The following is a 273,821-nucleotide window of genomic DNA, read 5'->3' on the forward strand; positions in this document are numbered from 1 at the left end:
GAGCTGTGTAGGGTGGTGCAGTCGTGTGTCAGGAGGGTGAACAACAGTGGGCTGAGAACACGGCCCTGAGGAGCTCCTGTGCTCAGCCTGATGGTGCTGGAGATGTTGTCGCCGATTTGGATGGACTGAGGCCTCTCTGACAGGAAATCTAGTATCCAGTTGCAGAGAGAGGTGCTCAGTCCCAACTTGCTGAGTTTGTCAAACAGTTTTTGGGGGATAATGGTTTTGAATGCTGAGCTAAAGTCTATGAACAGCATTCTGACATAGGTGTCTTTCTTGTCTAGGTGGGAGAGGGAGAGGTGAAGTGCAGTGGAAATAGCATCTTCAGTCGACCTGTTCAGCTGGTATGCAAACTGCACTGGATCCAGAGCAGGGGAGGTTGCTTTTCAAATGTGACATGACAAGTCTCTCGAAGAACTTCATGATGATGGGGGTCAGGGCGACGGGACGGTAGACATTCAGGCAGGATACTGAGGATTTCTTTGGCACCGGGATGATGGTGGTGGACTTGAAGCACACTGGGACGATCATCTTTCTCAGCGATGAGTTGAAAATGTCTGTGAAGACATCGGCCAGCTCAGCCTTTTGTTTCCACTGAGAGCTCAGGCAAACTCAGCCAGCCTGCAAAGGACTGTTTTTTTTATCTGCCCACTCAGAGCAGAGCATTAATCTCACAAAGACTGTTTTCTCTGAGCCTGCCATTCTGACTCCTTGTGCTCCTGTTCTCAGGACAGCTGCGGCCCAGCATTTCACTGCATCTGTCTCTATTTCCAAGGAGAGGGGGGCTGGGGCCCAGTTGATCCCTGCTCCAGTTTCCAGGTCAGCTGAGGCCCTGCTGGTCCCTGCACCCATATCAGCTCCTCGGGTGGGGGCAGCAGCTGCCCAGTCTCTACCGAGACCTGTGCCAACTCTTGAGGTGAGGCCCGCCTGGATGCAGCAGACCTCCGCGCCCGTACCTACTCCTTGGGTGGGAGTGGCAGGGGTCCAGAAGGTATCTGCACCCGTGTCTGTCTTTGATGATGGCTCAAGTGAGCCCGTCCGGAGGCTCAGGAGAACCAACACCTACTCTACGTCCACTACAACCTTCAGCTGTCAGCTCTGCCCGCAGCTCAGTTATCTGTTCAGCCAGGGGCCTCTGTACCTGCTGAACCTGTAGCTGCTTCTGTTGGAGGGTCCGAGGAGCCCGTCCAGCCGTCTTCTGTTCCTGCTGGGGGTTCTGGAGAACCGTGCCAGCCATCTTCTGCTCCCACTGGAGGGTCTTGAGTTTTTCTTTACCCTGGTCTCGTCATGTTGATTGCTCTGTGCTCCCCTCATGTGTCTCATCTCCTCGTTTCCCTCAGTGTATTTTAGCCCTGTGTTTGTCTCTGTCAGTGTCGTGTCGTCCCCTCATGCTGTGTGTGTGTTTCTCCTTCCGTGCTCCCTGAGATCTCCGTCCCTAGTTTCCTGGTTTCGCAGTGTTTTGTTTTCAGTTCCCAGATTTTCGTTTTTGGTTTGATTTTGCAAGTATTTTTTTTGTTTAAGTTTTGTCACTGCAATAAAGCAGCCTCCTCTGAGTGTTCTGTGTTTTGGGTCCTACATCCTGCCTGCCACAGCCATTTCATGACATGTATAATCTCTTCAGTGGGTTCTCATAACCAGATGCCCAAAGCACTTCAACTGGCTCCTTTGGGCATAAAGGATTAGTGGCTCTGAGCACCTACGAAGGAAACTAATTTCTGTATTTGCAACTTCAGTCTTTTCTTCATTACCCACATGTCATTAGAATGTAGGTAAACTGGCAAATGAAAAACCTTCAAGCTAAACTCTCTCTTTAGCACCATAGACCGGTATGATGGTCACATTACTGCCATCATACCGGTCATACCTCAAACTTGGAGGTGTGGACTATCATCCTGGACAATTTCAGGCTGCAAATTGCTTCAGTGTTTACTGAAGGTCAATGAAGAGCCCAAGTCAGTTTTGATAAGATCTCCAACACCAACTGAAATGCAGCCCCAAACCATGACAGAGCCTCCAGTGTGTTTCACAGATGGCTGTACCTGTGTTCTGACCTCCATTGTACCGTCAGAAAGCCTGCAGAACTATTGCTCCAGACTTATTTAAAAATTAGCATAAAGTCTGGCTCTTAGGAAAAAAATATAAAGAAATGAGAAGTAGCCAAAGCTAAGAACCTCTTTACAAATAAAGCCCCAGATATGGGTTACACTGATGATAGGTGGTCTCCTCCCTAAAAGCCTCTCTGACGGTGAACACTGGCCATTAGCCCTTTGTTTGAAGCTTCATGACAGCTCACGCTTCGCTTTGCTTGGCTGTCCAGACATGTATGTGTCACTCAGGGACGCTCGGATACGGTGTCGTTAAATTATCAGGAATCAGACGGCTATTTTAGTCGAGCTACAGCTTGACTAAAATAGCTGTAAAGATTTTAGTGGATTATTATGTCTAGAACATCTTCATTTTGTGATTGTACCCCATAAAGTTGCTCCTGATTAGCCATCATTCTCTCACAGGCATTTTTATTTTAACTCAATGCAGGAGTGTGTGTGTGTGTGTTGGGGTAGAGCTAATACACTCTGACAGCCCAACGGGTGGAGACAGGGCATGCAGAGAGAGAGAGATCAGTGTTTCCTGCTGCAGCTCTGAATATGGACAGCAGCAGGACCAATAATAGCAGGAGGACAAAAATCAATCTGCCAGCGATCAATCGCAGCATCAGGGAAAACATCGATAGAAACACTTCTATAATTGAAAAGTTCTGGGGGGGGGGTTTTCGTTGTTTGTTTTGTAGATTTTTCACTTAAATGTACACCTGCCTGTTTTGTGAGCAAATGCACAATACAAAGCAGTTTGATGTAAAGTTTTTGAGCGTGGTTTGAAAGCAGGTCAACGGCTCTGCAGACAGGAACAGCACGGTGTCCTCTGAGCAGGCCTGAGTGGTTATAGACGCTCCTTAAATATTTCATCTGTCTTCTGTGCAGCAGGAACAACTCACAGACCGGAGAGGATAAAATACTGGACACGTCAGTATGAACACAGCCTTCATCGTTACCTTAAGCAACCTTTGGCTACCCAAGTCTGTTGCATAAGACAGTTAAGGGTGTTTTTTCCTTTGAACTCCAGAGAGGTTTAACCCTTGATTTTGCACAGGCTTTTTTCCTGAATTACATTATAATGCCAAAAGTACTTACTCATCTGCCTTCAAACACACCATAAACTCGAGTGAAATACCATTCTTAATCCACAGTTTAATATGTTGTCAACTGACCCTTTGCAACCATAACAGCTTCAATTCCTCCTAGAAGGTTTTCCACAAGGTTTAGGAGTGTTTCTGGGAATTTTTGACCATTCATTCAGAATCACATTTGTGAGGTAAGGCACTGATGTTGGAGGAGAAATCCTGGCTTGCAGTCTCTAATTCATCCCAAAAGTGCTCTGTTGGGCTGACGTTAGGACTCTGTGCAGGCCAGTCAAGTTCTTCCACAGCAAACTCACTGAACTATAGACCTTGCTTTATGAGCATGAGTTTTTCCAAAATATCTATATATCTTATGTCTATATATCAAACTATCACCCTCCACCAAAATTTACACTTGGCACAACGCAGTCAGACAGGTACCGTTCTCATGGCAACCGCCAAACACAGACTCATCCATCGGATTGCGATGGACTTATTGCACAGACAAGTGGCATCCTATCAAGGCTCCACAATGAAATGTATTGAGTAGCAACTTTAGGTGTGCTAAAGCAGTGTAATAGGATGCCCTGTACAAGATTTGAAACATGGCGTGAGGAAAGGCTGATGTGGGCTGGCACAGAGATTTGCAGAACTGCCATGACTAATGGTATGTTTCAGTTTTTTTACCCATCACACCAAAACACCATCATCAACGATGCCCTTATACATTGTATATAAAAGATAGCAACTTATTTCTGTACTTATTGCTAAGTGTTGATATTCATGTGTTTTAAAATATAGTGCGTACAAAATATTTTTACATAAACAGTAGTAGACTAAATGCAGTCTACAATCTGTGGTGACAATTTTGCACACTGTAACTTTGAGAATTTACATAAAGTGTAACAAAAAAAATGAATACAGTTGTGTTGAAATTAATCCAGTCATTATCACCTGTAATAATAAAAAAACATTCAGTTTTGGTGTGAAATCAAAGCCTCAGCAGCAGGCATCATTGTTGGAGACGCTTTTATCATTTTCTTTTGGTTGGATGTTTTTCATGTGGTTTCTAGTGTTTGCACTGTGGTGAATTATCTCAGTGGGAAAAGAACAAAAACAGCACCAGTAGCATATTTGCTCTGGGCGGCTGTTCTGTAATATTTGAGCTCTCCCCGCTGCCTCGCTGGGTGGCCTGTGGCAACGGGCTGCGCGAGGCATCGGTCTGAGGAGGTTGAAGTGGGACACAAAACATCTTGCTTGGATGATTGATCACGTCACAAGCAGGCAAAGTTAACTGTCAGCAGGCTGCAGGAGAAGGAAAACTCTCATGAATTAAAGATGTAAAGTCAGCAGCAGACAGCGTTCTGCACTTGGAGAGGAAGCCTCCTTTTAGCTACCTTCTTTTAGTCATGTCTTTATTTTTCAGTTAGTTAGTTTGTTTTAACTTCACAGTCAGGCTTCTGTTTGCATTTTTTTGAATGAAGTAATCTTAATGATGAAAAAGAGCTCAAAGCATGAGTAAAACAAACATAAAGTTGTCAGACCTCTTTTTGCTCCCAGTCCACAATACTAACTAAGGCAGGCTTGATTCATAACATGGTACATCCCAGAGTTTCTGGTTGCACTGTGAATTATCCAATGTGGTGATTGAGATGTGGGTGCAGAGCTAAGACAAATAGCTCAAATAAGCTAAGACAAATATTCAGTATTTTAGTCTGTAAGCAGGGCTGGACTGGGACAAAAAAATCAGCCCGGGCATTTTGACTAGAGACTGGCCCACCAGGTATTATAGGAAAAGCCATAAAGGCTTTGAATGAGAACAGATGCTGTTGTGACTAGAAATGGACCGATCCGATATTACGCATCGGTATCGGTCCGATACTGGCGAAAATTACTGGATCGGATATCGGAGAGAAATAAAAAATGTAATCCGATCCATTAAATATCAAAAAAGCACCTCATAAAACTTGCGACACGGCGTAACTCTCCTCATAACCGTAGCACGTCGGAGCAGTGTGCTCACGTGATAGAGCGGCTGCGTGTATTTGTAGCCTCGCTACCAAACCAGCATTTCATCTCCGAGGAAGTTATCCCATAGAGAAGTAAAGCAAGTGTGTAAGTTTATCTCTGAATGTTTGTAAAGCATTCCCGCGTTAAGCTTAACAACCGATATATGGAGCGGATGCCTCTTCTCTCTCCCTCCCTCTCCGGCTGCTACTTCAATCATGAAACTGATCAGTGATCAGCTGATCGGCTTTTCTGTCGCGAGTCCGTCTCTCTTGTTTGTTTTTGGCCCACTTTGCACCAGAAAGAGGAAACCAGCGGCTGAACAACAGCAGCACGTTTAAGCTTGATAATCTGTTGTTAGAATGTATTTAATATTACTTTCTACACCAGGATCTTTTTCTACGTAGCTGACGGCTGGTAACTGTGCAGGGGCGGATCTAGCAAAGTTTAGCCAGGGGGGCCGATAGGGCATTAACGGGGAAAAGGGGGCACAAAGACATACTTTTCTTTCTTATTCTCATTTAAAATGTCTAGCTTTTAATAAATAATTATCTGAATCTTACACCCAAAGTTTTAATCTGATGTAAAATGTATAGAAGTCCATTACTGTATATAGTAACTATTAAGTCTAATATATCCTAGTAAGCTATAGTACTTTTTCCTTTGGGAAGGTACAATCTGTGCAGTCGGCAGTTCTGTTGAAGAAAGATGTTGAATCTATTTAATTATTCTTGAAAAATAATTTATTTCTGGGCATTTTTTTTCACACTGCATCAAATTAAAGTTGATTACGTCGATTAAGCATCACGAGGTGGAGGGTGGTTCCCTATTTTTTTTTTTTTTTTGCTGGGAGTTTTAGAGCCCTATTAGTTAGGTTGCTTACTCTTTAAAATACCAGAATAGGGAGGATGGAGTAGGTTTAAGTTTATTAGATTGATGGGTTTTGCTGAACTATGAAATATTTTGGGTCCAGTGCATTTTTTGCATACAGGTATAACAGAATAGCTTTAGTGTTTTGTTTTGTTTTTTGTTTTTTTTAACTTGAGTATGAACTTATACAAAAAGCAGCAAGATATTAAAAAAAAGTTTTATTGATTAAAAAACACATTGTATTGGATTCATATCGGTATCGGCCGATATCCAAATTTATGATATCGGTATCGGACATAAAAAAGTGGTATCGTGCCATCTCTAGTTGTGACAGTGATGTACACTGTCTTGTTGGTATATGTATGATTTCTATACATTTTACGTCAGATAAAAACTTTGGTTGTAAGATCCACATAATTATTTAATAAAAGCCAGATATTTTTAAAAGAGAATAAGAAAAAAAAAGTATTTCTTTGTGCCCCCCCTCTCCCTGTTAATGCCCTACCTGCCCCCCTGGCAAAACTTTGAGCTACTTAGAAAAGGATCCTGGTGTTATTTGCCTCTCAGAAACAGTTCATAACTTCCCTTCAACTAATTCATGTCACCTAAAAGGTAAACCTGTTCAGCTATGAAGATTCGGTAAGGAGATCTCCTGGTTTCATCTTCATGTTTCCCTCTCACCACATATCCAAACTAGGGATGCACCGATACCGATACCGGTATCGGCCTCGATACCACATTTTCTAAAGTACTCGTACTCGTTAAAAGTCCCCCGATATCGAGGACCGATACCACGGTCTGAGCCCTGTCTATGTTTGAGCGGCATGTAAGGGGTTAACCACAAGCGCCGAGTGCCCGCCCCCAGGCCCCGAGTGCCCGCCCCCAGGCCCCGGCTGCAGCTCAGAGCGGGGAGAAAGCAAGGCGAGACATATCAGCTGTGTGGAACTATTTCAAAGTGAACGAAGACGCGAAAACAAAGGCGGACTACAAATTATGCTCAGCGAAATTGTCCAGAGGAGGCTCTAAAGGTAGTGCATTTAACACAAGCAATTTAATCAAGCACCTAAAATCCCAACACAACAACGAGTACAAAGAGTTTACCCACGCTTATTTACCCACGCTTATTAGCACAGAGGAGCATAGCTGATGCTATAGCAGTGGGACGGAAAATAGTTGGGCATTTTAAACATTCCGCCTTAGCCTACTCCCGCCTCGAGGACATTCAGGGACAGCTCAACCAGCCAATAAAGAGACTGCAGCAGGACGTACAGACGCGCTGGAACAGCACGTATTACATGGTCCAGTCCCTCATTGAGCAAAAGCGAGTGCACGAACTCCCTGACTATCTCACCGCTCACCAATGGGCTCTTATGGAGACAACTGTTGCCATCCTCGCCCCCTTTGAGGAACTAAAAAAGTGAGCAGCTACGACGCACTAGCCTCTGATGTCATCCCAGCTGTGACTGTGCTAGTGAGACTTCTAAACAGGGAAACAGACGAACAAATTTAAAATAAAATTTTTTTTTTATAATTATTTATTCTGTAATATGTTGCATACAACATGCTTTTCATTTTAAATAAATGTTCTTAATTCCAAACTATACCCTTGTTTGTTTATTTTTTGTTAAATTATAGGACTAAAGCTGTTACCTGCAAATTTAAATCATGTTTTTATTAAGTACTCGGTATCGGCGAGTACTGAAATGCAAGTACTCGTACTCGTTTCCAAAAAAGTGGTATTGGTGCATCCCTAATCCAAACTGATATCATGACCAGCAGCTTTTACAGCTGTGGCTCCAGCAAACATCAGCTGATACTAGAAATTAATATTAAATAAATTCTAACAACAGCTGATCAAGCTTAAACGTGCTGCTGTTGTTTAGCGCGACATCCGCTGGTTTCCTCTTTCTGGCGCAAAGTGGGCGATAAACAAGCAAGAGAGCCGATCAGCTGATCATTGATCAGTTTCATGATTGAAGTAGCAACAGGAGAGGGAGGGGAGAGAATGAGAGAAGAAGAGGCAGCTGACAGCGTAAAGACACAGAATAACTCCAGCTTTGTGTCTTTTTTTCATTGTAGCTGAAGTCCGGGACAAACTGTGTTCCTTTTCACCTCAATACGAAACGCGAAATATTTTCTCTGAATACAGACGATTCCGTTTTTTACGGGACGATTGGCAACTCTACTAACTAACCTTATGAATAAAATAAAGTTCACTATCAATAACATCAAAGCACCCACCCAGCTGTATAGAAACTCCGTCATGCTAACTACTACCCAGTACGAAAAAGTGAGCACAACGAAAATAAACTCCACCTAAACTTGGTTTATATCTGACCCAGATAGACTGCAGGTCTTCTTACCTGAAGTTCAGTTCACCTGACACTCGGACCTGCGGCCGCCTCAGGTCTCTCCTCCTCCTGCCTCTCTTTCCCTCATCCACCTGCTGGCCTCTGTGGAAGCTCCGCCACAGCCACCACCAAACAACTGAGTTATTTTTACACATCGACTAGCATCTGGCCAATCCACCACCTTTCATTGTTTATACCGTTACAAAAAAAAAAAAAATCATCGGCCCACAAAAACAAAAAATCACCATCGGGCCCACCAGGCATATGCCCGGTAGGCCCGATGGCCAGTCCAGCTATATCTGTAAGTCTTTGCTGTTGGTCACTTTACACTCCCTGGTATCATTGTGTGTTTGTTTGCTTTCTTTTGGGCAGGAGTTCACACGTCTGTTGGTGTAAAAAGCGCGAGTAAGGACATGTGCAGCTAAAAGCCTCCTCAACCTCTTGTTGGTGCCGTGTTTCACTTCAGCATTTAAACTCTGAGAGGTTTCTAATGCAACTGTAAGGAGTGTGTCTAAGTTTCACACATGCCACTTTCTGCCCTTCTGGTGCTTTCTGTTGCCACTGGTTTAGGTATTCCTGGAGAAATAAATATAGTTATGTTGATCAAGAATTAACAGCAAAATCAACAAGGCCAATATAAACTCATAGTATCAGCATGTGTAACATTATGTAACAAAATGTTATACCACCATCAATTAACATTGAGGCTACAATACAAAGTTGGCAGAAGTTGCACCTGGTGTGGTCTTCTGCTGCTGCCGAGGTGCTCTTCGGTAGATTGGCAGCTTGTGAAAATTCACATCAGCCAGTCTGGCATCAAAAACCATGCTGCGTTCAAAGTCACTTCAAATATTCCATAGATAATTTTGACTATCTTGGATGTTTTGAGTCCTGACACATGGTGGCAGTGCTGCGCTGGGATATGTCGGCAGCTGATTATTAATTCTGATATAACATGGACTCTTAGTGGGCGTTATGGTGCTTTTTAAATCCTTAACTCTTCTTTACTTCTTACCCGACTTTCCTTTAATGATGTCATGCATCTGGAGTGGCTATTTGTACACTGTCTTGTAAAAATCTGAGGACATCAGAATTGGGGACTACACTGACACCCGGTGGGCAAAAGACAGCAGTTAGCACAACCAATCAAATAGCATAAACAACACGACAAAGGAGGCCCCGCTACAGTGTGATTACACAAAATCCTTTATTTCAAGGATCCAAGAGCACATTTCAACACATGGCAGACTGCATTTTTTTGTTTTTTAAACACATGTTAGCGCACAACTACAACTTCCAGTGATTTAAAAAAAAACAAACAAACAACAAAATAAAGTCTGCGTGCATTAAAAAACAGCACAGGGAGAGTTTGGTTTAATTTAAACTCAGATTTTTAAAAAAGAAAGATTAAATCTGTGGACAAAGTGGGTTTTAGCAAGTGAAACGAGTGATTTTAAAGTCTCCAAATGCTGAGAGCAGAGCAGGTCTTTGCTCATCGTTATGGCACCATACTGCTTTGAGCTAACGTGTCTTCAAACATGACATATAGATAAAACACACTGAGACTCTTAGGGACAATATTCATATGACAAGGAATCATAAAATGCTTTTCTTAAAAACTACTTTCAGTGCAAGAGCTTGTCAGAGCTGTGATTACAAAGCAGTGATTGAACAACACCATTATAAACACATCTTATACACACACACAATTAGTTTTTCAGGTTGTAAATAGCCTTGAGATCTCAAAGTTTTTTTTTCTTCCATACAGCGTGTCAGTGTGCGATCTGACTACTGATTTTAAATGATCTGCTTTAAGAAAAATCTGATCGTAAGAAAAAGTCAGTAAGAAAAGGAAAAAAACAAAAACAAAGAGGAAAATCTATAAATGCGTTTCGATTGTCGTCGGCTGACGTGAGCAAAAAAATCGCTTCTAAGCAACTTTCTGTGGCGAGTTCAAAGCTTCGTGATTCACACGAGACATTCAGCAACAGAGCGCCTCTTTTGGTTTCTGAGTCAGTGCTAAATGCTAAATGCTGTCCCGTCTGCCCTCCAGCTGCTCTTAATATCTCCGTTCATGTCATGTCACCGCTGAGCTAATATATGTCAAAACACAAAGCTAAAATAATGATGTTGTGCCCTGCCACATTATACGCACCGAGACAAAACCTGTCAGTGTGTCTTGAAACGGCTCTCTTAAGGTGCAACAATGCCTTTCAGCTAGTTAGTGAGCAGCCAAAGGAAGTCCACAGCCTCAAGTGAAGCCAAAACCAGTTCAACTGATGTCTAAAGGTTTTATAATTATACATAATTAAATATGTAGACTGATCTTGATTTAAAAAGCTGCACAAAGAATGCTAAAACTGCATGGAGAAAACAAACAGCAAAATGCTGACTTTAAGTAAAGGTTCTGTAATTTTGTTAAATAATACGACGTAAAATGTTCAATTCAATGGAATCTACTCAAAAGAAATTTATGTGATTAGTATACATTCAGTTTATACCAAGCACACTCCTCAATGAAGCAAATAAACCTTTTATTTTATATATTTCAGTTGCATTCGTACGTTGTGTTTATGAGGTCAAAGATTCATTTTTTCCACAACTTTTCCACATTTTTATTTCATGACAAACTTTCGTCGACGTGAGTCAACACGACAGGAAAGCTTTCCTTGTTGCCTCCTCCACTTTATGCTTGATTTAACATTTCTGGGGAAGCTTTTATTACACTTACAGTAACATAACGTGTTAACGTTGTACTCCACTGCGTGGGTGAGGAGGTTCACTCACAGTGAGTGAGTGAAGAAAGGAGAAACTATAGAGGTGCTGATTAACAGCGGCAAAGACTCTCACACTGAGCTGAAAGGAAACTAGGGCAGCTGAAACAGGTGAGTGACTCCAGGACAATTTTTTTATTGATTGTATTTATCTTGTTGTTTTTAACATTTCACCGATTCAGTACATTTATATTTTAATTTTACAAATCTGGGAAAGCAATGTTTAAGTCAGGCGCTACACTTTACGTGCTCGTGATTCCTGTAGAGTCCACTTGGGTTAATTTCATCATCAAATAGTGAGTGTTAGGCTCTACCCAAGAGTTTTTTGTGACTTCTTTACATTATAATACAACAGCTACTCACATGCAGAGTACTAAAACATAATCATAGCTTGTATTAATTGTGTATTAACTCATTCACTGCCAGCCATTGGCAGTGAATGAGTTAAACCCATTGACTCATTCACTGCCATTGACGGCTATAGACGTCAATGGCAGTGAATGAGTTAATTTTACCCTCGTATCAGAAGCATGAAATTGGCATGTCACAATTACATTTCTTACAACTGAATTGAGGTTTTTATTCTTACACTGTTACAGATAAAAATAAGTTTTTAGCTATGCTGCAATATTTGTATTGTGCATTGTCCATATTGAGTGCCCACCAAGGGTGTTTTGTCCTACCACCACACAAAAATCTTTTTTTAAAGTATGTTTTAATTGGCCTAAACTTAAAATCGACTTATTTTAAGTTCAGGCCATTTTTCAAACAGCCAAAATCAGTTTTGTAGATGTAAAAATTCAGTTTTAGGGTCTTCCGAACTTGAATTACAAACAAGAATGTTGCAGAGTGCCCTCTAGTGGACAAACTGTGCAAGCTTAACACTCATAGCATGGTTGAAGGGTGTTTCTTATTTAATTTTCATTTACAGGTTGTCTTAAATACTGATACCAGCTAATATCAGCCCTGTGATAAAACGCTGAGGCACCAACCAAAAATCCTGATGGTTTCACAGACACTTTATATCGTGTGAGACAAAAACTTTGGCTTTAGTTTTCATTTTCCTTTTGCTTCATGATTTGAAATCACACTTCAAAATTCATGCTTTGCAAATTTTGCAAACAGGGATGAGAGGAACGGTAAAAAAAAAAATGCTACTGTCTGTGAAGTTTCTGGATTTAAACTAGGGCTGTCACAATTTCCAATAACAATATTTTTGTGATGCAAGAACATTTTGTTTTTTTATTACTGTGTGTTGTTTAACATAAAACACATACAGCCCCAGTTTAACCCTCTGATCATGCAGACATATTGATTACTATCACTTTAATAACTTCTTCAGTTCCAGTTAATCTGACATGACATGAACGCAGTGGGCTGTAAGCTTTGACGTAAACTGCCTTCAGAACAGCTGGATCGCAGTCTCAGTGAGCGAGACATTTTCAAACATTACACAACCAGCAGGGTCAACAGGGGCTTCACGTGAAGAAAGCCCAGCCAGGTGAGCTCTAGTACTGCTAATTAATGTGCACCAGGGTTTAAAGTGTGGAAGTCAGTCAGTGCTAAACCAGCTACAAGTTCTCACTTTAGATATGAGAATAAAATATTTTTTTTAGTTATTCACACTTTGAAGGAATAAACGGTCGGGAGTCTGACAGGCTGAAAGGCATTAACGGGAGATTTTCACACTCTCCGGTCAGGAAACAAACCAAAAGGGAGCATGAGGGTGGGAATGGATGTTTGTGTCTGTGTGTGCCTGTATGTCTGTGTCTATATGTCAGGTTGGGTATCAGACGCCACCTCTCTGGGGACACCTCAGGCCCTCCAAGGTTTGGAGGCCTATCTCCACCCACCACCACTTCCCCTGCCGGTGGCGGACTCCCTCAGGTGTCGGTGTGTTGGTGGTTCTTTGTGTCTGGGGGTGGGCGTCCGGGTACACACCGGCTCACTCCTTGGCGGCCGCTTGTCGGGGCCTGGGACCTGGGGCTCGCTCGGGCCCCTTTGGAGGTGGGGTGCCCCCGGCCTCTCGGCCTGGGGCTCGGTCACTCAGGCACAGCTGGGGGCCGGCGGAGCTCACGGGCGCGTCACTGCAACTCCCCCTGACTTCTGCTCCGCGGCTGCTGGGCGAGCCCTCATCTGGGACTCTCCTCAGCTCTTACTGGAACAGTGGCGCGGCTGCCCCTCTGTTGGTCTTCCATGGTCTCTTGTGTTCTGGGGGCCTCTGGATGTCTGGAGTTTTGATCTCCTCCATACCCGCTTCACACCCTGGAGGACGGGGCTGTGGCCCCCCCACACTCCCTAGCAGATCATTACATGGAGAAACCTTTGGAATGCAAGCATGCTGATCCACACAGGTATGCACACATGGGTATTCACAGACGCGGACTAAAGCTTTCTTGGCTGCTGCCTCAAAGCACACTGTGCGCTGTCTATCTTGCGTGCTGCACAATATCGTTTATTATTTAGTAAATATTGATATCTATGACTAGCTAGTTTATTGTGATGGTGCTTTGTTTTCTCTATTATTATGTTGCTCTTTGTTGTTTGCTGTCTCCTCTGTTTGTTTTTTTTGTTTGTTTTTTTTTTTTTCTCCATACAGGTGACCCAGGAGTTCTTTTTTTTTTTCTCTCTCTTCCCCCCCCTTCTCACCGTCTCTTCTCCCCTTTGGTTTTCTTTCTTTCTCTCCCCCTCTTTCTCTCATTCATTCCCCCTGTCCTATTTATTAAAAAAAAAAAAAAAAAAAAAAAAAAAAAAAAGGATGAACTGAAGCTCTGCCATCACGTAATGTCGCATACTGCTGTTTCTGATGTCATTTAGAAAAAAAAAAGAAAAAAAAAAGGAAACAAACCAAAAAACGCTCTTTGATCAAAGCCCTCCTCAACAACAAGAAGAGGGCTTTCAGAGGGGGCAACAAAGAGGAGGTGAGGAAGATCCAGGTGTTACTAAAGGACAAGATCAGAGAGGCTAAGGACAATTACAGGAGGAAGCTGGAGTGGAAACTCCAGCAGAACAGCATGAGAGAGGTGTGGAGGGGCATGAAGACCATCACTGGATTCAGGCCAACCAACAGCAGGGGAACTGAGGGAGGTGAGAATAGAGCCGACGAGTTGAATCTGTTTTTCAATAGATTCGACACCACAGTGTCTGCTCCCACCCCCACAACCTCACCTGTAGTCAGCCTGGAATCCAGAGCCACACCACTGTGCCAGCCTCTCTCTTCACATGGCGCTGTTGCCTCCTGTGAGATTTCTGACACCCCTCCCCCACCCATCACCTTCACTCAATACCAGGTTGAGATGCAAATGAGGAGACTTCACTCAGGCAAGTCTGCTGGACCAGACGGAGTGAGTCCCCTTGTCCTCAAGACCTGTGCCCCCCAGCTGTGTGGAGTCTTTCATAAACTGTTTATGCTGAGTCTGAGTCTGCAGAGGGTCCCGGTGATGTGGAAGACATCATGCCTCGTCCCTGTACCAAAGACGCCACGTCCCAGTGGCCCCCAGGATTACAGGCCCGTGGCATTGACCTCCCACATCATGAAGACCCTGGAAAGGCTCATCCTGGACCAGCTGTGACCCATAGTAAGACCACACCTGGATCCCCTTCAGTTCGCTTATCAGCCTCGTCTCGGAACTGAGGACGCCATCATCTACCTGCTCAATCGTGTCTACACCCATCTGGACCAGCCGGCGAGCACTGTGAGGGTCATGTTTTTTGACTTTTCCAGTGCTTTCAACACCATCAGGCCGACCCTCCTGGGTGATAAGTTAGCAGCGATGCAGGTGGATGCTTCTCTGGTGTCCTGGATTGTTGATTACCTGACAGGAAGACCACAATATGTACGTCTCCCACAGTGTGTGTCTGACAAGGTGATCAGCAACACAGGGGCACCACAGGGGACTGTCCTCTCCCCCTTCCTCTTCACCCTCTACACCACAGACTTCAGCCACTGCACAGAGACCTGCCATCTTCAGAAGTTTTCTGATGACTCTGCGGTGGTTGGATGCATCAGCAGGGATGATGAGACAGAGTACCGGGCTGTGGTCGACTCCTTTGTCACGTGGTGTGAGCAGAATCATCTGCAGCTCAACGTGGCAAAGACCAAGGAACTGATCGTGGACTTCAGGAAGACCAGGAAACACTTGACCCCTGTTTCAATCCAGGGGGTCAGTGTTGACATTGTGGAGGACTATAAATACCTTGGAGTACACATTGACAATAAACTGGACTGGGCTAAAAACACCACAGCACTTTACAGGAAGGGCCAGAGTCGTCTCTATTTTTTGAGGCGACTGAGGTCCTTCAACATCTGCCAGAAAATGCTGAGGATTTTCTATGAGTCTGTTGTGGCCAGTGCGATCCTCTATGCTGTTGCATGCTGGGGGAGCAGGCTGAGGGTCGCAGATGCCAACAGACTTAATAAACTAATCCGTAAGGCCAGCAATGTTGTGGGGATGGAGCTGGACTCCCTCAAGGTGGTGTCGGAGAGGCGGATGCTGTCCAAGATAAAGACAATGTTGGATAACACCTCCCACCCACTCCATGACATGCTGGTCAGTCACAGGAGCTCGTTCAGTGAGAGACTGAGATTACCGAAAAGCACCACTGAACGACACAGGAAATCATTCCTGCCTGTGGCCATCTCCCTGTACAACGCATCCACTTAACACACTGTTTGCTGCTACAACTACACATGTTTCTTTTCCAACTATTTATTTATGAGTGACTTATGTATGTATGTATGTATATATATGTATATATTGTACTATTCTTAGTTAGTGTATTGTCTGTCTTGTCTTAATGTTGGTTTAAAATGGAGCACTGTAACAAAAAATAATTTCCCCCAGGGATCAATAAAGTATTCTGATTCTGATTCTGATTGATGTTTGATTTCAGCACCGCTGATCGACAAATCAGACCGCCCAAGCCGGTGCACGACATTGGTGTAAACTTCAAAAAGGCGAAAATGCAGCATTAGGGTGAACCGATAAAAACCGTCTGCTAGTCCTCTCTAATCTTAAAAGGAACCCAGATTATGAAATCGTGTAGAGCTTGTGATGTCATCTTGTGCCTTCATTTTATGAAAAATGGAAAAGTCCTTTCACTAATAGGCTGCCATGTTGTTTAAAGTTGCAGTGCACTCTGGGTAGAGACATCTAATGGTCCCTACAGCAAGACAGACACTTTTTCTGGTCGGCTGTACTCGAGCTGTACAACATGAAGATGACCACTGTAATAATCCTCTACGTTTCTTATATCACGTCCATGTGTCTAAACCCCTCTCCCCTTACTGATCATGGCTGAGCCCGACTCTGCTGGACATTTCTTCCTGCTAAAAGGGAGTTTTTCCTTCCCACTGTCATCAAGTGCTTGCTCATAGAGGCTCATCTGACTGTTGAGTTTTCTGTGTATTATTGTAGGGTCTCTACCTTACAATATAAAGCACCTTGAGGCAACTGCTGTTGAGATTTGGTGCCATTAAATTGAATCAACTTTATTTGGACCAAAGCACCGTAAATGATATCACAGTAGTTCATCCTTTGTGTAATTTTGAGCTGAATGCATTGCACATGTAAACTAATGGCAGCTTTCGTGGGTCAAAATATACCTGAAACATTTAGGATTTGCTTGATCAGCAGAGGACATTAAGGCCAATAAGCTGAAATAGTCGGGGTTCCTCTTAACCTTTCTCAACATATTTTAAAACACAAAAAAAATCTAATTTAAAACAACATCAATAGGAAAGAAATGCTTATTTTCCCAATATGTAGCACCAGGGAAAAAAAAACTACTAACCCCACAGTTGATCTACATCTAGGTGACAAAACGAACACTGATGTTTAAATAATCTGTTTGTTTCTCTGATCTGACGTCACAGCGTTTTCCATAAATGAATGGCTCAAAATGTTTGCATTAAAATATACTGCAGATTGTATATGATTAAAGTCTTCACCAGTGGTTTTAAATGTTTCAGATGACTTCTGGTGACCAATTTTCTAAGCACACCACACCATGAGCTTTAAGCTAAAATGTTTCCTACTTTAAAGGCAGCTGTTGGTTTGAGTTTGCTGAGAAAATGCAGTTTAAGTCGAGCTGCAGACTCAAGGCTTTACAGGAGATTTGTTTTTTGGGTTTTTTTTGGTCAACACATCATCATCAGTTGTGGTGAATTAGCTCTCAGAGGATTTAAAGACTTTAACCTTCACGTTACCCAACACCACAAAAATGTTTCCTGGATTCATCAGCCTATTTTCCTACAAAGTTTCATAGTTTTGACAGGAATTATTCACTAGTGTGGCAAAGATAATGGAAAGCATGATTTGTTCTATGTTCGAATTTGATGCTCTGATTTGATCTGATCTTCTCTGTTTTGAAAACCATTATTCAGTCATGAGAGTGTCTCTCCACAAAATACACTGACTTAAAAGCAACTTTGTTGCAATAAGACAGTCTGCAATCAGTCTGCAACTGAATGGGGTTAAGTTGTCAATTACATGCAATCTGCAAATCATTGATAAAAAGTTCTTCAGGATTGTTACTGAATTAAATTATTTTAATTTTACTTACTCCTTAGACCTTTTTCATTAATAAACATTTTATTCTATTTATTTTTTGCTTTTTATTGTATTTTATCTGACCTTATTTTATATATCTTTATTTATTATTTCATCTGTTTTACTTTCATCATGTCCAAAGACCATTTAAAATTTCTGTTTTACTTCATCTGCTGCCTTTTTATTTTATTTTAAAATTGGCTAACATTGCAAGCTAATTTCTTATTACCATCTCGTCATTCATCAATCAAGTACATTAAACTGCACTGAGCTGCATGAAAGATGCTATACAAATAAAGATTCGCTGACTGATTGCTGTTGCTTGATGCAGCATATGTGATATTTTATTTTTATTAATGCTCAGCGTGTAAGTTTTGGTCCTTCTCAACTACCATAGCGATCACTTCTCAAAGCTCATGCTCAAAGTGTTTGCCTGTATTTATTTTATTACTTGAATATTTGTATTAATTTCTATATTTTTCAAGATATTTGCATGAATATAAAGTGGTGATCAAAAAGGTTTTCATAGGAACAAGCAGGATAGATTCTATCACACTCAAGTTAATGGAAGTTAGGTTAATGGGTACAGTAAATTATTACAACTATAAACGTGTGTGTATAATTAGCTGTTATGCTTCTAAAGCATCTCTAATTAGTGTAACTGAAGCTCCGACATATTATAACAGAGTTCTTAACATAAAAAAATGAACTGAAATGAGTGTAATTAATAAACCCCCCAAGTCATTTTAATCAGGAAAAACAGCTCAGGGGTTTGAGAGTTAAAGTCTTTTAAACTTGAAGATCATTTCAGGCTGAACCTAAACCAACAGCTGGGTGTGCATACAGTTAAAAAAAATAGCCGGCAGTACTTGAATAGTTCAGTTTTCACATTATGTGCCACTAAAACCGGCCTTTTTGTTTCTTATTTTGAGCACCAAAGAGAGATAATAAAGATAAAAAAAGTGCAGTAATTGAGTGTAATTGCGTCTTCCACTTATTTTCTGTTCGATTAACTGTTTACACACCGGCCACAAAGTGATGAGTTTTGGCTTGACAGCAAAAACCCAGTTGCGGTCAGATCGTCAGGACCACATGTTTGAACCAGATGTGGACACTTTCAGAGAGAGCTCGTCCTCTTCCTCTACCAGAGGAGATCTGAGGTTTTCTGAGCAGCACAGGTGAGATGAAACAAATGCTATTAAAGAGAAGCTGATCTGAAGTCTTTTTAGTTTGCATCCTTATAAAATCATGATTGTCAAATGCAGACACAGTCCGTTTTTCCTCTTCTCTTTTCTGTTCTACCTTCTCAGAGGAAAAATCCAGATTTCTGGGAGTCCTGAAGGGCAGGAAGTTCATCTGGGCATGGGACTGGGATGTCGCCTGTGGCCACTGCGTTCCCATTGGACATCAGACACGTCCTGACGTACGCCGTGCTTGCGGCTCCAAGGAGGCAGCCATTCTCCAGCTGAGAAACAACACAACAGGGTCACACTGTAAGAAAAACACACTAATTTCTGAGAAAAAGGGCACAGTTTTAGAAAAAATGTATCTCTCCCCAAACAACCAATAACAAAACTAGAAAAACTGTCAAATGTCCAAAAAAATGAAGTAATTTCTAGAACTGGCAGGTGTCCAAGAAAAAACTGTCTCCAAGAAAAGAACTCCATAACGGAAAGATATCGATTCACTTTTCAAGGTTAAGTTGAAAAGAAATGTAAGTAAAAATGGACAATAGCAGATGTCTGTGTGAAAGTGCTGCAGTTTAGTGAATTACACAGCTAGCTACATATAGAAACCCGTGCTGGAAGGATGAGTCGTTCTGATGAAAACAAATTTGTTGTCTGCTTTACTCACATGAATGAAAAGAAGTGTTGGTGGTGTTCTACTCACTTTTCTTATGAGTTGTAGAAGGCTTTAACCTCATTCATTATTGTTCATGTTAATTATTTCTTTTCTTCAGTGGTCCAAACGTGCTGTAAAACCGTGTAATCTGTTCACAGCAGAGCTGTGCCTCTCTCTGGCTGCCTCGCCCTCCCTCCCCCCTCCTCACTGCATTCGCAGCATTAGGTAATGATGACAGTCAAATTGTAGGTCAGTGCCGCTCATGCTTGACTGGTCAGCCTGCCAGTATTTTTCTTTCAGCGACAGCCACTGACCCTGAAGAATAACAGCAGAGGCTGAATGGGGAGGGGATGAATGGATGCCTGCTGGGGTCGTCCATCTCTGGGGCATCCCGACCTTATTCTATTCATTATTGTACTCCTTCTCACTGCCGTCGCTTTGCTGCTCTGTGCTCCTGTTTCATCACATCTCTTTTGTCATGTCTCAGTTTGTTTTTTGGCTCCAAACACCAGCAAAAAGCTACTATGACAACTACTGAGCAAATTTCAACAATGCAGTATGTCACAAAATCATTAGCACTGGAGCAACATGCTACGTGAGCCCTTTTTCTGTCACACAAGCTTCACGTTGGGCTTTTATTGCCAAGTTAACAATGCAGACTTGTTATAAACCTTCAAGCCTAAATCTGGCAGCGCCAACTGGCGAGGTCTCATTCCCTCATTATGTTTTACAATGGGAATTTCTCTAGACCTCCAACTTGTACTCCAATAGATCAGTGTTTTTAGGACCTTTCTCTGCTCTGCTTAGTTATTACTGGAAAAGGGTTTGGTTGGACTTTAAAGACAAGTTCTCGTTTCTCCTGAACATTTTTGGGTCTCATTAGGCAATTTAAATGATGTTATGGGGAGTTGAGTTTAGAATTGGCTGTTGTGAGTCTAACAGGATCCAAACATCAGAATGCCTGCACTGTTTTAAATACCAACGTCTCAAATAAAACACCTCAAAATAATGGATTTTATTCAGGCTTTTATAACTACTAGCTGGGTATCTAACTCGTGAACAGTAAAAACAGTCTTGAAACTCAGTTTAAGGCTTTTCTCTGCAACACGTGACAGTAAAGTGTCATGTTCCTACCTTCATTCGTGGAGTAGCATTCATTATTTAACACCATAGGTGAAAGTGGTGAACTCTTACTAAGCTCTTAACAACACACTTACATTTCAAGATTTAACTATGGAAAGATGTAAGACTCAAACTTTCATTAACCCTAACTCTCATGTAGCATCAGCTAAAATACCTGAGAGACCAGCGTGGCCACTCTGAGTGAATCTGGTGACAGCCAGTTCATATCATTAGTTGATAAAGTAGTTTAAAAATGGCCAGTTGCTCAGGCCTCAGACACACAGGCCTTGAGGCACGTTGGCAACCATCTGGCAACCACCAGTTGCACTGGAAAAATATATATCCCTCAACTTGTTGCGCGTGGTTGCTGGCAGTCCCTGTGAAATTGATTGCTAAAGCCCCGTTCACACAGGCCTAAAGACTGCTTGGTAACCACCTTTCGCTAGTGGTTTCTAACAGTCACTAGCAAGAAAGAGGTCAATTGTGATTACTTTGGTTGCTAACAGGTTACCAAACTTTGACTGCAACCCTTCAGTAAAAGTTGTGTCTTACCATCTTAATTGTGCCTTAAGCAACACAATTAGAGCAACACAACTTTACTTTGATGGCAAATGTGCTCATGTTTTCAGACAAGACTGTCTTCAGAGTCAGTGTTGGTTAACTAGTGACCGAACTCCTTGTGGAAAACAAAGAGTCTAAAATTAAGTCTTGGCAGACACACTTTTGTACTTCCTCTGGCTGCAACAATGAGTTTTACGTTAAAAACCAAAGACTTTCGGGAAAGATCTTTCACTCTCTGTGTCTTAAGCAGTAAGCGGTTTGCTTGGCTAGTTGCACTAAAACAGGAAAATCCACATGTTACCCGTAATGTTAGAGTTTGTAAGGTACTTTATAAATGGGGACTGTGTGAAGGAAACAGAACCAGAAACCAGGACCAGAAACTGGTTCTGAAAATAAATTTACGTTTGATCTGGAACAACTAGCTGGCTAACCTTAGCTAGCTTTGTTTCCTGTTTGTGTTGGAATCATCAAAATCCCACCAACAAATTAAGATCTGTACAAAGTCAGACAGACAAAGGGTTTATCCTTCAGGTCTCAATAGTGCCTGCAGTAAAAGCACACACTGTAATCCAGCGTTAACACCAAGCCCTTCAAACACATTCATCACAAATAAAAATAACCTTCCTAGTAAACTAGCCCTGACTCTAACCTTTCACTTATCCCAACTCCCATTGACTGTTTTCTTAGGCAGTGCTGCTCTGACCCATCTATCCCTTGTCTTATTTACATGGGATGTCTGATCACATCATCACAGTGTACTCTGAGCTCCATGCCAGCCCGCAGCCTTTGTGCGTTGGCTTGGAAAAAAAAATCCATGGTCATGACAGTGAAAGAGAGCAGCACAAGGCTAAAGGGTTGGAGTTTCTAGATTCTGCGGCCCTGGATTTGTTGATGGTCAATGATATTTGAGGGCATCTTCAGGCCTTGTGAGCTGGCTGTAGTCACAAACCTAACTCCCACAGCAAACAGGTCTGAGGAGAAGTAGCCACTATGGACATCTGAGGTTAACTAATGAAAGGTACCTACTAGCTATCTTTCACAGTATTTTCATTATCTGACAAATATGGCTTAATTGTACTAACAGACCATCCAAGATGTCGATGCTCCAGTTAGGCTGAGTGTAAGCCTTGTAGTTTATTAGTCTGTTACTTGGCATTAACTAGCAGATATCCGTTTTTATCCCGTCTGTTTTTTTTCTAATTTTGGATGCTAACCAAGCTAGCTAGCGTTAGCTGATAACTCAGTACATAGTTGTCTCGTCCACTACGGCCACTTCTGGCTCAGAGAGCCATGCAAATCTCTCTCTCTCAAATATATATATGTATATATATATATATATATATATATATATATATATATATATATATATATATATTTATTTATTTATTTATTAGGGGTGCAACGATACACAAAATTCACGGTTCGGTTCGGTTCGATACTTTGGTGTCACGGTTCGATATTTTTTCGATACAAAAAAAATGTTCATGCCTTTTTAATTTGTCATTTATTAAAATTATAAATATATATTTTAACTCAAAAGTACAGTTTTTAAATTTAACCCTAACCATTGTGCGTCTTTTTTATTTTGACAGCGAATGCGCACCTGCGGACCACTTATGTGCAGCCCTGGTTTTTTAGCTCGTCATATTGCAGCCACAGAAATTATTTTGTCCATGAAACCATAAAGCTGCACTTTCTTTTTGCCTTATAGTCTGATTTGTCATAACTTTTCCGTTTTGTGGTAAGCTTTTCTTTGGCTGTAACTTCTTCACCCTGACCTGTCTTATTTGGCTCAGCAGAACTAAAATATATATCCTGCTGCTTTTACACACGGACTCACATAAGCTCAGCGATTCTCTGCGCGATCAACCTCTCACATGTTTAAGCTTGCTGCGGGAGATTTCACTTGTCATGTTTGCATAGTAAGCTAGCGATTGATAAGACGATGTCAGAGGAATTGGTGCACAAATTATCATCACTCACAGATCAGTGCTGTCGCTCTCTATACACAGTTCGCGCGATTGCAAAGTGAAAGCAAAAAACAAGCGCAAATTCAAACGCGACTTCAATATGTCACATATTGACAGTGGCTCACCGATGCCAATGACATAATTACCCAGCTACATTTCTGAAAGAATGCAAAAGCATTGACATATATTTTTCCTTCCTACAATAGCCCGACAGGCAGGGCAGAGATAGATTTTGGTAGCCCGACTGGAAAAATCGCTAGCCCCGGGACGTTGGGCTAGCGATTTTGTGAGCCCTGTATCTGATTGAGGAATCACTCATCTTTGGAAAAGAGAGTTTATTACAGAGAAATGGCTCTTTCCAAAATAAAACGTTAACGAGCTAACTGCGCTAACACACTAGTTCCCACCCATGTAATTGAGCATTGCGTGGCACATCCAACATACTGTTTTACTTTAGTCCATGACTCGCTTACCTTCAGGGTCATACGTCACATGAAAACCAAAATAATTCCAAACGCCAGATCTGAATGAGGGTGGGGGAGGTTCAATTTGCCATGTTGCAAGGAGAGCTTAACTTCTGTCTCGCTAGCTTGCCCTGCGCTCTTCCTTCTGACTATGCTGTCTGTGTTGAGCGCTCAGTGAATCTGCGTTCGACAGTGCAGCCTAGGCGGAGTAGTCGAACACAGATTCACTGAGCGCTCAACACAGACAGCATCGTCAGAAGGAAAGTTGATAAAATAAATTACAAATTTTGTATTGTTCGATACATATGCGTACCGAACGGTTCGATATCGATACGAATATCGTTGCACCCCTAAAATATATATATATATATACACATATACTACACACTACGTATACTACACACACATCTATGATTATGACCTATTTGGGTCATGCGATTAACCTTCTGGCTAATTCAGTTTCAGGTTGAACCTATATTTCCACAGTCTCTCACCTTGCTGTGAGTGGAGTCTTGGGTGGCAGCAAACACACCGTAGGTCTCTAAGGATGGTACACTGTGCGGTGGCTGTGTCAGGACCAGTAACTGCTCCAGCTCCTCAGTCTGTTCATGCTTATGGTGTCCCAGCAGCTGGTAGGGCTGCACAGTGCTCACCAAACTTTGACAGACCTCCTGTAACGTAGAGTCATTTAACACTGCGCCGTCTGTGCCACTGACGCTGTAATGTTGGTGTCCAGCAACCACGCTTGGGGGAAAAGCTGAGAGTCCATTTGGGATGCAGGACCCGTTTAAAGTCGGTCCGAGCAGATTATTCTGGAAGCCAGACAACAGAGTGCTCTCACTGCTTACCTGCAGGTACTGGAGGGGGGCAGAGAGCTGTTCCTGTTGCAGCTGCCACTGTGGAGTGTTCGCATGTTTGCTGTCCAGCTCCGTGGCTTTGTTATGGTTGGTGTGATGACGGTTGTGGTGATTCCCCGTCCGTACCACCCAGTGACTGTCAGGTCCCCCCGTCACTGGTCCAACAGTCAAGCACACCTGCTGGGAGACACTTTGGGCAGAATCTGAGTTTGACTGGTGGTTTGAGGACCCAAATCTGCCTGTGTTCACCTGTTCCTGCCTCTCGTTCGCACCCTCCAGAGAGTCGTGAATGTAGGAGAGGATTTCGTTGTTGGTGAGAAGGTCACTGAGAGTTGGGATGTGATCTGGGTCCAGTTCCACATGCATCATCCTCTCGTCCAGCAGCAGCCGCTCCAGGTCCTCGGCATTTAGGCCCAGATTCTCTAGGGCGCTGAACAGTTCGCTGTTGGAGCATGTTTCCTCTCCATCGAGAGACAGAGAGTCCAATGTGGTCAGAAGGGGGTCAAAACTGGAGGTTTTGCCGTTGCGTTCCCCTGGCGACTCCTCACTGAACAAAGCACCCAGACCATCAGCCCTGCTCTGCTGCTCACTGAAAAGAGTGCTGTGGTAGGACACTTTAGGCTCCGTATCTGGCTGGCATACGTATACGGACTCATCCTGACTCATCAGCGCCCCCAGTAGGGACTTTGGGTCCAGCTCATCTGAAGAGCCCTTCTCTCCTTTGCTTTTCTTGGACTTGCTGCCTCTGGCTTTGCCCTGGAGCGGGTCGGAGAAGCCGTGCAGCGGATACCCAGTTTGGTAGAGCAAAGCCTCACCGGTGGCAAAGGTGAAGGGGAGATGCATAGATCTCTTCCTCAGGTGTTCCCCTCCTTCTTCGTCCCTGTGAATGAATCCATTAGAGAGGAGAAATAAAATAAAGAAGAAGAAGAAAAAAAAAATCACACTGGAATCAAGAAACACTCACGCCAAAGGCCTCTGAGTGGCGATGATGTAGTCTGGCTTGCCGTTCTTGTAAATGAGCCGGGCGTTGGCCTGGACCCACTTCCACCTGTTGTCCTTGGTGAGCAGCCTAAAGACGGTGAGGCCGCTCTCACCCGTCTTTATCACTGGAAAGACAGAGGACACGTTAGAGCCTCTGCTGTCTGCACACACTCACTCACTAATGCTCCCTTAGCTTAGCAGGACATGCTGCCGATGCTGGCTTTGGCTACATGTACATGTTACACGTGCTGTTTGCACACAGCGATGCGACGCCAAAGCTTCATTTTCATGAGTTCCTCATCTTCCACGGCCTGTGCTCGTGTAATCGAGGTGCAGCTCGTGTTTCTGAGCTTTCTAATGTCAAAAACAAGGGCGAGACTACAAAACCAGCACAAGAGTTTTTTTAAATTATTTTTTTAAAAACTTGCTCTGAAACAATTGCTGTTTCTGAAAAATATTTTTAAGCTTGAACCCACACAGAGAAGCTTCAGAAAGTCAAACAGAAGAGAGAGATGGATAATTTATTTTAATTAAATAACAAAGGGATGGATCTGTAAAGTAACATTTAAGATTGAACTGTAAATTTTCTTCAAAGCAGACTTGCTGCACAAATACCAACATGGATATATGTGATGTAAACACTGGCATTTTCCCGAGGGTACAGAGAAAAGGATCACCACTCAAACATACACTGTGGAAAAGAAAGAAAAATAAAAAAAATATTACTTGGGGAAAAAAGAAATTATTATCCCCTGTATTGCTCACACAGTGCTGGTTGGATAAATTCAAGGGTGATATCTATGAAACTTCAACTAAAGTAATACATGCCCCTCTTTGTCCCTTTGTTGTCCTCAAATACTTACAGGTAAAATGTGACAATAGGAAAGAGATACAGCTGTTAGGTTTATAGATCCCTGAACATCTGATTGCTCTGGTTTTTTAAAAAAAGTATCAGGGGGAGTGGACAAGCTGGATTATGAGACACAGGTGAAGCTAATGAAAGACAATGTGTCTGGGGAGGAAGTAAAATTAAACACTAGATGCTAGAGATGAGAAGCTATCAAAATAAAACAGGAAGTCAGAGCTATAACTGATTAGGGAACTGCACACAAAAGATGACAAGACAGGAAACAGAGGGAACACTCAAAAATTAACATTCACACTCGAAAATTACAAGTAAATTATAATAGAAACCAAAAAACCCCCAAACACTCCAGAAAACATAAAAATGAATAAACAAAACTAAAACACCAAACAAAGAATTCATCAGTGCTCAAATGTTCAAAAACCCACAATCAGACCTAGGATGATTACAATCTGCCCCGCCGATATATCGATATAAGACACTGGCTGATATATTGGTATTGACATTTTGAAGGTGTGATAAACAAAAAAGTAAAGAAGAGACAGGAGAAACAGCCTTTAAGTATATTATGAGTGTCAGCGTTCCAACTGGAACGCTGCAAGCAACCATCTGATCTGAGCAGAGTCGGGCAGAGTGTAAACAAGCAAATAAAAAAACTGCACATAAAAAAGTTGGGGAAATCTATGTTTTGTGCATCTGAAAGAAAAATATCAACTCATATATCATAGTTTTAAATCACCAAATATCGGTGATGGTATCTGTACTGGTTTTGGTCTTAAAACCACTGTATCGGTCAGGCATCAGCTCTTGTTTTTTACTCCTCAGAGAAACGTCAGTTTTTGTGTCACATGAAAGGAGACACAGACAGAATACATGATACTATTTCTACTTTGTGATATCAAATAACAGAGCCAACATCATCTGTCTTCACTTAGGGCTAATAAGATACATAAGCTAATGTAACGTCATTTTTTGTTCATGGTAAATAAAAAAACGCACAGATTTAGTGGAGATCAGTTTGTACTATACCAACAGAAACCCTGAACTTCGCAGATCTACAGATGTTTTAAGAAATCCAGAACCGAATTAGCAGTCTTGGTTTAAAACACGTTTGTGTTTAAAAAAAAAAAGTAAACAAAATGAATCATCTGCTTTCTTCCTCCAAATCACCAAAAACGTGAAATCATCCTACACAGTTTATCTGCTCTTATTGTCATTATGAGGGAATTTTTGTGTTCTGGTTTTATTACACAGGGTCTATGATATAGAAGTGATTTACCTCGCCTCCCATCTGTGTTCATCCGAGCATGCTGAATGTGCATCTCTGCGTTTCTATGCATACATCTTCCATTCTGTATGCATGAGTAAATGCACACAGCATGTATGTGTATGTACGTGTGTGAGATGTGCCTGGTGGTGGTGGTGCGGGCGTTGCTCGGCGCCATGGTTACACATAACCGGGTCATTCGGTACACGAGGTAAGTAGGACACTTGACTCTGGCTCCTCATCCATGAGCGCCTGTTTGTGAGCTACATGTGTTTGACATGTAATGATGAGCCACACGTGAGGTCAGTAAACTCTGACTCAGATTACAGATTATAGATCATAGAGGAGATTATGCACTGACTCTAATGGGACATTTTCTGTCCTATATGTTTCCTGTGTGCCTACAACGGATTCCTCAGAAATGGCCAGATGTGATGTGCATCAAACTTGACCTGCAGCAATTTAAAAGGTTATTTATAGGTTGGAAAATAATCACAAGAATACTCTCATCCTCTGAGTCACATATGGGCAACTATTTCACCATAGGACAAATCTCAACCCGACCTACAACATCTGTAAAAACAAAAACAAAACTAGGGATTTTCCTGCATACAAAAGACCTGAGTGCCCACAAAAGAAGTTCTGACCTTCCTTTAGTGGAAGGTCAGAACTTCTTAATCTTAAAATTAATCTTGAAATGAACTCAGTCCTCCTCCAAAGACCCAGTTTGTACCAGAAAGAAACTCTCTAATCTGTCACGTTCTTGTATACATTCATTAAACATTATATATATATCTTCTGTGTGATAACACATAACAGATCAAAGATCAGCTGCCTCCTCACTAAGTGCACCCTTAGTCCCTCCATAACAATTAAGTGCTAGCCAGGTACTGCTAATCAAATCTTCACATATGTGCACCTCTATAGAAGAAGTTGGGGATGTGTGCTGGTCTGGAGCATTCAGGTGTGTTAACATAGTGAGTGACAATTCTCTGAGCAGTGGATGTACCAGTAAATTCACTCCACAGTCAGACCGTGCAATGTTTCAAAAAACCCAAGAGCTACATCTCAGACTCCACAGGCCTCAGTTAGCATGTTAAATGTTGAAGTTCATGATGGTTCCATTATTACCCAGGAGAGCCTCTTCTTTCTAAAAAGAACACGGCAGCACGGCTTAAGTCTGCAAAGCTGCATCTGAACAAACCACAAGACTTCTGGAACAATCTCCTTTGGACAGATTATACCAGCCCAGTGAAGATGTTTGAGCATAACAGACAAAACCAAACTCAGCTTATCAGTACAAACACCTCATACCATCTGTCAGAGCAGTGGGGTGTTGATTCGGGCTTGCCTTGCAGCCACAGGACCTGGACAGCTTGCAGTCACTGAGTCGAGCATGAACTTCTCTGTGTAGCAAAGTATTCTAGAGTCTAAGTCTGAGGACATCTGTCTGACAGCTAAAGCTTGGACCAAAGCTTGGACCAAACTGGGTCATGCAAGCACAGCAGCAAATCTACAACAGAAGGACCGAAAAAGAAAAGAATGAAGGTGATGAAATGGTCCAAACCTCAACCTAACTGAAATGCTGTGGTGGGACCTTAAAAGAGCTGTACATGAACCTCAATGAACTGAAGTAACACTGTAAAGAAGAGTGGGCTAATATTCCTCCACATAATTGTGAGAAACTAATAAAGTCATACAGAAACAATTACTTCAACTTATTGCTGCTAAAGGTGGTTCTACAAGCTGCTGAACCATGGGGTGTACTCAGCTTTTCACATAGTTTCTGCATTTTGGTTTAGTTTTTGTACTTTCTTGTTGCCATGAAGGCTGGTGTTATGTTCCCGGGGTTTTTGTGCTGAGTTGAGTTTTGGATTCTTGTGTTTTTACTGAGTTTTTGTTCAAGTTTTTGCCTCCTTCTATCTCTTTGCTGTAATGTCTTTGTTTTCTTTCCATGTTTCACCGATACTCTTCTTTTAATTATTTCCTGTTTTGCATTTATTTTGGTTTTACTTCCTGATCTTTTCCCTCCTTTCAGATCGTCAGCCCCGTCCTCACTGCTGCAGAGCTCTGCTCTCCCCTGTGTATCATTGTTCAGTCAGACATGTGTATTTTTACAGTCTTGACCTACACCTTCCAATGTAGTTGTGGTTTTTTGCTTACTTTAAGTATTTAATTCCAGTACTTCCAGTCATTTGCACCAGTAACCTTTCAGGCTGAATGCTGCAGAGAAGCGTACAGAATGTAGAACAGTTGTGACTTACTACGGACGTGATTTTCGGCGCAGTACAGCATGTCAGCAGCGTGGATGAACTGGTATCCTGAACCTCGCACTCTCAGCTCCGCCTCGGTGTATCCCAGAACTATCTTACCCCTAAAAAAAACCCAAAACAAGTGTAAACAAAATTATTAAATAATCAGAATAAATAATCATGTTTGCCAGTGCTATGATATACTTTGCATCGCACGCCATGGGCGTGAAGTCCAGCTTGTGTTTGGTCCTGAAGATCATGTTCCGCGTCCTGATTTCCAGGATGGCTGGAGGCTGGAGGGGCGTGGCGATGGCAAAGAGCGCCAGCTGGGGCGGCGTGGTTCGGTCGCTATTGCACTGCTGCCGGCTCTGGCCGTGAAGGAACTTCAGCCGACCCTGGATGTTGAGCGCCTGAGAAGGTTTGACAGCGTTAAAATCGCGGTGTTAAGTCATTAAATCCGAGGCATTAACTTCATCTCCGTGAAGACAGTGAGACAAATGAGAGAGCCCAGAGTGGTTCCTGCTCAGATCGAGCTTCTCAGCAGACACATAAGTGCTGCTTCCTCTCTCCCTGTCAAGCAACATCAGTCTTATTTACACTGCTGGGTGATATAGAGAGTAGAAACCACTTCAGGATACACTGTAAACACAGTAACATGATTCTGAGCAGTATTGAAGTGAATGTTACAGTTTTTAGAGGTCTTGTTGAGAAAATAAGACTCCTTATTGTCATTCTTTCAGCAGAACAGCCGGACTCTTAAACTAACCAGTAGAAAACAGAAGTGACATGTTCTGTAATATTAAACTTCAGCCAGGACTTTTGATCTGAAGTTATTTAAAGGCCCATCCATGTGTAACGGGGGTTATTGCAGAGGTAGACCACAAAATAATCCTTTATTGGCTGGTTAAAAAGGCACTGAAACACAATGTCAGAAAGGTAAACAAACTAGGAACATGAGGAACAACATAGGGTAAGAGACAAAGGAAAAGGAAAGACAGGCGTGTATCCACAAACAGGGGTGTCAGGTGATTAGAGAGCTCTGTGAGCTGGGGAGGAAACACGGGAAGCAATCAAACCCAGGAGCAATGAATGTTCCCAAAATTAGTTCCCACGCAAAATTATGGTTGAATTCATGAAATGTACGTGCTGACTTTCTTCTCAAAAACATGAGGAACCATTGGCCTTATGCAATCTCCACACTATCCGTATACTGCCCTGCCCCCATTTCTCAGTTAGCCATCGGGACAAATATCTGTCAGTTCACAATGCAACTGTAAACTGTCTCAACTTTGCAATTGAGAAATGGAAAGAGCAGCAGAAAGACTCCCTAACTTAAAAGAATAACAGATACGATAAAAACAACATAAAGGGGTGGAGCTGGAGTGAAAAAGGGTTGCAAAGCAGCTTGCAGAGATAACAACAGCAACTGTGGTCAGTGTCAAATGTGTTGGTGAGATATGGAGAGGATTTAGCTCTTTAGTGTCTTCTCATTGGTTATGCCTAGCAAACAGAAGGTTTGAACAGCAGGTGGGTGGGGGCACCTTAGAGCTAATCCCTAATATCAAAATATTAGGAACAAGCCCTAAAGGATGATGTTTTTAAAGCAACACCCAGCAATAAGTTGATGAAGTAAACTTTAACGTGTTGTTAACATGTTTTGTTGTCACCTGAATCCACCTCCATCCTTCATAGCTAAAGGTTTCTGATAATGGAAGTTCAGTAAATATCACAGAAGCCTCAGGGAGGCTTAACAGAGCAGAATGGTTGGATCAGCAGCCCGCAGGGAGGTTTTTACAGCCTCACAAAAACCTAAAAACACTTTCTCCTGTCTGCTGTCCTTTTCTCACCCTGCTGCATCTCATGTGAAGACCCCTCCTCCCTGTCCTCCTCCTCCTCCTCTGTTAGCTCTGGTTAATTGACCTTGGTGGGTTTCAGAGCCTGCGGCCGTGATGTCAGGAATCTAGCCCCGAATAGCAGGAGGGATTACAGAAAACAAAGCCATAGCAACCGGTAAACCGCGGCAGAAACCTGGCTTACTGCTCACGCAAATGCACGTGTGAAAGGGAAGACGAAGCTGGTTCAAAACCCACCACAAGTCCTGCTGAAGTACCTTGGAGCAAGACAACCAACACCTTTAACTCTCTCCTGCATGTGCAAGCCTTCAGGTGTTTCATAGAACAATAATACATTTTTAATCAAATAGAAGAAGCTGCCCTCACCTCCGCTCCAATCTATATTTTTTATTTATTTATTAAAATATTATTTTTGTAACTTTTAACTTAAAAGCCCTAAAGATCTCCACCACTCAACCACATTATGCTTTTCTTGGTGGGAGCGGCAGTGGCCTGTCTGAAGCGTCCATTCTGACTGGGCAAGTTTTCCCCCAGAGCTGCTCTCACCTGCTGTGGGTGGTGGCGAGGATTAAGGGCAATTTTTTTCCCCACGACCCCGAGGTTCTCCTAAGGAGGATTATGGGAGTAAATGGTAGCTTCTGATCGCCGATGGTGATCGCCGAGGTGGCACGCCATACCGCCGGCAGTACAGTAGGGTGTAGCGGTGTGCAAAAGTCACAGCTCGGTGTAAACCTCACAGCTTGTTTTTAAGAACCAGCAGAAAAAAACCCAAAACTGTCCATAATTATTTCTGTGAAGATGCAGAATACTGCATAATAAGACTCTGTGGGCTGTCTGCTTGCAGTTATAGAAAAAATAAAAGGAAAACTCTGCAAAGACAAATCTGCATCATTCGCATGACGAAATTAACAATTAAAGCACAAAAACTGTTTTTATGTACACCCTTAAGTAACAGGCCTCAAAACACATTTTTAACATATTTATTTAAAAATCCTTTCTGCAGCAGGAGGGTGGAGCACTCTATGAGGTCACACTTATCCATGAATAGAAAAAAATGCCTGAAAGTGAGTGTTTTCCAGTTATCTGAAACAGACTTTTGTTCACATTGAATATAAACATCTAACACTGGAATGAGGGAATATAAAATCGAAGATGTTAACTTTTATCTGTTTCCTTGTTAAATTGTTAAAATCTAAAGAATAACGCAAAAAGCGTCTCACCAGGAAGCCGAAGGAATTGTCCAACAAACAGCGGAAGCGGCAGACGAAACTTCGCTCCAGGAAGGATGAGTTTTCAGGGGGCAGCTGTTCGGGATTGTAGCTCACCAGGCAGGAAGAGGTCGACACCGATTTCCCATCTGAGAACGATATTTTTAAATGATATTTTTACCGTGTGGGTGTATATATATATATATATATATATATATATATATATATATATACAGTCACTGTAACAAGAACGTACACCCTCTGTCTGTTCTAAGGTTTTTATCAGGACATAATCAAATAATCTTTTCCGTATGACTTTATCAGTCTCTCAGTGGATCCATTATGGCCCAGTCTCCATTCAGCACTTGAGTTCATTGAGTTTTGCAGGCTTTTGTTTATGCACAGCTCTTAACTGTGCAGCAAGCCCAAATCATCACCCCACCACCACTGTGTACTGTCGTTTCCAAGCGATTTCAAGTCCATCACTCTACACTGAGTGACTGTTCAACTAAGACTGATGTACCTCCATGGATGTGTGCTGTGAAATCAACTGTGAGTTGTGGTTTAGTGGCTGATGTGCAGTCTCCTGTGTGTTTTCTTTTGTGTGCATGCACTATAACATTTAGACCAACTCTCGAGAGGGTTTAGTCAAAGGTCACCTCTTCTGGCCTCTCCGTGACCTTGGTTCAGCAGAAACCAGCACATCTCCTCTCTCTCTCGACTGGATTTGATCTTTCAGCTCTACAGTTTTTACAGAAATAAACCATCTTCGGCCTTTCAGTGCTTCATAACAACACCATACTTAGCCAGTACATCCACAGCTGTAATAACATTTACACGAAAGTCTTTCTATATATATGTTATTTATGCTTGCCGGGAGATTTGTAATTCTAATTGGACCACAATTACCAAATGTAATTGGAGCCATTTGTAATCCAGTGTTAAGCCAATAGATATATAACTGAAGAAGCCGCATTTGGAGTGTGTTATGCGTTTCTGTTGCCACTAACTTGGCCTGATTATGAGCTATGATCTATGCTCAATGCCAAGCTTTTGTCATACTTTAATTAACGAAACTAAGAAAAAGGGACTATGTTGTAAGTTGTTTTATGAGTCTTTAATTTGAAATATCCCAATCAGAAATCCCTCATTTGATCTGACTTAATGTTAAGTGAGAGTCCTGATATTATGAGCCATATATAGTAAACTGAGAAAAATATCGTGTGAGCACAATACTCAAATAATGCTGATAGGTGTGGTTAGTTTTATGGGTGATTAACAAAAGTTACGCTGTTTTCTAAACACAGGCGCAGTCAGTTAATTTCATTAGCAAGTGCAAAAAATAAAACAATTAGTAAACTGTGTGTCATAAACATCAGTAAATCGGTCTGCATGTCTGATTTAAATATTCTCCTCCCTACAAATGCATTCAACAGGGTCAGTCGATGAAATTTCTAAGTTCCCACCTCTTGCATTCAATCTCATCACTGTGCATTCTTTCTAAATACACAAAGAACCCTGGTTGGGTTGGCACAACTTGTTTGGAAATTTGTTAGGCTAATGTTGGTTTCTGTTAGACAGAGGGAAAAAAAGAAAGATGTGTACATTACAGCCCAACTTATACATCGGACGATATTAGCTATTTGCTGATATGTCAGCTGATATGTCAGATAGTATCAGCATTTACAACGGCTGATAAATAAAAATTTAAAAAATTTAAACGCGATGGGTAAAAACCCTGTAACTATCTTATGCATCATATATAGTCGTATTATCTTAGTAAATAATAAACAAAATAATTAAAAAACTTACATGTGACAAATATTAGGGAAAAGAATATTGGCCTATATTTTAAAATCACCAAATATCAGTATTGGTGTTAAAAATCCTATGCTGGCTCTAGTAAAGGATACATTTGTTGATGTTTGGGCTTTCACTTTACCTTTCCTTTTTTTTCATATTGTGTTTTATGTGTTGAGCTATTCTGCTTTATTTCAATCAATCCTAAAACTGTGGCAAATTTTTCTGTGGCCTTCTTTAATTCTGCACCCTCTGTTACTGACTGTTCCATACCTCCTATGGCTGATGTCTTTGCAAATTCTTTGTTATCCACATGCTCCTCTATCCTTGACGTTGTGGCACCTCAACTTTGGTTAAACGACTTTACACGTGCCCTACGACGTGCGTGTTGCCGAGCTGAGAGGAGGTGGAAAAAAGATAAGCTCCAGGTATCTTTTGACATTCTACGTATGAGCCGTCTGAAATTTCAATACGCTGCTAAAATGGCTAAAGCAGCTTTCTTGTCAGACATTATTGTGACTAATGGACATAACCCTTGAACGCTATTTAAAATCTTTAACTCAGTGGTCAGTCCCTGTCCTGAAATACCGAGGGTGTCCTCCCCGGCTCTCTGCACACAATTCTTAAATTATTTCACAGATAAAATTTCATCTCTTAAGTCTCCACACTCTTCAGTGGTGAGCCCTGTTTCCATCTCAGGATGTTTATCAACTTTTAATCAGTTTGAGCCATCACTCCCTACCCTTAAGCAAATAGACTCTGTGCACCTTAGCATATGCTACTTCCGGTGGGGAAACTCCTGTAGGGCGCTTCGTTTCCAGTGTGATACTCGCTCCTTGTTTACGGCCGTTTTTTCCAAAACAAGTCAACCAAATAGATGAATCAAGCTGCGATTTACATTTCTCGAGATGTCTTGGGCATTTACGGAATATATCTGTAGATGATTTTTATCCACCTGTCGATATTGTTCCCCCATGCCTCAGAGCAACAGAGAGAAAGGATTCAAGTTCTATATTTCTCAGTATTTGTAAACAGCGGTCCCTCGTTTATCGCGGGTATTATGTTCTAAAAATAACCCGCGATAGATGAAATCCGCGAAGTAGCCAGCTTTATTTTTTACAATTATTATAGATATTTTAAAGCTGTAAAACCCCTCACTACACACTTTATACACTTTTCTCATACAGGCATGAACAGTTTCACACTTTTCTTTCTTGTTTAAACACTCTCAAAGTTCAAACCTTTGTAGAAAAATAAGTCCAGTATTATAGAATGAAACCAAAGGTCAAACCCTGTTTTCAGGTCCAGAGCATGGGAATAGAGCAGCTGTGAGAGACTTCAACATTAATGAATCATTAATGAATCAGTGAATCAGAAGTCCAATTTTTTTGTGCGATGGTTAGCTTCCTCTGCCTTTTGGGTGCTACCGCAGGTGCCTTTGACGGTGTAAGACGTTTCGTCGACATTGTTGTTTGTTGGGGAAAAAACATACAGTACAGCACTTTAGAGTCACACTGCTAGCGATAGATGCAGCGATTCTGTACTGTACAGGAGAGACGGCACGGAGGAGATCGACAATGGTCTGCAGCCGATCAGGACGCAGAACAGAATGCGATGTGTAGAAAAAAAACCCCCCAAAAAACAAAGCATGAAAACTTGCTCAAAAAAAACTGTAAAAAAGCGAGGCCGCGAAAGTGAACCTGCGAGGGACCACTGTAATTTTGAAGGTAAGTGACAACATAACCTTCGTAAATACTAACGTATAGAAACCCTTACCAGCAATCTCGATTCATACTTATGTGCGATCTCATTTCCAAATTACAATGATTTAAAAAAAAAAAAAAAAGACGACGACGATTGTACCGCATTTTGATCCGGGACGTACTCTGCATGAAAACAAGCGCTCACTCTTCCTGCTCAACAAATGACAAGGGCGGAGCCTTATACCACGTGATACAGAAGCTGTGCCGTGTGATGCTAAAATTAGCAGGGAAAAAACAACGGAGAGCACGTCAGGGATGACGAGAAAGTGACAGGAGAAAATCCGTCCCGGTCAACCACCCAAACATCAATAACGGGAACCTTATACAGCGCTTCCCTATACACGTCGAACTCCCGCAGGCACAAAGAAATTACGGAGGCTATTACTTATCAACTGACCAAAGATATGGCTCCCATCAACACTGAGCAAAACGAGGGATTTAGGAAAATGATCAACACCCTAGACAAACGCTACACAGTGCCGTCCCGCAACTCTTTTTCTATTGTTGCACTACCTGCTCTATACACGCAGTGTCGAGCAACGGTGGAGACGGAATTTCAAGCAGTACAACATTTTGCGGCAACGGCAAAACGTGAGACATTTATTGTTTTTATGTTTATTTATTGTTTTCATGTTCAGTCTCAACTGTTACGAAGTTGATGTGCAGTTAATAAGCGCAATAAATATTTATACTGGAAAAGAGAATCGTGAGAGAATCGTGATCTCAATTCTAAGCCAAAAAATCGTGATTCTCATTTTATGCAAAATCGTGCAGCCCTACCAGCAATCATTCATTTATTTTTTTTGTGGCTTTTTTTCACGGTTTGTTGACATGCTGTGTAGGTGTGTACTTGACTAGCTGATATCGACATAACAGGGGAAACATCTGGCTTTGACTATTGTTCACCTGTAGTTTGAATGCTGAACATTTGCCTTTTTAAATCATAAGAACTGTCACTTTAGAGAGATGTGCTTCTTAATGCGAACGATGTGTCTTCTTTTGCAGTTTGTAATGCAGTTCTGCTTGTGTTGAGTGATGTAAACAACCGATCGATCTAAACTCTTTAAGCATCAAAATTGATCATTTGATTTTTTTTATGACACAGTAATGGTGAGCGTTCCCACCTTCTTATCTTTGTAACTTAACGCGATCTTTCTGTTTTCGTGTTTTGGACATTATTTTGGAGTACATCTTCGCAGTAGCGATTGACCGCAAAGTAAAGCTACCGGAAATATACAACCCTAAATCCGGAAGTTAGAGTTTTTCTCGTGCACAGGGTCTATAGTTGAACAACTGAAAAATACCAATTCTCTACACGATATCCTCCCATCTCACATTAGCAAGGATGGTTTTAATGCAATTGGGCCTAGTATTCTATCTTTAATGAATTCATCATTGTTTTCGGGCTGTGTCCCATCAGCCTTTAAACATGCCTGTCCTCAAAAAAAAGGAGTCTTGATCATAATGACCCTGCGAATTATAGGCCAATTTCCAAACTCTGTTTGTCTTTCAACCACGTCATAGCACTGAAACAGCTCTGCTGAGAGTCCTTAATGATCTTCTCCCTAATTGCCGGCTCAGGACGCTCCGCGGTCTTAGTTTTATTGGACTTGTCCTCAGCCTTTGACATGGTGGACCATAATATTCTACCAACGAAGCTAGAACATACAGTGGGCATTAGAGGTAACGCCCTTAACTGGTTTAAATCGTACCTTTCAAACAGGTCCTTCTCTGTGACTCTGGGTACCTGTTCTTCTTCTGTTGCATCTTCCTGCTGTGGTGTGCTCAAGGCTCTGTGTTGGGCCCCATATTGTTCTCACTGTATATACTACCTCTAGGCTCTATCTTTGAAAAATACAACATCTCATTTCATTGTTATGCTGATGATATACAAATTTACTTCCGGCTAACTGATGATGTCGCACTGTCACTGCACTGCTTCCTAGAGTGCATGAGAGAAGTCAAAGAATGGCTTTTGGGCAACTCCCTTATCCTAAACGAAAAGAAAACGGAGATTGTGGTGTTTGACAGTCATATCCCCCCGGGGCCAACTAGCTGGATCCCTTGCCACTTTCTTCTCTGACACTGTTAGCAATCTAGGTGTTCTGATGGATAGCTCTTTCAAATTCAATAAACAACTGTCCTCTGTAGTCAAATCTAGCTTTTACCAACTGTGTCTTATTTCTAAGGCTAAGCATTATATACCGCACAAGGATCTTAAAAGATTATTCATGCCTTTGTGACCTCTAGATTGGACTACTGTAATTCCCTCTGCTTCGGTCTCCAATCTGCCCTTCTCCATAGATTGCAGCTTGTCTAAAATGCTGCGGCACGCCTTTTGACTGGAACCAGAAGGTTTGCCTCTATCACCCCTGTCATTGCTGATTTGCACTGGCCCCCTATCAAATACCGTATTGAATTTAAAATATTGCTACTTACCTTTAAAATCCTAAACAATACTGCGCCTAGCTATCTGGTTGAACTCCTTAGACCATACACATCTGGGAGAGCCCTCAGATCATCAGCCCAATTACTCTTCGTACAGCCTAAATCTCGCCGTAAGACCATAGGTGACCATGCATTTTCCTTGGTTGCATCGAATTTGTGGAACAACCTTCCCATTGCTATTTGCACATCCGACTTCATCCAAACATTTAAATCACGACTAAAAACTCACTCATTTAACCTTGCTTTTCCGGTTAGTTAATGCATGTATCCTATACCTCACTCCAATACTATCTTCATTTTACTTAGTTACCATTGTATTTATCCCTTCACTTAATATCCATGTGTTTCTATTGGTTATGATTTGATATTTATACCTTATTTAACTTTTATTCTTGCGTAATTAATGCTATTGACCTGCTAGCATATTCGGGACATTGTTAATGGTCTTTTATTATTGATGTTTTAATCTGCTGTACTATTGTGAAGCACTTTGGTGTACCCATGGTCTTTAAGTGTGCTATATAAATAAAAGTTGTTGTTTATTTAATCCCTGCTGTTATAATTTGGGTCACACAAGAATTTCAAAACTTAATAAATAAAGTTTCTCTTATCTCTTATCTTGTGACGGCTGCTCAGAGAAGTCCTTCCGGATCAGGTTTACTGCCTTGCTAACAAGAACACTCATTACTCTGGCCTAGACTTCGGTTTTATTTTACCCTCTCTACTCTAGTTTAGTGAACCAGACTGTCTCCGTGAAGCAGACCTGGAGGATCTGTTGGGGGTTCGAGGCTCACAGGGGGGTTGAGGGCCCAGTGCAGGTTCCTCTTGAATTCCTGCTGGTCATCAGTGTGGATCAGCTCAAACACACTCTGGTGCATCACATCAGTCTAAAAGGACAGAGAAGAAGAATTTAAAGGTCAGTCAAGGTGGAACACAAGTCAAATTTTAAGCCTAATTAACTTTTTTATTTTATATAGTAATGCAGACCAAAGACCCCATGAGTAAAGGTGGATGTTTTGGTGGAGCAGGCACTATCAGGAGGTACCCTGAGGTGCGCTTGATTCCGTTTGCCTTGAAGTGGAGCCAAGAGAAATCAAGTGTCACTGCGACTTTGCTTCAAAGAGCTGAATCTGAGCCAGAGACCTGCTGCGACTCCCATATCTGCTGTCCAGACCTGCCACGACCTGGCTTTGGACCCCAGTGAAACAACACTCCACCCTCCTCCCACTGTGGGAGGGGTCAGCGCGGGGTCACAGAGAGGAATGTTGACAGGTTGAAGTGTGACATGAAATGCGTTTCAAACATCAAACCAAGAGAAGGAGTTCATATCATACAGCCAATACTGCAGCTGATGAATGGATGTTACCTTCACTCTTATTATTTATCCTGTATACAAATATGTGAGAAAGCGGCTAAAAGAAATAATAAAACCAGAGAAAAACCAACGTTGTTTCTCTAGTTTATAGCAATGAACTACATTCACATTCAAAATATAATTACTTTGACCCAAAGATTTCCCAGCTAGAGTGTAATTATGACACTTCCCATGATAGTTAGCTACAGAAACTAAATTTTGTCTTTGGAAGTCACGAGGAATAACATGCCTGCGTGCAAAAATATTTAGAGTATGAGGATAAAATTCTGCATAGCATCATTAAAAATGAGTGAAGTTATAAAAAACAAAGCAAGTGATAATTCAGAAGGAGTCAGGTGGGAGGAACTGATCTTTCTGGAATAACCTGAGAGGATATGAAGATGACTGTTATTGTATTTCTTTGCGTTAGCCTGTCAGTTGGAGATAACGGGTATCATGGTGGTGTTTATCGACTTTCTCTGATAAGCCAGACTTTCTGCTTCCGGCCTTTCACGCATCATGTGTCAGGGTATGGCTGCATGGGAGGTAAGAGATTGGCTCAGCAGACAAAAACTCAAAATCCAGCTTTAATGCTGATTGTTCACAGGAACAACAAAAAAAGACCAAAACCTCTGCAGGGCTGAAACCAGGAAGAACAAGAACAAAGGTCAAGTGGAGACTCGGACAATAAACACACAGGGGAACGAAGCCTGGGGAAAACCGGTCGGGAATGAAACAAAGGAAGTTAAACTCAATACAGGGCACATGAGTCGAGAGACTACCAAAATAAAATAGCAAATAACTATACATCCAGATAAGATCGGATATACAATTTGACACAACTAAACAAGAGCTAATCAACCTAAAGTGATTTAAACTAGAGACAAAATAGGGAACCAGTACCAGGGATTAAACTGATAAAAAGAAAGTAGAAACAAACAGTGAGGAGATCAGGCACAAGAATATTAACAGCACCAGAACAAAATTAGAAACCAAAATTTAAAAAACAAAAAAACAAAACAAAACTTCACAAACACATGATAAAAACCCCAGGACTGATTCTATCTGATAAGTCAGAGGATCCTCTTTTTATTTTGCTTTTATTTTATAAGAGCAGAAACTTGTCTAACACCCTCTGTGAAGTGAGCTTCGATTTCTTCCTTCAGGACGTGGGAGTACAGTCCTGTAGCTTTGTGGTTTTATATCTCACAGGATGGGGTATGGATTTACTTCTCTATTATGTTGTATCATGCTTATCTGTTGATGACTCACCGTCTGTGAACCAAATCTACTTATAAGTACAAATAAAGTAACCTGAACCTAAGACTGCTCCTGAGCACATGGGGGTTAACTTTGGCAGGCCCTGGAGCGAGATATTTCATTCTCTCTGCTAATTAAACCTCAATTGTCTGCACTCCTTCATAACTTGTGTCGCTGGTTTTATTAAGCCCAATGGTTGTCCTGTCACATTGTGTTGTGCATGTTATGTAGGAAAACAAATCCTCCTCGTGTCTCTCAGCTGTGTTGCTTAATCGTGCGATTGGGGTCTCCTGGGTGTCACCCTACGTTGGCTTGTTTCCAAACACTGCACGTGAGCAGGAACGGCAGCTTCACCCCGGATTTGAGCTTGTTTGGTAAACGCAAAGTGACGGGCCTCAGGTGGATGGGGAAGTGAGGGGTGAAAGGTCACGTTCACACCCCGATCCGTGTGTGTTTGTTTACAGTATGCTCACATACACTGTGTGAATATCTAAACCTGCAGGCCAGATTTAGACGCAGATAGAAAGACTTTGGGTAATTTGATAATCGCGTTGTCCAGAATGAGATTAGACTGGACGCAGTGTCGCCTCGTCGTGAAGCCAATTGGATTAAACCTCCCGTTCCATATGTGCGCTTCCTTCAATCCTCTTGCTGCTCTCGCAATCTACTTCATCTCAAGAAAATAACCAAAGGCAAAAAGAGCAGGAATGACCAAACGAGTGGACAACAAGGGTCACTCAGATCCTCATCCAAATTTCCACCAAACTCCAGCATCTTCACTCCAGGGCCTGTCCTACTTCTTGCAGGGATTCTGCTTTGCTGTGTACCTTTATCTGAGTCGAAGCTCCAAATGGTTCATTCTTCAAATCTGTGCTTTGATAAATAAAATTCAGTTTTTTGAATTTGAGGATGTGTTTTATAAGGTTCTGTAGTATCTTTGTATACAATGCTGATAAACCCAGCGTCCACATAAAAAGCAAAATAAAGACATAGAAACCTCTTGAGGTATACTTTTTTTTACTTTGCCATCACATTCTTAAGAGTTAACAGATTTGTTGACTGATACCATTAGCTAGAAACAAGAAGACACAACACTCTGTCTTCTTGCTGTAACCATAACAACATCATGTAATCCAAAGTCTGACCTCGGTTTAATCATCAGTTGTAGGAATTCGTTACCTGATGGAAGCCGAGGTAATCCTGGATGGTGTGAGAGCAGAAGAAGATGATCCCCTCAGCCGTGACCACCAGAACGAAGCCGTTAAGGGCCTGTGGAGAGAAAACCTGACGATTGTATCATCTCACTGATGGTGATCACGTTTGTGATGTGACCTGATAAAACAGGAATGGGTCAGCGAGGTAAGTTTTGGATAAGTTTAACATACTCAAGATGCTGACATTCTTATGAAGCCACCGAAAAATATTGTAAAAAACAACTTTCATCCAGCATCTGATATTCCAACATGATCTCAGCCAACAGTGTTCAACAGTATAACTAAATATATGAATGAGTTACAAACAACAACCCCACCACCCCGACTCCATACAGCTACCATGTAGTGCAGTCTATCTACAGAGTTCAAAGTTGGACATTTTAAATGCGACAGAGTCACTTTTGTAGGCAGCCTCTAGTGGCCACTAGAAGAAAGGCAGTTTTAGGTACAGACACTGCAGCTTATTTAAATCTTTCGCCTTCACATGTGCTACCCTTAGTGTAAAAAAGATTACCTGAGAGTCCCACACTCGTCTCGCTCATGGCCTAACCCACCATCGCCCAAGGACACCGTGTGTGGAACTGAGACACTCCAATAGCTTTTACAAAACTGCTTCATTTTGCACTCTGAGACTAAGAACGACCTCCCTTTTGTTCTGTAATTATATGGAATAATCTCAGCAGAAAAGCTGCTTTCTAGAAATTTCATAAATTACATTTACAATGTCATTTAGCTGGAGGTAAAAGACAGAGCAAATTAAGACTTCTGAATCTCAAACTCCAGCTCTGATTAGTTCATAGAGGACCAAGAAGAGTAAAGGCTGCAAAACAAGAGCGAGCAGAGAGGAAACAAGCAGGGATGAGACTTCTCCCCGGGGCCTAGAGAGAGGCTGGAGAGGAGAGGATGTCAGTTCAAAGAGAAGTCATGTGGCGGAGGAGGAGGTTGGAGGAGAAGGAGGTCACTACTGAATGACTAACACCTCCATCATTGCTCCTCCTCTCCCTCCTCAGAGCCCCAGGGCACCGTGAGGAGGTGATGACACGGTGTCCCGACGCTGCCGAGAGTCACAGCGGCATGCTGCCAGCATCCGCCCGCACCTCTCCGATGAGGACCAAGATGCTTGCGACCTCCGTAGACGCAAAGTCTTTATATGAACGGACACGCATGCAGCAGACGTCCCCGGGTTTCTAAGACTCGGATCACTGCTGCTGGGCCAAAACTCAATGTTTGCTTTTGAAACCTCTTTGAAAATCCATTGCAAGATGTCAAAAATGCATTAGCATCAGGCCCGGAACGAGACAGGGTCTCTCAGCTGCTGAATAATTCACACTGTGGAGGCAAGTGGGAAGTGGGGGGTCTCACTTGAGGAGGGGGCTGCCAGCAACCCAAACTCTGATTTCTTCTAATAAAACCTTCATCCACCCAACTGTCAGTTCTGCTTCCCTGTAATCAGCTCACAGTTGATCATTATTTTTGCTTTAAAGACTGTCCTTTTAATTATAGTGCCCCCTTGTCATTTTTACAACTACCGAGTGCCCTAATCCTTTTAAAAAAATGTATTCTACATTTGTAGAATACATTACATTGTATTATACAAACTGTGAATGTATTGCTAACTACAGGTTTAAAATAAATGCACTGGTCTACAGTTTAGACTCACAACGATCAGCTGCAGGTATATTAGCGACAGATAAAGAGGGACGGCTGCAATTTTTACCAGGAATGTGTAAAAATTCCCCTTTCAAACTAAGAGCAAAGATATTTCCCACGAGTAATAAATAATAATAATAATAATAATAATAATAATAATAGTACAGCAGCTGCCAAACATAATTGGATTACAAACTTGAGTCCAGCTTAAGTGTGGGAAACCAGTAAGTGTAGTTTTAACTATTCACTTTTGTCATATGGATGTACAGTTTTTACTTATTTTCTGTCATGTATCACATGTTCCAGAGCTGCTCAGAATTCAAATGATGAGGTCAGTATATGCACAAATAATCCCCCTAAGACAAAAACTCGGGATTCAGAATGCTCTAAACCCTCAGTCTCCCCTAGGGCTGCTCGATTATGGCAAAAATGATAATCACGATTATTTTCACTGAAATTGAGATCTCGATTATTTGACGATATTTATTTAACCCTTTAAAGCCAGAGCTTATATTATATTTTTACATGCTGTAGTGCCATTTGTGGGAGCATTTCAAGTTGCTATATAACTGTTATAGCCCATATTTTAATAATATGTATGCATTAAGGCCATAGTAACTACATTAATTGCAAAAAAGTGCAATAAACTACAAGAAAATTGAAAATCGTTTTTGTTTTTTTACATATATTTCTACTTGGAGAAATTTAAGAGGTTTATCCCTCAAAACTTTAAATACAAAAAAAGTTGCAAAAAATAGTTTACAATAACAGGAAACTTATTTTGAGTGTCTTCATAGTTTTATTTTGGAGATACACCAATTTTTATATACACTGCAGGAAAAACAAAAAACAATCCTATGATGCAAATTTGCAAAGAAAACAGCAGGTGCATCAAAATAAACTATTTCCAGCAGTGCAATTCGAGTTCTAAGCATCCCAGAAACTATTCAGAAAAGTCAAACATGACCAGTATAGGTTTTTAAGGCCTACAAGTAGAAAACTACATTTCCGCAAAAATGACATCACTTCCGGTTTCGGCCAGGAAATGGCGGACATGTGATAGTTCGGGCTGACGACTTTTTCAATGTGGGAAGTGTTACGAACAGCTGATCGGATCGGCAAAGCGTGTTTCTGGAATATTATGTTTTTGTTCCTGCAAGCGCTTTTTATGCAATTTTTGCAAAGCTTTATGTGGAACGAAACCGTGACCGAGGACAAGCTGATGGCATCAGATGTAAGTACAACTCCTCCGGTTTCATATGCAAACAAATTATTGCGCTAGCTTACGCGGTTCAGGTTCTACAGGGATTTAAAAATAGTTACGCAAAACGGAGCGTGCTGCTCTGACCGGCTTTAAAGGGTTAACAATGACTTTAAAAAATAATATAAAATAGTGTGCAACACCACTGAAGTTTTTTTTTTTTTTTACCTCTCTTTTCAACCAACAGCAGTCACTCTCCTCTCCAAATAACTTCTGCTTAGCTTTCCGAGCTTCCCTTGGGTCCTCTTAATCAGCGGTCTCCAACCTTTTTTGCGCCACGGACCGGTTTATGCCCGACAATATTTTCACGGACCGGCCTTTAATGTGTCGCGGATAAATGAAGGAGGGGCTAATAATCGGCTCAGTCATTTTTAATGATCGTTGAAAGCCCAGATCGTAATCGTGATTAAAATTCGATTAATTGAGCAGCCGTAGTCTCCCCTAGTTTTTCTAATCTTGGTTCTTTATGATGTCATAGGGAGCAGATTTCCTTACTGGCTGTGGAGGTTCTCAGTCATCCAGGTCATGGTGATCTAAGGAGCTTGGAAAGAAAAGTGACTGGACTTCTTTAATCAGGTATCTGAGGCCTGGTGGGAGTCAAGAAGGTCGTTGACCCACTTTTGATCATGTCCCTAATATGATATCCCTAATATCGTCATCTCAGGTACAGAAGTCCCATGCACCTGCTGTTCAAATGGGCCTGTTTGTGAGGGACAGCCAATCAGAAGAAAACTTGCTTAAAGGGGAGGAGCTAAAAAAGCTCGCTTCAGAAGAGGAACTGAAAGGCTCCGAATAATAAGGATCATTTTGAGCTGTGAATGAGGAGAAATGAGGAGAATACACCTGTTAAAAAAACAGATGTTAAAATATTAAACAGAATAAAATCTGTATCTGTGCAAAATGTGCAAACACACACACACGCACAGTACACAGTGGAGTGGCACACATGTTCTGTGTATAAATATTTACAGTAGCTTCTTCTGTCTGCAGGTCGGGCTCTGTCTCCAGAGACTGAGACCGAGTGTGTTTGCATGTGTGTTCGTGTTATAAATGTTTGTGCGTTCCCTGAAAGACGACAACCCAGTGGCAGCAAGCAGTGCCAACAAAACACAGGAGAACTGTGTGTGTGTGTGTGTGTGTGTGTCTACTCCAGCCTCAAAGACGAATTTAAAGCTTCGCCTTGTCTAATCCGACCCTCTCCTCTTCCTGTTCTGTGCAGAGTGCTCTGAGTCGGCTGTCAGTCCTCTTTATCTCTGCTCCCGCACACACAATCAGCACTGGGCTGTGTGTGTGTTAGATTCAGGGCTATACTGTGAAACATCCAAGAATACTTTAAATGCTTTTAGTTTATTTCCACCAACACACTTTGTTCGTCTTCACTTCAATAATAGATGCCCTCACCGGATCTGTATAATTCATGGACTGCTGTCTGTAAAAGAGAGCAGTTGAAGGCAGGAGGGTTCAGCCTTCCTCTTCATTCCTGCTGCTCACCGAGCCCTTGGGATCAATGCATTTATCAATAAACAGATTGAGGTCGGTGAACTCTGTGTTAAAGTCTGTCTCTAAAATTATCTGCATTTTATAACTGGTCAATTCAGACTTTTATTCTGAGCGCCCTCTATGGGCTATATACCAGTACCAAAGACACTGAATAAAAATGTCAGCCATCTACCAGAATGACCTCCAAACATTGTCTTTTCTTGAGGTCTAGTTTCGGCTGTTTTGCTGAATCAAAAGTTTTGCTGACACTGAAGAGGTACATTTCAGGTATGTCCTGTTATATAATGTGTGGACTACATTGCCGAACTTGCTAGCAGAAGAAGGTTTATGTTTCACATCATCCTTTAATCGACTGGAAAATGAAACAAACAAAATGGAAAGAAGAGCCATGATGCCACCTACCAAGGGCTGGCCGATATGGCCTAAATTCCATATCGCGGTTAAATTTGAAGCATGTGCGGTAACAGGGCTCTAGAGTGCGACCAATTTGGTCGCAAATGCGACCACATTTTTCAGTGGTGCGACTAAAAAAAAAAATTTGGTTGCACCTGTGCGACCAAATGTTCGGGTAGCAAAAAAAAAAAAAAAAAAAAAATCTGCAACCTTCTCTGTGGTCAACAACAGACACACATTATGCCCCTGTCGTGGACTAAACCAATCAGAGATAGTCAGGGGCGGGACCTCTCTGATTGGCCGTGGTCCAGTTGAAAGTGCAGGTGGAAGTGGGAGGTGAGTAGCTTGAATAAAGCGATATCAATTAATTAAATCCTGAATCGACTTTTAAATATAACTGTGTTTTGCCAGAAACGCCAGATTCTCAGATTAAAGCTCACAAAACCATTTCAACAACAACCAAACAGCAAATGAGAGCAGGTACACGGATTCCACACAAAGACGTAAACACAGAACGGACCGACGCATCAGAATCAACTTTGTCTTTCTCGGCTTTCTCACCCGACGGCCCGTAGACGGACACACTGTCGGAGCTTAGCGGTTCTGATGCGTCCGGTCCGCGCTGTGATTACGTCTTTTTGCGCTGATTCTGAGCTGCAGGTTTTGTCTCTCTCCAACCAAAATTCACCGAGCCAGCAGCAAAAGAAGCAGCAAACTGCGCTTCACATTTGATCAATGTCGTCATGAATTTTGCTGTTTTGCTTCCATGACTATTAAAATCACACTCCATGCACAGCTAGCTCTCTCTCTATCTCTGTACTTCAAGAACAGTTTCCCGTCTCCAATCTCTGTTTTCTGTATTATTCATTCGCTTATTACCCACCAGTCTACCGTTGTTTACAGCGCTGTCGGCTGCTGTCTTTTTCTTTTTTTCACTTAAATGACCTCGGACAAGAAAGCCTATTTTTTCTGTTGTTCAATACTGAAGAAATTTAAACTTTATATGCAGAACATTGTAGAATATTTTTAAGGTTATCTGCTATAAAAAGCCAGACCAGGAAAATCTCCTTCATGTTTTTCTGTTTTATTCTCAGTTACTTTCACTCAAAGGCATCTGCTGTGATGTTCACAATTCTGATGAAGTCAGTATTGATAAATGATCAGAATTATAATATTTCTGACTGTCTGAGGCTAAGTTGAATTGAATCGGGACTTTGAAAACCGGAATCGAATGGATTATAGAAATCAGTGATGATACCCAGCCCTAGTGAGCAGCCTAGGCACGACAGAAGTGGATGTAGCTGTAATAGGAAAAGAACTATTGCTAACTTTTCTGTTAAGTTAAGGCCTGATCCTTCTGAAATTCATAGCCAGTGCTCTGACACGGTGTCATCAATCTTTGAATGCTGAAAAAGCACAGTGTATCCAGAAAAACACATTATATTATATAAATTATTATAAAATTTGTGTGCACCTAACCTTTGTGCCGGTACGCCTAACTTTTTAAAGTTAGACGTACCGGTACGCCCATGGCAAAAAGTTAGTCTAGAGCCCTGGGTAACGATATATATCGCGATATATTCTTTTCTTCTGTATACCGTATCTTCTGCACTATAAGGCGCACTTCAAATCCTATAATCTGGTGCGCCTTATGTATGAATTCTGGTTGTGCTTACTGACCTCGAACTGATTTTATGTGGTACACAGTGCTCAAAAATCTGTCAAAAAATGTTTAAGTACGACTTTCGTAAGCTACGAAGCCACACCGCTTGATAGATTGTCGGAGCATTATGGCTACTGTAGTCAGGAGCCTCGCAGAGTAATCTGGGTCCAAAACTCTGTCCACAACACTCCCAAAGTCAAACGAACACTGCGCCATCACTGAGAGTTAAAAACTGTCTAAATACTTTCATCTTTAATAAAATGATCAGCGTCCTGCTTTATCAGGTGTAACAATCAAGTTTAACATCAGGCTTCCGTGAAAACAGAATTTAGAAGCTAGCAGGAAGTTAGCTTGCTAGTTTCCACCCAAACATCATAAAGCATGTTCTGACTGAGAGATTTCTGAAAAATTTAAACGTACAGCTCTGCCATCGCTTCCAACATAAATGAAGACAGAAAACTACACAGCAGTGACTTTTATAGAGTTGCTGAAGTTGGACTAGCTGGTATATAATGATGTGCTATGTGATCGCTAGCGACACAGCTATGTTAGCATAACATTAACGCAGTGAAGCTGGAGGATGAATGCCAAACTTTTTTCCACTCGATAAAAGTTAACGCAAGGGTTCCTGATGGTTAGGGACAAATCGCATGGCAGGATGCTGTAAATGGATCAAACTTCAGTCAGGAGAACAACTGAGATAATCCATCCACAATATGAGGTTAGTCATTAATAACTGCAACAACAAGGGAATAGAGCAGCTGCGAGAGTATTTGACATTAATGAATCAATGGTATGGAAGTGGAAGAAGCTCAGTTTTTGGCTTTCCTCATATTTCAAAACGTACTTCATCTCTTTGCTATTACTGTTGCCCGGCATAATTTCCAGATGATATTGCTTGCAGCCGCTGCAATGCTTTAGACCAAAACAGGCACAGCTTGATGACATCATCAACATGCGGTATAGTCAAAATCTCTACCGTTGGCCAAATTCATATCGTTTCTACCGTATACCATTTATACCGCCCACCCCTACACCTACTACTACTGTATTTACCATTAAACACCTTTCAGTTGCTTATTTGCAAAGAATCGCCACAACAGATGGAATTACACAGCTTTCACAGTAATTTGTGTCTCCTCCTGCTCTAAAACTGATTATATTTTTAGGTGAATATGTTAACCACAACTCTATGGAGCCACATAAAGGTACTGTAATACAGTTCATAGGTTTATAAGGCGACACCGTCCCGGATGGTCAAGATTGGCATGCAATAAATGAGAAGTCAATCAAATGTCTTTGGATTAGGAAAAACAGCTAAATGTGCATTTAATCTCTTCTCTGCAATAATCTTATCAATTGTTTTTGCATTCAAAAAGACAGGCATGATGGACTAACAAGTGTCTAACAACAGTTTAGTCTTTGTGATCATAAAGCAGGATTGTCACTATGACAAACACTCGGAATAACGCTTTTTGGAACAAGAAAGTGGATGGTTTGAGGAAAGAGTACAGGAAGTCATCTGGAATGACCACAGGTTATAGTCCACAACTATCAGCCAGCTATCAGCCACCTGTAACACAGTCCTGAGAGTCCAAAAAAGACCATTTAACTAACATTCACACCTCAATCTCAGTAACCTTAATGATTCATGGGATTACAGGGTGGGGCAACAACTCACAAACATCCCCTGACATGTCCTAGAGTGTCTGGGCCCCCGTCAAGGCGACAGTCCTTGGGATAGGGAATTGAGTTTGAAAATGTGACCTTATTTCCGGGATACAACCACAAAGGATTGTAGGTAAAAGAGGCTAGCGTGCACGGGCTATTACAAGACAACAGTCACACAGAGATAAACAGACACAAAGAATGGCAAGAAGCTGTTGTATTATTAACTGCCATAGCCGGCTGCATGATAGCCATGGGAAGCCGACGGGTAAAGAGATCGTTTTTTGTCGGATTCCTTCGTGGAAGAAATATGTTCAAGTCATGTTTCTGAAGTCCCGAAGAGGCGATGGATGGCCTGGATTGCGGGGTAAGTCCCGAGCCACACCGTGCTACAACAAATCTCTTTCACTGGAAAGAACAATGACTGTTACTGCCCCCTCTCTCTTCCAGTACTCCGGAGCGAAGAGACAGACAGGACGTCCGGGGACGCCGCCGGGTTTTCTTTGCTCCGCTCCGATTTTAGTGGATTTTAATGTGTGGCTGACGCCACTGCTCGTATGGGTCTAACCTTTTCACTCCTTTGATTTTTTTCCTCGTACCTTTTTTTTTTGCCTTTCGTCAAGTCTGTCTTTGTACAGACCTGCCGTGTTCTCCTTAGTTTTGTACATAACTGTTTTGGTAAATGGTAAATGGCCTGTATTTATATAGCGCTTTACTAGTCCCTAAGGACCCCAAAGCGCTTTACATATCCAGTCATCCACCCATTCACACACACATTCACACACTGGTGATGGCAAGCTACATTGTAGCCACAGCCACCCTGGGGCGCACTGACAGAGGCAAGGCTGCCGGACACTGGTGCCACCGGGCCCTCTGACCACCACCAGTAGGCAACGGGTGAAGTGTCTTGCCCAAGGACACAACGACCGAGCAACCGGCAACCTTCCGATTACAAGGCGAACTTCCAACTCTTGAGCCACGATCGCCCCACGATTGTTTTGGGGGCAAATAAAATGCAAGTAGGGATTAAAACAGCACAATGAATGGTTACCGGTGCTGGAAATGCTAGCGCTTGATGCAGTGTTTTGATTTTGCTGCCGCTCGTAACTACAATGCAAGGCGCACATGTCACGTGAACTAAAAAGAAACATCTTTAAAACTTAACGAAGTCCAGGTGCCTTCGACTCCAGCACTTTAGACCACCAGGATCTGGATGACTGAAAGCATCCAGACATGTTTTCCTGTATTTTAATTTTATCATTAATTATTTAAAATAGTGTAAAACTTCCCAAAATGAACTAAATCTATAAAGAGATTGTAAAGAAACAACTTCTATGACTTTATATCCTTTGTTGTGTTTACAAGATATCCTGTTCAAGTCACACTAGGCCTGGACTGTGCTGTCATGCAATACCAAATTTGACCAGAAGACAGTGCAGTGAGTCAGTGTTTATTTAACCGGGTCGGTTTGTTTTCGGCATCTTCTTCCCGCCCAATAGTGGCAATGGGCATTTGTCTCTGCCCATTCTGCCATTCAACAAAAGCCTTTATTGAGAATAATTTAACCCTCATCCTCCATCTTTCCTGTGGTAATGTGCTTGTGTTAGCCTAACCATAGCACTGTAGCTAGCCACTAGCTAGCACACTACTATATATAAACTAGCCCAACTTCACTAACTTTCCAAAAGTCGCTGTTATTTAGTTTTCTGTCTTTGTTTACACCCAACATTATAGAAATGCTGTGTTTTGTTTTAGTGCTAAGTTCTATCTCGTACGTCTTCTCTTTCATTGATGTCTGGATGTTAATCTTCTGGTCAAACTTTAACACTGACCATTTTATTGGAGGTAAAAATACCTGGACCATTTTTAGCTATTAGTGGTGTCTGAGTGTTTGTTTACTTTTGGGAAGTGAAGGAACCTTTGGACCTGGAAATATTTACGAATTTTCCCGAAACACTGAGGTAAGTTGATGTTATGGAGCAGTATTATTAATTTTCAGTGTCTGTGTTCACCTTAAGTATCCTGAGCCCCCTATTTTTTATATACATATATTTTTTTAAATAACTTTACCAAGTGTAGGGAGTAATAACAGCAAAAGTGTGAGATGGAAGTCATGTTCGGTTAAACAACAGCTCACTGTGGCAAAGTGAAACTCTCGAGTGCACATTCAAAGGGGAGATGTCACCGCTGTAAGTCAAGGAAAACAAGCCATTTGTCTCCGCGTCCTGCTGTGCAGAGCAGCCTCTCCTCCATCACAAGGTTTCCACTGACCTTATAAACCACTAAGTGTGGACACTCTCTGCATGATGCAGCGAAAAAAGCCACAAACTGAGAGCCTCAGAGGCACACAGTTAGCAGTGACACCGGTGAAAAAGACTAGTCGAGCTTTAAAAACCATGTTGAGAAACACATCTGTTTCTTCTACAGTTATTAGATGGTTTTAGAGGTTGGCCGGATTGATCCAAATATCAATACCAACGATGGTATTGGTACTGAATCGATAAGGTTATGAATAAATTTAGGTGTAAATTTTACCACAAGAGGGTTTGGCTCAACTTAAAAGTGACCCTTAAAAGTTCCCTTATCATCAATCATGCTTTTCTTTCTTCCTTTTATTTGATTCCACTGAAATTTTGAATTCATTGTGAACTCTGCATGGCTCCTGCTTAAGTAGCTGCTTAAGTAGCTGATTTGCTGAGAACTTACTCCATGTGACTGGGGCTATTTAGCTGTTCTACACCTTTAAATTTCATATCCACAGACCAACTTTTAGGCAGTAGCTCCTAAAGTTTGGAACAGCTGTTTTCCATCTGATAGGTTGGCCATAACACTGGTTTTGCTTTTAATTGCGCGATGAAGGAGAATCTATGTTGTAAAGACATAAACTTCACATGATCTCTAAAAACTTCAGGCCATCTGAGCACCCAAGTCTGAGGCGTTTTCCGGGAATGGTGACGCTATTTTGTCTATTTTGATATCTTATCTTTAAAATAATCTTCTCTAGAGCAGGTTAGGTCTGCAGCTTCAGAAGTGTGCCTGAGAACGCAGGCTTAAACCTGAAGTCTGAGTGCAGGTTTCAATTCAATTCAATTCAATTTTATTTATATAGCGCCAAATCACAACAACAGTCGCCTCAAGGCACTTTATATTGTAGACCCTACAATAATACATACAGAGAAAAACCCAACAATCCAGGCTTCTGGATTTTTTTTTGGAAGAATTCTATAACATTACAAGACTGGTAAAATTGGGAGTTATTGTCTTCACGTTCTCAAGAAAATACCACAACCTGAACTGGGCTTTATTGGAGCAAAGTGCAATAAAATAGATGGATGTCAGCAGGTAAAACATGTCTGGCTCTCACCCACCTGAAGAAGCAGCTCCCCCTCGGGTATCTGGATCTCTGTAGCTCCCGTCGTCTTGCTGGCATTGTTGTGATCACTGCTCCTGTTCGTGCCACTGGATAGCCGGTTCTTCAATGCCACTGCAGAACCAAAGGGGACAAGTTAGTGATGACCAGCAAAGGTCCGGGTAAACCAGCTCCGAGTAATTCAGGAACAAAAATGGAAAAAAATGTTTTGCGTTTGAATTTATCCTTTGCAGCTGCATCCCGTAGTGAAGAAGCCGGAGGGTTTTCAGAAGCTTTGTTTTAAGATATTTTGACAGGAAGGCCAGTGGGAATAACAGCTTTACAGAAAGAGACAGAGAGTGACAGAGGGGGATTTCAGGACACAGCATAGAGGGAGTAACACCTTAAATGAAGGTGTGAAGAGGGAGAGAGCAACACTGTTTTTACACATGAACTTTGGATCATTTTGGGAGAATCAGGCTGGGATAGTGCTTAGTGTGTCATAACACAGTTGTAGTTCCTCAGATGCAGCACAGAGCAGGAAAATGTCTGCTTCAAAGACATTCTCAAAACTGCAAATAGTGTGTGAACTTTACATGAAGGAACTGCCATTATAGAGGGTGGAGGAGGCAGGACTGCTGTTGTGAAAAACACATATGAGGTATGTGAATGTTGCCTAATTTTAGCTAGAGAATAAACCAAAGCAATGATGGCTGATTTCTTAGTTTTTGCAACAAATTTTTAATATTAGACAAAAAATAACCTGACTGAATACAAATGCAATTTTTAAATGATGATTTCATTTATTCGGGGAAAGGATATCCTAATTTACCTGGTCCTGGGTGAAAAACCTAATAACTGGTTGTGGCACCCTTGGTAGTAACACCCCGCCCCGCGGGATTTAATAACGCTCCATCGTACCTCTTTAATATCACGAATGGAGTGGCTATGTTGACCAGCCCTCGGTGGTAACGCACAGCATGATGACCAAACACAAACCTCGGCATAGAGCCATTAGAAAGTTATGATTTTGGATGGAAACAACAGCAGTCTCTGCTGAATGAGGTCCTCCTGGTTATTATCTGAGTTATATTTCCAGAATCACTTCACAGGGATAGGAGCCACTTTAAACCTTTAACATACTTCTAGTATTGTCAGCAAAGAGTTGCTTAGATTAAATTAGCATGACAACATTGTGCTTTGGGCCTTTAATTCAAACAGTGACTCCTTAGTGAGCTGCAGCCAAACCTTTGTCTGCTGATGACTCAGACACAAAATAAAGCCTGTCAACTAGAGCTGGGCGATATGAGATTTTTTCATATCACGATATGTTTTTTTCATTTCAGGCGATAACGATATCTATCACGATATAAGCCAAATAACTATATTTGTAAGATTTAAATGTGCCGTTGCTCACAAGTAAAATGTGAAATAATCAGCAGCTTGTTTTGATTTAAATATTTATTTCTCATAATAAGTTCAACAGGGTAGATGTACTTAAGGAACATGAGACTTTTTCAGATAAATAAAGGCAAATATTGCAAACTACACAAAAGGCAGCCGCTAAAGCGTTTAAGTTTCAAAATAGAACAAATGAAACAGACTAAATTGTCAATTCCACTTAGAAACAAAGTATTAATTCTAAAAATAAATCTTAGTTTGTTTTACAGAAGAACAGACAAAACTGACTAACTTTTGTCAATATCAAATAAACTGAGAACTAAAAGGAAATTCTCAATCTCTCCTTGTTGTATAGCTTATCTTTTCAAACAGTTTTAACAGTTACTTTAGTCTGACAAAAGCCGAATGACGAATTAGCGCTTCCAGTCAGAGACTGAGGCTACGTCCACACGTACACGGGTATTTTTGAAAACTGAGATTTTCCGTTTTCGTTTTAAAAAATAATCCCGTCCACACATAAAGGCAGAAATGAAGGAAAACGCTGCTATGAACATGCCAAAGCAGCAGGTGGCGCTAGATTCCTAACCGTGCAGAAATGTTGGCCAATCAGAAGTCTAGAAGCCTCGGTGGGAAAAAGTAAACAAAGCTGGGGCATAGAAGCAGAACCGAGTCGTATGTGTGGACGGACAGTAACTGTGTGTATATGTAAGCATTTAAACACTGCAGAGAGTAGAATTAACAGTAACAGTATTGTAGAAATTCATTTCACCGAAACAATAACGTGGCGCAGTGTGACGTCAAAAAATGCGCACACCTTTGACGCTGCGTTTTCTCTGTTTTTCTAGTCCACACGTAAATGCAAAAACTGAGTTTTCAAAAATCTTCGTTTTCAGTGACCAAAAACGCCGTTTACGTGTGGACGAAAGGTGCAAACGCATAGAAAAATCTGAGTTTTCAAAAATACCCGGGTACGTGTGGACGTAGCGCATGCACCAGTTTATTGTATTTCCAGACTTGCTTTCGGCACAATTTACAGTGCACGCTACTCTGTTTTTTGTCAGACTTGAAATAGCCGAAATACCTTCACACTACGGAACTTCTATGGCTCTTCCGTTCGACAATCTCTCCGGCATTGGAACCATCATCTGTTTTCTCTTCGGTAACCTTCGGTCACGCTCGGTTGATTTTTCTAGTCGGCACACTCATTTCCTCCATTACGCGCTGGCTCCATTACCCGCTGGCTGCTTCCCAAACAAACACACGTGCGGCTTGGCACTTGTGCTGTACGTAACAAGTCACGCGACGTGACGCTGCGGCTGTGATTGGTTCGGCTCTGCGCTACTTAATTTGGATTGGCTGACCTTTTTTTTTTTTTAAGAGGACAAGAGCGGCGAGGTCTATCGCGATAGCTTAATTTCTCTATCGAGTAAAATTTATATCGCGATACATATCGTTATCGTTCTATCGCCCAGCTCTACTGTCGACCATCAATTATTAAGAGCGAGACAGGGTGGAAGGGGGTTTTTGGACCCTGACGTCATGACTTGGAGCCATTGGACAAAAAACACCCCGAGGCAACCATGAGGAAGAGGAGAGGTGACGTGTTTGCAAACAGAGGTTGATGAAAATTCACAGAGGTTTCCTCAAGAGGTCCTCACTCGAATAGACACTGCAGTATGTGCACAGAAACGTTACAGTAAACAGGAATGCGATATTATCATAGTAACACATCAGTAACTGAGGGAGTTCATGAAGAGGCCCTTGGATGTCTTATTTTGTCGAAAACCCAAAATATATTCAGTTTCCAGCAAGGTCTAGCAACCTCCCAGGGTGCAGTTCCTCCAATGTCCACTTGGCTCTACCTGCACCTCAGTTTCCAAACAAGACTACAAAAGACAAGGGTCATAAGTGAGTAAATGCTTGTTTCTGCTGTTTATACAGTAGCATCTACACTCACTTTACTGCTCCAATGCCTTTCAGTCAGTTAGCAAGTTAGTTCAACTTGTGCTGCTAAATATTGGCTCTAAAACATTTTGTAGCCGCTTTACCCCACTCTTCTCATTGTATTAGAGTGTTTCATACTACCAGGCATGTCAAGAGTATATCCCTTTAGTGCTTAGTGTGTCATAACTGATACATACAGATTTTAAGATTTCTTTATAGTCAGTGTGATGCCCCCCCAAAACCTAAATAAATTGCACAATACATTGTTAAACAATAAATACTCCCCCAAAATTGTAGAGATAAGTTATGTAGCAAATATGATGAAAGCTAAGATTTAATGTTTTTTGTTTAACTCGTCAGAAGGTTCAATAAACGCTCGAATCATTGACTCATCTGATGAATAATTTGGCTTGCTGTGGCAAAATGTTTATTAAACTAGAAAAACACCCAAGAATGTTGCATTTTACTGTGTGAAATTGTAGTATTTTATTATAATAATATCAGGTATCGGTAGGGTTGAAAGCAGTACTCTGTACCTTTTACGGTACCAACTAAAATACTGAGTACCGATTTGCACTAAATTCAATTTTGGCACCCAAGCACATCTGGGTTAGAAGAAGAAAAAGTGAGACCATGTGATGACTCAAACCTGAACAAAAACTCGATGCAGGCAACACTAGGCCCTTCAAAGAATGTCTGTGTGAATGAGTCTTGTACGAACAAATCTCAAAATAAAGTAGAAAATCACTTATAGGTACTAGTAAGGTAGCTGGATAAGCAGTTCTATAAGTTTTATGATGGTTACGCTGACATTTCTTATCAGCATGCTATTTATGTTAAACAAACATGTTATGTCGGACAATATGTCTGAAATGTTAGCAGGTAAATGGTAAATGGACTAGTTCTTATAACTTTTACTATTTAATATTTTAGTACACAAACACCAGGAGACTGATGCTTACATCATTTACATCGTCTGACAGCAAAACGTTGTAAATAAATAATAAAACACAGAGAAGTATGGACTTATTTTGTTTGAGAAAACTTTGAATTTACTATTTCAAATGAAGCAAAGCACCGGAAACAGTACCAAATTCCACACACTGGTACTGGTTTTGGTTTAGCTGCTTACCAAGCTAATTACTTTTTATTTGTATTTAGTTTTAATCTTTTATTTTCATCTTTAAAAGTACCGAAAGTACAACAAGTACTGTTTGAAAATGAAGGATTTTTCCACATTATGTTTTATGGATGTTTTTCCATGTGTTTTAATTTCTATGGATATTTACAAAATATCGATAAAGTTCAGTAAAAAACCCTGATATTTTTATAGGCAGAAAATAACCAGGACATAAAATGGTAACACTGAAACTTAAAAATTCAAGAATCCCATGGGTGACATCACAGTGGCCATGTCCATCTTTTACATACAGCCTATAGTTTTCAGTTGTAAAGACCTGTCACGTTAAAGTGTATTGATAAATGACTAAATTTATTTCTACCATTTATGATGACTTAACAGCTGGTTTTTGGACATACAACCATCTTCTTGGACGCTTATTCAATGATAGCAATCATGTGCTTGGAGGTCTAAGCTCTGACAGACAAATACACAGTACTTTTAAAGCTTTCTGTCAAAGTAAGCTATAAACCAGTCTACTATTGACATCAGAACATCAGCTCCTTCACCTGATCCAGAAAAACTTTGTTAGAAGACTTGCACAGAGCTTCGGCATCAGTTCACAAAGCTGTATGTGAGCCTGAATATCTGAGAGTCAGTGGATTTGTTTCTGACTTTAATCCAGGCAAAGTTGCAATCATGCTTCCAGGTCCAGCACTCAACAACAAGCAAACACAACAACTGTGAGGTCGACCTGCAGCTAAGACGACCAGCTGACAACAGAGGGATGACGACGCAAATGGTGACCCCATCTAATCTCATCCTCCTGCAGGCCCACGTTCACAGAGCGAGCGATGGAAATGAATTTTTCAAAGGTTCAGACGAGTGCAGAGGAGAGCACCTCCCTGGGGACAACAGAAGCAAAACAGAGAGCACTGTCTGCAAACTACAATGTGTTTGTGGGTGTGGGTGTTAAATTTTTATGAAGGACCTCTGCCTTCTCTAAAAACTGCAACCAAATCAATTTTACACTCGTCCCAAATGTCGCAATCTAAAGACCAGATCTTGTTCCATACATTCAGAAGCACCAGTTTTATAAATTTTATAAACAAGTTTTTTTATTTTATTATAAAGTTTAAATTATTAAAATGTTACTCAGCATTGGTGTTAAGCCACTTAACAGTGACCATGACCTATCGGCAACAGATAAACAGTATGTGAAAGTCATGTACTAAAGAAACAGCAACAAATCCATTAAAGACCTGACACAGGACCTAAGAGATCCATCTGGACCTTCAGCTGATCATCTACTGTTCACTGAAGCCTCATCAGAAATTGTCTCAGTGGAAGGCTGGCTGTCAAGAGGCCATTCATAAGGAAGGGAAACAGAGAGAAAAAGCTGAGGTATAAAAATTACAGAAGAACTGGACTGAAAATCAGTGGAAACAGGTCTGATGGAGTGATGGATCTGGTCTTAGTATTCTCATCAGTATGTACAGAGAAGTTCAGGAGAGAGGTACAACAGTGAGCGCCTACAGCCATCTGTAAAACATGGTGGAGGCTCTGTCATGGTTTAAGCTGGATTTCAGTCACTGTTGCTGGAGATCTCAGAAAAGTACTGTTAGATTTTGATCGAACATGCAATACCATCTGGAAAACAGTCTAAATTCTTTTTTTTATCTTTAATAAAATCCAGGCTTCCATGAAAACAGAATTTATTAAATTTAACAGAGTTAGAAGCTAGCAGAAAGTTAGCTAGCTAGTTTCCACCTAAACATGATAAAGCATGTTCTGAGAGATTTCTGAAAAATTAAAACGTACAGCTCTGCCATCGTTTCCAACATAAATGAAGACAGAAAACTACACAGCAGTGACTTTTTTAGGGTTACTGAAGTTGGACTAGCTGGTATATGATGATGTGCTACGTGATCGATAGCGACACAGCTATGCTAGCATAACATAAACACAGTGAAGCTGGAGGATGAATGCCAAACTTTTTCCACTCGATAAAAGTTAACGCAAGGGTTTCTGGTGGTCAGGGACAAATGCAATTGCATGGCAGGATGTTGTAAACGGATCAAACTTCAGTCAGGAGAAGAACTGAGGTAATCCATCCACAATACGAGGTTAGTTATTGCCTTTTCTCATATTCCAAAACGTGCTTCGTCTCTTCGCTATTACTGTCGCCCGGCATAATTTGCAGAGGATATTGCTTGCAGCCGCTGCGATACTTTCGACCAAAACAGGTGCAGCTTGATGACATCATCAAAATGCGCTATCGCGGTAGAGCGGTATAGTCAAAATCTCTACCGTTGGCCAAATTCATATCATTTTTACTATACAACGTTTATACCGCCCACCCCTAAGTGGGACCCTATCAGTCATGGATTGGCAGAGAAAAGAAGAAAAGGCATAAAAATCCAAAGAAGAGCTTTGAATGTCCTTCAAGAAGCCTGGAGAACTATTCCTGAAGACTACTTAAAGACAGACTTAAAGGCCCGCGGGCCACATCTGTCCCGCGAGATCATTTTATATAGATTTATTATTATTGTTATGCATGGCCCGGCGATATGAGGCGCTAATAACACACAAACAACAGATCCCATAACGCAGCGCTGCAGCTTCCTTGCCAAACGCTAGGCTACTTGGGAACATTCCCGCGTTAATCAAGTCAAACTTCTGTTATTGCGAAGCTAGCCCCTCACAATGGCGAAGAGAAAAGTTGATTCTGTAAACAGAGCCTTTCAGCACAGGTGGGTGACTGAATATATGTTTACAGATATTGCTGGTAAATCCGTGTGTCTTATTTATGGAGCTAATGTTGCTGTAATTAAGGAATTTAATTTAAGACAACACTACGAGACAAAACATCAGGATAAGCTGAAAAACCTAAATGCAGAGCAGAAACTACAGAAGGTAGAAGAGCTAAAGAAGAATCTAACATTTCAGCAGACTTTTTTTCACCAGAGCAAAATCACAAAGTGAAGCTGTTGTGAAAGCAAGTTTTATTGTAGCAGAGGAGACAGCCAAATCAGCCCGGTACCACTATGAAGAGCTGCATGATGAAGGTGTGCGACGTCTTGTGTCCAGACAAAACGCACTTCATTCGTGGAGTGGAAATATTGGACATCAAATCGATGCACGGGACAACGACAGGAAAAGATATTTTTTAAAACGTATGTCAAAGTATAACCAACGTGAAATTGCCCTGGGACAAACTTGTTGGACTGACAACAGATGGAGCACCGGTGTTGTGCAGTGAAAAAAGCGGACTAGTCAGCAGGATGCGAGTAAAGATGCAGGAGGAGAACTGAACCGGTGAGTTAACAGCATATCACTGCATCACGCACCAGGAAAGGCTGTGTGGTAAAATCCTAAAAATGGAGCATGTAATGATCACCGTAACGCAAACCGTACATTTTATCTGAGCTAAAAGTTTAAATCACCGTCAATTTCAGTCTTTTATGTGGGAAATAGATTCAGAGTTTGCCGACATTCCTCATCATACAGAGGTCCATTAGCTGAGTTGGGATAAAAATTCTCAATAGAGTTTTTGAGCTCAGCAAGGAAACCTGTCAGTTCATAGACATGGCATGTATGATGCGGTGAAGGCATTTCAAGTGAAGCTGTCACAAATGCACCAGTCCAACTTGCCTCACTTTCCCTGTTGCCAAGTAATGTTGAACCAAGTCGGCGCACTTTGCTGAACTGCACCTGTGCATATTCAGATGGAGCTGCAGTGTAATGATACACTCGAGGAAAAGTACGACACTAAATGGCCCGCACAGTTTATTAGTTCCATTCCTGAAGCAATGCCCCAGCTCCGTCTACATGCGGCTCCAACCTTGTGTATGCTTTCATTTATTTTTTCTGGGGTTTTTGGCAGCATGTTCATATTTCTAACTTGCATAATTTTGACAGGATATATTTTTATGAAGAGCAAAATATTACTAAAGTTAATTTTTTTAAGTTTATTTAATCTGGACTAATATTCCTGTCTGTTTTTAATTCATATTTATGTTTAAAAAACATTGTTTTAGTTTGTTCAATAAATGTTTATCTTGTTTGGCCCGCGAACTAAAGTGTGCCTTGAGTTTTGGCCCCCTGTGCAATTGAGTTTGACACCCCTGGTGTGAAGCTTGCACAATTGGGGTGTGAATCTGTTCACACATGTGATGGCCAAACCCGTGGCCACACTCTAAAGTCGGTAACTTTTGTATTTTCATTCTTCATTTGAACATAGTAATACATTTTAGTTGCCAATAACTTCATTGATTGGTTTGGATACATTTGTTCTATTTGTAAGCGCGCACATTTATTTTACTTATGTATTCATACTACTTCATTTCTTTGCTTTCTGACTAACCTTTGTCTTTTTATTTCTTACCTGCCATCATCCCTGGGAGTTGCTGGACAAAAGATGGTAGCCAGGGTTTGAAACCATTAAATACAAAGGAAGATAATTGGACCACACCACCACTTCCCGCTGAAGGGGGAATGTGTGTTTTCTTTACTTTAAAAACAAAGTATTTGTATTTAATTAAATATTTGAGTTTAGGGTTTAATGGGGTTTTTTGATTTTCTTCTTTAGTGGTTAGTTTATTAACAAACCAGATTGTACTGCATCGTTTGTGATTTATGATTGTGTTTGTTTGTTACCCCTCATGTGTCACAATGGTCTGATCAGCCATTATATATACCCTTGTATGTCATTTCATGTTTTAGGTCAATTAAGTATGTTTGGGCAGTCATTTGGTTTGTTAAGGTTGCAGTCTGTGCCTGAGTTCAGTTCAGTTTTGTTTCTTTGACCTCTTTTATGAGCTCAACATTTATTAGTCTTGTAAATATAATTTTTGGGGGTTAAATAAATGGAAACTATATTTTTCTAATAATTCCTGGGCTCCTCCTGTTTTTCAACTCGGTCCATCACATGTGGTGTCAGAAGTGGGATCCTTCAGTTGAGGAGACAGGATTTTTTTTTTTTTGCATTTTTCTGCCCTTTTTCCTCCCCTGACAAACTTTTGAGCCATGCAGAATGCTGTGCGCCCAAAGAGAGGAAATAAAATGGAGGCCAAAGAGGCCTTGCAGCAGCCAGAGAGGGAGAAGGAGATGGAAGAAGGAATTTCAGTTGTGGCTGGAGACACTGAAGGAGAGGATACCAGGGAGCCAACTCTGCTTGATATTGCTGGGATTCTTCAGGCTTTCATGGGACAACAGGAAGTTCGAGATAAAAAGCAGAGAGAGGATGCTATACTGCAAGAACAGCGTTTTAAAAGTTTGCAACACCAGTTTCGGCTTTTGCAAATGGAAGTGCAGGCCAGAACCACCCCACTTCCAGAGCCCACATCAACTGATCCAGAGTCTGTTGAAGCTCCAGCTGATTATCAGACACAAGCAACATCTCAGCATGAGGGTTCTGGCTCAGCCTCCATATTAACAGGTCAGTCTGTGCATATTCATCATCCTAAACTGGAGAAACTAGCTGTTGAAGATGATGTTGAACATTTTCTGACCACTTTTGAGAGAATTGCAGCTGCTTGTCGTTGGCCAGAGTCGGACTGGATTTTTCACCTCATTCCTCTTCTTACTGGTAAGGCTCGAAGTGCCTATGTTAATATGGATGTGGACGATTCACTGCAATATGAGAAGGTAAAAGCTGCCATTTTGCAAAAATATGATATAAACCCAGAAACATATAGGCAAAGATTTCGCTGTCTTGAAGTTTTTGATGAGAGTCCCAAGGAACTGTATGCGAGACTGAAAGAACTTTATGAAAAATGGATTCAGCCGAAAAACAGAACTGTAAAAGAAGTTGGTGAAATTATTATCTTGGAGCAGTTTTTAAGAATGCTGTGTCCTGAGCTTCAGGTCTGGATTAAGGAGCATAATCCAAAGTCTGCTGCAGAGGCCGCCACTCTGGCTGATGTGTTTGTAGCTGCCCGAAGTAAGAGTCAGCCATGGAGCAACAGTGCATGGAAGGCTGCCAGAGATTCACGTCGGTCGCAACCCCCTCAGCATCCTCAGAGGTCAGCGACGGGTGTGGGTAAGCCCTTTACAAGGGAAACGCAGCCTCTGAATACCTCGAAGCCAGGTAAAAGGCCACCAGTGTGCTACCTTTGTGTACAGGAAGGTCACACTAAGCCCATGTGTCCTAATAATCAAAGCAAATTATCTCAGATGTGTTTTGTGCCTCACCAGAATGTGGATATTAAATCTGAGAGAAAGCAGTCAAATAAAATCACCACAGTTAAGATTAATGGACAAGAAATTAATGCTTTAATAGACACTGGCAGCACACAGACTCTGGTACACAGGAAATATGTGTCAAAAGACTACACATGCCCCTCTGAAACCTTATCAGTTTGCTGTATACATGGTGATGAAAGACCATACCCTACTGCTGATCTGTTTATTGAAGTGCAGGGGACACCCTATCTGTTAAAGGTTGGTGTAGCTGATAATCTGCCCTATCCTGTAGTTCTTGGGGAGTATCTGCCAGTCATCTATGATTTGTTGAGAGAAGTGCAAGAGTGCAATGTTGCTATAACAAGGGCTCAAACTAAAAATCAGGATGAGCATTATGCAACCCTCAGTGCTTTACCCTTCTTTGAGGCTGAACTAGAGACAGATCCCGGGAAGTCTCGGAAGCCACGCAGTCAAAGAAGACGTGAAAAATTTCAACACACTGTTGGAAAGACATCAGTTCAGGCTGCTCCAGATATGCCTTTAGGTTTTTCAGTACCTACGAACATCAGACAAATGCAGCAGGCTGATCCAACTTTGTCTGCCATGTTGCTGAGGGCTAAGGAAGAGGACTCTATTGAATCTGACACAAATAAAGAGCTGTACATTCTGCAAGATGGCATTTTATACCACCAGCACGGCCAGGTTAAACAGTTAGTGGTCCCTAAAGTAGCCTGTGAAACAGTGCTTACTTTGGGGCACTCCATTCCCTGGGCTGGCCACCTAGGGAAGCATAAGACCACCGCTCGCATCAAGCGATACTTTTTCTGGCCTGGTTTACGCTCAGATGTTGCTATGTTTTGCAGGAGTTGTCCTCAATGTCAGAAGACTTCAATTAGAGTCCCCACCAAAGCACCACTCCAACCTCTCCCAATCATTGGTATACCATTTCAGCGTCTTGGCATGGACGTAGTTGGTCCTGTAGAAAAAAGCAAATCTGGAAATCGCTTTATGCTAGTCATTACAGACTATGCTACGAGGTATCCTGAAGTCTTTCCATTAAAAACTGTTAAAGCAAAAACTGTAGCTTCCTCATTGATTCAACTGTTCTCAAGGGTTGGATTCCCACAGGAGATTTTAACTGACCAGGGCACTAATTTTATGTCCACACTGTTGAAAGAGGTCTATAAGCTGTTAGGCATCAGGAGTGTGCGGACAACCCCTTATCACCCACAGACAGATGGACTGACGGAGCGCTTCAACCAAACTCTCAAACAAATGCTCCGAAAGTTTGTCAATGATACAGGGTCTGATTGGGACCAGTGGCTGCCATACCTCCTTTTTGCCTACAGGGAAGTTCCTCAAGCCTCCACTGGCTTCTCCCCGTTTGAGCTTCTTTATGGCCATGAGGTGAGAGGCCCATTGACCCTGCTAAAGGACTCATGGGAGGGAGAGCAAGGTAAAGAGGAATCGGTCAATGTTATTTCATATGTCATTCATATGAGAGAAAAGCTTCAGCAGATGAGTGAACTGGCTCAGAGTCATATGGCAGCTGCTCAGAGGCAACAAAAGACTTTGTTTGATAAAAAAGCTCGCCACAGGAGTTTTGTCCCTGGCCAGAAGGTTTTGGTAATGTTGCCAACTTCTGACAGCAAGTTGCTGGCAAAGTGGCAGGGACCCTTTGAAGTACAGAAGAAACTTGGACCTACTACCTATAAAGTTTCTACACCAGGTCTCCAGCGAGGGAGTAGAGTGCTCCATGTTAACCTTCTTAAGGAATGGATTCCACGCACTGAGAATAAAACAGAGGGTTTGCTTATTCACAGCGTGGATGAGGAGGAAGAAGTTAATGACTACTTGCCTTCAGTAACAGTCTCTGTCCTGGACCTGAGCCATCTCACCAGTGAGCAACAGTCTCAGGTAACGCCTCTGATTAATTCAGACATATTTCAAAAGTACCCAGGTCGCACGAGTCTGGTGGAGCATGACATTGTTTTAAAACCTGATGCAGCTGTGAAGCGTATGAGTTACAGGATACCGGAACGCTTCCTGGTGGAGTTAAAGGAGGAGGTGGACCTCATGCTGTCTCTTGGAATCATCCAACCTTCAACAAGTGAGTGGTGCAACCCTGTTGTGTTGGCTCCGAAAAAGGATAGCACGATACGTTTTTGCATCGACTTCAGGTACCTCAATTCCATATCAAAATTTGACTCTTACCCGATGCCACGCATTGACGATCTCATTGAGCGTTTGGGGAAGGCAAAATATCTAACGGCCATTGATCTCTCCAAGGGATACTGGCAAGTACCTCTCACTAAGCAGTCTCAAGAGTTGACAGCATTCCGTACTCCGTGGGGATTGTTCGAGTTCAGTCTTACCATTTGGTCTGCATGGGGCCCCAGCAACATTTCAAAGGCTAATGGATAAGGTACTCTGTGGGCTCTCAGCATTCACCTGTGCGTACCTTGATGATGTTGTTGTTTTCAGTGGAACTTGGGAAGAGCATGTGGATCACCTAAGGATCGTGCTGGATCGGCTGTGTTCCGCAGGCCTTACCATCAATCCAGCAAAGTGTGCTCTTGCTAGGACTGAAGTCCAGTACCTCGGGTTTACTGTTGGAGGTGGGACAATTAAACCACAGGTTGACAAAATTAATGCAATTGCATCATGTCCTCTTCCACAAACCAGGAAACAGCTGCGATCCTTCCTCGGCATGGCTGCGTTCTACAACAGATTCAGTCCCAACTTCTCAGCTAGAGCAGCCCCACTGACGGACAGGATTGGCTCAAGATGTCCCAATAAGATTCGGTGGACAGCTGAAGCTGTTGCAGCTTTCAAAGACCTTTGCCAGTCCCTGAGTAAGGACCCCGTTCTGCACTCATCAGATTTCACAAAAGACTTTACATTGCAGACTGATGCTTCTGAAAAGGGTTTGGGAGCAGTGCTTCTGCAGGGACCATTAGAGGATCGACATCCTGTCGCCTACATCAGCCGTAAGCTGCTACCAAGGGAGAGCCGCTACGCAACGGTTGAGAAGGAAGCCTTGGCCATTAAATGGGCACTTGACTCTTTCAAGTATTATTTGCTGGGAAGAGAATTCATCCTTCAAACTGACCACAAAGCCCTGCAGTGGCTGGAGAGAATGAAAGACACTAATGGGAGAATCACTAGGTGGTATCTGGCTATGCAGCCATACCGGTTTAAGGTTCACTATATCCCTGGTAAAGACAACACCATTGCTGATTACCTCTCTCGCTGCCTGATGGGAGATCCAGAAGTGGGGAGGTGTGTGATGGCCAAACCCGTGGCCACACTCTAAAGTCGGTAACGTTTGTATTTTCATTCTTCATTTGAACATAGTAATACATTTTAGTTGCCAATAACTTCATTGATTGGTTTGGATACATTTGTTCTATTTGTAAGCGCGCACATTTAGTTTACTTATGTATTCATACTACTTCATTTCTTTGCTTTCTGACTAACTTTTGTCTTTTTATTTCTTACCTGCCATCATCCCTGGGAGTTGCTGGACAAAAGATGGTAGCCAGGGTTTGAAACCATTAAATACAAAGGAAGATAATTGGACCACACCACCACTTCCTGCTGAAGGGGGGAATGTGTGTTTTCTTTACTTTAAAAACAAAGTATTTGTATTTAATTAAATATTTGAGTTTAGGGTTTAATGGGGTTTTTGATTTTCTTCTTTAGTGGTTAGTTTATTAACAAACCAGATTGTACTGCATCGTTTGTGATTTATGATTGTGTTTGTTTGTTACCCCTCATGTGTCACAATGGTCTGATCAGCCATTATATATACCCTTGTATGTCATTTCATGTTTTAGGTCAATTAAGTATGTTTGGGCAGTCATTTGGTTTGTTAAGGTTGCAGTCTGTGCCTGAGTTCAGTTTTGTTTCTTTGACCTCTTTTATGAGCTCAACATTTATTAGTCTTGTAAATATAATTTTTGGGGGTTAAATAAATGGAAACTATATTTTTCTAATAACTCCTGGGCTCCTCCTGTTTTTCAACTCGGTCCATCACATGTGGTATAAATAAACAACCTGAAAAGGTTGCTTGAAGTCCTTGATTTCAATTTCACCTGTTTTAATGACCTGCAGGACCCCTGCATCAGTTTCGTGTCCTAAGAAAATGCAGGTAAAAATCAAAGGAAATACTCCTACTTTAAGGACAGCTCTGCATGGATGTGAATGTGGAACAATTTGATGAGAATAAATATGAATAAAATCATATCAACATGAAACAGCTGTGTAGTGCAGCAGCTGTATTTTCTTCTTTGATAGTAAATTTGCTGACAAGCGTCTTTAAAGTTCACGAGTTTTGCCAGATGTCATGAACGCAGCATCGAAGTCTGATGTGACATTTTCTTCTCCTTCATTTGCTGCTTCATGAGGCGGAATGAAATCTGATGCACAAAGACATAATCACAGAGGTTGAAGGGAGAGTTGAAAGTTCACTTGAAATGTTCTCAGTGTTTGTGATGGGCTTACAGATTTTTGGTTGGTATCGGTGTAATGGAGACTTCACAATAAGCTGCGCACAAAGTAGGTTGTAAAATCCACTGATGAAAAGTTAAAGTGATGGCACTGTTTTCTTTTATGTATATTCAGTGAATGTATATATATGTTTTTAAGTCTGGATCTAACTGAACCCAAAGGGGAAAAGCTTCACACAACAGCTTTCCCCCTTTGGTGTAAAACTATTAAGAATTATCTTCATACTTTATAACCCTCAAATAGGGCTGTGCGATATGACCAAAATCTCATATCCCGATATAAGACATCTATCGTCCGATAACGATATAAATCACAAAAATGTAACATTTTCTGTAAATTCTGTGAATCTCGGGCAGCTCGACTTACGTGGAGTGTTTCCAGCTGGGCGTCGTGTACCTGGAGTCGAGTGTTTTAACTGATGCATGAAACTATACATTTTTAGACATAAGTTGTAACGGCCGCCGTTTTCTTTGTGAGTATTTATTACACGGCGTGCTGCGGGGAAAAGCCTGTTCTAACGTTTGAGTCTACGGTTTATTTTTTAGCACCTGACGGCTCTTTTTGCTTCTCATCCGTAAATACTCTGCATACTCTTTCACGTGATTCAGTTTATTTTGAAAAGTCTCAGCAGGATCTTAAGCTTTATTGGTGGAAAGGTGGAAAATAAACAAGCGGACACGCGATGGTTTTACCGTCGTTGTTGCTAACGACAACGCATAAAAACAGGCGCTTGTCCGTCTGTAGTGTGGTTATATAAAATATAAGAGAAAGAGAGAACTTTAAGACATTAATATAGCAACAACAGTGACCGTCAAAATGATGAAAAAATATTGCCGTAAACAGTTTATTTTGCGACACCACGAAACAAACGATAGCGTAAAATGAAACGATAGACGTTTTTATATTGTGTTACGTTCCCCTGGGGGGGGGTCTAGGCGGTGAGGGGGAAGTAACAAAAGTGACCGGGTCAGAAAAAGGAGTCAAGGAGGCGAAACAGTTAAATAAAACAGTTTTATTGAAGTAATTCAACTAAAAGAGACGGACAAGCCGTTATCACCATAAAACACCAACAAAACACAAACAAAGCTCAGGCGTTGGTCAAATAAAGTCAAAAGGAAAGCGCAGCTCACTAGCTGGAAACACCACAAGACACTCAGCTCACTAGCTGGAAACCACTCTACTGGCACTCTGGCCCAGAGCTCACCCTGCTCTGGGCTTAAATACCCTTAATTGCTGATGGGAGTCAGCTGTACAGGAGGGAAAGGTGGCATCTCAGGCAGGGGAGGTAGTGGGACACGCCCACACAGGCACCCTCAGGAGAGAGAGAGAGGCTAGGGCCGTAACAATTCTCATCCGATATATATCGTTATATCGAACAGCCCTACCCTCAAATGTAACAAATCTAATGGTTAAACCTCCAAAAATGGACTATTCTAAGAATGATGTTGGCCCTTTTTTAATTCTGTAGTAGCAATACATCTCAAAGAAGTTGGAACATGGGCAACAAAGGACGGGCAAAGAAAGCGGCATAAAAAGAAACAGCTGGAGGCACATTTTGGAACTAATTAAGCTAACTATCAACAGGGCAGTAACGTGACTGGGTATAAAAGAAACATCTTACAGAGGCAGGGTTTCTCAGAGGTTGAGCAGGGTTCACCAATCTGCAAAAATTTGCAGGATCTCCTGTTGTGAACTGGTGTTATATGAATGAAACCTAAGGTAACTGGAAAAATGTCAGGAACATTGACTGTGACCCAAACTGTTTATGTCACATATCGGAATCAGTTGATAATTTCTTGATGCATCCCTAGGAGTGAATTTGTGACATCACAGCACTGCAGATTCTGCTTTGTTCAATCAGCTGCCCCCTTTCCTCTTCAAAGGCTCTGTAAAGCATCCATGAGTGGATTATCCCGCTGTGTTTTCATTCTCTGGGGCTTTCATCTCATCTCTGTTAACTGTAGTGCTCAGTTTGCTTAGACGTACATTATTGTGTGGCTGAAACCCAGGTGTTAGGGTCATCTCATGACCACAGGCACGGGGAGCTGACCTACAATACGTTTGTGCTGTGCTACAGCATGAGGATAGGGGGGTCACTCAGGGTTCACGCACTTGTATGGAGATGCTTCTGCAGGCTGTTTTTGAAGCTTCTGTTGTGCATTTTTAGCTCTACAGAGGATTTGAGTGGAAGAGTTAATAACTCAGTAAGTTCCCCAGGAGACAGTGGCATAGCAATACACTGTGTAGAGTGGATCAGGTGAGCTAAATCATCCAAACTCATACTTATCTGATAACTAGCTAACACTACAAACCAATGTTTTGATGCATACTCAATGATCCAGGTAAGTAAATCCCAAAAGGTTGATTCTGTTCATCTGGACATAACGTTTTCAGTGGGAGAAACGTTTCGTCACTCATCCACCAAGTGACTTCTTCAGTCTCAGCCGACTGCAGGATTCCCCAACCTTATAAACAGTACATTTGCACAGAAACTGAAACCAGCCCGCTGAATGAACAATGGGCTGTGAGGTCAGGGTTGGGGGCCATAAGCTTTGTCCCAGAACACGGAGCAAAAGAAACGAAGAGAGAAGGAAGTAAGTAACCCAGACAGATCCAGAACTCCAGCACAGAGGTCAGAGGTCACAGACAGAGTCCTTTTCAGGTTACCAAAGTAAATCCAGGTAACTCATCTAATGGTGAAAGTAATGTTTCAGTCAGGGCTGGGGGGGGGGGGGTTCTCATCTGTGAATAAAAATGCATTTTACTTGAAACAAGAAAAGAAAATTTTATTATTATTTTATATTCAGAATATCCCCCAGATCACTGTGAAAGTTAGTAATAAACAAAAATGGCTGAAATACTGTTGAATTGTATCTGTATTTGTTATATTTACAACTTACAACTGCTACTTCAAAATATATATATGCACTGAATCATAATGCAGGTAAAATTTACGTCATTCTGGAGCTTTGTTTGAGGAAATGTTCTCTTACTAGACCTCCCTAAATTTTAATTGAATACTCCTGCTGTGAACAGTGTGTTTTGCAAGACCACGATGAAATGTGTGAATGTATGAAACGCTGAAACAGCACTTTTGTGTCTTTTTTGTCATAATGCACGTCCCTAATAACTACACACACACACACACACAACTCACAAACTACAACATATCATCAAACTATTGTTATGCAACACTGTGATAATGAAAAAGGATGAAATTAAAGAAGGCTGCAAGTCATTCCCTGTGTTATCTGAGATTTGCAGCGCAGTTTGGGACGAGTGGTTCCTTCACAGTTAAAAGTAATTATGAACACAGACTCCTTGTTTTACAGTCAGTCGCTCTATTTTGGGTCATGCTCTAAAAAACTCAAAGATTATTTTGTAAATTTGGCTCATTCTAAGTGTGAGAAAAGAGAATTATCCAGGATATCCAAGCACTTTGTGGCTTTATATTTATCATTTGTGGCCGTTACTCTTTTAAAATGTTGCTCTAAATATCTCTAAAATGGACAAAAATGCAGGTTTTAAAAACCAAAATAAGTCTACAACACACAGATTTGTGAGAAAACAAAAAGCCACTATTAATGGTTCAACACACGATTTAATGCATCCTCAATATGTTGAATGAATAATGAAATTAAATCAGAAAATAAAGCATAAAGCAATAAAGGTTATTATTTTTAGGAGCTACGTCTGTGTACTCTGATGGCCATATGTAAATCCTTTTTGGTTAGTCTCATTACTTAGATTAAGTTTATATCAGTTTATATGAACACACAAAATAATCTTGCATAAACTGGCAAAGTCGCGTTCTCCCTCACACTGACTGACGCTGGAGGATTTTTCAGGCTGAGCAGATTTCTGAGGGCTGTTTGTTGTTTTTGGACAGATGTACAATCTGCTTTTAATGGATAATCTGTGAAAACATTCAGCGCTGCCTCACACACACACACCCACGCGCGCACGCACACACACACAGAGTAAAATCCATCTGCTATGCCTGTAAGCCCGCTAACTCCTCGACAAAGCTGATCCTTCTGCACTTTTGCACTTCTTAAACAGAGTCTGAATCACAGACGCAAGGGTCACCACCAATGTTCCCTCTAAGTTTTCATGTGTCTGAGCAAACACACAAACTCCCTGAGCGGTCCTTTAGACGTGTGAGGACACGCCAGCATCGAATCCATCCAAGTTACATGGTTTATTAAAATAATCAAATTACAGCATTTACATTTATGTTAGACTACTTTTAATTAAGTGCTTTAGCCCACTTACAATTAAAATTTTAAAAAATCTTGTTCATGACTTGTGTAGTATGTTAACACTATTGGAAGTAAAAATAACATGAACTCCAATTTTTAAAACGCAACTTTCTTTTTAAAAAAAAATAAAGCTCTGACTTGTATTATGAGTATGAGTCTGTGGTCTGGGAGAGAGTCTGTAGCTCTCTGTCTGCAAAATACAGTATATAATGACCAATGTTGGGCAATTAATTATATAGTTACTTCTAGAGCAGAGCGATATGGCCAAAAATATTTATCACGATATATATTTGAAAATTTGCGATAACGATATAAGTGACGATATAATTGATGCGAGACAAAATACAACTCCACAACATTACTAGCGCAAAAAAAACCCATCCATTTATTTTCACTTAAACAAGCAGCTGGTTTTTTTATGTGCATTACAGTGATATAAAAATGTAACAGTGCAAATGCAAATTCCTTGCTGAAGGTTTAACCAAAAGGCATTTCCAGCAGAAATGGGCTGACATATCCTGAGCATAACCATGTATAATATCCACTGAAGTTAAAAAGAGCACCACCAACCACGATCACTGACACCCTTACAAACACCATTGCCTTCATAATCAAGCATTGAGCCTCGCTCTGTTGTATAAACTCTTCAGGCTCAACGTGGTTGAATTATTAACTGCAGGCAGCTCCTAAGTTACTCTCTGTGAGGACCCAAATATAAACTCCTTAAACAAGAACAGGATATGTTTCTGTGTCCTTGCTACAGAGTTCCTGCACAGCTTTAACCTCCTAAGACCTGAACTCTTCCATGGCATGCATTTTAAATTTCTCTTTGATATTTGGGCATATTGGGACCCGATGAATGTAAAAACAAGGAATCACCAGATTTTTTTTAACCCGATTTGTACATTTGTTTTAAATTTTGATAAAACAGAGGCTGTATAATGTCCTCGTAAATGGATATCAGACCCTTGTGGAGCAAAATTTAGTATTTTGATCTAGTCAATCCAAAATGTGATGGCCACATATGTGGATGCCAGGTCCTGGGAGGTTAAAACGGCAAAAGTGATGCTTTTAAGTCACAATTTTAAAGGTAATAGCTAAAAGTTAGAACTTAGCTGTATTGTTTTAAGCTGCCAGAGAAGCCAAATTACATTTTTGAAAATCACTTCAACAAGGTGCTGGAAACATTCCTCAGTCTGGTCTATATAGACATGATAGCATCACACAGTTGTTGCAGATTTGTTGGCTTCACATCACAAAGGTGCTATCTGGACTCAGATCTGGTGACTGTGGAGCCCATTTGAGTACAGTGAACTCATTGTCATGTTAAAGAAACCAGTTTGAGATGATCTGAGCTTTGTGACATGGTGTGTTATCTTGCTGGAAGCAGCCATCAGAAGATGGTACACTGTGGTACAATACTCAGGTAGGCTGTGGTGTTTAAATGACGTCAGTTAGTACTAAGGGACCCAACGTGTGTTTTGTTCAGTTTTGGTGAACCTGTGTGAACTGTAGCCTCAGTTTCCTGTTCTTAGCTGACACGAGTGGCAACCGATGCGGTCTTCTGCTACTGTTGAGATGCTCTTCTGTATACCTTGGTTTTGACAAGTGTTGATTAAGTTTCCTTCCTATCAGCTCACAGCAGTCTGACCATTCTCCTTTGACCTCTGACATCACCGAGGCATTTTCAACCAGAGAACTGTGGCTCTTTTTCACACCATTCGCTGTACACTCTAGAGATGGTTGTGTGGGAAAATTCCACTACATCAGCAGTTTGTGAAATACTCAGACCAACAACAACAACAGCATGTTAAAATTTGCTTAAATCACCTTTCTTTATTATTCTGATATTCGGTTTGAACTTCAGCAGGTGGTCTTGATCACGTTGCTAAATCCACTAAGTTGCTGCCATGTGATTGGCTGATTAACGAGTAGCTGAACAGGTGGACTGAAAAAAGTGTCTGGTGAGTGTATATATTGCATCTGGTCAGATCTAGTCTGCACTGTTTAGCAAGGTGTGGGTTGTAATGGAGGAAGCAGGATTTTATTTAACCAATGACAGAGTCCCAAAGAGGACAGAAAGGCAAGCAGCAAAGTCTGCACTCAAAACATGGAAACTACATGGGAACCCCCCCCCCCCCCAAAAAAAACCCTCGTCTCCTCTGTCCTCCTACCTGTGACCTAGACATTAGTCTTACTACAACACACTGAAGGTTTCAATTCCTAAAATGCAACTGAAGGACAAAGGAGAGAGGAGGCCACAAGAGGAACTGTAATCACCCAACTTAGTCCCAGCTACCTTGCATCAGAGCCTCACTTATATAAAATCTGGTTCAGCTCCATCACAAACAGCTGTGTTAAAGTGACTGATCTCCCATCTGATGAATCATTTCTTTGCCTTACAACAGTAAAAACCTTCCTGACTCTCCCATCTGCTGGCCCGCAGACCGCCTCTCTGACCTCCTTTCTGTGTACTTAAAACCCTCTCGGCTCCATCTCTGTCTGCATGCTTTCTGCCTCAGTGTCTGCAGGTTCTTTGTGAGGTGTGAAAAGCTACTTCAGGAGGCGAGGAAGGAAAAGGGCAAAGCTGACACTTGCCACCTTCTCTTTCTTTCTGCATCTATCTCAAGTTCAAGATGCATCTTTTGTACTTTTTTAAGTCGAGATCACTTCACCCTGCAAAGATGCAGTCAACTTCCTGTGAGGAGCTACTGGCAGCTACAGCAGAGATGCTCTTTTATGGCAAAAACCATAATAAGTGTAAGCACATGTATTCAACATGATTATTCAATAACCTGACAAACACCACACAGTGATTGAATTCTTTAAAAAGTATGGTTTTGGACTTCCTTGAACTTAAAATATAATAGAAACGATAAATAAATGAACAAATAAAATTGGAAAAAGAGGTGGTTGTGAAGGAAACAGGACTTAGGCCTAAACTAGATGATGTCTTGGACCACAAAGAAATCCCACAGCTGACTTTCTGGACTTATAAATCATGCACACCCCTTGCTTTTACAGTGTTCATGTTCCGCCGTTTAGTCCACCTTGAGCAAAGGTAACTTAAAGACAGCCCTTGGTCAACGGGTAAAAGTAAAGCTCAGTGTTCCTAAAGGTGTGCAGTGTTTCCTACCTGAGAAGAAGCTCTTGGTGCGCAGGTAGCTGACGCTGAGCCTCAGGATGGACAGCTTGTCCAGGCTCGATATAACATCTTCGGGGAAGGGCAAGAGGCTGGCGAGCTGGTCCAACTCCGAGTTCAGGCGGTCACGGTGGCGTTTGGATGGGTTGGATTTGGCGCCTTCGATGGGGGGCGGTTTGACTCTGGAAATCAAGACATTTTTACAGTTTTCCTGGATCCATCTCTGTCTCTCTCTGGCTTATGGGAGCATTATTGAGGCTTCCCACGCTCTTTTTCATTTTACATTTCGTAACATAGACACACACACACACACACTCTACACTCTCTCTCTTTCGCTCTCACACACACAGACACACATCCCACAAGAAGATTGCTGATTTATATACCTGTGCATTTTCAAATGTTTGAGTTACAGGTGTTGTATGTTTGTTTTTCTTACAGGTGCGGCAGTTGGTGACACATTACACATTTCTATTTTGTTCTGTCCTTTTATTACATCTTACCCTAGTCCCTGTATACCACATATAATGTAACAACTTTAAATAACATGAAGAGAAATGAAGCAATGAACCGACAAACCCTGAACAAGATAAATTATAGAGCTGACGTTGGAAAAGCAAAATGTGTTTGGCACAACAATGCATTCAGATCATAATTCTGATTGCCAATATATAAATAAAATCATATATATATTAGTTGTTTGCCACTATATTGGTATCAACATTTATAACGGCTGATAACTGAAAAGTAAAAAAGCGAAGAAGAGATTCGAGAATTTCGTTGCATAGTTTGTCCACCGGGGGGTGCTCTGCAACTTCCCTGTTTGCAACAACTAACATCTAACATTATCATAGTAAGGAGTCATAAATTCCTACATGTAGCAAATACTAAGAGAAATCTATTTGTGTTTTGATTTTGAAAGACAAAAAAATATCAACTTTCATATCAGAATTTTAAACGGCCAAATATCGGTATTGGTATCAGTCTTAAAAATCCAAAATCCTATATAGTTGTGCACTTAAGGACATCTGTGAATTCTACAGATGGCACTCACTGCATTTTTCACTGATTTTGTTTTGGTGTGGGGCTCAAAGCCACATGTGAAATACAATACATCTGTCCAGATGAGAGGCATATGTCAGATATTATTTTCTTTTGCTTCTGTAATTCAGGGTCGAGGGAGCCGGGCACTGGTGTCCTATGAGAGTCTGTCCCAGCTATCTTAGGGCAAGACACGGGGGTATTACCACACCTCTATTTGGGCATCCATCCATTATAATTGTTATTTAATAATAATAAAAATAATAACATTATTATTATTATTATTATTATTATCCATCCCCTGTTAGCAATAATATTAATATAGTAACTGCTGTAGCAAAAAAGAGTTTCCCAAATACAGGAAAAAGGGAAGTCTTTCCGGTCATCTCATAATCTAAGAAATACATTTTTTATTACAGCAATTAACAGACCACCACTAGTAAAAGTGCACTTTTACTACTACTACTACAAATAATAACAATAATAATAATAATAATAATAATAATAATAATAATAATAATAATGATAACAAAAATAACATGGAACATTGCTGTCAGTATCAAAAGCTAATATTGGTTACTACTAAACAATTGTTGCCTTTTTATTTGTATCCATCGATCTGTAACATGCCAGTGACACTATAAATTTGTAGTGTTTTAAATAAACATTTAAAAAAGATTTTTTTTGTGCCTGTCTTCATAACATTACAATAAATACGACCAATATAATATATATTTCATATTTAAATAATGATATAATATTTGTGTATAAAAATAAAGCTTACAACAGACCCATTTCATTACTACTTACATGGCGTTCACGATAACAAATTTAACGTACCCTTTCTGGGCCGGTTTTCTTCTTTTCCGCGCGGCATACATCTCGCTGATTTATTCACAGTGAAGCTGGAGGAAATCCATCAAACTGGTCCAGAAACCGCGGATCACCAACACCTGTTCTCACCGACTAATGTGCAACATCCCGGGCCGTCACCGTTAGCCAGAGCCGTGATAACGACAACTACAGCGCTAATTCAAAGGGCTGAAACAGACGCCATAGATAAACTCACAGTGAAGCTGAGGCACCGAGGCTCCCGGTGAGGAATGTCAAAGTAGTAACGGTACCGTCACCGGTTTATCCCGTCCATGGCGCCCCGCCGGCGGCTCAAATCCAGCATTAAAAACAAACAGTTTGAGCTTCACATCCTGACACATCAAAAAACTGTAAGAATCGTCGATAAATTTCAGTTGTCGTACTCAAAGCGCTCCTCCCTGTTTGCTGTCTCTCTCTACTCTGCTCTCTGACCGGCGCGCGCTTCCCGGGCACCTTTCTGGGCACTGATTTGAAGCCGAGAGCGCGCTTCGGGTCAGAGGTGACGTAAGAGAAGAAAAAAAAAAACGTCGCCGAGTTTTCATTTAAAATGTAAAAAACAACGTTTTTCAACATCATAAATGTACATGTTGTTGTTTTCTGATGTTAAAATTCATTTCCTTGTTTATGTTTTTTTGTTTTACAAAATATAACAAAGTATGAACCACAAAGTTTTTCTGGATTATTATTATTATTATTATTATTATTATTATTATTATTATTATTATACATTGTTTAAATACATTTTTATACATTTTTTGTATGTTTAAAAATTGCAGTAAAGGTTTTGTTTGTTTGTAAGAAAAACAATAACGATCAGTTGAATTTAAAATAGCAGTGTTTTAATCGGAATTCCAACCAGCACTTTTTTAAAGCTTGCAAGCTGCAATTTATTTTGCTTAAGGATTTGTACAGAGAACTCTATATGAGTTCTTTAATTGTGTTTCAAGGGCAATCTTAAATGTTTCAAAATCAGAAAAATGTCTTCAATTTTAGAAGGATTCACTCTTAAATTAGGCTTCTAAGATGTCAAGTTTAAAAAAAATGTATTTACCAGCAACTTATTTTGTGCTATTGCTACATTAAAGGTCGATTGCCTCATGTTAGCATATATACTGGAAAAGCTTTAGCTTTTTGAGCAATTTTAAATACATTTGTTGTCACAATTTTAATTTTATATCACAGTCAAAACATCTATCTGTCCATGAAGCATACAACTACGTATGTATTTATTTTTTTTATAAATATATTTTCTAGCCCTATTTGCAGAAATCATCAACTTAAAGTTTAACTTCAAGGAAAAAGTCAAACTTACCAAAATAGTTACACTGTCATCTAGTGGCCACTGTGGAAACCATCACAACAATCCAAACCAGTAATATTATATTATATTATATTATTAATCACTTTATTCGTTATTAATTATTAGTTAATATGTATTTATGAATTTCAATCCACTGTTTTATTTTTAATCCCAAATTTTCCTAAAGGAGGTTTAGAAAAACTTTGTTTTCACAAAAAAATAAAATAAAATATAGCAATTGTGTGATCAGATCACATTTAATTTATATGGTGAGCATGTAAAGAGTCAAACACTCATACACAATTAAAGCCAAATATTGACGGCAAAGCCACAAGATATAATAAAAAAACATCATAACAGGAGGTTACATACATATGCAATGTGCAGAAAATGTACAAAAAAATGATAAGTGTGGGTCATGTTAAGGCAATACAATATTAAAATACACAATATATGACAATACATACTTTGGAGAAAAAAAAGCATAAAAGGACAAATATATATATTTATATACAGTTACACAAAGATACTGCATTTGGAGTCTTGGCCTCCGACGGATTGAAAATGAAAGTAGAGTAAAAGTACAAAGTCAGTATAATGTAGATAAAGCAACAGGAGATATTTATATTTCCACTTAGAGAATACTTTATGAAGAAAAGCTCTGATTAAAAGAAGAGGAGGAGAAGCAGAAGTGCTGTGAAGAACTATTTCTGTACTGAATCTCCATCTCCACCCGTGAGTGCTGATATTTAGTTTTGCTTTCATGGCTTTTGGTGAAACTGCTGCAAAAGTTCACAACGACGTTTACACAGGCATAAACTTGGAGCTGCATGAGGTCAAATTCTGGTGCTTTAGAGCAAGCTGTAAAAAACTAAAAAACACTTTCAGATAACTAGCGCCTGAGCGATATAGGGTTTTGAAGAACGATACCAATACCGATATTGGTAATCTAAAAATCCAATATTGTGATATACTGGCAGATTTTTTTCTTTCAGACACATGAAACGTCAAGAGATTTTCCTAACATTATTATGTGTAGTTATTCACTTATTCTCTGACCAACTGTTGTTTTGTGGGGTTCCACACATGTATTGTAGTGCGTGGGGCTGGACGGCGCTAATGTGTTAACGCTCTAATGCGGGGCGATCCGCGTTAACTCGCTAACGGAGATTTGCCGCGATAATGCGGTTATGGTGTTAACGCCATTTTAATGAGATTAACCCTGACAGCACTAGTTTCTAACCTTGATGCCACTGATTTAGTCATGTGAACAAAAATTCACAGCTTAGAACAGGTTGCTTTGTTTCCTAAACTGTTTTAAACAGACAGTCAAAAAGAGGTCAATTTAAAAGACACTATAAAGTGTGAATTCTTTTTTTTTTTTCCATTTTTCTCTCATTTAAAATATACAATAGCTGCCTCTGAGTGTTTTACTTCTGTGTTTCAATGTTACTCCGATAGCAAGAAATGAGTAAAAGAAGAAGAAAAGACACAAAGGATGGAGGTTTGTTGTGGGTAACAAGAAATCTGGTTTTGTAAAAAATCCTCAGCTTCAGTTTTTTTTTTAAGATTTAGTTGTTTGGATTTACAAAAAGATAACAATAAAAGTTTTTTAAAAAATCTGAACTTTGACTCAGTTTAAGTTTTATTTTAATTTGTTTGATTTTATCATTAAAACATTTCGATATAACCTTTAAATGACATAATTAAAAAACAACAACTAAGTACTAAAGTTGTCTAAATTGTTCTCAGTTTTTTGTCTAGCAATAGTAAGTCTCGGACTTCTCACTGTGCTTTGGCAAGTCAAACAATTTAAAGGAGTAGTGCAAAAAAAAAATCTCAAATAATGGCTAAAGCTTCAGTCACACAGGCAAACAATGGTTGCTTGCAGTTGCTGGGTGAATCATTTGTGCCGAAAATCTCCTTGCAAGTGCGTTGGTTGCTAGCAGATTGAAGCATTTGATGCTCACTTGTCTGCAAAGTATTTTAGTGGTAGTGAAACTGTAAAAAAAAGTTGTCATTCATGGAAACAATAGGTGACTGCAGCAATCTGGTAACGATCTAAACAACCACAAAGAAGTTTTTTGTGATTGATTGCAACCTCGAGCACCGCTTGTTTGGAGAATGCATGCTTCTCCCTAGTGGCTGGAGGTTATTTGGGCCTGCGTGACTTAGTTAAGGCAAGGGCAACTTTGGTCTTCTAATTAATCTCTACTGACTGTCCCTTTAAAGTTCCTGTCAGTTTAAGGCACGATCTGCAATTTTTTTCCTGGTACAATAAAAATAAAGCAACAACACAAAAGGAAAAGGAAGGAAAGAAAACTGGCTCAGTGACAAAGCTCTTAAAATATATCAACAAGCAGCTGTTTTCACTGAATTAAATCTTACGTATGGTCTGTTAGTAGGATGATGCCGATGTCTGGTTGTGCATTTCTTTTCGTTTTAAACTATAATAATTTTCTACCCTGTCTGCAAAGCAAATCTCCCTCACTGGGACAGTAAAGACTTGAAATGAACTGAATCAGGATGCCTGTTCAAAGGGACATAAAACAGCAATGTTTAAAAAAAAAGTTGGTATATGCTATCCTTCTGAGCGTTCAAATTAGCAAAGGTGTTGAAATTGTGTACATTGCAGACGGCAGAGGATTGACAGGCAGTTGCCTCAGTGATGTTTCCTTTAACTTCCAGGTCCATCTGTCCCACCCAGAAACGTCCCATCCACACAGTAAGGGGATTTTTAAAAAGAATAAAAAATAAAGGAGAAGGGAAATCATCTGCTTTTTATTACAACAGGGGGAAGCTAACCCAACCAGCCAGTCCTCATCTGTGGCGGAATATATACATGACCTTACTAATATAGTGATCTTCCTCTTAATTAATTGGTTTTTAAGGTGCAATTGCTGGATAGCACCACCAGGTGGAGCCTTCTTCCTTTTTTTGCTAAGTTTCTGCCAGCTGTTGGAAAACCTGTTTTCAAAATTTGGGGCATTTTTTTGGTTTAAAAACTCATTTCAAATATATTAAAACAATTTGAGTTGGTTAACTGGGTTTTGGTGGCTGAGGTTTGATTGGTTGGTCATGTCAGCTTCACCTACCTCTGATAAAAAGCAGCGCCCTTTAACTTGTTTCCATCAGAGGGATCAACTCAGTCAGACTGGACTCATTTTGGTTCCCATACATCCAAATATTCTCGCCAAGCAGTCGTTTTGCATTGGTACAATCCAACCACATCCGAAAGAGGAATCCAAGCTTTTATCCTGATTTTTCGTCCTGTTGAGCCACCCTGAACCAAACATGAACTCTAACAGCTTTCATCACTGTTTCGTCATAAGAGAAAGAAAAGAAAACAAATAAAAAGAGGGAGGGAGGGAGGGAGGGGTGTCTTTGATTGTCTTCTCGTCCATTTTCTGGCACTTTCTTATTCTTCAGTCTTTTCCTTTCAGTTCAAGTTGAGATCCTCTGCCGTCCAGAAGTCACAGCGACTGATTCCTATTTATTCTCTGAGTAGCACATGTTCCCATTGGGCAGGGAAGGGAAGGGGAAAACTCCGTTCCCGACAACTGGACGGTTGTTCATCTGTGTGACGACAAACGACAAGTTAGAAGGACTAATTTCTTCAGACACCACAGAAAGGATGCAAATACAACCTACCAACACTAACTGATCCGACAGTTCGACTAATAGTGGACTTTCATGTTTAAAATTCAGCTGAATTTAGTTTTTTAAACATAAAAAAACAACTGTTTCTAGACCAAAATCACCCAGACATGAAAGGACTTGGAGTGCCACTGTATGCGGATGAAAAACACTGACATTAAATTTCTAGCTGTGTCAAGAACACATCTGATCGACCCCTCTGTGAGCAATTATAAGCTATAGCAGATACACCAAAGTCATGTGTATAAAAATACATCACATAAGACAACAGTTATAGATTCTAAAGGAGAAAAGTATATAGGACATTGTAATTAGAGGCTGCAAAGCTTTCCCCACGAGGGGGCAGTGTTTTACCAGAAAGTGTTACTGTAGTTACCCCTGTGTTGAGAAACACACCACAAAGACGTGCTTGCTGAGTTAAGTGATGACTTTAAATTGGTCGTAAGTGTGAACATGAGTGTGAACAGCTGTGTGTGTCTTTCTGAGCTGGTGCCCCTCACCTCCCGCCCTGTGACAGCTGGGACTGGCTAAGTTGTTAAAAAACAGTTTGAAAGGTCATCTCGTGCTGCAATTACATACAATGAGTTTGTGATAAAGACAAACTGACACAAACTAACACCAGGTGATGTGAACAGCGGCGAAACCACATTCACGTGAGTTAAAATAATTCAACTTCTGACTCACAAAAATCCATCAGCTGACATTCACCCGAGACCACCGGCAATCAGACCTGAAGCCTAAGCTCACTGACACTGTGTGAGGGCTCCTGGAGCTAAATGCTTCAAGTTTTATTTGGAGCAAAGTGAGCTGACTGATATGACTTCACGGTAAACTGCAAAAATACGATCTATAATGTCCTTATCAGTCGGTTGCCAGGGGTGAATATTTACAGGTCTTCATGTACACGAGTATCATGAGGTAGAACTTGGTGTGGACGCGCCATGAGATCCACCAGTAAACAACTATGAACTGCACATCTGTTGACTGATTAGTAGGTGGCACATGTTAACTGGAACTCAACCCCCTTCATAACCCTGAAAACGCAGAGATAAACCAAAAACTAGCTGTCAAAGTTCCAAAGAAGAGACTAAAGAAGAGACGGGAGAAACACCCTTCAACTGAGTGATGATGTTGATGTGATTTGGTGCTATATAAATAAAATTGAATTAAATTGGATTTAAACTGAATTATTATCTTAGTATGGACTCAGAAATAATGCCCCACAACAAATGTTAGGGAAGTCTGTTTGTGTTTCGTGTGTCTAAAAGACAAAAAAGATACTGCCAGATTAATAACCAAATATCGGCATCAGTGTCTGTATTAAAACCTCAAACCATTCAACTTCACATCTCTACAAAGATTAATGTTGCTGAACTGGCTCTTTACCTGCGTCTGCTCACTGAAGTTCAGATATTGCTTCTGCTGCCCCAGCAGGCCGTTCGGTTTCAGACCAGTGGGCATCTGGCAGGACAGTGAGGCCTCATCCAAATTTGGGATCGAAGCCATTCCTGATATGGCTCTTCCTCCAACCTGGTAAAAGCAGGAGGGATTGGAGGGAATCTGACTGGGGGCCGGGTTCAACCTCGGCTGACTGTGGTGCACGCCGTTCACAGGCAGTCCTGGGGCGGCATTTCTGTACATACAGCTTGTAGAAGCCGGCGACCGCTCCAAGAGCTGCTGAACAGGAAGTGGATTAGAAGTCTCTGGAGTCATGAACTTGTTGAGAGAGCCGATGTCTGTGGGGTTCCTCTGGAAAGAGCCCATCTGCTGACCCGTGATCAGCTGCTGCTGCTGAGGCCACGCCTGCCTCTGACTGTTGCCGTTTGGGGTCTGTACAGGAAAGTGGCTCTGCATGCAGCTGAGTGATGAAGAGAAAACAGCCTTGTTTGAAATATTGGAGGCAAATGTTTCTCCACAGCTGTCTGCTTGGTGTGTCACTGATTTGCTGCACTTGGTGCCCTGGAAGGTAAAGACATTATTTAACTGTCCTTCCTTGTTTTGGTCCTGGAGGCCAAATGTTTGGTTGGCTGGGATCATTTGAAGAAGCACTGGGTTGGTTGAAGGCTGCCTGAGCGGGAAGGCTCCGAGGTTGTTGTCCATGCTGCTGGCCTTTAGCTGACTTTGCGTTTGAGGAAAGCTGTTTGGCAGGACGTTGTTAAAGGTCAGTCCATTGGGACCAGAAGAATTAGGCTGAGGAAAGTCCATGTGGCTCAGTTTCATCGTCTCCTGGGCCGCTGTCATCTGCACTCCGTTGGGTATCAGCTGGGTCTGTGTCTCGAGAGCCCAGTCAAAGTCCAGCTCCCCGCCTTGATCTGGATCCTGGTTTTGAAGTGGGTCCAAACCAGAGAGGCAGGCTGGGATGCCGTCAATCTGTTGCGGCAGGTTGAGTCCGACATCCTTCTGCAGCTGCTCCTCCACGTAAGACAGGATGTCATTGTTGAGAATGTCGCTGAGGTCGTCGCCGAACCCACCGTGGCAGCTCATCTGCAACAGCGTGCTCTCCCAGCTCTTGAGCTCATCAGGCTCAACGTGCAGGCTTTCGATGAGCTCACCGTCCCCAAAGATCTGCTGCAGGGACTCCATGATTTCCTGAACCGTGGTTTCTGCTTTCACTACGTTTCCCACTGCTGGGCTGGGCTCCGTGTCTCCGGGAACGTTGAGTGTGGCGTTGGTATCCTTGAAGACCATGTCGTTGAGGTTGCTGAGGGTGTTGGCGCTGTTCTGATCGCAATAGAGCGTATGGTCCTGATTCAGCATGCAGCCCAGCAAGGACTCGCGACTGATGGCGTCACTGTCAAACTTCCCCTGCTTGGGGGCGGAGCACGGGTCACGGGGCTCAATGTTGGGGGTGACATCATACAGCAGCGCCTCTCCGGTGGCATAGTTAAATGGCACCTGCAGACGTCTGAGGTGAAGCTGCTCTTCTCCTTCTTCATTTCTGCAGGTGAACACATGAGTGAGTTTTCCACTGGGTCCAAAACAAGCTTTCCATTTACTGAGCCAAACACCTCTGTCTTTATGAGAGTGAGGAAACAGCACAGGAAATAAGGAGAGGAAACATGAAGGACTCAGGGAAGAAGAGAAACTGAGGAGAGGAGAGGAAAATTTAAGGAAAGGAGGAGAGATAACAAAGGGAATACATAGAGAGGAAATAAGAGAAGAAATGACATACCAAGGACACAGGGAAATGAGATCAGATGAGAGGGGAGGAAACAAAGGAGAGGAAATAATGAAAGTAACAAGTACAGGAAAATAAATAAAAAAGGAAACAAAAAGAGCAAAGGAAATAATGAAAGAAACCACAAGATGAAACAAGAGAAAAAAAAACAGTTGAGACCAGAGAGGAGTAGGGGTAGCAAGGAAAGAAGGACAGGAAATATTGAGAGGAAACAAACAATGTAAACAAAGATGAGAAACAAGGAAATGTGAGGAAAAAAAGCAAAGAAAGGGAATGAAGAGAGGAGTGGAAGCAGTGAAGGAAATAGGAAGAGGAAAAGAAACAAAACAGGAAGCAGGAGTCAAAAAGACATAATGACAGGAAATAAGAGGAAAAACCAAGAGAGGGAAGGAAACAATGAAAGAAACCCCAAGATGAAACAAGAAAAAAAACAAACAGTAGATACAAGAATGGAGAAGAGAAAACAAAGTAAACAAGGAGAGGAAAAAATATGTAAACAAAGATAAGTAACAAGCAAATGGGAGAAAAAACAAAGGAAATGAGGAAAGGAGTGGAAACAGTTTAAGAGTTAAGAAGAGGAGAGAAAATGAAGTACGCAACAAGGAGATGAAACAAGAGAAAATCAAACACTAGAAAAAAGATTAAATGACAGGAAGCAAGGGAAGCAAAGACAGTAAACAAGGAGAACAAACAAGAAAATATAGGAAAAAACAAAGGAAACGAGGAGAGGAGTGGGAGAAATTAGGAAAGTAACAAGAGGAGAGGAAACAAAGTTGGAAACGAGGACAAGAGAGCAAATAACTAAGGGAACAAGAAGAGGAGAAGAAATGATGAAGAAAACAAGGGGAGGAAAGATTAAGGACACAAGAAAAAGGGAAGAAATAAAGAGAAAAGGTCAGAAACAGAGGAAAGGGAGGAAACAATAAAGGAACCAAGTAGCGAAAGCATAAAGTATACGATGAGGGGATGAAACGAGAAGTGAAAAAACGCAGAGAGGAAAGGAAACAAGGAACAAGGGAAAGGAACCAACAGGAAGAGTTGAACCAAAAAATAAAAGTGAACTAAAAGAAAAGAAAGAAAGCAAAGCAAACTGATTGAGCAGCAGCAGATAAACATCTGACTGCGGCTTTTCTTCGTCATGTTCCTGCTGGAGGAAACAAGTCTGCAGACTTACGTCAAAGCTCTCTGCTGGGCCACGATGAACTCGGGTTTCCCGTTTTTTATGATGAGCCGGGCGTTAGCCTGGACCCAGACCCACCGGCCGGCCTTGGTCAGCAGCCTGAAGATGGTTATGCCACTCTCTCCGGTTTTCATCACTGCAAGAAGACGTGTCATTTTTAGATTTTGCTGCACAGCAGCTGGCAGATAGCAACAGATTTCTTGAGTTATGGAACCCAAGTGATGCACACAGAATTTAAAACCGGCCGTGCCTATTTTGGCATTTTTCGCCTTTTGTAAACCGAGCAGAGCTTCCGACTTACTTCTGACATGGTTTTCTGCGCAGTACAACATGTCGGCAGCATGGATAAAGTTGTAGCCCGAGCCTTTCCTACTGATCTCTATCTCGGAGTAGCCCAGAACCAGCTTCGCTCTGTGGACGAAACACACGCCAGACTTCACTTGAGCGCCACAGCTTCATTCAGACGTTCAGTGAGAGATTCAAACAGCTCTCTGTGCCTTACCTTGCGTCGACGCCTATGGGTGTGAAGTCCATCTTGTGTTTGGTCTGGAACATGAGAGTCTTGGTGCGGATCTCCAGGATGGACGGCTGCTGCATCGGCGTTGCGATGGCAAACAGAGCAAGCTGCGGAGGAACCAGTGACCCATCCTCCGACACGTGGTTCTGATTGTGGAGAAACTTGAGGCGGCCGTGGAAGTTCAAAGCCTAAAGACAAGCACACAGTTTTAAGAATAAAGACCTCCCTTTAGGCCAGGAACATCTTGTGGATCCCGGTGCAGTGAGGCGTGTTGGTGTGTGTGTTTACCAGGAAGCCAGACGAGTTGTCGAGTAGGCAGCGCAGGCGGCAGCAGAAGTTCCTCTCCAGGAAGGACGAGTTCTCTGGAGGGACGGCATGCGGGTCGTAGCTCACTATGTTTCTGCTGATCTCAGGGTTGCTCTGGTCACCTGGAGCGATGAGGAAACATTCATCTTTAGATTATTACATGAAGCAATACGATGCAAAAGAATTAAAACGAGCACCGCAGATACACAAAATCACACTGGAAAATGTAGACTGCAGCAGCAAAGAGACGTGACCATGTTTCTGGCTCCTCCTCTGCAGGTCACCTGGACAGGTGTGATCACTGTGCAGTGTGGGCAGACTTACTGGGGCCGTCGGCGCCCTCTGTGTTTGGGTTGAAAGAGAAGTGGAGCTGCTGTCTGAAGAAAGCTCGGTCGTCTGTGTGGATCAGCTCAAACACGCTCTGATGGACGACGTCCGACTGGAAGCAGGAAGCAGAAACATATTTTTAACGACACGAATCAACCTCAAAACTTTCCTCTGACACAAGCGGTTGCTCTTCACGTCTAGTGCTTTGTCTTTTTTAACCTTTTAAAATATTTTCAGTTAAGCTTATTTCTTCATTTTATCAATTGCACTTACAACCCATCATCTTTCTTCTTGGTTCAATGTCCTATTTCTCCTTTGCTTGTTCCATCTAGTTTTCCTACAGTGCTTTTATGTCTTTGATTTTTTCACTTTGTTTTGTTTATTTTTTCCACTCACTTTACATCGCTTCATGATATTTTTGTAGTTGCTTTGTGTCTTCTTTACTAGTTTCACCCATTTCCTTTATGATTTCACATCACTGTGAGAACAGTTTTACTACTTTTTTATCTCTTTGCAGTCTCTTTTCTTCTTCTTTGGTTGGTTTTGTAGTTGGTTTGTGTCTTTTAACTGTTTATCTCTTTTGCATGAATTTATGTTCATTTTTATGTTTTTCTGTTCTCTCATTAAACAACAAACAAAAAATTGTAAAAACAAAAACCCAAAAACTATAATATTATGATATGTTAAATTGCAAATGCAACGCAGGGAAAATCACCATGGAAAAAAACACCAGAAAGGTAATCAAAAACTCTTAATTTCTTTAAGTCTTCAGGAATAGTTCTCCAGGCTTCTTGATGGAATTTCATTTGGATGTTTTTTGCCTTTTGTTCTGACTTCTGCTTTCAGGAAGTCTGAATAAACTATTGCTCAAGGCCACCTTAAAAAACAGTCTGGCTCCTTGGAAGCAAAACAGAAAGAAACGAAGGGTGGTGCAATATTTTTGCACAGTACATATTTACATTTGACTGAAAATATTTCTCCCATAGAATGAAGTTATCATAAGTTAAAGTTACCTAAAAAAAAAAAAGTCCCCAACCCCGTTTTGTTAATACAACACAGGAAAATGACCCTCACATGTCTTAAATAAAGGTGTGAAATAACAAGCGATGCAAAACCACAATAACATTAAAATTAACTTATGAAAAGATCGTAAAAGTACCTCCAGTAGTGTGGAGGAAATTTAGACCCTTCTTCTGTGTAAATGTGTTTGCATGTTTATCTGACTAAATACACCCAAAGCTAGTTTGAAACTTGTTAAAACCTTTTTAAATTAAATGCATACACCTAATTTGAATTTATATATAGTGATATTGACATTTTATTCCCATAACTAAACAAATGCTGTACTTTTTGTACAGTGTGACTTATTACATTACCATTGTGGCTACTGTGAGACAGAAAGCAGAGGTGGGCTTGCCTTTATTTTAAAGCTTTTTGAGTAAACGTAAACAATGTTGACCTCCATCCTGGTTTTCGTGAGCATCAGGCTCACAAACTGCACTAACAAAAGGTGTAAAGGACGTCACTTTCTTTCTGAGAATGACAAATATTAAATAATGGTTCCACAGACTCGGTCCTACGCCTTCCCACCTTTCCAGTGTTTGTCCTGCCGAGGTGCGTTCAAGAGCGATGATGCAGGTGTAAACACACATGGAGCGAATAATGCTCCCAGCAGTCAGAGCTGATGGACGGGGCTGGAAACAGAGGCGCTGTTGTTGTTGCTAAAGGAGCAAGGTGCTGAGAGAGCCACACCTCAGCAAACAAAGCTCAACACAAAACCCTCCTTTGTGAGCGACGCTGAAAAATGGCCTCGAACTTCTCATGAGGATTCGCTGCACACAAAGCAGTCCTAAAGTGAGGATTTGTGGCTTTTTCTAGAGAAATACTCAGGCCCTTGATTTTTACAGTAATCTCCACGTTTTCTTCACGTCTGTTTCCTCTTTTGTCTCCTCCATGACTGTGCTCAGAGCTGCTCTATAAATACACTTTATAAAGTCATAAACAGTTGAAGCAGCTGGTGAGTTGGGGCTTTAAAAGTCACTGCAGCCTCCAAAACAAAACGTTTCCTGCCCTGATCTGCAGCCCCACTTCAGACCATGTTATGCATGTGAACGAGTGTTCAAATGTGTGTGTGTGTGTGAGGGCTGTTTACCACGTGCACTCTCTCCGGGCAACATTTTTTTAGGGTTTTTTTTTCTTTTGCTTGTGCTTTTTCTTCCCAGACTACAGACTACATCTTTAACCCCGGTTCAAACGGATTTGTTTATAAGTCAAGAGTTCACCGCTCACAAAGCATTTGTCATGCACGCACACATACTCACAGAAACAAACGCAGACACATGAGTCCCACACAACTCCACTACTTAGTCATTCGAAATACCGAAACTTTAAAAAATAAATCTTTCTTATGAAGTGATGAAGCAGCTTTTTTATTTTTCAAAAGTCACATTTTAAATGTTAATGCTTCTGATGTAACTTTTAGGATGTACTGTAACAAGTCGGGTAAAAACCTGTAGTGCTGTTTGTCTAACTACAACAATGTCATGTCCCTACTGCTGAGTCGTGGCTTGTTTCTAAGGCTTGGTAACCATAGGGCCAGTTTACACACATTAACTAACTATACCCTGCCTGACCGTCCTGAGCCGTTCTAAATCTGAGAGCTTAGGTGGAGTACAGGGTTTAGTCAGACAAAAGCTGCTTCATTACAAAAAAAGTCCACTTTAGACTCATGAAATCCATATATATCAGCTGACCTGTAGGGTGTGCAGAAAAGGAGCACAAAACATTACAACCTGGAGACCTTGATTGAGCTGCAGGTATTTATTAAAGTCAAAGGAAAGAATCTGAATCACAACCAGCTGTGGGTTTCTCCAAAATCCCAATTTAGATTAAGCGTTTGTGTGATTGAAACGCACTATCTATATGAGCAAAGACAAAAAACGTATAATGGTAAATGTTTTTATTTAATCGGAACCTATAGCTGAGAAAAAGACTCACTGAAGCCTTGTCACTGGATTTTATGGCCAAATCTTAGGTGGAGTGCATGATTTCTCCTGCTTTATTTAAAGAAGTGTGGTGTACCCACCAGTAATATGTCTTTACTGGCTGCTGCTGATGTTAACGCAACTGAATTTCACTCGCTGAACAAGCAAAGTACAAAAACAACCTAAATGTCAAAATGAGAAAAAGACTGACTTGAGACCGACTTATGAAGGTGGAGTCATCTATTATAAACTGGTCAAGGCTGTGTGGGATCATGGAGGTTGAAGTAGCTGTAATCTTTGAATGGATTCAAAAGGATTTAACCGAGTCCAACGTATACGCTACGCCTAAGATCTGTGTCAACGACTGAACTGCAGGACGTGTAGAAGAACAGCAGAAAACATGATTCACAGCCAGACTCTGGCTGGTCCTGATACTGAATTGGACCAATCCATGCATGCCATGTGGGGCTGCAGGTATTTATTCAAGTCAAAGCATCACAAGTGACTGTGAACAAAATGCAAAATTGTTTGATTTACTTTGAAAATTGGAAAAATACTATTTTTGATCCTGTTACATCAATTGGTCATGTAGAAGTGAAACATTTCAACATCTCTAAATGTGAGTCCCTGATTGATTTTGAATTCTAAGTCAAATACTCCTTGTTAGATTTTTTTGTGTTTTTGATCAGCTATTAAAAGTCAAAAGATTTACAAGCAGTCCGTGTTTGTGAGGAAAAAAAGAAGGCAATAGATTGAAATCTGTGTGACCTGACTTTCATGGACAACAAATGTGAACTGAAACCCACTGCTTGTTAGATGAAAGGCTGAAAAAATGCGGCGGTGTACTGTTAAAGGAGGTTTTTAAGAGGAACATCAGAGTTCAGGAGGTCACTGAAGTGGAAACAGGTTCTTGTGCAGTAAAAACTTATTTCTGCATGCAGGCTTCTCTTTTTACCAGCTGATTTGATAATTTCTGGAAACTGACCATTGTTGCTCCATAAAAGGAAAAACACGGCCCGCCTTCGGATTTAGTACATCCTTACTCTAAAATACAAAGACAAGTTATGTGCAAAGGCATAGCCTCACTGTCAGGCCTTTAGGTCGTTTAAAAAAACCTTCAATTTCAGAATCAGAATCAGTCGCAGTTCACAGGTTACTGGTTGGCTATATCCTCCTGAGCCCCAGCCCATTGAAAGATACTGTTTTTCCTTGGGTCTCGGGTGGACCAGTTTAAGTACAATGAGAATCCCAAGGAGACTTGCAAACTGTCATATTAAGGATGATTTGATCTCATTTCACTGAAATACTTTGGAAGGAACGGTAATTCTTGTGAAAAGGGAAATGTGCCTGTAAAATGACAAATAGGTCCTTGATCTTGAGCACTGTATAGGTAACGACCCATTAAGTAATCACTAAACTAACTGTTGCTGGACGAGCAAACAACACATAGGTGGCAACGTTTAAAGTTACACTTTCAACAGAGACGACTAGAACAACTGGACAATCCTGAGCATCTCGATATTACTTGTTATTTAATTCAAATATCCCTTTCTGGGATTTCATTACCTCGATGAGAATCAATTCATCAAGACATTAATACAAATGTATTTGTTCTTCTTGCTAGAATAAGATTTAATTTAAAAATAAACTCAAAATAAAGTCTCTTTAAAGTTTTAAAAGTGCAGCTTTTTATTCTAAAGCTTGATTTTTTTTCCATGTTTGTCTTGTAAAAATAAATCAAACCTGCACAGTGAAGGGTTACACAGGTTGAGGCCAGCTGAGACCAAATTGGAGCGTATGTGCCCCAGGCTGCTAAAATGAGCGAGACACCCCTGGGCTATGGTTTGATTTTAGCTTGGCACATCAGCGTTATACTCTTGGCAATCATTACTGGCTTTGTGGTATTGATTTAAGAATCTTTGGGCTGTGCATGCTAACTGCCTACACCTCAAGTGTGCACAGAGGCATGCCTAGGGTTGGCATAGGAGAGACTACCACTTCCTGTTAGCTCCTTTCTTACTCTCCTGGTTGAAGTTACACACATTTTAGCTTCGATTCTTTGAATAAACAAAGCCCGTGTTTATTTCTTGGTTTGTCATACAACAGTACCTATGATCTCCCCTTTATCAGCCACCAGCCTCAAGCAAGCAAGACTACACAGCTTCTCCAGCTGCAACTTGGTTGTTGTTGATGGTTTCTTCGCTGGGGATTAATTATTAAACATATTTGATTTTTCCTTTGTTCTGTGATTTTGAGTGTTGCCTGACGAGATGATCAGAAACTGGACCATAAATGACAAAAAGGTTTGCTATGATTTCTATTCTTGACTTCCTGATGAGGAGCTCTGTGTATAAACAGTTTTATGTTACTAAACTGTTACTGACCATCTGTTCATCATGTGTTTTTTCCACCTGAATTCTTGGATGATGGGTCATGGAAGGTAAAATTTCAAGCTAGATTAGTCCAAACGGTCGTTTTGTTGGTTTGCTGCCACTTTTCAGACTGTTTCAAAGCTTTTTTCTTCCAATGCTGCTAGGTGGAAATAATTTAATTCTTCATGATAGATCCTACCACTTTTCACATGCAAAAAAAAAAAAAAAATTTACTATAACAATGAACATTTTTGACATTTTTATCCCACTTTTTACGTGGTGCAAGGATCTGAAGTACTGGTCATAATGTTTCTCTTATACCTGATGGAAGCCGAGGAAGTCCTGAATGGTGGGGGACGTGTAGAAGACGTAGCCTTCAGCTGTCACCACCAACACGAAGCCGCTCAACGCCTGGAGATCGAAAACAAGCTTTGCCATCTTCGTTCTATCAGAATGTCTGAAATAAGCCACAAGCATGTGAAAGGCGTTACCTGAAGCAGCAGGTCTCCCTCAGAGAAGTTCACCCCATCGATGGAGGTCACTGTGGAAGTCGTGAAGGAGGAGGGGGCAGTGGAGGTTGCGGAGGATGGCTGCAGCGCCGAGCTCGCGCTGTTTCCTCCAAACATGATGCTCCGCTCGCTGGAGTAGCTGGAGTTGTTGTTCTGGCCCATCTTCATGGTGGCTGCAGGTGATGAAGATGAACAGTTAATTTGCTGAAGCTTTAAAACGTGTATGACATTTAAAACACCAACGAGGATTGCTTGGGGGGGGGGTAAAAAAAAAAGACTATTTTTCTTTGTTGTTGGATTTATTTTCCACTTTTGATTTTGTTTTAACACAGAAGACCCCACAGGGCCAAACCGAATGCAGTTTGAGACGTGCTAAACAAATAAAAAGTGATGCAAACATGACTCTGACCTCATCTTGAAACAGCTGGCTGTCTTATTACAAAACTGTCAAATTTCTCAAGAATCTCTGATGAAATATGAAGTGAGAAAAACACCAAAAGCGGAACATCACTGTCTCTTTCCATCAGGGTGGAGCTGCCTCCTGCTTCCTGTCATCTTACAACACCGTAACTCTGCTCTCCCTTCTCTTCCTCTTCCCTTTCTGGCACTTATCGATCAGCTATTATCCAAAAGAAAAACAAGAGAAAAAAATAACTGCCCCAAAGCAGCTTAGCACAGCACAGAGGAAGCAGGTGGTTTTCGAAGATGGAAGCCGGTCTTAAAGGGCGAAAGAAGGACTGAAGGAGTCTGGAGTGTTTTTACTACACTCGGTTGGTTTGTTGGTTTTTACTGTTTGTCTCGCACTGATATTGAGAGATGCATTTTACACTTCTGGATATTTTTTCTTTTCTTCGGCCTTGGTCTTTTACCGTCACAGTATTTTGCTTTTCCTTGTCTTGTAGAGCTCGTTGTAAAGTTTTTTTAGGATGCTCTTGTGTTTTTTTTTTCTCACAGGGCATAAAAGGTCTGTGCAAATTTGCTTTTATATAGAGCAACACTAAAAAAGCACAGTGATTTGACAGAATCAAGCATTGGAACGCCTTTAAAACTCCAAAATACTAAATCTTGAAACTATAAAAACATCCTTAGCTCCAACATGTCTACTCTAAACATCAAAAATTACTAATATCTCACAGGTTCAGCTTCTTGATTTGTTGTTATTCTTCAAGTTTTATATAGCAAATTGAAATTGTTTTGGTTTTAGGGGGAGGGGAAACAGATTTAAAGATGAAAAATGAGTCGATTAATCCAGAAAATAATAGTGGCGGCCTTCACTCTGTGCAGACTGCTGGTTTAGAGTACTGGCAATGCTTCTGTCCCAGCCCAAGCGCTGGGTTTTGAAATTCAATTCCTGGAGGCTTGCTCAGCCCCCGTCCTTGTTAAAAGTCCAGGCTGAATGAGGATAACAGACGGAGCCACAAAATTACCCGTTGGCCTCGGCGTTTCCCCCCATGGACCAAACGCAGCGGGGAGGCAGCCATTTTGGACGACAGAGCTCATGTGAAGTGGTTGACGGAGGCCCTGGGAGCTGCCGGAGAGGCTTGGATCGATCTGGTTTTCTAAGAGCACAAGAGGAGTTGCGTTGCAGCCTCTTCTCCAACAAAACAATCATAAAGGCATTTCGTGTATAATTTAGAGATACTGGATAAAAACCCTCGGATTATAACTGCCTGAAAACAAAAATCACACAGAGCTTTTTTAGGAAAGAAACTCTTCCCTGCAATGATTATGTTTGACAAGCTCAAACTTTGCTCTGAAATGGGGCCTTCAGCAAAGTCTTCTAAATGATTAAAGGCACAAAACTAGAGGCTGTGGAAAAAATGCAACTCCAATGTGGATTAAACATGGGAAAAGTTTTGAATAATAAAGTCAGTTTAAGTACAAGAAGTCCTTAAGAGGTGGGTTTTTTCTACTCTTGGATCTTAATGATGTCATAGAGAGTGAATATCTCTGATTATAGTCATTGGAGACACACAGCTCCCTAATTTATCAACTCACTGTAACACGTACAGGTATATTAGTGATGCTCTATGGCCAGAAAAAGCAACAAAAGTACCAGATTTGAGCACTCAAGCCAGAATTCGAACGACTCGATGATCTTTTATTGAATTTTTGACACAAAGTTAAATAATTCAGTTTTGATATGCTCTGTTTGGTTTAAGTTGCTTTAAAGTCAAATATGTGGTTAAATAAAACAAGCACGGAGAATATCAGGAACATTTTCCCAACTACTGGGATCTTCCAAGGGAAAGACTTCAGTTTGCTTGGAGCCATAAAAATACCACCAGAGCCAGATAATCTGATATTTGCCTGGTACAAAGACAGGAACATGCCGGAGGAAAAGCAAACCAGATGGGTTGGTTAAACACACTGAAGCACACGGAAAGGAAATGTACCAGTGTGGGCTAAACTGGGCACATCAGCGTCAGTGCGTGAGTTTCCTGAGAGAGAGAGGCAGCATTACATTTCAGAGTTTATATCAAAAGACACATTCTTGACCACACAAACGATCTGGTACACATAATAATCTGAGGTATGGAACGCTTGGTACAAATATTAAAATACACCAAAAAGCCGAAGAAACATACCCTGCAGAGACGGCTACATCTTTAGCTTGGTAAAAGATAGAAATCAGTTTCTTCTTTAAATGTTATAATTAATGGTACTGCATGGACTTAACACTGGAATGTACAAAATGCTGGGGTGCTTCCAAGCTCTGATATGGTATTATTTAATTGGGACAAAAGTAATTAATTAAAAAAAACTATAAAAATGACATCAAAAAGAGTTTATATGTGAAAGTCACTACAAGTGGATAACGCATATGTCAAGCTACGTCATGATACATTATGACAGAATATTGTACGATATGTGAGATATGATATCGTAAAATACGATAAGCTATAAAAGGGTAAGTCATCTTGACACGGTAAGAGAAAACAGGATAATGACACAATACTGGATGATACAGTGATATCATACGATATTTTACAATACAATAAGTTAAGATACGATACAGCATGACATTGATTTTAATTTAAATACCACCTTTGGTGAAGAAGCAAACATTAACAGCAAAATTCACGCCCAAACCTGCTCATACATAGCACAAGATTATATAAGCAACTGTACTAACAAATGCACAAACAACAATAAGATAATGGCTGGACTCTAAATAACAACAAAAGGATCTCTAAGTTAACAGTCTGGAGACTGTTCATGGAAAATTTACAGTGACCATTTGATTCTGTGTGATTTTCACCATACAAAGCTTCATTGTATAAATCCACAGAGCACAAATAACAACATGCTAAACCACATTACGAAAAGTTGCATTACAATGCTCCGTTTTTGTTTTTTTTATATGATAGCATGATGAAATGCAGGATGAAGCTTAAAGCTCAGCTCAAAGATGATTACTGTTTACCTGTGGGTAGCATATTGGCTTCTTTTAGTAAGTTCCCATCGAGCACTGTGGGTGTGTCAACATGCATACTTCAATAACAGACTCATTTTTAATCCCATGCTTCTTTGCTTTCTCCCCCATCTCAGGAAGTTTTCCCCCCGGTACCATGCCAAATGTTTTACTGCTCCCACAGCACGCTTTGCACAGCATTTAACATGATTTATGGGAAAACATAACAGCACCAATCGATTTCACGCCTTCTCGCAAGTCATGAATTTGAATACTGAATCCTTTTTTCTCGCAGGCCTACAGCAGCATTTACAGGATCAGTCTGAGGAGTTATGTACAGACATGATTTTATTTTGACTGTGTTTATCGAGCTAGGAAATATTTACCTGCTTAATGGGTTTAGATTCCCACAGGGAAGCGTCCCGGCACAACCATAGGCATTTAGGTTGGGGTATTTAGCAACTCTATGAGGGCAGTTGTTGACAGCTATAGGTAATGCTAATAAAAACTGTACAAGAACTTCTGACATGGCTGATTTCAGTCATTCAGCAGTGAAAAAATGCTGATTAGCCACATTCCCAGGAGTCCAATTTGACGTTGTCTGCTATATCTCATCATCAGTTCCCATCACCAAAGATATTTCACCAGTATTTTATTTTAAAGAAGAAGAGAAAATAAGTTCTTCCATTTGTTTTTGATATTTTGGTTACATAGGCTTAATAGAGAATAGATTATTTTTCCTTCATTTTTAATGCCACATTTCATGTACCCATTTGATGTTTAACATGGAATTCTTTTAAATAACTGCATTGTACGCTTGCATAACATCACTACACTGATAGGAGATTTAAAAACGTAAGATCTCTCCAAAAAGTGTTTGCCACACAATCGCAGAAGCTAAAGTCAACAACAAAAAGATTCAAATCAGGAATCAAAATGTGTTGGGAAGTATGGGGAGTGCTTGGTGACAAACAGGGATTATAAAAATGCATAGAGCTTCTAAGGAGGGGGAAAAGACAAAGACAGGAAGTAATACAACAAAAGGTGCCACAGAAAGCCAACTACCAAAACAAGACAAGAAGTAAAAACAGAGACAAAAAGAGACACTGGAAAAATGCAAAGAAACCACAGCTCTGTAAAATGACTGTGAAGTCATTTGTCTCAGGGAATCAACTGAAATGAGCAAAACCCAGTCGATCACCAGACACCACACAAGCCTCATCTACAGTCTGTGGCTACAGGATTATTGTAGCCAAAGTAGCTTATTTGTCAGCAGGGAGCAGGGAATATATATCAATGCGTCAACGCGTTAACAAGCTAACCGCACTAACGAGCTAAGTGCACTAACGTGCTAACCGCTCTAACTCGTTGACAGAGATTTGCCGTGTTATGGCGTTAATCTCATTAAAATGAGATTAACGCCATAACAGTGCTGACAGCACTAATATATATATATATATATGTATATGTATATATGCAGGGGTGCACATAAGTGGTCTGCAGGTGCGCATTTGCTGTCAAAATAAAAGACGTGCACCAGATAAGAAGATGCAAACGTGCGTTTGCGTACATAAAATTTTCTGGAGGAGGACAGACATTTGTTTAGAACTCTTAAAGATGTCGAAGAAGCAAGCTCCTTTAAGCAATTACTTTGGTGTTCCTCCACCTCCAAAGAAATGTCAGAAGGAGTCCGAACCACAAAAGAAGCACATATTCTCGGAAAAGTGGTTGCAGAACGTGAGCTGGCTTCAAACAAATGATGAACGCACAGAGATGTGGTGCAGAATATGCCGTGAAAATCCCACTCTAGCAGACAAAACCAGTGTCTTTTATATGTATGCAAACGCGCGTTGCAACTTCTTATCTGTTGCGGGTCTTTTATTTTGACAGACAGACAGACTATCTATCTATCTATCTATCTATCTATCTATCTATCTATATATACATATATACACATACATATATATATACGTATACGTATATATATATATACGTATACGTATATATATATATATATATATATATATATATATATATACATACACACACACACACATATACGTATATATATATATATACATACACACACACACACATATACGTATATATATATATATATATATATATATATATATATATATATATATATATATATATATATATATATATATATATATATATATGGTTATGGTGTTCCATGTATGCCTTGCCTGCTAGCATCTTGCACCCTGCTGTTATGTGCTGGATTGTCTCTGGGGCATCTTTACACAGCCTGCACCTGGGGTCTTGCCTGGTGTGATAGACCCCAGCCTCTATAGATCTTGTACTCAGAGCTTGTTCTTGTGCTGCCATGATTAGTGCCTCTGTGCTGTCTTTCAGTCCAGCTTTGTCCAGCCACTGGTAGGATTTCTGGATATCAGCCACCTCCTCTATCTGCCGGTGGTACATACCGTGCAGGGGCCTGTCTTTCCATGATGGTTCCTCGTCTCCCTCCTCTTTCTTGGGTTTCTGCTGCCTGAGGTATTCACTGAGCACTCGATCAGTTGGGGCCATCTTCCCAATGTATTCTTGGATGTTCGTTGTCTCATCCTGGACTGTGGTGCTGACACTCACCAGTCCCCGGCCCCCTTCCTTCCGCTTAGCGTACAGCCTCAGGGTGCTGGACTTGGGGTGAAACCCTCCATGCATGGTAAGGAGCTTTCTTGTCTTTATGTCAGTGGCTTCTATCTCCTCCTTTGGCCAGCCTATTACCCCAGCAGGGTACCTGATCACGGGTAGGTGTTGATGGCCCGGATCTTGTTCTTACCATTCAGCTGACTCCTCAGGACTTGCCTGACCCTCTGCAGGTACTTGGTGGTTGCAGCTTTTCTAGCGGCCTCTTCATGGTTCCCATTCACCTGCGGGATCCCCAAGTACTTGTAACTGTTCTCTATGTCTGCAATGTTGCCTTCTGGTAGTTCAATCCCCTCAGTTCTGACTACCTTCCCTCTCTTTGTTATCATCCGACTACACTTCTGCAGTCCGAATGACATTCCAATGTCATTGCTGTATAGCCTGGTAGTGTGGATCAGTGAATCGATGTCTCGTTCACTCTTGGCATACAGCTTGATGTCATCCATGTACAGGAGGTGGCTGACAACTGCTCCGTTCCGTAGTCGGTATCCGTAGCCAGTCTTGTTAATGATCTCACTGAGGGGGTTCAGGCCTATGCAGAACAGCAGTGGGGACAGAGCATCTCCTTGGTAGATCCCGCACTTGATGGTGACTTGTGCTATGGGCTTGGAGTTGGCCTCTAGTGTTGTACGCCACATCCCCGTTAAGTTCACGATGAAGGCTCTTAGGGTCCCATTGATCTTGTACAATTCTAGGAATTCCAGTATCCAGCTGTGTGGCATTGAGTCATAGGCCTTCTTCTAATCAATCCAGGCAGTGCACAGTAGCTGGTGTTTTGCGCCTCTGGTATTCTTGCCAATTCCTTTCTGTGTCCTGCTCATGTATTGACCCATGTGCCTGTTCATCTTAGCGGATATGATGCCTGACAGGAGCTTCCATGTAGTACTGAGGCAGGTTATTGGTCGGTAGTTGGAGGGGACTGGTCCCTTCTTGGGGTCCTTGGGGATCAGGACCGTCTGACCTTCGGTTAGCCATTCCGGGTGTCTCTCGTTAACTAGCAGCTGGTTCATTTGTGCTGCCAGACGCTCGTGGAGTGCAGTCAGCTTCTTTAGCCAGTAGGCGTGAACCATGTCGGGCCCTGGTGCTGTCCAACTCTTCATACTGGAGACCCTTTCTTGGATATCTGCCACTGTGATGGTTACTGGACCCTGTTCAGGGAGGTCGCTGTGGTCTGCCCTCAGATCCACTAGCCACTGAGCATTGCCGTTATGGGTTGCGTCCTTCTCCCATATGCTCTTCTAGTATTGCTCCGTCTCCAGCCTTGGTGGTGCTGTTCTCTTATTATTATTGTTCCCTTGCCACTGAGAGTACACCTTTGCTGGTTCTGTGGAGAACAGCTGGTTTATTCTCCTGCCTTCTATCTCTCTGGTGTACCTCCTCAAGCGGCTGGCCAAGGCTGTGAGTCTTTTCTTGGCAGTTTCCAAGGCCTCAGGTATGGACAGCTTGCTGTATTTCTTATGCACCTGCTTTGTCGCACCTTTCTGCAACTCCGATAGTTGGCTAACCTTCCTCCGTGCTACTTTGATCTTGCCCTCTAGCCTCCTTCTCCATGGAGGGTACTGCCCCTTGTGGCTGTTCAACTTGTAGCCAAGCATCTCACTGATCACTGCTGCCGTATTGTAGATCAGCTTGTTGGTGTCGGTAATCGTGGTTGTAGTTATTGTCCGTAGTGCTGCATTAACATCATCTAGCAGACCTTCTGAGGGTACTTCACGTAATCTTGGTAACCGGCTACGGTGGATCCAGGTTTCAAGCTTGGCCATGATCCTATTTTTCAGGTCAGTTCCTCTTGCACTCAACGATCCTTCTCCTATTGCACTTGGGGCTATGTGCCCAATCTCGGGTGGGGGTGATGATATCTCCCCCCTGACCTGGCGTCCTGACTCCTCCTTGCCGTAGCATTTGTGTTGTACCTCGTCAATCTCTAGCTGTGAGAGCAGTCCCTTCTTTCGAATGTTGGAACATTGAGCTACTAGTTGTTTCGCCGTCATTGTGGATGTTGTGGATGTTACTTGCGTAGTAGCATTCCAACAAAGCCCTGTTTTCGTCTCTTGCCCACCGATGCCTTCTTGTTCCAGTAGCCCACTTTTCGTCAGGGTGCCCTGGTTCCTCAGCACCTGACGCGGACCTTGTTGATCCGGCTGAGCGCTCAACACAGACAGCGCTATCGTCAGAAGGAAGAGCGCAGGGCAAGCTAGCGAGACAGAAGTTAAGCTCTCCTTGCAACATGGCAAATTGAACCTCCCCCACCCTCATTCAGATCTGGCGTTTGGAATTATTTTGGTTTTCATGTGACGTATGACCCTGAAGGTAAGCGCGTCAGGGACTAAAGTAAAACAGTATGTTGGATGTGCCACGCAATGCTCAATTACAATAATTAAAGCAGTCTTATATATATATATATATATATATATATATATATATATATATATATATATATATATATATATATATATATATATATATATATATATATATAGTTTTAGGTAAGACTACTTTTCATGCTCTGTAACATACCGTTTATCTAAGTGCACATTAGCCTGTTATCAACTGTTAGGTAAAGATTGGGTGGCTTTACTTTGCCTGTGAATACAACAATGGTCATCAAGATGGTTTGTAAAACTGGCTTTCAAAACAGCCAGCGCATAGCTGCTGTATGTTTATGCACTTGCTTGTTATCAGATCACTGTTGGCAGCGTAGGTGTGCACAGCACTAAAAAGTGAGTCCCTGCATGTGTGGTATAGTGTCAGCACAGTTTCATTACCACAATTTATAAGCTCTGTACCCATGTGTATGTATACAGTATATTCTTCCTGTAACAAATGTTTATCTTATTTGCGATTGTCACAATCATATAAAGAAATTTAAATAATCAATGCATATTTTACACCAAAAATAATTTATATAGTTCCTCCTGAGTGTGCTACTCAAACCATATTCCCCAAGCACCCATGATGTGAAAGATGGGTGGCCACACACTTTATGAGCTGGGACTTATAGTTTATATATAGTTATATAGTATAGTTTCACACTTTTGGCTATATTAAAGATACAATGGACAGTAGAGAAAGCAACAGCATTAATGCTGCTATGCTCGTCAGGCTTTTCAGCACATGTTAAAAGTATCCAGCTTGCTGAACTTGATAAATTAAACACAGTTTCTTTGCATTAGACCTGTGATGGAGTGACAACCTGTCCAGGGTGTAGCATGCCTCTTTCCCAGTGACAGTTGGGATAAGGTCCAGCCCAACCACAACCTTGATCTGCATAAGCGGAAGAAGATAAGTGGCTGGAATTGAAGACGCAGGAAACAAAACAACTGCAACAAAACAGTCGATAACATCCAAAAAGTACAGCCCCTGCAGCTCATGCTGAGCTCAGAAAAAGACTGTTAGTAAATAATCCTCATGCTTCAAGAGCTTTACAGAGGAGTCTGTGGCTGAAGCACGTGATCCACACATGTGGGATTTATGCCATTCTTTAATTTCTTTCATTCGTTACTAAAGAAGAAGAGAAGAAACTTCAATCAATCTTAGAATCATAATCATCTTATATACAGTAAATATAAGAAATAACCTTTGTTATGAAATAACCTGGCATCCTGGTGCACCTACTCACTCTCATAACACCTATTTTGACTTCCTTTCTGTAATACAAACATTGCTTCATGATGTAGGAATGCCAGATATTAATTTCTCAACAGATGACTCTAAATTTAGTCATCCACCATGTGAATAAAAGTGACACTTACGGTAACAAAATGTACTGCAATTTAAACAGAAACTGGACAGGATGGGACTTGTTGTCTTAGTGAGACACACTTTATTGAACTGATTGATGATTAGAGGTGTAAATGCCAAGCAGCTGTCAATAACACACACAATATGCGCTGTATGTGTGAACAAATATCGAGTTAAGCTGTATACCAGCCAAAACTAATCACAAGAATTCTTGAAGTGTGCGTCCTTGTCTTCGGTTTCACCGTTGGCTCAGTGTGGTTTGAGTGCGTGTGTGGGGCGTGGGGGTGGGGTGGGGGGGTTGAGCTGTTTGTCTGGGCATGCCCAGAGAGTGCCTGTAACACAGTCATAGCTAGAGGCATCTGGTTTAGTGGTTCAGCATCTAAGTACGGCAACAATGAGCTATTTTAGTCACAAAAAGAAGAAGACAGACGTGTGATTAACATGAGGAAGAAGAAAACATAAAAGAAGGTTGTGAGGTATAAATAGAGAAAGTGCCAAAGTGATAATTGACAAAAATCAAAGAATAAAAAACAAAATAAGCCACACAAAGAATTGGAAAATTCTTGCTGCAAAAACAAGTGTTACAATACGATAAGGACTAGATTAAATTTAAAAAAAGAAAAGAAAAGAAAAAAAAAAGAGAGGACCGACACAGGTGCCCTGGGGAACTCCCCACTCTGGTAAAACTACTTCTTTCATCCCGCTACCCATATACTAATATTTAAAGTTAACCCATTCTGCTTTTCATTATTTTCTGTCATATACATACATCCTGTTCAAATAATGAGTATCAGTGTATGCAGATTTTTTCACTCTAGCAGAGAAATGAGAATCAAGTTATGGAGCTGAAAAGCAGTAAAATAGCTCCCTTTAAAAATGTGAGATAAAAATAAGTTGATTTAAAACAAAAAGAAAACAGAAACAAAAATAAACTCTAGACCAGCGGTCCCCAACCCCCAGGCCTCGGACCGGTACCGGTCCGTGAGTCGTTTGGTACCAGGCCACGAGAGTTGAGGCTCAGGTGTGAAATGTATGGTTTTCAGGGTTTTTGTCGGTTTTCAGCATTATTTTGTTATCGTTTTTATCGTTAACTCAGTTTTCCTGGGTCTTTTCACGTGTGTTATGAATAAATTCTCTTTTTTTTCGGTACCGGTACTAGTTTTATTTTGTTGTATTTATCCGCAACACCTTAAAGGCCGGTCCATGAAAATATTGTCGGGCATAAACTAGTCCGTGGCGCAAAAAAGGTTGGAGACTGCTGCTCTAGACGACCTATGCAGGTGCCCTGAGGAACTCTCAGCTCTGTTTGTGATGTGGTAAAAACCTCACTTCATTCACCCCTCTCCCTCAAAAAGGGTTACATTTAACAACGAGCAGCTGACTCCTACCAACTTCCACAGCCCTAGTAAAACAGGACAAGCCCCTCAATAGCACCCTCACCCCTCCACTTCTTCTTCTATGGCTTTTTTTAATGGCAACAAGACCCCGCTACAGTTTTAGTGTAAACTTTTCAAAAAGAGCTCTGGTGCTCCTACTATGCCGTTCCCATGCTCATATTTTTCAGTAAGTACAATTTCAACAGTAAAACTGTGGCAGAAGTATAAACTGAAGGGGGAAAAAGCTAAACTAAACTAAAAAAGTTGGTTAATATGATTTTATTAGATGTCAAATGAAGGTTAGTATGAGCACAAAACCCATTTCTCTCCCCATTACTTATTTGAAGTAGCAACTTCAAATGCTATTTACAGAAGGATGGGTTGAAACACTGGCATGAAAATGTTTTAAGGATTAAAAATTAATTAAGAGTTAAATAATGTGCAGACCCTTTTCCCTTAAATATAGTTCATATCTAAAGAATTTTATCTGAAAGTGAGCACACATTTTTTTTAATCTTCAGTCCAAATTGAAAGATATTCCATTTGTTATTATAAATAACTTTAAAAAACAAAAATGGGTCTGTTGCGCTTTTGATAAACTTTGCAAATTACTGTTGGTTCTAATATAACTTATTCAAATTTTGATATTATGTAATCTAAGAGGAAACTGCGCTTAGTAAATGCATACTAAGAAAATTTGCGGCTGAGAATAATGCATTTAAAACATCCACATATAAGGTAGAGAAGTATTAAAACAATTCTTATGAGTTTTCACATCTGTCACTGTAATTTAAGAGATCATTCTCACTTCGAGACACTCCATCTGTGGATCCTTTAAAACCATCTTTCGTATGAGTTCAAGCTTTCAGCGCTGAACCTCTCTGCACTTGTTGACCTCCTAATCAAACCCACAGTACATGAAATAATTTTAGGCTGGCACAAATCTTGAAACTCCCCCCTAACCTCCTCATCTCTCTTTTCTCTACATCTCCACCACCCCACCCCCTCCATTCTCCAATCTCGCAACACCCGCTCTCAAGCACTTTGTGGTTTTTTCGCTCGACTTTGAAACCCAAGAACTAAATGGAGTCATTGTTCTCCATCTCTTTAGACTGCAGAATGGAGCGGGTGTGTGTGTGTGTGTGTGTGTGTGTGTGTGTGTGTGTGTGTGTGTGTGTGTGTGTGTGTGTGTGTGTGTGACAGGGTATCGGGATCTCCAACACTCATGCTCTATCTCTCTCTCCCTCTCTCACTTTCTGATCCTCTCTGTGCAGGTTTGGGCATGAATGTCGAGAACTTTGCAAAAGTAGGGCTTGTCTGGTTAGGAAATCGAGAAGGGGTTTAGATTCAAAGCTCCACTGTGAGTGCTTTTGCATTTGGCGTTTGGCTTTAAATCAACACTTTGTGTTTTTAAAATGAGTCACTATCTGATTAATCAGTGACATTTGCTTAAATTTGGCACAAACTGTCATTGTTTGGGGGCTAATTTCATGCAGACTTGTGGAGCCTAAAATATACATTCATGTTTTTCAACAGATTGTCTGTACTTCCCCCCAAAAAGGTTGCGATTAGCTTGAAAAAGCAGCCTGAAACAGAAGCCAGAAGAAGAACAAACTTTTAACCAGCTTTTTTATCTTGAATGCTGTTTTCTGGAAACGACCAAAGATGTGATTGAAACTATGGAAAGCAGAAGAAATGTACAGACTCTTTTGAGAAATTCCCAATGATGGAATTGTTTTCCTTAAGCTTTTTTTTTACTTTTGGGTTCATTGCATTAAAATAAACGTGTTTAATTTGTTAAGTATCCATATTCACAGTATGAAATGCATCAATGAAAACCATCTTGAACAATAAGGCCTACTGACCATATGCAAGAATTTCACTGAGAGTTATATAATACATGTATAAAAATTTGAGTTAAAGATCTTATTTAATCTACTAGCTAATATACAAATATTTTATTATTTTTAAGTAATTTACTCATTACTCAGTTTGAAGAAAAATGTCAGTATCTGATTGTTCCACCTTCTTAAATACAAGAATATGTTGCTTTTTGCTTCTTGCATGACAATAATTTAAATATTTTGTAAGTTTTGGACTCTCAGTTGGACAAAATAAGGCATTTAATCACTTTTGATGGATTTGTAATGTCATGAAATAACTTGGATTTGGACAAGGAACTGGAGAGCAGCTGGACAGATGAATAAGACACTTAAATCCTCTAGACCCTAAACTGATTACTAGAGTTCTGAGGACTTTCCAGAGGAATCTGTTTTGTGTGTGTGTGTGTGTGTGTGTGTGTGTGTGTGTGTGTGTGTGTGTGTGTGTGTGTGTGTGTGTGTGTGTTTTATAAGTTTTAGATAGTCAGTGCTTTTGGAACTATGGATTCCCCTATCAAATGTACATTTGCAAATGGTAAATACTGGAGGTTCTAATAATCTGAAAGGTCCTTTATAAACCAAATATAAATATTAACTTCAAAGTCCGAGCCAAGAAAAGAGATTGTGCTCCTGTGCTCATTTACAGTTTTCATTACTCTTGGACTCCACTAGAAAAGCTTTGCATGATTAACCTAACGAAAAACATCACTGATTCCATTTAAAGATCAACCAATTCAGGGTCTGCAGTCCAAGCTTGCTTCAGTCTTCATGCTATTAATTACATTTTCTTTTTTTTAAATCGTAAATTAATTTCACAAAACCCTTTTTGTTCTTTCTTGTTTATTCTCAGACAGTAAAAGTTACCCTTATAGTAACTTTATAGTTAAAAAAAAGCTCACCTGGATAACCTTCTGCGCTTCCTTTTGGCAAATATCATGAAGGCCATGCAACTTAATATGCTACAGCCTGCCCAGAGCTTTTGCTGCATCTGCAAGCAGCTTTGCAACCCACTTTCACCGGCTCTGCTGGTTGATTGATGCCTGCTCTATTCTGTCTTACTGCTGTAAATATAAATCACCACAAATGGAAATGCTATTTTCTTTTCACTGAAGTTTTACCTTCCTTTCCACCTCTAGAACTGATTGTGTCAACCTGCCAATCATTTTGATTAACAGCTGTTTACCACTGAGGCGCCCTCAACGCTTTGATAGCCGATTTTGACACTAATGTTCATATTGTTTTCTAACTGCTTCTCTTCCTGCCCCCTCCTCCATTGTCGTTATGGTGACTTCCTGCTTTGTGGTTTAAAGTTTCAGCATGATAACCACAGCTATTTCACTGATGGCCGCACCCACAGAAAAATGGCAAACAAGCCGACGTCGCAACCATGAAAGAAAATAAAAGCCCAATTACATGCAAACCGGACTGAAACAGGCGCTGTTTACTCATCGTTACTTTAATGGTTTATACACAGAGTAGAATCTTTTTTCCAATATGTCTCATCAAATCAAAATCTTTAAGGACACCTGCATACCTGCATGCTTCTACTGAAGCAGTAGCTTTATTGGCCAGTTTTTACTCGAGTCCTGAATTTCAAATATTTAAATCAAACTTTAAATCAACCAAATCTGACTCTAACATAGAAGATGAGCCTCGTCTCAATGCCTCGTACAACGATATGACCCTTGAAAGTTTACCCCAGATGCACTTGGTGAAGTTTTCTCCAATGAATCATCTGAAAATAGATCAAACACCTGCAGTACCAACAGTTGTTTCTGCTACTATACGTTACAGACATTTAATTGGTGCAGTTTTGTTATTGAAACTATACAGTCATAGTGGTCTCTTTTAGTTCTAAGGTTTTACATATCAGGACAAAAAGTAATCTCAACCTCCACATGTCTTAAAATTAGGCAAATACAACCGTTCAGTTCAGGAGCAAACCTCGATGAACTCTTCTTGTAAAGAAGAGTGGGCCAAAAAATCCTACACAGTGATCTGAGAGACCGATAAAGTCAAACAGAAAACAATTACTCTGTGGTTCTACAAGCTACCGAGTCATAGTTTGCGCTTAGTTTTTCTGCATTTCTGGCGTAGCTTTAATTAAATAAATAATGACACAGTGTAATCTGTCATGTGTTGTTCATCTGAGTGTGCTCAGGACCAGATTATTTTCATTATGTCCTTATACATGAAAAGTCAGAAGTGAAAAAGCATCTACTTTCTTTTTCTTGCATGACTATGTGCAGTGGAAAAGGTAAACAGTGCATGAGAAACAGAGCAGGCATCTTTGGTAACGCATGTTAGAGGTTTCTGAAAGCTGTGTTTTATAATATCTTCCAGCGAGCTGCAGGAATGACACTGACAAATGATTCCCGCCGTTTGGTCGCGTTCTGGATCAGTGCTGCAAAGTGTGGCGCTACATCACGCATGCATACGAGCAGGCAGACGTGATGGATTCAGAAACCACACACAGACACACACACACACTCCTCTAGCCCTGAACCTGCTCTTCCTACAACCCCTGACCTCGTTCACGCTATGATAAGGCTGCTTCTGGAGAAGAAATCTCAACGTTTACATTCCTGTGTCTGAACAGAGGGTCAACCCCGGGTGCCTCCGCTGATACTGCACACCACACCCTCTCACGCACACATACAGGGATCATACCAATCACTCATTAAAGTTGGGGCAGCAGGAGTTCTGGAGTTCATCTCCCAAGCAGCACATATTTATTCAGTGGAGACAAGTTCATCACTCAGCGGCTCTGAAACGAGGCTCAGTCAGTCAGATTAGGGCTTGAATTCCTCACTTGAGCCTACGAAGAGCTTCGCACCGCAGGTACGTGGCGCTCCCCGAGGTTAGGGTCGGGTTCAGGTTAAGCTTTATCTCGAAGAGAAGCGGGTCAAGGTTTACAGGGTGAAGAAACAACAAGACAGAAAGGCAAATAAGGACAGATAAGCAGAATGATGACTGGACTAAACGGTCTTTCACTGAGGCTGTGTGTAACTTTAACCCTTAAAAGTCTCATCTTGCTATTTCTTGATGCTTCTATTAATACTTTTAACTCCTCCAATGTTTCCGTTATCCAGGAAAGACATCTAAAATCATCTGATGTCAGTAATGCAAAAAAAGTTTAAAAATACAACACAAACTACACAAACAGAGTTCCATTTATTCAGACTCCTTACAAAACAAATTTACTCTGTTTTTATAAAGCTAGATGAAAATAATTCATAAAACAATCCATGTTTGAGTGAACTCCTTGTTTCCCACTGCCTTCTGACAGGGGTTTATAGCCATGGCTGTCTAAGTTGACTGTCTACGTTTTCCCAGCTTGCACATGCAAAATTGCACAATCACTGCTCTGTAATGCACATACAGCTGATGTAGCATTCTGTATAAGTTATCATTTATTTTATTTATCTATTTAATATGTGGATTTTTGTCTATTTGGCGTCTGATCTGGACAGTAAAGGAAGAATTTCATGTTTCTTTACCGTACGTGTGACAAAAAAACTTGAAACTGGATTATTCTAGTGGAAAAGAAAGTAATACTTTGATGGACTTGTAATCTGGCATACCGGGTATTTTCCTGGTATGCCAGCGTTCATTACTGACACTGGATTGTCCAATCAAGTCTCTTAATACCTTCACTGTTCCCTTCTCACCAGCTGCGGAGAAGTGAGGAAGAGACGGAGGAAGGTGATTAACGTGTATTAACATGGTAAGTAAATAGATGAAGGGACTAGAACAGGGTGATATGACCAAAAATATTTATCACGATATACATTTGAAAATTTGCGATAACGATATAACTGACGATATAATTGACACTAGACAAAATACTTTAGCAAAGTCGTACTAAAACATTGACAGATTTTCGAGTGCCGTGTACCACATAAAGTCGTTTCGAGGTCAGTAAACACCACCAGAATTCATACATAAGGCGCACGGGATTATAAGGGGCAGTGTCGATTTTCCGAAAATGAATTTTAAGTGTGCCGTATTTTCCAAAAAACACGGTAATAACGACGGCCGCTAGCATGCTCTACCAAAAATAGTGCTTTGTTGTGTGTCTGACGGACCAAAGCTAAACCAGTTCCACACCACTGAAGTCGCAGCATTTTCACAAACCAATTCTGGTTCATCCGTTTCATTCAACGATCCGCTTTCACCCTTGTCATTCTCCGTCGCCGCCATGTGCGTATGAAAACAAAGGCACTGCGCATGCGCCTTTTACCCATATTCTATTGCAATATTTCATTTTCTTATCGTTGCCCAACATTATACCGGTATTACCGTGAACGGTATGATATGGCCCAGCCCTAGCTGGGACATAATTAGGAAGGGAGAGATTCAAAGATTCAGGTAAAACAAATGGTTATTTTGACCATGAGCCACTGCTAATAGCTGAAGTGTAGCTTTAGATTATCACATGCTGCAGTGTAACTAAGAAATACTCCAACAACAACAACTATACCAACTTCATTAAAACCTGCTTAATTTCACACAGGGTCCACTATTTTAAGCTACTTTCGTTTCTGCAAGCCACTTTGCAACCCCCCCCCCTACCCTCCACTTCCTCCTTTTCATCCTGTTTCTGGCTTAATGAATGTCACATCTGCTGCCACTGACACCTCTGCTCTCTGCTGATCGTCTCCAAGAACAAAGCAAAATATTAACTGGTACAGATAGAATTTAATAATCTTCTTTGGACTACAGAGCTCCTGACGGGACTGATTTTCTTCATGTTCAAGACTGTAAGCCAGTTGAAGAACTCTTTTCCACTGTTGTGTGTTGGTTCTTGTGCCTACACTATATGGATTAAAGCAGCGGTCCCCAACCCCCGGGCCTAGTACCGGTACCGGTCCATGAGTCGTTTGGTACCGGGCCGCGAGAGTTGAGGCTCAGGTGTGAAATGTATGGTTTTCAGGGTTTTTATCGGTTTTCAGCGTTATTTATTTAACATTTTTATCGTTAACTCTGTTTTCCTGGGTCTTTTCACGTGTGTTATGAATAAATCTTCTTTTTTTCGGTACCGGTACTAGTTTTATTTTGTTGTATTTATCCGCGACACCTTAAAGGCCGGTCCGTGAAAATATTATCGGGCATAAACAGGTCCGTGGCGCAAAAAAGGTTGGAGACCGCTGGACTAAAGTACCAGGCTAGTTAAATTACAGCTACAGCAGCTGCTCATCCATAGAAACCCACGTCATGAAGCTCCTGGCCTACCTCGGCATTCTGTATCTGTAACACTTCCACTTTGAAATAATACTGCTTGCAGTTGATGGTGTAACATTGAGGAGGGAAGAAATTTCATGAGCCGACTTGCAGCACTGGCATCCTGTTACAGCTCCACGTTTAGCTTCAGTGAGCTGTTCAGAGCGAGCCCTTCCTTCAAAAATGTTTGTAAAGGCAGACTGCACGACTAAGTGCTTGATTCAAAGACTAAGAGACTCTGTGGCCCAATACCTTTGTCCATATAGTGCGTTTCAACACATTTACACCAAAGAAAGTCTGACGGTGGTGCCAAAGAGCTGTCACAAAATTAACAGATGATTCTTTCTGCCATGCATTTTAACATTTGATCCTTTGAAAGTGTTTAAATAAATGTACGTTGGATTATTCCTGGCACTGGTATCAGTTGGAACCAGGTAACTTAAACTTGCAGGTTTCCCACATCTGAAGGCCAAAATATTCACTCATAACTCCTCATTTACTGCAGCTCAACATGACTGCACAGAAAAAAAACACCCAAGTCAAAATATGAGGTCTTAATGGCCTCCAGGCAGGTTTATATATCAGAGCAGAACGCAGGAGCTCAACAGCAGAGAACGCGACGAGAATAACTGACCTCACTGTCGCATCGGTCACTTTGTTCTGAGTAACAATGAATGTTTCGAGGTACGGGGTTTTAGCCACAATTAAAATAAATCTATGCAAGCTTATCAAGCGAAAGAGACAGAACCGCTTCTTATTCTTACAAAGTGAAAGCTGACATTAAAATAAAAGACACTGATGAAACTTTGAGATTACAGAGAATGTAGAGTCATGAAAGAAAGAAAAAGAGAAAACTCACTTCAGCACAGCTCATGGAAATACGGCTACTTTGCCATACTTGCTGCTTATTTTCAAACCACACACACACACACACACACACACACACACACACACACACACACACACACACACACACACACACACACTCAGCCTCGCGTGCGAACTTTCAACCTCCAGCATCCTGAGCCGAGAAAGGAAAGGAAGGAGGCTGGTGGAGGAAAAGATTGGGGGGGGGCATTTAGCATGATTATTGTGTGAGTGCACCCACACACACACACACACACGCACACACACACACAATAGAAACAGCTGCCAAAGAGTCTGATATGCCTCCACTGTGTTTTGAATGGTTTGCATGATTGCATGTTGTCCAAGTGGGAGCTGCTAAATGCTATTATACAGAAGACTCTAATGAGGAGGTGAGGAAGAGGAGGTGAGGAATGGGTGGAGGAGGAGAACAACGTAAGAAAATGTAAAGGGGGGGGGGGGGGGGACTGAGAAGTAGGAAGGACGAGAAAGAGGGAGATATGGGGTGTAAGAAGGAAGAAGAAGGTTTGGGGTTGGGGTGGATGGAAGTGGAAGGGGCACCAACATAGTAGGAGTAAGGAGTATGGTGAAGGACAAGTGGAGGTAGCAGGAGGCAGGTCAAAGGTATAGGCCTTGGGAATCAGGAGGAAGAGGAGGAAAGAGAAGATAGAGGACAGCGCAGTAAGGGGATGGTGGAAGAACTGCAGGTGAACCAAGCAGGAGGACATGTAAGAAAACAGGAGGTACAAAGAGAGGAGGAGGGGGTCCAAAGGTGGTCAGTAAATAGGAGTAACAATGTAAAGGTGTGCAGGAATGAAGGAGGCGAGCTGGATGAAGAAAGATGAGGAGGAGGGTGGGGATAGAGGTAGGCTGAAACAGCACCTAGGCTAAAGGTACAAGTTTTGTAAAAGGGAGGAGAAGAGGAGGAGGAGACACTGTGAGAATAAAGGAGAAACTATAAGGTAGGAAATAAGGGGTGAGGAAGAGGATAGAGATGTAAAAAGAGGTGTAAGAGGAGGAGAAGGAGGACGGAGTGAAAAGAGTGAAAAGTGAGAAGCAGAGGCGGAGGAAGAAGATGGTAAAGGGAGGTGAAAGATGGAGATCGAGAGTTGCAAAATAGTGGAGGAATGAATTTGGGGATTGAGGAGGAGGTGCTGCTGGGAAAAGTAGGGGGGGGGGGGTGTAAAGAAAGGTAGGAAGTGAGACAGAGAGAACAAGGAGTTAAAAGGGAGGTGAAAGAGGGAGGTCTAAGACGAAGGAAAAGCTAGATGGGAAAAAGAAGAGGGCAGGAAGTGGATACAAGAGGGAGGCTAAAGGTACAGATTTTGGAGAGGAAGGAGATGGGAGGTGGAGGGTGAGGTGAGAGGAAGAGGGGGAGAATGAGGAGCAGCGAGGGGGGGGGGCAACACACTGTAATCTGTAATGGAGTTTGAAGCATAATGTAGCTCCGGTGCTCTTATCGCTGTCGTGCCATGGACTCATTGAGGACAGGAAACCCCCCCCCCCCCTCTTCCCCCACCTCTCCCTCTGACACACACATACACACACACGCACACATACACACACACGCACACACACGTACACACATCTTACTCCTCCACCGCTGAGTAATCGAGCTGGAAGTTGGGGTAAAGCTTCTCTGTCTGCACCAAACCTAGTTCAAAAATGGTCAAATTTAAGAGAACACTCACTATCAGGGTTAATTTGCTTCTCTATGTTTTCCACTCTCCTCCATGCACCAGACCAAACTGTACACCACAGCTCGGAGGGGGGAAAAAAAAACACCTAAATGACTTCTAGCCGGGTCTCAAAGGAGGATCAAACCCCAGAAAAAGAGTGTCAGGAATTTGGCAGAAATAATGAGCTTACACAGGGCACATTTCAGATCTCACTTTATTCGCCCCCTTCTCACTGCAGAAATTTGTCTTGATGCAGAAACATGGTGACAACCACAAGTGTTAGCGGCGGAGACTGTGTAATTGTTATTATTGCCAGTGGCAGCTATAATTTTAATCCGGTAAAGCCTCGTTAGAGTGACCCGTTCAACCGGCGAGCTGAAAACTCCAGCTCGGACTCTGATCCCGTCTGACTTGGGTGCCTTTCCAGGCTGAAGCGGATCAAAATGGATGCTTTTGTGTCAACCAGTCGCTAAACAGGCGAGCCTGTTAGGCAGTAAACCTGTTACTCAGTCAGCAATCGAGTCAGTAAACATGTCACAGAGTATCTGCGCCTGGAGTCTGGCTTCAACCCCGAGTGATGACTGACAGGCGGGCTCGGCAGGCAGCCAGTAGAGTTGCGTGTAAAGAGTTTATTTAGACAAGAGAGCGAGAGGGAAAGAGGAGCAGGGGAGAGGGGGAGGAGGAGGAGGAGTGGGGATTTTCTCCGCCGTTTTGTCCTGGACTGAACAGAAGGAGGTCTCACTCCTGACAAGAACCCGACCAACAGGTTAGAACCGAACCGAGCACAGGAGGTGTGGGCTGCTGGGCTTGTGCGTGCATGCGTACAGAGATGCAATGCAACATGTGAGAAAAACTAAGAACACACAGAAAAGTGAAAAGTTTGCAAGTACACACACCCAGAAACACGACTGCTGCTGGCAGTGTGTGTGTGTTCTTTACATGGAAACTCTATCAGTTGGATCAGAGGACGGCTGGATTTAATCTGCTCTCTGCAGTGTGTGTGTCTGATCATGTCGGAGTGATACGTTTCCTCTGCCAGATATTCTCTCTTTCACCCATTTTATCTCGTTCTCGACATCATCCTCATTTTTTTGTGTTCTCAGACAGTTTCTTTGATCAGTTTCACAGCAACACAGAGACGCGAGGAAACTGCTCTTGACTGGATGACCAATAATAATAATAGTAATAATAATAATGATGCATGTTGCATGCATGATGCATGTAATAAAAATATCAAACAAAAATAATTTAAAAATTAAATGTTAAAAACCCCAAAACTAAACATGTAAAAACCAAAAAATTAAACTGTAAAACAACTTTTTGAAAATTAAAAAAATATATTTTACAAACATGTAAAAAATTAGCAATAAAAATATTACAATACACGAAATACTAAATGTTAAAAACTAACATAAAAATACTGTAGAAATGCAAAATGAATCCGAAAATAAAAGAAAAAAATTAAATGTCTGCAATTACAAAACAAAAATATATACAATAAAATAGCGCATATTAAAAAAATATCAAATACATACACACAAATAATACCATGTGAAAATAAAAAAATTATTACTCATAGCTACGTTCAGCTGCTCCCTTGCCACTAGAGGTCGCTACAGTGGGTAGCTTCATACCGTAACACCAACGGGATTTGTATAGCCGGCATTAATTAAACCAGCAACCTTTCACTTAAAAAGCAAATATAATAAGAAAAATAAATATTCCAAAAAAAACATTTTTTAAAAAGTAAATAAAAAATAAATAAATGCAATTACAAAAAATACTATCCCAAAAAAATACAAAAAAAAGTGTAAAAGGAAATGTTTTAATTAACTTGAAAAATGCTTCTATAAATAAAATATACTGTAATAACAGAATAGCATTTGTGGTCAATTTTGACATTATATTTATTTAATTTACTCCAGGATTATCAGCCTGGGTTTCCACTCTTCACACTGCCACAAATAAACACTTCCCCCGTAATTTCCACATTAAAAGCATTGCCCACCTTCAGATTTATGTTTTCACTGTGAGTGCAGTGAAAGCATAGCATGGTGCAGCCAGGAAATGCTGGAAAGTAGCTAGGATCATCACGTTAGGCTACAACAAACTGTGGACCGTTTGCGCTACTTTTTGTGTAAAAACACGGATTATTTGATGGTCTGTCTTTGATGCGCGTGCTTCTTTTATCAGAGTTATTGAAGACTAAATTAAATACACACATGCCACAGTCCGCCCACTCAACTGCACTCCTCATCAGCCTTTCCCCACAGAGATAAAACCCGACAAAGGGTTTTATCTCAAAACAGGCTCGAGTGGCCCGACAAAGGCCACTCGAGCCTGACCGTCCGTTCACCGACTGTCTGCCGCATTTGCAAGCCAAATGAGGTGAAGATCGCTTTCCCGGTACTGCCAGGCCTTCTCTGAGCTGCTGCCGCGTCATTTTAAAGACGCGTGAATCAGAGGAAAACCCAGCAGACCTCAGCAGCTTCCTGTCTCAGCCCGGCGGTGGGCGGTGAAACCCCGAGGAGCTTCCGCAAAGTGACATCATTAACGCCCTCTTCCCCGCAGCGTTTACCTGTGAGTGTCAGTCAGAAATCTTTAAGGTGGACTGAAGAGTTCAGGCTCTCCTTACAGCAGTGGAAAGGTTTTTCATTTGACCTTCTGATGACATTTTAGCTTAAGGAAGAGGTTAACTGTTATGTTATTTTTCTCTCTTGATGGTTATGTTGCCCTTTTGCTCTCTACACTGGAAAATGTCTCTTTTCAGCTGCTTCCTTATTCATACAGAGTCCCCAAAGCAGATAAGTCCACCATTTGGCAGCATTTTACGCCAGGTGCCCTTCCTGAAGTAAACCTCTCATGGACTCCTGTTTCTGTCTTGAACCAGGGATCCTTAACACGTTAGACGAGCTGTTGAGCCCTATAACAATTAAAAATATACCTATTATATTCTAATATCCTTTTTTTTTTTAAAGTAAGAAAAAATGAATTAAAAAATAGAAAAAAATTACAAAAATAAAATAATACATAAAAAATACAAAAAAGAAATGAAATTAAAAAAGAAAATTAAAAGAAAAAAATAAAAACTCATAGAAAACATGGAAAAATAACCACATTTAAAATGTTAAAAAGAAAACTAAATACTCCAAACATAATATTTTTAAATTTAACACTGCGTCTTTAAATCCCTCAAACGAGCTGCGTTTCTTCTTCTTCTTTTTTCTTTTTCGGGTGATGCCACTGGCTGCGGGCGCCACGAGGCGGAAGTGGTGGCTCTGAGCTGCCACTGTGGTGAAACACTCTCTCTAACGTAAGTGCCAGCACTGGTTCATTATTTCCATCGAAGCTGGGCGGCTTTTGGGCAGACGTGGGTTACAGATGCACTGCGGCACTGCTGCAGATGTGCACGAGCAGTTTTCACCTTTGACAGAAGTGAAGCGCTCTGAGCAGGAAAAAGTGAGTGAGTATTTCTCACTAAATTACTGAAATGACTCAGGTTGAGCTCCTTAGAAAAGCACACATGAATCAGAATTATATCATCGTGAATCAGATCAGAAACTTTGTGGGGGTTGAGGGGGTTTAAGATCTGATAGAACTTCCTTATTCTCTATTTTAAGCTCGCTCAGAGCAGGAACCCGCTCTGAAGTTTGAATCTTTTCCATAATATATTCACAATAACTGACTATTTCAGAACTAAATGAACAGCTTGGATGTAAAAACCGAGTTAGGCAGGAATACTTCAACCACCAGGCAGCAGAGTGCTCTAACATCAGTGTTTTGGTTCTGCTCTTCAGGCAGAATCAAATCCAGACTGCACATCTGCACAGCTGTGAATAACATGGAAATCTAATACACAGAGCCAATATTTATTAAATATTACATATTGTCCACCTCTGATCACAGCTGCAGACAAAGCGTCTGGAGCCGAGACACCTGATCTTCTTAAGAGGCTATTTTATAATCATTCTCTTTGGATTAAGCATTGGGTTTGGTTTGAATTTCTGCGAGGAAATAGTGATCGAAGGTGTCAGTGAAGCCTGCTGGAGTTGTTTCTCTCCATTAATTCTTGCATTTTGACTCTATATGTTTGTGGGCGGAGAGGAACTGGTGGCAGAAGGTGAACCAAGAGGAAAAACCCAAAGTGTATACATAAGAAAAACACTACAGAGACATTACCAAACCCTTGATGCATGCAAATATGCATTTCAGTCATGTTTTCTAGGAAGATTTGCTGACTTTTTTCTGAGTAACGGGCCAACAGGTTGAGGCGAGGACATTAAACTCAGCAGTAGAAGGGATGGGCTCTGATAAACAAGGATAATGAGGAAATAAGTGAACAATGAACAGAGTGTGGACTCCTCTTTAAGACAGCCTCTATTACAGAAGTGTCAAACATAAGGAGGGCATCAGTTTTAGACTTTAATTGTGTCTTTATAAGTTTTAAAGCTTTTTATTATCTTGAAAAAAAGATCCACACTCAAAAAAAACCATGACATTTTGTCTGCTTTATAATTACAGGAAAGTCTGGCCTGTGAGGTACCAGAACCTTTTCTGTAATTTTACACATTTATTTGTTACATTTTCTATGCAAAGAGTGAGTGATGACAGACGCAGAAAATCTTTATGTAGAAAATGTTAGGATTAGAGATCTGAATGTGTAACTTAACTTCTTTACCACGTCAGAAAAGTGAGTTTCACAGGTCAGCCGTATGTGGCGCACCTTGTAAAGTGTTGCTCTATCGTCTTATTGTCACAACTTTCAAAGGCTCATAAGGCAGCTCAATAATAGCAGATATTGCAATCGTTATTATTCTGGTCAGCAATTCGTTAACTTAAAAATCAGCTATTGAACGTAACAGGCCCTGACTCAACAGTATTTCTGATTGTAAAGCCTGGCTCACTATGGTGTCCCGCCAGCCTGTCTCCACCACAGGATGTCTGCAGGTGTGGACGGGGCAAAGACAGGAGCAGGCGGCAGGACGTTCCCATGCCTCTGCAAACCTGCACAGCCCTGCACAGGAAGTGTGAGAGTGAACTGAAGCTAACCAGGTAAGAGGCTGTGAGCGATCTCGAGACAAAGGCGACTTTATAATCCTTTTACAGGTTCACCCACAGAAACCTTGAAAGTTTTACTTCCTCTACATACTGTAGATCCTGTTGATTCTCGCTATCAGTTAGCTTGGCTCAAGTTGCTCTAAACTCTGACTAAGTTTTGGCTTTTGTGTAAGGTGCAAAAATGCTCCGCTGGCAAGGCAAAGGCAAAGGGGAAGTAGACGTGGGAATTGATAAGAATTTAGCGATTCTGATTCCTTATTGATTCTCATTGGGTTCTCATTGGTTCTCCTATAAGTCACTATGATCTCTAAGCAGGATATCAAAGACATCGCATTCATTTAAATTAATTGCATGCTGTTCGGTCAAATGTTTGTGCATGTTGGGGGTATTTCTGCTCTTTGTTGTGATCACTGTGGGGGGTGGTACTCAAAAAAAGTAATTATTTTATTACACATATGACACATATTGCTTTACTTAATTACTCCCAGGTTAAAGTAAATGATTACACTATTCACTGAAATACACTGTCACATAAATACTAGTTAACAATATAAACCTACAGGCTACAGCCCCACATACAAATGGAAATCCCTATCCTAATAGGGACACACATATGACCTTTCTCTTAGTATTTAGATATGAATACAAAGCCGAAAGCACAAAGCAAAGATGAAACTAGCTCAACGAGACTTCAAAGCGATCGCCATGGTGATTCTCCTTTAGAAACATGAGCAGGTAGAAACAGAGGATGCAGTCTGACTGCTCATCAGTTTGTTACCTGTTGAAGTTCGGGGTCTGGCTGCTTGGCTGGGGTCGGCATTCACTAAAGTCACTCTGGGTTCTTGGCTAGGCTAGTGTTAGCATGCTGTCTGTGCAAGTGTTCAAAAAGAGCCAAAGTTGTGCTTTTTTGTCCTGGATGCAGTTTGCACAAGTAACGTAATGTGACACTATTTTCCTCGTCCAGGACACGCACTGAAATCAGCGGAATATAGCACAAGTGCAAGTGAAACTGATAAACAGTATCGATAGACAACCAGGCTAACAACCCCAAAGAATTAGACTACCACTACTTCTAAAGAATCAGCTCTCGAAAAATCTGTCTGCCTAGTAACTGCACTGGTGATTGTCGAGTTTTCCTGAAAGGAGGCATCCTGCCTCCAAAGAATTACTGTCTGACACTCTCAGACAGAGTGATGAAGGTTTGCAAAGAACTAAATAAATGCAGACAGCTCGTCGGGTTGCCAGCTCGTGTACTCTGCTTATATTTCTGTTTAAAAGAAAGGTTGACAAACGCCCATGTCATTTAACAGTGAAATCACAGTCCTCCAGCAACTACGTCACTATTTGTGGAGGAATTTTTCAGTTTCAAATCTATGAGGCTTTGGCTGGACTGTGAAAGGAAGCAGTTCATATGAATTTATGTCCATCTAGATGGGAAAAGACTTGCAATTTTTGATGATTTATCACATTTAATCCCCACAAATCACAAACAGATTACAACTTGACCCTATTCATGACTGGGTCTGTCTTATTGCACTTTTATTACTCTCTTCATGAAATAAAGTCGTTCTGACGATGGAAAATGACTAGACGCCGCCGTCTTCGAAGTGACTGTCTCAAAAGCAGCGTAATCGCAGGTTCATTCTAAACTATCAGAACAATTTTGGTCATGCCGCGGTCTCCAGCCACTGTTTTCCTAAACTGTAAATGCAACTGTAGCATTAAACCCAGATTACACTCCAGCTGCAGACAAGGACAGCTAGTCATTCCAATCATTAAAAAAGCAGTAAACGCAGCATCCGATCATGTAATTATGAGAAGGTTCCAAAGTGAGCAGAGGGTTTTTTGTCAGTTTTTCTACAAAAAGGACTGCGGAGGTTTCAGGCACAGAGAAAATAAGGAGAAGAAGAAGAAGTAATCCTTTCAATGTGTAGAACCTTAGGTATATCACACACGCTTTAAAAAGCTAGAACATGTGAGGACGCTCACACAGTGTCTCTGTGTCAGGGGTGAATGCAGTCAAACCGGCCGGTCGGGTTTGTTTATGCACGGCTGCACGACTGCAGCCAAACTCTAGTACTACAAGTACTCCTACTACCACAACTACTGATAATGCTGAGCTACACAATGAACACAATGAAATGTAGGGCTGCAGCTTCTCAGCTAAACAGGTCAACGACTACTGGAGCTAAACACACTCATGAGGGTCTTACCTGTACCAGGGGAGGGCGGCCGAGGGACATGAAAGAGAAAGCAAAAGAAAAATACGCATCATTAGTGACACACGAAGCTCACATTTCACAACACATGCACAGATCAGGTTATGCAGGTAGTCAGATGGCACGTCTCCGTGCACGGCTGTAACCGGCTTACTTCAGCGTGTTTACAGTAAGTGCAGCAGGTCAGAAATCATTATTTATTCTTCTTTCTTTGTTTTATCAAACTCATACAACAGGTTACTTCCTGAGCAGCCTCCTCTGCTGACATGATGCACTTCCTGTACTCAGAAACCTATTCTGACCTTGACTTGAGAGAAAGAGTTTTCACCGTTTGGTAGTAACTTTAATGTTCTTTAAAGGTCTATATTCTTGCTCCTGGGTGGCCGAGTGGCCCAACTCCAGTCATTTCCAGCTCCAGATTTTTAATTTTGGACAGTAGCTTGGCCGCAGCCCAAAGGGGAGAGAATCTGGCCTTTTAGGGAAAGTAATGGGGCGACCGTGGCTCAGGGAATTGGGAAGCTCATCTGTAACCGGAAGGTTGCCGGTTCGATCCCCCTGCTCTCTCTGTCCTGGTCGTTGTGTCCTTGGGCAAGACACTTTACCCTTCCGCCTACTGGTGTTGGCCAGAGGGGGCTGTAACTGTAGCTGCCTCCACCAGTGTGTGAATGTGAGAATGAATAGTGGAATTGTAAAGCACTATATAAATGCAATCCATTATTGTTATTATTAATGGAAAGTTGATGGTGCTGAAAGAAAATTCATTTTTACTTTGATTATCTTGGGTTAATACGTGTCAGAAGTCAAGATTGGAATCAAAAGTTCATCTTCTGTCAAAAAGAAGCCATCATTAGTTCCTCGACCTTCTCGTAATTGGCAGAAGGTTTTAACAGCAGGTGGGCGGGGCTTCTATACTTCTCTGTGACATCAAACAGAGCTGAGAGCAGAAACAAACCTGTGAAACTCAGCGTTCAGAGCAGTGTGAAGTCTGAGGCATTACTCGTACATCACTGGAACAGTCTTTATGACAGAGAATAAAGAAAAAGACCAACAGCTCCAATTTAAACCCAATACTCTCTGCATTTTATCCCAATAAATACTGGAAATATTCTGGACCTGTTCACACTTTTACCCAAAACCCAACTGTCCTTTAGAAACTTTACTATCTCAACAAGAAATGAAAACATGTTTGCCGGCTTTGGCTGACATTTCATACAAAAAAAATTGAATGTCTGCCTGAGGCAAACTCACCACCCAGGTGTTTTCCATCTCTTCGTGAAACCAAGCAGGACCTCCACATCAGGTCACTAAACAAATCTCAGATCAATGCGAACTCTCTGAACCGAGACTGGAATCCTTACCAAACTTCTGAAAGAGCAAAGACACCTTTTCTGCCAAACTGACATCAAAATCAGATGTTAATACCCTGCAGCTCCGACCGGCAACGCTCAGACGACAAAACAAGATGTTTTTCTTAATTAACGCTGAGCAGCAGACATGAGGCATCCATTTTCTTTCCTAAATAGATTTATAGTGTTTTGGAATGAAACCGTCCAATGTAAACTCTGGCTCGGCCTCAACAAAGAGACTTTGGACTAAACGGTCCAAAATGGGACCAGAGGGGAGCTGCTTGTCCCCAGACAGAGTGACAGAGCCTCTGGATGGCATCGTCACAGAATCGGGATTAGGAAATCATCAACCGAGCGTGACTTTGTGTCAGTAAACACTGCTGGTTAGGAAGAAAAGAGTTCTGGGAATGCTGCAGGAAAGCTTGTTTTCCGTCAGTCGTCGAAGCTTGACAGGGCATAACCCATAAGTACAAACGCTCGTCCAAACCAGCATCCCCTCTTTACGTCACGCCGACCGCAATGGAAACTAGTCCGTGGGATCTCGCTGTGGCGTCCTGTGGGGCTTCATTTGCACTGGTGCTTTATTAAAGCTGTCATTTCGATATATCAACAGAAAACTGGACAGATGCCAGCGTGTGGCCTTCCAAGACGCAGCGATTTGTAAAGTAAACTCCTTCATAATCATTACAAGAGCTACAGCTAACAAATATTTTTTTCCTCTTTGAAATGTCAGAAAAATATTCAAATTGTATGGTGCGACTTCCCAGAGCCTCAAAATCAGCATCTTTAATGTATCAGAGAGTTCAAAACCCAAACACCCTCCATCTGAGATTAAACAGAGAAAAGCACTAAATCCTGTAGAATTCAAACTATTAATTATAAGCTGTTCTTGTTATTTACTTTCTGGAAAGCAATAGGCTGAATCTTCAGATACGAGGCACTACAATCTGTACCTCCAGTTTTACATTTAACATACACTATATTGGATTTACTTCTTGTACTCTGAGTTACAAATGAAACAGAGGGAAGCAGATAGACCTGCATCCTTTTCCTGTTAGCGTTACCAAAAGTAAATATATAGCTCTGGAGTTTCATTTCTGGCTGTTATCTCTGGGCAAATGTGCCAAAAACCAAACACGAGCGCTATAGATCTGTCCGTCTGAGACCAGGAATCTCTCGCCTTCCCTTCCTTTCGTCGCGCAGGGGGACGGGCGGGCGACAGGTTTTATTTGCCAAATCCAAAGCGGCTCCTAAAAATAAACAGCACACGTCTAAAAATATTTCACTGGAGAACTGCTGCACACATGGATCGCTTCAAGACCTCCGTCAGCTGCTGCAGCTCAATGGGAAGCACATGATGTGCTACCTTCAAACAGCTGGAGGGGGTGGCGGGGGGGGGGTTTGTGTCACTTTGCTTGAATTTGTTAATCACTCCAAGGTTTTAAGCATCTAAACCAGTTCTTATTTAATACATAATGAAGCATTTAGAAACAATTCAGCTTCACCATTATTATTATTGCCTGTTTATGCCCTGTCCTTATCTTCAACGTCGTGCTGCTCTGTTGTATCTTAATTGCCCCTTGGGGATAAATAAAGTCTTTCTGATTCTGATTCTTATTTCAACTTGTAGGCCTCTTAACATCCACCAGCTCACCACCAGCATGTCTAGGGTAAAGATTAGAGTTTTGTTTCACTACCTTTACCTTTCAAATTAAGTTTTAGCAGTACCATTTCAAAGAAGCTTTCTTTAAAAAGAGGTGGGTATTAACTTAACCCCAGACCTACTTTCATTGTATAGGACGTATTATGACAAGATCGAAGACACAAGCTCACAATCCTAAAAAGTCAACAGTATGTTACTTTTGGTTTTAATTTCCACTCAGAAAGAAAAAAGTCAAGTGATATTGACAGCTTAGAGGGCTCAGTGCTCGCGGTCTCAGATGGGAAAAAATGGGTGTATTCCCCAACCGTTTGGCGAGCGGCTGTTGGAAGTTGCTGGTTGTGACACAAGAGCAAACAGTAAACATTCACCTGCAACCGCTGCAGCCAGCATATTTCAAGAAGCTTAAGTGTCTCCATCTCCACAGTTTCATTCCCGCCTGGTGAGTAGTTTGCAGAGGCTTGCAGTCTTCCGTGCAAACTACAGGTCACCGCGCAATCTGCTAGCGATTAAAGCACCTGCAGAAAGGTTTTCAGCATAGCAACGTATACTTCTTCATGACCATTTTCATGCTAGCGACTGCCAGCAACCTGCTACAACCACTTGCCAAATACACTTTTTTTCCAGCAACAGGAGCTTGCCAGGGGATTGCCAGCTGGCCTCTAGGTCTCTTTGACTGAGGCTTAAGATAAGAAGATGAGAAAGATGGGAAAATGCAAAGACCTAAATACTTGTGTGCTATTTGCATTTCTGTCCTGAGCTTAAACGACCTGGGGTAGCAAGTTAAGATGGGAAATATGACATGTTCTCCTGCTGGGTACAAACCAAAGCCTTGATCACGACAGGCTGTGAAAATCTGCCCCTCCAGTCATCCAGCTGTGCAGTCAGTGGTTCCTCCTCAGACCAACGCAGCTACTCAGAGGGCAGATGCTCTTGAGCCGCTAACTACAGACCAAGTTGACACATGAAAAACAAAAGGACATGATAAAAAAGTAAAGGAGGGCCGTATGATGGAGGCAGATACCAATCGAGAAACTCGCCAAGCGGCCTCTGTGATTGTCTTCATGTTGATGTGCAGCTTGAGTAATGTCCACTATGTTTTCTTCTTCGGTTATGTTTCACTCGGGTTCGACTAGCACAGGATGAAGAAAACATGGAATGATGTTTATCCTGCTGTAGGGTCCATTTGACATCGCTACCCAGACTGCCCAGCGATGTAAACAACAACGGCAGCTCAAAGATTGAAGGTTTTGTTTTCCCCCCTGTAAGTTTCTACACACTAAGAAATCTACAGTTGGTTTTAAATATTTGATTTAAACTGATTTAAGCTGTATGTGACTTCATCTTCAGAAATATTTACAAGAGAATGATTGAAAACCTGAGGTTCAGTCTTACACTCATTTTAACTCAAATAAGACAATAAATCAAGATCTTTGGCCTCCATGTGAAACAGGCGATGAGGAGGTCTTTTTTTCGCAAAAAATATCCAATTCTGTCTTGAAATAACAGGAAAACTCTGCTAAATATCCAAAATGAGGGTAAAGGGATTTCGCCTCCGGTACAAGACACGGTGAAGTAAATAAAACCAAGAGAGAGCATCAGAAAGTCCAAACATTTTCTCCCAGTTGTTCCTAATAAAGCAACATTTGAGTCACATGCAGGTAGATGTGGACAAAATGCTGTTATTTTTCTCAAAATGTGGAAATCTGTTTTGACATCAGCAATTTTTTTTTTAAAAAAAAAAAAAAAGGAAAACATGAGTCAAAGGGATAACTGCATTACACTCCTGCGGTTGTTTAAATTTATCTGCAAAAACAGGTGTGCCTGCTTTAGAAATGCACACCGGGGAATGTTTTCAATCATTTTTCTGGAGTACCATGCTCCCTGACACCAAATTAGTTTCACCTGTTGTGCACAGTCAGCGCACGGAAGGGTTAAAGCGTGCAGGGAGATTACACAACCAAGAGCCATTGTTTTGGTGTTTGGACCCAGCGGCGAGGACGGCCAGTGTACCGACATGTCTGAACCAGCTGGAAGGAGGCGCCGGCTCCGCTTTCATCTGCAGGAGCTCAAGTATGTAAACACGAGGAGCAGCGCTGCGAAGGATCACCCGAGTGGAGGAAGCGCGGCGGTTAAAACTGGGCCGGAGAACTTTTTTTGAGTGCACGAGTCATGAGCTCATTTCTCTGGAGTCCCAAACAGATGGACTCCACTTAACAGCTGAATCCTGATGGATGTTTAGATCCTCTCAGTGGGAGTTTGGTCTCTTAATGATTTTCTTTATATTTCTCTAAATGCCGTGTTTTGTTCCAGACTATTACAGGAAGCAATGAAAGCAACACTGTACATTTTTGGAAGCTAATCGTCCTTTTGTTTTAAATAATCTGGCTTGACAAGTCACTAACAATACCTTTAAAATCTCTGCTGACAGTGAATCGGTTCAGATTTAGACTTTACAGTCTGACGTGTTTACATGTGTAAGTTGCTAAATAATAACAGTGTTTCTAAGTTACTCTACTGCAATATGATTGAATGAATTAATGAATGGAATCACTCGATGCAAAAGAAGATCTGGATTTGGATTAGTTTGCAGTATTTTCCAATCAACTCCAAGAGTTCAAAGTTGATCCAATTCACACTCTGGTCCAAAGAGACTGACTGAGTGAACCCCAACTCCACCAGCTTCACCTGCAGCTGCTGATGTGAGTCTTTGAGAGCAAAGTTTTGCATACAGAAACTGATTCAAAAACAAGTTGAGAATAATTCAACTATCGCTATTTGTGAGCAGCTGGAACAAAAAAAGTGAGCCGAATAACCAGCCTTCAAGTTTCTGTAACTTGGTTACTTCTCTTCCTCCTCCTGCTGTTGGCTGTGACATGATGAATATTTGTGGGTTTTCTAAAATCAATACAACTACTGCCATTTATGTGGGGCAAAATTTTCTCCGTGGAGGCAGAAAGAGTGCGTCAAAGATGGTGGAGCTGGTGTAATAATGAAGTTACCACAATAAAATCTGACATACAGAGGACAAAATCAGGTATTTCCCTCAAAAGAAAATCACCAGCATTGGAGTTAAAATACTTTAACCAGACTTTTTCTTTTAAGTGGGCATAGACTTTTCACAGCCACATCTTAAAGGCCCGGTCTGAGTCAGACAGAGACTGGCATTAAAGTTAGCAGGTAAATGAGCCTCGAACATATTTAGCTGCTCAAAGTCCGATGTTTTCCTTTGATCAACCTGCTGATTGTAGTTGAGATGCGGTACTGTTTGCAAAAATCACGAACCACTGCTTCCTTTCTATGCATTTTGCCACTTTAACACTGACTTGAATCATGACATCAGGTGAAACAATAGTGGAGCACTATCAGTCATGGATTGGCCTGTCCACACCCCAGACCTCTACATTACTGAAGCAGTGTGGGATCATGTTGACAGAGAACAGAACAAAAGGCAGAAACATCCAAAGAAGAGCTTTGAATGTCCTTCAAGAAGCCTGGAGAACTATTCCTGAAGACTACTTAAAGAAATGACAAGAAAGCTGCTTAAGAGAGTTCAGACTGTACTGAAGAATAAAGATGGTCACACCAAATATTGACTTTCAAGCTTGTTAGAATTGTACAAACTCTGTTGACTGCTTCAATAAATTGCTGCACCTATTTCCCATTTTCCCAGCAAAATTTCTTTTGAGATTTTATGTTCTTTGCTGCACTTAAACACATAGCTTCAGGTGTAAGAATACTAGTTTTTATGTGATTGAAGTTTTATTTTGAGTCATTTCTCTTGACTGCACTGGAGGAAGGAATGACTCAAACTGACTCATTCAACTTTAAATCTTAGTGTGGATTTATGGTCAGATATTGATCTGTTTCTGAGCTCCTCACATTAGTAAAACTCTGATAAACTGCTGATGCTTCATGTTGATTTAAAGAGTCATGGTCGATCCTGCTGGAACATGCAGCAGGATAGACAGCTGGGATTACCTACTGTAAACCATCTCTCACACACAAACACACCTCTATGGCTGATTCATTAATACAATACCCAAATTCTGTGTGAGCTTTTAGTTTCCTGAATTTAAACAACACACACATTTGGAAGAGGTCCGCAGTGATGGTGTTTTTGAGAAGCGGAGCCTTCCTGGAATGATTCGTTCCAGCATTTCCCTCACATAGACTTTACTATCAAACTACATCTCATTACTCATTTGAGCCATTAAAAAATGGTAAATGGTAAATGGCCTGTATTTGTATAGCGCTTTCTAGTCCCTAAGGACCCCAAAGTGCTTTACACAACCTGTCACCCACCCATTCACATACACACGGGTGATGGCAAGCTACATTGTAGCCACAGCCACCCTGGGGCGCACTGACAGAGGCGAGGCTGCCGGACACTGGCGCCACCGGGCCCTCTGACCACCACCAGTAGGCAACGGGTGAAGTCTCTTGCCCAAGGACACAACGACCGAGACTGTCCAAGCCGGGGCTCGAACCGGTAACCTTCCAATTACAAGGCGAACTCCCAACTCTTGAGCCACGATTGCCCCCCCAAAAAAAAGACATTAAAGAGATCGGCGCCATGTACAGTCAATTTGTTAGCAGACGATACCCACGCTGTTGTATTGAAAAGTTCATCGGATGCAAACCAACTAGCTAACCTGGCAATAAAAAGAGAAAAAAAAAAGACTAAACCTGAAAATTCAAATATTTAAATGTAAGAGATTTATAACAAAAAATGTTTCTCTATACATCACTGAGCCTACCAACCCAACCTACCACTACCACCAAGCTCACTTTCATTTAGAAGCATAAAATCCAGCTATATGGTGTCATACATAACACAAATTTTATTTTCTAGAGATCTAACATTAAGAAGCACGTGTTTTAAAAATCACAGGGAGTGACGGTGGCATCAGTGGATCGAGACAGGGTGGGTTTAATGTGTCGGATGGCAGCAGGTCTTTGCTAATCGTTGGCATGTTGTTAATTATTACCTTAATGTGTGAAGTTGGTTTGGAAGGTGGTTGTGGGATGTCAAAGACTTAAGGTTTTGTGAGAATGTTAAGAAACTGATTGATACAAGTTTGCAGTGGGCCAAGCAGATAGAGGTAAACAATCCACTGCATGCTGCGACGCCAATGATGAACCTCTACGCAAAGACAAGCTCGCTGAGGCTGTCTGAGGGCAGCTGGAGATGCTGTGGTTTGCCTCAATAGACAGGTGAGTTGTTGAAATTTGTTTGTGCACCTTGATTCCAGCTATCTGTTGTACTCTTCCTCGTTCTGTTGGCTGTTGAGGACAAATATTCATGGCTATCTGCTGCAACTGTTGACAAAACTTTGCGTCGTGTTTGGTATGAACACACAGAGTTGTTGACTGGTATTTTTTTGTTTTTGTTTTTCTAAAAGAAAAGTTAATTATTCATCAGGAACTTACCTCATGTTTATTCCTAGCTTTTACTGAACACTAGTCCTGAACTTCAAATACCTTTTGAAAATTCACGGAAGTTTTTTGGACCCAAAACCACAACTTCCTTCCTGGCAGCAATGCTCCTGGCACCACTCCAGCATGTTGTGGATTTACTTTACACCAACTGCCAATACTAAGTTTCATCAACAATCAGAGGAAAGAAATCGCTGGTACCTAGTCATTGATATTTTTGTTGTTCTTCTGCAGCCCTCGCCTCTGCATTTGGTTTACAGTGGTCGTGTTGGTGTAGATCAGGGGTGGGCAACTCCAAGCCTCAAGGGCCGGTGTCCCTGCAGGTTTTAGATGTGTCCTTGAACCAACACAGCTGATTTAAATGGCTAAATTAGCTCCTGCAGTTCTCCAGAGGCCTTGTAATGAACTAATCATGTGATTCAGGTGTGTTGACCCAAGGTGGGATCTAAAACCTGCAGGATACCGGCCCTCGGGGCCTGGAATTGCCCACCCCTGGTGTAGATGGACAGAGATTGTTTTGATTCTTAAACTGTGTTCTATTATTGAATCAGCCCAGCAAAGACTCCAATGGACAGCTTTGAAAAATGTAAAGGAGGGTATAAATATTGGATTTTTAAATGTGTTTTAATAAGTTTTGCAGCTTTTACCGCTGTTAAAGACCTCCCACAAGGTCATTCATACAACGCCAAAGTAAATAAGTAACAGATAAACGAAAAACAGAAACATTATTTCAGAATATCAGAACTTTTTCCATTAGTCTCAAGTTATACACATTTATTTCTTACAGTTTAAGCCCAAAGATTCATGCTGACGGATTTCTTTCATTTACTACAGCTGCATTTCTTTATTATGTGGAAAACCGAGACATATTCTTGAAGTTCCTTTTCTTATATTAAGATATATCAGAAATTTAAGGTGTAGTTAAACTTCTCTACACTTAAGATCAATGTAAGCTGTATGTGGCCCTCACTGTGTTGAGCTAAGCTAAAGGGGAAAGGACGAATTATAATTTGACTCTTCATTGTTTGTTTGTTTTTTTAAAACTTTTAATAGAATATTTTAGTTTGAAGTCAATATCTCAAACCCTGGGAACCCTGAAAAGACTCATTACTTTGAGCCATCTCGAACCAATCATTTAGGGATTACAATGACTCCCATTCACTTCAGCCAGAGCGGTGATGCTTTGGCTGAAAAAGATCAACTGTTTAGGATGAGTTAGAGTGCTTTCTGTTCACGAGAAACTGCAAAGACATCTCAAACACAGAAAGAAGTGAAAACAGATTAAGCTCAGCGCTGCAGGCTGCGTGTTGCGAAACTAAACAGCTTCCTTTGGGTTATTAAGATAAAAGCGAGTCTTCTCACACCTTTTCTGCTCTGGGGGACGGTTATTCCTCTTTTCTCTTTTTGTTCCCGCTTTTTTTTTCTTTTTCTGGCATCCGATCACAAAAACACGAGAAAACAAAACAAAACAAAAAAGAGGGTGACGCAGGCTGGGCCATTTTTAAATTTTTAATTTTTTTTTAACTTCAAACTAAACTGCTTTCCCCTTTGTGCCACACATCCCTATCAATTACCCTACTTTGATTTCAGAGATTAAAAATATTCCCAGAAATGGCCCAGGGGACAACTGGGAAAGACGGAGGGGGTTTGCTCCGACAGGCTCTGAGGAAAACAGTGAGAGACAATAACAGATGTAAACTGTAGATTACACTGGAGGAGATCATCAGCTGGTTCGAGCACAAAAAGACGCGCCTTTGGTAAACTGTATCGGCCTGCAGTGAGCTGAACGTGCAAAGCACGGCGAGTCTGAGAAGAACTTTGAAAGATTTCATTCAGCTGAAAGTGAGACAGACAGACTTAAACGTGTAATTGAAGATAAGCTGAAGATATCACGTTGTGTCGAGCCGTCTGGCAGCTTCGCGTTTCCTTAATGACCTCCACATACTTGCCTTGCTGCCTGTGTAAACTCTCATTCATAAGGAGAGGGGCGGGGCCGAGAGGCTGCCAGTAATTTTCCACCATAAAAATCCAACCAAACTCACTTCCCTGTCATTAAAACGCCAGCGCCGCTGCCGCCACTGCTGCGGCTCCGGGCACGCGGCAGATGCAGGGAAGTCCCAAACCTCTACGACAGCATCCGCACATTCCCACTGTCAATACCACATGTTTATTTATCGCTCCTGTTTTATGAATACTGATTGGCTGATTAATGCTTGCGAGAAACAAGCAGAAGGTGCAACAGGTGGATGACCGGGGAGCAGCCTTTGGCTTTCACACATGCTGCGGTGAGATTTACAGCTGCGGAGAGGGGGAAAAAAACTCAAGACAGCTGCAGATTTCTTTCTCTGCGTGAGGAAGATTCTAGAAGAAGGGGAATTTTAGCTTCTTATATGTTTGAAGGCCACGAATAACATGTCACAGCTACCAGCAAGAAGCAAATACAGAAAAAAAGGCGACTCGTGTTCAAGTTAGCTCATTAAATTCACAAAATTGGCAACTTTTAAAGCAAAAAAAATTTCTCCAAAGCCTTCAAATTCCTTTTTAAAATGTCAAAATCTATGCTGTTGTTTCCCCCGTTCTGATATCTTGAGGGATTTGGATCAAATGCCCAACAACTTCCCAAACAAATAGTCTGGAGACTTTTAGTACTTCTGCTCTTTTTCCTCCTTTTGTTTTTTTTTCCTCGCAGGCGTAATATTTTATTTCACTAAAGTTTATCATGTCAGCAAGATTATGCAGACAACGCAGAAAGCCCTGTTCAACATTTCATCCATAAAAAACAAACAGAAGGAGCCTCTGGGATAACCAGGCAGGTAAGGATCAAAATTTTCCAATTCTAACATTTTTTTCCAAATGTTCCAATACATTACCAATCAGAATATTAGTGGTTCAACCCCCTAGCTGTGTCAAGATCCTGAACCCCAAGCCCTCTGATGTGTTCATCAGAGTGTGAATGTGTGATACACTGGGAATCATTCCTTCACCTTTAACTCTTTTCCACATAAAGACAACATCTGACCTCCCCTTTACCCTTAATCATGACACGTCAAGATAAATCAGATTCCAGGTTTTTCCAAGGGTTGCCTTGGTAAGCTGTGTAGGCAGAGATCAGCCTCACTAACTTCTGATGCAAACCCAGTTATTTTGTTCTGGAAGCAGGTCTGAAATATGGCAATGACTGCTCAGTCCAGAAAAGAGAAACAAGGGTTGCCCCTGGTAGCCATCCAAGAGAAGGAAGAGATAAGGCAACATCAGGTTGCACTTAAAACTTTGTAAAATAAAACCTCACAAAATAAAAACAACCAAGAATATACACTCTTATTTGCACTAGTGTCATTTCAGCTTAGTGTGAGAGTCTTTCCTGCAGGTTGCTGTTTCACAGTCTCACTGCAAGTGTGACCAAAGTGACATCACTCCACATTATAAAACTTCAACATTGCTTTTTTGAAGCCAGAAATGACCGTATATAGATATTAGCTATTTAGGCTGAACTTTATTAAAAGATCAGAGTCTCTCCTGCACTTTCCCACCTTTTCAGCTCAGCTTTCCTGCGAGTGTCTCAGTGTGAGTGTACCTCACCACACAGAATGGAGCAGACAGACACAGGAGAGGTGGCATGACATTAATGATACCTTAAGTCAGCGGTCCCCAACCTTTTTGGCGCCATGGTTTTTGTCCAACAATATTTTCACAGACCAGCCTTTAAGGTGTCGTGGATAAATGCAACAAAATAAAAAAAAACACATAAAAATCCTGAAAACCATAAATTTCACACCCGAGCCTCAACTCTCCTGGCCAGGTACCAAACGACTCCCGGGGGTTTGGAACCACTGTCTTAAGTGCATTGAGAGTTTCCCAAGCGTCAAACCAAAGATAACAAGAGAGAGAAACTGACAGGTAAAGCACTGTCCAAAAGGGTTAAAAGAAAAGCAGCTGGTGTAGAAGTACCGGTACTGGGTACTGATCCAGCTTTCTGAGTCAGATGGGACAAATATTCCATCCAAATATCGGTGATTCCCTCAAGACACCAGCCAGTATTTCAGTGCTTCCGGTGTAGACAGCAGATATCCGGATGGTGGATAAGGGATATCCTGGCTCTGTAGACAAGCCTTTACTGTTAGTGACTCCCCATCATCTTTTGGCCCCTTTTCCCTCCTATTCAGGCGCTCTGCACTTGTGACATGACATAACCTGGGTGTGTTCAATTAAAGTGGGATTTTCAAGTTAAAGGCTGTTTAATTCTGATTATTTTTAGAGACCATGTGTGGTGAAAGTTTTCAGTATTTCACAAGACGAGCAAAGACTAGCTAGAAGTCTGACGAAGTAAACAAACTTTGACTCCCTCAGATTTATCGTGGGACTCCTGCGTTGGGAACAACTGATCTAATTTAATTCTAATTCCAGTTAAAGACCTCACACAGTGGACAAAGGCTGTGTGGAGAAACCCTCAAGAAGGAGGAGGCTTTGGGAGTTAGAGTTTGTGGTTTATTTGTACATTCATTTAGTCAGCTGTATTATATTCATTAGTTGAGTAACGGTTTTTCTCTGGTAACAGGTGGAAATTTGTTTGCTCATTGAATCAAAACACTCATGCAAAATCTATAAAAGCTAACATGTGGCAGAGTTTGTGCATCACGTGACGTGAAATCACTGAAATGGCTTCAAGATGCAGCGAGGAAATAAAAGAAATACATCAAAACTGCTATTATGTCAGTGATTTGTGGCTGAGCTTAATCCCACCACATCAAAGAATCTGTCTTTTTAATTAAAACCATCCTCAGAGGTATTCCGACATCAACAACATAACCAGCATGTGTACTGGTTGAGGAGATTTCCCCACAGAGCAGCGCGAGCAGCATTAAAAATGTCCAAAAAAAGGAGAAAATAATTGAGATTGATAACAAGCTCAGCTGTCGTTACATGAGTTACTGCTGGAAGGCGTCTCTGACCAATCACAGTGCTTGGCTGGAGCTTCTTGTTATATAAGGCCCATCTATCTACAGTTTATCTAATGAAAGGAGATCCTAACTTTGACCAACGCATCTGGGTCGATAAGGGGGAAGTGGAGTCAGGAAGCAGCTTGTTCCTCTGAGGAAAATGAGGCCATGACTGCCTAGTAACTGTATCCTGACTCTAGAAGCGTCTCCCCTGAAAAACTGATTATAAAAAAGACCTTTAACAGGCTTTGAAGAGCAGATGAAACTGTAAATACTTTTTTTTTTCAACTCTGGAAAATCCCTTGAGCGGAGCATCAAACCTGCTGACATCCCACGAGATATTCGGCAAAGATGACTGACACATGACTCACCAAACTTTAACATATGATGTTGTGACGGGATGTTGAAACTAAGAGAAGTTTTTCCCATCTTTATTCACTTTCACTGCATTTTTTTTCAGCACAGAAGCAGAAAAGGAGAGTTTTTCCATTTGCCATCTTCAACTACCCCACCTACCCCTAGCCTTTTAGTTTGTAGTATTGGCCATATTACAAACATCCTAGTAGACAGACTTCTTCCAATTTGTGCATTTTCCAGCATGATCTACCAGGACACAAGGGAAAAGGTTCTTAGAGATCACTGAGTTATTGTTTTGGATCCATGAATAGAAAACTCCCCAAGTCTCAATCTGACTGAGAATCTACGTGGGTGGACAAAAAATAAGAGTCCACAAAATCTCAGCTTCGAGGTCTGATAAGGCAGGAATGGTTCACCATCAATCAGAGCTTAGCAGCAGATATCCAGCACGCCGCAGAGAACTCCTGGAGGCATGAATTCTGCAGCAGGATTTAGGTCTTATGACTACAAAAAACTGGTTTGTGCTGATTTTTTTCACAGTTTCTTCAAATTAGTAGTTTAGAGTAGTTACAACTGGATGAACCACAAGGCGAATACTCACCCAGTGGAAGAAATCTATCTGCAAACATTTCCGGTCAGCTCATATTGATTGCAATCACTCTCACAAAGGTTTTCAAAAAACTGGCATCTAATTTACAAATGCAGACCAGCAATCAATCTGTGCCATACAGTATCTCTATGCAATAGGAGACTTCAACTGCTGTTTTTACCAGTGTGACTGTAGCATTAGTCAGCTAAGCTTGTGCATGGGCCACAATGTGAAATGAGTTTGACACCCCTGGGCTAGCTCAGGTACAGATACCTGTAGACATCATAAACCAGAAGTTACTCCTGTAGTTTTTCTCAGGCTCACGCTCACTACATGATTTAGGAATTCTGCAGAGTCTAGCATACTCACCTACTCTGCAACTACAACATACAGATCCTACTATAATGATTACATCCTTCCACGTTTAAACTCATTTTATTTTTATAAGCTTTAATTTAGTATTATGATCCTAGTACTTGCTACCCTTATATACAATTTGCAAGTGCAAGCCAGCCTACTTAGTGGTTTGAATTATGTTCTTACATTTGTTCGTTACCTACTCTGCATCCGTTGAATGCCTGCAGCTAAAAGAATGAGGGTGAAACCTTTACCTCAGCAACACATTTATTTATAACTCCATGAACAACCGAACACATAAGTGTAATCATAGTCTTAGCTTCCTGTGTCTTCATGATAAAAAAAAGAGATGCTGATAAGGATGTTAACTGGCAGCCTGCCTTCCTTCCCGCCTGTATTAATATGATACTGTTTTCGTCTTATTAACCATTTCAGGCGATTCACACCCACAAAAAGCCACATTGAGTTTTTAGTGTGTTGCTTTTTTTTATATCTGCACACAGCTCTTTTCCTGTTTCACACACACAAGCTGGGTTGACTCATCGAGTTGATAACCACCTTCATGTGACCACTTAGCCTGATTGCTGATGTTAGAGTAAATGAAGCCAGATAAGAGAAAGATATCCTGGATATGTTGAACTCAACTTCGCAGCGACCAGCTTCACACCGACGCTGTTTTACAGTCCTGTGAATTCATCCTCCTCCTCTTCTTATTGATTGTTCTCTTGTATCTCATCTCTGTTCCCATTTGGAACAGTTGTTTTTTGCAGCACCTTTGCCTTGCATCTGGTCCACTCCTTGTGAACTGAACCACAAAACAACCGTTTACAGAACGCTTTTCTTCTTTTTTTGTTAAAACTTTCACACCATAAAAGTAGCTGATAAGTGCAAAAACCTTCCTGTTTGTGTCGAACCACAACACCAACAGAAAACACAATAAACCATTCAAATCAGAAAACGTCAGATGGACCACTGATTGAAAGCGGCTGCTGCAGAGAGACGCTCACTCGCTCGTGTACAGCATCTGGCCCAGACTGCTGGTTTTTACTCCAGCAAATCGTCACAGCAGCTCATTTTATTAATTAGCTGCTGCACTCAGGCTGAAGATTGAAATCAGCTGCTGTCGCCTCTGATTGGAGAGAAATCCTGCAGGCTTTTGGCTCTCAGAAAAGCAGACCGACACTAACTGTTCAGTTTTGCTGTTGGTGTTCTGGCAGCTTCTGTCTGATCTTTGGCTTTAAATTTAAGTCACAGCTCTGTACAAATGCAAAACCACAAGCCTGGAGCAGCACGTCCTCCACCACCACCACCCCTCGTGCTTCTTTATGGCTGCTTCTAACCCCATTTAGCCCCGTTTGGCCCCAGCTGTGGCTAGAGGTTAGCAGACACCTTTGTCTGCCCCAGGCGCTTCCTCCCGCCCTAACTTCCTCTGACAAACATTACTTCCTGTAAGACATAGAGGAGAGATTAGTCAACGTGTTTTACAGGTTTCCCCCGATTAACTGACAAGCACGTGGAGCTGCAGATAAAGCAACATGTCAGCCTGCAGCTCACATCCACCTGAACTCATCTGCCCTCCGCTGCTACTCATTAAACTCTGGACAGCTTTTCTTCTCAACTTTTCTGCCTTTCTTGCTGTTTTATTTTCCACGCTTTCTTTATTAGAGTATTCTTGTAATTCTGCCATTTTATGTCATTCCCGATGAAGCTTAAGCCTCACTGTTTTGTACCAGGCTCCATTGGATACCCTGTGTACACAGTGTGCTACAAAAATTAAGTCTGGTTGCTGCGAGGCTTACAGCGAGAGGTGCTCTGTGGTTTTGAGGGCTGTTACTTTCAAAGACAACTGAAAACTCTCTGTGTTACAAAGGTAAATGGCTAAAAACACCGCTTTATTGTCTGCTAGCTGTGCAGTGACCTCTGTTCAGAATTTGCACAGCAGTAAACGAAAGGTCTTTGCTCCAAAGCTGCAGAGAAGCTCCTTTTTTTCGCCCTCCTTTATGGACACATTTAATTACATAACAACCATACCGTGAGCTGTAGAGAGCTAAGAGACAAAGATTGTTTTCTTTTCATCGTGTTTTCATTCTCTTGCTGAGGGTGTGTTCGCCATTTCCTCTCAGGTGAAACATATTTCTATTATGATGCGTTCGCTGTGCGGCTGTTTGTGAGAACAGCTGAGTGAGCCGCCAATGCAAATCGCCCCCTTTGCATAATGGAGATAAAAGTCCTACTAATACTCCTGTAGTAATTAACCACTTAATAAGCACAGGCCGCTGAGGTGTTTGGACACTGAAACGCGTGGTGCGTTTACGGCTGAGAATGCTGGGTAAAATGAAAGTTGAGTAATGGTTGAGTCAGTGGCGGTGGCTGGACAGATCAAAGAGTCGGGGCTGTTTGTTTGCTTGCCAGCTTTATGATCGTTCTCTGTGTGAGGAATAGAGCTCGGGACAGAAAACAAGAGCGTGGCACGAAAACAAAGCACGCCCACCTGTCAGAGGTGATGTCACTGATAGGACGGGAGAAGAGGCGGACAGGTGTGATTGATTAGTCATGTCTGGTGCTTTTCCAGAAAAATCCAGAATGCGAAGGATGTGGATGATTGTTTGCGGAAACAAGTATTAGTTTGTTTATGTAGACTACAAAGAAAGTTTAGTCATTTTTGTCATAACTATAGGACATGCAAGTTTAACATAGCCCGGCTTTCTTTGAGTTAGCTGGCTTTTAAAACCCCAGTCAGAGCTAATAACAAGTATCCCTGTGGTTTGTTAACAACATCCACACTGTTGCACTGACAGATAAGCTGCACTTTGGTGTGATAAACTCGTACACATATTGCTTTTCTGTCATAAGCATAGGACACACAAATTCAACATAGCTTGGCTTTCTATTAGTTAGCTATCTTAACAAAACCTTAAACTCTGGTCAGAGGTAATAACAATATAAGTGGTGGTTATCAACATGCACAATGTTACAGTTAGTAACAAGATCAAGCTTTTTTCTGATAACTTCATACACACTGGTTTATGTCATAACTATAGGCCTTATAGGTGCAACATAGCTCGGCTTTCTTTGAGTTAGCTTAACCAAAACCTAAAACCCCAATCAGCGCTAGTAAGTATCCCAGTGGTGGTTATGAACGTGCACACTGTTACACTGACATATAAGCCACACTTTGGTGTGATAACTTCAAACACACTGGTTTGTGTCATAACTATAAAACTAATAGGCGCAACATAGCCTGGTTTGAGTTCTTTGAGTTAGCTAACTTGACAAAACCTCAAACCCCAGTCAGAGGTAATAGATATGTCTGCATGCACACTGCTACACTGACAAACAAGCCACATGTTTTGTGATGAATGCATACACACCAGTTTGTGTCACTGTAACTATAGGACCCGTAAGTACAACAGAGCCTGGTGTTCTTTGCATTAGCTGACTCAACAGTCAAAGATAAAGGTTTATGGTGGTGGTTATCAACTTTCTTAGTTTACCTGGGTTTTGTGCTGCACACTAACATGAAAGGTGTCATTTAAACATGGTTATTTATATATTGTAGTCCCCTGAAAGTGTTCAGGCCTGACTCTGCTCCATAGACTATATTTTTACTGATAAACTGATGAAAGAAAATCTATAACTTTGTGTTGTGTTCACTTCAATTACAGCAGAGTAAAATGTCTCGGCAGCACAAAGACATCCATGCTTTTTAGTGCATCATCAAAAAAGTATAGTGCCAATGTGACCCACACAGTTTGAGCATAATTTCATAATAAGATAAGATAAGATACAGACAGACAGGCTGTATATACAAAACATATTCCTGCAGTAAAGAATTAATACAGCGTGGTGTTTTTATCTGATTTTATTTAGCTGGCTAAACAGAGGAAAACCAGAGGTTGATTCAAGAAATCTCTAAAACAATACCTGTTGCTAAGGTAAGTATTTAGATGGTTTTATAGCACTCCAGTGCAGCTGAAAAAGTGCTGATGCATGTTTTTAATGTGGACCCCAGCAAGACTAAACACGCTTCGCCTAATTACTAAACAAATATGAACTTTAAGTTTTAACCCAGGCTTCCTGCTTCAGCTCTGTGCTTGCTCACATGAAAGGAAGCCTCTGAGACGTCGCATCACTCCTCTTCTGCACAAAATGGACCGACTGAGCGCCGCCTACTTCAGACACAGATGTTATCAGAGAAACGGGTAACAGAAAGCAGGTGAGGGTTTAGAAAGTTGTATACCGTTTCAGTAGTCGGATAACGTTGTTAAAGTCCTGACCTTCTTCAGTTCACCTGTAACAGAAACTGTCAGCGCCGACGGCAAGGAAACATTCAAGGTGCACCTGTATTCAGATCTGTGCAACCCCCCTCCCATCGGACATCTGACATGTCCTCAGTTTTCCTTTTGACTGCAGCAGACGCCCCATTTGCCTCACACCTGCAATATCCCTTACGAGAGTGCCACCTCTCCACTAGCATTTATCTCGGCTCTGCCGCCTCATCAGTCACTTTGACACAATCCATGCGTTCTGCTTCTGCTCCAGATCTTTTCAGGTAGGTAAAGTTTTCTCAGAAGAGACGTTTAGTTTCCAGTTGCTCCTTCAGCTTCACGCTATCACGGTGAAGTTGAAGGAGCAACTTCTACTGACATCTAAAGTGATACCAGAGGCAGCATTCGAGATACTTCTTCTCTTTTGTATAATTGTCAAGTTGTGCATCTAGCTTGTTAGTTGTGGTTTAAAAAGAAAGTGATCTTTTCAAACCACTTGTTAATCTTTCCACTGTTAACCAGGGTCTTTGATGTGTCACGCTCTCACAACCATCTCACAACCAAATCCAGCACCTGCTTCAACAGGAGTATTACACAGATTTTAAAAGGGGAAATAACTGTGTAATAAACAGTGTAATAACATTTGTAAGAAAAAAAGTTGTAACAACAACAACAACAACAACAACAACAACAATAACAATAATAATAATAATATTAACTTTATTTATATCTCACTTTTCAAAATTCAGCCATACCAACAGACATTCACTCCAACATACACACATGCTATAGTTGCAAACTATAGCCAACCCCTCCAGTTCATCTTGTGGCCCCCTTAACCCAGTTTGGAAACCACAATAACTCACAGTAAGTCACTGTGACGATGACTGGGATCTCGCAGGGTAAACGACTAATCAGAAGGCTCCTGTTGTGTTAATGCATTTTTGTCCTATCTTCATCACCTCACCACAAACTAGTCACAGTAGGAGGCCGTACCTCCCTTAGTCTGGTTCTGCTGGAGGTTTCTTCCTGTTAAAAGGGAGTTTTTCCTTCCCACTGTTGCCAAAGTGCTTGCTCATAGGGGGTCATATGACTGTTGGGGTTTTCTCTGTGTTACTGTAGGGTCTCTACTTTACAATATAACACACTTTAAGGCGACAGTTGTGGTTTGGTGTTATATAAATAAAGCTGAATTGAATTGAACTGAATTGAAAAGTAGATGACAGTACTTTTAGATTTAAACAAGCTATTTGAATAATAATGCACATGCACTGCCAGTAAAGCCACTGAAAAAAATGTGGCCAGTGTTGTGAGGAAGTCCTTTTCACTTTAGGTTTCAGCTTTTTACAATCTTGGCTATGGCACAGGTTAAAGTTTCCTTAAACAAAGTGGAAAATCTGTAGGGGTGTTTCCTTGAGCTGCCCATGAGCCTGGCATCCCCGAACGAAGCAAAAAGGGAAAAGAATATCATCCTAGCTGTTATCCCGAGTTTTAAAAACACATAGTCTTTACCTTCAGAAGGAAGAGAGATGAATTTCAAACTACACAAGCACACATTCACACACACACAAACAGATGCCTGGGCAGGTTTCTACACGACGGCTCATCTGCGGTGTTTTGACTGCGATCCTCCAAGCAGAGGGTCTGCAGGGCTGATGCTATCGCACTGGACACGCCGGAGACGCTTTTCCAGGATCATTCCAGGTCATATTCCACAATTTAGCCCGCATGGGCATTTCCAAACTATGATAGCTCTAAAGAACAGGTAATAACTGTCTTTTTACTCTTGACCTGGCCCCACGATTGACTTTCATGCATTTAAGCGAATGAGTAATTGTCCCTTCACATACCCTCCCTTTTCTTCTTCTCTGCTTTATTCCGTGTTAACAGAACCGGTTTGTTTGAGCTTTTTAAAGGCCTCTGCATTGGACTTTGACTCTCCTGCCAACACAAACATCGATGCTAGGCCTCTAACCAGTTCTCTTTCTCTCTTACTTTCTCTCTTTTCTTAATCCTCTTCCTCTTCATTGAACAATAGATAAAGTTGTTTCAGCAGCAAACAAAGAATGAATGACACAAAAAATAATGAACGGTGAAAACAAATCCCACCTGAAAACAATACAGAAAAGACCCAAGAAAGTACAAAAATCTCAGTGTCTCAAAACAATGAGTTAGGGCTGCAAACATCAGTGTTCAGTTTGTTTTTGTTGTCTATGCTGACTCTTTTCCAAACAAATTAAAATCTGTGAGCAGTCCCAAAGTCAAAAGATCAAAGATAAATGTCCAGTGAGCACTTCGTTCACTCAGATATGAGAGGAAGGGGAAATTAAGAACACAACAACTCCTCTTAAAGAAATGGCAATTGTCCAAAACTTTCCCAACTCTATCAGGGAAATTACCCCCCGACCTCTGATAAGATCTGCAAAAGTCCCACATATTCCAGCCCTAATGCTCTAATTTAGTTCTGCAGGAGCACTTCAGTGAGCCACACTTTGCCCCAGGACACAGGCAGGTCCCACCAAGCACCGTTAAAGCAGCCATCTGTTTCCTGACAGCGGTTACCCGGATCAGGAGGCCTGCCAAACTGAGAATCTACAGCAGGACTGGCTTGTGTTCTGGAGCTGACACTGTGTGTTATTCCTTATTGCTTTTTTTTTTTTTACATGACACCCAAGAGCCAGCGCCAAGGGCAGAGCTTGTCTGTCGATGCCTCGTATCGGCCCGTCAGTCACACAGCAGGAAAAAGCAGAAGTGAGAAGAAGTGGAAGGACAGAGTGTTCAAACTCCCAGGATTCACGTGACTCTGGTCTTAAAGCTACTGACAAAGCTCGGCTGCAAACCTCACAGCATTTCTTTGAAGTAAAACTTTCATTTTTGTTCACCAAATGGCCAAAATTAGCAGAAAAAAGGACAGATTTCTGCTGAGTAAGAGAACTAAAAATGAGGCTGTAAGTGCTTTTTCTGGTCATTTGATAAACACGTGTTTTATGCTTCAGTAAATGAACCACAAGACTGAAATCTTAAAAATATTTTTATCACAATCCCGGTAATTTTCCTCCTGGAGGAGGCCAAACCTCTTTGGTTGGTGGGACGCCAAAATTTCTTTTTTTTTTGCAAGCAGAAAAAAGATCCAGTGTCTTTACCACGTATGGACTGATCGCTGGAGATCATGGGCTCAAACAGCGAAAAAGCAAATATGTTTGCTTGGTAAGCTAAAGGTCGCTAGTTTGTTTCCGACCGGGGACACAAATTCCCTTTGGTTTTGCGACAGGAAGTACAAAACTCTGCCAAATCAAGCCTCTTGTGGCAAGAGAACAGTCAAAAGGAGCTTTTACTTTTTATTTCATTCCTATGCCGGGGCTATGCACCAACATCTCTGATGTAGAGCTAGTAAAGCTTCATAGACTTCTGCAGGAAATATATGTCCTAACTAACGACGTAATGGGAAACCCCTCTTAACCCTACACCGCAACCTTCCACGCGGTTCAAGTCGCTGCAGGCTGCGTCAACGTGGCGCGTAGTTACATTTCTTGGGAGGAGATATTACACTACTACTGACGCCAGTAACCGACGGTCTAAACACTGCATCAAGTTCACCACTTTCGAGGCATTTCTCGGCTTCTAATGACAACAACCAACCCTTTTAGCTCGCTTTCTCTTTTGTTGCGTTTTGTCATGTTACCACTTTATTTAGGAAGCTTTTATCCCACCTACAGTAACGTGAGCGGAGCCGGGTCTGCTCCACTCCGTGTGCAAGAGGCGCACTCACAGTGAAAGTGAGAGCAGAGAAAGTAGAAATTAGCGAGACCACAACTGACGGCAGTTTGCAGTAAAGACTCTCACACTGAGCTGAAATCAGACCAGTGGAAATAAACTCTTTTCCTGCCCAACTACCTGCACTCATTAAACCTCGCATGCATGCCCACTTGCACTTGGAGGCATGAATAATGACAATTAATAGGATGCTAAAAAAAAAGTATGGAGATATTTATATTTTAAAAGTAGAATTTCCCAACTGGCACTTGGTACAGCCCATGTTTGATTGTTTAATGTGGTGAAGAGCTCCAGAATAAGTGAATAATAAAAGGTTCATTTTGAACTGTGATTCATCCAAATTAGCATAAACCATCTGTAAGCCTGTACCTGAAACCTGCAACCTACAGTATACCCCATGCTCTCCAGCCTTCACCTTGAGACTAGTTGGAGGTCATGCTCAAGATCAGAGGGGGTCACGGGGTTCACAAAGAGGAAGCCTGATGTTGTAAAGCAGCAGCATTAATCAGCTGGGAACACAGACCAAGGGCCTGAATCTGTCCACATCTGGAAAACACATAAAGGAAGAGGGTCGGGCGGGGTGCGTGCATGTCGAGAGAGGGAAAAAAATGAATGTGTAACACAGAAAAAATATAGAGTGTACACATGCGTGCGCGTGCATGTGTGTGTGTTTCCTGAGGCCCAGCGAAGGAGGGAAGTTCAGCCGAGCTATTATAAGACCACAAATTATGACTCTCAAACAGCCAGAAATCTCCTCCTCCACCTCCTCCATGAGGGGAAACAAGGGAGCTTCATCAGGGACAGCTATTCATTAAGGCTCACAAAGAGAAAGCCTGAATCCCCAGCAGACTTCTTTGTCTCAATAAGAGCCTCTTATAAGAGACTATCTATCATTTCTCGATGTGCTAGCGCAGGCAGCAGTGGAGGCTTACTTTCACTGTTTACGCTGGCACCGCCTCTCAGGTGTGATAAATCAGCTGACTCAAACATCCTCCTACACAAACGGCACAGTGCAAAAATGAAAGAAGGCAGAAAAGAAAGTGGTATTGATTTTGGTGTCGCACGTTAAAATCTACCTGTGGTACGTGCAGTCTCTCTGTGGTCACGCTCATTTTACTCTGCAGTTTCACATTTCTTTGCAACTTTTTGAAGACATTTTGTACTCATTGAAAACCCCATTTGTGTTACTTCTGTGGCTGGTTCCATCTCTCTGTGTTTTTTCTGTGTCTTCATGGACATTTTACACCTTTTGAAGGTGTCTTGAATTATTTTAATGTGTGTGGGGGTTTTTCTGTGTGCCTCTTTTGGAAGTCATTGTGTTCGTTTTGTCTTATATCATGGTGATTTTGCTTTGCTATGTTTGGGTTTTTTTACACTTGCTTTGGGTGTTTTGTGGTCTTTATTCATCACTCTGTGGCTGCTTTGTTTTTCTTTTCATTCTGTGGTGATTTTGTGTTTGCTTTTCACTTTTCATGGCTTTATTTTTTATGGCTTTATGGTGTTTTTCAGCAAGATTGTGAACATTTTGGACCTCTTTCTGTGTCTTTTTAAAAAGATAAATCTATTTATGTCTCAGCGTGGACATATTAAATCTATCTATTCATTTTTGTGGACATTTTACATCTATTTCATGTCTCTATGTGGACATTTTATATCCATTTATGGCTTTTTGTGGACATTTTGGATTTTTTTTTTAAAATCTCATTTTACTGATATTTATGCCTCTATCTCTTTTGGTCCCTTTTGCATTTACTTATGTTGTTGTGTAGAATCTGGTCAAGTGGTCTCAGACTCTTTTAGCCCTGTGCAGAAACCCATGCATGTCCTTGCTATGTGTTCATGTGAAAAATGTTAGAGAAAGTGTTTGAGCAACATGTGAGCTTGTAAAGCAGTTAAGCAAAGATTGACATATAGCTGAAAATATAAAAAAAATTGGAAAATGTTCACTCGGTGTTTCGGCAAGATAATAACAAGCTTTGTTTCTGATAAGGGAAAGACAGATGAAGGGAAAGAGAAGAGACAGACTGAGACAGACAAGCTGAGGATAAAAGCAAAGCCGTGTCTGAACACGAGGGAGGTCTGCTTCAGAAAATGCTCACAGTGTCGAACAATGCCCGTGTTGTGAGCATTGGAAATGGGATCGAACCCTCGGGCGTTTCCCAGCAGCCCATCGTCGCCGTCCTGCGTCTCAGCCCTGTGGGAGAGACGAGGCCCAGAGGACGGACACAGAGCGGTCCTTTCTGAGCCACATCCTGCTAAACCACTGCACCGCGCTGGCCTCCCCGTGAGCCTTTACACTCCCGGGTCGCCTTTGTTCACTGAGAGGCATGCTGGGAAATTCATCAGCAGACAGACTCTCAGTGGTGTGTGTGTGTGTGTGTGTGTGTGTGTGTGTGTGTGTGTGTGTGTGTGTGTGTGTGTGTGTGAGTGTGTATTTGGTAACAGCACAATCACAACGAGTGATTCAACACGGCCGCAGACACCCAGTGAGCTTTTTATTTACATCTTCAGTCTGGTGACCAAGCGGTCGACAAAGCTGGTAATTGACGAGCTAAAAATGTTAAAATGTTTCAGTGTCTTTGTGGCATTTTGGGGATATTTTAGGACAAATGTCTGGTCAGATTTATGATTCTGTTTATTTACCAATGCTCCCAGTGCTGGACGAAAAGTTTAGATTGTGTTGTGTCGATTTTGAACAATCATTATCATTTAAAAACTTAATCTAAACAAAAAATGAAAGTAAGTATTGTTACTTGTATCAAATTAAGACTGGTAGTTAGCAAAATAAATGGACTGATACTGGATTCAATGATAAAGCTTCTCAGAATCTGAATTCTATCAGATTATTTTGGCGTTACTGACTTCATTCAGTCTGATGTTGTATGGTTTTAATTTTTTAAGCAGAGGTTTAAGAGATGTCACTTGAATGTTTTTGATAACATGCAAAGGAAAATGTTGATTTAAGAGTTGCGACCACATGTGCAGCTGTGTCCGTGTTATCTACACTCATCGCTGGATCCCTGGTATTTTTTCTTTTGTCGTGTTTGTGTCCCTGGTTCATCCTGAACCACCTAAAAAGCTCAGAGTGGCTCAGAGAACGAGCCCACAGCTCTGTGAACTGGTTTGAAAACATTATGACACCTGAACTGTGTTTTTAATGTTTTCACAAATATGTTTCAAAGCTTGAGGTCTCAGTCACGCAGGCCTAGAGACTGGTAGGCAAACCGTAGCAACCAATGGTTGCTAGGGCAAAAAGTGTGTTCCCCAACTGAGTGGCAAGTGGTTGCTGGCAGTCACTGGTGAAATTGGTTGGAATCATTCATCAGTGTGAATACTGGTAAAGACTTTTTGGATTAATTGGTTACCGTCCCAAAAAAGTCCTCTTTTAATTTATTTATCAATGGCGATATTTATTAACAACTGAACTGGCAAATGTATGTGTGTTATGCATGTCTGAAGTTTGCATTCAACTTTTTTTTAGGTTAAAATGCTACCACAGCGCATTAAAAGAAATGATAACTTTAGTGTTTGGATGATACAAATCCTGGGTTTGGTTGAACACAGTCAAACAGCGTCAATGTTTATCCCTGTAAACACAAAGTTTATCATATTTGATGAGTTTTTAAGACCTCTACATCACCAGTGTGTTTTGTTTAAACCCTAATGCCAGTAAATGTTTTCTTTGTTTAAGATAAAAGCTGTGAGCAATAAATCACACAAAATCCTGGATATAGCAAAAATTATGCAAATTAAAACTCAGATGACGATTTTTTTTAATTTCTTTTTTTTATTTGTCAGAAGGTTCAATAAATACTCTAGTTTAAAAAAACAGGGTTTTTACAGGGTTACCGTCACAACAAGATCATATTTGACCCTGTCCATGGCGTGTTTCTGCATGCAGTGTATTGCATCAGTTTAATTTCCCCACATTCAAACATGTTGCTTAAACGTAACGAAGAGAAGCCGAACATGTCAAGTTACAGGAAACGGTACCGAGACCTAAAAACCCCTCAAACCGAGCAGCTGTAGTGTATCACTGCCTTTTAAAATCACCTTGTAAACTTAATTTTACAGCCTTGCTTTTTGCTGCTCGGTGTCCTTTGTTTTTATTGTTTTCACTGTTATTTTTACCCTCCTCGTCCTTTAATCTTAATTTCCTGACTTTAATGCCTGCCTTTATTTCCCTGGTTGAAGTACTTTGTTTTCTTTTATTGCTTTTAAAGCCGGCTATGCAAATAAGTTTGGGCTTATCACAATTAATAGTGAGTAGAAACAAAAGAGAGGCTAGAGAAATTTATGCTGGAAACCCTGGCAAGTCTCATCGACAATACCTTCAAATTTTCTTCAGATAAAAGCCAACAAAATCCGTCAGACTGATGAGGCACGGCTTGTTTCAGAGAAGCAGACTGCACTTTGGAGTTATCTTAAGGTGGACCTGTCATTACATAATGAGAAAGCCAGCATAATGAGGACTTTTTAATACTTAAGAAAAGCCCAAAGCAAGCACAAACAAAGCACTTCAAAAGTCTTCATGCACTAAAAAGGCAGCTTTTTAAAGAAGGCTTTGAAGGAGTGCAGAAAAGGTAAAATTGGAGGGTTTTATGAATGCATAAAGTCTCGAGTTGTGCCGACGTAGGTCTGCTGCACGAACAGGCCTCCCTGCTGTAACAACAAACCGGAGTCCTGCAGTTTGTTTGAGGTGGAGATGGAGGGCGGCGGGGGTCGGGGGAGCTGTGAACTTCAGAAAAGGAGGAAGAAGCTGAACAGTTGAAGGAAAAGGGGGCCCACCAAGGGGCTGCAGGGGGCGCCACAGGAAATGGGTGGAGATCGGTGGGTGGAAAAGGGAGGGTGGCCAAGAAACAAGTGGGGATGAGTGAAGAAATCTTGGATCCAACATGCTACGTTCGCAGGCAAACCGTCTAACTTCTGGATCAAGCTGTTCTCAATTTGATATTTCAAAATAAGAGCGGTGAGGAGGGAAGCTGCTGCAGCGACAGCGGGGTTTGAAGGAAACCAGACTCCCAGCGCCGCCTCCAGACGCTTTTGTTCAGCTGACACTAAGTGACCCGCACGGCCAAATAATTGATGAGACCAAAGCGAAACCAGCTCTGCTGTCTTGTTTCCTTTGGCAGCAGGCAGTCGGGGCTCCGCTGCTTTGATGAGAGCGGCTACACGCTCGCATTAAAGAGCCAATATGTCTGTTTTCTCTTTTTCTTTTTGTTTTTTAATACCATGTCTCAGAGCATAAATAGACCAACGACTGCAGGGGGTTGATAGGGTTGTTAGTCAATGCCAGTGATTCACTGATCACTTGCCAGCGCCTGAGACTTCTGGCACAGTTTACTCGCTGTTCCAGGAGAAAAATTCCTGTCGGTTCCAGCACAAAGCTAATAAATTGAACGCTGAAGCAGTTTTATTATTCCAGTATTTGGCCATATATCACCTCCCTTCTGATCTGTCCTCTGATTACCTTATGTAAAACTTTTTGAGCTGGGAGAATTTATCGTGGGCTTCCAAGAGATGACGATGAGATACAAACACAGCAGTAAACACGTGCTTAATAAAAGTTTAGCGTCTAACCCGTATGCATTAAATATGCCCCACTATATAAACAACATCTCTGCTCGTTTCAGTTTCAGCTCCTTCTGTCAACTCCACTCAGAAATCCACTAACCATATGACTGAAAATGCAATCTGATAAAAATAAACTGACCACGCCTTTAGCGCACTGAATGCTTAATCATCTTGGCTGGAGCTTTTGGCTTCATTCAACCTTTTCTTTATTCCTCTACAGTTTAATATTTCTAAACACAAAGACAAATATGTTCACAGTAGCCAATTGTGCTGTCTTCCACATTTTAGCCATGATTCACTCTCTCCTTTAAACTGTCTTTAACCTTGTGTTAGATTTACATAGACTGTACTTTAAAGAAGGACGTAGTCTGTGTGGCATCACACACTGGCTCGTGAAGCCAAACCAATGGTGTACTCAAGCTGAAGGACACCGCACCCTCACACAGGAGGACTTTGTCAATTATAATCTAGACCCACCTTAAATCACACCTGGCTTTATCATTTAATTGATGTTAAATCGGATCAAAATATACAAAATAAAATTTGTGCTTTATTAAATAAGACTCAAAACAAAGAACTGAGATCATAAAGTCAACAGAAAGGTGTTTGCTGAGGTCACAGACTGAGATAATGTAAGTGCAGTTTTAGCACAAACGTCTATAGAACCGCCAGTCTTTGTGCACAAAAGGAGGCGCCCCCTGCTGGCCAGCAATAAGAATGTAGGTTTAAAATGCTTCCATGTGGCCTTTTTAAAAGACAACGTAACCACTTTTTCAAGTTGTTACTTTGGAAATGAGCCATTTTTTGTTTTGATTATTTCCTGTCCAGCTCACTGCTGAATGTTCAGATCTAACGTGGGGAGTCAAACGTTCATGCCTCACCCAGTTTTTCCTACTCTTCTACTCTGTATGATATCAGAGAGAGGATATAATAATAATAATAATAATAATAATAATAATAATAATAATAATAATGGATTGGATTTATATCCCTAATATGGTCCTCTCAAGTACAGAAGTCCCACCCACTAGCTTCTCAAGCCTTCTATTTAGGAGAGGAGGGTTGATATAATGAGGGTGGAGCGAAACTAGCTTACAGTATTTTTCATACATAAGGTGCATTAAGCGAAACAAAACAGTCAGACAAGTCAAACTTTACTCAACCAATTCTTCTTGCTTCCTCCACTTCCATAACAGTGATTCATTAATGCTGAATTCTCTCGTAGCTGCTCTATTCCCATGTTGTTGCAGTATATTAATGACTAACCCCGTAAGCTGGATGGATTATCTCAGTTATTCTCCTAACTGTAGTTTGTTCCGTTTACAGCATCCTGCCATGCGATTGCATTTGTCTCTAACCATCAGGAACCCTCATGTTAACCTTTATCGAGTGGAAAAAGGTTAGTGTTCGTCCTCCAGCTTCACTGTTTGTTATGCTAACATAGCTGTGTCGCTATCAATCACGTACCACATCATTATATACCAGCTAGCCCAACTTCAGTAACCCTACAAACGTCACTGCTTTTTAGTTTTCTGTCTTCATTTATGTTGGAAGTGATGGCAGAGCTGTACGTTTTAATTTTTCATAAATCTCTCAGTCAGAACATGCTATATCATGTTTAGGCGTAAACTAGCGAGCTAACTTCCTGCCAACTTCTAACTCCATTAAATTTAATAAATTCTGTTTTCATGGATGCCTGGATGTTAAACTTAATTGTTACACCTGGTAAAGCAGCAACGCTGATCATTTTATTAAAGATGAAAGAATTTAGACAGTTTTTAACTCTCAGTGATGCTGCAATGTTCGTTTGACTTTGAGACCTGAAGCAGACAGAGTTCTGGAGCCAGATTACTCCACGAGGCTCCTGACTACAATAGACATAATGCTCTGACAATCCATCAAGCGGTGTGGCTTCGTAGCTTACCAAAGTCGTACTAAAACATTTTTGACAGATTTTTGAGCGCCGTGTACCACATAAAATTGGTTCAAGGTCAGTAAGCACAACCAGAATTCATACATAAGGTGCACCAGATTATAAGGCACACTGTCGATTTTTGAGAAAATTAAAGCAATTTAAGTGCGCCTTATAGTGCGGAAAATATGGTATTTCAAACAGATGATGCATTGAGGGGCTGCACAGGGCCAATTATAAGCTAAATAACTTCTTGACCTACAAATCAAAATATTTAAAAAATGGAGCTAGAAAATTTTTTTTTTTTTTTTTTCCAACCTAGCTTTAAGGATAGCAGTGGACGGGTTTGTTTTATAACATTGACCGATGCACCGATGGTCTCTGACCTCTTGGAAAATAACAATCCTCTCCTCTGGGGCTCAAGAAGATTATTTATCTAAAAGTGAATTCTACCCCTATTTCTGTCAACATGGCGCAGACGATCACCGAGGTTATTTGAGTTTCCAGCGAGCTTCCTCGCTTTGTTCTGCTGCCTCTTGTGAAAATAGCAATGATTAGATCCAGGCTGCCTGAAAGACAAGCTTCCTATTTACAGTAAATGATAAGCGGGGGTGTGGTAGCCACCAGCTGAGAGGCTATATCAGTGCATGACTGTGAAATGTGGCCCTTCTGACTTGCCGTGTATTTGGATCAGTCCTCCTCGGCAACAGGAGTGAGAAGAGGCGAGAATTTCTGCATAAATGCTGTCAGGCCGATGAGACATGCACCTGTTCTGTGCTGTGGCCTGAAATGCTGATATGATCATGTATGTTCTGTACCGTGCGCAGAGAAAATAACAAGTGTACACAAATGTTGGGCTTTTCTTAAAACTTAAAGTGACTTTCTTTGGGCCTAAGACTAACTCTGTAGGCAGTATATTTTATACACTAAATAACTGCAGCTGATTTCCACCATCATATTTTTATTCTACTACAGTAGCTTTGCATAATTCACAGTTCATAATAATCACCCTCAGCTGGTTGCCGCTCGCTAAACTAGTGCTGCTGGAGGTTTCTTCCTGTTAAAAGGGAGTTTTTCCTTCCCACTGCCGCCAAGTGCTCACTCATATGGGGTTGTTTGATTGGTGGGGTTTTCTCTGTATTATTGCAGGGTCTTTACCTTTCAAAATAAATCAGCTTAGTATAATGTTGTTGTGATTTTGCACTATATAAATAAAACTCAACTGAATTGAATTGAATAATCATTCTTTACCCTATGGTGCATCCCCTCAGTTCACCCTTTGCCTGAAACCATCTATCTTCACTCCTCCCCCTTTAAATCCATCCTCCTGATTGTCTTCCCTTTGCAAACACAATGACTGAGCACCAGCTTGTTCAGTTTCTTTGTCAGAAACCATGCACACAAACTGGAGGCAATGCTGGGGTATGTATTCATGGTCTTTTTACCTGGATTATTCAAGAAGTACCATGCTGAACTGGTGAAGACGTGGAGCTCAAGCAAAGGAAGACTCCACTGCAACACTACTTATAGCTTTAGCAGACTTTCATGCTAGCCCGAGACGTCTTTCCTTTCTCGTGGCTTGCTGTGCGCATACTGAACAAACACTGTCGTATTTGTCCTGTTGTTTAAAACAACGATTTGGATCACTGTCTAGACAGTTGCCCTTTAACTATTCTTAAACTTATCTTCTTCCAGTATCAGCCACAAAAGTGAGCCTGGTGTATCTCAGCTGAATGCACACCCAGCAGGATGTTTCAAACCGCTGTTTGTCTGCATGCTGCTGCCTTATTTGGGGCCTGAAATGGAAATAAAGCTGGTCTAAAAAGGTTCAGAATAAACAGTTTTCATAAACCCGAAGTGTGTCTGACTAGTGGAGTGTGTTTTAGTGGAGTTTCCACACAGGAAACCAACAGAGGAGGTAAAAAAAAAAACTTTCATATATAGTAGGAAACAAAATGCAGGTATACTGCAGAATCACAGAACACTGCAGAGAACAAATAAATCTATCTCGCTGTAACCCTCAAACTGCTCTAATTCATCGCACGAGGGTAAATACAGCATAAGATCCATAAAATATCAGATTTTATATCAGAGAAACACTGAGGCCTCATTGTGAGTTTTGTGGGACTCTACAGCAGCAAAAATATTAGACTGCTTAAATAAATTATTCATATTTCATCAATGCACAGCACTAGCTAAGTGTCCAGCATCTATCAGTAAACCGAAGTAAGCTGCTATATGCAGACTGTGTCAGAGCCCAGTGTGGTCTAACCCCACACAAAGGTGTGTGGACATTAACCTGACACTGCTTTACCAATTTATTAGTTACTCACATATATTTGTTACCAGCACTCGGTAAAGATGTAACTTTAGCCAGGAGGTGGTGGCTGTGCGTATCCAGGCTTTTTGCCAGTCAAGAATATGTGTGGTGCAGTGAGATTAAGTAGGCCTGCACAAATAAGAGAAACACAGATGGCCAAAGACTACAGCTGTCAACAAGTCTTGTGTGCAAGCCACTCCAGGTAATCCGAACATGTCGTAAGTCTGCCACATCTAAGTCGGGTGAGGGCAGTTCAGGTGGGGGAGCGATCGTCGAAGAATAGCTGAATGGTTCCCAGTGAATCCTGAAATTGTTCCTGCTTGAAAAGCCCATCCCTATCTGCATATTATTTATTTAGTTTCAGTCTTTCTCGGTTGCTTTGATGCAGTTCTCACATCAGGAGCGAATTTCCCCACCCACATTATCCTTACTCCTCGTGTTTGTGTACACGCTGTTATTGTTGCTACACGCACCTCACCCCTCAACGTTTTGTCATTTCTCATCTGAATCTCACAGCTCCTCATAAGACAACGGATTTCTCACTTTCCATGACGCTGTGCAGCACCGAGTGACTGTTTTCAATCAAACCACGTCAAACTTTCATTCAAACAGGTGTCGAAGAGCAAAAGTCACAAGCCCACAATCCAGCATTGCACTGCTTCTTACGCACGAGCATGTGCTGTCAATCTACGTAGTGTAATTTTGCTGTAATATGCAGTAGTTGCTGCAAAGTTTGTGTATTTTTTCTTTTTTTTCCTGATGCCTATAGTTTCACATTTATCATCTTGATTTTCTCAGTTCCAGCAGTTACATCGTACCGAGCGTCAAATGAACCCTTCCCATTTCATTTTTGTGTCTGAACACTCTTTACCCTAAATCACGCCCACAGGTTCTTGCAGCACTTTTTCAGAGTCAGTGAGGTTTCAATGGAAGAGTACAACCATTTGTTGTTCAGGTCTTGAAATGGTGAGATGTTTTTATTCATTAACTGTTTGGAAAAACGTATCAAGAGTGGTGAAAATGACTGAATGAAAGCGATAGAAGAAGACATGCAAACATCATCGGACTTCGGTCCAACTTCAAGTTCATGGTCTACTGTTAAAAAGGGAGTTTTTGGGTTCAGTGACTCAAGATTTTCTACAGTCAATTAAATAACTGTGGTTATGACTTGTTGCTGTAATCAGGCCCTACTTTGTTATTAGATTTAGCCATTTATTGTACCAAACCGGTACCATGGACGATATCTTAGTGCTTCACAATGATGTCTTCCTCTCTTGTATATATGGATGGATGTTAATTATTTCCACTGTTTCAGGGCCCCCAAAAATTCTTCCTTTTGTGTCCTGTCCTGGCCTTTTCTGGCTCTTCATCACAACGTGTCTGAACACTGATCTGGCACAAAATCACTGTGACACATCCATCAATAAATGCTGACTTATTTGCAGATTTACAGCCACTATATTTGTACACCCACTGAAACATCCCAACCCAACAAAACAAGTGTAATCTCCAGAGTTACATATGACCACATCTAATAATTACATCTAATTAGCCAGCTCAGTATTGCACTGACTTTACATCAAGCTCGGATAAGCACAGCTTTCCCAACATTGCTGCTATTAAACATAAATGTTGGATTCAAAATGATGCTGACTTGCTTCATCTTGCAGCTCGATTAGTTTCTGGATTAAGTCCCATTGAACAGCTGACTCCATGGTAAAGGCATACACCATTAAACATTTCAACACAGCACAAATCTGATGCCATCGCATTAACATAAAAGCCTGAAGCATCTCGTGGCATTTCAAAATAGCGCATCTGGGGAAAAAAAGTTGTTGTTTTTTTTTAAAACCATCACGTACTCGTATATTGTTACGTGTCTGAAGCAGTGACACAGCATCCTTTCACTCACTAGGTGCCAAACATTGCGCAAAGACTTATATATATAATATATATCCTGTCATATCTGAAACAAATCCTACAAACTCTGATTTGAAGGATTGCATTTGTCAGACGTGGGAGTTGATCAAAGACTTACCGTTGAAGTAGCCCTTGACCTTCAGGTACCCAACGCTGAGGCGGAGGACGGACAGCTTGTCCAGCCGGGACCGCACCTCCTCTGTGAAGGGCAGCAGGCTGGTGAGCTTGTCCAGCTCGCCGTTGAGCCTGTCGCGATGGCGTTTGGATGGGTTGGACTTGGCGCCCTCGGGAGGTGGAGGTTTGGGCCTGTGCATACAAAAAGAGACAAAGGGGGTTATTTTAAAAGGACAGGTTGACGACCGAGAAACTCCACATCTCAAGTGACTCTTGGAAAAGGTCGGTTTCTCTTCAGAGTCAAAACGTTGGTTTGAGAATGAGAGAGGTCATGAGAAGCCCAACAAACAAAGTTGGGAGCTGCATGTGTTCTGTATACTGACGTGTGTGTTCGTCAGTATAAGAGCAGCTGGGATAAACTGAGATGACATGCAGACAGAAAAGACACTGCCGAACAAGCATCAGACATCCTTGAGTAAACCATGGCTCCCTCTATTTCTACATTAGGGACCAAATGAAGCATGACTGAGAAGGCAGGAAGGCAACGGCCACTCAAATAACCACTCGTTACAACAAAAGTATGCAGAAGAGCATCTCTGAACGCACAAAACACACTGAACCTTGAAACTGAAGAGCACAGAGGGTGTGTCAGCCAAGAACAGGAAACTGAGGCTACAATTCAGACAGGCTTACAAAACCGAACAACAGAAAGCTGCATTATGCTGCCTGGTGATGAGTTTCAGTTTCAGATTGCAGGGTCAGACTTTGGCATAAACAACTTAAATAATCATGGATACATCCGGCCTTGTATTAATAGTTCAAGCAGGATAGCAGCAGGATAACGCACCACGTCACAGAACTCAAAAGTTCACTGCACTCAAACGGCCTCCACAGTTACCAGATCTCAGTCCAATAGAGCACCTTTGGGACATTGTGGAAAAGCACATTCACATCATGTGTAACAGTGTGATGCTGTCATGTCAATATGGACATAAATCTGTGAGGAATGTTTCCATCACCTTTTTGAATCTGTGACATGAAGAACTAAGACTGTTCTGAAGGCAAAAAGTGGATCCCACCAATATCCTCGTGTTAGTGTTGTTCCTGGATCATCATAATTAATGTTGGTCCAGGTTCAACATTGCAACTGACCAGTCATTGTTGTTGTGACGTCACAGTTCTGCAAAATGAAAACACCATCACACCAAACCCAAACCCCATAACCATAACCCTAACTACAGCCCCGTAACCCTAACCACGATCCACATCCTAACCCCCAACTCTAACCCCAACCCTAACCACCCCCCTTTTGGGGGATTTTTTTTCCCTAAGTGGACATTGGCAGATTTTTTCCACATAACTAAACTATGACATCATAGCAATATGAACCTGGGCCAACACAAGTGAAGTGAAGACACGGTGCAGACCTCACAGCGAGCTGAAATCCACTAAAAATCAAACCTCACAATGGATTTGTGAATTCTTTTACTCACATCAAATAAAATCAACTAAACAAGCACTCAACTAATCAACTCATAGATCAACAAAATCCACATTAAGAAAGAAAACACATTTTCTAGAGCATTCAGAATAGTCTCAGGTCCACCTTGTCTCAGGCTGTTGACAAGGTGACCAAAACACTCTGTTCCATGTTTTCCAGATTCTCAGTTCACTCGAATTGTTTGTACTAAGCAAAAGAAATTCCAAGGACGTAAGGGAAAACATCCTAAAATAAATGTGTTTGTATGGCATTTTCCCATCATGAGCTTCCAGAACTGTTCAGAAGTACTTGTTGAAAAACTTATTATACAGCATCAGAAATACTGCAATTCCTCTGTTTTACATCATTTGAATAGAGAAGAGGTGATTCAAAGGGGCAGCTATTCTATCAAATGGAAGAAATCCATGAGCTGAAATTGAGTTTGCGTGCTGGATTATGGGTCAGGTATCACACACTGATCAGTTCAGCGCGGTTGTTTTCCTTCAGAGCTGCTGACAGTTGGCTGAGTGGAAAAATAACAAAGCCCCGACCACCTCTGCTCTCCAGAGTCTAATCTGCTCCATCCACTCTTGCCATGGGAACCAGGTGAGCCGAAGAGTGATGTAACCTGTTGCCAGACTTGTTTACCAAGCGTGTGTGCTCAGCCCTGTTCAGTAAGCTCGCTTGCTTTGGGACAGCGACAGCGATCAAAGATGATCCACTTTAGTGCGAGTGTGACAGTTTCGAGGCTGAGGAGGTTTATATACTTTCAATGTGACAGGAAATGGAGAGCTTCCTTCCTAAATGAGGTTTCTTCCATTTCAAAAGGTCAATTTTATTTACAGAAAACATGAAACCAAAAGGTGCAGACTTCACACACTCTGAATAAACTACAGCATCAGGTCATGAAAAGCAGGTGTAACTCTGTATAAAGATGTTTGCCTAATACAGGGCTTCATCAGACTTATCTATTATGATAGGGGGAAGATTTTAAATCAGATCTGCACAAATCCAAGACTGCACAGCTGAAATCTAGACTGACCACACTCCTCTTTGGCTGCACATCCATACACAGACATTAGCAGCTTCAGTCTAAAGCTGGGCAGTGTATCTACTATAACAAACTCCTTTTAATGATGCAACTGCCCCCATCACTGCCATCACGTGATTTACCAGTGCTCGTGAATTATGGCCATACTGGAGGTACAATGGACAGTGGTTACTTGTTTAAGGGTGAACAGCCCAGGGACCCTGTTTCACTTCCCATTTGGATCTTTTTTTTTATTTGCACCTAGTTTCATTTTTCACTTCTGGTTACTGCTTAAATTTTGGGACCAAAGGTTGCTTGGTTATGGTTGGGGAAGGACTGCGGTTTGGGTTAAAATGTGCAAATTAGCAAAGGCAACCCCAGCTGTTGACAAATGAAGTGCTGGAAGTGACGATCACCTTCACCGCCATAGGTGTCGGTGGCTGCTCACTCAGTCGTCACTACGAAAGCATAACATGCAAGAGAGCCAATAAACACAAGCTGAAGGTTTAAACCGATGTTTCGGATCACTTAACTACTGTCTGCATCAGTGCAGAAAGTTCTTTCAGCATTGAAAAGTTGCTGTCTGTATTTACTTAAGAGACGCCGTGTGAATTTTGAAACTGAAAGGCGTGAACAGAGGTATTAGTCTTTACTGCTTTCTTTTGAGAGCGTGAAAAAATATTTAGCTGAATCATGTGAGCCTGAGTTTCAGTCACAGGTCTCGAGACTACTCAGCAACCATCGGTCACAAGAAGAAAATGTGTGATCAAAGATCAGTTGTAAGTGGTTGCTGGAAGTTGATTCCAGTTGTTGTGAAACAGGCCTAGAAGATGGCAGTGACTCCCCGGTAACCACCAGTTGCTAGGGAACAGTGTGTATTCTGTGGTGAGATGGCAAGTGGCTTCTGAAGGTTGCTGGAAGTTGCTAACTACTTGCCGAGTGGTAATGAAACCGTGAAAAGTGTGACAGTGGAGGGCCTTGAGTGCCAAAATGAATTAACTAAATACACAATCAAATAATAAATTAAATGTTTTAATTAATTATAACGGGAAATAAATAATTGTAAAAATGTTTTAAATGAAATGAAATGACATTTTATGATTACCTATATATTTAATGAATTATTTCCCGTTTTAATTAATTAATGGGATATTTAATTTATTATTCAGTGATCTATTAATTTAATTAATTTTGGCACTCAAGGCACTTAATATGCAGCACAAACAGACGCTCTTCTGCAGCAAGAAGGCACAACTTTTACTTTGAAGGAGAACATTCCCCGTTTCCGGTTTCTCACTGAGTAAGAATTTGTCAACTCTTTACAGACAGGATTGTATCTTCCAGGCAACCGCAGCAATCTGCTCTTGACTAAACTACTACAACCTGAAAAAAAAAAGCTTGTTCCTGACCACTGAAACCAACACATTTCAAAAGGTGCAACTTTTACTTCGAAGGTGAATAATCCATATTTCCAGGTTACCTTGAACTTTTTCAACTTTCACTGCAGACCTGAGAGCAAACTGCAAATGTTTACAGACAAGTCTTCCACGCAGTCACAATGGGAGTTTTGCTACATCATCCTCTTTGCTCAAACGTTCAGGGAATGCACGCTTCTCCCCAGCAACTGTAAATTGCCATGTGGCTGCCGATCAGTCTCTAGGCCTGAGTGAGGCCTGAGGCAACTTACAAAGGGGGGCAATTTAGCCATCAGCAGTTCTTCAGGCTACAAAAGAATCAATTTAATTTCCAAGCTTTTCTAAGCTAATGTTGACTAATTGCTGACAATGACCCCTGAAGAGAACAACTAAAAATCCAACCTGAGTGCTGTACATAGAAATCAGCATACAGGCTGTTAGAAGCAACAGATAGAGCCAGGCGAGGTCTCACTAAGTTATTTTACAATCTGATCGGACATTAGCAATAAAATGCATTTAAATGAAAAAATGTCACCTAACAAAAAAACTTACGTAACACATAACTGCACCCCTTGTGCAATTATGTGTTGTGTCTTTTCAAAGCCTCCACCAACAGAAACACAGATATTTACATGACACAAAACCACAGTTTCTGGTCACTTTGTGCATCTAACAACAAGGCTGTGGCGGGCAAATATTGTGTGTATTCTCTGAGGTAAAATTGCAGTTTCTTCCAGTGGACTCTGATGGAGTGTAACAGTTTCAGTTCCTCATTAGATTAAGCTGTACGGCTGCAGGTAAAGCAGTGAAAAGGCCACAGCAGAATAAGGCTTTACTTTCTGTTATGGTTGGTGCTCCTGTTTCTGATTTTGTAAAACTGTAGCAGCATATATATAGATATAAATATAAGTTCATGAATTTCCAGCTGATTAACTTGTATTTTTAATATCTAACGCTCCTGTTAGCGGACATACTGATGTTTCTGAAGAGGAAGCCTCGCTTTTTTTACCATGCCAACTAAGTAGCTGTGATATCTCACATATCGCTTTCATAGAAAAGGCAGATAATTATCTTCTGTCACCATTCAACCTGCAAATATCAAGACATGATCTTGGGTATCCATACCACTCAGCTGTACATCTAATGGTCTAATGTTTTAACTGAAAGTAGGACAAAGAGGATGACTGTGTGAGAACAACGTAGGGCTAATGCTGAGAGCTTCTCTGAGTATCTGATATGTAACCTTGTGTGATAAAGCTTGGCATCATATTTCATATGAATGCAACTTCCCGACTTCATTAATGTTAAAGTTGGTTTTTAAGGTTCTTTTTCTACTTAAATAGCTGTTTAAACTGTTGCTCCAGCTGCTGTTGTGTCTGGTGATTATCTCTGGGTGTGAGATAATCTTCTTCCCTTGTGACACGTGTTCACTTCTCTATTCCAGAGCCGATCAGAATGCGGGGTGTTTAATTTACAATAAACCCATCAGTCCTGTTGCTCACACTGGCTTGGTAAGGACTTGTGCAAAGTGGTAAACAAACCTTGATGGCTGCAGGTCAGCGCCATTGAAGGCAGGTATCTGTAACTGAACTCCAGCAGCAAACCCGCCCGGCATCTCGTCTATAACTCGAACCAGACGTCCAGAGCACAGAGGAGCTTTTCTTTTTCCCTGAGAAGGTGTGACACTGTGGAGCACCTTAAAACTGTCCCTGGAGATTCTTTTGGTTCACTGTGGTTGCTTTTGAGTTTTCTGAGTGACTTTTTTTAAGTCGGTTTTTACAGCCCAAATAGGCAAACTTCAATATTCATACTCATTTAAGTATAACACAGCACAGGCGCCAACCACAGACTTCCCTAAAGTCAGACATGTTCTGCGATTAGATACACCTCACTTTTTAAAACTGAGACATGCGTCTGTCTGTTTAACTTCTGCTTTCTACATGAAAAAAGCACATCTAAAAAGAGCTGTATTTTTAGCAAACTTGAGACAGGTTCGCGCCAGACCTCTTTACCCAAAGTTACCTTTTTGGCCACTGCTATGTCGAATTTTGGAGCCAGACATTACAATTTTTGATAAATTGGGTGGAGTGCTGCACATTGCTATAAGAAATAAAAGTTAATCCACTGGAAATGTCTCTGCAGCACTAGAGAAACTGATATATGTTTAGCACAAGGAGCTATTTTTGCACACATCATCTGTATTTCAGCTCAACCGAATTCACAACTGCTAATGGACATACTGATCCTTCTTCAGCGGTCAGTGGTTACATATGTAACCAACACTGCCTTGTTTTTTTCACTCAGACTTTCTGAGAAACAAACTCTAAAGCGGAAGATTTCAGACAGAAGATGAAAGGAGGTCCTGCAGAAATTTTCAATATAAGCTCATCCAACTCATGAAGCGCCTTGAGGCGACTTTTGTTGTGATTTGGCGCTATATAAATAAAATTGAATTGAATTGAATTGAATGATCTGTCACAGTTCACAGGTTGCTGTCTTTGGTGAAGTACAGAAATAAAGTTGTGTCCACTGAGGCGTCAAGGAGACTTGCAAACAGTCATATCTGGCAAAAATGAATCTCATTCAGCAATAAGAAATCAAGATGACTGTTTAAAAGGACACAAGTGCTATGCAGCAAAGTAAAACTTCAAGCTATCACATCACTGTCCCCCCGAACAGAGGGAGTAAAATCAGTTCTGTTTGTTAGTGATCTAACATCCAGTTTTCAAGATACTGTGTTCAAGTTTTGTGTGATGGTAATTTTGGTGAAAGTCACACCAAATCTTAAAATAAGTAAAAACTTTATATGAACCCACAATTTTTATGGATCGTCTTAAAACTTCACAGCAATATACCAGGCCTCAGGGGACATAAGTACCTAGGTTAGCTAAGCATTTGACCTTGACTGCCATTGTTAGGGCCCAAGGTCAACTTTGACCTTGGGCCCTAACAATGGCAGTCAAAAACTGATATATTGAGTAATATATCATATGAAAGGGCATGGAGAGAGCTTTACAACACACCATTGTATTTTTTCAATGTGATGCCCTACAGCTTGTGCATCCAGTAGGCACAATCTTCTGTTAACGGCTCTGCTAAATGGCTTGAAATTAACAATGTTCAGTATACAAGGAGAGGGAATTTAAGTAAACTCCAAGTATTGTACATGATGTATATGCTGTGAAAAGCTAAATGACAGATGTGATTTGAGATTTTTTTGAGGTTTTTTTAAACATTAAACGGACAATTCACTAAATGGCACCTGCTAAAAAGCCTCCCTGAGGGAAAATTTAGAAGATCTTCTATTTTAAAACTCAGCTCCACACCTGACACACTGTATAATACTGATGGTCTTTACTTGTCTTTGTCAGGTAGGCATTTTGTGGAAATCACTCAGAGAGAGGCCAGAGATGCAGGTTTCTGACAAATAATGCAATACATGTTCAAAGTATCCTGAATGAAGCCGCCAAAGGTCCACTGTGAAACAGGAAATCCCTGCAAGCCCTCTTTACATCCATGCGTGATTCTCATTTCCCAGTGTGGCACTCAGTGAAAACAAGTTTCAAAGCAGGTCAGTGACAGCAGCTCTGACCTTAAAGTGAGCACTGGGAGAGGCGCTGGCGTTTTGCCCGGGGACACTCAAGGAGAGCATCTGGTTGTTGTGGGAACGCAAACCTGCAACCTCCCACTCAAAGGTTGATCTCACACAGACTAGCTGCGCTTCTGCTGCTGCTCAGATTTAAATCTGGTTCAGATGTTCCTGCCGATGACTCCGCCGAGGATTTCAGGTCATGCGAGGCCACTTGAGAAGCCGCCTGCAGAGTGTGGGTGCACCTGAATGACACTGAGCGTGCTCTATGTGTTAAAACTGTGGCGTTCGACCCTTTAACCTCCTGATTTCTGGTCTGAGGTTGCAGAAAAACACAAGCCAACACAAACCGCGTAGAAACACAAAGTACCAAGCAGGAAGCTCGTGGACTGGTTATTAGCTGATATCTCATATGCAAAAAGTAGTAGAATAAAACCACCTGTCACACAGAAAAATTTGATTCAAATTATGAGATGAAAGGACAGAAATCTCTCCCTGTTCGCTACTCACTTTGCTTTGCATTTTCAGCTTCGGCTTCTTTTAAACATCTCTAGGGAACTGCTAGCTTGGTGTCTGAAATGTAAATTAAATGTAAATTGATGGGGTTTTATTTGCTAGACTCTCACTTTACCTGGTGGGGTTAACTTTTATGTTCTTATAGGAAAAAGCAACAACAGGTTAAAGGACTAAAAAGAAAAAACAAGCCAAAAATATACCACAGATCAACCCACGAGTTTCAAGAGCGTATTTCTTTTCTATAAAGCCTTAAAAGCCTGGTTTTGCAGTTCTAAACATATAATTACCGGGCACATGTGCTCAAACACAGACTGAGCAAAGCCATCTGTGATATCTGTGTGACCGTGATTGATGAGATGAAGTGTAACAAAAAAATGACAAACGTGACTCTAAAAATAGCAAAACCTGCAGAGCAGTTATTCCTGGACTTCCTGCTCTCACATCTCAAACATGCATACACTTGAAGAAAATACGGACTGGGTACATGCTAAAGATACTCATCTGTAACTCAGAAAACTGTCGGTGTGATTACTTTGTTGTGATCTTGTCACACATCTACAAGTTCTCTCTCTCTCTCTATCTCAGCCCTTCAATCAGCTCCCGTAGTAAGGAGTTGACCTCCAGGGCAGTCCCCCGATAACCTCTCGTGTTAAGAAGTCCAACTTTATGTTTACAGGTTGACTCTAATGAACAGCTTTGGTCTCTTTAGCTGAGTTCTCCCTCCTTTACACCTGTAGGCAGGTGAGTTATTTTAACTTTGGCACATATAGGGCCTTGGGGATAGACGCGATGCACATCTTCAGCCTCACCTCTGGTGCCAGTGCCCCTTTTTAGATTTAAATTGCGTGTGGACATTGAGGGTTCTGGGGAGGAGCTGACGCCCGATATTGTCTGGCAGAGGTTCTTCTGCGCCATATGCACTGGCTAGCTGGATAACTGGGGCCCGGGCCTCCTCCCTGCCTGCTTCTGTTCCTGGGGGTGGGGCTGTGGCTCCCTACACCCACTATTAGACACTACATGGAGAAACCTTAAAAATACAAGCAGGCTCACACACACAGGTTCGCACAGACACACAGTATCTTGGGCTGCCTCTGCCTCTAAAAATATTTCATATTATTAGCACTCTGTGATGTTTAGTAACATTGTCACTGTTATTTATGCATATTTTGGTCGTTGCTGTGGTTTCTCTTTCTCCCTTTTACTTTCAAACCGTCGTCTTCTATTTTTCTCTCCTTCTGTTACATCGTTTTAATTTCGTTACTTCTTATTTTTTCTTTTGCTTTCTTAAACTTACTCATGTGGCTTTTGTTAAGGCTCAAAGGTAAGGGTCACTCTGATTAAATTTAAATCTAGGTGTGCTAAAGGAGCTGGAGTCGGTGAGCTGGACCGCTCAATCGTGCCTTGTAAAGCATTTTAATGCAATTACCAGATTGATAACCTGGTTCCTGTGAGGCTATATGCACTAACAGATCATGCAAGAAGTCTGTGCATGAGTGTTCATGAGTGAAATTTTAGTTTTTGGTTAGTCTTAAACCTTACTTATTAACATATATCTATAAAGCTAACAAGCTAACTAGAATTAGCTTAGTATTTCAGCCACTCATCCAAATATGGTCACTTCTGGCTCCAGAAAAGTTACATGACAGCGCACTCCAAAAACCGAGAGGCTGAAAACTCTCTTTGTCATCTGTCTCCTTGCAGGCTCTGATTGGCTGTTGTTAAAGTTTACCAATGTGTGGAATTGCAAAACCCTCTCATTAACAGCACAACTACACAAACATGCGCACCAAAGTCCCACAGCAGGTTTGCCCTTCACATGTCATGACAGGTTAATTGGAGATTACCTTGCCCAAAACTCCCCAAACTCTGGGCGCATCTTAACCCATGATAAAAATGTTTTAGACCGAGGCCGTTTGAAAACACCAACAAAGTCCCAGAAAACTGAAACAGATACTGAGCTCGCAGCAATGGTGCTACTTTGTAGTCATGTACTGTTTACAAGGAAACCTGCAGTGAGCTTAGATTGAAGAAGTTATTTAGATGAGTGATGGAACATTTCTCTCACTGATGAACAGGATCAACTTTCTAGGATTTCCTTATCTGGATACCTGAGCATGCATCAACAGATCGACATGATCCACTAATTATACTAACAAACCATCACATCCCAACTGACCCAGTGCTTTAACTACAGCATAGCAGCTAGAAAGTTTTCTTCTTGCTCTTGAGTCAAAAACAGATCAAAATGACAAAGTCATGACTGAAATTCATTACAAGTACAAAAGTATTGCACTGCACAGGTGTAGAAACCAAGCAGCTAGCCATGCAGTCTGCCTTTACAAACATTTGTGAAAGAAGGGATCATTCTAAAGAGCTCAATGAATTTGAGTGCGATGCTGTAACAGCATGCCAGTGTTGCAACAATTTAGTTTATGTAATATTTCCCTACTTATTATTAAACCCACCATCAACGTTATTGCAAAGCAGAAGTTTTTAGAACCACAGCCACTTAGACCACATGCCATTATAGAGCAGAGTGTGCGAGTGCTGAGCTGCATCATGCATAAAACTCTCCAAAACCTCCTCTGGCATTAACATCAGCGCAAAGTCTGTGCACCAGGAGCATGGCTTTCTTTTACCAAGCAGCCCCTACAGGTGTAATGTGCACATAAGTGAATGTTTTTTTCCACATAGTGTTCTTTTTACATGTTTACTTATAAAAGACTAAACTGCATTTCAACAATAAGAGCAGGCTACTATGAATTATGTTAAATTCAGACTCAATGAAACTGTGCTGAGACAAGGCTTTAGTGTCTGTTTATGTCTGAGTTACATCATGTTTGCACCAGTTCTGCTTTTATGCAATAATTTCATCTCGTAGGCTTTTAACCATAGATTTGTCTATTGTGTGTTTTAAACAAGTTAAATAAGGTGGGGTTGAATTGCTGTGTGATTGCCGTCTATACACCGTTATACATAAATAAATACTGCATATTTGCTTGCTAGAGGCTGGACTCAAGATTAAAGTTGACAAATTTCCTTTAGCAATATAAAAGAAAACATGACATCAAATATTAATCATAAGCCATGGTCATTTCAAGAAAAAAAAAAATCAGTCAGCAGCTCCCACCTGACCCCTCACAATCAGCTGATTTTAACCTTTGAAACATTACACAGAGCTCAAATCTGACTATGTTAGAAAACCACTGTGACCCAGAAGGAACTGCAGCAAGATGAGAGTGGGATCAAAATGTAGGTAAAAGGGAGACCTTTCATATGCTGTAACTTGTTTTGAGCCACCGCCTATCCCACATGTTTACCCAAACTACAGCTTTTGTATTTTTCTCCAGTGACTTATGAGAAAACTGTTCAAACGTCCAGGGTAAAGGTGCTTGTCTTTTAGCCCTGAATATGGATATGAGGTCTCAAGACTCCCTTTTTTCCCCCAACAAAGTTGAGAAAACCTTCCCCCATCCTTTCAAAGTCTCAGGGCCTTCAACTTGGAAAATATTCATAGCGTGAAGCTAAAATTTAACATGGATATTGTGCTTTTTTAAACAAAAACAAAAAAATCAGCTGATTATGAGAAAGTCAAGCGGCAGCTTTGCTCAGCTATGACTGATTTCATGTGGACTGACCTTAAAGTGAGTGCAGCATGACTTCACTGTGTTACTGTTTAAAAAAAACAACTATCTATATCTAGAAATGACATTAGGAACCAAACAGCCTGCATCTCTAAACTTTGCTGTGATCTTAGACGTTAATTTTGTAAACACGCTTGCAGTCTAAAATGTGAAATACAGCAAGGGGGTGCAGGAAAAGTGACTTTGCTGTAACTATTAAAAGCCTGCAGCCTCTGTGGGAATGGCTGTAGGCTGAATGGATGAGCTGTAAGTGTAACACGTATGTGTAAAGCACGGCCCCTGATGAAGCCCTGCTTGGCTAACCCTGCTGTAAATAAGACATCTGCTTCCAATAATACTCCAAAACACGACATATCTGAAATCGAGGCGAGATGGCTATCGCTGCATTCCTCACAGCACAGCTCCCTGCAAGAACAATGAGCGGCCAGTGTTGTTGCCGCTCGCTTTATCTGCCAGATCTGTCCTGGAAGGGGCGTGGACTGTAAATATGAGTGTGTGTTACGTGTGTTTGTGTCTGAGAGAGAGAGAGAGAGAGAGAGAGAGAGAGCGGGGGGGGGGGGGGGGGGAGGGGGGGGTCAGGAGGGGGTGTGTTGGACTCAGAGAAACACTCCCCTGCATTCACACAAAGGCACTTTTGTCTCAGACGCGCCAACGACACCTTTTCAGAACAATAGAAACTAAAGATGATTTTGGCGCCTGTTCCCTGCTGGAATTAAGACACCAGAGCCAATATCATACCTGCAATTTAACACCTGTTTCACAACCCAAGTATGAAAGAGCTCAGTGAAAGAAGCACCCGAGTTGATCTGGAGTTGTTTGCCAAGTTCAGTGTCTGTTCATAGTTTTCTTTTGGGGTCATTTCTTGTGTTTCTTAGTACTTTTCCAGCATCTTCCCTATCTGCCCCAACCTCTCCTTGTCTTTGTTCCTACTACTGCAGTTAAAATTGAGGAAAAATCTTCAACATAAAGATGTCCTTGTTCTTAAGTACGTGCAGGATTTATTAACCCCCATGGGCTATGTTAGTTACTCTGATGTCTCAGTTCGCCTTTCCTGGTTGACAGTCTCCACACTGAGACCAGAACTGTGACTTTAACTGTGAAACATTAATTTAGTGAAAGGCTGTTATGATTGTTTACTGTAGTTTTAGTCCTTGGTTTGTCACTAATAGTGTTATTTATTTTAGATATTCTGCTCTTTTTTGTTCTTCCCAGGGATTTTATTTTTTAGAAACTGATCGATATATTAGCAGGGCTGATATGTAAGCCCATATTAGTTATTAACGATTTACCTGTATCAGCATTCATAACGGAAATTAAATGAAAATTTAAAAGGCAAAAAAAGACAAGAGAAACATCCTTTAGGCATGTTATGAATGTTCATGTTATGTAGTTTTGGCATTGCACAACTTCCCTGTTGGGCGCACGTGTTTGGAACGCTACAAACAACCAGCTGATGAGAGCAAAGTTGAGAAAAGCATGAACAAATTTTTTTAAACAACATTAGAAATGTGAGGGAGATCTGTTTATGTTTCATGTGTCTGAAAGACAAAAAAATATCGGCCGATATATCAGGTTTTTATGATAATCAAATATCGATATTGGTCTCAAAAAACTTCAATTGGGCTGTAACTTTTTAAAAAATTGAAATAGTTTTTTCTAGTTTATCTCTATGAAGCGGTTTGTAACTTTAAGAAAAGTACTTTATAAACTTATGCCATTATAACCACACAGTTGTTTTTAAATTATTCCAGGCCTAAACTGACATCCCGACAGGCTTAAGCAGGGGATAATTTGGCATTTTTAAGACTTTTTGTTAGGCACAAGCTACAGCTGTTAAGGATATTTTCCCACCGTTCCAGGAAAAATAAAAAATACAAATCTGGAACTTTTAGAGACTTTCAGTTCTTCATCACACTCATCACACTGTTTTTAACAATTATTTAATGCAACACAACACATCGCATACTCATAAGAAATGAAGTGGGACTTTCTCAAATTACCTGCTCCAAAAGTCCCATTAATCCAAATGTTGGCTTTATTAGCCAACATAAATATGCCTATATGCTTTTACTCCAAGGACTCAGTGGCATCATGATGTTTTGACCTTGATATGACAACCAGGAAGTGAAAGTTGGGACGTTCGTGTTCGTCACATGTCAGTCCTAAGAAGAAACAGTGCCTCTGCTGAAAGCTGGCCCATCGCATAGAGCACCAAAACAAAACCTTAGCAGCAACATCTAACCATTTTATTCCCATGTGAGTTCAGTCTCAGAGCAGTTAGCAGAATCCTTAATATCCTTAGCTTGTTTACACTGTTTTTTTTACAACATGAACCACAAACCATGCTGCTGTAGAGAAGGTAAACAGACTGGTATTTACATTGTGCTCTCCTACTTAATTTTTAGTGCTCAAAGCACTCTCTCACATGCCTCTTTCACACAAGTGCTTTTTAACTTAAAATTCACACACTCGTACTCAAATGGATGCATCAAAGGCAGCTCAGGGATCAGTATTTTACCCAAACATACTTCAACATGCAGGCTAGAGGAGCCAGGGATCAAACCAGCAACGTTCTGATTGGTAAATGACCCACTCCACCTCTTGAGTCACAGCCACCCAAAACTTTACACCCCATCCACTACTAACCAGGGTCGACTCTGCTTAGAGATCGGCAGGTTCAGGGTGGTATGGCTGTAATCCAAAGACCCCCTTCTAAAGGTTCTTTCCTGGACTTTCAGGGTTTAAAAGGAACCATGGTGCTAAAGAGGACCAGTCTGAATTATCTTAGTGCACTTTTGACAATTTAAAATCAACAGTGGTGCTATAGAGAACCAATCTAAAGGATTTTTAAGGGTTTAAAATGAACCATGGTGCTACCTCCTAAAGTTTCATTATTGTACTACTATGAGAATAACCATAAATAATAGGTTCTTTACTGGATATTTCAGGGTATTAAGGGACTGAAATGCTACAGAAAAAAACTTTTTAAAGGTTTTTAATGACCCACGGTGCTACAGAGAACCTCTTGAAGGTTCTTCATTGCTCTTTAAAGAGTTTAAAATGGGTCATCGTTCATTGGAGAACCCCTCAAGAATGCTTTGGTGTTTTCCCGTCCTGCAGCGAGAGAGCCGGATGTGACACTAGTATGTCCCAGTGGCAGCCAGCGGTACTGCAATGAAAGAAATTCCCAAGTGAGGCTATTATGCTGAATTTGGAATGCCTTAGTTTTACATTCACAAGGCAATTTGTAAAGTCCAGGAAAGTTTTTTTTTTTTTTGCTTTGACGCACCTAAAAAGTAACCATTATTCAACTGAATTGGCACCACTTTGAAGTCCAGTATCCAGCTGCAATAAAACATCTGTGGGAAGGAGTCAAGTAGCCTCCTCCAACACCTCTGGGACGGAGTTTAACCCCAAAACGGAGCAGGCCCTCGTTTCCTAACATCACTGCAAGTTTCTGCAGCCGGCTCCAAAATGTGGAGGCTGATACGTCAAGAACGCCTGCAAGCATTTCTCATGCAGATGTCCAAATACTTCTGGCTACTCGTTGTGCAATTCAACCTTCTTGTTATTGTTTTACAACTTTGTACAATCCATCCGCCGTCTCTTTGTCTCTGTCACACATGGACATTACCATAAATTTAAATGCTTCCCTTGTACAATACAGTGTAAACATAAAGGTACACTGCCGCAGGGCAGGCTGCTGTAACGCCGCCTCCAGACCTCTCTGTGGGCTTAACTGACTCTCACACTCACAACTCCCTCACTCAACACTGTTTCCTGAAAGAAAAAAGAAAAGAAAGACAAACTTTTCCTAAAAACTGAACATGGCAGACTTACGTAACCCTTTGCGTGACACTGAACTATGTTAATTTGAGTGGAGGGAGGGAGGGAAAAAACAAACTCCCCTAAAACACATAGAGAGAGAAGGAAAAAGACAGGAAAAAAGTATGTTGTGGCAGTCGGAGGAGGAGGAGGAGAAAAAACAGAGCGAGTCTCAGATTACGCCATCCTCCCTCCCTCCTCCCTCGTGGAAACATTGCGTGAGAGCGCTCTACGTCCTGATTATGATTAATGCAGGTAGTGCCACACACATACGCACACATACACTGAAACCGCGGTTCTGGCTGGGTTCTGCCGTGGGTCCCTGCTCAGGCCTGTGGTTCTGTACGGGGCAGTTAACACTCCGTCTGGATTGTTAAAGCTAAAAATCACAAACTGGTAAAAATCACAGTGAGGAGGCCAGCATGGCTGAGAGCAAAGGGTTCTTTATGGCACAGCAAAGGGTCTCGAACAATATATATCCCCAGGACGCTTTAGAGAACCCTTCTAAAAGTTCTTTATAGCACTTTTAATGGATTGAAATGTCCATGCTGTTATGGAGAACCTTTCTAAAGGTTCTGTGCTGCACTTTCAAGAGTTTAAAACAAGCACTTTGATACAGAGAACCCTTCTACAAGGTCCTTAAAGCACTTTTAAGGGTGTAAATGATCAACGGGGCTATATAGAATCTACAAAGAACCCTCTAAAGGTTCTCTCCTGCATGTTTAAGTGTTGGAAATTAACACTGATTCTATAGAGAACCAATCTAAAGTTCTTTCCTCGATTTTCAGTGTTTCGAATTAACTATGTCCCCCCTGGAGAATCCCTCTGAAAGTTCTTCACGGGAGTTGTTTAAACTGAACCATGGTGCTATACAGAACTTCTTTAAAGGCTCTTTACAGCACTTTAAATATGGTGATAGAAGGTTATAGAAGATCCTCTACAAAGGCAACAACACAACTAAGGATATCAGCTGAAATGCAACAGGATGTTATGGTGCCCCATGATGCCTTAGAGGACTCCCATACAGTGGCCCATGGTGCTACTAAGTCTTAACAGTATGGTTAAGGGTCTATTATTAACTTACTGAGCATTGTTCTCTGGAGAGCCTGCAGAGCAGCGTAATGTGTCCAAGACTCAAATACAGTGCTTTATAAAAACTCTCCAAAGTTATTTACACCCCTATGAGAGGTCTGATGAGGATACTTCAGGATGGTGTTTTCGAGAACCTCTAGAAAAGCACCTTGAATAATATAAGTAGAACAATTAGAGCCTGGTGCTTTATATAACCTCTAAAGGGTTCTTTCCCAAAGGGTCTAAAATAGACTTACATACTTGTGGTGACTTTGGAAACAGCAACACCATCTACTTGATCCTTTAGACATCCTCACTCCTATACAGTATCTTCCATCCATCAGCACCACAGGGGGCCTCTAAAGGATCTTTGAAGCAGATTTATTAATGTTTTTTAAACTATGTGGCCATTGCGTACCAGAGTACTGGATTACAATCAGAAGGTCGATGGTTAGAGTCCCAGCTCCTCCAGTCTACAGAAATCACATGAGCACCAGTTGGTTTAAGTGTCAATGAAGAGATTTTTTTCCCACTAGTTTACATCCAGTTTGAATTGTTGTTTCTTTAAGAACATTCTAGTTCAGTGGCAAGAGAAAAGTCCACTTCTAGTGGTTTATTCACAGCAAAATTCATGAGCAATAAGCCTATCATTAGTAATATCTCTATTTTTTTCACTTTAGAGGGCTGGGCAATCTGAGGGCTCTGTTCTTCTGTTTTTGTGCAAAGAATAACTTTGTGGTTCCCAAACTGAAGACCTCAGGGACCTGCAGCAGCGCTCGAAGGGCTTCTAACAAGTCCTGAAACATCATCTCTGACAAAGCACAGAAGAACAAAGATTCACTGTGCTTGGCTTCCCTACAAAAACGGGATAATGAAATGAGCAAAACTCCGTCCAAAAATGGTTCCTTCTCTATGCAGAGGTAGTTTTCAAATTGCGCCGTTGGGGGGGGGGGGGGGGGGGGGGGGGGGGTTTCTGAGGCGTCCTGATTGGGGAATCAAGAGGGAAACAAAGATACTATACATATATTAAAATCATAAGTAGAATCATAGGAAGGTGGTACGATGAGATTTCTGATGTGGGGTTTCAGTCTTTACAGTGTCAACCTCCCCGCCTACAGGGCACACTCAAACAAAAACTCAAAAGATAAATCCCAGTTCAGCACCATCCACTTCTGAGGAGTCCTTTAAGGAGTTTTTAAAGGCCACAGATCAGTCTGGGAAGGCCAGCTGTCCTAGATGGTATAATTAGATTTAAATGATACTGAAGCAACAGTTAACTTTATTCTCCACGCAGTGCTGCTGGACCTCAGCACTTCACATTACCTCGCGGTGGCTGGCCAGCATTGCATAACCACTGCAGGGGAAAATAGACTTTATAGCCTTATGGATTCAACAAGCCAGCTACTATTGCACACACACACATAGAGGGCACAAACACGCTTATTACAATGTAACGCAGGCTATAATACAGGAGTAGTGCAGGGATGTTTGCACAGCTGCACCTAAAAAAAAGGAAAAAGAGATCCCTGGTGTTAGAAAGCTGTATGCGTGCTTTGGGGAGAAAAACACAGATTGTTGCTCGATATAAACATTAAAAGCCACCAAAGCGAGGTGTTTTAACAGGATTACACGTCCTAGCTTCTATGGAAGGTCAAAGGGACTGCCCGTACTGGCACAACTGTAGTATTACATTAGTAAACAGTAAAAAGCGTTATAAAGCTGGTATAAACCACAACACGGAGCTCATAAAGTGCAATAAAACGTCTGTCTTTAGCTCTCCGGTCACCTCAGACACCTCAGAGTGCTCGGAGGTTTTGCTTTGCGGTGTTTGGGGAGTTGACTTACATTTTCTGGACGGGCTTCTTCCGTTTCTTCGCGGCGTAAAGCGCCGTATTCGGCAGCATGTTGAATTCAGAAGAAACAAAGTGAGCTACAAGTGGCTTTATCCCGGCTTTATGTGCGCGTTAACAGGTCCGGGCGTGTTCAGAAGACTCGCATGCCCTCGAAAAAACTGAAAAGGAGACGATTAGAAATCCCCCCCTCCTCTCGGTCCTCGACAGCTTCGCGTCCCGAGTGCCTCTCAGCCGAAAAAAAAAACCTTTTTGTTGTCTTTAATCGAAACAAGCCTCTGGTAGAAGTTCAAAACTACCACAACTTTTTATTTCCACGACGTGTAGGCCTCCTCGTCCGAGATACGGGCGAGTAAAGCGACTTTTAGTCGTTAAAAGAGTGAAAAGTCCTCGGAGTAGTTTTATGTAAGTCCTCGGGCTGCGCGTCACCTCCGTAGTGATTTGACAGGGCCGCTCAGCCGCCGCGCGCTCCCGTGGCGGTGAGTGTGAATGTGTGTGTGTGTGTGTGTGTGTCACTGTAATGAGAGAGCAGAATATTTAAGGTGGTCCAAATGTGGGCCAACTGAAATACACACCGCAGCCGAGGAATGGTTAGGAAACCGCATTCCAACCGGGAAGACCTTAAGGACTGTTTTTTTTTTTTATTGTAACGCTTGTATAAGGCGTTTACTAACAAAATAAATAAAAAGTTAGTCTTTAAATAATATTTATGCTCATAATTACAATTACAGTTATTGAAAAGCTATATATGTTAATATATGTATATATATATATATATGTATAGAGAGAGAGAAATATTTTCTGATATTTGCATTTATGTACAAATTCTTCAATACTGTTAACATTTTTATGAAGCCCAACAGACAAAATAAAATTTAATATTTACTTATATTATGTAAACTTATGATGTAATACTTAAAAGTTGATACTATAATCTATACTTACTTTACACTTACATTATGTTCACTTAAAAGTACACTTACATTATATAAATTTATGTAAGATTATAAAGGAATACATCTAAATTAATACTATAGCATATTCTTCCATTTTGCTTACATTTTGTGGACTTAAATGTATACTTACATTAAATTTTAATAAATTGTTCAGTATTGCAAATGCTCCATACATTCCAGTAAATAAATAACTTAGAAATTACATCAAACAGTAATATTACTGAGAAAAATACATATACGTGGCCATATAAATAATGCATTTGTTTTGCCTATAAGCATTACAACTAGTTATAAATTTATTAAAATTTTTCCTATAGGCACTAGTATATCTTTAACGATCATATTGGTTAAATAAACAGAATTTAAAAGTTCTAAAATTATTTGAACTCATTACTCTAATGTCTAACATAATTTCATAAAGAAAGTCATATTTAAAAATTCAATCAATGTAAACACAAATGAAATTAAAAATATCAATGGATTATAAATCTTAAAACGTACAAAAAATTAAATACAAATTAATTAAAAAAAATTAAACAACTATTATACTTTACATTTAGTCATGTATTTTTTGTTTATTTCTTATTTCTGGCATGTACAACATTTCCTATAGTGGAGTCCATTGATGGTAGAAGTAGGACAGGATCCTTCAGATACTAGACGCTGGTGGGGGCAGAGATGGAGCAAGTAGAGACTTGGACGAGGATCTCCATCTGGCCAGGATGAAGTGGAGTTCGGAGTCTGAATGGCAGGATAACAGAAGATAGCTGATATTTAAAGAGCACAGAAGTGACTGATTGGCTTGCAAAAAGTGGGCAAGAAAAGGATTGGGTCAGAATCTGACAGTGTGGCAAAGTGTAAGTGGTGTAAAGGACAGACTGGTGTCCCAAACACCCAGGAATGCAGGTATATGAATGAATGCATATCTGTTTCATTGAACATACACATAAGCTTCATAACAAGGATGTAAAACCCATTTTGATCACCAGTGGGCCGAACAAATATGAACCATAGGTCCACATTCAGTCTTCAGAGAAAGAGAGTTTCCACAGGACTCAGTACAGTCTTATGGAAAACTAAGTACACCTCATAATTCAGTAGCTCGTAAAACCACCTTTAGCAGAAACAACTTGAAGCAGTTGTTTTCTGTATGACTATCAGTCTCTCACATCACTGTGGGGGAATTTTGGCCCACTCCTCTTTACAATGTTGCATCAGTTCATTGATGTTTGTGGGCGTTTGTTTAATTACACCTCCCTTAAGGTCTTGGCAAATGAGGTCAAGGTTTAGACTTTGACTCTGCCATTGCAGCACCTTGTTTCTTTTTCAGACATTTAGTTGTAGATGTTATTGCAGTGTCTGGAACCCAGTTTCGGCCAAACTTTAGCTGTCAGACAGACGGCATCACATTTGACTCTAGAATATTTTGGTATACAGAGGAGTTCATGGTCGACTCGGTGACTGCAAGGTGCCCACGTTGTGTGACTGCAAAACAAGCCCCTCCACCACCGTGCTGACAGCTGGCACGAAGTGTTTGTGCTGATATACTGTGTTTGGCTTTGTGCATTATGGCCACACATCCCCACTCTGGTGTCATCTGTCCAAAGCACATTGCTCCTGAAGTCTTGTGGTTTGTAGCACAGCTTTGCATCAACCTAAGCTGTGCGGTTGTGTTTGTTTTACAAAGAAGCAGCTTTCTCCTGGAAGTGATGAAAGCATCATGCGACTGTAACATTTACCCTGCTACCCGAGGACTATTGAGATATAGCTCTTGGATTTTTTGCAGTTTCTGAGCATTGCACGATTGGTCTGGACCTTAGGGTGAATTTGACTGTGGCATTTTTCATAGGACTGTGAAGAATCCTATGAAGATGTCATTTTTTCCACATTGTTGGACTTCCACCCTTTTTTAATTGCAAGCATGTACTATTCTGAAATGTATGAACCATTCAAAAGATGATTAATAGTGCAAAATATTCTGAAGGAATATTTCATCCACAATGAAATTTATAGACTCCACTAAATCTTCAAAAGCACAAAAACTGAATTAAATAACCAAATTTTATGTCTATCTGTCTATTCTATTAAAAATTTCAAAATATTTTTTAGATTTTATTGGAAAAAACATTTGATCAGAAAAATGAAAAACAACCATAACAAAAAACACACCAACACGTGTCCCCTTGTCTTTTAGTCTTGAAGAGCTTTGAGCGGTCAGTGAGACTAGAAATGATATATTTAAATCCCAGGAGGGAACATCAGTTCAGGCTGATTTGCTACGTCAGTATCTGTTCACCGTATAAGTCACTGATCCAACTGAGATCCTGGCTACTTAACAGGGCTGTTCATTTATACAAAAAACAAAAAAACAGAAAAAAAAACCTAAGACAGTTTTGTTCACTGACTGGTCCAAAATTCCTCCCACAAAAATCTCTCTCGAGCAGAAAAGATTTGATAAATGTCGGTAAGGCTGCTAACAGAGAATCACCAAGTTACCAAATTCAAGAATTAAGCGATTCACCAATAAGGATGTGAGAAGTACAAATGCTTGTATGTTTACAGGTTTATGCAAATGAAGAGCAGACTGCACGTCATGAGTAAACAGTACAAAAATACACATATTTCCAAAGATTTCACAATTTACAACTTTAAATACATTTGCAGCCAAAACACACCTAATGAAAGATTTAGCACATCAGCAGCAAAAGAAATCACAAAAAACTCAATGCAGTCTTAAAACATCTGTATTAGAAAGTGGAGACAAATGGGAACACAGCTGAACTGAATAATAACTAATGAGACAAAGGGAACACGCGATACCAAAATAAAACAGGAAGAAACTAAACGAGAACAGAAACACAGACTGCAAACTGACACACACACACAAAAAAGGGAAACAAAACGTAGCGACAAGACTGACTAAACACAGGGGACACGATTTACTAAACACAGCAGACAAAACTCTGAGATAAATGAATACTCAGTGCACGAAATACACGAATATTCAGCAAGCAAGGAATAATCGAATGAAGATTAGAAAGTCAAAAAGCTCAAACACTGGGACAACCGACCCAGGACCACACACAGGCTGTTTTTACTTACTTATTTATTTATTTATTTTTAGAAACAATGTTTAGATTTAAAAATACTGGTTTAAAGGGGGCTGCATACTTTTGGACATCTTTACCTTTATCATCATTAAGCTGATGTTGATTTTGCACTTAGGATTTATTTTTTCACCCCCCTTCCTTTTTTATCTAGTGGTTTCACTTACTCCATCAATCACCAGAGGCTTACTCAAGCTACACAAACTTTTGAAGGCCACACTGGCTCAGTTTGGACAGGACATGCTGGTTTGGCCTGTCCTTCAGGTCATCTGAGGACATTTTTTGTGCCCTTCAGAGAATCCAGACCCTGAAGTGCAGCCCAGCTTATAAAACATCAAGTTTGTTTACACAGCCTTAAAATAGCTAGTGGTCGAGCTCAAACTAAAAACATGAAATTTGGGAGATTTTCCCACGGCCGTGCAATTTGAAATGTTTAAAAATCACTCGGGTTTTACGTAAAAATGAATGATTTGGCAGCACAAACTGTAAAACCGTCACTAACTGGGTGTTATTTGAAGTTGAAGGCCAGTTTCTTTGCCATGTGGCTGAACTCTGCCTGTACTGACAGAGGTTTGCAGTTAGAACAAGGTGCGTGTACATGTTTACTCAGTGTTTGGGTCATTTGACAGCCCGTGTCCTCCTACGGTCTGTCAGAGGTAGGTGATCCAGGCTTTACAGGATTGTGAAAGTGAACGATTCGTGTATTGTTTATCGTTTCGGTGTAACCACTGTCAGCATGATATATCATGGCGTTTTGTGCTAAGCGAGGGGCTTGTTTCGGCACACCAAACCCATTCCTTGTGAACTTTTTGCCTGAAAATAAGAAGCTCAGAAGCTCCACTGGTTCAATCACAACATCTGTCTGGTATAAAGTAAACTGGAACTTTTGGGGTCGATTTTTTATTTGTGATGGTTCAGGTTGTGTAACACACCGCTGACTTCCAAGACTGCAGTTGTAAATATGAACTGTCACGCATCGGGATTCTGCTGGATGGAAACAATGACAAAAAGCAGCACCAAACAAAAGGCGAGGTTTTTATTTAGAGCTCGAAGCTCAGCTCCGCTTTGTGCTGCAGAAAATGCACCTCGGGCCTAATACACGTAATTTATTTAAAGCAAAACCCCAGCAAGAAAAGCCTGATTCATACTTATGCAGAGACAAACACACAGAATGTGCATTGACAGACAAACGTGGTGCAGCTTTATGAGCAAGAATTAGCCAAAGCACGCACCTAACTTTATTTTCCTTACTTCATGGAGAGACAAACTTATTTAAGGCAGATTTTTCCAGATGTTTGTCACCACACAGGGTGTTAATGAGCCCTCTCAGGCCAGGTACTGGTTACTAATATCTCACTTTTAACAATGAGCTGCTTTCTTTTGCATGCTGTTCTGTCAATGAACTGATCCTGGAACTGAAGCTTTCGTTACCCGTTTTGCAGCCTGTAATGTAGGACGTCTTCACAGAAGCCGCTCTGCTGGTGGCTGGTGTTGTTGGTTACAGGAGCCTCTGATGATGTGGGAACCTCAGAGTGGAACTGAAACTGTCTGGAAAGAAACCAAAAGGACTCACTTTGGACACTAAGTTATTTTTCTTTAACTCGCAAGCAGCTGATCTATTTAGTGACTAAAATGGCAGAGTGGGGCAACACATAGGTGTTAAAAAACACACACATATAAAAACCACTGTTCTGTAGTGCCACTGAGATTGGTTTGGTGTCAGTTGTCTGCCTTATGTTCCCACACCCTGTCCTGTTCAAAGGACATTTGAAAAACTCAGCAGCAGAGTCTCATGACTCACTTATTCGAAAAGAAAATCCACAAACCGTAATGCTGACCAGAAGGAAGTGTGCATCCACCCCCCGACGAGAGGCTCTTGCAGATGTCGATGGTGATCCTGTGGTCACTGCTGCACTCTAGTCCTAGATGAAGGATGCAGGTCAACGGAAAGAAAATTGTCCCTACACGTAGACTGTATATGGACGATGATGATAGCTGCTCGATGAAGCTCAGTAGAAGGAAAATGTTCCTGACGTATAGACTGTATATGAAAGATGGTGATGAAAACTGGAAAAAGCTGAGTAGAAGGAAAAATAGTCCTGAGACATAGACTGTATATGATAGATGGTGACAGAAATAAATAAATGCTTTAAACTATAACTATAAATGAAATTTGAATTGAGAAACTGAATAAAGCTCAGTAGATGGCAAGTAGTCACTATACATAAGCTGTATATGAAAGATGGTGATAGTTGATTGCTGAAGCTCAGTAGAAGTAAAATAGTCCCTATATATAGACTGTATATGAAAGATGGCAATAGCCAGTGGATGAAGGAGGCAGCTCAGTAAAAGGAAAGAGTCCCTAGATATAAACCATATATGAAAGATGGACCGCACCTGAGTACAGAAACTGTAACAATAATCTATTAACCAAATTATTTTTGTAGCCATAAGACTTGATTGTGGCTTTGATACTTTTAACGTTATTTGGACACTAGTCCATAGTGTCGTGTTATTCACAGTAGTCAGCCACTTGTCTGCATTTTCCTGTCATTAGACGGCTGTCAGCATCCAGTATGTAGTCAGCTTTGGAAAATGCATGAACTGGCCCCTTAAACAGCTCAGACGGCAAACTAGTTCTGTGAAATGTCACTTTTGTGAAGTCCAGCAACACAATGATAAACATCCCAGATAATGAATTTATTACCTGTTGCCACGTTTTGTTAGTATGTGCATCACTCATAGTTATTGAGACATTACAGTGTGCATGGATGTTTACTGCAAATCATGGGACTTTGAGCGAGGGGGAAATATTGTGACAGCTTTGATTGAGGTCAGACTGTTTGCTATAAAATTAAGTTGACTGTTCATGGGAGGCTAAATAGGCCCCTCAGGCCACTGGGAAATGTGCCTGATGTGCGGTCACTTTCATTCGTATAGCACTCATACACCACAGAAGCAGTCTCAAGGCACTTTAAAAACCCTGACGTACAACCCTATTGGTTGGGACGCTGTGTAAAAATGTACATAAAAACAGAATGCAGTGATCTGAAAACCTCATAAACCCATATTGTATTCACAATAGAACACAGAAAACACAGAAGAAGATAGTTGAACTGAGATATTTTACTACGTCCTGAAAAATATATGCTCATTTTGAATTAGATGTCAGTAACACTTCTAAAAGGTTCTGACAAGGGGTTACACAAATTCGTACAATTTCGTATGACCACACCCACATCGCAGATAAGTTGTAGTACAAGCTCAGTTTAATTGCTTGGTGCACAGGAGTTTAGTGCTTCTGCAGCATGACTGAGGACTTCACTGAGCTGCTGGGACTGTGCAGGTAGAAGTAAACCTTACGTGTCTTTGAAACTAAAAACTCATTCTTCAGCTTGTGCAGCTGGTTTTAAAGCATTTAAAGCAACTAAAATATGGCAAAACAAATGGAATAAGAAACGGAGCAGATACAATAGGGCCTTCGCACTCTCGGTGCTCGGGCCCTAAATATGACAAGAATATTGTGCGCTAAGTCCCCATTTTTAAAATTTTTACTATATTTTTCATGTTTGTTAAAGATATAAAATAAAGTGACTTGAGCTGAAGAGTTTAAATCTGCAATTAAGACCACAAACCCATCAGGACAGTATTTACTGAAGTCACAGATCAACTGAAAAATAAGGTTATTTTTTCTCATAGACTTCTATGCAATCTGACAGGAGTGGCCCCCTGCCGGCCATTTGAAAGAATGCAGATTCGAGGCACTTTCAGTTTGTATTCCTATGTGAGCAGCGCTGCAGCTTTTTGGGGTTTTTTTTGGAGTAACTAGGTCATGATTTATGGAAAAAGGTTTTTTTAATGTGTTTTTGTGCGCGAACCTAATGGAACTTGCCTTGTGGTTCTCAAAGGCAGATATCTGCAAAACTGGGTAACTCACACCAAAACAGTCTAGATGGTTACAGGCCAGAGGGAAAAATATGTAAATTTGATATTTTTAGCAGGACTGTGGTGAGGACGACTTTTCCCCAGATGCTGTGTTTCTTTTTCTTTAAAGAAGAAAAAGAAAAAAAGACCATCCTGGTTCAGAGAATTGGAAGATTAAATTTCACCCTCAATTGCTGAAAAGATGGAAAATGTCCATCAATGTAAATATCTTTGAGAGAACAAAACCCTCTTCCTTGCCATGTCACAAACGTGATGTCCTCCAGCCCAGGCCTGAAGGCATGATTGTTACATATTGGAGCATCCAGATACATTTTAGGAGCCTTTACTGTGCCCAATAGTTGGTTCCAGACCTTAATTGAATTTTGAATCACAGGATTTCTGCCATATAGTGTATTCTTCACTTTTATCGGGCTATTAAGCAGGGCTGGAAGACAAGTTTGTCTACAAGACAGGTGTTCCATCATTAACCATGAAGGCTGTCCTTCCAAATCAGCACAGCCAAAATGAAAGAATATTTAAGTGTGCAGCCATATAATATACTCTAAAATTTGGGAGTCCAAGGCCACCACAAGTCTTCTGTTTAACAAGATGTTTTTTTGGAAATTCTAGGAACCTTACCCAACCACACAAAGGAGGATACAATAGAATCCAGCTTTTTAAAATATGACTGGGGAATATCTCTACAGCACTTTGATATTGATCCACATATCACTACTATTGATACCAGCTTCGGTATCGATAGTAGTGATATGTGGATACGCCTCTAACCTGTAGGCAACCTGTTGCTTTTTTGTTAGAGCAGCGCTGGTGAAACCTGTGCAGACTGATCTGAGACACTTATAGTATATAAACGATCGTTTGTGAAGCCTCTGTTTTTCTTCCCTGTGATTAAAAAGCACTTCTCGTTTACTTTACATACAAAATCGCTGCAAGTTGGCTGGCTTGCTGGCAAAGCCGAAGGGGAACTTTTTGGCCGCTACGTTGCCATGGCAGGGTGTTGCCTCAAACATGGCAGTTACATGTGAGCATTTACCCGGGATGCGCCACCTTCGAAAGTAAGCTTTGTTTTAAAAACACACCAGGTTTTAAAGCTGCTTGGCTCGGACCCCGAGGGCCTGGCAGCTGAGCTGCAACCCTCTCGTCTTTATGGGGAGATTTTTAAGAGCTACAGCATTTCTGTTTCTGGAGCTCTGTTGGTTTTGTTTTTTTCCTGTGAAGTTGTAGCATTTTGAAGATGATGACGGCTTGATTTGTGCCTGCGGAGCTTGGATTTAATGGCTTTGTGATGTAGAGAGGCTAATTGAGACATCCACAAATTGATTTACAGTAGGTAATTAAAGCAAATGGTAGTCCTTTGTAAAGGATGATAGGTCCTTGGCTGACAGCGTGCTTATGAATCTGCAGTTTCTTTTGGAGCTTTTTCTCTGATTACGTCTTGTTTTAAAATTAAAGTCCAGCTTCTGCCTTCTGTTGCTGGGATTAATGCTACAGAGAACAGAAGGGGTCAGCCAGCCAGCAGCCGTTGTGCCTCATTATTAGTGTTCTTCATGACTCAACTCCACCGGTTTAAACATTTGGCAGCACCAAAACAGGCCCAGAGAAAGCCTGGGTAACTTTCCACTGTGCCACCGCAGGCTGCTGCAGCTTTTTTTTATTGCGACACGCAGAGGTGGCATTTACACAGCAGTAAACACGCTCCCAAAGTCTGACGACAACTTGTGAACTTTCTCCGATTTAAAAGCTGGATTTTAAAGCTGACGCCCTCTGTCAGCTCCCAGCCCCGCACAGCGAAAAGACAGCAAATCATCGCCGATTTAGTAAAAACTTCCAATCACAGCTGCAGTCGTTAGATTTCACGGATTAACATTTTTCACACCATAGTCCAGCTTAATATATATTTAAAGATCCCTTGGGCTTTTTTGCAATAGATAATCAACATTTGTCCTGACTTATCTGGACTCAAGCCCACACTTTTTAATGAGAGCATAGCATCAAGTCAGTTAAACCTCTGAGATATTGATCTTGTTGGTTAAATCGCAGAGGGGGTTGTTAATCAGTTTCAGCTGCTTTGGTATTCACGAAATTAATAACAGGTGTACTAGAGGGACAACAATGAGACAACCCCCAACACAGGAAAGGTTTTGCAGGTGGAGGCCAGTCACAGATTTTCCCTCCTCATCTGTTTCATTTGGATTTACATGGACCCCAAAGAGCTTGCACAGGTAGTCCAACTCCTCCATGATGGCACATCAATATGTGTCATTGCCAGAAGGTTTGCTGTATCTACCAGCACAGTCTCAAAAGCACAGTCAGCTGTGGAGTTCATTGTGCTGCCTGTAACATTGCTCAGCATGACTGGTTTGGTGGTGGGTCAGTGATGGTCTGGGGAGGCATATCCATGGAGGGACACACAGGCTTCTACAGGCTGGGCAACAACACCCTAACTGCCATTAGGTATCAGGATGGAGTCCTGGGCTCAATGTCAGACCCTACACTGGCGCAGTGGGTCCTGGGTTTCTCACAACCATGCCCAACCTGATGCGGCGAGAGTATGCCAGCAGTTCCTGTAGGATTAAGCAACTGATACCACTGACTGGGCGTCACACTTGCGTAAACTAAATCCAGTAGACGACCTCTGGGACATTAGGTTTTGGTCCATCTGACACTGCCAGGTTGCACCAAAGACTGTACAAGAGCTCAGTGATGGCCTGGTCCAGATCTGGGAGATTCCAGGACACCATCTGTTGTCTCATTAGGAGCATGCCCCAGTCTTGTCAGGCGTGCATACAAACTACTGTGTACCATTCTGAGATTCAGGCTCTATAGGATTCATTCCTAACACCGTACCCACCCTGTCCATATCAGTATAGATATCATGCACGATTTCATTTCCCACTGAGATTTGATGTGTTTTCAGAGTGTTTGAGCAGTTTATATCATTACCTTATCGTCCAATAATTAGCCCTGTGAGTTGAGTCTGGGTTTGTTGTACCTGCAGGGACAGAGATGGACTGTCTGCCTTGTTTATGAGAGTAAAGAAACAGAAGAAGGAAGAATCAGGCAGAGCCTCGATCTCAGCTCCTCGCCAGCACCTTGAGGATGAATAGAAATGAGCCAGAACTCCTCTCCAGGTTGGAAACTCACTAATGTTGTGGCAGAATGAGAACACGAGGTTACCTTTGTTTCTAAAGTCTCTTTAAACCACGTGTGATGATAATGAACATCTCAGATCTGGTCTCCATTAAGAGCAAACCTCATTTTTGCAATGAAACAATATTATTCAACTCAGCTCGAATGTTGTTTGGTTTCGCAGATGTCAGAATGCGTAAACATCTGCTTCCTTTTGCCCATCCTCGTGCTTTGACACGTCTCCAAAATATGAAACACAGAATCCGGTCGACTCTTTCAGACATATGAGGTCTCAAATTAACATCGGGCCACCGACAGACAGAAGGATAAAGGATGTAGATCAAGATATGATTAAAGGTCACAGCCATTGGAAATTACAGGCCTGCTGGAGTCATGTTATTTTCCATGTCAGGCCAGTCACTAGCACCAGCGGCTCGAGGATGAGTGGCTGGTTAGTGGTGAAAGCCGTGCAGTCGAAGGGGACACGGCGAGCAGCAGCTCTGGTTAATAGCTGTATCCGGGAGCGGATGCTCTGGTAAATTAGTGGCAGATGTTGGCAAGTTTGGATGCAGCGTTGGTTTCCATCATGGAAGTGAGGAATTAAAACAGCTTTTCATTTACAGGAAACCAGCAGAAGCTCTTTGTGTTTGCACTTGTACCTATTTCAGCCACTAAACTCTTTAACTCATTCCTTCTGACTGCAGGATCTTAAGAGGAACATATTTAGCCATTGATAAGGTTACATTGTTGCCTGTTAACAATGAGCATCACCAGTATTTCAAATAATGAGTCAAACATATGGAAACATAGATTCTTTGAGCCAAAGACACAGCTTTTTTTTTCTTCCTCACTTTTACACCCGCCCATGAAGTTGAACTATGGTCTTTGTCTGGAGAAAAGAGAAACAGCCTCTTTTACAACACAGCAGATGCTTTATTACAGCAGGGTAATCTTTCAGAAGTAGATACAAGTATTAAAGCTGACATATAAACTTTTAAAGTTTATATGTCAGCTTTTATAAAGCCTGTGGCATTTCAAGAATCAAGGCCATCCGAAGCCATCTTGAAGATACCTGCTGAGGATAGAATTATTTTGAAGAAAAAGTCAGTCAGACGGCCATTTTTGGATGATTTCAGTTTCAATTCTGAATAACTTAAAATCCCAAAGAGCCTCTGTTGACCTTTAAGCCTCATTTCAACATAATAATAATAATCCCTTCCTGATTATTTAATACAGCTTTGTTTTAGCTCAGTTTTAAACATTGGGGAGTGCCGGTTATCTCTCAATAGGCTAATACACTGAACAAAAATATAAACGCAACACTTTTGTTTTTGCTCCCATTCAATTCAATTCAATTCAATTCAATTTTATTTATATAGCGCCAAATCACAACAAAAGTCGCCTCAAGGCGCTTCATAGATACAGAGAAAAACCCAACAATCATATGACCCCCTATGAGCAAGCACTTTGGCGACAGTGGGAAGGAAAAACTCCCTTTTAACAGGAAGAAACCTCCGGCAGAACCAGGCTCAGGGAGGGGCGGCCATCTGCTGCGACCGGTTGGGGTGAGAGAAGGAAGACAGGATAAAGACATGCTGTGGAAGAGAGACAGAGGTTAATAACAGATATGATTCAATGCAGAGAGGTCTGTTAATACATAGTGAGTGAGAAAGGTGACTGGAAAGGAAAAACTCAATGCATCATGGGAATCCCCCGGCAGCCTACATCTATTGCAGCATAACAAAGGGAGGATTCAGGGTCACCTGGTCCAGCCCTAACTATATGCTTTAGAAAAAAGGAAAGTTTTAAGCCTAATCTTAAAAGTAGAGATAGTGTCTGTCTCCCGAATCCAAACTGGAAGCTGGTTCCACAGAAGAGGGGCCTGAAAACTGAAGGCTCTCCCTCCCATTCTACTTTTAAATACTCTAGGAACAACAAGTAGGCCTGCAGAGCGAGAGCGGAGCGCTCTAATAGGGTGATATGGTACTACAAGGTCATTAAGATAAGATGGGGCCTGATTATTTAAGACCTTGTATGTGAGGAGCAGGATTTTGAATTCAATTCTGGATTTAACAGGAAGCTAATGAAGGGAAGCCAAAACAGGAGAAATATGCTCTCTCTTTCTAGTCCCTGTCAGGACTCTTGCTGCAGCATTTTGGATTAGCTGAAGGCTTTTCAGTGAGTTTTTTGGACATCCTGATAATAATGAATTACAGTAGTCCAGCCTGGAAGTAATAAATGCATGAACTAGTTTTTCAGCGTCACTCTGAGACAGGATATTTCTAATTTTAGAGATGTTGCGCAAATGGAAGAAAGCAGTCTTACATATTTGTTTAATATGTGCGTTGAAGGACATGTCCTGGTCAAAAATGACTCCAAGGGATGGACGTAGAGACCTAAAATTCATTCCAGATACACAATATAACCATCCCTCCCAAACAGTGGTCACAAATCAGTCCAAATGTGTGGTAGTGGGCACATCTGCCATATTGAGATAATCCATCCCACCTCACAGGTGTGCCACATCAGGATGCTGATCTGACATCATGAGTAGTGCACAGGTGTACCTCAGACTGCCCACAACAAAAGGCCACCCTGGAATGTGCAGTTTTTTGCGCTATTGGGGGTCTGGGGACCCAGAACCGGTCAGTATCTGGTGTGACCACCAGTTGCCTCATGCAGTGCAACACATCGTCGCATGGAGTCTATCAGATTGTCAATTGTGGCCTGTGGAATGTTGGTCCACTCCACTTCAATGGCTGTGCGAGGTTGTTGGATATTCGTGGGAACTGGTACACGCTGTCGTATACGCCGGTCAAGCACATCCCGAACATGCTCAATGGGTGACATGTCCGGTGAGTATGCTGGCCATGCAAGAACTGGGACATTCTCAGCTGCCATCTGCCCTGAACAATGTGAACCATGATTCATCCGTGAAGCGCACACCTCTCCAACGTGCCAGACGCCATCGAATGTGAGCATTTGCCCACACAAGTCTGTTACGACGACGAGCTGGAGTCAGGTCAAGACCCCGATGAGGACGACGGGCATGCAGTTGAGCGTCCCTGAGACGGTTTCTGACAGTTTGTGCAGAAATTGTTTGGTTGTGCAAACCAATTGTTCCAGCAGCTGTCTGGGTGGCTGGTCTCAGACGATCTTGGAGGTGAACCTGCTGGATGTGGAGGTCCTGGGCTGGTGTGGTTACACGAGGTCTGCGGTTGTGAGGCCGGTTGGATGTGCTGCCATATTCTCTGAAACGCCTGTGGAGACGGCTTATGGTTGAGAAATGAACATTCAATGCACGGGCGACAGATCTGGTTGACATTCCTGCTGTCAGCATGCCAATTGCACGCTCCCTCATTGCTTGTGGCATCTGTGGCATTTTGCTGTGAGACAAAACTGCACATTCCAGGGTGGCCTTTTGTTGTGGGCAGTCTGAGGTACACCTGTGCACTACTCATGATGTCAGATCAGCATCCTGATGTGGCACACCTGTGAGGTGGGATGGATTATCTCAATATAGCAGATGTGCCCACTACCACACATTTGGACTGATTTGTGACCACTGTTTGGGAGGGATGGTTATATTGTGTATCTGGAATGAATTTTAGGTCTCTACGTCCATCCCATGGGGAATGGGAGCAGTAACAAAGGTGTTGCGTTTATATTTTTGTTGAGTGTATATACAGACAGCTTAGTCATGACAAAAAGTCACAAAAAACAGAATAAAACCATGCATTCTTCAGTACTCATGGGCACTCACTCTTACATTTTGTCATGTAAAGGGCTAATAAGTTTTTCTGTACCACTTTCGCCAAGAGCGTCCTCATAGGAGATCATCTAATTGTTGGGGTTTTCTCTCTCTTATTGCGGGGTTTTTACCTTACAATATATAGATTGCCTTTAGGTGCTCTTGTTATGATTTAGTACCATATAAATAAATTGAATTCAATATATTCTTTGAAACTTTGGATATAATACAAATAAATCACGAAGGACTGAAGGCTCAATAGGGTCCAAAAGTCTGAAGTGCAAATCGCCCCTCTGAATGAGTTTTTCCTCATGAATCAGTTCAAAAAGCAGACCAACAAATGGAGCATTTAAGGTCAGGAGGAACAGGAATACAAAAAGTGCAGACGCCCAAAAGAACACAGGAACAAGGAAAGTGGCTGGGTGGTGTGGTGGAGGAAGAGGCGACAGAGCACAGCTGAACATAGTCAATATCCACAGACAGGAAGTAGATTGGGAAGGGGAACACCTAAAGTTGAGACCGAGGAAGGAGCACATAGGAAACACAGAGGAAACTATGACAAACTTACAATAAAAAACATGGGGCTAAACCTATGTGAGAACAGCAATAAGGCATCCAAAACTAAATGTGAAAAAAGTTGCTTAAAGGTTGCTTACAACAAGTAATACTCAAAATCACTCAAAGCACTGATACGTCAGTGAAAATGAATCAAAAATGCTTGAGTAATAAACAAGAACCAAAAAAACTCAGAAGCAACAGAAAGGCCATGGAACCAGACCAGGTACGCTGACAGTCCTTCTGCAGCAGGCCCGAAAAATGGCTCTGTTACTTTGAATGGGGTAAAATGTTCTGAACCCCGAGAGGAGTGCGTCATTGACCGCTTTACTGTAATTTAAGTGGAGAAGATTACTGGAACTGGCGTCAAGAGGTTTTCAATCAATAGTGACAGCATTTTTTTCATAAATAACAGCTGCTCTGTCTTTATTCATAACAGTTTAGTCTCCAGCACTTCACCAAATGAGAAAATTACCTCTTTTCTTTGCCCTGATTTGACCTCCAGAGAGAATATAATTAGGAGCCAGGAAACAGGCTCTTTCTCACTGTATTTACTGCAATTAGACAGAATAATCTGCACATAAAATGAAGAGGCACCCCACACCTTTATTAGTCTTTCTCTCTGGAAAGTGGTCTTTGGATTCCCTATTCTTATCAGCTGGTGTTTTAGCTGGTGTCTGCAAGCCATGTCTGCATCGTCTGGTAGTTTGTGGCTTGTTTATTGTGCTTTTATAGCTCATTCACTGTGGATTTTATTGTCTTTACAACATGCTTTTACCACTGGAAACTCCTGCCTGCAGAAACAGTGCTGGGAATTTGAATCAAGAAGACTTTAATGAATTTCTAACAGATTACAGAGTGGATTTACATCGCGGGTGAAGTAATGTTTTAGAAGAATAAACTCACACAACAATATTTCAGCACTCTAATGATGCAGTCTGATATGTTTTATTTTGCAGCTCGGTGTCAGATATCTGTGGGCTGATGAGTCACTCTAAGCTGTTAGTCATTGTTTTTGCGGGATGAGAGGTTGACAGCTGCATGAGGAAAAAAGAAAAAAAAAGTCTGATAATCTTTGAAGAAATACCAGTGGTTTTAAAGAACCAGGTATATTACATTGACAAGATCAGGTATTAAAAACAGACATGATGTTAAAATAGTTCAACTATTGTCATTGAGGAAATGCCATCTGGGAAGATAAATACATGCGCTTGTTTTAAATAGTGAGCTATCCGAAGGAATGATGATCCCCGAGGCTGCTCAACTCCTGAATAGTAAAAACTAAATGAATCATGATCAGTGTTTGTGTCTGAAACTCTTGAAATTTTTATTTTTTCACAATTTACTAAAGTACATTTTAAAGGTGACTAAGCGTTGCCTCAAGATCGGCAGGGTTACAAAAACAAGAACCCGAGTACAGAAAGTAAGCAAACAAAACACAAACCTTTATTAGATTGGATGCAAAATGTGAACAAATAGAAGTCCTGCCTATGTTCAAACTGAGCATCTGACTGAGGAAGACAGATGTGGCACGGTTGTTGGTCTGAGTATTTCAGAGTTTACAAAGAATGGTCTGAAAAAGAGAAAATATCCAGTGAAAATGCCTTGTTGATGTCAGAGGCCAGAGGAGGCTGGACTACTTCTGCTAATAACCAAGGTATGCAGAAAAGCATGTCTGAACACAACGCGTTGAACCTCGAAACAGATGGGCTACAGCGGCAGAAGACCACGACAGGTGACAATGAGTTCACTGTACACAAATGGCCTCCACTGTGACCAGATGTCAATTCAGGAGAGATTTCGGGAGATTTACATCATTCAACTTCAACAACTCAGAGACAGCACCAAGCCTGGGACTACGAGAATGTAGATATAAAACATTTTCTATGACAAATACACTGATTCACGAACATTATGTGTTGATGGACATTTTCATTTACATGACCACAATATTTCATCAGACCAGTCTCATATCCAGTGATTTGTGTTCAGCCGTACAAAGGGAAGTGAATACGATCCTGCCAGATGGGCCATCTTGGAGGATCATAGCCATTTTTTATGGTTCCATTTGTACATTGGCTGCTATTAGTTGAGGTTAGAGGAAAAACATTCTGGTTAACGGAGACTTTAATGACAAAACCACAGCTTTCAGTTTACTAAAGACCTCATACCTAAACCTGAGACAGTAAGCCCTAGGCTATATTTTCAAATTTCCACTGAAAAACATCTTAGCAACAGAGGCAAAATCACAATGACAAAATGAACAACCTGGGGCTCTCTGGATCGGAGACACTTGAGAGAATTATCCACACCACCTGTCCAGATTGAGACTTCCAAATGATTAATTAGAGAATTTTTGAGCATTTTTTTTTATGCACAAAATGTTTACGCAGCAGAAACGCAGCCCAACAGGTTCGTCATCCACCATATAGCAGGTGAAATCTTCATCTGTGCAAGGCTTTGCAGCCTTCCAGTAAAAAAGTGCTTGCTATGATACAGATATGGTCTGGTCTCATTTGTTTTCTGGTAAAACATCTGATTGCATCATGTCATCTGGTTTCACTGGTTATGTTCACTCATTGGCAGCTGTTGTGTGAGGTTGGAGAAAGAAGGCGATATTCACAGTGATAAAACCACAGCCTTCCTCTAACATTAACCAAAACGCTTTCATTGCTTTAACCCTAAGCCACTAACAAGACACCTGGTGATTGTGAAAAGTCAGCCAAGTGGGTCTGAAAGTGAAAGGGTTGGATTTTGGTTTCAGTTTTTCTGACACATAGTACTGTGTCAAAGCCTTGAAACACCGCACATACAGTATGTTTGATAGGAAAATGGAAGATATGTGCAGTATTTTGTTGAAATATGTACAAACATACATAGAAATACAGCTTATTAAGCAAACACTGAGTTTGTACAATACTACCGAGTCTTCAGGAATAGTTCTGCAGGCTTCTTGAAGGACATTCAAAGCTCTTCTCTGGATGTTTCTGCCTTTTGTTCTGTTCTCTGTCAACATGATCCCACACTGCTTCAGTAGTGTTGAGGTCTGGGGAAGCCGATCCATGACTGATGGTGTTCTGCTGTGTGTTTTTCTATCCAGGTTTCACATTGTGGATCAAAATCTGATGGTACGTTTCCAAGTTTTCCAACACCACAGGTTGAAATGCAGCCCCAAACCATGACAGAGGCTCCACCGTGATTTACAAATGCCTGTAAACACTCACTGTTGTAGCTCTGTCCTGACCTCTGTATGGAGAGGTCAGGAGATAACAGGCCTGTTGCCATTGGCAGACCTCAGCCTTTTCTCTGTTTCATCTCCCTGTTAAGATTGGCTTCTTGACAGCCAGCCTTCCACTGAGATCATTTTTGATTAATGATGGATCTGTTGAATTTCCAGATGCATCGTTTAGGTCCCGTATCAGTTTTTTTTTTTTGCTTAAAAATCTCCCTGTTTCTTAAGGTTATTACTTTCAGATACTGTTAATCTGATGTAGATGTTTTTCTAGGCCTGACATTTTTTCCTTTGTTCTCCACATTTTCAGTTTCTTCACCTTTTTAAGAAAACACTGTACCCCATGTTGAAATTGGCCAAATTTCTAGCCAATAGCTCTTTGGGAATCACGTTGTTGTTACAAGAATATAATTTTATGTCTGTCAAACTGTTATCTTTGGCAGTTTTCATAGACTCAACTAAAGAAGCTGGACTGACAAATGAGTGAAAAAGCAGTCAGTGTCAAAGAAATAAAAAAGACCATCAGAAAGCCTGGAAAACTATTGCTCAAGACCCTGACAATGACGCGAAAGTCTGTCTCCTTGAACACAACGTAGAAAGAAATGAATGGTGGCTCAAGACTTTTGCACAGTAGTTTACCGTTCAAGTAAGCTGGAGATAGAAAGAATTAATAATGAAATGGAGATTTCATTGTTTCAAAATTGCTTAATACAATAACAATTGCTTAATATTTTAAGTAAGATTTATCATGTCCGCCAACTTTAAATTTATTTAGTTTGCTGTAATCACTGCACGATTGTACTAGAAGGCCTAATCTGTTATCATTAATTGTGACCAGTAATAAAATACAAAATACAAAAAGTAATACAATGAGCTAGTTTTTACTGATTAGCACGCCAACTTAAAATTCCTGCCTGGGACACCAGCCACAATCTTTTCTTTACCCAACCTAGTGGCGTTTTTAGACAATACTGATTTCAGGAAAGTTTTTAAAAACTTCTTGCAAGCAACAGTACATTCTTCTGCATGGAAACGAAACCTCTTTACTGCATTACCTCGATTAAGAACCTTGATTTGGGCTATTGAGAGAGAGCACATAATAATCCCTTAGTCATATGTATGCATATTGCCAACCCACAACAATTGCCATGACTTTTAAAACACACATGATATGCCTACTTGGATGGTTGGTGTTCCAAAGCTTGTGTATTTTGACACGATGTCATGGTTTGGTGCAAACCACTGGAAATAACCAATTTCAGAGTCGTGCTGTGGTCTGGAAGCCCCATCTATCCAAACATCCAGTAAAAGTTGAAATCCATATACAATAGGAAAACCAGTAAAAAAAAAGAAAAGAAGAAGAAGTTGTGTTCCATATCCATATGGGACTCAAACTAGTCTTCTTGGTAACATGACCACTATAACAACTTTGTTATATCAAGAATTTATATTTGAAAGTAGAAAAAGCTCAGTGAATAACTCCTGTTTAATGTGCTTATAACACTCAAACATGTGACCATTAAGTGTTCCAGTAATTTGTGATGGTAATACCCTTTGTAAAAAGCAACACTCTAATGTGGCAGTAGCTTATTTTTACAATCAAAACATCCACTGCTACAAAAGCAGTTTGGCAGGCACCATTGTCTAACTGAGCAAAACTATTCATTTCTTTCAAGAAATAGTTTGGAATAGTTTCTTTTTTATCAAGCAGATGTAAAAAAGCATATGTCGAAGTGCCAAAAACGGTGGTTCCTCTAGTGGCCACTTGAGGCTGGCTCCAAAAGGGAGTGAGTCCCCACAGAGTCACATGTAAAAATGTTTAATATATCGATCCAGGTGATCAATATATGCATTTTTTTTCTCTGCCCGTTCTGTTGGTTTTTGTTTTTTGCCCTTCTCCCCCGTCCCTCTTCTCAGCTGTTTCTCTTTCCCTCTTTCTTTCTCCCCTTCTTTCCCCCAGTCAAGTCTGTCCCGTATTCAGTAAGTGAAAATAAAAGAAACAATAAAAGGTGAATCAAATGGACCATTACGGCAAGGCTGGGATGGTCAATTTGGTAAAGTAAATCCGTTGGGCATCTTTCTTTGCCTTTAGACAACAATTCTGATGGCAAAAGAGCCAAACGGGACAGGCAAAAAAAAAAAAAAAAAAAAAAAAAATGTTTAACTTGTTTACATCCTGCTGCAAATGTTCTAACTAACATCAATCTGTCTTTATTGAGGGCATGGCTGCTTTGATTTGTGCTAAAATAAGGAGCTATAGTCCTTGAACTGGACCTTTTGACCATGTTTGTGCTGTTGGTGCCTTTGAGCCCACCTACACAAGGTGAGATCTGCAACTTCTTATTTTCTTATTTCAACTTGTAAAATCACAGTTTTTCATCAGGAATGATCTTGGTGACATGCTGCAGTTAGGAAATTTATGACAGACATTTATTATTATTGTTATTATTATTATGAAATTTGATATTATTTCATAGTGAAAGGTGAACTTAAATGTTAAACTGTTTGTATCGTTATGCATGACTGGATCACCTGTTTCTAAAGAGAGAGAGAGAGAGAGAGTGAAACAAAAGTGAGGTTGAGAATATTGCACAAGTTGTAATGTCACACAGTATTCTTAAATGCTGTGGTTATATGCTTAAGTTCTGATGTTTTTTAGTTAAAGTTCATAATTATTTTGTAAACATCTGGGAACTGAGGAGACCAGTTGCTAGACTTTTGGCAGATGAATGTTGGTCCATTCTTGCCTGATATAGGAGTCCAGCTGCTCAACAGTCCGGGTGAGTCTTTGTTTATTTCACGCTGCTCCACATTATTTCAGTTGGTGAAAGGTCTGGACAGTTCAGCACCCAGACGTTTCTACTATGAAGCCATGCTGCTGTAATAGATGCAGCATGCTGTTTAACATTGTCCTGGTGAAATATGCAAGGCCTTCCCTGAAAAAGAAGTTGCCTGGATGGGAGTACATGTTGCTTCAAAACCTGTTTATACCTTTTAAATGGTAAAATGGTAAATGGCCTGTATTTGTATAGCGCTTGACTTAGTCCCTAAGGACCCCAAAGCGCTTTACACTACATTCAGTCATTCACACACACATTCACACACTGGTGATGGCAAGCTACATTGTAGCCACAGCTGCCCTGGGGCGCAGTGACAGAGACGAGGCAGCTTCCAGATGTATCAGCTTTCAATTTGATACGCTGTGGCGTCCATTTTTTCCAAAGACAATTTCGTATCTGTATTAACCTGACTCAGAACAGGTTTCCACTTTGCCTCAGTGCATTTTAAATGAGTTTTGGCCCAGAGAGGAGAGCAGCCTTTCAGGATCATGTTTGCACATGACTTCTTTGCATGATAGAGCTTTAACCTGTTTTTGTGGATGGCAGGGCAAAGGGTGTTCACAGACAATGATTGATAGAAGTGTTCCTGAGTCCTAGCACTGATTTCCACAACAGAATCATCACTAATTTTAAAGCAGAAAACGTCAAGATAAATACAGATTTTGAGCTTTGCCTCTTACACACAGATTTCTCCAGATGAGATATTCAAAGCCTCCCCAATTTTACTTCTGAGAAAGTTTACATCTCTACTTATGAGAAACTGCTCCTGCCAATTAGCCCAACTAGCTACAAAATGTTCCTCCAGCTGTTTCTGCTAAGTACCACTTACTTTTCCAGCCTTTTTTTTTACCCTTGTCGCAACTTTTAAAATTCAGTATGAGATCATATTTTTCTTAGACTGGTACATTTTCTCACAAATCATTGAATTCTGTATTTATTTTTACATTTGACACAGCATGCTAAGTTTACTGAAACTGAGGTTGTACATTAGACCAAATATTTGGGTTGGAGACCTCTTAAAAAAGCAAGAGGCTTACAAGAATCCCTCCCTAAGAGTGCTGCATGTGAATGTTGCCACACCTGCACCCTGTAAATAAAATTTCTAGGAAGACCTGGTCATGCTTGCTTATTTCTCCCTGCAGTCTTATTGTGGTCTTTGTGGAGAACTTGCTACTTGTAATAGAAAAAAAATCCCATGATTGTATCGTGGAATTTAACACTCAATAGGATCCAATAATTAAAAAAGTCCCACAATTTCATTCATATTACTCAGTTCAGGAAAGCTCCATTCAGAACCCATTTCCCAGAAGTCATGTGATCCTAAATTTATGGAAACAGAAAAAACACCTTATTGACAGATTTGTTTGTCTGCGTCAGACTAAATAAAGAGAAGTTTTGCATTCGGCCTCCCACAAAGCCGACAAATAGACTGCCAGACGCTTCTCATGAAATCGTCTGGACCTCTGACCTAACTACCTCCTACCCTGTACTTTAACCCAGCAGCCTCTGAAAAACCTCTGCACTTATTTATACTGCCGGCTCACACAGCTGAACATTAGTGCTTGTTAAAGGCACTCCTGTGGTGCACAGCCAGCTTGTTAGCAATTTGTTTGGTGGAGGAGTTATCAGGCTGCAAGCTGCACATAAATTTGGAAGCCCTTTTGATCTTCGCTGCATGTAAATCATAATCAGAAGATATTCAAATCCTTGTGGAAGATCTTTACAGTACAGAGAGCTCAGTGTTGAAGCATCAGCGTTTTAGCTGTTTGCATCTGAGCGTGCGTCTCATGAATACTGACCTGATTTCCAATAAAACAGCTCATTCTGATACAGATCAGAGCTCTAACCAAATAACGACATGTTACCACACAACATGTTACAATTATTTAAAGCATGTCGGTCGATTATACTGACACTTACTTGGCTTGTTAGTTAAGAACCATTTCCTCCAATGATTGAACTAAAAGTGTCTAATTTAAGGAAAAGCAGGTGTTGGACTTTTATCAGGTTGGAATGAAACTCCTGGAAGGAAGGATGCTGGCTGGTTAGAGAAATGATTTGTGGCCCACACAGCCTCCCAGCTATTTGAAGTAGGAGCATTTTTCTGCCGTCCCGTAAGCGGCAGCATGCCTAGAGAAAGATCACGAATCAAAGAAAAAATAAATAAAACCTCCTCATTGTATGAGCTTCAGCTGCAGCAGAGATGAAGTAAGTTTGTTAAAGTGGAAGATCTTGAAGGTAAGTGAGATTATCACGGTCTAAAAGTGAACTGTATTTATTAATGTGAATTGAAAAAAACAAACAGGCATTTTTTGCAGTTTTCTGAGCATTGTATGGTCTGAACTATTCCTGAAGACGACTTAAAGACATGACAAGAAAGCTGCCTAAGAGCGTTCAGACTGTACAAACTCTGTTTGCTTCATATGCTGTATTTCTATGTATGTTTGCCGTTTTCCTAGCAACATAAAAAGAAAGGGGGGGACTCAAAACCTTTGTTCAGTACTCTGTGGTCATTATTTGCTGAATTATATGTTATTGTTTTGAATTATATGCCAAGTTTGGCTACTCAGATTCTGATCATGTAGGACAAGTTTGCAAGCAGAGATTTGGTGTAGTAAAACACAGTAACCATTCATTTTTTCTGTAACACACGTAAACATTCATAGAAACTCTTGAAATCCATCTTTGTTGATGTTTCCACAACATCAGCAGAAAGACAAAAGCCCTTTAGCTCACTACAACCCACAAGAACGCTCGCTGAGATCGTCCACAAAAATTCTGAGGTTTCATCAACAACAGCGACTACTCAACTCTGCAGCTGAACAAACTGCAACATCACAGTAAAAATATCCACAAACCCTCAGCGTTGGAGGGGGAACTGACCTGCCACTGAGCTCATGGAACTCATCTGTTTCCCACTCTAGGACATCTCTATTGTTTGCAGAATTTACTGTATAGTTATAAAAACAGTTATTGTGGTTCATATGCTGCCTTGTGCTTGATGCCTGTCATCGCTTTGGCATAGTCTGGAAGAACAAGAAACACACATTAGGCCTTTTATCTTTAACATTCATAGGCAATATAATAATTTCAGCCTCAAAATAGAGAAAAAAAATCCCCCCTCAAATGTAAAACAGTCACTATTCATTACATAGAGTATTAACTCTTATGATTCTATAATGCTGTTCCCCCAAAACTGGGGATGTTTTGCAAACCTGAATAAAATAAAGCAATCATTTCTAAATTATATGAAATAAAAAAAAAAAGATCTGCTCATTTTGATTTTAATGCCAGCAACACAATTCAAGGACGAGTGTGTTGCATTATCTCTGTAAGAGTTAGAGACTGAGAATTTCGTAGAAGATATAAGATTTCATCTGCTCAGCAGTTTGTGGCCTCCATTTTTGTATTTCTTGTTCATATTTGTGGGTGACAGATCTGGACTGACATGGATATATACATGTAGATGCCACATCTGGACTTGTGGGAAGCATTTCTGCTGCTGCCATCATACTCAGAGGCTCTGACAAGGGGTTTAAACATTTTTCTTGAGAAAACGCAAACCTTTTGTGCTGCTTTTTGATGCTCTAAAGGAAGAAATTCCCAAACTAGCAATGGGAAATAACTGTCCAACCAAGAGAAGCTGTTTTATGTTATTCACCAAAATGTGTATCATTTGATACAGCACAGTAACTAATCCTCCTTTTAAGCTGTGTTAATATTAAATGACTGCCAAGACACCAAATCAGGCTAATGTTAATTTATATCATGTAGAATTTAAAAAGTATACTATTTTGATTAAAGTGTTACTAAGATGTGAGAATAACCAGTCGGAAGTGTCCGATCAGGTAGGTTTTATTGTTCTGAATAACTCAATAACGTAGCACACGAGCACATCTTAGACCCCTGAAGGTTTCCCTCCATATCACATATTATGATCTAATCAAATTGCCAAAGAACCACCTACCAACAGAATAATTTGACCAGTTTTTGAGCAACGATACCGTCAGTCATTATATTTTTTTTCATTTCACAACATTAACATCTAATTCAGCAATTAAGGATTATAGAGCAGTGAATAAAGGTGTTGAGGCCCCCCATTCCTTTTTATGTTGCTAGGAAAATGGCAAGCATACATGGAAATATTGCTGAGTTTGAAAGTCAATATTTGGTGTGACCACCTTTATTCTTCAGCACCGTCTGAACTCTCTTAGGCAGCTTTCTTGTCATGTCTTTAAGTCGTCTTCAGGAATAGTTCTGCAGGCGTCTTGAAGGACATTCAAAGCTCTTCTTTGGATGTTTCTGCCTTTTGTTCTGTTCTCTGTCAACATGATCCCACACTATGTACCACAAGTTTAACATAACAGAAACTAACTGTGTGAAAACAACACTGATAATTTACCCCCCATGTATACTGGCCAGTTTAGCACCTGGACTCTTACTACAGAGACATGCTGTGTATCTGCTCACATCTACTGTATGTGCTGAAGGCGGATTTATATGAAAGATGTTGCCAGGATGGCTTCATGTGTTACTTGCCATGTGTTCCCTAATACCATCAGAGATGCTGGCTTTGATGCTGGATGGTCCCCCCTCGTCTTCTTTTAGCCTGGAGGAAACATTTCAGGTTTTCCAAAAGCAGTTAAAATTTTTGACAGTTTTCTACTTCGCCTATGTCTGTCTTGTGTCTGGATCTTGTTTGTACCTGTTCAGTCCTTTGATGTTTGAGTTTTCCTTGATGCAGCAGTGAACTGTGCTCACTGACGGTGGTTTTCCCGATAAAGATCACCAGCATTCACTGCTGATTTCTGACATTGTCCCATGCATGTAGAGATTTCTCCAGAGGCCTGAGAGAGGTTATTACTCAGAGGGGAAAAATCACTCAGAATTTTGAAGTTTAAAAGAATGAATTCTTTAAATTTACAAAAACCTTCAACATAATCCGAGATCAATGTGGTTCATTTACAAGTAAACCTGAAACAAACAAACAAACAAACAAACAAACAAACAAACAAACAAACAAACAAACAAACAAACAAACAAACAAACAAACAAACAAACAAAAACCTGGGAGAATTGGCTTGTTTTGCAAAGTTGGATAAACTTGATCACATCATAGCAATTTCCACTTCACATAATCAAATTAGACTTTGCAATGAGCTTTAATAATCAGGAAGCACTTCTGGTTTTAGCCCATTATCAAAAGCTTTGAAAGAGTTGAAAAGACAGGCTGTAAACTGGAAGGAAATACAGCAAAGAGATGTTTATTAAAACTCAGAGGATATCTGTGTTTTCTTTCCTCCCCGCAAGTGTTTCATCTGAAACTGCGCCTTCCACAAAGGGCTCGCTCCAAATTCTAAATTGTTTATTCATAAAATAGCCATAATACAGTGTCATGGCATATGCACAGAATCCCAAATAGGAAGACTGCAGTCTTCCTATTTGGGATTCCTTAAGTGGCATTGCTCTTCAAGACTACTGTGAGAAAATCGCTTGTATCTGTGTTTGCTGATCGTGGCATCCGATGGACTTGTGGAATTTTTGATGCCATGTTTGAGATACCAGAGACAGCTCCCAGAAAAAATGTTCACAGTTTCAAGACGGAGAATAAAACCAGGCCTGAGCAACCTAAGCCCATCTCTGCATAAGCCTGTTGGACGCTTGTGCAGCGATATCAAACAGCCAGCGGTCTTCTCCAGCCAGCTCTGACAAAAAGAAGGAAGTAAATTTATGAGTAATATGATGGAGAGCGTCTTATTTTTCTTCTCCCACTTCATTCCTCAGATATCTAACGCTTCACTGCCCATCAGCATCAGAGCTGAGCAATTCATGGGAGTAACTCTTCGGGGTTTGTCTGTATGTGGAAATAAAGCCAGAAGGAATGTCAGAGGGATGAGTAACAAGGTGGTTAGAAACAAACAACACAAAGAGTGCACAGTGGAATAAAACTGTAAAGAAAATGTGACCTATAATTGTTAAGTCTCTTTGAAGTTTCTTCTTATATTTGGGCTGAGATTTTGATTCCTTTTTTGTTTTCATTATGTTTGAGCATTAGATCCTTTTGTAGTTGATGTATAACGAGTTTGGATGAGTACACTGTCCCAGCATCAGTTCCCCCCACTTTCTCGTCTTTCTATGCTTATGACATTGTCCTCTGTCTTCATGTTTTGCGTTTGTCTCTTGGGGTTGTTTCCTCTTTTACTTTGATAAAATGTTTTCTCTAGTGTCTTGTTCCAGTTTTAAATTCTTCGCTCTCTGATCGTCTTGATTACTTTCTTCTGTGTCTTGTTCCCAGTCAGCCCTCGGTGTATAAATAGACTTGGGTGTGGTCAAACAGTCCAAACAATTACCACCTATCTGATTTTCCTAACCACTTTTCCTTGACCTCGCTGGAAAACATAATGAAGTGAAGGAAAGGTGTGAAGGACAATGAGTAAGGACTTAGAAAAAGAGCAGCATGGTGCTTACGCTAGACGCTTTGTCTTACAGCAGATGTACATCTTCGCTAATATAAGGCATTTAAACAAGAAGCACCAATAAAAGAAATCTCTTCATTACAAAGATTCACAGTTTAAAGATACAGGACCATATTACCTGTGAAATGAAACCTTATTGTCTTTTATTTTTTGCTGGACAGTGATCCTTTGTAGTTACATTCCCATTGCCTGTTTAGGATTTGAGAGAGAATTCCCTCCACCCATCAATTAATATCCCAGCTGACCCAAAGTAAAAACTCAATTGTTGATAATCCTAAAGTCTGACAATACAACAAGAGGCATAATTCAACTAAAGAAAAATTCACTTTTACACCTCTGTGATGTTCCCAGCCATCCAAGAGCCCTAATCTCTCCAGTGTATCCTAGGTCTACATCGGGGCCTCCTCTCCATACAGCTTGCTTTAAACACCTCACCTAAGAGACATCCACAAGGCTTCCAAGATGTCCAAGCTAACTGAACTGGCTTATTTTGATGTGGATTAGTTTCTCTTCCCTCACCTAGAGAGTGGGCTGAGTTTAAAAAGGGCTACATGTGGGACCCCTATACGAAGGAAAGGAGGTAAGGTGCTTTGTGGATTGGGAAGCAGTTGGGGCTCTTCAATAAAGTCTAATATTGTTATTGGTTGGATAAACACTAATAGTGCTAATAAAAAAAATCTCCCATGGAATATATAAATTATCCAGCTCATTGTCAATCAATTTACAAGGTTTTCAGGACTGTTCAGGACAAAATTGGGCCTCAACATGAAAAATAGTTCTTGGAAATCAGATTCAAAGCGCTTTGTCATCCTTAGATTATTCCAAAAAGAATCGTTACACTACATTTATCACACAAAGTATACAGGAAGAAGCAGGTCAGAATTAGACCCAGCCTCTGATGCCACAGTTGCGCCCTTGAATGAGGTACTTAACTTCCAATTAGCTCTGAGGCTGCAGCAGGCTGTGGTTGTAAACCAGGCAGCTCCCAGTAGCTGACAGTGGGAGTCTGTGGTTGCGTTGGGTAGCTCCTAGATGATATTGTGCGCAGCTTTATGGTACTTAATCACGGCATTGTTGAGAGAGAGAGTGAATGTACCCTGGATAAATAACTGGTTGGATAAAAACCTCATCGCCGTCCAGGGAAGTGGAAGATTTGTTTTCATGTATTTATTCAGATGAGCTTCAGTCCATCATCCTCTTGTGTGACTAACTGAGCATGCTGGGAAATGTTTTCGTCAGCAGGTCTACTTTTCCAACTGCTTCCCAAACCTTGAAGTTTTGATGACTCATTCCCAGCCAACATAAAACCATCTGGAAAATGAATCCAGAGATTTTTGGTAAGCGATGAAATGAGTGTCTTTTTATGACTTCAGAGGACAGAATGAGAACACACCAAGGTGCTGCTCAGCTTCAAAAATTCCATTTCCACTGAACTCTGCTCCTTTGTGTCTGTCAGACTTGGATTTTATTAGACTGGGCACAGTAAAACCAACGTCACTTTCAGTGCTGCAGGCCTAAACCTCGTCAGGTTCAACTTTTTTTTTTTTTGCCTCCTGTCAGCGCACAGTGAAAACGTCAGAGATTTTACAGCAGTGACTAACGGATATGAAAGCTATAACTATTTATTTGCGATGGTGGGAAATGACGCATCCAACATGGAAACCTACACTGTTTTGGTAGTTTTGGTTATCATTCCTGTTGGTTTTGATAAATGACTCACTAACGTCATTGTTGAAATCACTTGCAGGATTTAAACAAAGTTTTGTTAGTGTATCCAGGAAAAACAGGGGTAAATTTCCCCTGATTTCAAATTGAGATTAATGATCGCTCTATTCGTTAAGACGTCTTGGTCACAAAGAAGTTATTGTTTCTGCAGTGGTTAGATTTACTGTCAGGGCGATCCGACTGTGACATCTGATGCTTTTAAAATAAATTATATATGTTACAGAAGAGCAGCATCCAAAGTAAAACAGACTAGTAGAGCAGCAATTTGCCTGTAATCATACGTCTTCACTATCAAAGCATTTTGCCGAAAGTTGTCAGTCCATCCAATATTTTCCAAAGTGTAGAGAAATATAGGGTGTAAACAAAGCTCACGTTGCAGCCACCAGTGCATCATTATTTTTCTTGTTTCCTGTGAGAAAGTTCATACAAATAAGACTTTTAATGTGACACTTTCCAAAACACTGGGACACTTGTGTGGTTACACAACCTCCTGCATTTGTTTTAGTTTCTGAATGCAGTTGCAAGAAAAACTTTGTTTGGAATTATGGTAGTAATACCAAAAGTATTTGTATATCCATCCATTCATCCACCCATCCATTTTCTGCTGTTTATCCGGGTCTGGGTCATGAGGGCAGCAGTCTAAGAAAAGATGCCCAGATGCCTCCCTCTTACCAACCATCTCTTCTAACTCTTCCCGGACACAGCGAGGCTTTCCCAGGCTCGCCGAGAGATGGAAATTGTCTCCTGGGTCTGCATGAGAGTCTCCTCCCAGAAGGACATGCTTGAAACACCTCACCTGGAGCCATCCTAATTAATTGCCTCAACCACCTCCGGGAGGGTTAGCACCTCAACTCTGAGTTCCTCCAAAGTGACCAAACTCCTCAACCTTGGAGAACCTGTGGCCTTGCTCACCTATGGTCACAGGTGAGTATGGGTGTCTTTAGCTCAGAAAGTAGAGCAGGTCATCTATCAGTTGGATGGTTGATAGTTTCATCCCTGGCTGCTCCAGTCTGTATGCCAAATGTGCTTGGGCGAAATACAGTCCCTGAGTTGCTCTCCGATACAGCCACTGGTGTATGTAAAAAAGACTTAAAGGGAACCCCGGCTATTAAGACATGTTTGCGCTAAAATATGTACTGTGCTTCCAAAAATACGCCAAATGTTTTCCTTTTAAGCACATTTTATATAAAACCGATTTACCAGTAGGCCGCCATTGTTATTTATATCTCAATGCACTCTGGGTAGTGACATCATACGGTTTCACTGCATCCAGTTCACAGTTAGCAGCGCACTGGAAATGGCTTCTGTTCAACCTCTCCAGTTTGAACCAGAGCAAACCGAGAGAGAGAGGATGAAAATAGTCAACCAGCACTTAGTTTAGATGAAGATGAAAACAATCCGACACACAAAGACGCCAGAGCGACGGAAAACTACTGGTGTCTATGCTTGCCAATGGCAACGGAGACTGAGAGCGTTTGTTGTAAAGCACCAAAACTTTGAAGCCGTATGTCTTAATCCAGATGTTCTTTGGGCAGCCCTTGTTAGCCTCCATGACCGGTATCCGGTCTTTAAGGGATAATGTGATGAATCCTGCTTCCGGGCCCAAAGTAGTCTGCATTGTTTTAACGCTTTGAATCTTGTTCTATTTAATCACAACAAGCCCCAAAAAACAGTCAGTGATCACTGTCGGCCTCTCTCGGTTTTTATTACCGCGAATCATTTTAAAGCTCAGTTTTTAATCCCTTAAATACAGGCCATTTACCATTTACCAGCTAGCCCAACTTCAGTAACCCTACAAACGTTGCTGCTGTTTACTTTCCTGTCTTCATTTATGTTAGAAGTGATAGCAGAGCTGTACGTTTTAATTTGTTTCATAAATCCCTGAGTCAGACCATGGTATATTATATTTAGATGGAAGCTAGCGAGCTAACTTCCTGCTAACTTCTAACTCAGTTGAATGTCATAAATTCCGTTTTCATGGATGCCTGGATGTTAAACTTAATTGTTACACCTGGCAGAGCAGCCACACTGATCATTTTATTACAGATGAACAAATTTAAACAGTTTTTCAGCTCTCAGTAATGCTGCAGTGATCATTTGACTTTGGGACCTGCAGCGGAGTTTGGGCCCAGACATGGCTAATAACGACAGACTCAAAGACCGGATAGTGCTGGTCTACCAAGTCGTAACCAGATCACTAATAGGCAAGTTAATTAATACCGTTGCTACACCAATACATGTCATCGTCCCAGAATGCATTGTGTGCAGAAAAACATGGCTGCTCCCACGGCTCCAAAATAGTTTTAACAACAAAGATTTAATGAATAACAAAAATATTGTAGTTATTCACAAGTATGATTTTATGTAGTGGAGATAATTTGCATCATATTTAGAGTAACTTGTCATAATAGTCAGGGTTCCTTTTGAGCATAGAAAAAAGTGCTTGTTGGAATGGGTGAAGGTGCTTTTAGTAAGAACCAATCCATTTACCATTCATATAAGACCTGTCCCCAGGTGAGGGGATTGAGCCACCTTCAAACATTTCTTCAACACAGCAGACGACTGCAGAAGTGCCTTTCAGTCTCTGTGTCTCATGACCCTGAGATACTTAAATTCCTCCACTCCACCTTTCAGACTTTTAGGCACCAATAGGCTGCAAACTGCCTGGGGCATTTTAGCAATTGAATTTAAAAGTACAGCATCACTGGGAACTGATCTGATGTACTTAATGGACTGGCACTACTGTGCTTACTGTATAGAAAGCTTCTGTACTATATTTGAGCACTCAAAGTGCTTTTTATTACTCATTCATTCATTCATACAAGTGCTTTTAATCTAACATTCACATCTCCAGTGGATGCAACATTACAAATCAGGTTTCAATACCTTACTCAAGAACCCGTTGACCGGAGGAGCCACCATTCAAACTACTAACTTTGTAGTTAATAGATTTGCTCCACCTTCTGAGCCACAGCTGCCCTAAATCAGGCCAAACACTAAGATACTCCATATGCAGGAATGGGTTTCTTGCAACCTTTGTATATTTTTGCATATACAAAAAAAAGTAGTGCTCCCTGTAAATTACAGAGTAATTTGTGTCAAGGTTCCTTTGGCCTCCAGTGCTGATGTGCTGTTTCTATCCACCTCTCCCAGGTCTTTCCCCTGCTGGCTGATTTGTGGCTCATTGTTGCTGCAGCTCGGGAAGTAGAGCAGGTCACTTACTAATCAGAAGGTTGGTGCATCGATCCCTGACTGCTCTCGGCTGCATGCCAAATATCCTTAGATACTAACCCCAAGTTGCTCTCCAATGCATCCATTGAATGTTACATTGAAAGAACTTACACAAAAAAAGTGTTTTTGTGAATGAGGCAAGTCAAAGTCTTTTAAGACCTCAGAGCAAAAAAGCAGTAAACCAGTCTATTTGCCATTCATTGGCAGTTACTCACCGGCAAATTGGTAGATTCCCTTAGATATGCTAGTGGTTTTTTCTAGTTGCCTGTAGTTCAATTCAATTCAGTTTTATTTATACAGTGCCAAATCACAAAAATAGTTGCCTTAAGGCACTTTATATTGTAAGGTAGACCCTACAATAATACATACAGAGAAAACCCCCAAAATCATATGACCCCTATGAGCAAGCGACAGTGGGAAGGAAAAACTCCCTTTTAACAGGAAGAAACCTCCGGCAGAACCAGGCTCAGGGAGGGACGGCCATCTGCTGCGACCGGTTGGGGTGAGAGAAGGAAGACAGGATACAAGACATGCTGTGGAAGAGAGACAGAGGTTAATAACAAGTATGTTTCAGTGCAGAGAGGTCTGTTAACACATGACTGAGAACAGTGACTGAAGAAGAAAAACTCAATGCATCATGGGAATCCCCCGGCAGCCTATGTCTATTGCAGGATAACTAAGGGAGGATTCAGGGTCACCTGGTCCAGCCCTAACTATATGCTTTAGCAAAAAGGAAAGTTTTAAGCCTAAACTTGAAAGTAGAGATAGTGTCTGTCTCCTGAATCCAAACTGGAAGCTGGTTCCACAGAAGAGGGGCCTGAAAACTGAAGGCTCTGCCTCCCATTCTACTTTTAAATACTCTAGGAACAACAAGTAGGCCTGCAGAGCGAGAGCGAAGTGCTCTAATGAGGTGATATGGTACTACAAGGTCATTAAGATAAGATGGGGCCTGATTATTTAAGACCTTGTATGTGAGGAGCAGGATTTTGAATTCAATTCTGGATTTAACAGGAAGCCAATGAAGGGAAGCCAATACAGGAGAAATATGCTCTCTCTTTCTAGTCCCTTTGTTTCAATAGTTCTCTTTGTAGGAATTCCCTGCTTTCTATCCTCACATCCAGATCTCCTCCCTTTCTCTGGATTACCCTCTGTTGCAAAAAACAGATTAGCTGATCTGTCTTCTTAAGAAATTTGGACCTCAGAATTCCTCGTTTCCCCACTTGAGCCCTTTTGTAATGCTGCATTCCAGATACCTTGGAGCTCAGATGTGGAAACGAGTTAGGGTGTTCTGGAAAAAGCAAGGAAAAAAAGGATTTGTTTTGCTCTTAACAAGGTAAAGCCATTCAGGTATCACTAGCAATACAGCACAATACTTGCTTTTAGAGCTTACAACCACCACTGTAGCACATTCATGGATAGAGCCTGATCAGTGCTCTGTGTGTGGTTTATTTAGTGAGTCACAAATATGCAACAGTGGCAGTACAGATTACAGATTAGTTTTACAGTTTCACTACTGTTTATGTTCAGTACCGCCATCTTGAAGTGTTAACCACTTTGCCAGTGGCAAATTTGAGTTGAGTGGGCGTTCCAGATTCAAACTCCAGCTGGGAACTTGGAAATTCTGACTTCCAACTTATTCGGGAATTCAGCATAAATAAGCTGTTTCATTTGGGTCCAGTGTTTAAGTTGTTGTACTGCTTGTTACATTACTTTGGGTTACCCTGCAAAATGGCCAAAACATAACAGTTTTTTGTTGATTTCATTTCTAAATAATTGGAAATAACACACAGGTTTAGCCTCAGAGGCCTGGGATCAGGTCAAACTCCCAGTCAGTCACCCTCCCCCTTGCGCACATGCATGTTTTTAGGAAAACCTTCTGGGATAAAGCCCTATTGTTTTGCAATTAAAAAAAAAAAACACTCCTCTGACGTTACAGCTCTATAAGTTGTTATATTATCATGTCATAAATATGCAAAGAATGCGTAAATATGCTGGCTTTCTTGTGTTGGAAAAGAGTCCACAAACCCTGGCTACAGATTCAAAACAACACTGTCCCGCTTTGACCCTTAATGCAGCCTGACTCACAGCCGAAGTGAATGGAGAAAAGTTTGGTAATCGGGGCCTGTCAGTGAAGGACGCACTCAAACAAACCCTCCCCATCTGAAAAACCCTCAGAGAGCTTCTTTCGCACGCGAAGGTGCCGCTCCGGCCCCCTCGTCCCGACATTCTCAGGTGGTGAATTCAGAGCGAGCGTGTGGGCGTGTGTGCGGCCGCCCCTCGAGTTTTGGGGGGCCGACAGTCAAGACTGTTATTACACACACACACACACACACACACACACACACACACACACACACACACACACACACACACACACAGTGACTCGGCTCGTCTAGCCTCTTCGCTCATCTGGCATTGATTAACGTTACCCCACACACACACACACACTCACAGAAACATGAGTTGTGGTCTGTTACTGAGTAAATTGGGTTGGGATATACACACATAACACACACATATGTGCACACACACACCAAACAAAGAGTCATGTGACAGCGGCATCCCATGAACTCGATCACCCCTTCAAAATAAAAGCTGGCTTTGGGACTCTGTCTCTTGTTTTCTTGCTTTTTTGGAGGCCAAAACCTTTTCAGGACTTTCCAGGTGTGGCTTGTTAAACTGCAATTTAAGAATATTTAGTAATCTGAAACCTCTGACAATCCGTAGAAGAACTACAGATACTAACAATGTCATTTCAATCAGTTAAAGTGACAAATGCATCAGTTGTTGCGCACAACATTGTTTCTTCCAAGATATCCTGGTGGATATTAGCCAAACAACACATTTCAACAGTTCTAGTAGAAACAAATGCAACGAATGAAACAAAAGAGGCTTTTAAATAGATCAAATTGTTTCTGGGGAGGTCTTTTGCCCTTAATGACCTCCTCTGTTCCCTCAATAATTCTGGGGTTTTCCAATGGTAGCTGCATAGGCAGAGCCCACCCTCACTAACTTCTGATGCAAAACCAGTCATTTTGTTCTATAAGCTGGCCTGAAATATGAAAGAAACCTCTCAGCTTAGAGACAATTTCAAGGGTTACTCCTAGTCAACTTTCAGGGGTTAAAGGATTCGGTTCTAAAGAGAGAGCGGCTCAGCATTTCTACAAGCTCCGACCGACCACACCGGAGACGTACTTTGACACTCAGCACTAGGTCAAAAAAATCTGTCTTGTTAAATATGATATATGCATCACATTTCTGTAATGATCTTTGTGGGACTGGTGGGTGGGACTCTGCCAAACTTCCTCTCCACTTCTCTGAAAAAGGCAGAAGAAATTAGCCATCTTTCTGGGGAAATTCATATTGCCTTTTATCTTTTTTTTATTCCTTTCCCTGCTAAAAAAACAACAAAAAAGCAGTTCCAGCTCATTCTTTCCTTGGCTGCCGCACCGCTGTTGTTACCGAGAGCTCTGTTAGCTCAAAATCATTTGATGAACAATGAGCTAGTGAATCATACATAAAATTTCCCACTTTGGCGGAGCTCCAGTCACTCAACAGTTTGGGCCTTAATGGTGTTTTTTTGTAGAGGGAAAAACCTGACAAAGTCCAGACGCTTTTGTTACATCCTCACCTGCTTGATTCTTAGCGTGTACAGGAGAATTATGCAGATGCTGTCTCATCACAGGCTCATAAAGCTAAGAGTTAATGAACCATCACATTGTGCAGTTCAAAGCCGCCCTGTGAACTCTCTCCTCCTCTGCTGGTGTGAGTCAGGTCTGTTAGTTTTAGCTAAAACAAGCATCGGCAGCTGCTTAGTGTCACAATTGTATGATGCAGGTGGAAGCTTCCTTCAGGGAAATAAGAGAGCAAAGGGATTAGAGATGCCTGAGACATTTTTTAATCGAAAAAACTGTTAAAAAAATACATTCGGATCAGTGTATGAAAACTACGCAAACACCTGCTCTGGTTTGTTTTCAGTTATTCAAATGGGTGCCTGCGGAGGTGGATATTTGAGCAGGCGTGACCAAAATAAACAACACGTCCTTCAGTTCAACTATTCATTCAAAGAACCTCACACAGAATTTAACTATTTGAATATTGCGTGCAATTTTAAAACCAGTACAAGGAGATGGATAACTCCCTGTATCAGTACATAAAATATCTAGATCCTTACAAATTATAAACTAATGATGTAAAATTATCAGGTTAAGTCTTAAAGAATAAACATTTGACTTTCTGATTAGCCTGTGCGCTGAAAACAACAACAACAATGATCAATTTCCTCAGCGTGAACCAGGAAGTAAACCATCAGGAAGCTGTCCTGCATGAAGCTTTTATTATGAGCATCTTCTTCCTCTTTTTTTCAGCTGCTTTCTTTAGGGGGTCGCCACAGCTGATCATCTGCCTCCATGATCGTTGGCATGTGTCACACCAACCTTTTGCATGTCCTCCATCACTACATCCATGAACCTTCCCTGTGGTCTTCCTCTTTCCCCCCTGCCCGTCATTTTTGTGTTCATCAGCCTTTTTTTTCCAATGCATCCACTATCCCTCTTCCGCACGTGTCCACACCATCCCAGGCTGAGCTGTCCCTCTGATGTACTCATTTCTAATTTTGCCTATTCTCCCAGTGAAAATCTGATCATCTTCAGCTCAGTCTCTTATCTTTTTGTCAGTGCTGCCGTCTCCAAACCGTGCAACATAGCAGGTCTTGCTAATGTCTTGTAAATCTTCCCTTTACCCTTTCTGCTGTCACAAACCACCCCTGACACTCGTCTTCGCCCACTCCATCCTGCCTGCGCACTCTTCTTCACCTCTCTTGCGCACCGTCCGTGGCTTTGGGTGGTTGACCCCAGGTATTTAAACTCATCCACCTTCACTGTTACACCTCTATCTCTCATTCAAACAAATGTATTCTGTTTTGCCTCTACTGACTTTCATTCCTCTTCTCTCCAGAGAATACTTCTACCTCTCTAGGCTCTCCTTCACCTGCTCCCTACTCTCACTACAGATCACTTAATTAGCAGCATGCAAAGAACTATGTAATAAGTTTTGCTGGGTGTCAAAAAGCCATGCAGATTCACAGCATTTCCCAGCAGAAGATGGCAGTATACTCTGTCATATTTGTTTGTTTTGTTGTACTTCTTCATGTTCCTGTTTCCATGTTTTTCTGACTCTTTCAGTTGTTATTTAGTTACCTTTGACATAAGTTTTTTCATGTGTCTTATTGTGCCTTTTCCCTCCTTTCTGCATTAACTGCCATTCCTTTGTTGTCCCCACTTGTGTCACTTTCCCCATGCAGCCCTCAGTGTGCTGTATATCTAGCCATTTCTTTGTCTTTGTCCATCTGTCCATCACCCTGTGTTACTGTGCTTCCTGGTTAATCTTGAATGAGTTTGTCTTACATGGTGTTCCACAGGGATCCATTTTAGCACCATTACTGTTTACCGGTTAACTTCAACAAGTTACCACAAGGTCAGCTGTTATCAGAAGCAGAATGACAGTTATGATAAGTATGCCGATGACATGTGATAACTGGATGGCTAATGCCTTTCTGCAGTCACATCCTGATAAGATGGAACTCCTGATCGTTGGAGCTAAAACTGAAAGTCTGGAAAAACTCTAAACTGTCCTAAAAATGTCACATGGATAAAGAATCTGACTGTGCTGAGGTTGTTACACTAGAACTGATTTTAATGTTACATACTGGGGACATACTAGTCAACAATGAACTAGCTTATCTTCGACTCCATCTCCACCTCCACCTTTTATGCTCCAAAGAACATACTGTCTCGATCACAGTTTAAAACCAACTGAAAAGATTCCTGTTTAGCCTTTCAGCAGTTGAATTCCTGATCTTTAGGATCCTTTTTACCTTACTTCTGAGTTTGTTAGTGGATATCAGTTTGTAGGTTTGATTAATTTTACTGGACTACTGTAAGAAAAATTATCTTTTCATTATACTTTTACTGCTTTCATTAGTTTTTATGCATGGACTACTATCCTATTTAAGGTTGCCTTTTGTTGTTTTTATTGGTATTTAATGTTTTCAAATTATTATTTTTTACTTACTTGCGTCTGTCTATTGATTTAACATTTCATTATCAACAGAGACTTATTTTGGTAGTATTTTCAAGGGGTTTTCTTTTTGGTTCTCCACATACATTTGTGTCCTCTTCTGAATAAACCCTGACTCTGCATGTCTGTGATTTTCATGTTGTGATTCTGAAAAATGCTTTAAAGATGATCTTCAGATGAGAGTTTGGCTTCAGGCCTCATCAGTTTCAAAGCAGCTGTCAGTAAAAATGACCATTCGGTCGCTGAACAGCTGCAGTCAGAGTTTGGTTTGCATTGCCGGCAGTAGTCAGACCTGTTTCTCGTGGGTGACTCTGCCAGGACTGCCCTTTATCACCAGTTCTGTTCATAACTTTCAGGATTTCTCAGCACACCTTTTTGGTGACCTCAGCATCACCTCTGCTTTTTGTGGACAATGTGGTTATTCTGGTTTTATCAGTTGGTGACCTTTAGCTCACACTTGGGAATGAGAAGTCGCACCTCCAAGTCTGAGGCCCTGGTTTTCAGCAGGAAAAGGGCGGAGTGAAACACTGGGATTGGGGATACAAGCAGTGTAAATGAGCTTCCTCTGAAGAGGGTCTTGGTTCTAAATTGGAGAAAGGGAGTGGTCATTCAAGACAAGCTCAGAGTAGAGGTGGTCTAAGCATCTGGTCTGGATGCCTCCGGGATGCCTCCTACTTCAGGTGTTCCAGGCATGTCAATCTGGGAGGAAGCGATGGAGCATACCCAGGAGAAACAGGAGGAATAACATCTGTTGGTTTGACTTGAGAACTAGAGGAGGGTCTGAGGTTCTGTGCTTAGATTGTCCATGTGACCCGATGGATGGATGGAAATTCAAAGCAAAGTATTAATCAAATTAGCAGTAATTTGATGATTTAATAAGAAGCATTCAGTGTTTCTGTTACAAGGTGGCTTAGGTGGGCTTGTGTGTGTGTTTTGTCTGAAGGCAGTTCATTTCAGTTAACAAGGGTCACATGGTTTCAATTTGCAGCTTTTATTGGCTGATAAACACGCAGATGTGATAAATTTACTCTGACACTCAGGCTCTGTGTGTGTGTGTGTTTAGATATTTAACAGTGTAACATGAGCACACTCCTGTTTCTATAAAGATAATAAGATCAGATTACTTTTCCTGTATTTAAATTCCCTCATTTGACTGCTCGCATCTCTTTCTTCATCTCTGATCTTTTGCTTTTTCTTCCGCCCTCTCCCTCTGCTTTCCCCCTCTTCTTTAAATTCAGTGTTATTGATCATAACTAAACTGACTTGAATGTGATCGCGCCCTCCGAGTCTGTTTCAGTGCAACAGCACACACTGCAGGCCAGTGTTGGCATTACACCCCAAAAGGGTTCATTTTCTGTCAGTTTTCTTGCTGTCAAAAGCCGAGAATTAAAGTAATTTAAACTCAAATACTATGTTTTAGACATTTCATATTTAATAGGTGTTTGATTCAGGAACAAGTGATGCTGAGAAAAAAGAGTTACTGGAGGAGAAAACCGAAGAAATTAAGTGAAGTGATGTGATTATCCCAGCTGAGAGGCAGGAGGCAGAGTCACCCTGGACCCTGTGTGAGTCTATCACAGATCATATGATTACAAATTTAGATATTTATTCTGAGTTGTTGTAGTTTTGATCATTTATGAACCTTTATTGCTGTTGTTTACAAGTAGGATGCTGCAAACCTAAAGAAACCAGGTCGCTGTACATGTGGTAAGAACTTGTTTGGATTTGGGTTTTTTGTTTATTTTATTTTCCTCATGTTTCAACTCACCAAAACGTCCACCCGGTTACCAGAAGTTACCAGAAGTCTGTGGTGACTCAAATCTAAAAACGAAGGCCAGACATTTGTATTCAAACCATCAGCAGCTTAGAGGAATAACAACAATAATCTGGCATTGTGGATCGGAGCTGAAAGTGAAACCGGCCGGACCACACACACACACCCTCAGCTCCTTCCTGCAGCGAGTCCAAGTCAAGCTTTGGATGGAGCTGATGGCTGTTACCCGAAAGCATGAGTCATCATGGACGACAGATCGAAGTAAAAACAAACATACTGAAGTTCTTCCACTCTGACGCATCCTGCTGCTGCTGGTCAGACACAAAACAGCAGCTTTGCCACATCAAGGCTTCGGTGGCTGTTGGGCTCAAGCTGCTTTTAGAGCCTCATGGCCACCAGGGAGCTGATTTCTTCTTGCAGGATATCTTTGCCATGCTACTGTCACGCCGTTTGGACCAGCTTTTAGCTTCATGTGGTGATCATTAAACTGATATTTATGTTGCAAACGGGATGAAAAATCTTTAATTTTGTATTTTAAATTAATCTGAGGTTCATCCAAAAGAACAGGCCCTCAAACGCTGTTTTCTCTAAATTATATCTTTTAAATATAACTATATGTAAGCTTTTATTTATTATCAATAACGTGTGTAGATTTCTTCAGTGAAAAGACTGCATCCTTAAGGTTTGGGTTTAACATAAACACAGTTTAGTTAATGTGTAGAAAATGTTTCCTATGTTTTGTTTGGAAAAAAGCACATTTTTAGAAGAAACTGTTGATAAGTTGCAGTCACGCATAAGCCCCAACACAGTACTGCAGTACAGCACTTTGCGTGAGTGGACTCGGTCTTCGTTTGTAATTTCTTTATCTTTAAAAAGAAAGTAAGAAAAAGTGCTGGGCTGAAGGTCAGGAGTGCAGTTTCACATTTCAGCCACCAGAGGGGGTTTATCTTCAGCACATTGACGCACCAGAAAGTGACAGTGTCACAAAGTATCAAGTTTATTAATGTACTTTTAGAAAAACATCAGCAAATAAAATAGATTTTACTAAAACAGGATAAAATCAATAAAGTCTGCTGGAGCAGAAAACTGGAGCTTTGATGATGGGAAAACAGACAGAAATGCACCACTCTGGGCTGGAAATTTACAAAGATTTTTTCCTCCCTGCTGATTCATAACTGTCACATGTTAGTCAGACTCCAACCTGTAGTTAGTTGTTTATTACTTTGACCTCAAAATATGACAACAAACACAATGGAAAATCACCAGCAGTAAGCACTCCGGTAGATGTTTATCTTCATCTGCTAGGCTCATTTGAACTTTCAGCTTCTTTGGCAGGATGGTGGAAAAACTGCCTGACAACATAGAGACTCGCAACAGCTGTAAAAGTTTTAGAAATAAGAAGCTTGTGAAGAATGTGAGATCTGAGGCCAAATTCTTGAAACGCTGAGAAAAACAACTCAGTACTCAGGAACAAAAATGTTACCAACGTTAAAATAAAGGTTATTTAAATGTGTTGCTATTTATTTTGGTCATCAATCACGTGAATTGTTAATAATATGGACTCAGCGAGTTGTTTCTGTACGAAAATCTTTATGCTGGCCCCAAGGTGCACAACACAGCGAGTAAATGGTAAACACAAGATGTACACTGCTCTGCCAAGAAAGAAAAGTCTGCCTGGATTTAAGAGCTTTCCACTGGATTACTACTGCAGTCATTAATATATTTCTGCTGGCAAAAGCTTATTTAATGCTAACAGATGCTGTGAGAACTTCTTTCTTTTGTTAGACAACCATGTTGGAGGATGTATCGAAGGGATGTGGAGAAGATGTTACACTTTTTTTTTTTAACAACGAAGGCCATTTCTGAAACTGCAAAAACTAGACAATGATAAAAATCATGAAAAATAAAATAAAAATCTTTAATGATCATTTAAATATTTAGTGAAATCAAATCATAAAAAATGATAATAGAGCTCATGGCAAAGTTTAATAACCAAGTTAAGAGCACTTCCACAGGCAGTGTGAAGAGAAAATCAGGGGATTGGCATTAAAAGGCTGTACAGCCTTAAGGAAACCACCGATCAGTGATGCTAACTGAGAAAACAAAAGGACAGGGAGCAAGCAGACTGGGCTCAGGAGCAATGGGAAAAGGTCATGTCATCTGGCGAGCGCATATTTAGCTCCAGAGGGATGGGTGCTAGGGCTGTGCCATATTCACACTACAGGCACAACACAGGCACGTCTCACAGTGAGAGAGGGCTCTGAGTAAAAAAGAAAGCCACTTCAACAACCACCAACAAAATACAGTACGCTGCAAAATATGGAGGAAAAGTTGAGGCAAAAAATACATGGTTGAAGGCACGTGAGGAGCAGATGCTAGCAATCAAAAGGAAACAAAGTCAAGCTAGCATGGCTGGAGCTAGCTCCACTCTATAAGATTGGAAGAGCAAGAAGCAGATGGAAATTTCTAAGCAAGGTCAGGTTGAAATTATTTTTCAATTTTATTTTATTGTTCACCTTCTGAAGATTTACAAGGTTCAGTTATGTTAGCACTGTTAAGCTAATTATTTAAGCTATTTCCCTGCCTGGGCTACTTTTGTACCTAGATCTGACTAAGGTTGTGGCACAGTATGTAAGGCTACTATTGGACTATAATGCCACTGCAGCTTGGTGCTGGCACATTAACTAATCAACCATCAGTAACAGTAGCTCAATGGAAAAGAAGGAAAATGCCCTTTGTTTTGTTTGCACTCATAAATGCTGCTGTCTGAGATCAAATGTAATTCAGACACAAATATCATTATCACAAATGTCCTTTAAAAATGAAATTTTGAGGTTATATCAATCATCATTGGGATGAAGTAGCATGCCTAGTGCCAACAGTAGAGACCTGTGAGGGGAGTCTTATGATGTGAGGTTGAGTTCAGTTGGTCAGGTCTACGTTTATCAATGATTTATGTTCAAACGGTGAGGCCAGCTGACTGCCTGAATGTGCTGAATGACCAGGTTCTGCCTGCCCTGATGGTGCAGGCATCTTACCAGATGACAATGGCAGCATGAGGCATCATTTTCACGCATGGATTGGTCACAACAGAGTCCAGACCATAACCCCACCTTTGACATTTGCTGAAGAACCTTTTATGCAGCCATCTGACCGCACTCATGATCAATACACAGCCATGGAGAAAAATGAAGGCCAATCTGAAGGGAAATAAGTGTAACAATGCACTGAATAACTTTTCAGTTTTTTTAGTTTATGTTTTCTGCTGCTTTTAAAACTGTTTTTGTTCTTTTTGCAGTTTTTTCTGTTCTTTCTGTTTCATCTTCCCTCTCTTTTTTATTGTAGTTGAGCTCATCTTGGTTTTTTTTTTTTCATTACTTTAAGTCTTGTGTTTTCTGCTTTTTTCTGTTTGGCACCTTGGGGCCACCATAGCTTCAGGATACCACAGTCAGTCATAGCATGAAAATGCCTGCTTGTAATTTATGCAGCGTCGCTGCATTAAAGTGGAGCTTTTAAGGAGGGAACAATGTAAACACAGGTCTACCGAACACAAACCACATCTTAGTTTCTTTTGGTTGTTCACATTCCTGAGAAGGGCTCACATTTCAGACAGTCGTGCTTTGCTCACATTTAGTGGTGCCAACGTGCAAAGGTGCTCAGTGCAATTTTTAAAATCGGCTACTTCTAAAAACGTTAAACTTCCCTTCTCACATATTTGTTGTTTGCTGAGTGCAACAAAGCTACAAAGCTCTCAAGTCTGCAACGTGAGTGACACTTTTGTCACTATTTCCCATTTCCCCCCCTTTATTTCTCCTCTTTGGCTGTCAGAGGTTCCTCAGATTGGAGCGCTTCATCAGAGCCAACAGAGTCGCCGTCACCGCTGTCGGCGTCCTCGTCTTTCTCCTCCATCTCGTTGGTCACGTATTCGCCTTTATGTCTGGACAGGCACCACATCAGCACGGTGATGACGCAGATCATTAACAACAGCACTACACTTACGATTCCTGTGACGACAGAGGGAAATATCATCACAGAGCCCCCAACTATGCATTTAAAGCATCACTTTCATTGCAATTCAACATAGAATTCAATATCCTGCCTATGGAGTCTGCTGTGTCTCTATTTTTACTTTTCACTTATAAAGCGAAGTTCATGTATTTCATGAACTGATATCTGTAATGAACTGACATAAAAACCTGATATATATTATTAACTGACATTTGCATTTAGTGAACATTTCTGCTGGAGTAACAATTATAACAAGAAAGAAAAACTAATAAAATAAAAACTTCTTTTAAAAATCCAAATTTAGAAACTTTAACACATTAAAGAATACTTCAATTTTATATCCCACTATTAGTAAAAACTTCATTAACTGAAACAAAAAATTCTGGAGAATACGAGACCTGTAAAAATTTTTCTTTTAACAAATTAGAACCAAATTTAATCAATTACTAAAATTATAGATTAAAGAGGTAATTACATTTCCAAATATGTTCTTCTATTTCCTTATTTATCCCTTAGATTTAATAATTTAATTTAAATAAATCTACATCTACAGTTTAGTCTTTAAAACTTGCATTTTATATTTAAAGCTATTAGTATTATTATATTGGTCGATGATTATTTTATCACATTCCTGACTACATATGATTTGGTCGTTGGAAATAAGATTTGAAAATCATTAATCCGTACAGAACAAGTTATTAAGCAGAACATCTTTTTCATTCATGTGAACTGAAATAAAATTCAGCAGATTCACACTCATTGTTGAACATCATAAGAAAAGAAGTCACTTCTCACCACCAATCAAAGCGGCAAAATCTCCAGTGTCATAGGTTTCTGTAAAGACATGAAAATTAAGTCAAACTCAGGTGACGTTTGATATCTAAATCAAATGACATACAGTAGAGGTTAAAATACAAACTTCTGTGTCAGATTCATCTTGTAGAAAAGCTACAGAGGTCCAGATAAAAGTCAGTGACAAAGGCAAAGTGAAATTTTGAATCATTCTCTCAATCTACAGCCTCCTCGCTCATGTACTGTCACAAGCAGCAGCTCACAATATTAAGTTATCTGGGGGACACAAACAGCCGTTTGTGTTTACATTTTCCCTCAGAGTCCAGCCGTGCGTGGCATTCAAACAACGGCCGTCAATTTAAGAGCCTCAGTGTGTGTAGAAGCAACATGACTGCAAGGCCAAAAAGAAACGTTACACACCATATTTTAGAAAACAAGTGAGCAAAATCAAGAAAGATATATATATCAGTGTTTATGAGGTTTATGGTACCTAAAAGTTTCATAGTTTAAGAAAATCAAAGCCAAATTTAAAGGATAATAATGATGAAATTTGATGAGAAGTTGTTGTTTTAAGTTTGCTGATAATAAAAATGACTGTTTATGCAAACAGAGCTACTCTTTCACTTTTAACTTTCCAAAGATTTACCAAGAAAAAAAGTTTGCTGTAAGTTCCTGGAAAAGCATGTTAACTCATTAATACCAATACAACTGTTGTGTATAGGTGTGTTTGTTCAGAAATAACTATTTTTTGCTGTTCATGTACACAAATAGCCACTTTTTTTTCTTGTCACTGTGCATACATTTGTAACATATTTCAACAGGTAACAGTATCCGCTTCAAAAACTAACCTTTAATTGATTAACAATAATGCTTTTGAGGAACCTAATAAAAAGTAAAATTACTGTTCAGAAAAAAAAGCCAGTATCTTAAGAACATAACTTCCAGATACTGTTGATCTGCTATAGATAGTTTTAAGAGCTGATGCATCTTTTCTTTTGTCCTCCACTTGTTTAGTTCCTCAAATCTTTTAAGGACACACTGCACACCATGCTGAGATATGCCAAGTTTTCAACTAAAGCTCTTTGGGAATCAGCTTGTTGGTGCAAAAATATTATTTTATGTCTGTAACTGTGTTAACTTTGGTATTTAATAAATTAAAGAAATTTGAACAAATGATATATTTTTGTGACAGGCTGCTAGTAACAAAGTGCCTAAAGATGCTATTTGAAATTCATTCTTTGCTAAGTTGTCTGATATTTGTAGACACAACACTGGATCGAGGCAGCACGGTGGCACGGTGGTTAGCACTGTTGCTGCACAGCAAGAAGGTCCTGAGTTCAATTCCACCATCAGGCCGGGGTCTTTCTGTGTGGAGTTTGCATGTTCTCCCCGTGTTTGTGTGGGTTCCCTCCGGCTTCCTCCCACCGTCCAAAGACATGCAGCTTGTGGGGATAGGTTAATTGGATAATTCAAATTGCCACTAGGTGTGAATGGTTGTCTGTCCCTGTGTGTTAGCCCTGCGACAGACTGGCGACCTGTCCAGGGTGTACCCTGCCTTTCGCCCTATGACAGCTGGGATAGGCTCCAGCGCCCCCCGCGACCCTGAAAAGGATAAGCGGAAGTGGATGGATGGAACACTGGATCATCCCTTGAGTTAAGTGCCTTAAGTGAAAATGAGTGAAAAAGCAGCCAATATCCACAGAAAAAACTTCAGAAGGCCTAAAGATCTGTTGCTCAAGAGAACTTTATAACATTACTGGAAATTCTGGCTCCTTGGAAGCAAAAATATAAAGAAATGTTTCTCAAGACTTTTGCACTGCAGGTTATTTTGCAATGGCATGTTACAGTTTGTTTCTGTTTGTAGACTTCTGATTGGCCAGTGTTTCTGTATCGCCACCTGTTGCTATGGCATCTTGACAATGCTTAACATCATTTTTTTGCATTTCACGTCGATAGACCTTTCAAACTGAAATTGAAAATCGCAGTTTTTTGAAAGATACCTGTGTACACGATGACTTATTAACAGCAGAATTCAGCAATTTGTTGTTCATATGTGTTAAATCTCTATATCTGATGTGTCTAATATTAATCAAGCATTCTTCTAAAAAGAAGCAGAGAACACTAAGTGTTTAACAACACTTAAGAAAAGACCCTTTGGCTGTTGCAGTTCAATATAAAAGTTATTTCTAGGCTGCGTTGGTCCTGCCAGGCCCTGCTGTGGAAACGAGGACAGGTACGAGCGTTTTAGGCCCTTATCTCCACAGCGACAGACCCCCGAGGCGTCACGCTCGCTCCTTCCCATGCTCCACTCTGACATCGGGTTGATAAGACACTCCCTGCTAATGCACACAAACATCTCGGCTGGTTCACTGTGTTTGCAGGGTGTTTGTCCCACAAACTGGATGTTGAATTTTAGTGTCCTAAAATCTAAATCTATTAAAAAAATGATTATGCATGTGATAAGATTTTTGGGGCTGGTTTAAATTTGTTATTCAAGCAAAAATAATGGTGCAATTATACAATTTATAAGGCAATTATTTTGTGATTAGTGGGGCAATCAGCTGCTTTTCCAGTGTCCCACTGAGTTCTGCACATGGACTCCAGCTCCAGTCTGTGCAGACATCATGACCAATACAGATCCTAATGAAAAAAATCTTTGATAGGCATTAATCACCGTGATTTTAGTGGTCTTCTTCGATAATCAGACATCGGACACAGACATGTACAGTGCTCATATACAGAATAGTCTTGAATCATTATGGAATGCACTGTGTGAAATGTAACCATCACATTTACAAATACACGATAATCTCTACAGTACCTGACATTAAACTGAAAATAAAAAAATCAGCACTTTGTCATAACACTCTGGATCCTCCTGTAGGTCATCTTTGTCATCTGTGATAAATCAATACACCCACCAGTGCACAGGAGAAATAACAGCTGTAGCTAAACCGGCAAATTGCTCTTTCAAGATGTCAACAAATCCTGTAGCGCACCAACTCTTTTGTATTTGTTTTTGATTTATTCATAAGAAATAACTATACAAATGCGAATATTTTATTATAACTGTAATCCTGTGTAGCAGAATTAGATTAATATAAAATATAAATCAACTAATCTCTTTATGAACACTGTTAAGATTTTGAATAAACACATATACAAACTTATCAAACAAATTAAAATAATAATAAAAGTGTAAAAAAAACATTTAAGCAGCAACAACAGACAGCAGATAGATGAGTGATGTTTCCCTGTGGTCTACTTATGCTATATTCATGTTTATTGAACAAATGTTATGGTGAAATAAAATAAAAGACAATTCACACATTTTCCAGGCACATACCCTTGGGTCCTATCTTGGTCACAAGGTCTGAAAAAGGAGAGGGGCTTGTTCCTGACAAAGGGGGCACTGTTGCGTGAGCGTTCATGCTGAAGTGACCTGTGAAGAAACAGCATGATTTATGAATAAAATTCTTCTTGCAGTTAAACTGATGATAATTTCATTTACAGCTAGTGCAGCTAATTTCCTACAAATTTTCCTCTTAATTAGCTGCATTTTCGCTGCAATATTTTAGTTATTTTACGCTGGACCATCTGCTGATGTAATCTCTCCAGCATGTCCTGGCTCTGGCCTGGGGCCTCCTCACGTAGGACGTTCCCACTCTACTCTGAGCCCTTTATTAAAGACCGAGCTCCTCACCGTCTCTCTAAAGTTGATCCCATCCACACTTTGGAGGAATGTCATTTCAGCTGCTTGTATGTGGGATCTCATTCTTTAGGTCACAACCCACAGCTCGTGATGATTGGGGATATTGGTTTGATTGGTTTATTGTGTTATTAATTCTCATTAAAATCTATTTATTTAGCTTTAAGCAATAAAGGCCACAGAAACTATTCTGTTAGGCTTAGGTATTAAAAACTACTTGTTCAGGAGGTAAGAAGTAGTTTTAAAGTTTTGCTGACTGTCAAGAAAGAAAAAGGACATAAACATGGCTAAACATCATGGATACAGTTTATATGGCCCCCTGGATTCTGGAAGGCTAATCCCTGGTCAATCCCTGTGCATTTTAATGTCTTGTCAGGGATTTAAATGCTCTCTCATTCTGAACATTGACATAGATATGTGTTTCCAGCAAATATAAACTAGAAATTGTTGAGACGAGCATGAGAGAAATGGCTACAGGCCTTACATAATACTTTGTGTTGCTTCCACCCATTGAGTCTGACTCTAATGACACTTTACAGATGTGCACTCGTAATCAAGATCAAGTTTGAAGATGCAGTGCAGTCTGGGAATTTTTGTAAGTTCAGTAATCATTGGCTAGAACTTTGTGATGACGATGGACGTAGCGGCTGCTTAACGGACTGATACTTATGGAAAGGAATGTTTTACTACCAACCCCATTCACCATCCAAACACCTTCATCCAGTACTTTATTCTGTTATCATGGGTACTCAAACAGTCTGATAGATGCATTGGGAGGAACTGGGGGTTCAGTGTCTTGCTTAAGGACACTTTGACACATATGCTGTAGGAGCTTGGTATCCAATCACTGACTACCTGATGGATGGATGGGTGGATGGGTGGATGGATGGATGGATGGGTGGATGGATGGATGGATGGATAGATAGATGGATGGATGGGTGGATGGATGGATGGCCCACTCTACCTCCTGAGCCATAGCTTCCTCCTCAACCTTAATGAGTTTGGTATAATGATGATGATCAACAAATTTCTGTCTATTAAAAAAGTGACTCAGGTTGTTGAATCAAGAGTTCAGGTTTAGAGATGCCTCAGCATCCTCTGAACATGGGTATTGATTTTGTTGACTGCAAAGCCAATGACCATTGTTCATCAGTTTTTGTTCAACTTACCTTGTGCTTGTTTGTTTCCCTGACACCAAAAAAGCAACATTGGTACCAGGTCAGACTTTCATTTTCTTGCCTGACATCTTTACAGTCTTGTCAGTGCACACATTAAGCTTTTCCCACCACAAACAACACCCTAACTTGGATCCTAACATATTAGAAACTCAATACACAAAGGTGCCTGAAATAATGTTCAGTTTTCATTTTATCCTATTACCTCATGTGAATCCTTGAGGCTTACGATCAGGAAATTTTTAAAGAAATGTTATGAGGAGCATATCCAGGAAATAAGCTGGAAACCCAAACCAACAGTTGTATAACCCTTCCTTTTAAAGTGATTAGTTTTAACTTCTTGTATCGTGATCCCCTCAGGAACTTTTTTCTCAGAGCCAGATTTGAATTCTCTGCCAGATGTTTTGACAGCAGTGAACTAAGTTTGTGTCTGCAAGTGAGAAATCCAGTCAGCATCTCCAATTGTGTCAGGGTTTTTCTGACCCGGTGAACATTTCATTTGTAAAATGCTCCATCTTAGCACATTTCACCACACAATAGAGCCTTTCAAGGGAAATCCATTTTTTCCTGACTCATGAACTCGAGGTGTCGCACTAAAATGCATCCAAAGCGTCGACGTTTGCCTCCATAACAAGAGTCATGCTTCGGGTAAACAGCTGCAGAGCATTAAAGTGTAATGCACAAATATGACACTTTAATCACCAGGTTATTTGAGTTTAATGCTCTTTAAACATCCCTAACTGAGGTGCCTAAGGTTTTTATTTGTTTCCACTAAAACAGTACGTTAGTTTCACACATGCAACTTTTAAAATAAGTGAGAACAGATTGTTGACCACTGACTATAACCTGAAAACAAAGTGCCCAACAGTTTGTTTGCAGAGCAGCTCGTTCTGCTCAAAGCAACACAAAACCACAGCAAGGATTTTGACATAAAGACAAAAAGAAGCTCACCAGTTTCTGAGAGTCAGCAGGCAACTCTTCCTACGCCGACAGAGTGTACGTTGGACAACACACACAATTCAAAACACACTCACAAACACACATACGGATGGGTGTGGTGTCAGTCCCCAGGGTCGAGATCTGTTCCCCCTCTGGCCAATAGCGGAGCTGACTCCACCTCTCTGATCCTAAACAGCCTGCAGATGTCTGAGTGCATGCAGCTGACAACGCCTCTTGCATCATCTGTTAACACACAGAGGAGCACTTCAGTGTGTGTGTGTGTATGTGTGTTTTTGTTGTTTGGCCCTTGTGCACGTCCTGTGCTGAATAATCCTTACCTTCAGCCTGGTTATTAATGTGAACCATCTTCTTTTAGACAAATAAAGATGGTTTCTTAACAAGAAAATGGTGTTAGTTTTTTGCCTTCCTGTTTTACTTTGAAAGTTAGTCTTGCTTTGGTTTGACTTCCTGCTTTTGTTCTTTTCCCTCCTTTGTGTATGTCAGATTGTTTTGTTGCCTTCCTGTGTTCTGTACTTGTGGTCTTGTTTTGTACTTTTGGAGTTTGTCTTTCTTGGTTGCCTTCAGTTCTTATACTAAACTATATATCTAGCACTTTTTTGTTATATGTTTCATTACATTTTTCTTTTGTGGAGTTTGCATGTTTTCCCTGTGCCTGCATGGATTTCTTCCAATAGTCCAAATACATGCATATTGAATTAATTATGGATTCAGTGCAGGAATTGATGGTTGTCTCCATCTGCACTGTAATAGACTTGCACAGCACACTTTCATCCTGCTGTGTCACATAATGCCACCAATGCTATTCAAGGTGTATGACTATCCCTGTCAGTATTGACCATCAAAAAAATGTTTGTTAGGAGGTTGAAGGAGTGGTGGAGTTAAGAGGCATTTCAGCCGTTAGTACCTCTGACCTTCATTTATGTTCACTTGTTGGTTAGGTTTAGACACTAAAAAGTACTTGGTTAGGTCTGTTTGGTATTAAAACACACCATTAGACCATTAATCTTTGACAGAAATCTTGCCATCTTGCTAATGCCACAACCCAACATCAAAAATGAGACCTAATAGTGGCTGTTATGCTACAGTTACACTTGGGAAAACAGTTGCTGGGATAGCATGACCAATATTATTACTGAACACAATGAATTTGGGAACTTGTTGCCTTTGAAGTGGTTGCTTTAAAGACAACCACTCACAGTTAGTTGCCATCTTCAAAGAGACTCGGGTTTGCTGTGATGAAACGGCAATAACATGAAGTCAGTCTGTTGTCAGTTTGTAATTGAATGGGGTCAAGTTGCCAATCGGTTTGTGGCAATGCAGCGATTGACTGTGATAAACTCTGTCGCTGTCTGCATATACAGAAATTATCTACTCACATCTACAGTCCAGCCACAACCTAAAAAATCCGAAACAGAAATTCTTGCATAGTTTCTCAGGACAGTTATTTAACTGCAACATGACATAGGCATTCACAATTCTAATTTTTTTTATTCGAATATACCCAGAATACAACCAGTTGGCAATCAAATCCCCTGTTGCACCGTGTTTTTCTTGGTACCAAGGATGTTGCTATCCGATTTTTACTCTAGTAATAACAAACAGCTTCCGTCGATGATAAAGGGAATGATTAGTTTGATGTATTTTTCTTTTAAGCTCACACTTGTGATGAATGAGTTTTTATGGCTGTTCTTGAAGGAGCACGTACAGATCACCAGAATTTCTTGGACTGTTATAACTGTGAACTGCTGATCAAAAGAGGTTGTGGACTTCACCTGACTCTCCTTCATATTTGTATCTTATTTTATTATTTGAAGTATTTCCATTAAACTTTAAGAAATGTTGGACTTGTTTAGCAATCCATTCATGTTCTGATGACCTGTCATGTACCTCATCATCATCCCAAAATCAGCATGAATAGACTCCATCACCTAAGAGACCGTAAATAGATGAGCCATTAAGAAAATGAATGGATGCTTTAAAAAACTGTCATAAAGATGAAACATGCTGATTAAGGTGCACTCTAAAGAGAAATATCCACTGATGCCACTTAATTTTTATGACTCACACTGAGTCATATTTGTGCTGCAAATGTGAAGTTACAGGAATAAAATACTAAACATTTCTGTGCCTCAGAAAAGACTAACCACTGGACCATTTAGTGTATTTATTTAAATTTCACTGTGTTTTAGTTCAGTATTGGTCTCAATAAGTCTTAAAAAAGCTTCTCACATTTCCTTAAAAAAACATCTTCTAAAAAAATGTGCTAAAAGGACAAACTGAACTTCAGTTTTTCCTGAATAGCCTCTTTGCTAAACAGGAAAGACCTGCAGGCCAGTGACATTCGAAACACTAAAAGAGCACTGTTAAACTAAACGGCTACAAGTATTTCGTTGTCAGGGCTCTCCGAATACTTTTTTGTTATTGTCACCGTGCTCACTTTGGCATAACACAAATATATCAGGAGTAAAACCACAGAGAAAAACAACATATGAACTTTTAATGGTTGAGCAACTCTGCAGAACTGCTATGTAAATATTACTGCAGTGCGTCTCTGAATTCTTCTGACAGCCACCCAAGACAAGAATAAACAGCCTTCTTTGTCCCCTCGCTACAGAAATATTGACTGACTAAGTCACAAACTGACCATTTAATTAAATTCGTATCACCAACGTCCAAACAACCCAACATTCAACATGTCATGATGCACATCCGACAAACTCTTCTGTTGCACTGCTTAACTGATCATTTCTACATCTATAATGATTTAGATTTGCTTCTCATGCTGAATACATGTAAACCTACAAAGAGCTAAAGCAACTACAAGCTAACATTTAAAGTCAGTTAAAAGTAATTTTAATTACTTGCCTACCAGCAACTATTTTAAGATACGTATTAGTCATTTTAACCATTTTGACCTCGATGTAATTTTTACCAAAACATCAAATAAACGTAGATGTAAATAACACATAAAACATGTACAATCTACAGTTTTATTAAACACTCTGACTTCAAACTATTGAAAGAGGTTTCCAATGTGACGTCTAAATGAAAACTCACAAGCCATTTTTGAGTGTCTTTATGAGCCAATTAAAAGTTGAATTTTAAAATCTGATAGCCGTTTAGACCTTTAAGAGGGATAGACTGTTTGAATTTCATTATCTTAATAGCCATTTTTCAGATTTAGAGATTTTGAGAGCAAATGAAAAAAAGAATAATTAGACAGAAAACTACCAGCATTTTTTTTTCTAACAAGAAAAAACAAGTCGACAATATCAGGGGTTAAGCAAAGCAGCAGCTACAGTGGGACAAAGCACCAAAAAATAAATAAAATAAAATCTTTGCATTGCCAATCAAATAAGATTTAAAGCTCCTACTGTCTTTGTGAATATGTTTGATGGTATACGCAGTTTCATAAATGAAATCGTTTTAAGAATATGCTTAATGTTGATTCGCATTTAAGCAACTTTCTCAAGATTTAGTGGCCATTGATGACTTTTGACCTAATAAACTCATTAAAGTGTCTCCAAAAGATGACTATAGCAACTTTACACAAACCTAAAATTTACTTTTAAAATTTGATATTCATTTTTTAATTCATTTTAACTTGCCAGCCACTTTATCAGTTTAGTGGCTTTGTCGAATTTTAAAAATGTAAGGAATGATTCAGAAGACAAATATTAAAAGAACTAGACGATAAAATCCTTTTTAGGCGCTTTTCAACACCTGTGAAGTCTCTAAGTAATTTGAGTTTAACAACGGAGGAGCTAGAACACTTTAAACTCTCTAGCCAAACTGAACCTTTTACAAGCCAATGAAATATTTTTTTTGTGTGCCTAAATTGCTGCATTCAGTATTTGCTATTTTATATTTATCTCCAAATCACTATGTTGTGAATTTTAACAAGTCCACAAACCAAATTCAAACTATGATAGTATGTAAGATTAAAAACAAACCAATAGTGTTCTTCAGATTCTTGATTGATTCCTAAAGCTATGAAACTTTTTCAGTTTCAGCGCTTTATTCAATTTTCAGGAATGGATTGAGCTCGGCAAACAAATCCCAAACCCATCTGCTGTTTAAGTGCTTTTAAAATGAAGTCCAACTTACCAGGTACTTTTCCCCCAACTGCTATACAGTTAAAGTTAACAAACGAGGTGTTAGAATAGCTCATACTCACAAGCCATTTTTAAAACTTTTACTAGCTAACTTTTCTCCCCCTCATGCCTCACTTCCCTCTTTTAAAGTTTCACTATCTGCAATATTTCCCCCCTTTACACAATTATTTGGCTCCTAAAATAGCTGAGTTATCTAACTTTAAGTCAACTTTCTCAACTTACTGACTATCCAGAATCTCACATGCAAAATCTTAAATGACTGTTAGTCTCTTAGTAACTGACTAGCCCACAATGCAAACTGCAAATATTTTCAAAATGTGATATTCAGATAGATTTTTTAAACCATGGATGCATTCTTGTGGCTGCTAGACTGAACTAACTTATTAGCTACTTTCTTAGTTTAGTATTAAAGATTTTTAAGATTCATCACTGTCTGAACAAACCTATTCACTAGCTATTCAGGAGCTTTTAATATAAAGCTCAGCTTACAACATATATTTCCAAACTATGATACTGTGAAGTACTGAGCTGCAAGCCACTATCAAAACAAAGCCCTTCAGGCAGTTTGTAGTTTGAAAAACATTCTTTTAAAAGCCGTATTGAAGAACTTTGTGTTTGTCATCATTTGTCTGACATACTACTTATACTACGACTAAAGCAACCAAATACTGTTACTTATTTAATGCCCCTAATGATCAATTTAACAAAGGACCCACAAGTCATTTTGAAACTTTTACTAGCCAGTTAGTTAATTTATTATATGACATCAAACCTTAACGTTGCTTTCAATATTTGATAGTCAATATTTCATTTAGTCAAATAACTGCCTAAAGGGGGCTCTTTAGTTAGTTATTTGACTCCTAAAGCGGTTAACTTGATATGGTCATTCAGGGTTTTACATGCAAAGTCCCAAACTGACGGTTTGTGGCTGTAAGATTGATTTAGCAGTCCATGATGTAGTATATAAACAACTTTTATAATTTCACTGCTAGAACAGCAGCCAAATGTAGCAGCCATTCTCCAAAACCTGTAACATATACAAAGCCTTTACTTATACAAAGTGATGGGAAATGATAAAGAGTACGGGAATAAAGGTGTAACATGTATTGATTGATAAATGGTTGGCTTTGGTGGCCAAACATATAGTGAAACACTTTTAAGATTTGTTCTGCTTGAGCTACTTTAGTTCCTCCTTTTGTACCAATCTTTGCCGCCATTTTGAAGACTTTACATGCCATCTAGAAATGAAAACACAAACGAGGCTGATTTCAGACACTAGACTGGAGCTTTTTACCAGCCACCAGCCACGTAATGGTGGCTGGTGGCTGGATTGTGTTTCCTCCACCCTGCGCTGCTGTGAGGGCATCGACAGTTTGTGCGTTGCTAGGCTTCTGCTTCTTTATAATGTACTGTGGCTCCCCTTTGTCTTCCCGCCCGCTGCCACCTCCTTATTCGTGCTCGTCCTTGAAAAACTCGTGGCAACAGACGGTAACTACGGAGATGAATGTCATGAACTCCTGAAAGTTGCACTCGGCGTCGCCGTCGGTGTCCAGGCTGTCCATCAGGCTGTCCAGCGCAGCCTGGTCATTCACATGCTGCAGGGAGGGAGGACGGGTTCAGCTCGGGACAACAAAACTCCAAACTGGTGCTTAACAGTTTATGTCATATGCTTTTAAATCTCAATATATATATATATATATATATATATATATATATATATATATATATATATATATTATTACAAATTTCCCATCTCACCGCCATCAGATCTGGGAGCTCGTCATGAAGCAGGTCCTTCAGCTCGCTCTTCTTCAGTTTATGTTTGTCTCCTTCTCTCTCCGAATACTTCTGAAACACAGCGAGGATGGTGGCCATCGAGGTCTCCAGGTCAGTCATCGTCACCTGTCTGTTAAACCTTGAAAAGTAAAGTAAATAAAAGCGTTAATCTTAAGACCATTTTGGGAGATTCAAAGAAAGTTAAATCACTTTTATATATTTTTTTGAAATTATATATATTTTTAAATATATATAATATATAAATATGAAGTCGCTGAATTATTTTCTTATATATTATATAAATTATATTCTGATGAACTTAAAAGTATTGATTTATGATTCCTGAAAAAAACACAAGTAAAAGTACTTAAATAACACTAATCCACATAATACCAAGGGTTGTTCTTTTTAGCATTTCTAGAATTTGGGAGTGGACCACATTTATTAACATGTGGAAAGTACAAGGATTGGCTCTGTATGACTTTATTTGACATCTTTTTTTTCTGACCATTTGGCAAAGAAAGGTGGCCATTATGCTTGAGTAAATGGACCACAGTTAAAGCCTGTGCAGGTCCTCAGTTGTGCAGGTTCATGGTAGCTTAAGTGCTTGAAATGAAGGCAGATGAACTTCATTTTAGGATTGTGGAGGGGTGAAATGTCTTGACGAATCAAAAAGAAGTCAACTTGCCTTCATTTTAAGCACTTAACCGCAGTTAACAAAACTTTTTTTACTCACGTGCTGATGATTTTCCTTTGCAGATATAAAAAAATCGGACTCCATAATTAACAGAGAGACTTAAATTAATTCGTTTTACCAGCATTACAGAGCAAAAAATGCCCCGCTTTAGCCTTAAATGCCGGGCAGTATTGATACGGTAACGAATCCTTCTTAATTTTAGATTTTCTTTTTGTGTTTAACAAGTCCTTGAAAAAAGTCATGAAACTTACTAGAAATAGCTTTTGTCTCTTTGCTGCGACATAAAATACAAAAAACAAAGACTTACTGTTGTGCGAGTGCAGGCAGAAGTCCAGAGAGCAGAGGCTGAGGATGGGCTGCAGTCTTTATACTGGACCAGTATGTGGGTGGGGGTGTGAGGAGGTGCAGGTCTGAGGTCAGTTAACCTGTCATTCAAAGTGCTGACCAATCCCAAGTGTCCACCTCTCCTCACTCCACTGCAGCCCTGCAGGAACCAGCACTGACTCTGCAAACTTTAAAATAAGAGAGCAGATTAATTTCGTGGCCTATTTTCATGACTTCTGATGTCGTCACTCAGTAATCTCCACACTGCCCTTCTGTATGTCCTCCTTGTCTGAAGTCTTCCTCTTTTTTTCATACTTTACCTTCAACTTCCTTTGTCCAGTACATCCATCCCTCCTCTAACATGTCCAAACCATCGCAGCCTTGCCTCTCTAACTTTGTGTCCAAACTGCTCCACCTGAGCTGTCCCTCTGATGTACTCATTTCTAATCTTGTCCATCCTGGTCACTTCCAATTAAATATTAACATTTCCTGTTTTTTTTCCAGTGCCACTATCTCATAGCCATGCATCTTAGCTGGTCTCACTACCATCTTGTAAACTTTGCCTTTCACTCTCGCTGCAAACCTTCTGTCTCAAATCATCGCTGACGCCTGTCGCCACCCACTCTAACCTGCTGTTGTTTTGGATGGTTGAGGTATTTAAACTCATCCATGTGCACTACCTCTGCTCCTTTCGGCTTTCCCTTTACATGATTAAACTTTTTATTGATCTTCTCTTCAGAGCATACCTCCACCTGTCCAAGATCACTTCGACCTGCTTCGACCCTTTGACTACAGATTGCAGTGTCATCTGTAAACATCAATGCATATTTATAAAGTATTCCCACCTGATTAAAGATGCCAAATGTATTGCCTTTTCCCTGTGACCTTGGCATTATCCCAGGACTATAGTGTGGTGTTAATAACACCGACGTCATAGGTTCAACTCCTATGCTGGCTATAAAATGGATAGTTGCAAAGCCTGTGTCATATTTAATGCAACAGGCATTATACTTAGGTTTTGCATATTCATTGTCAGATATCATGATGCATTCTCAATCATCCAGGTAACTAAATCCCAAAAAGTTGTTTCTGTTCATCTGGACGTAGCCTTTTCATCCAAGTGACGTCTTTAGTTGACTAAAGAAGTCAAATGGCGAAGGAACGTTTCTCCCACAGAAAATGCTACATCCAGATGAACAGAATCAACATTTTGGGATTGTCAGATAATGATTTCACCACCAGCACAGATGTGGTGGAGAGTTTCAGTGACTCTAATTAGCTGACATGAAGACTGGCTGACAGCTAGCAGCTACACCCACTGTTATGGCTCAACAGTCAACTTTAAGCCTTGACAGAATTCAAATGAATAAGTAATAAGAATTAATTCACCTCTCATAAACTTGTCATGAAACTCAGTCACTGAATATTGTTTGGTGGAGAATAAAACTGCTTCAAGGTTTGTACACGGCAGCCGGTTAGCTCAGCTGGTTAACTCCAAGGTCCAAACCTCATACTGGCTAATAATAATGGATTGCATTTATATAGTGCTTTTCGAGAACCTCAAAGCGCTGTACAATTCCACTATTCATTCACTCTCACACACTGGTGGAGGCAGCTACAGTTGTGGCCACAGCTGCCCAGGGGCAGACTGACAGAAGCGAGGCTGCCATATCGCACCATCGGCCCCTCTGGCCATCACCAGTAGGACACAATGACCGAGACTGTCCAAGCTGGGACTCGAACCGGCAACCTTCTGATTACAAGACGAACTTCCAACTCTTGAGCCACGATCGCCCTAGTGAGAAGGAAGAACATGTGGTATTGTGCGGTTAAGTGTACATCCAAGAAGTTTGTGCATCAGTTTTGAGTGAAAGCAGCCCATCGCTTAGCACTAATTTGTTAATTACTTAACAAGCTACACTTGCTAGAGTTAGCTGATAATGTAGCACTCTATCTTCTAAACATGGCAACTCTGGCTCCAAACAAAACAGCATGGCGGTGGCTAGCCTCAACTGTACAACCCTGAAAATGCCAGAAACCAGCAGATGACATCTCTGTGACCTGGTCCAGTCCTGGCGTTTATATGTGGTTAAATGATTAAACACACAAAAATTTATTTGAGTTATTAATATGCCATGTTGGTTAAACCGAGGAGCGTAAAACTGAAATTTATTTACCAAACACCTCAGGACTAATTAAGATTAACTGAGATAAACAGACAAAGTGCCAAACCTCTCCCTCTGTGGCCCTCTCTCTGTTCATAATGGCTCGTATAGCATCCATCTATGTTCTTCTTTCTGCCTCTTTTCGCTGTGTTTGGGCATCTGCTGGGTGACAAAGGCCTGTTTCACAGGAAGCGGCTGGCTGTGCATGTTAATGAAGACGCTCTTTTCACTGCTTAAGTTGGCCAGACGTGTGCCCTCTGCAGCCCAATGAGGGCTCACAAACAGCACATCTGCTCCAGCCAAATAAGCTGAAGTTGACGCTGAAGTCTCGGTGCCAACATTTTACCCCTAAATGCTATAAACAAACATTTCAGGGGTGTACAGAAAACAAATAATTAGTCAGCATCTACACTTTCAGTGCATTGATTTTGGATGTTCAGCCAGGTGGGACTTTGCCTGGTAATAAATAAGGTTTAATACCACAGCTTAGAGTATCTCCATGTGGCCTAATGGACAGGGCGTTTGACTTCAGCTCAAAAGTCTGATGGTTTATGTCCCTTAGTGATTCTGTTCACACAGGCATACGGATCAGTTTGTCTCTAAGCAGAGGCTGCTGGGGTTGGGAAGCCGTTAGCTATATTCAAGGTTGAGATTTCTGTTTTCTTTACAAGTAAAATAACCAAAAACTAATCTGCTTTTTAATGATGACTTCAGTTCAAGTGGGGACAAACGCTAGACAAACCCACCACTTTCCAGGTGGTTCAGCTAAAACATAAAACAAAAAACAAAAAAAAACAAAACCTCGCATACAGTGTGTTTTTGAAGGGGAAACTGTCTATGCTGAGCAAGGAATGGCAGATTGATTTTGGATGTTGTCAGGTAGGACTATGCCCCATTATAAATAAGGTGCAGCTGAACTGTATGAGCATATGGCTTAATGGAGAAGGTGTCTGGCGAGGGGACTTTACAGTCAACCATGACGCCCTTTGTGGTGCTCAAGTGTTTCAAAATGACCTGGTGATTCTGGCATCTTCCATATTTGGTCAAATTAGAAAAAAATCTGTTTTTCTCACTGCATGTTTGGGCTGCATAATTCAGAAGGTTAGAGCCTGGTGCTACTAATGCCAATGTAATGGGCATGGGCCACATACTGGCCACTTATGATTAAGGCTGTCAGAGATAACATAATTGCCTTAATGATAACATAGTTATCTTATCAAGTCTTATTTTATTAGTCTTATTAGTTTGACTACCTTACCACTCCTGCTCAGTTTGCAGCCCCAACATCTTCTCCTCTCCAGAGCATAACTTGACCTCCACCGTTCGATTAAGGTTTACAAATAAAACAACACAAATCTAAATAGTTCTCGAGTAATGCCCATTGGTTTTGAGATTGACTTGGATCTCTCGGCAGATTCTTTATTTGCATGCAACCAAACATGACCGGTCAGTATCAGCAATCACTAGCACTTTGGCTTTTGATTCCTAAGCAGAAACCAGAAAGCTTACAGTAGCAGCAACTTTGTCCAGAGCCTACATATGACAATAAAGTTAGCATTTGAATCTTGACTCTTGCATATTTTTTCATTGCAGTTGTAGAAAACTAGTCAAATGTACTCTTTCAGTGATGAGGATGTGCACATCCTGGACATGGCTGAATGCTGGTTTGAGTGGGGATTTAAGGAAAAAGGGTATGTCTTTCACCATCTTACAATGCTGTGAGTGCTATGGAACGCCAGGACTGCCATAATGAATTAATTAAATACACCATGAATTAATTAAATACACCATGTGGCAATAATTAATTAAAATTGGAATTAATTAATTAAATAAATAGTTATGACACATGTAATTAATTAATTATTGACACATTTAATTAATTATTTATGTATTTCACATTTTAATTAATTATTGACACATGTAATTAATTAATTATTGACAAATTTATTAATTATTTATGTATTTCACATTTTAATTAATTATTGACACATGTAATTAATTAATTATTGACACATTTAATTAATTATTTAATGATATATTTATTTATTTCATTTTGGCAGTCCTGGCGCCTGGCTCTCATCATGAAATAATTTTATCTGTCAGCCTCACCCATCAGTAGTGCACCGAGGGGGTTACGTTAACCGGTTTGTTTACATATTCCACTCTCCGTGTTCCACATGTTGCATTCGCAGATTCTCATTATGGCAGTCCTGGCGTTCCATAGAGTGCAGCCACTCTTTGTGAATGCTACTTATAACCATTGACCAATGGTAGTGCCATTTTGCATTTTAAGGATAATGAAACTCAAGTCACAGCCCATTGTCTGTCAGTGGTACTAGTTTTGGCCATTATGCCAATGTACTGTTTATAAGGTTAAGGAAACCTGCAGTCAGCTAAGACTGAAGAAGTTATTTGCATCAGTGACGAAACATTGTGTTTACATGAACTGCATCAGCTTTCTGGGATTTCCTTACCAGGATGACTGAGAATGCATGAAGACTTTTTTGTTATTTAATTGGCTTGAAAGGCACCAGTAGCTTAAGTATACAGTGCACAGGTTCAGGGCTACTTGTAGCTGTCTCTGTGTGTGGCCACGTGGCCCAAGGCGTCTGACTTCGGCTCAGAAGATTAAGGGTTCGAGTCCTTCCATGGTTGCATTAGTTGCTTTCCTTTAACATAAAGATGTTCAGCTTGGTTAGGCTCATGGCATTTACAATGATTACTTTGTAGTGAGGGCACGTATCTGATCACCTGCAATTGAAAACAGCATCCTTTTTCCCCTTGGGCTTTGCTGTCATGGTAGTGTGTCCATTGGGGGTTACCGTTGTAGTTACACTCCACTGGTGCCCACTAAATTTTTGTGACAATTCCTCCCTGAGGAGCTGCTGTCTTGCCTGCTGTTATGTCCTTATGTTTGTCTTGTTATTGGTGGGTCTGCTGCTTCTTTGCTCTCCTGATGGTACTTGACCACCGCTGTATGGTTCTTCTGCTTTTTTCCGCTGACTGACTGCTCCGTATCCAATATTCCTCTGCCCATGTCCAAACAATGCCAACTTCAGCACCCAAACTTTTGAACAATCTGCTTCAGCCTATCAGGATGGCTGAATCAATAGTTTGTTTGAAACAACTTGTTTGTGTATGCAAGCTTTTCATTAAAATTCATCCCAGAAATGTTGGGTTAGATGTAAAACCATATGTTTGACTGTGCTGTAACATGTATACTTATCTAATATACTCTTACTTAATATTTTTTTAAATGTGTTTTTTTTTCTTTTTTTTCTTTTTATGGCAAACAGGTATCCTTTCAGGTATAAGCTCAGTTAGCTTAATCTTTCTGTGGTTGTTCATTTTTAGACATTTATCTTTGTTATTCTATGTTTTATTTTACTTTGTTTTTATTTATTCTGCAACCTCATTGTTGATGAACTCGGCCTTGACATGTTGTGTGGGAGTAGTGGTGAACAACTTGCCCTTTTTCTGGGATTAATAAACAACAACAACAACAACAAACTTTATTTATATAGCACATTTAAAAACCAGTGGTATACCAAAGTGCTTAACATAGGAGAGGGTCAGATAAGTAAAAGAGAAAGATGAAGGCCATGGCAAAGTACCAAACATGCTAGCAGGTTAATGGCATTAAAAACACAGAAACAACAGAAATACATATAAAAGCATAATAGAACATTATGTGTAAAAGACAAAAGAGTCAAGAAAAATTTAAAAATAATTAAAAGAGGTTAAGAATAGAACAAAAGTAGCAACAAGCATTAAACTAACTAACTAACAAGCATTAACTGGTAGAGAAGAGTAGAGTTAAGACCAAAGTAAACGGAGTTGCAATAATCCAACCTAGATGTCACGAAGGTGTGGATAAGCTTTTCCAGGTCCCTGTGCGGGAAATAATGTCTGGCCTTGCAAATAAGACGCAATTGATCAAAGCAAGATTTGACAACAGTAGACACTGGTTTGTCGAATTTAAAAGAGCTGTCCAGTAACACACCCAGGTCACTAACAGTGTCGGTAAGGAAACTGGCAAAGGAACCAAAGGCGTCACGGAGTTGGCCACGAGGGATATTACAGTCAAACACAAAGATTTCAGATTTCCTGTCATTTAAGATAAGAGAGTTACCTGAGACCTCACGCATACACTCACAAAAACATTGCAAAGACACAATAAAGCTTATCTAAATCTGGATTTTTTCTGTGTGTCACTAGGCCAGTTAGCTCAGGTGGTTAGAGCATGGTGCTAAAAGACCAAGGTCATGGGATCAACTCCCATACTGGCAATAAGGTAGTTGGGTTAACACTAACTTAATTACCTTAAGTTAAAATTAACTTATGACGGTGTCTGCAACCCACTTGCTTAACTGTAACGTTACTTATCATGTAGAGAAATACAATGCTTGAGCATTGTATTTCTCTACATGATAAGTTTTGACTCTTTCCTTCGAAGTAATTGGCTGTGCGCTCTGCAGGTTTTCAGGTCAGTTAGGTCAGATGGTTAGTAAATGGTGTCCAAAAGACTAAGTTCATGGGTTCACCTCAAATACTGGCAATAACTTAACTGCCTTAGTGATAAAGCAGTTAAGTTAGCATGGAATTAACCATATTGATGATGGCTTAAGTTAGCTGTAGCTGTTGTGCTCACTCTGCTTTTCCCTGCCATGTCTTCCGAACACTGTGAAGAATTTCTGATCTTTTCCATCTCTTCAACTCCGTCACCTTCAGCTCTTCCTCTTGTCTCTTCTACAAGTTGTTTTAGATAGTTGATGCAAGGTATTTAAATTGATCTACTTTACTATTAAGGAAAATAGGGAGGCAGTCAAGAACAAGTGCAGCTGGAAGGACGTCGAGCTGAGCATCAGGCTGAAGCAATTGCTGGTTTCTAAATTGACCCATATAAATTTCTACAAGGACAAACATGATTTCTCAGACTTTTTTGGTAACTCAGACTACCTAAGTTACCAAAAAACCGGCTGTGAGTCACTTATCAGGCTAACACAATATTGCGAACTTACCTTGCTTGCTAGTGCTTGGAGGTTCTCTTCAATAAATTGAGTTTCTCTCTGACTCCTCTCCTCCTGCTGCAACTGAACCATTTGAATGACAATCCAGTTCTTTTCCTCATTAATAAAATTGTTGTCAAATTCCCTTATCCTATACCTACATGTCTTCATATCACGATCATTTCTTTTACCACAAAGTGAGAAGCGTTTGTGTTCGAGACTACTCAGTGTGAAGTGCTTAGTGTAATGCTGGAAAACATTATATATTTTAATACCATCACATGGTGTCTCATCCAGTTCATCCAGATCTCATTTCCACAACAGATCTTGTTGGTATCTTCCTTCTCGACACTTTTAAGGCTGTCATACATCAATACAGTGCTTTTCCTCTCCACTCGCACCGCTGTTTTGGCTATATACCCTGTATATAACCATTTTACATTGTCTAATATTATACTGTTATCTTACTTTGCAAAATCAGCTGCTGTGATTGTGCTCAAAGGTACATTGGGAAACCCTGGGTTAACTTATTGATTTGATAACCACCTTCATGTGACCACCTGTCCTGATTGCCAATGTCAGGGTAAGGGAATCTGAAGCTGCATATAAAAACTCGTTTAAAAATATTTTTAGTAAAGTTTTAGATTCTTAAAGTTATTTCAGCCTCATATTCATTCAAGTATTCACATTTTCTCCAAGATCCAGCTGTGACAGACATTTTTCAGATTTACAACGCAGTCAATAATCGATTATTGGTCAGTGTTCTGTGTCAAAAGCTAATTCTTATTAAAATGGTGATTGTTTCAATAACATACAGTAAATGTTTGCAGTGCAGGGAAAACTGTCCACAGAGTTGCAGTGTTAGAAATATAAACACTATCATTTTTATTCTAAGCAGATAAGAAACTACTTGTCATTAATTTAATGCTAACTTAACTACCTTACAGCTAAGGTAGTGAAGTTGTTGCCAGTATGGGGGTTGACCACGTGACCTTGGCATGATCAGTACCATGCTCTAACCGTGTGCGCTAACTGGCCCACAGAAGGACATGCATTGAAGTAGATTAATTTTCCCACCATTGCACTTGTGACTGCAAGTTACCCGTGGTCTCCCAATCTAGCTATGACTGTGTTCAGATCACAGAGGTGGTGCTGATGGTGTCTGAGCAGTTACAAATATGAACATGTGTGTTTGCAGCATAAAACTATAATATTAGAAATACACAAAGAGGTTACACATAGTACACTATGAGAGCAAAAGGTTCAACAGCAAACCATAGTCTTGAGTAGGTTAGGTCTGCAGCACACATTACTATGGCGATTATACTGGATGAAGGTAACCAACCTTTTAGTACTGAAAACCTTGCCTTGTGGTGCATATTCCTGCTGCAACATATTTTTATAGTAATTAGTTAAAAGATCAGTTCAGTCATCTAGACTAGAAATCTAAAACCTCTAAATGACTCCAAGTTGTCTAGGCGTCTGCGTTTGGATCTGGTGGTTGAGGGTTTAAGTCCCATCACGTGCAACTAGTCTTGGCCTCCAGGTTAAACTGTGGGATTGCTTCTTGAGCAGAGATGGGCAGTAACGCGTTACTTGTAACGCGTTACTGTAATCCGATTACTTTTTTCAAGTAACGAGTAAAGTAAGGGATTACTATTGCAAAAACGGTAATTAGATTACTGTTACTTTCCCGTAGGAATGCTGCGTTACTGCGTTACTAAAACCGTGATTTTTTTGCGAGAGTGTCTCATGACAGTGACGTAAGCGAGTGCGCCGTTCGTGACAACAGCTGTGTGCAGATCAACAATGGATAATATATAGAGTGCGGGAGAGAGTATGAGCATGCAGCATTTAAAGCGTGGAAGTACTGACCTTACTTTAAGTTTGATTCCATAAAAAGTGACAAAAACATTAGCGTCTGTTGTGCGTGGGAAGAAAACTTCTTTTTACAGCGAAAAAAACCCCTAAACTTCCAAGCAAGCACCGAGTGTGCTACCACGTAATGGGAAACTCACAGAGAAACTCGCGGATTCTTTCACTGACCGCTGCGGCACACCTGCACCAGGGTAAACCTCCGCCTACCCCACTCCTGCTTTACAGGTGAAAATAGAGCAACAGGACCGCTGAGTCTTTGACTTTATTTTCTGCTGTGTTTTACTTGCATCTATTTGAAAGACTGAGTGTAAACACAAAAAATATTTAATTTTATGTGCGGGAATGTGTAGAAAATAGGTTTAAATGTTAAACTAATTTATTCAAGTCAGAGAATATTGCGTATAATTAAAATTTTGCTTGATGCATAAAGTTAAAAGATTAAAACTAATAAAACAAGTTTTAAAAAGAGACTTTTCCATTTGATTACTTTTTGTATGATGGATTATGTAGAAAAAGTAGAATTGGGCTGAAAGATCTATCGCTTTATCACCTATTCAGGTTGTAAATTGTGTTTATAAAAAGTAACTAAGTAACTAAGTAATTAATTACTTTTGAAAATAAGTAATCAGTAAAGTAACGGGATTACTTTTTTAGGGAAGTAATCAGTAATTAGTTACTGATTACTTTTTTCAAGTAACTTGACCAACACTGCTCTTGAGAGAAGCTGTTTGCTAAAAACATCTCTTTTGCTCAGCAATATTGTTACGGCCCTAGCAGGGCCTCTTTTTGAAATTGCCCTTGTGGGGGTAAATGGTAAATGGCCTGTATTTGTATAGTGCCTTTCTAGTCCCTAAGGACCCCAAAGCGCTTTACACATCTGACCACCACGATTACAAGGCGAACTCCCAACTCTTGAGCCATAATTGCCCACAGATCGGGGTGTGGTCTCTCTCCGCCTCCTCTTCTCTTGCTCCACCCCTCTGTCTCTGGTCGTGTCCAAATTCATGGGCTGCATCCTCCTGAGGACCCGGCCTTCGTGGTCTACGTGGGCCGGGTCCTCAGAAGGTCGGGTAGGCCGGAAGTAAACGGCCGTGAAATTGGACGGTCTAGCCTTCTGATTAGCGTCGCCGCTGTCTCGGTGGAGTTTAATGAACTCAGCCGTCTGCTTCTTGCTATCTAAAATATAACAGGACACTGGCGTTTAAGTCCCATCACGTGCAACTAGTCTTGGCCTCCAGGTTAAACTGTGGGATTGCTTCTTGAGCAGAGATGGGCAGTAATACTGTAATCCGATTACTTTTTTCAAGTAACGAGTAATTCTCGACCGTCTCATACTTCTGTTTAATCAGTTTTCTGTTTGACATTTAGTCAGCTGTGTAAAAACCAAGAAGGAACCCACCTGGGGAATTAATAAAGTTTTATTTTATCTAATCTAATCTAATAATTTTAATCTCAGCCAAACCGATTTACTCACAAACAAACAAAACACTGAAAAAAGCCCAACAATAACATTTTTAGGTTGTCTAAGTGACTTATATATTACGTTTAACCCGAGCAGCGAAACTCCGCTGTGATCTGAAAATGATGTGCCGGGAGTTGTGCCGTTCTCGGCCGCATCAGTAACCCTCGAGCTCCCGGCTAGCTATCGAGCTGGTGGGTAGCAGACGTCTCCGAAAACGTCGACGCACTTTTGCAAATATGTGATATCTTGATAAACCTATCAGATATTTGATGTTTACACAGCTACTTTCTCGCCTGAAAATATGTTAAAAGTTTATTTTGTGACGCAGAAAGATTAGGATGAGTAATTTTAAAACTTAGTAGCGGTCGCCATTGTTGGAAACTGGAGTTTGGCTGGGCCGCGCTATGAATTCTGGGATATGGTGGGCCACGAAGGACACACCCGACCCATCCTTCAAATTCGGGGAAAAGGAGGACGCATTTGTCAGCTGCATTCGGAGGAGTCTACGAATTTGGACAGCCTTCGGTGCGTCGCTGTGACGTAATCGGTCTACAAATGCGGCCTCAGGAGGATGCAGCCCATGAATTTGGACACGACCTCTCTCTCACTCTTCTCTCTCCCCAGGACACAGCTGCTGTTCATTGGCCTCATTTACCACCTGGGCCCAGTCAGCAGTCACCTCTCTGAGGTCATATAAGCTGGGGATGAACTGGATGTGGGAGGGTGGTTTTCTCTGGTGTCTACAGATTGTGTCTTAGGTGTCGGAAGAGATCCTATGGTGTGTAGTTGTGGAAGCAGTGGGGAGTATAGCCCAGTAAGAGCCCCCGGAAGTGCCTCTTCATGGTGTGGAGTTTTTTTGTTAGGTTGTTGGGTTCTTTGTTGTTGTGACCTTTTTTCTTTTTTTGTAGCGTTGTTGGTAAAACGGCGTTGCTAGCTCTTTACGTTAAGATTTTCTATAATAAAAACTATTTTATTTACTAAAAACCTCTGTCTGTTTTCCTTTCATTCTGGACCTATTTGTCACCAGTCCCCACACACACCCCTCGACCTTCATCGTTGGGACGTAACAAATATATAAATCTTCTGTTAATAATTGTGTTCTTGAACATTACTTGATTTCTTGCATGCAACCAACAGTGATTGGTCCATAGCACTCAGACTACAAGTGAAAACCACAAAGCTTATGGTACCAACAGGCTTGTCCCATATCTTCATATCAAGGTCATAATTTCATTATATTCCAGCAATGATCTCTGCAAAAATGGCTTAGCTGCATCCAACCAAGCATGATTAGTTGGATAGCACTTGGATAGCAAGCTTAAAACAGAAAGCTTATAGTGTCAACAAAACTTGCACCACACCTACACATCTTTATATGAAGATATGTCAGAAGTGCAAAACAGTCCAGAACATTAGATGTGTAACTGATAGTAGTTTTGTGTTCTGCCATTTAGGCCAACAGCTCCAAACAATGGGTAACCATTTCTAAGGTTACGCTCCTACAATGACCTCCCAGCAACAACAGATTGTTGGCGCTACAAGGAACCAAAGGTCAGGCAAACCAGACAAATTACAACACCTAACTATGAAAGCTTCTCATACCTGTAAAGCAAAGCAGGGTTTCATCTTATCCTGTCCAGGTCAATTCAAGGTCAACCAAGGTTTTGAGTACTATCAAGATGTGTTCCTTCTTACTGGGGTATATTGCTATGGTAACGTGTGCTATAGAGCTAACCTGCCGCAGGTCAGGTAATGTTCTAGATTAACTCTCATTTAGTTATATTTTAAGTTTTGAAGCTTTTCTCCTGAAGACCTCACCAATGGCCAAAAGTAATAGATAAGAAATTAAATTACTATCTACTACAGAAATGTATGTTTTTGACAGTTGCTTGACAAAAGGATAGTTTTGACTGTTGGTATTTTGTTTTAGCCAGGATTAAATTAAAATAAAAATCTCTTGTTTCTGGTTATGTGGATTAAAGTGTGAAATAACCTTTTTAATATCTCACTTTTGGTTCAAAGCCAGCAGCAGTTCTTCAAAGATGTATTTGATCCCTAAACAGGTAGTTTACCTGCATTAAATCAAAACTTGCACAGTGATTTTGGTGGTTAATGCTGGAAAAAGTTACATTTTTACCTGGATCCATGAGGCCAGTTAGCTCCGATGGCTCTAGTATAAAAATAAGCAGACTGGTAAACTATCCACAAAATGATTGCATAGATAATTAAATAATAAGTGCTAGTATTTAACTAACTAACATCTTGTAGTTTCTGCTTGTGTGGGCTACACTAACATCTTGTAGTTTCTGCTTGTGTGGGCTACACTGCCTAAGTACAAACATTGTTTTGTGCCCCCTGTAAGTCAGTCAAGCACTTCTGCATTCAATACAGTTTTCAAGTACGGACTTCCATGTAGCTGATGTAGCAACAACTACACATGCACCACAGGTGGAGGGTCTCCAGCAGTCCATTTCTGTGGCTGCAGCCATGTGTAATGGGGGCTTTTGTCTGTTCAACCAAAGTTAGAATCCTTCTACATTAGAGCACATGGTCAATCACATCTGGAGCTCTTGCTTTAGAGTCAGGATTAACTATTAAAGGGTGGTCCTTGAATTCAAACCAAAAAATTGCTCCTACAAGAATATTTCCTCAATTTAAAGAAAACAAGATTCAGAAATTGTAAAGGAAAGCAACAAAATAAAAGATGTAACATCCTTCAGTTCACACTTTTAATGGATTGTCTGAATAGTCCTGTGAGATTACGGCGTAGTATTCAAGGTCACTGGATGGAGTAGGCCGAGTCACATTTTTCTCCGTTTAGCTGTAAAACAAACCTTCACACAGGCGTTTGTAATCACCATGAAAAAACAGGTGTGATTTGTGCAGATGATATTATGAGGCAGTCATCTCTACAATGTGCTGAATTCCCCAGATGACTTCCTCCAGCGCCCGATCTGACCTCTGACCTCCCTTCACTCTTTGTGTTTCCAGTAATGGAGAACAGAGCCGTTTATTACATGATAAACCGTGTCTTTGTTTGATGATAAATACACTCCTCACGCGGACGTCGACAGACTGTTTCATTGTTCGCTTCAAACACTGAAACTCTGTGCAAAGAAGCTAGCCGAGAATCGGCCAAACATGCTGGAAACCGGACTCACAGGGTCTGGCGAGGCAGCACCATCAATCATGTCTCTCTCTGTCTTCATTTTTTTTTTAAATCTGTCTGCCTTTTGCTGTCAGAGTGAGACGTCCTCCTGAGACATACCAAGTCATAATGTTGAGCAATCTGTGGTTTTGACTCATACTTTAGATCAAGAAAATCAAAATGCTAGCCTGTTTTCATCCCATATTTTTTTGGATATTTTTCTGAAATACTTGGGCTCAGTTATTTCAGGGAGTAGAAGGTTACATCTATGCAGATTCACAGTACTCGAAGTCAAAGTAGGTTCATTAGCTTGGAAAGAAAGCGACTGGCCTTCTTTAAATTTGCTGATGAAGTTTCACATCTCATCCAAGAAGCTTCTTCATAGCGTGTCCCAGTAGTCGTGCACCAACAACAGCCAACTTCTCAAGCCTTGTCTGGTGTTTTTGGTTAGTCCAAAGGTGCTAGTAAGTAAACTAATATATAAGGTGTCAGACTTTGGGGTTGTCCTGTGGTGGCTGTGCATCATTCAGATGCTAAGTCTGTCTTTGTGTTTGAGGAGAAGCAGCTGAGCATGAGTGTGGTTCACTTGCTGAACAATGATTACCTTTCCAGTCATGTCTTGGGAACAACTACTGAGCAAGATCAGCTATTGTTCACTCTTCTAGCTTTACATACAATATCATTAATAATCCACAAGAAGGTGGAACTCGACAAGTCAACTGTATCATGTAGAAACTGTATCAATAATCAATAATCCTCTCTATTAGTAATAGGCTACTAACAGAATCATAGTTTTTCAAGCCACAGTGTTGATGTCATTGCTTTTATTTACAACCCTTGTGTAAATTTAAAAAAAAATTGAATGAAAAAATATTTAGATCTCACAAATTCATATTTTATTCACAAGAAAATCTGAAAACTACCATTTTTAAACTGAGACAATGTGCTGTTTTAAAACTAATATTAGCTCATATTAAATGTAATGACAGGTCATGTGTAGCATCCCCTCTTCTTTTAACAACAGTCTGTAAAAGCAGTCTGGGACAAATGTTGTTAATACTTATCTTGACTTGTATGGAGTTAAATGAGGGCCAAACAAAGGTTTTGTAAATTAGATATAAAAAATATATAATTCAACACTAATAAAATAAAATTTTATTATTAAACTTTGGAAAAAAATTTAATTTCCTTCCTCTTGTCTTCTCCATGTCCTCCTTCATTACATTCATGAATCTTCCTCTTTTCCTTCTGCCTGGCAGCTCCATCTTTAACATCCTTTAAACTCCTTGCAAATAGTTTGTCTCTTGTCTACTCGTCCCTGCCTCTGCTAAATCATTTTACAACTTTATATATGCAGTATATGTAATTTAAGTATTATAAAAACTACTAATCAGTTTTATGACCTTAAATCTACAACATCACAGTGAGGCATGGGGAGACCAAGTTAGATGTCCATGTAGGTTCTCATATACGGATCCTCGCCCACTAGAGTTAAAGCAAAGAATTAGCCTTTATTCAGTCATATGCGTGTCCATATAATCCATCATTTGGTAGTTTTATATGTTTTATTCTACATTGATTTATGATCTAAGACATTAAATCCAGGAAGGAAGGTGTTAAACGTCCTCAGCGTGTCCCTGTGATGATTTACACATGTGCACGACCAGGTGAAAGTATGTCAGATACTGTAATGCATTCTTCGGCTGCTGACACTGTTTTTATCCCAGTGTCTGGTCTATAGAATGAGAGCAAACCCTCAGCAGATCAGCCTCTTTCTCTCTGTCTCTCTCCAGTGTTTAGTAGCATTTTTCCTCCCAGGAGACGGTGTTGTGTAAAAAGCTGAGGAGTCTATGGTCAGCACCTCCCATTGGGCTTCATCAGGCCGCTGAGTCACAGCCTGGCAGCCAACCAGAACGTGGGATTAACACACAATTAAGCTAAAGGTTTAAGTTTTTCCCTGAAGGATATCAGTTATTTGTAGTTTTTAAATTAGTTTTTACTTTCTGGGATCTGATATGTTTACAGCAGACAGCCTCTGACATCTGAGCTCAAACGCCTGATTATAATGCTCCGTAAATGACATCTTTTACTCTAGTACAAACTTAAAGTAAAGGCTGTAATTCCTGGTTGTCACCTCTGGAGGGCAGTGTGAGCCACAAACATCAGTTTCTTTGACGAGCAATCCAAGCAGCAGGCAGTCAGCTCTCAGTCTGTCAGCTGCATGTAGTTTTCCCCACACTTTAGATGACTTTATGTTGAAAGTTTTTCCTAAAAATAAATAAATGAGTAAATAAGTAAGGAAGTTAAAAAAAAACCCCTAATGTTTTCACTTCACTTTTTCCACAGTAAACTCTGCACTATGTGGCTTTTTTGCATCAGTTCAGCGATGTTTCCTGACAATTTACAGTTTTTTAAAAGCAGTTTTACTTTTTATTTTCTTCTGTGTTTTGTGGTTGTTTGTGGCTACGTCTCTTTTTTCCATTTTAAATTCATTTCAGATTGTTTTGTGTCTTTATGTTTTTATATTATTCCTGTAAAGCACTTTGTAACAGATTCCTGTCTTAAAACGTGCTTTTTAATAAATGTTACTTTTACTTAGTTACTCTTTCTTGGGTTTGTTTTTTGTGCCCCTGGTATTCTTTTATTTTATTTTTGTTTGTCGGGACTCGGCATCTTTTCTCCATCTCCATGTGACTGTTTTACGTCTTTTTTATGTTCATTAAAAGTTTTATTTTAGAATATATGGCTGTTGTTTTGCACTTTTTGTGGTCATTTTGTGTCTTTGGGATTGATTGTGTCTCCTTTTGGCAATTGTTTTCTATTTCTCTGGGTTGACTGTTTCATTCTTTGTGATTATTTGATAACTTGCTGTAATCATTTTCTACCATTAAGGGTCTTTCAGCGGTTGTTTTGCAGCTTTTTGTGGCTAGTTTTATTTTTGTCTCAGTCTTTTTGTGTGGATTTTTTTGTAACTGTGGTGTAACATTTTTTTTACAGTTGCTTCTTGTGGTATGTTTTTATGTTACCTTTTGATATCTTTGCAGACTGTGAATCTTTTCCATCTTTTTGATGTAATTCTGGTTTCTTTTTCTTTCATTTTAGCATCAGTCTGATCCTTTGAAGTGATTTTGTATCTGTTCTTTCACATTGTAAATCTTTGCCATCATTTTTGGGGGGTTTTCTTGAGATTTTTTTTTAGCTTTTTGTGGCTTTTGTGATGGATTTGTTTTTCTCTTTGTGGTGTGTTTGCATAATTTTTTGATAATTTTGGCATAATCTTCTCTTTGTGGTTGTCATCTTTCTTTTTGTAATTCTTCCGGATCATTTTCGGTCTGTTTTTGTTCTTTAGTGTCGCGTTTGTTGTTGTTCTTTATCCCTTTGTTGTATCTTTTTGAGTTATTTTATGCCCTTTGGGGATTTGCTTGTGCCACTGTGTGTTTTCGGGTCTTTTCATGGCTTTTTTATTCCTCTGTAATTGTTTTGCATCTCTTTGTGGTCATTATGTGTCTTTTTTGTAAATGTTAAGCGTGATTGCTAGGTTTTCGTGGTTATTTTGCATCATTTAGGGATCATTTTGTAGCAAGCTATCATTAGTTTGGCCCTTTGTGGAGTCATTTTGCGTTGCTGAAGGATCATTATACACATTTGAGGTTTGTTAGTAATCTTTTTTTGTGGAGTTTTTGGATTCTTGTGGAGGTCATTGTGCACCATCAGTCACGTATAATTTTCCCTGGCTGTTGTTAGCTTCTTGGTGTGCATTTGTCTGTTTTTATTTTGTGGCTGTTTTATGGATCTCTGGCTATGAAATTGGAAGTGAAGAAACTTGTGACGGTAGAACAGGTAAAAGTTGTGGCCTTAAGGTGGTGCTAGAAGACAGTCATTCATCATACGTCCTCATGAAAATGTCTTTCTTGTGAACATTTTGTTGATAAATTGCTGATAGGAGGATTAAAGCTTTAACATGACATGCACTGATGGATTTGTAGTAGCAAAAACACCCAGAGATGATTTAAATAAACTACAAAAACTGATGGAATAGACACACTGTGTATCAAACAAACACATTGTGTATCAAACGTGTATCATTGTGTGTCTATAATAAGCTATAGAGACAGCTTGTTGCACGCTGAGGTTTGTCCAGCTCTTCATGGAAAGCCATCCTGTCCGTGCCGATCCAGTTTTCTGGCTGCCGCTGTGTTGAGGTGGCGTGGTAATCTGGACAGATCCTCAGTCAGTCCCATCTGGCTCATTTTGTTGTTCACACAGCGGCGGGCAAAGTGTCATAAACACAGATAAGGCCGGGAGGAAAATGTTTTGTGAGGGTCAGGGCTGCTGCGAGCGTTACAGTGCTGGCATTACGCTGAGTTATGGCTGCAATCAAGCCACTCAGGTGATTTGTGAAGGTCGCCTGGAGCGCAGAGGAAATGATTTTTCCTTCATGTCTCTGCAACACTCTGTAGCTACAAAATGACATTTCACAAAAACAAGTCAGCTTTACATCCAGGTTCTACATCTGATCTGAAAAATGTTGTTATAACAAGCACCATCCATATTAAAGACACTTTAAGTCTAACCATAGCCATTTTTCTCTTTGTAGTAATTTTTCTGACTGTGTGCAAACTATACATCACCTTGAGGTCTATTGCACCAATTTCAAGATAGCAGACACATTTTGGCCTGGTCCGGTTTTCTTTCAGTCACTTACTATTCAAATATGGCAAATGTTTTACGTCAAAGTCAGAGTTAGAGATACAGCCGTAACATTTGAATAAACTACTTGAATAAACTGTTATTAAAAAAATTCTAGTCCATATGTAGCAGCTACAGGATTGCTTCTACTGGCTGGAAAACAGCAGATGAGTTAACATTGTGCTAACTAGATATCTTCATGTAAACTACCAGTTTTCACATTCAAAGTCAACTTCTGCATCACCTTAAGTTAACTCACATGAAAAACACAAACGAAACACCTGAATTTTTAGCTGAAACCAAAACCTCATGCATATTGTCTAATTAGCTACAAAACAAGGTTAATAGAATTTCACTCAGTGAAAGTGCAGCACAAACAACTTGGATCCTCTGTACCATACAGCAAGCTGTAATTTTAGTCATTAAATTAGCTCCAAAAGGCAACAACAGCACAAATACACAGCGGAGTTCATTTTTATGACTCATATTAGTGGAAGTGAGGCTAAGTGGGGACACCTGTTAGACAAAGCCACCAGTACCCAGGTGGATGAGGTAAAGACTAATTTACCTCTGATTAGTTGTTGTGAACTCTCCATGCTGAGCGAATAATGGTGGGTTGATTTTGGATATTCAGTCAGCTGCAGTGAAAGACCTTCAGGTGTGAGACCACGTGGCCTAACGGATAAGGCGTCTGACTTCGGATCAGAAGATTGAGGGTTCGAGTCCCTTCGTGGTTGTTGCCGAGAGTTATTGTTGAGACCCACTAGTCTCTAGGGGATGATGTGGCACCTGGGTTCAACTGGTGGTGGATAGCAAACTGAATCTTCCAGTAAGCTTGTCCAATGGTTCCTCTTCTTTCTGTTCACACACCCTTTGCAGACAATTTTATCAGGTTCTTTCAACCTCACCAAGTCTCTCATCCACTTCTGTTTGTCTTTGTTTAATCTGATTTCCAGAAGAATTCAATTCAACCAATTATAGATAATCATTGTATATAATTTACATGCCCCTCGTATGTGGAGTTTCTCAGGCCTCATTCCTTGGTCCTCTTCAGTTTTCATTATACATGCCACTCTTGGTTCATCTACTAAAAACATCCGCCTCTTCTACCTGAGTGAATGATTCACTACCAACAATAATTGATTGGTTGTCTTCCAGTTTTCTTCCTCTCAGCACTGGCAAAAGTGAAATTCTGGCGTTCCACCCTGAAAACCTCTCTACTTAGGTCAGTCATTACATCAGCACCCTCCACAGCAAAATGAAATTATAACTGAGCAGCATTTGAAGTTTGAATCTCTCATCTCATCTCTCAAATTTGCTTGGCAGAATGCAGAAGCTAGGCTCCTAGTGCCAGTGCTGACACGTCATGCCTATTCATAATTCCCTTCACTGGCTTCTGGTGAAATTCATAATTCATTTAAAAACATTTAGTAACATATAAAGGACGACCTTTTCAGGCTCCAGACATTATAACAGGAAGCTCAGGGTCCTCTAAAGTGAGGTGATCACGCCTGCAATCCAAAGCAAAGGTTCCTATGAAAACTTAATTTTTACATGGCTCATAATGCCAGACAAATATTAGTCTTTAGGACCAAAGTTCTTAAAGGCACTGTTATGATGTCTATTTCAACTGAGCTCTCCCTTAGAAACACAAGGGTTTACTTCACTTTCTCCAGAGGCTCCCTAATTCTGCCTAATTCTTCCTGTGGCCGTCCCCGGTCAACTTATTTAGTAATCCATCTATGCTTTTAGTGCAGTCCTATATGATGTAAACTTCCACTCATAAACCCCCCCCCCCCCCTGTTATTTAACTAATACAGAAGCTGTGGAAGTCATGCCTATCAAAACATTGTTATTATGGAAATTTAATAATATTTTGCTCATGTGCGCAATTATAATCACATAATGCTGTGCTACTTTAAATGTCAGTTAATCATTTGAATCAGATGTGAAGAAGGACTCTGAAGCCAACACTCGATGAAGCCAACAGAACCACATCATCCGCGAAAATCAGAGATGAGATTCTGAGGCCACCTAAGTGAAAGCCCTCCGCCACTTGGCTGCGCCTAGAAATCCTGTCCATAAAAATTATGAACAGAATCGGTGACAAAGGGCAGCCCTGGCGGAGCCCATCACCCACCGGGAATGAGTCCGACTTATTGCCGGCCATGCGGACCAAGCTCTTGCAACGGTTGTATAGGGATCGAATGGCCCGTAGCAATGGACCAGACACCCCAAATTCCCGCAGCACCTCCCACAGGACACCCCGAGGGACACGGTCGAATGCCTTCTCCAAGTCCACAAAACACATGTAGACTGGTTGGGCAAACTCCCATGCACCCGCAAGTATCCTTGAGAGGATAAAGAGCTGGTCCAGTGTTCCTCGACCAGGACAAAAACCACATTGTTCCTCCTGTATCTGAGGTTCGACTAACGGACAAACTCTCCTTTCCAGCAGTGTGATCCCCTTGTAGTTGGAACACACCCTCCGGTCCCCCTTCTTTGGTTCTTTGTTTTATATTTCTAGGGAAAAAAGCAATTTGGTATTTCTTACAGAGAAAAACTAAGAGCAATTAACTGGCTTTGTCTATCTGGATTACTTGATGAAAAATGGGTGTTTATAGGAAAATTTTGATTTCCAGAAATTTCATTCAGTGAAACTTGACATCTTTTTGGAAAAGTCACCAAAGTGAACTGAGGTGTTCACATGGTGTGATTACTTTCAAAGTCCATGCAGTGAATTGTACTGATGTGAATTTGCATAATAGAAGTGTTTCCAATGGCAACCAGAACAGTGGGACAAACCTACTGAGGACACCTATAGCAGTACCAAAGAACTTTAGTTTCAGATAAATTAGTTCTATATACGGCTGTGGCTGTGGTAGACTGTGTCGACTACCGACTAAAAGGTTGGTGGCTCAATCCTTGACTCCTCCAGTCTGTAGGTCAAAGTATCCTTGGTCAAGGCACTGAATCCCAAGTTGCCCCCAGTGAATCAGTGTGTATGTGCAAATGTTAAAAAGTGCATAGGTATAAAAAAAAAAAAAAAAACAACCAAACAAAAACGTGCTGAATGAGTATGAGTGTGATTAAGTGGATGAAACTTGCTGCACTTTGAGTGGACAACTGAAGAGAAATGCAGTATGAGTACGCATCCATTCACCACTAAACGGTTTCATCTATTCAAACTAACTTCTGGCTTGACAAACCAACATGGTTGCCAAGATACTGCTGTTCAAGTTTTAAAATGCAGAGTCCAAGATCAGTGAGTATCACGGTGGCTACATCCATTTTTTATGTTGTCTTTGGTATTTACAGTACCGTGCAAAAATCTTGAGCCCCCTCATTTTTTTATATTTTGCTTCATGGAAACTAGAGTTTCTTTTCATTTTTAAAGTGTTCTAGAGCTGTAGTTCTCCAGGCTGATCTTTCAAAGATCTTCCTCACTCATTTTCAGCCCAGTACTTGCATCTGACCATTTTCAGAGGAATGTTTTTTGTTTGTAGTCACTGACATATGAATCATTCAAGCATAAAAAAGCTCCTCAAAGAATGAGCCAGACAACAACACATAACAGACAACTTAGCAAAGAACCAAATTTAAATTGTATCTTTAGGTACTTTGTTACTAGCAGCCTGCCACAAAAACACATTATTTGTTCCCATATCTTTACTTGAATCTATGAAAAATACCAAAGATAACACCATTTTAGAGACAAAATATTGTATTTTTGCACTAACAAGGTGATTCGGAAAGAACTTGTCAGATATTATAATGGTGTACAGCTAGCTTTGAGAAAACTGGACAAGTTTCTACCATGCTATATAATCTGGAAAGAATTTGACTGGCAGTAGCTTCATCTTTCAGATCCCAAACTGTTAAAAGCAAACTGGGTGAATTATTCTCATTGCCCATCTTTTGTTTTCTAATAAAGTACGGATGTACTGTTTTTTTATTACATGTATTTGCTTGTGTGAGATTATGAAAAGGATGTAAAAGGCTTTACAGATGGCATTATGGTAAAAGGCCTGTATTTGTATAGTGCTTTACTTAGTCCCTATGGACCCCAAAGCGCTTTACACTGCATTCAGTCATCCACACATTCACACACTGGTGATGGCAGCTACATTGTAGCCACAGCTACCCTGGGTCGCACTGACAGAGGTGAGGCTGCCGGACACTGGTGCCACCGGGCCCTCTGACCACCACCAGCAGGCAACGGGTGAAGTGTCTTGCCCAAGGACACAACGACCAAGACTGTCAGAGCCGGGGCTCAAACCGGCAACCTTCCAATTACAAACTGCAACTCAGCCATGATTGCCACAATTGATTATATTACACATAAGTGAAAAACACACATTTGAAGTTCATTAGAATCACCTCAGCTGACTGAAGGTCATTTTTTTCTTTGCTGTGAGACAATATGCAGGACTTGAACCCTTTTTGCCACCATGGTGACTTCAAACGTGCCAGCCTGCTGGGGTGCAGCTGCAGAGTGGCCATCTCATGTCGCATCTTCTCCTCTCTAATCCCATAATCCCCTCCCCCCCCAAACGCCGATCGGATTAGAGGCTCCTGGATCAGAGTGGTGTATCCAACACACACACACACACACACACACACACACACACACACACACACACACACCTACCTGATGGCCTACATATTTACTTCCTTCCCGTTTGGGATAATTGAGCAGTTGACAACAATAAACAGGCTTCCAAGCCGAACATGGCAGACTGTGGACTGAATAGAAGTGCAGTTGGGAGCAGCAGCACATCCATTGTAAGCTGTTTAGTCTCACAGTGATCCGTTAAATCGTATTTTTCTCAGAAAATCTGATGAAAGGAAGCACTGTCATCATCCCCAAGATCATATCTTCATTACTAAGTCCAAAAACGCTTTAAAAAAAAGCCTGATAGTGGAACATAAAGTGTTCTGGTTTAAAAATGTAGAACATTTCAGAGAAATTGTGGTTACTTTTTATTGCAATTTGAATTTTTAATTAGATAAAATAGGTGTAGAAACACAACGGATGCCTTGTATTGCAAGTGTGGAGCGTCTAATATATTTCGAATGAGTGCTGTTCAATTTGTTTGTACAAAATATCTGACACTAAATCACATATAAGGAGGTATTTTGGAGTTTCTAACAGACTTTGGCATCGTTGTACTTTATCATATTTATTTATCACCTGTGCAAGAACATTAATCTCCTAAGAGCAGAAATCCACTGTACCAGATTTAGGTACTAGCTAATTTCTATCTGCAGTCCCTGAGCAATCAAACAGGCGTCAGATTATTTATTAGTCCATTACTTTGTACTAAATCACCGCTCTCTATATCTGTGCATTGTACCTGTAGAGTTTACGAACTAAGTTTGCTAACCAGGGTTGCTAGCATTAAGTGATAATTTGCACTCCACTTGAGTCGTATAACGTAGCTTCTTCTTTACACAGCAGTGGCCAAAATGCTAACAATGAACCTCCAAACGGGTAATAATAAACCTCCCCTTAATTTTAATGCTTACATTGCCAAGTAAACCTCTATATATCAGAGTTATTTAGGGGGAGGATTGATATAATTGGTTTACTTCAACTAGAATAGTTTGCCAGAGCTCAAGGCTATAGATGAACAGATGGAGATGTCAGGCTGTTAAATTAAATTAAATGAAACGCTGGCTTTTTTTTCTTGAATACATTTATTAATTAAGCTACATTTTATGAAGTGTTGTTTCATTTTGCTTAGTAGGCTCCAGTCAGTTACTTAAGTCACGTAGTAACTTATTCTATGGCTCGAAGAACTCCAACTCCAAGCAGTCGAGTCATCCCACAACTCTTCAGAAAAAGGCACAAAATGATGCCAGGTTGTTTATTTAAATCTGTCCTGTTGATATTTTTTTCTTTCATCACTGGTCATTTGTTGTTTAGAAAATGATACATGGCTGGATTAACATACTTTGAGGACCGGGGGCAAAATGTTGCCACACAGGCCCCAGTCCCACCCCACTTAAAAGCACCGTGCACGTTCTACAATTTGTTTTGCATTTTTGGGAAACCTTTCCTTTTTACAAAGACAAATAAAAGCATATCATTTAAATAAACAAACTGATGAAGGATATGGGTTTAACTGATGTAAAAGAAAAGAATTTCTGTCGAACCCTGGCGGGGTCATCAGAGCCATTTTTAGCTCGTTAGTTAATTAACTGAATCAGGTCACACAGCTGGTGGAAGTCCTGCCGCAGTCTGGAGAAAAGCTTCGCCCTCCCCGGCCTGGTTTTCCCGTCTCAGTTCCAGACAAGGTTTCTGACCCCAGACAACTGTGTCAAAAAAAACAACCTCATGAAACTCACGTGGTTATTTCTCTAATGAGTGTTTTCTACCTTCTCGACCTTTAGCTATTCTCTAAATTCTTAGGTTTTTATTCAAACTTCCCTGAAAACATCAATATAATGAAACAGATCCCTGTACTGGGACAAGGCTGTATCTGATATAGTTCTGCTTTTGGGAAGCTTCAGAGCGTGGCACATTACGCTGCTGTGACTAAAATGGATGCAGCATTGTTGTGCTTTGCTTCTTTTGCATGAAATTTGATATATTTGAAGTTATGAGTTTATAGAATAGATTCAAAAACACTGTTCTCACACAGTTTTGATTAGATGGAGGTAAAATCTCTTTTCTGCTGGGGTTTTTCAGATTTACTTGTACTGGGGGATACATCTTCTGTAACTAATTTTCAATGATCCACAGAGCCCAAGGTTGCGTCATAAGGGAAAAACTCTTTCCAGCATGTAAAAGCTGTACATATCCACTAGGGCTGCCACGATTTGTCGACTAGTCACGATTACTATCAAAATAGTCGACGACTGATTTAATAGTCGACCCGTCGTTTGAAGCTTTGTAAGATCACAAAAGATGCAGGAATGAGTAGTAGGATTTAAGAGTGTAATAACGGACTGAAACAGAAGATGGCAGCACTGCATGTACAAGGATGCCAGCTGCCGTTAAACCCCGAAGAAGAAGTTGTGTCCCAGAATTCATAGCGCAGCCCAGCTCAGTTTCCAACAATGGCGGCAGCTAGTTAGTTTTAATATTACTCTTATTACTCTTTCTGTGTCACAAAACAAACGTTTAACATATTTTCAGGCGAGGATCTAGCTGTGTAAACCTCAAATATTTGCTCAGTTTATCAGGACACCACATATTTTCAAAACTGCTCCGATGTTTTCAGAGACGTCTGTTACCCACTAGCTCGATAGCTAGCCGGGGGCTAGGCTCACTAGAGCCGTGAGAAAACCGGACTCCTGGCAAATCGTTTTCAAACCCACCGCTGTCTTTCGCTACTCAGGTTAAACATGATATATAAGTCACTTAGATAACTTAAAAATGTTATTGTTTGGCTTTTTTTTTGTATTTTATTTGTTCCTGAGTAAATCGGTTTGGCTGAGATTAAAGTTATAGTTCTTACACAGCTGAATAGTCAAGCAGACAACTGATTATCAGAAGTGTGAGATGCTCGAGAATATACTCCTGTGTCCTGTTATATTTTAGATAGCAAGGAGTTTATTAAACTTCACCGAAACAATCTGCAAATTTCATTAAAATTTAATAAACTATCATCTTGTCTTTATTTTTAGTTAGCACATACCTTACACACTTAAAGCTGTAAGCTAATGATAGTTATATAAGAGCAGATGCTGCTGGTGCAATAAGCTGTACGTTTTACTCCAATGGATGATGATCTGATTAGTCGACTAATCAAAATAATCGTTTGTGGCAGCCCTAATATCCACCAAGACTGCATGCAGTGTTTGGTAAAATTTCATCTTGAAACCTTAAACTAAATTTGACTGACACAGACAAAGACAAGTGACATGTCAGTCACAAGGTGGGGTTTCCCTAAAGCATAGCCTACCTTATTTTCTGTTTCACTCTGACGGTGTCACAATTTTCTAAATTAATGTGGTATATTGTAATTAGAAAGACTAGTGATATCACAACCTCTGCAGAAAAGTGTTTACCGAGTTCAAAAATCAAGCAAGAGGGGTCATTTTCTCATGGATGTTTAGTAATCCAAAGAGGGCAATAGAAGAAACACATGTTTATGGCACTTAAGCTTTTCTTAAGCAGCTGTGGCTACAATGTAGCTTGCCATCACCAGTGTGTGAATGTGTGTTTGAATGGGTGCATGACTGAATGTAGTGTAAAGCGCTTTAGGGTCCATAGGGACTAAGTAAAGTGCTATACAAATACAAGCCATTTACCATTTTTATCATTTTATTGTAATGGGGTTATATCCATTTAAGTAGGTACCGTATTTCCCGGACTACAAAGCGCACCTGAATATTAGCCGCACAAGCTAAAATCAGGGGAAAATCCTGTTTTGTACATACATTAGCCGCACCTGACTAAAAGCCGCAGGTGTTTCAATGTTGACTTGTCATATGTAAGAGAATATGCACAAAGCGAATTGTCAGGAAAGAGATGGCTGTTTGGAGACATCACTTTTATTAATATTTTGAAAAACAAGTTATGGGTACATATTTGCATAACTTTTTAGGGTATATGTACAAGTAGTGGTAATTACAAGTACGAAACAGGTACTGTGCTTCATAAATGAGTAACAAATGTAGTACATAACAATAACCTACAGCACACCAGAAAAATAGATTCAGACTACCTTTTAGGCTCAGGTGCAGTGACATGGCTTCAACAAGAAGAAAAGTCAGTCATTCACCACCATCTTCCTGCGCACTAAAACCAAAGTCCTCTTCTCCAGTGTCGGAAACGAACAGGCTCAGGATGGCTTCGTCATCCACTCTCAGCTTCTTTCCTTCGTTGTCACTTTCAAAACCAAAGATAATCCTCATTGTCAGTGTCGGAGTCGAACACCCTCTGAAGGGCCGTGGCGGTGTCCTCCTCTTCATCATGCAGCAGTCCAGCCCTTCGAAATCCGTTGGTGATCGTGGATGTTTTCACACTTTTCCACGCTGTCAGATTCCACCGGTGGAGTTGAGCATAACTTGATTTTCGCAAGTTTATTGCCGCTCATCATCCACGACTCTAGCTGAACGCGTAGCGCTACTTTGAAGTTTGTTTTTCGCGCTACTTCGTATGGCACTACGTTGCCTGGCGGACGGACGTGTGACCAACATACCACTCTTGAACCCCGATCCTTTCGCCAGGCAACGTAGCGCCGTACAACAGCGGAACAAACAAAACAAATCGTCTTACGATATCACAAAAATCATGGACAATCCATAGAAAAGCCGCACCTGACTAAAAGCTGCAGGGTTCAAAGCTTGTGCAAAAAGTAGCGGCTTATAGCCCGACAATTACGGTATTTAGCCTGCAGAGACTAGATTTTTAAATCTTAATATAAAATGAGTAACAGTAGGATGGACATTAGGTAAGGCTGCACTTTTTGCAGCAATCTCGTATAGAAAACTATTCTGCGCATATATAAAACAGGTCTGCAGCTCCGAACCGTAGTAAAGGGACCTCTGGCTAATACGTCGGGTTCTGTGTCGGGCTCGTAGCCGAAAAATAGCTTTACTTTGTTGTCTGGGTCAACTTTGCTAGCGAGAGACAGCGAGAGAGGCGTTGAAAGACCGTTTCAACAGAACTTATTGTTTCAGAGGAAAACACGAACACGGTGTGCAGTCAAGTCTTAATAGCTTACTTACAGCTGGGCTCGTCAGGCACTCTCTGTGGCTGCAGTGGTTATTTTTATAATCTGCTCAGTGACAGCTCTTACTTTTCAACTCTACTTTTTCTCCCTCCCTCCATTCTCCCTGCAGCACAGACTACACTGCCCATGAGGCTACATTCTGTAGGGCTATGCCTGTAACACTCTGCCTATTGCCTTCATATTAGATAATTTTTTGAACAATAATTTTTTTAAATATTTCGTCACGTCATTATGCAGGCCGCAAGTAGGGGTGACATGGGCCACGAGATTGAGATACAGACATTTGAGCCTCTTAATGCGTGTTTTGTTTGGGTTTCCTCCAGCGTGGATACCCAAAATAGAGAGACCATAGCCTAAGATATGAAACAGGAAAGTACCGCAGTGTAATCCATTTATTTCAACAAAGTAACTGTATTCTGAATACCACCTTTTTAAACGGTAACTGTAACGGTACGGTGGCACGGTGGTTAGCACTGTTGCCGCACAGCAAGAAGGTCCTGAGTTCAATTCCAACACCAGCCCAGGGTCTTTCTGTGTGGAGTTTGCATGTTCTCCCCGTGTCTGCGTGGGTTCCCTCCGGGTACTCCGGCTTCCTCCCACTGTCCAAAGACATGCAGCTTGTGGGGATAGGTTAATTGGATAATCCAAATTGTCACTAGGTATGAATGTGAGTGCAAATGGTTGTCTGTCCCTGTGTGTTGGCCCTGCGACAGACTAGCGACCTGTCCAGGGTGTACCCTGCCTCTCGCCCTATGACAGCTGGGATAGGCTCCAGCGCCCCCTGCAACCCTGAAAAGGATAAGCGGAAGCGAATGGATGGATGGATGGATGTAACGGAATACAGTTACTCATATTTTGTATTTTAAATACGTAGGTGTATACTGATTGGTTCCCTTTCTCTGCTCCACATTAGGTTTAGATGCTCAAGTTGTTCGGCGCTTAGAGCTTAATTCACTCTTTTGCTTTGAATCTATGTAGAGCCTATGATGTACCCTATGCAAGAGTCCAGCAATTATCTGCAATTTCTCCACAATAACACACATTTAGTGGGGTTTCACTCTTCAGTTGATCCACTTTCACCCACTCAGTGAAATCAATGGTGGCAGAAGGAGTAGTGGCAATGGGCTGCCTCAGTGTGATGGGTAGTTACATTTCTGAGGGGGTTCACATCAGGTTACGGCACAGGGTTTCAGATGGTTTTGCAGCTTTGATGTACCTAGAGTTAACTTTATTCAAAAGGATGTATCCACAATGTTGGAAATGAAATCTAGGGCATAAACATAAGCTGTGAATCTGGAGGTAGAGTTCGTCATCTACTAACCTTGCAGTAAGGTGGGCTGAAGAGTCACTGGGCAAGATACTGAACCCATAATTGCCAAAGATGCATCTTTTTGAGCGTGGGTGTGTGCAGGATAGTAAATATGCATGTGTGAGTGGAGGATGAGTGCATGTCAAAGTGAAAAAAGCACTATGAGTACTTGAGTAACAATCCATTTACTGTCACCAGGGGACAGTATCAAAATATGTGAAACAACCATGTGGGCTCTAACTGTGAAGAGAAGACAGGAGTCACAATAGAGAAGGAACTTATTTGTAGTGAAAATTGTCCACTGCTGTCCAGAACTCTGCTTATTGCCCTGCTTTGTAGGATCTAGTTTTTTGTTTGTTTGTTTTTTACCCTCTTTTTTGCTTACTTTACTTTACTTTACTTTACTTTACTTTACTTTTACTTACTTTTACTTACTTTTCATGGGCACGTTTGCTGTTTTCCCTTTGCTGGTCAAGCCACAGACAGTAGCAGTTTTTGATATGGGCGAGATGGGCGGTTGCCCAGGGCGGCATCGTGCGGGGGGGCGGCATCACGGGCATTGGCAAAAAATAAAAATAAAAAATAAAAATTGTTCGTACTCATGCATTTTGGGGATGGCCGATCGGTTTTCTATCGCCCATTTGCTGGGAGTAAGGGCGCCCTCCGTTTGCGAGGTGCGCCTGCTGCTTGCGGTGCAGGGAGGAGAGGGCGGGGCAGCGGGGGATTCACTGGCTGGCTGGAGCAGCATCTAATAACCAACTCGCAAATAAAACAAAATAAAAACAAACCAACAAACATGAAAACACCAGACATGATACAGACTTATAATTTGCACCAATGTTTTTTTCGAAATTCTATAAAGTGAGCGCGAGAGCCCTCGGTGCACCTGCTTGCTGCTGAAGTCAAAGTAAACTTTAGCGTCATCTCCGCTACATACAGTCCAGTATTTAGAGAGATGAGACGATGAGGCTCCAGTTACAGCAGTGCAAGTAAACAAACAATAAATATAAGAAGAGTAAGACAATAAATATACACTTTAGGACTCGGGGTAAAGGGATCAATAACAATTTAAAATTTACAATTTACAGTTTGATAATTTAAAGTCTTGTTGTAAATCCAAGCCCATTATGTATTCATAATTTGAATCCTGGGTTGGTTCGATCCCAGATTATGGAAATATGGGATTGCTACTGGTTGCAGAATCTTTTCTACAGTCAATAGTGAAAACTTCTGTTTACGTCTGTCACTTGGCTATGATAGTAAACAGTAGACACTGATGTAGCTTACTGAATCTTTTGGACTGTGTTCAGCACAATATTAATTAGTCAGTGTCAATTGTTGATTTGTCCTGTTCTCATTGTATGACGAATTATGATGGCTGTTTGGTAGCCGTTTGCATAGTATGCATACTCTCTCTCTCTTCGTGTGTGTGTGTGTGTGTGTGTGTGTGTGTGTGTGTGTGATAGATATCAATCCCGGTCCATAAATCCTGCATTATAAACACATTGGTTTTCCCTTTTCAAATTTGGAGGTCAAACAGTCCAAAATTTTTCTGTTTAACAATTTCTATTTTTGTTTATCAGAGTATATCACTGGCAGGATGTAGTAAACCGGATCAAAAGCATAACCTTTCAATTCTGGGTTAAGTTTGGAAGAACTAAAAGAGAGAATTGGATGAACTTTAACTTTCAGTTTTGCTGAATTTTTAAGAAAGATGGATCATGTCAAGTGATGGTAGTCAGTCAACTGAATTTCTTTTAGTTTCTTGAAGATAGTTGATGAGAAGCTGATGGGAAGTCTCATGTATTTAAACTCTAGCCCAGGGCTCCCTGTCAAGTTTTGTAACCGGATGAGTGAAAAGTCTTCAAGAACCTGAAAAGTTTGGAGCTGAGGGGTAATTTGAACTGTGTTGGTAGATAAGCAAATAAGAAGCCACAGGGAACTTCCTTAAAAGACATAAAACACAAACAGCTTAATGAGATCGGAGTTTAATCAGTCTGAGGTGGAATCTCCGCTGTCATTCTAATGAATATAAACCTGCATTGTCTGTTTCCTTTTCGTGCCCTCTCAGTGCAGATATCTGCGGAGTGACAACGACCACATGCAGCTAATCTTCCCTCCTCCGCGCACACACAAAAACAGCTCCTGACAACCACAACAACATATGGTGAGCGCTAAGCTGCCGTCGGGTCACAACAGCAGAGCTCGAAACTCTGAGAGCGGCGCATACGTCGCTGCCCCGGGTTCTCTGTGGCCGTCAGAGGGGATTACCAAGGAGCTGCACTTCATCGAGCTGAGACTTCTAAGTCAATACAATGACTGACACAATGCAAAGAAGTAATCCTGTTTTTGGAAGGTTTGCGGGTGCTCTTACGTGGCTGGTTTGAAAAATAGGAGGCTTAAGAAACTGTATATTGCAACCTTTGAAGGAAAGACAGTTTAAGCAGTTTGAGGTCAAAGCCAAAACTTTGTCTGGAATAAGTTTGAAGTTCAATGAATCTCTTCATGTTTCCAGCAGCTGAGCACATTTTGACTGAATAGAGAGAAAGCAACAATTTCACCCTTTGGAGAAGCTGGAAACAGTGAATGCTGGCTGAGTGACCACAGGGACCTCCCCCAGCTTTATTTTCATGTCCATGCAACAACGGACAGAAATGACGCTGTCCTGATCCCCTGTAGTAAAAACTGTGTTGCCAGTGTAAATATAGCTATATACAGCTAAATAATATATTCATAGGTACAGAAACAATTTTGTGCTAAAAGAACAAGAAAAAAGAAGGAAAAGAAAAGAAAGAAAATGCACCGAGTGATTTGGTCCACTGCCTGTTATCCCCTAACTTCTTTACAAATGATGTTTGTTAATAATGGCTTCTTGACAGCCATCCGTCCCACTGAGACCATTTCAGATGAGACTTCAGCGAACAGCAGACGGATCAACTTAAGGTCCAAATGCATCTCTCAGGTCGTGTGTCAGAGAGCTCGATCCCAGACTATGAAAATATGGGATTGCTACTGGTTGCAGAATCTCATCTCGATATTTGATGAAGTCTTTTGCCCAAAACTCAAGCCACTGTGCAGTTTCATTTTACTGTGTACCTTTAATCCGTGTGGTTATTTATATTTCTTGGACAGTAGTCGGGTGGAGCACACAGCATTTACTTGTATATGTACAATGGCAGTAAAGAGCTATTCTATTCTATTCTGTCTGCACTGAGATTGTCTCCAGTGATGGCAAGCATTGGTTTTCCAGTGAGGGAGATGTGGCAAACACCATCATACTGCCTCCACCAAAAGCTTTCCGCATCTTTACTGCACTTTGACCCTACGATCTAACTGCTGTAGGCAGAAGTTCCTCCACATGTTCAGGTTCCAGCATATGTGTTGCAGATGCCAGTGCCACTGGGCCTGACAGTGAATAGCAGTCATAACATTCTTAAGGGCCCTCAAATGTAGAAACATTATAAACATGAAGTATGACCAACTACACCTGTGCAACATGCATGTTTGCTGACAGTCTTCATATAAGGGATACAGAAGTGTCCATTGCAATTAAGCACAAACATATGTTAGGAGATTTTTGTACTTTGCAAGCTACTGTTTGAGGATGCAGAAAAGTGCTTCTTTTCACACTTCTATATCTATGTTTTGTGGTGGTAAGTCGTGCCAACAAACATGTAATAGTAGAAGTAGAATAAAGAGTGTTAAGTGATCTAAAAAAGATGTATTTGTGATAGATTGTAGAGTGACTTTTAGTGTCTGTTAAGTCAGCATGTAGAAGAACAGCCGGCGTTTTAAAACTGTTAATGTTAAACACTTCTCATCATATCCAGGAGGAGATTTGTTCATCGTGTTTTTATCCGAAGATACTTTGACTCGAGTTTCGCTCAGAGTAGCTTACAGCAGATGCCGTGTGACTGACAGGCGGGTTAATCAAGTTGTTTTTAATCTTGCTGAAAATCTCCCCGGCCTTTTCCTATTATCATAATGAGCTCTCGTGTTTGTCTCAAGTCCTCACTGCGGCAGCTGTTAGAGCATTCACATTGGCGCAGCGAGGGATGGAGTGCACTTCCTGTCGCTGAAAGGCCACAGGGTCAATCTGGGGAAAACAGTTGCTGCTGCAGGCTGCTAATCAAATTTTAATTTCAGCTTCAAATCAGTGAATCTGACAGCGTTTTTGGCTGTTTGCAGTGAGTTTGTATTTAAAGTCTTCAGGTTTGTTACATTGAGAAGATCTGCCGGTAACAGTGTACAGGTGAGAAAATATAACATGACTTAAACCTGCCACAACAATGACAAACACCATTTGTCAATCAGGTGCTGCAGTTTGAATGTTTTATCCAAGTGTTCGAGATTTCTGTTTAAATGAGGTGCAGAAAGCCGATGTGTGCCAATGTGAATTCACATAAATGGTCGCAAATAACCATTAAAGACATACTTTAACTCAAATGATCCTCTTTATCGTACATTTTTATCTGTTTTGATGTGAAACGAGTCCTCAGTTACCCACACTAGCATAAAAACTAATTAATCCACCTTGCTGAAAACCCGCAGATGGTGTGAGTGCACAGAAGGAATCGACCCTATAAACGTGCTTCTCTCAGCTCAGTGAAGCTAAGACATTCAAGAAGGGGCTTTTTTTAATAAGGCTGGAAAGTTATTAGCAATATGGCACAATTAATTTAGGTGTTTTGACTCAAAGTGGAACATTAAACTTTGCTCCAATGGAACAAGGAAATTAGAAATAAGGAAATTAGCTCCTGTATTGATTTCTTTGTGCTTTTTACTGAGGCTTAGACCCAGTGGTTCAAGTAACCTGAGGGCTACGACTGCAGAAAACGGGGTATGTGGACATGTACCTTACCCGGTTGATCTGATATCCTCGTGTTGGTGTTGTTCCCAGATCATCATACTAAATGTTGTTCCAGGATCAACATTGCAAGTGACCAATCAGAATGTTGTGACGTCATACTTTTGCGACTTCGGGAAAAACCGGCGTAAAACAAAAAACTGTACTAAAGCTGCGTGAAACCGCCTCTGTCCGCCGATCAACAGACCCTGACCCTGACCCTAACCCTAACCGTAACCCTTTAATAAACAGTAAGCAGAATTGATATTGTCCTTGCAACATTGGAATTTCATAAATGCACGAATGGCTTGGCGCGCAAAGGAATAACGTCACAACAATGTGATTGGTCACTTGCAATGTTGAACCTGGAACAACATTTTCATGATGGTCTGGGAACAACACCAACACGAGGATATCAGATCATCCTACCTTACCCAGTTACTTTGCTAGTGTCCATTTGGACCTTTCCCTTCAGGACTCCTTTAACTCTTGGCACAGAATCAACAGGTATTGTTCATGTTGACATGACAGCCTCACACACTTGTTGCAGATTTGTCTGCTGAACATCTATGATGTGAATCTCCTGTTCCACCAAATCCCAAATGTGCTGTGTTGGATTAAGTTCTAGTGACTGAGGAGGCCATTTGAGTACAGTGAACTCAGTGTCATGTTCAAGAAACCAATCATAATCACTGATTATTGACTGTTGACTGTAACCTGCGCTGTTTAAGTGCAGCCCCAGTGGCCTAATGGTTAGGGCACTGGCCTTCTGAGTCAGGGATTGTGGGTTCGAGTCCCACCTGGGGTGTCCCAATGCATTACAGCCATGATCTTTTAGATAGCCACTTGTAATTGCAGGTTAAGAGTTTAAATTTCAGCTTGTCCAGCTAGCTTTAAAGCACTGCTCCAGTATGTGAGGAGTTCGCACAGGTCTAGAATCTGGTTGGTGACAAATGTGTTTTCAGGTGCTGGTTGTGAAAGTAGTTGTAGAAAGTTGCTTGCTGTGGATATTTGAAACTAGTTACAAAGAAACATATAGTGCTGCACCAAAAACATCCTTGCAAGTGATTCGGTCACTAGCAGAGTGGGTCACAGTTGACTGTAGTTTCTACAGAAAGCACCAAGTTTTTGCAAACTCTTACCGATCACTTGCTAAACAATTGTGAAGCTATGATGGAGGCAAACAAAACCAGAAATGGAAACCATTCGCCTTCAGTTTAAAAGCTGCAGCTTTTCAAATGTGTTGGTTTCAATGGTAAGGCAAAACTTTTACTTTGAAGTGTAGAATGACATCAGTTTCAGTCAAACATTGCTATACCACCATTTGTCACTCTGTGATCCTATAATTTAATATTGGCATTTAGATGTCTTCAGACCAGGACTGTTATCAAATAGAGGTTGGAGCAGACTGGACAATGTTTTTTCGTGTCACATCAAAACACTGATGATGTGAATCTCCTGTTCCACCAAATCCCAAATGTGCTGTGTTGGATTAAGTTCTAGTGACTGAGGAGGCCATTTGAGTACAGTGAACTCAGTGTCATGTTCAAGAAACCAATCATAATCACTGATTATTGACTGTTGACTGTAACCTGCGCTGTTTAAGTGCAGCCCCAGTGGCCTAATGGTTAGGGCACTGGCCTTCTGAGTCAGGGATTGTGGGTTCGAGTCCCACCTGGGGTGATTTCAAATATGGTCAGAAACAGGCTTAGACCATGATCCAGTGGCCAATGGAGTCACTCTCTCCTAGAATAGCCAGCTTTCTGTTCTTGTTGGAATGGAAATTGTTCACATATACACTCACTGTACATGTCATTGCTAATACCTGCTTGGGTACCATTTAGGCTTCAAATCTCCCTTAATTTCACCAAATCCTAAAGGTACTCTATTGGATTTAGAGCTGGTGACTGCGGAGGCCGTTTGAGTACAGTGAACTCTGAGCTTTGTGACATGGTGTGTTACCAGAAGATGGTACACTGTGGTCATAAAGGGATGAACATGGTCAGCAAAAACACTCAGGTAGACTATGCTGTTTAAATGATGCTCAGTTGGTGTTAAGGCCCCAAAAGCAGGCAAAGAAAACACCTTCTACACCACTGCACTGCCAGCACCAGCCTGAGCTGTTACACATACTAGACAGAGCATGTGGAAATAGTACACATGACACACGCGATTTGTTTGGTGCCGTTTTGGTCTGCATAGCATATTAAGCTGGATAACTGAAGCCTGTATTTACAGGATTTGATTTAATTTATTTTTTTTGCTCATTTTTTCAAAGGAAATGCCCATGTGATTACCAAGCTTGATTATTTTTTCAGACCCAAATAAACAGATCTGACCAATCAGATCAAAGCATTTGTACCTCAAAATGTGCACCAGCTTAAATATACAATGATATGGAAATAGTAAAATATTACTACATTACCTCAGACACACAGATAGATGCATCTCTGAAATGATTTCTCTGCCTCCTCAGATGTGATTCCAACTCTGCCAACACACGTCAAACTGCCCCACTGACATCCTGAAAATCGATCACGATAAAGCTTCAACACCGGGATCAAATCAAATTTTCCCTGCTCCTGGTTTCTACTGAGAATTGGATGAACCAGAATCTCAGTTTCTTTTCTTTTTGTTTAGAAACATCAGGATAAGCTAATCATCGCTTGATTTTGTCTTCATTTTGTTCATTGTGCGTCTTTGAGAGGGAATTTTCAACAAAAACACACCACGTGTGTGTGTTAGTCCCCATAGGGAAATAGTTCCTTTGCATTTAACCCATTCACCCAGTGGGCAGCCACCAATACAGCGCCCGGGGAGCAGTGTGTAGGGACAGTACCTTGCTCAGGGGCACCTCAGAGTAGCCGTTCAGTGGAGTCGAACCCCCAACCTTCGATCATGGGGCCACCACTCTACCTACTGAGCTATCCCTGCCCACCACGTTAGATGTGCACCTACAGTACACGGCAAGTTTGAATCCGTGCTAGCCTGAAATGGTAACACAGCCATAGGTGGGAGGGTCTCAAACCAATGTACTCCTACTGTTGGTGCCAAGCCAGGATAAAAGGGAAGGGTTGTGTCAGGAACCGCAGCCGGTGTAAAAATCTTTGCCATGATTGAATTGCTAAATTGCCAAGAATTTCCATACCAGATGCGGGATAGGGTGAGATGGAGTCAGACTCATAAAGGGGCCATCCAAAAGAAGAAGTAGAGGAAGAGTTGAATTAAACAGTTCAATGTAAGAGTTGGCACCTAATTTTAAAATGAGTGCAGATGATCACATTCAAACTACAGCAATGTTGATGAACGTGATCTCTTTGATGGGCCTTTGGATAAAATATCAGATAAACACAGTTGAGAAACGTTCTCTGTGAGGAGATCCTTCCTATTCGAACACACTGCTATCCCACTTTGTTCTACGCAATGGGATTCAAACCAGCAACCTTGACAGTGTGAGTGCCATCAGTTAATTAGCTATAACTCCTAGATTCAGACTCATAAATCATGTCATGCTGCTCGCTCTGCCCGAGTATGCGGCGTTTGGCCCAGAGGTGAAACAGCCATTTAACCTTTATATTGAGCTTTAATTCTCACTTGGCCTTCCCGTCGTTTTCTGTGGTTCACCAGCTTAGCCAATTAAATGAGATTTACACCAGTCCAAACTCATGCTTTAACACACAAACACAAACTTCTGATGAAATTAAAGCCAAGTTCTGACAGTTATGCTCAAAGTCATCGACCTCGTAAAGCGCTACGTCTCGCTTCCTTGACGGCTTCATCAATCATGGCTGATAATTGTGATTGATGGGGGAGGAGCTCGGGCAAATGAAGGCCAGAAAACATTTAGCCAAGTGCAGCCGGGAGGAGTGAGATTAATGGTGATAAAAGTGACTGAGCGAGGGTGAAGGTGCACCGCGCGGGATTTTAACACCAGTAAATCATTGGCACATTAATGCAGAGATGTCGGTGTAAGTACTGTAAACAAACAAGCAGCCTGTCGGCCTCTCCTGCCCCTGCTTTCCATCTTTTTCTGGGCTGGATTCAAAGGGAAACCTGTTGGTTATTTTCAGAGCAATAAACATAACAAAGAATAATGTTGCTCAGGAACATGCACAGCTGGATGTTTAAGACTTTCTAAATGGTAAAATGGTAAATGGCCTGTATTTATATAGCGCTTTACTAGTCCCTAAGGACCCCAAAGCGCTTTACATATCCAGTCATCCACCCAGTCACACACATTCACACACTGGTGATGGCAAGCTACATTGTAGCCACAGCCACCCTGGGGCGCACTGACAGAGGCGAGGCTGCCGGACACTGGCGCCACCGGGCCCTCTGACCACCACCAGTAGGCAACGGGTGAAGTGTCTTGCCCAAGGACACAACGACCGAGACTGTCCAAGCCGGGGCTCGAACCGGCAACCTTCCGATTACAAGGCGAACTCCCAATTCTTGAGCCACGATCGCTATTAAAAACTATTAAAAACTAATAAAAACTATTAAAAAATAAATAAGGATCCTTTAGAGCAAATGTCTCTTTTTCTAATTATGTTTTAGTTGCTCATGATTGCAAAAAGAAGTGATTCAAACAGGAGATGTTAACAAGAAGTTAGTAAATGAAATTATTTAATGTCCAAATTTGTGGCAACCTGTGTGCTCATTACTGGGAGGTTTAAAAGGATTAATTTGATAATATTGGTTAATTAGAGAAAAAAAACATGACATCATGATTATTTGTTTCTGTAGATCTTTTAGTTTTCTTCAGAGAAATAACAACAGTGAATAACTTTTAAATATTCCAGAATCATCCATTAGGATCCAGACTCATAAAAATGTAACTGTAACATAACTTTATATCAACACTCACAGATGTTTAATTAGGTGCACCTTGGTAGTATCAGGTTGGACCCCCTCTTTCCGTCAGATCTGCTTTAATTCTTCATGACACAGATTCAACTAGTGCTGGAAACATTCCTCAGAGATTTTGGTCGATGCTGATGTGACAACATCACACAAATGTTGCAGATTTGTCGGCTGCACATCCATCTG

The 273,821-nt window shown here is 40.8% G+C and overlaps 4 protein-coding genes and 3 non-coding genes across 10 annotated transcripts; 3 read left to right on the forward strand and 4 right to left on the reverse strand.

Annotated features, from left to right (window-relative positions):
- Positions 1-9,593: 9,593 nt before the first annotated feature.
- Positions 9,594-79,268, reverse strand: ahr1b (aryl hydrocarbon receptor 1b). Of its 4 annotated transcripts, none has more exons than XM_085266495.1 (12): positions 78,742-79,268; positions 76,855-77,042; positions 54,313-54,428; positions 42,775-42,864; positions 39,745-39,868; positions 32,983-33,119; positions 30,114-30,319; positions 29,922-30,031; positions 25,509-25,650; positions 24,182-25,424; positions 19,031-19,193; positions 9,594-13,475 (listed from the first exon to the last, which is right to left on the reverse strand). In XM_085266495.1, the coding sequence occupies exons 1-11, from the start codon at positions 78,780-78,782 to the stop codon at positions 19,035-19,037; spliced, it is 2,556 nt and encodes an 851-aa protein (XP_085122621.1). In that variant the 5' UTR covers positions 78,783-79,268; the 3' UTR covers positions 9,594-13,475; positions 19,031-19,034. The 4 variants fall into 4 exon arrangements, with proteins under 4 accessions (XP_085122621.1, XP_085122622.1, XP_085122624.1 ...); XM_085266496.1 differs by lacking the exon at positions 9,594-13,475 and having other exon boundaries at positions 15,389-19,193; positions 78,742-78,867; positions 78,971-79,268; XM_085266498.1 differs by lacking the exon at positions 9,594-13,475 and having other exon boundaries at positions 15,389-19,193; positions 24,182-24,358; positions 24,536-25,424.
- A 1,044-nt stretch (positions 79,269-80,312) lies between these two features.
- On the reverse strand, positions 80,313-176,693 carry ahr2 (aryl hydrocarbon receptor 2). The gene is made up of 11 exons (XM_085266494.1): positions 176,218-176,693; positions 157,807-157,994; positions 95,087-95,277; positions 94,917-95,006; positions 89,237-89,351; positions 88,895-89,034; positions 88,592-88,794; positions 88,391-88,500; positions 88,084-88,225; positions 85,118-86,669; positions 80,313-83,650 (listed from the first exon to the last, which is right to left on the reverse strand). Exons 1-11 carry the CDS (start codon positions 176,274-176,276, stop codon positions 83,564-83,566), a joined length of 2,877 nt encoding a protein of 958 aa, XP_085122620.1. The 5' UTR covers positions 176,277-176,693; the 3' UTR covers positions 80,313-83,563.
- A 41,311-nt stretch (positions 176,694-218,004) lies between these two features.
- gypc (glycophorin C (Gerbich blood group)) lies at positions 218,005-232,356 on the reverse strand. The gene is made up of 4 exons (XM_085263851.1): positions 227,657-232,356; positions 225,168-225,263; positions 221,825-221,863; positions 218,005-221,025 (listed from the first exon to the last, which is right to left on the reverse strand). Exons 2-4 carry the CDS (start codon positions 225,250-225,252, stop codon positions 220,826-220,828), a joined length of 324 nt encoding a protein of 107 aa, XP_085119977.1. The 5' UTR covers positions 225,253-225,263; positions 227,657-232,356; the 3' UTR covers positions 218,005-220,825.
- Positions 232,357-232,502: 146 nt separating this feature from the next.
- Positions 232,503-234,714, reverse strand: s100b (S100 calcium binding protein, beta (neural)). The gene is made up of 3 exons (XM_085263852.1): positions 234,561-234,714; positions 233,539-233,695; positions 232,503-233,375 (listed from the first exon to the last, which is right to left on the reverse strand). Exons 2-3 carry the CDS (start codon positions 233,674-233,676, stop codon positions 233,229-233,231), a joined length of 285 nt encoding a protein of 94 aa, XP_085119978.1. The 5' UTR covers positions 233,677-233,695; positions 234,561-234,714; the 3' UTR covers positions 232,503-233,228.
- An 18,878-nt stretch (positions 234,715-253,592) lies between these two features.
- On the forward strand, positions 253,593-253,665 carry trnar-ucg (transfer RNA arginine (anticodon UCG)). Its single transcript has one exon. It is a non-coding gene; the product is annotated as a tRNA-Arg (tRNA).
- Positions 253,666-269,507: 15,842 nt separating this feature from the next.
- Positions 269,508-269,580, forward strand: trnar-ucu (transfer RNA arginine (anticodon UCU)). Its single transcript has one exon. It is a non-coding gene; the product is annotated as a tRNA-Arg (tRNA).
- Positions 269,581-270,382: 802 nt separating this feature from the next.
- Positions 270,383-270,455, forward strand: trnar-ucu (transfer RNA arginine (anticodon UCU)). Its single transcript has one exon. It is a non-coding gene; the product is annotated as a tRNA-Arg (tRNA).
- The last annotated feature ends 3,366 nt before the right edge of the window (positions 270,456-273,821 follow it).

The sequence above is a fragment of the Mchenga conophoros genome, linkage group LG23 (assembly GCF_057382185.1).
Source record: "Mchenga conophoros isolate Kocher_MC1m ecotype Shallow Benthic linkage group LG23, M_conophoros_male_GT1.1, whole genome shotgun sequence".
In the NCBI taxonomy this organism is placed as follows: Eukaryota; Metazoa; Chordata; class Actinopteri; order Cichliformes; family Cichlidae; genus Mchenga; species Mchenga conophoros.

Excerpts from the sequence above, each read along its gene's own strand:
- ahr1b (XM_085266495.1), bottom strand. The coding sequence starts at position 78,782 with ATGTATGCCGCGCGGAAAAGAAGAAAACCGGCCCAGAAAGG. Across the intron at positions 42,865-54,312 it reads AGGGGGAGCTGCTTCTTCAG|GCCCTTAACGGCTTCGTTCT; the intron begins GTGGGTGAGAGC and ends TTCTCTCCACAG. Across the intron at positions 39,869-42,774 it reads ATTACCTCGGCTTCCATCAG|ACTGATGTGATGCACCAGAG; the intron begins GTAACGAATTCC and ends CTGTCCTTTTAG.
- ahr2 (XM_085266494.1), bottom strand. The coding sequence starts at position 176,276 with ATGCTGCCGAATACGGCGCTTTACGCCGCGAAGAAACGGAAGAAGCCC. Across the intron at positions 95,007-95,086 it reads AGGGAGACCTGCTGCTTCAG|GCGTTGAGCGGCTTCGTGTT; the intron begins GTAACGCCTTTC and ends TTCGATCTCCAG. Across the intron at positions 83,651-85,117 it reads ACTTCAGTGAGCAGACGCAG|ATGAACAACCGTCCAGTTGT; the intron begins GTAAAGAGCCAG and ends GTCGTCACACAG.
- gypc (XM_085263851.1), bottom strand. The coding sequence starts at position 225,252 with ATGAACGCTCACGCAACAGTGCCCCCTTTGTCAGGAACAAGCCCCTCT. Across the intron at positions 221,864-225,167 it reads GACCAAGATAGGACCCAAGG|AAACCTATGACACTGGAGAT; the intron begins GTATGTGCCTGG and ends ATGTCTTTACAG. Across the intron at positions 221,026-221,824 it reads TTTTGCCGCTTTGATTGGTG|GAATCGTAAGTGTAGTGCTG; the intron begins GTGAGAAGTGAC and ends CTGTCGTCACAG.
- s100b (XM_085263852.1), bottom strand. The coding sequence starts at position 233,676 with ATGACTGACCTGGAGACCTCGATGGCCACCATCCTCGCTGTGTTTCAG. Across the intron at positions 233,376-233,538 it reads AGCTCCCAGATCTGATGGCG|CATGTGAATGACCAGGCTGC; the intron begins GTGAGATGGGAA and ends CCCTCCCTGCAG.